The sequence below is a fragment of the Lagenorhynchus albirostris genome, chromosome 1 (genome assembly GCF_949774975.1).
Source record: "Lagenorhynchus albirostris chromosome 1, mLagAlb1.1, whole genome shotgun sequence".
NCBI lineage: Eukaryota > Metazoa > Chordata > Mammalia > Artiodactyla > Delphinidae > Lagenorhynchus > Lagenorhynchus albirostris.
Genome location: NC_083095.1, coordinates 134,795,708 through 135,084,065, shown reverse-complemented (window position 1 = coordinate 135,084,065; position 288,358 = coordinate 134,795,708). Strand labels below are relative to the sequence as shown.

The window sequence follows — 288,358 nt, the reverse complement described above, 5'->3', positions numbered from 1 at the left end:
TCTTGCCCCCACATTAGGCTCACAATTACAGACTGCTTTGTGCAGGCAGGGCTTCTATTGTGGTCCTGTGTTGTCATTCCACATCTCCTTGGTTTCTGACATTTTCCGCCAACCAGCCTGTGTGGTCCCGGAGTCCAGGAATGGTTGCTTAAACATCCCTGCTCCCCCCCGCCCCCCCACCCGCACCGCCGACTCTACCCTAGCCCTCCACAGGGCTTGGCAAATGGAGATTACTCTGTAAACATGTGCTGATTATCTGACTGATGGAGGCCCAACATTTTTTTTACAAGATCCAAGCCTTCCTGAATGGATGTCCACAAGGAAAGGCAGACATACGGAGTAAACAGCAGTGCTCAACTCAAACACCATCCAACACCAACAGCAAGAGTTGTCTCTACCCTCAGGTAGATGGTATAATACACATACCATATTATATCTCAGAGGCAGGGGGGCAGAGATTACAAGACCCATTTAAAAGAAAAGGGTGAATAGTGCAGGAAACCCTGCTCAGGAGCAGGAAAACTTGGAAGAAGCAAACTTACTGATTGCCTGTCCCAACAGCTGTCCGAAACCCCTCTCTCCCTTGCCCACCTCCCACAGTATAGACTGGGAAAGTCAATGCTTATTCTCCCAGCTTGCATCGAGTTGAGTATGTGACCCAGTTCTGGCCAATGAAACATAAATGGAAGTCTTCTAGGGGGCTTCTGAGAAAGACTTTTTCTTCCTGATAAAAGAGGAGAGACTGAGAAGGTAACTTCTCCTTACTGCCTCTAATATGGTGTGAGATTGTGATGCCTGGAGCTGGTGTAACCATTTTACAACCACGAGGAAAAGAGATGCCAGCTCAGAGTCACTGAGATAATACAGCCCCTAATTTGGATGTACTGCTATGTGATTAAAAAAAAAAGCCCCTGTTTGCTCAAGCCCGTTATTCAGTGGCTTCCATACTTGCAAGTAAAAGCATTGCTAACTGATACATGGAAAGAAGGACAGGGGTCTGTCTGACTTGCAGATTTCTAGGAAGCCTTGTCTTGATGATGACCACCAGTGCTGTGGAACTGGACAATGTGTCATCTTGCTCAAAGGAATAAATAATGTCAAAATATTCTATGGGGGCTTCCCTGGTGGCACAGTGGTTAAGAATCCACCTGCCAATGCAGGGGACACAGGTTTGAGCCTTGGTCCAGGAAGATCCCACATGCCACAGAGCAACTAAGCCCGTGCGCCACAACCCCTGAGCCTGCACTCTAGAGCCCTCGAGCCACAACTACTGAGCCCGCGTGCTACAACTACTGAAGCCTGAGCGCCTAGGGCCCGTGCTCTGCAACAAGAGAAGCCACCACAATGAGAAGCCCGCGCACCGTGACGAATAGTGGCCCCCGCTCACCGCAACTAGAGAAAGCCCATGCAGCAACGAAGACCCAATGCAGCCAAAATATAAATAAATTTTTAAAAATTCTATGGAAGTTAAGACCCCATGCATATTATAACATCTTTCTCAAGTCCCTTTTACTTCAGTCCCTTCTCCTCCTCATGACAGCCAACATTTCCACAAGTAAACAGCGGATATTATCCAAGAAAATGTAGGGCAGCCAACCTACAGATGCAACCTTCGCGCCACCAACCTAACACCTCCCACCCCTTTCACAGACATCTGTCCTCTAAGAATACACTCCAGGGCTCTCCCCTCCTTTACTGTAACTGCCCATTTGTGTCAGGAAAGTCCTTAGATCTTGTCAAAAACATCCCTTGCCTCTATATCTGCCCTCCCCAATGTCCAGCAAACACTCTGCACTAAGATAAAAGAAATGCAGTATGTCACTGGGTGAAAAATTAATCTTCACAAAGTTTCACGAGGGTCAGATAAATGTAGGTCAGAGTAGAGTTGAAATCTTCTCTGACTGAAAACCCTTAAATTGGATGGACAGTTGTGCTTATCCCAACCCATCAGAGCCCCATCACTTGTAAGCACACTCAACCGTGAAGAGATGGAACTCAGAGAGGGGAAATGATTTGCCCAGGGTCATCACTTTAGGTGCTCATCAAGATCAGGGAGACTTCCTTCTCTGGATTGAGGTTTGTTTTGTTTGGGTTTTTTTTTAACTCTTTATTATAGAGAATTTCAAGGAAATTGAAAAATAATTCCTAATATCATCAAATATCCTGTGAGTGTTCAAGTTTTCCTGTCTCATAACTTTTTTTTTCCTATTTGTTCAAATCAGGATTGAAATATCCATACTTTGTGACTGGTTGATACATCTCTTAAGTCTCTTTGAATCTATAAGTTCCCCACTACCTCATTTTATTTTTTAATAGTATATTTGTTGGAGGAACAGGTTGTTTGTCTTGTAAAGTTTCCCATAGTCTGAATTTCGATGATTACATTTCCAGGGTGTTGTTTAACATGTTTTCTGTCTCCTTGCAAATTGGTAGATCAAAAAGCTCATTCACATTCAGGTTTGATTTTCTTGGCCAGAATACTGCAGCGGTGGTGGGTCTGCTGTACTTCCCTTAGAGGACTCGTGATGTCTGTTTGCCTCTCTTTCTGTGATCTTAGCAGCCATTGGTGATCATTGCCTAGATCCATGGTTTCACTAGAGGTTGAAACATGGGCCTATTCTAAATCTATCACTCTTTCTTCACTTATGAGCTGGAACATTTCCATTAAAAGATAATTTCTGGGCTTCCCTGGTGGCGCAGTGGTTGGGAGTCTGCCTGCCAATGCAAGGGACGCGGGTTCGTGCCCTGGTCCGGGAAGATCCCACATGCCGCAGAGCGGCTGGACCCGTGAGCCATGTCCACTGAGCCTGCCCCTCTGGAGCCTGTGCTCCACAACGGGAGAGGCCACAACAGTGAGAGGCCCGCGTACCACAAAAAACCCACAAAAAACAAAAAAAGATAATTTCTCTCATCAACTATGTGCTTATCATGAGGTATAGTTTATATAGGAAAAGCAGAATGAATTATTCTTTCCATGTATTTACTAGTTTTCAAACTAATGAATTGGTCCTCCTGGCATCCTTTAAAGATGACCAGTGTATTTTTGTTATTTTTTCTTTTTGAAAGTCACTATGAATTTGTGTATCGAAACATATTTGATGTGTTTTAATTCATTGCAGTTGCTATCCTTATAGGTGCTAAAGTGTCCTGTCTTTGACCAGTGGGAGCCTCTTCAATTTCCCTCTTGAGTCTTTCGGTAGGATCCTAGTCATCTTTGATAAATTCCTTGCCATTTGGTATGACAAGGTGCTCCAGGCTCATTTTGTACATTTCCTGCTCCAGACCTGGAATCAGCCATTTCTCCAAGGAGTCCAGTCCTTATAGGAGGCAATGATATGTATAAGCCACAATCTAGGAGCCAGGAGAGGGGTCCACTTCTGATTCTAAGATAGAAGCCAGAGTTCTATCTGGCCCAAGAAGCAGGTATCAGACAAAAGAGTTACTCTGTAGTCCTGTGTTCCCTTTATCTTTTGCCCAAGACAATGATAAACAACATTCAGATGTTGCCAACACTGTGGTCAGTTTTCTGAGAATGACATCTCTTCCTTCTTACTCACAAATCTGAGCAGTTTCTGACCAACCCCTTTGTGGTAGAGGCAGTAGACTGGGAAACATTTGTCTGCAACTCAGCACCAAGCTCTGAGGGCATCTGCTTTAAAGAGGACATGACTTGATGGGCAGTTGTCACTTACAATCAAACTTCTCTTACCCCATGGGAGGCGGGCTTAATGTTCCTTCCTTTAGTGGGAAAATTAAGCATAATTTCTGGGCAAAGAGCAAATTCTCACAAGGGTTCTGCAAACATTATATGTCATACTTGTTACAATTGGGTAATTTATCTTTCTCAGAAAGTTAGCTACAGGACTTGGAGAAATTAACTTAATAAGAACATAGATCACAGTCACAATTTTATAATTCCATTTGTTTCCTTGAGAGGAAGGCTCATCAGTTATGGTGAATGATGGGGAAGGGTTTGGGTCCCTAAAGTGGAATTTGATCAGGGTCTCCAAGAATAGTCATACTCAGGGGAAGTGGGATTTGGGACTTCTAGCGTTAAAAAACGTTGGCTTCAGAAACAATGTGCAGGAAAAAAATATTGAATTATGAACTCTTCCAAAGAACATAATGAAAACTGAAAGCTGCAAGAAAGTTTGGGGGGAAATCCAATTCTCAGAAATACACAAGATGAAATTAATGCTGAGGTTTTTTTCTCTTCCTATCAGGAGTCTGTTCAGAAAAATATTAAGTTCCCTTGGCCATTAAAAAAAGAATTGTAATGATATAGTTCAATGCTAAGAGCACGTCAGGAGACCAGAACTGTAAGCCTGTCTCTGCCACTAACTTGCTCTGTGACACTGGCCTGCTTGCAACCCCTCCCTGGGCCTCTGGCTCCCCATCTCTGCAAAGCAAAGGTTGCCAAATGTGGACAGAGGCTGACTGGCTGCATATGAATCACCAGGGAGAATCCAAAATGTCCACAACAAGGAAGTGGTTAAATCAACCACAATAAGCAACATCATGGAATTCGCTGCAGCTGTCAAGCAGAATGAGGCAGACATATGTGTACTGATGTGGAAAGATGTCCAAGCTGTATTACATTTTTTAAAAAATGAGTGATGACCTTGTTTAATGGGGAAAAAAAAATGGTCAGCTCTTTCCAGGAAAAACACAAAACCCTCAAGGACACACACCAAACTGTTAATAGCAGTTACCTCTGAGGATTGGCCATTTTTACTCTTATTATTTCTGTATTGCTGGAACTCATTTAGAATGAGCATGTATTACTTTTGTAATTTAAAACAAATTTTCATTTAAAAAGTGAGAGATTCTGCAAAAGAAAGCTGGAATAGCAATACTCATATCAGACAAGGTAGACTTTAAAATAAAGACTATTACAAGAGACAAGGAAGGACACTACATAATGATCAAAGGATTAATCCAAGAATATAACAACTGTAAATATCTATGCACCCAACATAGGAGCACCTCAATACATAAGGCAAATGCAAACAGCCTTAAAAGGAGAAATCGACAGTAACACAATTGTAGTGGGGGACTTAAACACCCCACTTACACCAATGGACAGATCATCCAAACAGAAAATAAATAAGGAAACACAAGCTTTAATTCAGTGGTCCCCAACATTTTTGGCACCAGGGACTGGTTTCGTAGAAGACAATTTTTCCGTGGATGGGGGGTGGGGGGAGGTTCAGGTGGTAATGTGAGTGATGGGGAGCAATGCGGAGTGGCAGATGAAGTTCGCTCGCTCACCTGCTGCTCACCTCCTGCTGAGTGGCCTGGTTCCTAACAGGCCACGGACTAGTACTGGTACAGGACTGTGGCCCAGGGGTCAGGGACCCCTGCTTTAAATGACACAATAGACCAAATAGACTTAATTGATATTTATAGGACATTCCACCCGAAAGTGGCAAAATACACTTTCTTCTCAAGTGCTCACAGAACATTCTCCAGGATAGATCACATCTTGGGTCACAAATCCAGCCTTGGTAAATTTAAGAAAATTGAAATTGTATCAAGCATCTTTCCCGACCACAACACTATGAGATTAGAAATCAATTACAGGAAAAAAAAACTGTAAAAAATACAAACACATGGAGGCTAAACAATATACTACTAAATAACCAAGAGATCACTGAAGCAATTAAAGAGGAAATTAAAAAAATACTAGAAATAAATGACAATGAAAACATGACAACCCAAAACCTATGGAATGCAGCAAAAGCAGTTCTAAGAGGGAAGTTTATAGCCATACTATCCTACCTCAAGAAACAAGAAAAATCTCAAATAAACAACCTAACCTTATACCTAAAGCAACTAGAGAAAGAAGAACAAACAAAACTCAAAGTTAGTAGAAGGAAAGAAATAAAGATCAGAGAGGAAATAAATAAAGTAGAAAAGAAGAAAACAATAGCAAAGATTAATAAAGCTAAAAGCTGGTTCTTTGAGAAGATAAACAAAATTTTTTTTTTTTTTTTTTTTTTTTTTTTTTTGCTGTACGCGGGCCTCTCACTGTTGTGGCCTCTCCCGTTCCGGAGCACAGGCTCCGGACGCACAGGCCCAGCGGTCATGGCTCAAAGGCCCAGCCGCTCCGCAGCATGAGGGATCTTCCCGGACTGGGGCACGAACCCGTGTCCCCTGCATCGGCAGGTGGACTCTCAACCACTGCACCACCAGGGAAGCCCAAGATAAACAAAAATGATAAACCTTTAGCCAAACTCATCAAGAAAAAATGTGAGAGGATTCAAATCAGTAAAATTAGAAACAAAAAAGGAGAAGTTACAACTGACACCATAGAAATACAAAGGATCATAAGAGAGTACTACAAGCAACTGTATGGCAATAAATGGACAGCCTGGATGAAATGGAAAAATTCTTAGAAAAGTACAACCTTCCGAGACTGAACCAAAAAGAAATATAAAATATGAACAGACAAATCACAAGTAATGAAATTAAACCTGTGATTAAAAATCTTCCAACAAACGAAAGCCCATGACCAGATGGCTTCACAGGTGAATTCTACCAAACATTTAGAAAAGAGCTAACACCTATCCTTCTCAAACTCTTCCAAAAAATTGCAGAGGTGGAACACTCCCAAACTCATTCTACGAGGCTACCATCACCCTGATGCCAAAGCCAGACAAAGGTATCACAAAAAATGAAAATTACAGGCCAATATCACTGATGAACATAGACACAAAATCCTCAGCAAAATACTAGCAAACAGGGCTTCCCTGGTGGTGCAGTGGTTGCGAGTCCGCCTGCCGATGCAGGGGACACGGTTTCGTGCCCTGGTCCAGGAAGATCCCACATGCCGCAGAGCAGCTGGGCTCGTGAGCCATGGCCGCTGAGCCTGCACGCCCGGAGCCCATGCTCCGCAACGGGAGAGGCCACAACAGTGAGAGGCCCGCGTACCGCAAGAAACAAACAAACAAAACAAAACAAAAAACTGTCACTGTTTGCAGATGACATGATACTGTACATAGAGAATCCTAAAGATGCCACCAGAAAACTACTAGAGCTAATCAATGAATTTGGTAAAGTTTCAGGATACAAAATTAATACACAGAAATCTCTTGTATTCCTATACACTAACAATTAAAGGGCAAAAAGAGAAATTAAGGAAACAATCCCATTTACCATTGCAACAAAAAAATAAAATACCTAGGAATAAACCTACCTAAGGAGGCAAAGACCTCTACTGAGAAAACTATAAAACACTGATGAAAGAAATCAAAGATGACATAAACAGATGGAGAGATATACCTACCATGTTCTTGGATTGGAAGAATCAATGTTGTGAAAATGACTATACTACCCAAAGCAACCTACAGATTCAACGCAAGCCCTATCAAATTGCCAATGGCATTTTTCACAGAACTAGAACAAAAAATTTTACAATTTGTGTGGAAACACAAAAGACCCCGAATAGCCAAAGCAATCTTGAGAAAGAAAAACGGAGCTAGAGGAATCAGGCTCCCTGACTTCAGACTATATTACAAAGCTACAGTAATCTAGACAGTATGATACTGGCACAAAAACAGAAATATAGATCAATGGAACAGGAGAGAAAGTCCAGAGATAAACCCACCCACCTATGGTCACCTAGTCTATGACAAAGGAGACAAAAATATATAATGGAGAAAAGACAGTCTCTTCAATAAGTGGTGCTGGGAAAACTGGACAGCTACATGTAAAAGAATGGAATTAGAACACTCCCTAACACTATACACAAAAATAAACTCAAAATGGATTAAAGACCTAAATGTAAGACCAGACACTATAAAACTCTTAGAGGAAACATAGGCAGAACACTCTATTTATTTATTTATTTTTGGCTGCACTGGGTCTTCATTGCTATGTGCGGGCTTTCTCTAGTTGCGTTGAGCAGGGGCTGCTCTTCATTGTGGTGCGCAGACTTCTCATTGCAGTGGCTTCTCTTGTTGCGGAGCACTGGCTCTAGGCTCACGGGCTTCAGTAGTTGTGACAGGCAGGCTCAGTAGTTGTAGCTTGCAGGCTCAGTAGTTGTGGCTTGCAGGCTCAGTAGTGTGGCACACAGGCTTAGTTGCTCCTTGGCATGTGGGATCTTCCCGGACCAGGGCTCGAACTCATGTCCCCTGCTTTGGCAGGCAGATTCTTAACCACTGCACCACCAGGGAAGTCCCCAAAACACTCTTTGACATAAACCACTGCAACATCTTTTTCGACCCACCTCCTACAGTAATGAAAATTAAAACAAAAATAAACAAATGGGACCTAATTAAACTTAAAAACTTTTGCACAGCAAAGGAGACCATAAGCAAGATGAAAAGACAACCCTCAGAATGGGAGAAAATATTTGCAAATGAAGTAACTGACAACGGATTAATCTCCAAAATATACAGGCAGCTCATACAGCTCAATATCAAAAAAACAAACAACCCAATCAAAAAGTGGGCAGGGGCTTCCCTGGTGGCACGGTGATGGAGAGTTCCCCTGCCGATGCAGGGGACACGGGTTCGTGCCCCGGTCCGGGAAGATCCCACATGTCGCGGAGCGGCTAGGCCCGTGAGCCATGGCCGCTGAGCCTGTGCGTCCGGAGCCTGGGCTCCTCAACGGGAGAGGCCACAACGGTGAGAGGCCTGCGTACCGCAAAAAAAAAAAAAAAAAAGTGGGCAGACGACCTAAATAAACATTTCTCCAAAGAAGACATACAGATCGCCAAGAAGCACACGAAAAGCTACTCAACATCACTAATTACTAGAGAAATGCAAATCAAAACTACAATGAGATGTCACGTCACACCAGTTAGAATGGGCATCATCAGAAAATCTAAAAACAAATGCTGGAGAGGGTGTGGAGAAAAGGGAACCCTCATAAGCTGTTGGTGGGAATGTAAATTGGTATAGCCACTATGCAGAACACTATGGAGGTTCTTTAAAAAACTAAAAATAGAACTACCATATGACCCAGCAATCCCACTACTGGGATATACCCAGAGAAAACCATAATTCAAAACGACACATGCACCCCAATGTTCACTGCAGCACTATTTACAATAGCCAGGACATGGAAGCAACCTAAATGCCCATCGACAGACGAATGGATAAAGAAGATGTGGTACATATATATAATGGAATATTACTCAGCCATAAAAAGGAATGAAATTGGGTCATTTGTGGAGATGTGGTTGGACCTAGAGAGTGTCATACAGAATTAAGTAAGTCAGGGCTTCCCTGGTGGCGCAGTGGTTGTGAGAAAATAAATAAATAAAGTCAGTCAGAAAGAGAAAAGCAAATATCATATAATAACACATATATGTGGAATTTAGAAAAACGGTATAGATGATCTTAGTTGCAAAGCAGAAATAGAGACACAGACGTAGAGAACAAATGTATGGATACCAAGGGGGAAAGGGGTGGGGTGGGAGGAATTGGGAGACTGGGATTGGCACACATACATTATTGATACTGTGTATAAGACGGACAACTGATGGGAACATGCTGTACAGCACAGGAAACTCACCTAGTGCACTGTGGCAACCTAAATGGGAGGGAAGTCCAAAAGGGAGGGGATGTCTGTATGTGTATGGCTGACTCATTTTGTTGTGCAGTGGAGGCTAACACAACATTGAAAAGCAACCATCCTCCAATAAAAATTAATTTAAAAAAAAAGTAAGAGATTCTGATTCTTGAGGTTTGGGTTAGAGCCCAGGAATCTGAATTTCTTTGTGTTTCTCCAAGTGAGTTTTGGCTGCGTCGGGTCTTTAGTTGTGGCACACGGGATCTTTCATTGAGGCACGAGGACTTCTCTCTAGTTGTGGCGAACGAGTTTTATCTCTCTAGTTGTGGCACGCAGGCTCCAGGGCATGTGGGCTCTGTAGTTGTGGCGCGTGGGCTCCGGAGTCCATGGGCTCTGTAGTTTGTGGCACACGGTCTCTTTAGTTGAGGTGCGTGAGCTCAGTAGTTGTGGCACGTGGACTTAGTTGCCCTGCGGCATGTGGGATCTCAGTTCCCTGACTAGGGATCGAATCCACATCTCCTGCATTGGAAGGCAGATTCTTTACCACTGGACCACCAGGGAAGTCCCGTGATTTCTAACCGAACAACTGAACCCATGGTCACAAAGGTCTCCCAGCTCTAACACTCTCCGGTCCCACGAAGTCTTTTTGACTCAAGACTTTGGGAAAAAGAAGACAAGGACCAAAGAAGAGCAAATAAGACAGCCAAAAGGAAGACACAGTAATGGAAGCATAAATAATGATTACCAAGGTATATGGCTCTGTACAGTTTCCAGTGCCCCTCCACACATGTATCCCATGTGACATGCACAGCAATCCTGGGGTGTAGGCAGGTCAGGTATTATCAGTATCCCATTTTACAGATGGGGGCACTGAGGTTCAGAGAGGTTAAGTCTTTGGAATGACTTACTCAGTTTGTAAATGGCAGAGCTGGGATTACAGTCCTGGGCTGTCTGACCCCACAGCCAATGTTTTTTCTGCTATTGGGGACATGAAATGTTTTCCTTACTGTGATCATCAAAGAATATGTTTATAGTTTAATGGTACCAAATAGCTTTTCATAGAAAAAAAGGGAGACAGAAAGCATAACAATAACTGACATTTAATAAGGGCTTATACTCTGTTCCAGGTCCTGTGCTAAGCACTTTTCACACAGTATCACTGTTAATCCTAAAATAAGCCAATCAAGTAGGTACTATTTTCACCCCCATTTTATAGATGATAAAACTGAGGCTCAGAGAGGTTAAATAACTAACCCAAATGGATAAAAGTTGGTAGTGGGATTGAACCCAAGTCTCCTATCTGAAGAAAAGAAGCAGACAACGAGAGAGGAAGTGGGAAGAAAGTGACAGAGCAATGGGTGTGTTCTGGTCTCCAGTTTCTCAAAGCTGTCATCATCCCACATAGCAAGGGCTCCTGGGGACCTTTCAGAAGGAAGGCTCATCCTACTGCCCAGTCCAGCACTGCCGGGCTGCCGGCCAGCCTCCCTCCCTCCCGCAGTATATTTCCTTTGCCTACATTGATAGGTATCCAGTTTCACCAAAGGCTCCAAGCTCCTGGATCTGGTTTTAATCAGGAGCTAGAGCTGAGCCCTAGAGCAGTTGCCCGGCAGTCCTCGGTGAGGCCCCGATGGAGGCCAACCACCTTCTCTTCCCCAGAGGTTTCCTGGAGAAGGGTGCTTGATTTCTGGAGCCTCCGCCTTTGGTGGTGGCCCTGTGGATGCACCTTTCAAGGCCCCTTCCTTTGGGGAATATCTCCAGAGGCTGGGTGAGGGGAGACAGACAGAAGATGCACGGATCAGGCAACAGTCTTTTGTGACCGAAGTGCAGGGCTCATGCTCCCCTGTAACTGACTTGGGCAGCCACAGCTAGGAGAGAGACTGTGGCAGCAAGGAGGACAATTCTGTTCTCTTCCCATCCACTGAACATTTCCCACCTGTGCATCCCTCCTGCCAGCCAGGAAGGGGAGCTCGGACCCACTCCATGTCCTTGTGGAGCCTGTCTTCAGCCAGATGAGGAGACACAGATGAGGAATCACAACTGTTCAATTGTAAGATCATGAGTGAGGCAGAAGTCATAATTCTGAGGGCTTATGGGGAACTCATGGCTCATCCCAGCCAGTTCATGGAGGAGTAGGCATTCGAACAAGGACATGAAGAATGAGGAGGGGTTTTCCAGGCAGTACTGAAGCACTGGGGAAAGGAAAGCATGGTCGACTTTGTAAAGCCCAGCAGTAGTCCACATGGCCACCTTTGTGTGAATTAGAAAAAGGAACGCCCTCTGGGAAAATACGGAAGGCACCCCATCCTCCCTTGCACAGTGTACAAACTGTGCAACTGTTCTAGTGGCCCTGGGACCATGGCAGCTAACTTTTGTCTGCCCTTCACATTTTCCTTTTCTATTCTAGTTACAGAACCCCTATTTCTTTCTTTCTTTTTTTTTTTTTTTAGGTTATAAGAAAAATTTAATGCAGTTAGGCAGCCAAAGACACCATTTTCAAAAGTGAACACAGAGGCCATGAGTTCAACTTCTAAGAATGGTGAAGGAGCAGGTAATTTTAAACAATAAACACCCTGAAAATGACTAAAAAATGACACAAAATATTTTAAAATCTAGAACCCTTATTTATTTTATTTATTTATTTATTTTTGGCTGCGTTGGGTCTTCATTGCTCTGTGCAGGCTTTCTGTAGTTGCGGCGAGCGGGGGCTACTCTTCATTGCGGTGCACGCACTTCCCATTGCAGTGGCTTCTCTTGCTGCAGAACACAGGCTGTAGGGTGCATGGGCTTCGGTAGTTGCAGCACACGGGCTCAGTAGTTGTGGCTTGCAGGCTCTAGAGCACAGGCTCCATAGTTGTGGCACAAGGGCTTTGTTGCTCCGTGGCATGTGGGATTTTCCCAGACCAGGGCTCGAACCCGTGTTCCCTGCCTTGGCAGGCAGATTCTTAACCACTGAGCCACCAGGGAAGTCCCTAGAACCCTTATTTCTTGAAATGAAGTGATTCTATGTGGTTACTGCAGGGCTAAAAACTAACCCTTAACCCCTACGTGGGGTTAGCTTGATTCAGTCATAGCCAGTCAGAATCCTACACGTTTGTGGCCCTGGTGATTGGATCTGGGAAGGGCATATGATCGGAGCTGGGCCAATCAGAACCCTCTTTGGGAAGGAAGCTCGAGCATTTGGGGAAGACAAGCCGTTTGCTGCCTCTCAGTATTAAATAGTTAAGCCTAGAGTTTTCCAAGCTCCTGGTCGTGACTTTTGAGGAGATGCTACTTGAAAATGAAGTCAACACAGAAAAAATGCACAGCTGAGAAATTGAGAGGAAGAGATAGAATTCTGGTATTGTTTAAACTCCATGATTCGTTTCTAGAACATTCTAGTTACAAGAACCAATAATTTCCCTTTTTTGTTTAATCAAGTCTGAGTTTTTATGCCTGGAATCAAAAGAACTAACCATTATGGAAAGATTGCTGGGATTCAAGCCAACAGACACAGAGCCTTCAGTGCTTTGAAAAACCAAACCAAGAAAATTTTGGCTGGGCCTCAGAGGCTTCTAAGTCAAGAGCTGAGAACATGGATGTGGGCAAGGACTAGACTCTATTCAAGCCTCTCCCAGGTGGCATCTCCCTGTGTGCTCACTATGGCTTGGGGAGCCAAGTGGGACCGCTGGGACATGGATTTGCCACTTAAACCCTGATCAGGATGAGCCCCCCGTTGAGGAGCTGGTGTCTGAGCTCTGGGCCCCAGCAGTCTGGGGAGGACCAGCAGAGGATGGCTGCCTGGTGAGAGGCAGGAAGGATAACTTTGCTGAGCTCCTAGGAAATCTGATAGGACTTATTTCATGTAATACAATCCACTCTTGTGTCCCTGGGCTTTTGCATATGCTGATCCCTCAGCCTGGGACACCCTCCACACTTTGTCCATCTGGTAAATTTCTAGTTTGCCCTCAAAATTTAGCTCAGAGAGTATCTCTTCCAAGAAACTTCTGTGACAGTTTGAAAACTTGGCTGCAATGGGGTTTTTTTTTGTTTGTTTTTTTGCTTCTCCTCCCATCAAGAGGTAGATTCTACAACCCCATCCCTTGAATCTGGTTGGTCTTTTTTTTAAAAAAAATAATAAATTTATTTATTTATTTATTTATGGCTGTGTTGGGTCTTCGTTGCTGTGCGTAGGCTTTCTCTAGTTGTGGTGAGTGGGGACTACTCTTTGTTATGGTGCGTGGGCTTCTCATTGTGGTGGTTTCTCTTGTGGCAGAGCATGGGCTCTAGGTGCGTGGGCTTCAGTAGTTGTGGCACGCAGGCTCAGTAGTTGTGGCTTGTGGGCTCTAGAGCACAGGCTCAGTAGTTGTTGCACACAGGTTTAGTTGTTCCATGGCGTTTGGGATCTTCCCACATGGGAAGATTCTTCTTCTTCATGGGTTCAAACCCATGTCCCCCACATTGGCAGGCAGATTCTTAACCACTGTGCCACCAAGGAAGTCCCTCTGGTTGGTCTCATGACTGCTTGACTCATAGAGCACGTTGAAAGAAATATTGCATGTCTTCTGAGGCTAAGTCGTAAAAGGCCATGCAGCCTCCGCCTTGTTCACTGGGAACACTCACTCTTGAACCCCTGAGACACCATGTAAAACGTCCAACTACCTTGAGACCACCATTCTAGAGAGGCCACAAGTAGGCACTTTGGTCGACAGTCCCAGCTGAGCTCATTCTTCAGCCAGCCCAGCCCAGACACCCAATCTTCAAGTCACCTCCAGCCATTAGAGTCACCCCCAGTGAGGCCCCAGGCATCATAGAGCAGGGAAGACACAGCCCCACAGTGCCCTGTCCAAATTCCTGATCTACAGAATCTGCAAAGACACATGGTTGTTTTGTGCCACCAAGTTTTGGGGTGGTTTGTTTTGGAGCAAGAGATAACTGGAACACCACCCTTGACTCCTCTGGGCAAACTTCAGTGCGTCTTCCCTTATTGTTTTTTCAGAGCTCCTCGTGCATCGCTCCAACAGAACCCTGGCCTACTGGGCTGTAGTTGTCTCATTACATGCCTGTCTCTTCTGCTCAACTATGAAGTCCTGGGGAGGTAGGGGACCAGGGGCTGTATCTCCTTCATCTCCATATTTCCACGTCCAGGAGCTGCAGTTATCAGACATTAGCAGATGAGAAAGAGAGAGAGAGAGAGAGAATGAGGATGGCTTGGGGAAGCCCTCGGCAGGTCCAGCTGTTACAGGCAACAAGGGAAGTCTAGCCAGGTGAGCAGCCGCAGGATCCCGTGGGAGCTGACACAGCAGAGGCAGCACTCTAGGCGGGAGGCCACAGTGAGACCCACAGCAAGGATGACCTGAAATTAAGCCACTGAGGTAAGTGGCAGCCTCAGGCTCCTTCCATTGGTACCAGCCATTGACAGAATCAGTCTCAGAGGCTGGAGAGGGGCTGAGCCCACCATGAGGGTGACGTGGCCTCCCGTCAACACAGAAAGGAGAGCTCTGGGGTCAGGAGCCAGGGAGACTCATTTGAGAAACAAAGGTTACAACCAGCCCCGTTCAATAATAGATCTGGTTGCTTATTTAGATCATCATGATCTGGGAGTGGGGAGGGGGTGGGGAGGGGCAGGTATGAGGGAGCTGAGCAGAGCCCCAGATATGCTAACAGAAGTTCATCTGCCAGAGAACCCACTTAGCCCTGCCTTTGAGCAGTGGGAGCTCAAGCTGAGAGAGCGTTTTCATTTCTTTTCCTTAGGAAAATTGTTCAGAATTTACTTGGGAACCCAGTCCTGGAAATGTTAATAGCAGGGAAAGTTAACGCAACCTGCACTCGCTGCCCTGAGTTAGGAGGAGAGACGGCATGCCAAGTGAATCTGGATCTGGGTGTGGATTTCAGGGTAGAAGGATCCAGGATGCAGAGCCCAGCTCCCAGGCCTGCCCATGGGACCTTTTGGCATAGCCCAAGGCTTCTGGAGAGAGGGCAGTGTTCTTGTTTGAGCCTCAGGCAACCTGTGAGGTTTCAGAACAAGGATACTAAAGAGAAGGAAGAAAGGGATTCATATTTGTTGAGACATATGTGCCAGAAGCATTGCAGTCGTGGCAAACGATCCTCATCATAACCTTTTAGACGTGTGTTTGTGGTCCCACCTTACAGCCCAGAAAACTGAGATTCAGAGAGCTTCAGCGAGGAATCGCTGCAGTCTGATCTGGGATCCCTTAAGGGACAAGGGAGGAAGCACAGAAGGGCACAGACCCCTGGGCCGATGTCTCTGTGACCCCCTTGGTGGCCTCGGAGTTCCTGTCTGCGCAGAGAGAGGGCTGGACTTGTGATTCCACCCCGATCTCAGTTGAATCCCACCTCTGCCACTCACAAGCAGTGCGACCTTGGGCAAGTTGCTCACACTTCCTGTGCCTCTGCTTTCTTGTCACAGAGTTCAACAAGAGTTAATTTTCAGAGAGAAGAGGGGGCCCCTCCCTTCTTCCACTGCCCATCTTTATGGAGTATTGAATGTAGAACGTGGCATCAGTCAAGGGCAGAGCCCAAGAGTACAGGGACCCACACCATCCTCCCCGTGGGCGTCTGGGGCTTTGGCCGTGGCAGACAGTGTGCACTGTTCCCTGGGGAAGGGTAAGAGCCCCACATCCGAGCAGCCGCCCCTCCACGGAGGTGGTAAGCCCTGTGCTCTGACAGGCAGGCGCCGCTCTGGGCTGTGAGCTGAGGCCTTCCGGCAGGCAGTTTTCTAAGTGGCTACAGATGTGGCGTGAGATCATCAGCAGGCCAGCTGCTGATGAGAGGAAAAGATCCTCCAGCTCGCAGGCCTCCACTCAGGGCTGCACTTCCACCTCTCAAGGATGGGGCAGTGAAAGGAGGGATGGGAAGAAGACACTTGTGAAAAAGACCCACAGAAAAACTGCTGTGCTGCCTCGGGGTGGGCTGTGTAATCACAGGAGGTTTGGGGGGAGATTTTGCTGACACTTTCTTTTTTCTTTTTCTTTTTGTGGTACGCGGGCCTCTCACTGCTGTGGCCTCCCCCGTTGCGGAGCACAGGCTCCGGACGCTCAGGCTCAGCGGCCATGGCTCAGACGGGCCCAGCCGCTCTGCGGCATGTGGGATCCTCCCGGACCGGGGCACGAACCCGTGTCCCCTGCATCGGCAGGCGGACTCCCAACCACTGAGCCACCAGGGAAGCCCTGCTGGCACTTTTTTTCCAGGATGTTTTCCAATGAAAAAATTTAACAGTCTTGCCCTTTCTGGTGAACTAAATATGAATGTCAGGCAGGCATCTTATTCCAAATAGGCAATATGCTACAAAATTTAAAAGTACCGGGGGAACTTAATACAAACTAGGTCTCCCTCCCAAGTCCCCAACTCCTAGAGGCCATACCGTTACTACTTCTTATGTGGCCTCTGGGAGATACTCTGCATTTTATAAGCATGTACTCATTATGCTCATCACTGTTACACTAGCCCACAGGTCCACGCCTCGCTCTCCCCTGCTCTTCTTTGTACCCGAAGAGGCTGCCCCTCGCAGGCTACTGTTTCCAAGGTACTGGGTCAGCTGGCTTCAGGTTGAGCACAAGTCAAGGGGAGGCACCCGGCAGGAGATGAAGGGCAGAAGGGGAAGAGAAAAGGTCCTCTCTTCCCCTCCCTCTCTGCCTTGGGTTGTTTCTTGGCAGCAGCTGTGTCTCCTCCATGGATTGGGGACGGGTCTTCCAGGATTCCAGACCCACTGAAACTCCAGCCTCTCAGCCCCAGGGACAGCCTCATCCATTTGTCCTTCCAGTGGACAGGTCCAGCAGCTTCCTTGAGCCGCTAGTTTCTGAGCTGCCTTGCCTTCCCCTATTTGCTTTCTCAGCTCTTGCCTCATTTGTCTAATCAATTTCCTGAACTAAATTCTTTCTGTCTAAAACACCTTGGGTGGTTTCTGTTTTTCGAACTGGACAGACTGATTCCCTCATTTTTTAAAACTCTTGCGCAGCTGAAAACTCATGAGTTCACGTAAATATTTCCCCTTTTTTCACCCAGATTTTGACACGTTATACATGGTTCTGCATCTTCCCCCCCCCTTTTTATTGTTTACTGATATGCCTTGTAGGATTGTTGTTGGGGTTTATATATATATTTTATATATAAAACATATATAGAGTTACGTCTTTTTTTTTTAATAGCTGCATAGGATTCCTTTGTCTGCACTACAGTTTATTCAACCAGTCCCTATGATGATCACTGAGGCTTTTCCAGATGTTTACTATTATAAATAATTTCTTGGTTAATATCCTTTCCTTATGTGACTTCACTCATATGGAGATCTAGCTGCAGGATAAATGCCTAGAAGTAGACATGCTGAGTAGGTACCTTTACAATTTTGATAATGATGCCAACTTGCCCTGCAGAGAAGTTGTGCCAACTCCGTCCCCTGTGCAGCATCCTGCACGGAGAGGCTTGTGAAACCCTGGACTGTAAGTGTCCTGAGGGCAGAGACCGTGTCTGTTTTGCTCACTCGTGCACCCCCAGTGCGCAGCATGGCGAAAGACTCTCAGTAAATATTTTTGGGTGAAGTTGGTAAATTGAAAGGTGCAATGGATGAGGCCAGGTCAGCAGCCTCCTGGTCTTGAGCAAGTCCCTTGGACGTCATGATATCAGAGCTCCCTCCAGCTCTGGGATCAAGGGCTTCCAAACCTGGCAGAGCATCAGAATCATTGGGAGAGCTTTAAAAATGAAAAGTCCTGGACTCCGTGCAGGGATTCAGCTGCAATGGGCCTGGGGTGGAGCCTCTGGTGGATTGCGAACCATCACCCAGATCTCCCTCAGGAATGAATGGCCTTCTCCCCCCGGCTTCTGGGAGTGCTGCCAGCAGGGAGTCCTCAGCTGCCAGCTCTCTCTGGAAAATGTCTTGGCTGGAAGAGCAGCCTTGCCCAAGGTCATATCCCCTTCCGGGGGCAACTGCATCTAATAACTGGTCAACGTGGGGATATAAAGGCCTGGCCCTCATACTTCAACTCATGACAAATTTGAAGAGTCATCCCAGCCTCAGAACCGTACACAGGGCCAGCTGAGGCTTCTGTGGAGACGACACCTTTTCCCTCTGCTCAATCCTGTTTCCATCCTCTCCCTTCCACAGGTGCTGATCCCAAAGGCACTTCCTAATAAACCCCATCTCAGAGTTAGCTTCCCAGAGAACCCAACCTGTGACAAGGCCCTGGCATCTGTATCTTAAGCCCCTCCCCCCTCAGTGATGTGACCTGTAGCTTCTGCCCACTGTGGAGGTTACTTTGGATGCATGAGATCTTAATGGTTTTACTTTCTTGGTGCCATAGACCACCTTCTCAGAATAATGTTTTTAAATACAAAAAGTAAAATACATAGGATTGGGCTTCCCTGGTAGCGCAGTGGTTGAGAGTCCGCCTGCCGATGCAGGGGACACGGGTTCGTGCCCCGGTCCGGGAATATCCCACATGCCGCGGAGCGGCTGGGCCCGTGAGCCATGGCCGCTGAGCCTGCGCGTCCGGAGCCTGTGCTCCACAACAGGAGAGGCCACAACAGTGAGAGGCCCGCGTACTGCAAAAGAAAACCAAAAAACAAAAAACATAGGATTGCAAATGAAAACATTATATTGAAATATGGTAATCAAAATATTTTTGAATTCTGATATAGTCATGTTTGTTTCTTTATTAACCCCTCAATTAGGATCCAGCAACACATCTAACAACTACCCTAATTTTGAAGTAGTGAGGAGCATAAACCACATCTCAAGATACCCATGACAATTGTAAGGTGATATGAAAATATCAGTGATTTCTGTGGGGACAGAATTCCAAGTTCTGCTAATACTACTGGGGTTTGTTGCTTGCATTCACAATGGGACAAAATGCTGAATTACATTTAGAGGTTAGGGAAAATAAAGGTGTCATTTTTGTGTGTCTAAGTCCACAGACCCCTCTGAATTCTATCTGCAAATCTCTGCTCCAGTGGGTGACCTGCTCCAGTGGGTTCCTTGATCTAGTGGGTTCCTTGGTCTAGTGGCTGTTCTCACCGTAAGTCTCCAGGTGGGATCTACTGCCAAACTGAGGGCAGAAGGTTTTTAAACAAAGGATGGGTGGGATGTCTGGGGGGCCTCTCTAATCTCTGCCCTTTGGCAGGGAGCAGGCAGAGAAAGCTGAGCCTAGAGCATCATCGCTCCGCAGTGCGGGGGAAACCACGCCTCCCGGTTAGAGCAGGTTTCTGGTTACACCCAGAACAAGGCGCCAAAATGTTTTCCAAGTCCTCCAACTGGGCTGCCTCTTCCTCCTGTCAGCAGGGGTTGAGTTTCGTCTGCTTTTGGCCCTGATGCCCCATGAAAGGCCAGCCAGCTCCTGCCCAGGTGGGACGGCCCTTAGCCTAGACCCACAGCAAATGCACTGGCTTGTTAAATTAAGGGCAAAATCCATTCAGGGCATGTTAATTCCCTCACTCCTTTGAATAAGTAATTGTGATTTATCTGCCCTGAAGCCTGTAATGTGGAAACTAATGGAATGATGCTGGGGGCGGGGGTGGGGGGGGTGGGGGGATGTGATCCATCAGAAAAAGAGGAAAAAGTGAGAATGCTGAAGAGGGCAGGGAGGGGTGGGGAAAGTGGGTAGCTTTCTAAAGAGGAGCCTCCTGAAGTTTGGGCCTCGGGCAGCAGGTGACAAGATGGAAAGCTTGCCTGCTACAATGCATGCCCCACTCCCTGCTCCAGGGCCACCTTGCACTGAGTGATGTCACAAAGGCGGCAGTTCTACATCCAGCCCCATCTCATACTAGCCAGCTGACATTGGCAAGTCATTCACATCTTTTAGCATCAGTTTTCTCATCTCTAGAATGGGACAGTAATATCAACGTGGCCCATCTCGCAGGGCTGTTGTGAGGATTGAGTGAGAGGACGTCGGGGAATACTTTGAGATTTTGTGAACACTGAACTTCTGTGAAATAAGTTCATATATTGGGGCAGGGGTGATACAGCTGGGTGAGCGGGGCTGCTGTGTCCAAATCTACATGTTGTTGACTGTTCAAGAGAGTCTGGCATCCAGCTCCTACCCTGCTTGCCAAGCCATTCACCCTGGCACAGGACCGCGGAGGGATGCCTTTTTATGGTACACAGAGTGTCCCTGCCTGCCCTTGCAAACTCAGGCTACATCCAGCTGGAGGGAGGGAAATGAACCTCTGCCTTTTCTCTGATGGGCTTTTGTGGCGCTCTTAGACTATAACTATTTAGTGGAGACGTAACCGCAACAATCTCAACTTGTTTCTGTTACTATCTATAGAGATAATTTTTTAAAACAGTAGATGGGGGGGGTTGTTTGGTTTTTTTTTACAGCTTAGTACATAGTAAATGCAGCTGCAATTCAGAGGGCAGACTGTCCAGTACTGAAGAGAGGTGGCTGTGACCTGGCTGTGTGGCAGGCAGATGTCACACTTGCTTTGTGGACTACCCACAGGCAACCGGATCATCAGAGCTGCCTTTAAATTCTCCCTCTTGGCTTCCTGATTCCCCAACATATTACTGTTTTCAGTATGAAAATCCTAGTTTGGGAGGTTTGCAAAACTTTCCCTTGCTCTTTCTGATCCCCGACACAGAACAGGGTCAGTCCCCCATAGTTACAAGGGACGTGGTGGCTGGGGGAAAGGGTAGCCAGCTCTCGGCAAGGGGTGATATCTCGGGTCCCAGGGGCTGAGGGGAATGGGAACTGTGGTGGACTGAATAATGTCCCCCCAGAAGTCCATATCCTAATCCCCGGAACCTGTGAATGTTACCTTTTAGGACAAAAGGCATTTGAAGATGTGGTTACATTAAGGATTTTGAGAAGGGAAAATTAACCTGGATTATTCAAAAGGGCCCGGTGTAACCCTAAGGGTCCTTATAGGAGGAAGAGGCAGGAGATCAGAGGTTGTAGGAGAAGGCCATGTGACCACGGAAGCAGAGACTAGAGTGATAAGGCCCGGAGCCAAGGAATGCTGGATGCCACCAGGAGTGGGCAGAGGCCAGGAACTGATTCTCCCTCGGCCTGCAGGAGAACCAGCCCTGCTGACACCTTGATTTTAGCTTCCTAAGACTCATTTTAACCTTCTGAACTTCAGAACTGTAAGAGAATAAATTTGTGTGTTTTAAGACACTAAATTTGTGGTAATTACAGCTTCAATAAAAAAAATGAATACAGGGACTTCCCTGGTGGTGCAGTGGTTGAGAGTCCGCCTGCCGATGCAGGGGACATGGGTTCGTGCCCCGGTCCGGGAAGATCCCACATGCCGCGGAGCGGCTGGGCCCGTGAGCCATGGCCGCTGAGCCTGTGTGTCCGGAGCCTGTGCTCCGCAGCGGGAGAGGCCACAACAGTGAGGCCCGCGTACCGCAAAGAAAAAAAAAATGAATACAGTAATAAACCTGGTATACATGATCTAAAAGGCCCAGCGTGGAGCTGGTATGGCTTCAGAAACACCCAGAGTTGCCCTATGTCAAAACTTCACTCTCAAAAAAAAAAAACAAAAAAACTTCACTCTCAATGTCTAAAATTTGATCATCAAGGCTACCAGGAATAATGACTAACTTTAATGAGTGCTTACTATGTGCCAGGTTTGTGGTTAAGTACTTTAATATAAAGCCTGTCTCCCTTTGGTAGAGAGGTCCTCAGCTCTGAATATTAATTAGAATTCCCTTAGAATATTAAAAAAATAGGGGCTTCTCTGGTGATCCAGTGGTAAAGAATCCACCTTCCAATGCAGGGGACGCAGGTTCGATTCCTGATCGGGGAACTAAGAACCCACACGCCACTGGGCAACTAAGCCTGCACCACAACTGCTTAGCTCATGCACTTCAATGAGAGCCGGCCTGCTGCAAACTACAGAGCCCAAGTGCCCTGGAGCCCGCACACCACAACTAGAGAGAAGCCTGAGTGCAGCAACAAAGAGACCGTGTGCCGCAAATAAGACCCAACACAGCCAAAAATAATAATAATAATAAAGAAAATAAATAATTTTTTAAAAAAAGTCAAGGAGAGGTAGTAATTTAAAAAAAATAGGCATGAGGGCCTCACCCAAGACTTTCTGAATCAAAATACTGAGGTGCAGCTTGGGTATCTAAAAGTTTTAACTGCCCCCCAGATGATTCTAATACGCTCCAAAGGTTGTGTCAATGTACACAAAACTTATAACACATGTCAAAGATTTGTTTAACTCATAAATGAGGGAACCCAGAAGAATGGCAAAACTTGTTCAAAGGAGGGCATAAGACACTGGAGTATATATAGTTACTGAAAGAAAAAAGCTGGAATAAGATTGCTAAATTAGATAGGAAACTGGTTATGTCCTACAGGACAATCAAACCATAACCTTTAGGGTTATGCTTTTCTGAATGTCTGGAAATCATTTGTAGCTTATCAATTTTCTAAAGTTAATATCAATTTTTACGAAGTCTGGTCCCTAATTAATGATAAATAGTAAGTCAAACAAAGTTACATCCCTAGAGCCAGTAACCCTTAGGCAACCCTTAGAAAATGCTCTAGGGGGACTTTTAAAGGGCACATTTTTGTCTTATTTCCAAGTTTTGGGTAATTTCTCTACATTAGGGCAAGTGGTGGTCCCTGTTAAAATTCAAATGCCGGGCTTCCCTGGTGGCGCAGTGGTTGAGAGTCCACCTGCCAATGCAGGGGACACGGGTTCGTGCCCCGGTCCGGGAAGATCCCACATGTCGTGGAGTGGCTGGGCCTGTGAACCATGGCCGCTGAGCCTGCACATCCAGAGCTTGTGCTCCGCAACGGGAGAGGCCACAACAGTGAGAGGCCCGCGTACAGCAAAAAAAAAAAAAAGAGGAAAAAAAATTCAAATGCCCCTGGGCCAGGAATACTTCTCACTGATTTTAGGAGTCCATTCAGGCCTTTATTGGAGATGGTTAGGACCCTCACACATACACTGTACAGAAAAAGGCATACATACAGAAAATCCATACTTGAGGCAGCAAGTTAAGGGCCTTAAGGTCTGTACAAAGTGCCCTGGGATTTAACAGAGAAAAATAGCCCTTCAGGTTTGAGAGATGGAGGAAAAATCCATGGAAAGAGATGGTATCAATAAAACTGGACTTTGAAGAGTGGGTAAGATTTCCATAGGAGAAGATGGGAATGAAAGGCCCTCCAGGCAGAGGGAAGAGCATGAGCAAAGGCCCAGAGGCAGGAAAACAGCAGGAATGTTTACAGGAAGAGTGAGCAGGGTAATGTTGCAAAGAGTTTTCTTAGGAGGTCAGTGAGAGAGATAAGGTAGGACAAATAGTCAAGGATGGAACCAAAGAGCAGCATGAATGCCAGATTAAGGGATCTGGACTTTATCTAGTTGACAACCAACAGCCATGGCTGGTTTGGGGCCAGAAGTGGGCCAGTTTAGCTTGTGAAGAAGGAATTGGATGGGAGTACAGGGCATGGAGGGAAGAGCTCCCACTGCCCCTGACAAAGGTTTTAAACGTCATGGTTTGGAGGTGTCAGCTCTGGGCATGACCTGACTTCTCATTTGGCATCTATCTTTTCTGCACCCAAATGGATGTCCTTCAGGTTCAACCCCCTGGAAATCCACCCCAGTTTTAAGATCATCAGAGGCCACAGTGGAGAAGGGCCTGCACCCTGTGCAATTAGCACTTCAGAAAGGGAGGCCTCTTCTCCCGGGTTCTAAGTGCTACCTGCTCCCAACTCTGCCCCCAGGAGCCGGGGGCCAGGGGCCAGGTCTTCGAGAGGCCATCACCCTGCTGGGCCTTTTCCCTCACATAGGACACACTGCTCAGACAACCCCACTCCTCAGGCACTCCTTTCCAGTGCCTGAGGGTATGGTTTCTGAGAATACCAGTCTTGGGGGCAGATAAATCAGGATTCAAATTCTGTCTCCAGCATTTTCTTGCCAACTTCAGCTGCCTGAGTCTTCAATTCCTCAGCTGTAAAGTGGGGGTAACAATAGTGCCTCCCCTGCAGGGCTCATGTGGGATTAAGAGAGTTAATGTATGAAGACAGCCAGCACCAAGGTGGCACACAGTACGAGCTCAGGCATGGTGGAGAGCGCTGGTAACAAGCCCTACCTGCTCCTGGAAGCCTTCTTCACTTTTATAAATTTTGGAGAGGAAACCATCTTAGACTCGAAGGACGCCTGGGTTTTAGGCTTTTTGTGGGGGAAGAGGCCACTGTTCATCCTTGAGCAAGTCCCTGCCCCATGGGGGACCTCAGCTTCTTCCTTCGTGAAATGTTGGGACACATGTGGGTGGTACAGGTTGGGCCAGACAATCGCTGGGTTTTCCCAGCCACGGGGGTTTGTTTTATTCATGCCTGCAAACCTCTGTCCCTTCAACGACTGGTTATTGAGCCACCACTATGGCCAGGCCCTGTGGGGACATGGCCAAGAACAAGGAGGATATGGTCTTCACCCACAGGGTCCAGCCAAAGCCCCCTCCAAGGTGCTACCGTGCTCTCCTTTTCACAGCCACTGGGCAGCCTGGCCGTGGGCAGCTAATGCAGGTTCCCAGGAAATTGGGATTCAACTCTGTGCCAGGCCCAGTACCAGGTGCTGAGGCTACACACGTATGAGGCAGGGCTCCTGTCCTCAAGATGGCTCACAGTTGGAGGGGGTTCGGGGGTACATATACAAGGGTGCACAGTGATAGGGAACCCAGAGGAGAGAATCACGCCTCCATTCGAATGGGCTGCAGAAGGTTCCCAGAGCTGAACCCCTGCAGAATGGGTGGTTTTCCAGTGGGAGGGGGAAGGGAGTTCCAGGCAGAGGTAACACAGACACAAAGGCCTGGAGGCGTTCCGTGCAGGGGAGCGTCTGGAGCGTGGTAAATAGAGCGGGGAGGTAGGCGGAGAACCCTGAAATGGCCCTGCAGTGGAATTTGGACTTTATCCTGTGGACTTTGAGGATCAGAGAACTTTGAGTGTCAGGTGACCATATTTACACTTTGGGATGTTCACTCCGGTTGAAGTGTGGAGGAGGGCTTGGCCGAGGCAAGAATAGCGGCAGAGGCAGCTGAGGCAGATGCAGGGAGAAAGGATGAGACAGTGGGGGCCCCAGACCAAGGGTGGCAGTGGGGAGGGGAGTGGGGCGTGAGGTGGAGGTCAGGGCATTGCGGTGGGTTGGACGTGCTGGGAGGAGTTCAGGAAGCCTCCAGGATGCTGGCTCGACCACAGGGTGGAGGGAGAGGCTAGTCACTGAGGTGGGGAAGAAAAAAAGGAGCAGGTGGGGGGTGGGAGGGTTGAAGATGGTGGGTATGTTTGAAACATGGTGCCTGGGAACATAAGATCTCAGGAGCAGAGGCCCATCTGGGTACTGTGTGCGCCGACAACAGACAGGTGCTAGTAGAAACCCAGGTGTGAAGGTCTCAGCACAGGAAGGGCATCTTGTATGAGAATAGAGGACTGAGGCAGAGCACCAGGGGCCACCACCACTTTAAAAACACTCCATTTTCTTCTGACTGTAAGAGAAATACATTCTCATTATTAAAAAAATAAGGCCAGTTTTTTGGCATCCCTCCTTGTTTGTGAAGAGATTGCTTACTCATTCAGTCATTGTTTATCTATTTATTTAAAAATATATGGTTGGGTTTTTTTAACATCTTTATTGGAGTATAATTGCTTTACAATTGTGTGTTAGTTTCTGCTGTATAACAAAGTGAATCAGCTATACATATACATACATCTCCATATCTCCTCCCTCTTGCATCTCCCTCCCACCCTCGCTATCCCACCCGTCTAGATGGTCACAAAGCACGGAGCTGATCTCCCTGTGCTGTGCGGCTGCTTCCCACTAGCTAGCTATTTTACATTTGGTAGCGTATATATGTCCATGCCACTCTCTCACTTCGTCCCAGCTTACCCTTCGCCCTCCCCGTGTCCTCAAGTCCATTCTCTACGTCTGTGTCTTTATTCCTGTCCTGTCTCTAGGTTCTTCAGAACTTTTTCTTTCTTTTTTAGATTCCATATATATGTGTTAGCATATGGTATTTGTTTTTCTCTTTCTGACTTACTTCATTCTGTATAACAGACTCTACGTCCATCCACCTCACTACAAATAACTCAATTTAGTTTCTCTTTTTTTTTAGACGCTAAATATCATTAAATTATTATATTATTTAGACAGTAAATATGGTCTATTTTTACTTCTTTCCAATAGAATACATTTGATCACATTTTTACCAAAGAAATATGTCAGGATAAAGTTACTACTTGTATTAAAAAATAAATTATAATATTTTAAAACTTAGCTTAACCATGTGTATTTACTTTGTCATAAAAATAATTTTTTCATCTTTGATTTTATTACTCATTGTTAGACATGTGTTCATTCATACCACCACAAAACATAAAATGTGAAGTACTATTTTCTTCGTATTTTGAAGGTACGTCATCAAATTCTGGGTGTATGTCAGAAGATGCACCTGGTCTGTAAATGTCAGCAGAAGTAAGTTTGAGAGACATTTTTTTACAGTAAGCAACAGCTGCAAGATATTCTGCTACAAAAAGAGCTATCCTGTGTCATTGCATTTCTACAAACCAATATCAAGGGCATGGCAGTGAGGAAAGTGAATTGAAGATTGTAACACTAAATGGTAACTAGTATCTTTTTTTTTTTTTTTTTTTTTTGCCAGTGGTAATGGATATGTAAGGATATTGACAACAACATTGGAATAGCAGAGGAATTGAAAATGCTATACATTGATCAATGGGAAACTAGCTAAATTAATTATATTGCTTATATACAATAAAATACCATGAAGAAAGCAAACACATATATAGTCTTCGGTTGAACCATAGACCATTCTAAGTGCTCTACATTACATATACTATCTCACATGATTTCCCAACAATACTACTACTAACCCATTTTACATATGAGACAAGAAGTTAAGTAACATGCCCAATATGACACATATATGTATATATTTTTCTATGTCATAATATTGACATTCAGTCCAGTAATCCCCCACTGTAACAGCTCCTTTACTTTGCAGTGAAAATTGATTTGTATATTTTTTGCCTCTGAGTCCTTGTGGGATTTTTTTTTTAATTCAAACAGAAAGTCACAAAAATTATAATCATCCTCATCAGTTCACTCAGTCCCACGTAATTAATTTTTTTTTATCTTGATCTTTTGTTAGCACTTTTATGAGTTCATCAGTTTTCCATTAGAGTTCTGAAAATGCTTATTCATTCAGTTCAGCAGTAATAGTCAGTTATCAGAAACCTGTACTTTTCAGTCTTTTCTATGCATTCCTTGAAGATGAAACCCTTTCATAGGAACATTTTTGCAAAAGTATCAGAGTACACCCAGAACTGTCTGTAAATGACAAAACACTTAAAAATGACCACGGTTAAAGATTTGATGAAGGTTCATAATAATGCAGCTGACAAGGAAATTTAGTTATTTCTGAGATATACATTTTAAAGTAATAACTAGAATTATGACTTATAACGTTATACTAGAACATATAAGATTTCAGAAATTTCATGTAATGTCTGAAACATTTATATTAACATATTTCCATAAAAATAACCCAAAGAAAGTTTAGTATTAGTTGTTTTTTTGTCTGTTTGTTTGTTTATACTGCAGGTTCTTATTAGTCATCAATTTTATACACATCAGGGTATACATGTCCATCCCAATCGCCCAATTCAGCACACCACCATCCCCACCCCACCGCGGTTTTCCCCCCTTGGTGTCTATACGTTTGTTCTCTACATCTGTGTCTCAATTTCTGCCCTGCAAACTGGTTCATCTGTACCATTTTTCTAGGTTCCACATACATGCGTTAATATACGATATTTGTTTTTCTCTTTCTGACTTACTTCTCTCTGTATGACAGTCTTTAGATCCATCCACGTCTCAACAAATGACTCAATTTCGTTTCTCTTTATGGCTGAGTAATATTCCATTGTATAAATATGTGCCACATCTTCTTTATCTATTCATCTGTTGATGGACACTTAGGTTGCTTCCATGTTCTGGCTATTGTAAATAGAGCTGCAATGAACATCGTAGTATATGTCTTTTTTTGAATTATGGTTTTCTCAGGGTATATGCCCAGTAGTGCGATTGCTGGGTTGTATGGTAGTTCTATTTGTAGTTTTTTAAGGAATTACCATACTGTTCTCCATAGTGGCTGTATCAATTTACATTCCCACCAACAGTGCAAGAGGGTTCCCTTTTCTCCACACCCTCTCCAGCATTTATTGTCTAGATTTTTTGATGATGGCCATTCTGACTGGTGTGAGGTGATACCTCGTTGTAGTTTTGATTTGTATTTCTCTCATGATTAGTGATGCTGAGCATTCTTTCATGTGTTTGTTGGCAATCTGTATATCTTCTTTGGAGAAATGTCTATTTAGGTCTTCTGCCCATTTTTGGATTGGGTTGTTTGTTTTTTTGATATTGAGCTGCATGAGCTGCTTGTAAATTTTGGAGATGAATCCTTTGTCAGTTGCTTCATTTGCACATATTTTCCCCATTCTGAGGGTTGTCTTTTTGTTTTGTTTATGGTTTCCTTTGCTGTGCAAAAGCTTTTAAGTTTCATTAGGTCCCATTTGTTTATTTTTGTTTTTACTTCCATTTCTCTAGGAGTCATTATTTATTGAGGACCTGCTATGTGCCCGGCATGATGCTAGGTCATTCTTTTTTTTTTTTCCAACTTTATTTAGGTATAATTTACATATTGTAACACTCATCCATTTCAAGTATACAATTCAATGATATTTAGTAGATTTAATGAGTTGTATAAGTACCACTTTAATCCAGTTTTAGAACATGTATAAGATCCCTGTGCCCACTTACAGTTAGTCTATTCCCACCTCTAGCCCCAGGTAACTGCTAAGTGATTCTGTCTCTATAGATTTAGCTTCATTCTGATCTCTTCAATTGCACAGTTTGGGTTGTACCTCACAATGGCAGCCCTTCTTGGTGTCGCTCAGGGCATTTATACCAATCCTTGGCCCTTTAACACCTCAGTGCCAACAGCCCAATGCCAATATCCCTTTGCCCATATGCCATCATTACCAACCCAGTGCCAATATTCACAGCCAGCACCCCAAATCCACACATCCATCCCATTACCAATACATCCCACTGCCCCATCACCAACAGCTCTTCCAAGAACTAGGCAGTCCTTTGCTGCCAGGTGCTCTTCTAAATGCCTGGTAATGCCACCTCTGTCCCGCTCATGTGTTTCCATGCCACCCCACTTTCTGACAGTCCCTCACCTCCAATAAGTATCCAAGGAGCCAAAAGAGCACAGACGAAAGACTTCTCTGCCAAAGAAGAATCAAGGCAGACCTCCAAATGCAGAGGGACCCAAATGAAAAGGAAGTAACTCCACCCCTTGCTCTCAGAGGCACCCTCCCCTCGACTACTGCACTTCGATTTTATGACCCCAACCTTCAAGTGGGCACTCAGTACTGCTAAACAAACCTATCACAGCTGCCCTAGGGAATTTACTTTTCCACTCCCTAGAATAACCATTTCAGACACTCTTCTTGAATCTCCAATATCTTCTCCCACACCCAGTCACACTTAACTGATGGTCTCATCATCCCACCATCTATTCACCATCCCACTGTACTTAAGCCTATACCCCACCTTCCTTTCCATTACATGAGATGAACTGTCAGTCTAATGGCAGCCCCTACCCCCCACTCACCCCTCGCTCTGGATCCCATCCCATCTCTGTGGCCTCTTTCAGGATCTTGCTCCTGCAGCCATCCCCTCCCCTTCCTGTATTACCCATTTCCCCCTCTCTGCCTAGCCACTCTCATCAATGTATAAACATCCTTTAAAGAAACATTTCCTGATGCCACAGCAACCCATTTCTCTCATCCTTTTCACAGGAAAACATCTCCCGAGTGTTGTCTCTATTTGATATCCCCCTCTTGTTTTACTGCACATTCTTTCTTTTGTTTTGTTTGTTTGTTTGTTTGTTTGTTTTGCGGTACGTGGGCCTCTCACTGTTGTGGCCTCTCCCGTTGCGGAGCACAGGCTCCAGATGCGCAGGCTCAGCGGCCATGGCTCACGGGTTTAGCCGCTCCGCGGCGTGTGGGATCTTCCCGGACCAGCGCACGAACCCGCGTCCCCTGCATCGGCAGGCGGACTCTCAACCACTGCGCCACCACGGAAGCCCACTGCCCATTCTTTCCTCAACCCATTGGGGCATTTTGAATAGGTGCTTGTAACAGCGTATAAAAAAAACCCCACAAAATGAGATATAGTGAAAAGGAAGGTTATCCCCTTCCCCTGCTGCCAGCAACACAGTTTCCCTCCCCAGAGGCAACTGATAGTCCTTGTTTCTCATTCCATGTAGAAGTAAATACCTCAATCCATTCTGAATCTCCTTTTATCTCCACCCACACCAGTGCCCTCTCTCAGGCCAGAGACCGTTCTCTGTCTCCGTCTTACTCAAGTTCTCCGCAGCATTTGACATGGTCCACCATTTCTACTGTATTTTCCTCCTCTCTCTGGCCATTTTTTCCCAGTCTCCTTCACTAACTCCTCCGACTCTTTTCGTTCTCTAAGTTGTGGTGTGCCCCGAGTCTCAGTCTTCAATCTTATCCCTCCCTAGGCATTCTCTGTTCTCAGGTGACCCTGTAGCTCCATGTCTTTTCTATATGCTGACAACAACCATATTTTAAAAATCTCCAGCCCAAGATCTGGAGCTCCAGACTCCTAAATATTAATCCCCTTGTATATCTGAATGGCACCTCCGACTTAGAGAAATACTGATTTCCTGCTCCAAATACTTTCCTTTCAGGAAGTGATGGCGTCATTCACCCATTTGCTCAGACAACTGAGCTTGACCTTCCCACAAGCATCCAATTCACCGGAAGACCTGTCTGCCCCCTTTTCAGGATATATCTTGAATCCAGCCTCTTCTTACACCTCCATTATGACCCCCCCAACCCAAGTTCCCATCTTCTGTCATCTGGAACACAAGAGCCTCTTCCCTGTTCTCCCTGCTTCTGCTCTTCCCCCAAAGCTACAGTCCTTCCTCCACACGGCAGCCAGAGTGAGTTGGAAAATATCACTCCTCTGCTTGAGACACAAGCCTTCTAATGGTTTCCTGCTTTGCTTAGAATAAAATCCCACCACTTTACTGTGGCCTAGCATGATCCACCCTACTCTCCCCCCCCCCACCAACCCTCCACACCTGTCCCCTGTCATTCTCCATGGAATGCCTTTCTCTCAGACCTTCAGGGGCTGCCTTTTCTCACTACTTCTAAGGACACAACTCAAATGTCACTTCCTCCAGGAAGCCCTCTCTGACCACTGTCACACCTCTCTACTTGTTTTTTTCTTCTTTACAACCCTTCTCAGTTCCTGAAATTACTTGTGTACATGTCTATGCCCCACTGGAATGCAAACTCCTTGAGGACGGGGTCTGTGATTTGTTTCATACTTCTTAATCCCTCAACAACAGTGCCTGGCACATGGAAGGAGCTCAATCCATGTTTGCTGATTGACTCCTAAAATGAAAGAGCAAGCTTATCAGTGAAGGGTAGGGTCTGTAGGGGCTGGGAGCCCTTCCGAGCACTGTCAGATCATCTGTGGTCTCTTTAGAGTTAAAAGAAATTCTCCAGCGCAACCCTCCCCATCAGCCCCACCAGAGACTTGGCAGAGGTCAGAAAGGTAGTCCTATTTAACTCCTTCCTCCACTGTCCTCACACCCACAAACCCAGTAGAATCTGCATCTTGCTGCATCGTACTACAGGCTTGTAAGTGTAAAGCCTCCTCTCCCCCCACCCTTCCTCTCCCTCTCTCCCCATATTTCCCCTGTGATGTCAAGGGGAAACAAGCTGGCTTCACATCAGACCCAGAAGTGGGAAAGACTTCTACACTAACTTATCTCCCCACAGGGAGATGCAAAATTTGCCCATAAATAAAAGATTTTATTATTTAGCTTCAACATTAAATTTCATCGGTCTACAGCATGTGTTTCATTACAGCAGACATTAACATGTACTTAAAAATGAAATTCTGAAATGCAGCCCTGGCTTGCAGAATTCTAGCAAAGAGACTCCAGTGTGGTCTTAGAGAGATGCCCCAGACTTCACCTTCCCAAACGGCACTGGTCATCGTGATTCTTACATTCGCAGGGCACTTTGTGCTGATTTAACATGTGGCATTGGAGGCGGCAAAGATGCTCCCACGGTGCCTCTAGCTGCTTCTATCTACTGCTGCTTCCAATCTACTGCAGGCTGGAAAAAATAAAATCCCGCAGCCAACGATGTTAGAATGGACTCCTAAGTAAGCATCAAGACCCCCCAAATGAGAGCTGAGAATTCTACTGTGTAAGACACAAAGACTTCGTGATAGCTGTTCTTTCCGTCCGCTAGCCTTTTTCCTTTCTTTCTTTTCTAAAACCTCCTTTGTTCTTGACTGTGCTCCAGAGAAATGCTTCTCAATTGTAAATATGCATCACCTGGGATCTTGTTACAATGCAAGTCTGATTCAATAGGTCTGGGTGGGGCTTAGGTCTAATAAGCTCTCAGGTGATGCAGATGTTGATGGTCACTGGAACGCAGGTCGAGCAGCAAAACCCTGGAAAAGCCCTCTCCTATATGATAGCCACTAGTCATGTGTGGCTATTTAAATTAAAACTAATTAAAATTAAATGCAATTCAAAATTTAGTTCCTCAGTCACACTAGCCATATTTCAAGGGCTCAACGGCCACATGTGGCCAGGTGCTACCATCCTGGACAACACAGATGTTGAACATTTCCATCATTGCAGGAAGCCCAATTGGACAGCAGTGCTCTCCAGAGCTGAAGGAGTTGGAAATATAACCCCCAAAGTGTGATATGTGACATTCCCTGACACCCCCAGAGTGGCCAAGGGCAGACCAAAATCTAGTTGAGATCAAATGCATAAGCACAGGTATCATTCTGTCCAGATGAAGTCCTCGGTCTTACACTGCATTTTTCCTCTTCCTCACGGCCAGGCCCACCACTATAGGTGCATCTTGTCAGTCAAGACCGTGGCCGTCACTTCTGGGAGACGTGGAGCTGTGATTCAGTGCAGAGGGAAGGCTTATAACCTGCCCCCACCCACCCACCCCACCTCCCTTCCCCTCTTTATTTGCTAGAGGGTCTGGAACGTGGAGGGGAGTTTATAGCACAAACTGCAAAGAAACTGAGGCCCTTTGTCTACTGCTTCCACTTCTCTGAGCATCTTCATTCCACGAAGAGGAGGGGAGAAGAGAATGTCAGAGAACTGAGTTGATTCCACACACATTGGAACAATAAAGCAATGAGACCCAACCCCCTCCACTCAAACCGATCTGGGCCGCCAATTGCTGCAGTAATTCACAGCACAAAATTCTCCAGCAGGGGAATGAGGGAGGGCGGAGAGATTTTCCAAGAATGCCTTTCATGTGGACCCAGAGCTGTCATTTTCCCAGCAATTCTGTGAACCAAGACCTGGGGCAATTGCCCAAAGTGCATTTGGTGAACATGTGGCCAGCTGTAGCAATCACCCCGAGAGGCGCATAACTCGGGGCCCCAGAAATGCCTGCCTCACCACCCTCAGAGTTCATGGCCCAGCAGGGCTGGAAAGGACCAGAGACTGGGGCAGCCTTGCTGTCTGCCTGGGGAACTGTTGTCCCCAGCTAAGCAGTGAAAGACTGGCTGGAGCTGAACCCAAGCAGCCTCCTTCCTTGGGCAAGGACTCTGCTAATTTGCATTGGAACTGCAGCCTTATGTCTATAGATTCGCAAGTAAGGCTGATGCCATCCATCCCAAATAGTCAGGTTAATCCTTCAACCAACCAGTAGAGACGTAGCAGAAAGAATGCTGGTGCCTGAGTCAGAAGAACTGGATTCAAAGCCCGCCTCTGGCCCTTACAAAGCGTGGGATTTTGAGCAATTCTCCTTTCCTCTCTGGGTCTCAGTTTACTTCTCTGTAAAGGAAGGATAATACCTATTTTTCGGGGTTATTCAGCATTTGGTACACAGGACCAAGTGCTCAGTGAAGGTTGACCTACCCATTCCATACTTACTAAGTGCCAGGTGCTAGGCAAGACAGTGGGGGAGATGATGGTGACACAGCCCCTGTCCTCATAGACTTGATTGTGTGGAGAGGGAGACAGACACTCATCAAAGAGGCACATGAAAAAGCATAAAATGACAACTGTGGCAGATGCAACAAGGAGAGCAACAACCTGCAATGAGAATCTGTCTTGGGGAAACTGACCTAGTCAGGGAGGCTGACTTCTCTGAGGATGTGATGACTGAACTGAGAGCTCAAAAGTTATACAGGTTAACTAGGCAAGTGAGGGGGCGGGGGGAAGGACACTCTAGGCTTAGGGAAGATATGTACAAAGGTCCTGTGGTAGGAGAGTACTTGGCTGTCCAAGGATCAGTGAGTCAGAGGACACATGGAGGGAAGAGAGACTGGAAAGGGTGTTGCGATAGAACTCTGCATCTACCTCCTAGGGCCCTATGCTAGGTCTTGGAGGTCAAGCCAATTATAAACATGCCTGCCCTCAAGGAGCTTACAGTGTATTAAAACAGGATGATAACTGTTAAAAGTTTCCTTTCAGTGTTCTTTGGTGTATCAAAGACATTATTGCATCTTGGCCCATGGCCTGTAAGAAATTAAGATGATGTCAAACTTGCCCACTTGGAATTTCTAAAACCCCTGACCTCTTACACACACACCTAGCTCATCTGCAAGGAACCGAGAATGAATCAGACCCAGCTTCCCAAAGAAGTCCAGGGATGGTTACGGAGAATGAATCCAGCCTGACCAGAAACGTCCCTTCTCTGCAAAATGCCCTGCCCTCTCCATACTGGCTTCTTGAAAAAGAAGATGGGAAGTCCATGTGAATCACATCCCATTTTCCTTCTGACTACACAAATGGTTTGCATTAGGCGACCATAGTGCTTTGCTGCCTTCATTCTTTCCAGATGAGGAGAGGCATGCCCTCATGACTGCAGGCATAATTGGATGAGTGAGTGGGGTGATTGATGCCTCCAGCCAATCGGAGGGAGCTTTCTGCTGGAGACAAGAGAAGTGCCTCAACCCAACCCACTTGGAATGGCTTAACCTAAGAATGAGAAACCCTTGACCGGGGAAGAGGAAGCCGTATTCCCAGTAATAGGTATATCTTTGTTCTTACCCTAGGTGTGGTGGCACCCTTTCCTGCTCCATAGCAGGTGGCCTAATGGTGGTGACAGTGGCAGGAGAAGCAGCAACAGCAGGGAGTAGCACTCCGGTACTAGGTGGTTATTGGAATGGGAATGAATGTTAGTCCACAAACACTTTATTAATCTATAACGGAATTAATTTGACTGGTGAGCCCCCTTCTAGCAGGTGGTAGAAATTCAATCTCAGTCAATTTGGAAGTTTCTCTCCCTGTTTTATCTGGATTGTGCCTAAGCTTTGGGGAGGTTGATGGGGGACCAGGGGTGGGGGGAGGGGAGTGGGTGGTTCGGTACGGGACCTGATCCTCCGTGTGGTCAAGGGTCCACGTGGGCCTCATCCACCAAGGCAGCCTGATCTTAGCAATGTAGTGGAGTGGTTAAAGGAACAGATGCCAGAGCCAGACTGCCCGGGTGTAAAACCTAGTCGTCTCTTTTACTGGCCCTGGGACCTTAGCCAAGTTATTTATCCTCCCAGTTTCCTCATCTGTGCAATGGAGATAATAATAGTGCTTACCTTACTGGGTTGTTGTGAGGACTAAATGAGTTAATGCATGGGACGTGCTTTAGAATAAATGCTATATATAATGAGTATTTACTCCGCTTTATATGGGGGTTTGACATTGTTATCTTCCCCCATGCCCAGTGGCCTGGCCTCTCTGCGTTCCCAGGACCCCATCCAGGCCATTTTTAACCACACAAGACTAAATGTGGTACCAGCAACAAGCTGGACCCAGAGAGCTTGGGGAAGACTCTCTCCGACCCCAGCTGGCCTGGACACACCCCACAGCCACCCCTTCTGCCCCCGTTGCACACTGGGCACTTGATCTAGGAGAGGGCAGAGCACAGACCCCATTCAATGCCACCACCCAGCCTCCAGTCTCCACAGTCTTCATATTCCTCTGCCTCCCCTCCCACCTCCCAACCATAAACTTGTTTCTCCTCACTCATCCTCATGTCTTAGTGCCATAAATATTGCCAGGACCTCAGCAATATTTGGCTTGAGTGTGTGACTCATAGTCAAAAAGACTGTTTTGGGGGTTCTGCTATGTCATCGCTTCCAACAAGGAGCAGGGAAGGAATCCTTTGACTGGTGGAAAGGGGAAGGGCCAAGAGGTGGAAGGAAATGTTGGGGGTTGGGGAAACAGGACCCAACAAAGATGTCAAATGTTTTCTCCCCACATGTGTTGTCGCCTTACTGAGGCTTCTGCTCAGGGCTAGTGCCTGGTTGTAGGAATAGTGGTGTTAGTGCTGGAGGCCTGCTGCTACGGGACCACGCTGTACCTCTGTACACTCCAAACAGAGCTGCAGAGCCCTTTAAGTCAAAGGCGGGAGCACTTGAGCATCCCTACAGTCAGTGTGTCAGGAAGCATGTTCTCAGCACAGCCACTTGGTCCAGCCAATGATTGTTCCCAGGTGCACTGGGCACTCTGCCAGCTGCTGATGCCAGCATTGCACAGCGTTTCTTGCTAACCAGCCCTATCAAGCTGATTCTGATTACACAATGGTACTTACCCCTGGCAGAGAGGACCAGCTATGCACATCCTTCTAGAGCCAGTTTCTATGGAAACCTACAGCTCTTCCTTTCCTTTCTAGCTTTACTGTCCTCCTTACGGGGCCTTGAACACACCAAGCTTGTGACCACCCCAGGGCCTTTGCACTAGCTGTTCCTTCTGTTCTGATAGCTCTTTCCCCAGATACCCACATGGTTGGCTCCTTCACCTTCAGATCTTTGATCAATTGTCATCTTATCAGTGAGGCTTTCTCTAAGCATCCTATTTCAAACTGTTATCCCACCCCTCCCCATTCTCCACGCCCTTCCCTAATTTATTGTTCTCCAAGGCATTTAGCACCATCTCTCCTATTTACTGTTTATTCTTTCTCTCCAACCAATGAGGGCAGGGACTTTGTCGGTCTTATTCATGGCTTTATGAAAGAAAGATGAGATGAAAGGGCCTCACGGGAGCTCTCTGCCTTCTCTGTATTGTGTACACAAAGCAATAAAGCCCAGAGAGGTTAGGTGACTTGTCCAAGACCACACAGCCATTAAAAAGAGAAGGGGAATCTCTCCTAGTTAATTTCTAGTGAACTTGCACATCCTGCTTTTTCCAGCCTTCCTGTGGGTTTCTCACACATTGCCAGTACCTGTCATTCACTCCTTTCCATCTCTAGCTGTAGAAACCCCTCATCCTTCCAGGTACACCTCAAAGCCTTCCTGGGTGCCCTCGTTGGGAGTGACCCTTCCTTCCTGGGAACTCCAGGTTCTCTTTCTCTGCCTCATGAAGGCACTTCTCGGAGTCAGCCTTGTGTTACAGTTGTTTGTGTAATGACTAGGCCTTGTGCAACCCCAGGAAAGGGCTGTACTTCCCATCTCAGTATCTCCCGTCTGCACCAGGCCCCAGGAAGGGAGTACAAGTATGAAAACAGACTCTCTTCAGCTTCAGTCCTTCCACATCCGCCCCCAAACATCCATTTCTACCTGAGAGCTCTAGAGAAGGAGAGGGACTTGGTGACAGATTACTGACCCAGAACATGAAAGAATGAACGGAGGGATGACTCTCTCTGACCCCTTTCTAGATTGTTCTTTTCTTATGGGCAGGATTTGTGTGTGGTAATTCTTCGAAGCCCCCCACAGTACCTGCCTCTGGGTTTGTAAGAGGCGTTTAGCCCTCCTTATGAAAGGAAAAATGGAAGGAATGGTAGAAGGAGGTCCAGACCCATTTCAAGTTCAATTCTGGTACTGTGACTGTGCTGTCAGCTCTTTCCCGATGCTTTGCCCCACACCCCACACACCCCCGATGGGAGGGTCAGGCCCAAGTCAAGTGCTCTGCCCCCAAGCCCAGCAGGGCTGGCAGGTCCGCAGCAGGTGCACCCAAAGGGCGGGACCACGGCTCTCGGGCAGACTCCAACGGGGCCAACATCAACAGGGAAAGGATGAGGGGGGTTGCAAACAGACCTTCCTGGGCCTTGGTCCTCCTGTCTCCCCCCAGCACAAATCTAAACAATTCAAGCACCCGCTGACAGCTGAGATAGGAGAGGCAAACCCCGGCTGGGGCTTCCAGCTTGGATTTCACATAACGAGCCTCTGGAATCTGGGAAGTGATTACAAGCCCACTGGGGAGGGACCACCTACAGGTCCTGGAACCTTTCATCGCTCTCCCACATGTGGCTCGATGGATGTTGGGCTCACCAGGAAGCTGCACTTAGATGAGAAAGATGCAAATCACAGACTCCGTAACAGCACGGTTCAGCAGGGCAGGGCTTGAGAATTCTGTGATGGAGGCGGGGACGCGGTAGGGTGAGCCCAGGGGAAGAGGGATTGGGTCTTGGTTTTCAGCGTTCTCCAAGAGGCGAGGCTTGAGGAGGGCCCAGAATGCGCCCTAGCAACTCCACATCTCGTGCAAGTCCCATCTATGGCCCAGATGCGTTTATAGAGTACCTGTTTTAAAATCAGGGAGCTGGAGAGATCTTGGGTTTCGCAGTCAAAACTGCCTCATTTACAGATGAGACCCTCAAGACAGAGAGAAGGAAGGTGGGTTGCCTGGCATCATACAGGCTGGGAGGGGCTCAGCCACGCCTCGGTCTCAGGCCCCTGTCCTGGTGCTGTTAGCCCACCTGGCCATCCTCACCCAGTTTAGAGCCAAGAGGCAACCAAGCCAGGCTGGGATCCTACCCACTCATTCCTCGCCTGAGGAGCTGAGCTACTGGAAGCTCAGCCCCTTGATGGGTGCTAGGGTTGGGTTGGGGGGGGGACCAGTGACAACCCTGTATGCTGGTCACTGTGCCAGGTACTTTACCACATCCTCTCACTTCCTCCCTAGACTTCCAAGGAGGTGGTGGGACTCGTGTTCTTTATTTTACAGATGAGGCAACTATGGCTCAAAGAGGTTAAGTCACTTGCCCAAGGTCATACAGGTGGAAAGTAGTGAAGATGTGATTCGAACCCAGGCCAATCTGACCCCGAGCATTTGCCCTTCCAGTGTGCTAGGCTCAGGGAAGATCACCTGGTACAGTTGAGGCACAAGCTGTCATACAAGGTTAGGAAGAACTTTGGGAACTACAGCTAGGAAGAGAGAGAAAATGGCATCTTTGAGGCCAGAGATTCTTTTTTATTTTTTTTAACATCTTTATTGGGGTATAATTGCTTTACATGGTGTGTTAGTTTCTGCTTTATAACAAAGTGAATCAGTTATACATATACATATGTATATCTCTTCCCTCTTGCGTCTCCCTCCCTCCCACCCTCCCTATCCCACCCCTCCAGGTGGTCACAAAGCACCGAGCCGATATCCCTGTGCCATGCGTGAGGCCAGAGATTCTTAATCGCAGAGGTATTAAGAGGTTACCAAGACCCCAGGTGGTCACATAACCTCTCTGGGCAGCTTTTCTCTGCTCTGACTACAAACACAGAAACACAGATTCTCCAGCCAAGAAAGGCCAGCTCGTAAAACTGAAAGCTTCATAGAGATGGGGCTTCAGGGAAAGGTCACAGGAATCGTCCTCAGGTTCCTCTGCGGAGGCAGAGGAGCTCAGGGATGCTGGCAACAAGATAATACCAGCCTGAGTATCTAGAGGACACTGGCCAGGGTGAGGCTCTAGGGAGCAGGCAGGGCTGGGGACGTGGAAGCCCACCAGAGTCCAGCCTAGCCTTGGGCCAGGCCCAGAAACCAGTCCTGTTAAGCAAAGCATTGCACAACCACATAATTAACTACATCAATTGAGAAGGTCAACTAACTCATTCCAGTTCTGTGAGGCTCTGGTCAGAGGGGGTGGGAGAGGGCAGGCTCCTGAGTTCCAGTGCACTGTGTCCATGTTGGTTTAATTAGCTCCATGATTTCTGCTTGCCTTGGGCAGAGCCTCGCATGTCAGGCCCCTGGCAGCTGCCTGGCATCCTTAGAGGAGCCAGGAAAAGAGGGGGATACCCCAGGGCAGTGGGCGGGGTGCAGATAGGAGTGGATTGCTTGCCCAGGGCAGCCAGGGCAGGAAGTCTGGGGGTGGCAGGGCAGCGATACAAAGACCAAGGCTGGAGGTGCTGTTGGTAGGGCTCAGGTCAAAAGGACCAGGAGAGGGCTTCTCTGGTGGCGCAGTGGTTAAGAATCCGCCTGCCAACGCAGGGGACACGGGTTCGAGCCCTGGTCTGGGAAGATCCCCCATGCCACGGAACAACTAAGCCCGTGCGTCACAACTACTGAGCCTGCGCTCTAGAGCCCGCAAGCCACAACTACGGAGCCCACGGGCCACAACTACTAAAGCCTCCACGTCTAGACCCCGTGCTCCACAAAGAGAAGCCACGGCAATGAGAAGCCCGCGTGCCACAAAGAATAGTAGCCCCCCCTCACCCCAACCAGAGAAAAGCCCACGTGCAACAACGAAGACCCAACGCACCCAAAAATAAAATAAATAAATTTTAAAAAAAGAGAAAATGCTTAACTTAAAAAAAAAGGGCCAGGAGAAGTTGTCAGTGGGAAAATGAGGCGAGCAAGCTTGCAGAGTGTAAGGCAAGTCAAGACAAGCAGTTCAAGACAGTCATACGAATGCAAGGGTGTCATTGGCCAAGTTTGGGGCATTGCCAGCTATGCATATGACAGACTAAAGGCCCTCAGCAGCACTGAATTTTCGCAAGCAGTTAGGACTGCAGACCTCTAGGAAAAGTCACAGAACTCAAAGAATACTAATAAAGGTAATGAAAAAATTGGGAAACTAGAACAATGGTTCTCAAAGTGCAGTCCTGAAGCTGTAGCATTAGGGTCACCTGAGAACTTCTTAGGAATGCAAATTATCAGGTCCCACCCTAGGTCTACAGAATCAGAAAATCTGGGAGTGGGGCCCAGCAACACGTGTTTTACACCAACCTACAGGTGATTCGGATGCATGTTAAAGCTTGAGAACCACTTGGCTACACAAAGTGTGGTCCACGGACCAACATCATCAGGTCACCCGTAAGCTTGTTAGAAATGCCGAATCTCAGGCCTGGCCCCAGAACTACTGAATCAGACTCCACAGTTTAACAAGATCCCTAGGGGGTTCACATGTACCATACAGTTTGACACCTGAGCTCCAGCCCTGGGATTCTTTGGTCTGAGTATGGATGGGTCTCTAGGACAAATAGATGCAGATGACAAGTGGACCACATAGATCCCGTCATAAGCAAGGACTGTCCTCATCTCTTCATGAATCCATGCTACTCCCAGAAAATGTCGCCGAGAAGAATGATGGCTTCACTAAGCCTGCAAACATGCCCCACCTAGACATTGTGCAGAAAGCAGATTGCAAAGCCGACATTACAGACAGCCTGATGGGAATATTGATGTTCCACAGGAGACAGCTGGGGCCCCCGAGATGCAGGCAGGCTCCCAGTCCTCTGTGATGTGGAGATGATTTAAGGAGAAGCAGCTGAGGGTGGCTGCAAGCAAGTGAAAGACCCGCAGGGACACTCCTGGGAAGACAAAGCTGCTGAGACAGGAGGCTGGACCCATGACCTGTCATCCTGTCTGCCCACGGTGACCCGGGTTCTCATTCTTTCCAGGGAAACCAGCAGGGCAGCAGTGGTGATGAATTATAGGAGAGGACCTTGCCTCTGATGGCTCTAAGCCAGAATATGAATGGCTTTATCCTCACGACACCAGAAATAATCCCTTTCTCTCCCATCTCCCTGCTGGCTTCCTGGTGCCTGATTCTATCAGGCTAGCCTTTCCATACCCATTAATAATAGCTGCTAATTATTATTTAGTGAGAGTTTACTCCGTGCCAGGCTCTGGGTTAAGTACTATGTGCCTACTTTTTGCACTTAATCCTTTTAACAATTCCATTAAGTAGATAGCACTATTTTGGGTTTTCACTAATAATTAGGCATTTACTAAATACTATTAGGATTAACTACTCGACCGATGGGGAAATTGAGACTAGGAGAAGTTAAGTAGCTTTCCAAAAGTCAGCTGGATGGAAAGGTGGCCAGACATCCTGACTCCAGCTTCTCCACCAAACCACTGTCTCTGGTACTCAGAGTGTGGTCCTACGGCCAGCAGCTTCAGCATCCATTTGGAAGCTTGTTATGCAGGACCCAGACTTACAAACTCAGACTCTGCATTTTAACAAGATCCCCCAGGATTGATATGCACGTTACAGTTTGAGAAACATGCCTGGTTATAAATGCCTCCCTCCCTTGTAATGATGCAAATCCCACTCGCGTGAGGGACACAGCTGATATAAGTCAGAGACACTTCAACAGGGATGTTTCAGATTGTCTTTGGCGAGCAGGATGTTAGGAACCCAGAGGGAGCACCGGGTTCTAGAGGGACACAAGGGAGGGGGAGGGAGAGAGAGGGAGAGAGAGAGAGAGAGAGAGGGAGGGAGGGAGGAAGAGACAGAGGGAGAGGAGTGCATGCCTTCTTTAGAAACACATTGTCCTAGAAATCCGCCTTCCCGGGGTGAAGTTGTGCCTGCTTTTGTTTTCTGCATGTTGCAGTCTGGAGAATTGATGGCTCCTGCAGACACCAGTGAGAAAGAGAAGCAAGAAAGCATTTCTGAGTTTCACTTTCCTTGGGCCTCAGCAACCTTATCTGGTGCGGATCATAATCCTGCCCACCTCCCTCGCAGGTGTGATTTAAGACCTGCCAGTGTGGGAAACGGTTCACAGGGTTCAGAGTAGAACACAAGTCTAGGGCACAATCCTTATTATTAGGTTGACCAGGTGCCTGATCGCTCTGCCCTGCAAAGCCGCATTATAAAATTATTTGCTGAAAGGCCAGATCTGGGTCCCTCTCAGTGCTACCCCCGCTCCCCTCTGCTCCTCGCAGTAACTCGAGGGCATTCCTGGACCAGCTTCCTCTCTCCTGATACTGGTACAAAAACAGCGTCTGCTTGTTTATGATTCTGCTCTTTCTCATGGAATGTGGTCCTTTCAAGGCCTTTGATGACCGTGCCTTATGTCCTTCATGGTCACTGCATCACAGATCCGATTCCAAAGGTCAGTGTTACCTGTGTTTAAGAGTTCAGGATCAGGGGACTTCCCTGGCGGTCCAGTGGTTAAGACTTCACCTTCTAATGCAGGGGGTGCGGGTTCGATCCCTGGTCAGGGAGCTAAGATCCCACATGCCTCGTGGCCAAAAAAATCAAAACGTAAGACAGAAGCAATATTGTAACAAATTCAATAAAGACTTTAAAAATGGTCCACTTCAAAAAAAAAATCTTAAAAAAAAAAAAGAGTTCAGGATCATCAGAGCTTAAGTCCCAGCTCCGCTATTTATTAGGTGTACGATCCTGAGTGAGTTTCTTTATCTATCTCCCTGTGACTCGGTTTTCTCATTTGCAAAGTGGGAATAATAATAGTCCCTAATTTACAGGATTACTGGGAATATTAAATAAAATACTACCTGTGAAAAACTTAGCGAGTGCCAGCATTTAGCTGATACCCAGTAGCTATTCTTTATTAAACTGTATTTCAAAGTCTCTTAAGATACATCAATTGTGAGACATCCGTAATTTCAGAGATGTTAAAATATTTTTATTCATTCAACAGGAAAAGTGTTCCAAAGCCAAAGATGTTTGGGAACCATCAAGTTTATTTCCTGCCAGATGTCTCTGAACCTTTAAACGCTGCCTTCCAATGTGATTTCTAGGGTAGTTATGGCATTCAGTATTTCCCAGACTTAGTAGACAGGAACCCCTTTTCCATGGAGCATGTAGAGCATTCTGTGGAATACAGTTTTGGAAGTGCTGACCTAGCCCAATGCTCTAATTTCATAGATGGGGAAACTGAGGCCCAGAGAACAGAAGAGGCTTCCTGAAGTTAGCTGGTTAAGTGGTGGAGCCCAGGTCACTGAACAGCCCAGCTGGAGCCTCCTCTGCTAAACCAACTTCTCCCCCACACTTAACCTGTCACCTGTGGCTCTCCTCACGCTAACCCTGAGAGGTCCCAAGGAAAGGGATCCTCTCCATTGTACAGACACAGTCCCCTGGACACAGGGTGATGGGCAGAAGTGGAACTCAGATCCGATTCCTTGGCTTCCTGCTGTATTTTCTTAATACCCTAAAAACTGTGACTCTGGAGGGAATGAGATACAGGACTGGGAGGGATCAGGTGAGCAAGGAAGGTCTGAAAGGCCTGGGGCAGGAGGTGGTCTCAGTACAGACAGGCTCCAAACCAGGCTGACCTCACTTCCTAAAGCAGTATTTCTGGGCCAATCCTGTCCTCTCCTGTGGTGGGCTGAGCTGCAGGCCATCATCCGTCTGCCTCACCAACCTTGGTCAAACAGTGGGGGTGGGATGATGGAGGAGATACCAGAGGTACTGCCCCTCATTTCACACCTGCCCATGTGCAGAGCCCTGTGGAATGGAGGGCGGACCTCCAGGTTCAATGTTATTCCATCGCCAAAGAATAGCCACAGGGACTCACTGGGCAGATCAGACCACATATATGAAGTCCACCAGGAAGTTCCTTCAGCACGGCAGTTAATTCGATGACTGCTTTGTTTTAAGAGTAGTTTGTGTTTCACTGCCTAAGGTGAATTACTCTGAGGAGTTGTTAAGCAATTCTTCAACTTTTAAACCTCAGTATGATGTTTGTGGTCAAACATGATTATTTTCACAGACTGAGTGACTCACAACCTTTTCCCCTTTGAGATGCACATGATGGATGATGTTTATCCACATGCTTGACCCGCCCCCAATGGGAATAGACTCCCTCGGATCAGCAAAAATGGTAAAGAATGGCCGCCCCAAGTGTTGGTGGGAAAGGTTAACTTTTATACATTGCTAGTGAGAGTATAAATTGATACAGACCCAACAGAGAACAACTTGGCTGCACCCGATGAAACAAAACATGTAATTTCGACTGTATTCCCTATAAGCCTGCAATTCCATCTTTAAGGATGTTCCAGAGAGGAGTTCAGCATGTACACAGGAAACACCTCCAAGGATAGTCACTACAGGATGTTGGTATTCATGGAAAACTGAAAACAACTCAAATGTCCATCCGTAGGAGAGAGACTAAGCAAAATATGGTATAGTCACATAATGGAATATTTCACAGCAGTTAAAAGGAATGAATTAAATCTATATGTATCATTTGGGATAGATCCCAAAAATATATTGTTAAGTGAAAACAGAAAATTACTGTTTGATACAAAATTTAAATTCTATTTATATAAATTCTCAAATAGAAAAATCAGTACTACATATTTATCATAGGTGTATACAAATTTATAAATGTAAAAGAGAAAAAAACAGACTGATAGGAACATACCACATACATGAGAGTGGTTTTCCCTGAAAAGGGGGAAAGGAGTGGGATGTTCTGAGGGACGAAGGGAACTTCACTTTCTCTGTAAAGCTATCATGTCAGTTGCATCTGATGAATCTCAGATTCTCTTGACTTCCCCTGTCTCCTGAACCCTTGACCACTTGCTCTGCCTCTGGCACTCCACAGCAACTGACGCTCCGCAGGCCCACCTGGTTCCACGTGAGGCTGACTGGCCGCATGCCCAGAATCTTGGGTTTTCCCATCATTTCCGGGCTTGAATGAAACAGAACCTGGGATCTGCAGCAGGGCCTGGGGTCTGGCTTCCTCAGTGGCCGCCCAAAGGGGCCAGGCATAATGCAGTGGCTCTCAGCTGGGGTGATATCCCCCCGCAGGGGATATTTGGCAATGTCTAGAGACATTTTTGGTCGTTAGACCTGGGTGTGTGGGGGGGTACTACTGGTATCCAGAGGGAAGAGGCCAGGGATGCTGCTAAACAGCCTACAAGGCACAGGATAGACCCCCTACAGTAAAGATTCATCTGGTCCAATGCCCATGGTGTCAGAGTTGAGAAACCCTGGTGTAGCGGTTAAGAACAAAGTCTCTAGAAAGACTAGCTGTGTGACCTCAGACGAGTTACTTCACCTTTCTGTGCTTCAGTTTCCTCATCTGTAAAAAGAGCATAATAAGTGTATCTACTTCATATGGTTGTTGTGAGAATTAAATGTATTAATAATTAAATACATTAATAATTTAAAAAATAAATTTATTTATTTATTTAATTTTTGGCTGTGTTGGGTCTTCGTTGCTGCATGTGGGCTTTCTCTAGTTGTGGCAAGCAGGGGCTACTCTTTGTTGCGGTGTGCAGGCTTCTCATTGTGGTGGCTTCTCTTGTTGTAGAGCACAGGCTTCTAGGCACGCGGGCTTCACTAGTTGTGGCTTGCGGGCTCTAGAGCGCAGGCTCAGTAGTTGTGGTGCATGGGCTTAGTTGCTCCGTGGCATGCAGGATCTCCCCAGACCAGGGCTCGAACCCGTGTCCCCTGCATTGGCAGGTGGATTCTTAACCACTGCCCCACCAGGGAAGTCCCTTAAATACATGAATAATTTATGTCAGTGAATGTCACTTCGAGAATGTAATAATAATAATAGTAGTAGTAACTCTGCCATGGAGAATAGTAACATTGAACATGGTAATATTTTTTAAGGAAGCCACTCACAAACTTCAAGCTTCAATAGTTACAAATATTTCACAATATACTTCACAAGTTATGAATTCTTAAATGCACACTTTCCCCACACTTTGACCCCTCTGTACTCAGGGTGTATCATACAATCATGGTTGGCAGGTGGCCATCACACAGAGCTGTCACTGTCTGCACACGTGCATAAAACTTGGAAGGAAATTCTGGAGACAGCAGAGAAGACCCCCTTTTAAGAAATGGTGCATCGGGCTTCCCTGGTGGCGCAGTGGTTAGGAATCTGCCTGACAGTGCAGGGGACTCGGGTTCAAGCCCTGGTACGGGAAAATCCCCCACATGCTGCGGAACAACTAGTGGTTGTGTGCCACAACTACTGAGCCTGCTCTCTAGAGCCCGCGAGCCACAACTACTGAGACCACATGCCTCAACTACTGAACCCCGCACGCCTAGAGCCCGTGCTCAGCAACAAAAGAAGCCACCGCAATGAGAAGCTGGCACACCGCAACGAAGAGCAGCCCCCACTCGCCGCAACTAGAGAAAGCCCGCACATAGTAACGAAGACCCAACGCAGCCCAAAATAAATAAATAAACTTTTTAAAAAAAGAAAGAAATGGTGCATCACTCACTATTGATGGCTCAGAGGACAATATTATGTGAAAATATGGTCTTTAGTGATGCTGAATCAAAAAGTGACCCAAGATTTGCACTCTTCTGAGGAGAATTCATTTTGTTTACATATTTCTTATGTATGTACAAAAGTGATATATTATCATTGCTTACATATTTCTTCTTATGTATGTACAAAAGTGATATATTATCAAACACCCATGTCTAAATAAATGAGATTTTTTAATAAGGACATGTTTAAAAATTCTACATGAGAAAACCTTGTGCCGTAGTTTACTAGGTAATGTTCTTTTCCTAGTGGTACATAAAATAATGGTGCCTCTTACAATTTATGACATCATAGACTTGATGAAATGTGTAATAATCATACTGTCATTTACTGAGTCCTTATAATGTGCTAATCAGACTGTATATATTACCTCATTTAATCCTCTTAACAGCTCTATACCGTATGTACTATTATTGTTCATATTTTGCTAGTAAATAAACTGAGACTCAGAAGTGAAATAACTTGTCCAAGGTCAACAGCTGATAAGCAGAGCTAGGACTCCAAAGCCTTGGGGCTCAAACTTTGAATCCTGGTTCAGAACTACAGTCAGAGACTGTGTCTTATTTTCCAGGTGTTAGCAGCCTAACACATGGATAGTAAAAACAGAAGGTGGCTGACCCAATGCTCAGCAACCTGTGGGCTGGTCTTCACGCTGCTATTTCTCCTTCCCTACCCCCGTTTCTTAGCACCACCAGACCTTCCCCAGCATAGCTCCCCTGCCCAGTCCAATGGTAGAATACAACCAGAACTGTGATCAACATGGAGCACCACATTTCAGAGACTGCTAGTCTCCAGGCTTCCCTAAGGAAGAAAAGTTCATGTGCTGCACAGCTGAGAGGGGCTTAAAAGGATGGAGATGTTTTACAAGCTTTGGATAAAAATCATGTGGTCCTAGGCCGAACCACATCTTTAGAATTTTTCATTTATTTTCTCCCTTATAGTAAACTTCTATCTCTACAGATTCCAGCAAATTGCGGAGCAAAACACAGAGTCATTGTAACCAAACATCCAAAGGTAATTATACAACGGCATTACCAATGTGCAAATAATAAAAGCCCAATTGTGAAGCCTAGCAGATGTATCCTATTAGCATCACCAAGACTTAATTCCAAACTGTGTCTCCTCTCCAGCAGTACAGGCCTTCCCAAGTCTCCCTGTGTGCTGGTGGAAGAGAAGATTGGCTGTTTGCAGCGGGTGTGGGGAGATGGTAAGCATTGCACCGGGGATCGAGAGACCCGTGTTCTTAAAGCTTGTGTGACCTTTAAGTCAAGCAAGACGCTTGACTGTCTATGCCTCATTCTCCCTCCTTTAAAATGTGTGCCTTCCCCCCACTACCCCAGTTTCTGAAATTAAATGGCAGCTCTCTTTTACTCTCTCCCATAACCCTGTGGAATCTGGTTTTCATTCTCATCATCTTTCAGGGCCTCTGAGCAAGTTCCTGTGCCCTGTTTCTCTCAACAAGGATAACTACTTCCACCTGCCTTTGTAATTGGTTCCTGGGACAAGAAAAGCCTCTTGACAAGGCTGGGCTGCCTTGCGTGTGTTGGATAAATGCTTGAAATATGGATTTTCTCCCCCCTCACCCACCCGTCCCCAGGGTTCAGAGCTGAATGCATCAAGAAGTTCTGCTGTTGGCTTTGCAGGAGCAGAAGTTTTGCTTTTCCTCGCCTTTGTGACTCACTCACTCTGATGAGCAATGAAAAGATTGGGGTCTAGACAGTCTTGGATTATTTCCTGCCCCGATCTCCCACTCAGGTCATGGAAGTTGGCAACTGCAACCACTCTTTGCATAGAGGCCTAGAGAGGGGACGAGATTTTCTCAGTGTCTCACAGCAACTTAAGGCTGAACTGGGATGTCAGTCCTGGTGGTCTGACTCCAAGTCCAATTATCAGAGTGAGAGAGTCAGAAGAGGCTGGGCTATGGATTCAAACTGACCTGAATTTAAACCCAGCATTGCCACTGGCTCACTGTGTCTCCTCTGCTTCCCCGTCCCTGAAATGCAAATAATAACCACCTCACAGAACTGTGAGCATCAGACGGGATAATGTACAGGGCACTCATGCTGTCTTGGGCTTAAAACTAGAAAAGACCCAAGTGACAACTGCTGGCACTTTAATGGGGATAGAGAGGAAGTGTTATTGCCCCACAAAAATGGGGAATTTGGGTTAAGGTAAGATACCTAGCAGGACAGGACTCTTTTTACTTGAGGGACCTTAAAACACTCCCCATCACTTAAGCATATGAAGAGACAGGAGTCCCACTTGTTAAAGGGAGAAGTGTGAATCAAAAGTACCCTGAGTATCATACGTAAATCATACCTCAATAAAGCTAATTAAAAAATCCTGAAATTGGTAAAGATCAAAATTCCTGGTAACAGACGGGTATCAAAGGGTGTGGGGAAGTGGGGGCATCCAGTGCAAAGTCCGAGGAGGGCAACTTGGCAAGAGTCATCAAAATCAGTAATGTCCACGCTGTTGGGTACAGCAATTGCACTAGTGGTAGCTGGTTGCAGGCGGCCCCTCCGCCAGTGCGGTAACGACCTCGGCTCCTTTGGTATAAAACACACCACCCGCACTCGAGCGTGGAGTGGGCAGAGGCAGCTTCACTTAGAACTTGTTGGGGTGTGGGTGAGGTGATGGGCGTTGTTACTACCTTGAGGGGAAACAGTTTTGTGCCACTTGAGTTGCAGAGGGGGCTGGGGCTGGGGCCGGGGAGCAGCTCCTGGTCATGAGGGGACCACTCTGGGAGGGCTTGGAATCTGGCAGACCTGTCCATTCGTCCCTGCTCTGCTACCTACTAGCTGTGTGGTCTAACACAAGTCACTTTGAGTTGCTTTTCTCCATCTACTCACTGAAGATGGTACCACCTTCCATGAAGAGTTGACGTGAGGATTAAATGAAATCCACAAGAGGACCTGGCTCAGTGTCTAGTGTCTGGCCAGCAAGCAGTGAAGGTTTTTCTCTTCTCCAGTTTATCCGTGTATCCCTCTTCCTATCTTTTTCTCTTCACCTCTCTGTTGCCTTTTTTGTAGTTGTGGCCAACACTCCCCTGCATCACACCCCAGCAGCTTGGAAGAGCCTATTTCAGAGAGTGATGGACCCAAGAAGCAATGGCTCACGTCTTAGCCCGAAGCTCCAACCTGTTCTGCCCTCTCTCCCTCCCTCCCCCTGGTCCTGAATGCCTGGTACACTGAGTTGGCTTGATCCTTGCCTTAGGCGCCTGCATTTCCTCCACTTCCTGACAGGGCCCCCAGCCAGCTCCCCCGTGTGGTTTCGGTTTGGCTTACAACTCTGGTGCCGGCTTCTTCCTTTGTCTGACTGTGGAACCTCCCCAACCACACACCTTAGCAGAGGAGGTGGAAATTCAGACCCTGTCTCCACTAGTCATATCAAAAGCAATGCGCTTTAGAAACAGACAAACAGCCGTTTTATTTTAAAATAATTATAATCTTGCAGAAAGCTGCAAAAATAATAGAGGTCCTATGTACCCTCCACCCAGCTTCCTCCTATGGTGACATTTTACATGTCAGCATTACACTTCTAAAATATGTGTTTGGGCTTCCCTGGTGGCACAGTGGTTGAGATTCCACCTGCCAATGCAGGGGACACGGGTTCGAGCCCTGGTCCGGGAAGATCCCACATGCTGCGGAGCATCTAAGCCTGTGAGCCACAACTACTGAAGCCGGTGTGGTGCCACAACTACTGAAACCTGCACGCCTAGAGCCCGTGCTCCACAAGAGAAGCCACCGCAATGAGAAGCCCACACACCACAACGAATAGTAGCCCCTGCTCGCCACAACTAGAGAAAGCCCCGGCACAACAACGAACACCCAACGCAGCCAAAAATAAATAAATTAATTAATTAAATTAAATAAATAAATAAAATATGTGTTTGGTTCTTGTACCATCTGGGCAAGGATCTAGTATAGAAAGAAGATTTAGTGGTTCAAACCTTGTCATTGCAAATCTTCTGTTCCATCCCTCCCTGAAAGGCCTGATCTTTCCTTTCTCCAGGACATTGTTCACTCACTGCTTCTGCCCAGAAAGTATTCTTTATCAGCCAGAGACTCAGGTGAGCTTAAGTCAAAATAGAATTTACTGGAAAGCTGTTGAACTGCACCAGAATCCGTGGGAAGACCAGGAGGCAGAGCAGGAGCCAGGAGAAGGACAATGGCATCCAGAACTCCTTGGTCACTCCCTCAGAATGCTCCCAGGGCAAGGAGTAAATGTCCACTGCTTTGTTTTGTGCTGTTTTTCCTGTCCTTTGCCATCTCTTTGTGAAGCGTTTCCACATCACCCCAGGCAGAAGTGGCTCACACATACAGCCCTTCCCAGCTGGACTGTGTTTCTTCGGGGTCAAGTTCTCGGTCTCTATATAACCTATAATATTTATCAACATAGGCAACCAAGAAGTATTACGAATAAATACATTTGGGGGCTTCCCTGGTGGCGCAGTGGTTGAGAGTCCGCCTGCCGATGCAGGGGACACGGGTTCGTGCCTTGGTCCGGGAGGATCCCGCATGCCGCGGAGCGGCTGGGCCCGTGAGCCATGGCTGCTGAGCCTGCGCGTCCGAGCCTGTGCTCCACAACGGGAGAGGCCACAACACTGAGAGGCCCGCGTACCGCAAAAAAATAAATTAAATAAATAAATAAATAAATACATTTGGCACCAGAGGCAGTTAATTTATTTTACCAAATTCATTAATTTATTTTACCAAATTCTTTGGCCTTCATACATAACCAAAATGAGGGGAAAACTGCCTGTTTTCATTTTTGACTCAGTGAGAGTGCCAAAGCAGTGAGTGAGTGAATTGGGCTTTTAAAATCATTAACAAAGCTTTTAAGGAGCCCATGAACTTGTAAATAACAGCTACAGAAGGTTTTAATTAGCATGATGTTAAAAACAGTCACTTGACCTCTAGGCGCCCTTCTTTAAAAAGTGGGATAATGAGAGTGGCCACCTGCCTAGCTCACGGGAGGCACTAGTTTATTAATGAGACCAGTGATAGCAAGGTGCTTGGAGCACTTTGGATGAAAGAAGGAGGAAAAAGCTCTCCGGATACTAACTGTTATAATGATGGTTTTAGCCAAAAGTCCTATTATATCTAGACTCCCTCTGGTGACCAATTTAGCATACTGTATATAATACATTCTGAATTAATTAGTTTCTACAGCCTCTCGGTAGACTGGGAGTTGCCAAATGACAGTAGCTATGCCTTTGCTGAGCCACCATGAATATATTCTCTTGGTGGTTAGCCCTGCCACCTTTTTCACGCCGGGCCATCTCTCTGCCTTTGCTTTGGTGCTTTGCTCTCCTCGACAGTTTTCCATTTGAAAGCCAGGCTTTTCAGTGCCGCTGTGCAGTTTGGGGAGCATCATCGTCACCATCCTTAGATCTCTGGACATGGACACAGGAACTGATTCATTCTGTTTGGTGCCAGAAAGCAAAACTGGCACAGGTGAGACAGAGAAGCACAGGTTTCAGCCCAACATAGAACACGTTTTCATAGCCACACCTGCATATTCAATGGGCATCTCGTAGTCAGTGCCCTGTCCCCAGAGGCAGAGCCTGTTTGACAAGGGTTCTTGGTTTGTAGACATCCAAATGTGCTCCAGTGAGTTTTAACAGAAAAGAGTTTATACAGGTGGACTGTGCTTCACCTCGACTCCCTTCCGCCTTCACGTGTGCCTTCCTCTAATGGCAAGGCCGGAAAGCTAGTCTGTGTTTCCCAGGCTGGCAGATGGGCTGGCACAGAAGGTAGAGGTGAGGAGGAAGCTACAATTCTACTGGGTCTACTGATTTTTTCAGTGGCCCTTGCAGAAATTCCAGTGTCCAATCACTAGCTTTACGAGTACTGGGAAGCAGAGCACAAGGCATTCACTGGTGTAGACTAACAGGCACAGTGTGACTGTGGTGGAGCTGCAGCAGTGGTTGTGGTTTCTGATCATGGTGACGTCCTGACTGTGACAGTTTGATAACCATAGAGGCTTCTGGACTGTGGCAGCATCCGTGTGGTGCTGGAACCAGTGGCGTCCTGATCACAGACGAGGTAGCAGCTCTCTTGGCCCCTCTGAGAGTCATTCACGCGCCTTCAGCCTAGAGTCATGTCTACAGCTCTGCCATCAACTCTAAGCCCTTTCATACCCTGTAGTGAATCATTTTCTGCTTAACTGAACTAGAATGGACTCTGTCCTCTGTTATAGAGCCCTAGCCGATACAAAGAGATACATAGAGCCTAACAAATCCCTGGGACTCTGTCTAGGGCGAGTTTACGGGAACAATTCACAAAACTACACTGCAGATCTGAGCTACCAAGGGAGCTGTTACTATGTGACATTCAGGACTGTCCTCACCTGCTCACCCCGGAATCATGCCAAGTCTACCCCGTCCTGTGCCAGCAAAACAGATGTCCATGCTCCACCTCCTTCTCCACATAATTCAGTTCTGAAACAGAGTCTCACACGGATGCATTTGACCAGCAGAATATGAATCACAACCAGATCCCGACCTGCAGAGGAGCCTTGGAAATGTAGTCATTAGTGGTTTAGCCTCTACAGTTCAGAAAGGAATCACCTGAGCCAGTCCACAGTGTGTACCACAGAATCACTGACTTTTAGGGCTGGGAGAGATCTTAGAGAGGAGGCTAATTCAGCCTCCAGAGACAGATGAACTTGGGTTGTCCAAGTTAGAATCAAAATTACAGCTGGTTAGAGACAAAATCCATGAGTACGAACATCTGGCCCTGTCTACCTGCTCCACTTTCTCTCTCTGAGACTCTGATGGGTTCCGGAAGGAATTCCTGCATTTGTTGGGAGTCTAGACCATATATACCCAGTGTCCAGGGATCCATATTATTTTCCCAAAAGGAAACACTATGGGATTTGGAAAACTTCTTTCCTCTGAGTTAGGCTAAACTGGTTTCAAATCCTGACCGCTTCATGTCGTCGGTGTGGTCTCAGACAAGTCACTTACCCTCTCCGAGCTTCAGTTTCCTCTTGAGCAAAGTGGGCAATTGTAATGTCTGTTTTAACGGGTTTTTGCAAAGCGTGAAATGTCAAAAGCACCTGACATACAGTAAGTGCTCAATAAATATTAGTCCTGTGATTCCCAACTCTTTGGTATTCAGTCAACATGTAGTTATATTTTTATGCAACATGAAGATATTTCCTAAAAGAGCAACAGAATTTAGAATTCTCAGAATTTGCCATGGAAACTTAACCCTTCAATTACTGCATAAGCCTGCAAACATCTCCAGGCCCATTCTTATGTTGGCAATTTTTCAGGCAAATGTCCCAGTGTAAGCTATATCTAAGATGAGAGTTACTGGGAAAGTTTAGTGCCTTCCATAAATTTGGTGTTTATTCATTATGAAGCAGAAGGGAGGCCCATTAGGTCCTGTTGCAGGAGCACACACTGACTGAGAACTGTTCCTAAGAGGTATGACTTGGGGCTGAACCAAAGGAAGCCTTCAACTTAGTGCAGTTTGATGCTTCCCACGGTAAACACAGGCTCTCCCAACCCTGACTTCTTTCTTATTCTTTCCAGGGACCACTGGTGAGGCTCAGAGGAAAGAGTTGTGCCCCAGGAATCACTGGAAAGCTGGATCTCACCTTCCCTTTTCTCTCTCTCTGGGCCTCAGTTGCTTCATCTAACAAAAAGGGCTAGGGCTAGAGGGACTTCCCTGGTGGTCCGGTGGATAAGAGTCTGCATTTCCACTGCAGGGGCCACGGGTTCAATCCCTGGTCAGGAACTAAGGTCCCGCATGCCATTCCCCACCCCCCCCCCAAAAAAAAAAGAGGGCTAGAAGACTGTTATATCCTCGTGCCAGCCCCCACCTCCCTCCCAGTGCTCAGATCTGTGATTCCAAGGCTTAATGGTGGGCTCACCCACTAGAGGGGAAGCATCCTGGGACTCAGGAGATAGTATACAAAGACAAAGGTCTCTACCTATGCAGAGCAGCTATTTGTTCAAACAGAGTCTTAATTCCTAATGATCTCACGAACTATACATATTGGACTCACAGCTCATACAGGGCTAGGTCCTAAAGTCAGGACTTAAAGTAAACATCCTCTTTAGTCAAAATTACCCTTGAAAATCCCCAAGATTGTATCTGCATTGCATGACAATATCATCTTTCAATAAGATCAGTACAGCCAGTTTTTTCTCTAGTTTGGGATATTTGAACACCAAATATAATAGTGGGCTTGTGTCTGGGGACTGTGTTGTATGAAAATAGAAAATGTTCAGTGCTATAGACACATCCAGTGCTGGGAGATAGATGCTCATGTTATGAAAGGTTGAGTTCCACTGAGGGGAGAGATGCAGGGGCTGGGCAGGCAAAGCGAAGTCCAGAGGAAGGACAGGAATGGTCCTTGACACCAGGAGCAAGGGGAATGTGTAGGGTGGAGCTCCAAAAAGGTCAAAGGCCAGCAGGTTGGGGGAGGGGCTCCAGAGATCAGGCCAAAGTGACGCAGTGATGCTGAAGGGATCCTCAGCAGCCCTGCCGAGCGCCCTCCAACCCAACCACCTTTCTGCTCAGTGCTGCTTGGTCTTAAAGGGCCCTTCTCCTAGGTCTGCAAAGAGATCTTCAGAAAAGGCTCAGATAATTATGTTATCTACGTTGAGAGAGAAGTGATCCTACTGAGATGTGGAAGATTGGGAAGACTTCGGGGAGAACAAGGGTGCTGGGTGGGTCTGCATAGCCGGGGAGGATGGGGGTAGCATTCTGGCATGGGAGACAAGTGGGAGGCGGGGCAAAAATAGCAAAAGCAGAAATGCTGAGGTGGGGAACTCAGGACCTGTTAGATGGCCAGATGAGCCAGGAAGGTGAGACATTAACAGGAATGGAAACAGGTGTCCTGAGCCAGGTACCAGAGGGCTCAAATATCAGGCTAGAGACTTTGGACTTTGGCCTTTGTGTAGAGACCAGGGGTTTTGAGCAGGAAAATTACTGTAATCAAAGTTGATTCTCCTGGAAGCCCAGCGGGTCAGTGGGGTGCAGGTGGATGCCAGTTAGGAGGTCAGACAGGAACCCAGGCTAGAGATAATCCAGGTCCCATATGAGGTAGTGGTGAGAGCATGGAAAGGGGGAAGGTAGGAGAAGGATGCAGCATGCTCTGAGCTCAGGTACCTGGGAGCCAAACTTCAATTCCTTCCATGTAACACTATATTGATCCCCTACAGTTCTTTCTGAATGTCAGGACCAAGTCACCCCATTTCCAGAGACAAAGCTTCTTGCTTTAGAAACACACAAAAGTATTCTGGGTCCTAAAACTAAAAGAGAGTGTGAGCTTTTGTGACCTCTGGCCCAGGACTGAGAAGTCTCCCCTAGAGCTATGGGGCTCTCTGCTGCATGGATTTGAGGAGTCTCAGCTTGTCTGGCTTCTGCTTTTAAACAATTTCCCACCATCATTACTGCTGACACCGTAGGCATACTCTCAACTGGGAAAAACCTTTCCAATTTGAAACTTTAAGTGCTCAGTTAACTAAGGTCACAGAGACGGATCTGACCAGAGATCAGTAGAGGTCCCTGCCTCTGATGTTCTCCACTCTGCGTTCAGAAAAACGAATTAAGTACTCTCTGAGCTTGCGTATGGGGTGAATTGACTCATGTATCCACTCAACAAATATGAATTGAACACCTACGATGTGCCAATTCTAGGCACTGGGGATACAAGGGTGAATGAAACAGTCAAGTCCCTGTCCTCATGGAGTCCATATTCTAGTAGGGGATAGACAACAAAGAGTGAGTGAAATGTACAGCATGTGAGATCATGATAAGTGCTACAGAGAGGAATAAAACAGAATAATAAGCATAAGGAATGCTGGGATTTGCCATTTGTGTTGGGTGGTCAGGATGGGCCTCGATGAGCAGGTCGAATTGGAGCGGGGACCCAGAGAAAGTGAAGGGCAAGTCATATGGGTGTCTGGGAGGAGTGTTCCAGGCAGAGAGACCTGCAAGTGCAGAGGCCTGGAGAATGGATTGTGCTGGGTGCTCAAGGAACAGCAAAGAGGCCAGTGAGGCTAATGTAGCGTAAGGGGGGAGAGGGGTAGGAGGTGAGGTCAAGAAGGAGGGGGCAGATGGCGAGGGCCTTGGAGGTCATGGTAAGGACTTTGGCTTTTTCTCCAAGTGAGATGAGAGCCGGTGTGAACTTCTGAGCAGAGGATGATAAGAGCTGGCTCCCATCTGGACAGACTCCCTCTGGCTGTTGTTTTGAGGTCAGTCAGGAGGCCACTATGATAATCTGGTGGTAGTTCAGATCAGGGTGATCTTATCAGTGGGGGAAGAGCAGACATCTCTAGGAGTAAGGCCCAGGGCACCTGAAATTTGGGGAGGAAAGGTCAGATTTTAACATTATGAGCTTTAGATGAACAGCCCCCAAACAAGTGTTTGCCCTCAAGCCTGACCCTTCTAGTCCAGCCCTGGGCTCTGAAGGCTATTCTGAGAGAAGAGTTGCTGCAGTGTTTTGAGTGGGGACAAACTTTTTCTTTTTTTTAATTAATTTATTTATTTTTTGCTGCATTGGGTCTTCGTTGCAGTGCATGGACTCTAGGCACACGGGCTTCAGTAATTGTGGCACATGGGCTTAGTAGTTGTGGCTTGCAGGCTGTAGAGCACAGGCTCAGTTGTGGCGCATGGGTTTAGTTGCTCTGTGCCATGTGGGATTTTCCCGGACCAGGACTCGAACCCGTGTACCCTGCATTGGCAGGCAGATTCCTAACCACTGTGCCACCAGGGAAGCTCAGGGACAAACTCTTTTAGAATGGATATCAAGCCTAGCAGGATGGCTGCTTTGAAAGGGCCTTTTGGGTGTCCTAAGTGTAAAAAAGAAAATCAGTTTTCATGGCCACGTTAGAGGACACAATTGGGAACTTCATTCCCTGATTGCTCCCTCGGCGTTTCATTCACCACTGGTGCCAAGGACATTCAGTTCTTAATGTCGCTGTCATTCGAAAGGACAATGCCTCATGCTGCTGCCCCCCAGAGGCTACTAGCCTAATTGCAGCCCAGGCTGTACCTCCCAAACTTCACCGTGTTTTCTGAGCACAAACCATGGGCTCCACGTGCAGAGCAGCATGGCAGAGCCCTCAGAGAACTGAGACCAGAGAGGTGACTCTAAGATGCCCAACCCCGGGGCCTGCATTCCCATAAGAGATGCGGGACTGGGGGCCCAGAATCTGGTTTCCCATTCCTGCTTGGCTCTCATCTCACTGGATAACTCACCGTGGAACTCAAGCAAGACCCGTGCTCAAATAGCAAGCCCTTAAACTGGAGTTTCTCATTTTCCCTTCCTGCTCTGACATTTTAAAAGTGCTTATGGAATCTGTCCATTAAATGGAGTATGGTCTCCATATCATCCCCAATTCCTTTGAGATTCTTGCACCCTTCATCTCTCTCTCCCCAAACATCCCTCCTGGCACCCAAGGAAACCTGGGAAACCACACTGCGAGGCTCCTTCTGGGCCTGCCTTTCCTGCCTGTGCCCCAAGATTTTTGGAGTTTTTTTCTTCTTTTGCTCATCAAAACTGACCACTCCTAGTTCCATCAACTAACTAATGAGTGCTAATGAGGGATCATATTTTTCCACATCTCTGGAACCTCGGTTTTTAAATCTGTACAACACAGCTAATAATAATATTTATCTTCAGGGTTATTATGAGGATTACAAATTCTTTATGCAAACTGTCTGGCAGAGTGTCTGAGGTATTCGATAAATGGCAGACATTAGTCTAGAATGGACTCAGCTTAGACATCGTCTTCTCTAAGAAATCTTTGATTCCACCAAGTGGGATTAAATGTTTGTCATCTGTGCTTCAAAGACTATGGAAATAATTCATTGAGTACTGGATATATGTCCACAGCAGGCTAGACACCTACGGTCAGCAGAATAATACCCTGTATCCCCCATTCCCAAGATGTCCACTTCCTAATCCCTGGAACCTGTGGGTATGTTACGTTACATGGCAAGAGGGAATTAAGGCTGCAGATGGAATTAAGTTTGTTAATCAGCTGACCTTAAGATGGAGAGATTATCCTGGATTATCCAGTTGGGCCAATATAACCACAAATCTCCTTAAAAAGTGAAAGAGGGAGGCAGGAGAGTCAGAGGAAGAGATGTGATGACAAAAGCAGAGGTCTGAGTGAGACCATTGCTGGCATTGAAGATGAAAGGGAGCCCAGAGCCAAGGAATGAGAGCAGCCTCTAGAAAACAGAAAAGGTAAGAAGAGGGATTCTCCCCTAGTACTTCCAGCAGGAATACAGCACTGCTGACTCCTTGATTTTAACCCAGTGAGACCCATTTCAGACTTCTGGTCTCCAGAACTATAAGATAATAAAACTGTGTTGTTTTAAGCCACTAAATTTGTGGTTATTTGTTACAGCCACTGTTAGGAACTAATACAACCCCTCACATACATCTAATTTGTACAATTATCCAAGTCATCATTGTTATTGTTCCCACTTTACAATTGAAAAACCTGCAGCTCAGAGAAGTAATTTGTCGAAAACTGCACAGCTAATAAATAGCTATCAGACCTTTCAATGCAAGTTACAAAAAACAAACAAACAAAACACAAATTGGCTCAACCTATGGGGGGGCGGTATTGGCTCAACCTGTCGGGGGGTGGGTATTGGCTCATATAACTGAAAAAAAATTTCAGAGGAGGTACTTGTGGAGACCAAGCAAGGCTTGATCCACAAGCTAAAAGGATGACACCAAAAATCCAGTATTTCTCTATCTCTTGTGTCTGTTTTCCAGAATCTTGGCTTCATTCTCAGGTTCCACACAGTGGACCCCATGGCTCCAGGCTCACCGCTGTGGTGGCAAAAATGGCTACAGCAATTCCAGATGTCACAACCTCACTCCCCACAACTTCTAGAGGAAAAAAGAAATCTTCCCTTTTTCAGACGGCCCAGCAAAACTCTTGTAGTGATTTGTTGCTTCTAATTATGTTAAACCCCAATTCCTGGGCTAAATACTGATCCCCATGGTGGACCTGTGAATGAGGGGTGGGGAAGGGTTGAATTGCCTGAAAGGAGATCAGAGTCCTTTGGGCAGGAGAAACAGGCAACTGATATCAAATGTCCACAGTGCTGGCTAGGAAAGGTCCACCACAAAGTTTCTGAGTTCAAACACTACTGCTTCCCAGTAAAGTCATTTTCTGACTCTTTGGACACATGGTCATTGTCTGTTTATCTTTCAGTGAGACTTAGGGACAAGGCTGGAGCCATCCTAATCTCCTCTGTGTTCCCAGCCCCTAGCCCATGGCCTAGCTGAGATGGATCATCAGAGAAATGTTTGTTGGTCACTGGGGCTGCTCTCTCCAGGGAAGTGAGCCATTCAGGAAGTGCTACCTTTCTCTGATTCTGTGTGAAGCTGTGATGGTACCCAAGCAAGCTAAATGTTTCTGAGAAAATGTAAGTACTCCAATGGATATAAGCAGTGGCTTGGATTTAAGCCAGTTTGAGTTGGATGTTTCTTTTACTTGCAGCTAAAAACGTCCTAACAGATACAAATGCCTTATGGGGTGGGTGTTGTGAGGATTTAAATGAGATAATGCATGTAAAGTACTTAAACACGTTTAACAGGTGTTGGCTATTATTATTACTTTTTTTTTCTTGGTACACGGGCCTCTCACTGTTGTGGCCTCTCCCCTTGCGGAGCACAGGCTCCGGACGCACAGGCTCAGCAGCCATGGCTTACAGGCCCAGACGCTCCGTGGCATGTGGGATCTTCCCGGATCGGGGCACGAACCTGTGTCCCCTGCATCAGCAGGTGGACTCTCAACCACTGCGCCACCAGGGAAGCCCGCTATTATTATTTTTATTACCACTTATAATGACATTATTAATGAGTTCCTCAAGGGCAGGTTGAATACTGCCCATTCTGGAATGTAGTAAATAATATTTAAGTAATGGTTGAAACAAATTGAAGTATCCAGGGCACCACTTTACAAGGGTTAATTTTCCATCAATCGAATTTTTAAATGCGAGTTATATTTTCAAATTCACTAAGCTAACTTGCTATTTACAGAATTTTCCTGTAGAAAGTTATTTTTCAAAGATAAGTCATTTCATAATTCAAATCATTTATGTTTAATTCGCCTATTGTACAAATTTGGAAATTCTTATATGCATGATCAGGTTTCTTCCATTCATTCAGTAGTTCACTCATCCATTCATTTACTCAGCAACTTTTTGGAGCAACTGTCATATGCCAAGCCCTGTGCTAGGACATAGGGAGATAGAGTTAAAACTTGGCCCCTGTGTTCAGGGAGTTCACAGCCTAATGAATGAACAGACAATAAACCAAGAATTACAGCAAGGTGGCTAGGAGGGTAAGAAAGAGGAAGCCCAGGGCAGAGGTGGTGGGAAGTGGGTGAAAGCAGTGAACGCTTCATCAAGAGGAGCCTCTACTGTTTCTGAAGGACAACCAGAAGTTAGCTGGTGAATGTGCAAAGGCTTGAGGTAACATAAAGCTTATTTTCAGGGAAATCCAAGTATTGACAGCATTGGTTTTGATTGGGTACAGCTTATGTAAGAATGGCACTTGTGTCAAGAGGTGAGATGGAGAATAGGTGAGGATGAGGTCCAAAGGGCCTCAAATGCTGTGCGGGGAAGTTCAGATTTTATCTTGAAGACAATGGGGAGAACTTTGAGGGATTTTAAGCAAACATGATCAGATTTGTGTTTCAGAAAGACTACCTTGGTGGTGATAAAAAGGGTGATTGGAGCTGTGGCAAGAGGGTGGAGGAGGCACGCCTCAAGCAGTTAGGGAGAGACCAGTGAGGAAATGACTGTTAGGTGGAACCATGTAAAATCATGATTTTTTTTTTCTTTAGAAAATGGTCAAATGTCATCAATTCCATACGGTTCAACCTAATACAGTGGTCCAGGTAAGAAATGATCAGAGCCCCAATGAAGGCAGAGGCAGAGGAGATGAAACCAAGAGACATTTAGGAAGTCTAATTTGATAGGATACCAAGATTTCTTTGGTGAGAGGGACAAAGGAAAGGGCATTTGTCCTAAACTGGAAATATACAATCACAGGCTATATAAAATAATTCTTGAACCTAGAAGAACACTTACTTCAATTAGTTTTACAGCTGAGGCCTGATAAATTCATTCATTTGGATACAACAACACTGTGTGTTTGGGGCTGAGTTGGGACTGAAACCCAGGTCTCCTGACTATTCTACTATTCTAGCTTCACTGCACCTTGGATATGCCAAGAAGATATTTGTGTTAGTTTCCTGGGGCTACCATAACAAAAACAACTAACTGGGTGGCTTAAACAACAGAAATTTATTGTCTCACAGTTTTGGAGGCTGGAAACCTGAAAACAAGGTGTTGATAGGGTTGGTTCCTTCAGAGGGCTGTGGGGGAGATTCTGTTCCAGGCCTTTCTCCTTAGTTTGTAGGCACATCACCCTGATCTCTGCCTTCATGTTCACATGGCATTCTCCCTGTGTGTGTGTGTGTGTGTGTGTATGTGTGTGTGCCCATCTCTTCATATGGCTGCCTCCACTTTGTATATCCATGTCCCTGTTTTCTCTTATAAGGACACAAGTCCTTAGTGTCCCCACAGGAGACACAGTCATAAGGACTCAGTCATAAGACCCACCCCACTCCAGTATGACATCATCTTAACTAATTACATCTTCAATGACCCTATTTCCAAATAAGGTCACATTCTGAGATACTGGGGGTTAGGACTTCAACATATGGATTTGGAGGGGGGCACAATTCAACTCATAACACTACTTCTGAAAGTCCTATGTCATGTTACTGGTGGTAATTCTGTCTTTTCCCTTGGAAAAGGAAATACAGATCTGAGGAATAAGAGTCTTTTCTCTTTCCTTTATATCTTATCACAATGCCAAGGATAGTCTTCTACCCTGCAAGTCTGCGTTGACATACCTGGTGGCATGAGACAGGGATTTCAGTGAGTTTCTAAAAATTTTACTGTGTGGTCTTCTCGTATTGGTGGAAAGAAAAAACTCTTAACTGCATTCCATCTGACTAGATGGGCAGAATATGTGGTTACCTGCTTTGGGTGTACAATGGTTCCCTTTGATTTCATATGCCAAGGGCAGGCAGCCAACCGCTCTTACTTTACCTGTGATCAGGCTCAGCAGTGGCTTCCAAGGGGAGCTGAGGAATGGCAGGTGTTCCTATTCATCATGATGGTTTTTTAAGACATGGCCTTTATTTTGGAACTATCAATAATTAAATAGGCTTTCTCTGGGTAGAATGAAAATGTAGGTTAGAAGGACACTCAGTGTTTAGCTATTGAGAGGGCTTACTGAGAAGATTTAGAAAAGTGTGGGAGTCTCCACCCCACCACTCACAGTAACTGAGACCATGTTTAACCACAAAGCTGTGGATGGGTAAAAACATGGGCTCTAGAGTCCCACAGACTTGGGCTTGAAACTCTGCCCTGATTTTACATTAAGAGTTGGCTTAGTTACCAAAAAGGGAACTAAGTAAAATCAGGTGCCTCCTGATATGATGCACTGAAAAGGACACAACATTGCTTATATAGTGCCCCCGCCAAAAGCGCATAATCTAAATTTAATCATAGAGAAACAACTGGGCAAGCCCAAATTAAAGGACATGCTGCAAAACAATAGGTATTCTTCAAAAATGTCAATGTCATAAAAGAAAATGAAAGGCAGGGACTTCCCTGGTGGTCCAGCGGGTAAGACTCCACACTCCCACCGCAGGGGGCCCGGGTTTGATCCCTGTTCAGGGAACTAGATCCCGAATACCACAACTAAGACCCAGTGCAGCCAAATAAATAAATAAATATTAAAAAAAGAGAAGAAAATGAAAGGTAGAGGAACTGTTCCAGATTATAGGAGACTAAAGAGACATGACATCTAATGGAATACTTGATCCCCAATTAGATTTTGGATTGGGGGGAAAAGTTTCTTGAAAGAGCAATATTGGGGAAATTGGCAAAATTTGAATATGGATTATAAATTAGATAATAGTATTGTAGCAATGTTAAGTTTCCTGAATTTGATCATCATACTGTGGTTATGTAAGAGATGTTCCTTGTTTTGGGGAGATACATGATGTATTTAGGGTTGAAGTGTTGTAATTTCTGTAATTTACTCTTAAGTGGTTCAGGAAGAAAACTAGAATAAAAAATAATGAGGATTGTGGGCTTCCCTGGTGGCACAGTGTTTGAGAGTCCGTCTGCCGATGCAGGGGACATGGGTTCGTGTCCCGGTCCGGGAAGATCCCACATGCCGCGGAGCGGCTGGGCCCATGAGCCATGGCCACTGAGCCTGCGCGTCTGGAGCCTGTGCTCCACAACGGGAGAGGCCACAACAGTGAGAGGCCCGTATACAGCAAAAAAATAATAATAATGAGGATTGGTAATTATACATAAAAATACTGTATTGGTATTTGAAAGTCACTAAGAGAGTAAATCTTAAAAGTTCTCACTACCAGAAAAAAAGGTAACTATGTGAGGTGATGGATGTGTTAACTAACTTTATCGTAGTAGTCATTTTACATCATATATGTATTATCAAATCATCACGTTGTGCACCTTAAACTTACACAGTGTTGTATGTGAATTGTACATCAATTAAGCTGAAAAATAAATAAATAACCCCCCGCAAATAATGAGGATCTTATTTATGTAATATGTAAAGAGAGAGAGAGAGAGAGAAAGCAAATGTGGCAAAGGGTTAACATTAAATAAATCTAGGTGAAGTGTATTAGGAAATTTATTATAATTTTCTCACAGTTTTTCTCTATCCTTGAATTTTTCCAAAATAAAATGTTTAATTAAAAAAGAAGAGATGAACCAGACTGGATATCGTCCAAGACACTGAACTAAAAAGGTGCAAAAGTATTACTGGAGTGTTAAAAATCTAACTAGAAATGTAACTTGAAAAAAATGTATTGTGAAAACTTTGCTTTGGAGAATACGAATGTGATTGGGAAAAAATGCTTATACAACTCACTTGTGGTTGAGAGATGAAGTTCCTAAGGGCAAAGCGAAGTCTTTTTAGGGAAGGTCCTCCTTCTCTACCATTCCCCTGTGAAGTTCTCAGTCTCTCTTCTAAATAAAAATGAATTACATTTTTTTTAATGTTTAAAAGAGAACCAAATTACCAGCCTCTCTTTTTAATCTGGTTCTGCCAGCTGTACAACTTTGAACAAGTCACTTCATCCATTCAACAAACGTTTATTTAGTACCCACTCTGTGCCAGGTACTGTTTAGATGTTGGAGACTTGGCAAGGAATAACATAGATATGGCACCTGCCCTCATGGAGTTTACAGAACAGTGATATGTGACAGATACTAGGTGTTGCCAACATTATAGGAATTTCCTTTTCTTCCTTGCTGATAAAACTCCAATTTTGCAGAAAGCAATGTGTGAGGGGGAAAGCCATGTGTGCTACAGATTGGGAGAAAATACTTGCAAACCACATATCTGACGAAGGACTAGTATCTAGAATGTATAAGGAACTCTCAAACGTAACGAAAGGAAGAAAGAAAGAGAGAGAGAGAGAGAGAAAGAAAGAAAGAGAAGGAAAGAAGGAGAGAAAGAAAGGAAGGAAGGAAGGAAGGAAGGAAGAAAGGAAGGGAGAAAGAAAGAAAGAAATCACTCCAATTAGAAAATGGGCAAAAACATAACACACATTTTACCAAAGTGGATATACTGATGGAAAATAACCACACAAAAAGGTGTTCAATCGCATTAGTCATTAGCAAACTGGGAATTAAAACCAATGAGATATCACTTCATCCTTATCAGAATGGCTAACATAAAAAATAGTGACATCACCAAATGCTGGTAAGGATGTGGAAAAACTGGATCAATGGACCACTCATATCTTGCTAGTGGGAATGTAAAATGGCGCAGTCACTTTGGAACAGTTTGGTAGTTTATTTAAGCACTAAATATGTAACTACCATACAACTCAACAACTGCACTCTTGGGCATTTATTACAGAGAAGTAAACATTTATGTTTACCCAAAAACTTGTACATGAATGTTCAAAACAGCTTGATTCATAATAGCCCCAAACTTAAGTCAACCCAAATGTTTTTCAGTGATGGTTGAACAAACTGTGGTACAACCATATCATGGAATACATCCAGCAATAAAAATGAACCACCTAGTGATACAACAACCTGGATAGATCCCCAGGGAATGATACTGTGTGAAAAAAACCCAATCCCAAAACATTATATACAGTGTGATTCCATTTGTATAACATTCTTGAAATGACAAATTATAGAAATGGAGAACAGATTGGTGGTTATCACGGGTTAGGGGACGATGGAGTATAGCGTAGAAGAAATGTGGATGTGGTTATAAAAGGGCAACATGTGGGATCTTTGGAAATGTTCTGTATCTTCACTGTGGTGGTGGTCACAGAAATCTACACATGTGATAAAATCACATAGAATTAAATACACACATGTTCCCAACAAAATAGTGCTTGTAAAACTGCTGAAATCTGTTTAAGAACTGGGGAAGACTGGGTGAAGTGTTGTATGGAATCTCCGTTACTCCTTCTTTTTTTTAACTTTATTTTTATTTTATTTATTTTTGGCTGCGCTGTGCATGGGCTTTCTATAGTTGTGCCAAGCGGGGGCTACTCTTGGTTGCTGTGTGCAGGCTTCTCATTGTGGTGGCTTCTCTTGTTGCAGAGCACAGGCTCTAGAGTGCAGGCTCAGTAGTTGTGGCACATGGGCTCAGTAGTTGTGGCTCACAGGCTTAGTTGTTCCACGGCATGTGGGATCTTCCTGGACCAGGGCTCGAACCCGTGTCCCCTGCATTGGCAGGCGGATTCTTAAACACTGCGCCACCAGGGAAGCCCTCCATTACTTCTTATAACTGTGTGTAAATCTAAAATTATCACAAAATAAAAAGTGTTTTAAATGGGTGACTTAAAGCTCAGGAAAGCTGTTAAAAAACACACACACACAACAGAAAACGGGAGGGTGTTTTTGATTGTCACCATGGGAGGGAAGCACTTTTAGAATTTAATGGATGTGGGATTCCCATATTCCACAGGACAGAATTTTACAACAAAGAATCAACCTCCCCCATGGAACATGCTGCCAGATATTCAGGTAGATAACACACACACAAACAGAAGAACAGTAACAACATATATGTTTATACTTATCTGAACCTAGAATTTAATCCCATTTACAAATAAATGTAAAAGTAATTTGTGTATTATTTTAATACACTCTGAATTTTCCAGGAATGCTAATGTCGTGTAAAAAGAGGAAAAGTTGTTATTTTGTTTTGCTTGGAACTTTGCCAAGAATTATTCCTCATTCCAGAAAATCAACAGTGACAATGCTTCCAATAATATTTGAGTCACCAATACATTTCATTAGCCTCCATTTAAGCTGGTCATTCATGATATATATACACATATGTGATTTATTATATAAATGCGTTTATTATGTATATATATTTATTTTATTTTTAATTTTTATTTTTTTTGCCACATGGCATGCAGGATCTTAGTTCCCTGACCAGGGATCAAACCTGTGCCCCCTGCAGTGGAAGTGCAGAGTCATAACCACTGAACCACTAGGGTAGTCCCATGATATATATTTTTGAATGATATATGTATTTAGTCCTTAGTTTGAAATGTCAAATATAAAGTGTTGACTATATTTGGTTAAATATTATCTTATGTTCTGTAAAATCATTATAAGTAGATGCAAGCATCTGATTACATCATGTTGTGTAATGTAGATGTGCCTGTGTACCTCCATATTATAATACATGTTTTTTCTAATAAATTACTTTTAATACTTTAAAAATACTATTAAAATACTTTTAATACTTTCTCATAAATTTCTAAAAAATTACTTTTATATTACAGTTAGGTCATTATATAGATTATTTGTAATATGTGTAATATTACACATTACATTACACATATTTATAATATATGTAAGTTATATTATCTATGAGTTTCATGCCAGGATGAGTAAAGGAGACATTACAAAATATGTGTCTTGAAAAGAGGGTGTTGAGTTTGATAGAGTGGAGAACTACTAGTCTAATTTCTGGTCAATGAGAGGTCTGTGGAGGATCTTCAGGAAAATATTTTCTTCTCTGATAAAAGAAAGAGAGGGGCTCTGCACCACTTTCCCTCCCTGTTTTGGAAGTTCTAGGACAACATAATGCTTCTGTATGATGCAGTCATCTTGCAAGCAGGAGGCAACAAGTCTGAGAAACAAAAATTAAAATGCTGAGAAGTGCGGTGCCAAAATATGGAACGAGCCTGGGTATTTGATGGTGTCACTGATCTGTTGCACTAATCCTAGAACTGCCGACTGTGGATAATTATAGGTCTGCATTGTTTAACCCACCGTTAGTCGGGTATTCTCTTGCATGCAGCTAAAAGTATCTAACCAATATATGGAGAATACAGTAAATGGGCAATTACAATCAAGTATAATAAAGTGCTCTAATTGAAATAGAGGAAGATAGGGAAGCATTTCTTCACATTCCCAACCCAAACTGGGGGTTGGGGGATTGTCAGTGAGTATTACCTGTAGGAAATACCTGGTCTAAGGCCTGAAGAATGAGTAGGGGGTTAGCAGGACAGGGCACAGGAGAGTGTTCCATATAGAGAGAACAGCAAGTGAAATACTACAGAGTGACAGAGCAATGATTCTGCCAGAAAGTAGGTTTCCTGAAAAAGGTATAAACAAATAGGTATGAGATACCAGATCAAATCCTGACTCAGTCACTTGGTAACTCTAAGTTACTTAGCCTCTCTGAGTTTCAGTTTCATCATCATGAAAATGACAGTTATGGTAGTTCTCATGTCCTAGGGTCTTTTTGAGAAGATTGTCACAATCATCCAGACAGGAAATGTTCAAATCTAGACCTGGGTGGTTATAAAGGTGCATAAGTAGAGGAAACATACTGGGGTTTGCTTCGACAAGGCTTGTTGAGTCAGTGTTTAAAGGGAGAGGGTACAGGATCAAGGATGATGTGTCGGTTTCTGGCATGGGTAACTGAGTGGTTGATGTGTCATTCATTGTTACAGGCAATACAAAAGGAGTAGTGGATTTTAAGGGGGAAATTACGGGGTTCCGTTTTGCAGATTTTGAGTCTGGGGTGCCTGTGGGATGTGGAGGCATCCAACAGGTACTAGAATATACACCTCTGAGCTTAGGAGATGTGTTTGGGTTGCAGGTAGACAGGGAAGCAACAGCATATAACTAATAACTGAAACCAAAGGAGAAGGTGGGACGTGCCAGGACAACTGGTGAGAGGTGGTGTAAGGCCAGAGCCCTGAGGTATATGTAATACCCAGGACATTTAATGGCTGGGCAGAGGAAGAGGGGCCTGCAGAGGAAACTGAGACGGAGCACCCTTAAGGATAGGAAGAAAAAACAAGAAGTAGCGTCTGAGATCACGAAAGCTGATAGAATATTTCTCAACAAGGGGAGAGATCAAGTAGAGTAGGGTTGAGAAACGTGAGATTAACAAGTGGAGTTATGGCTGACCTTGACCAGAGGCATTTCTAGGGGGTGGAAGGCAGATTGGAGAGAGATAAGGAGTGGGAGGGGAAGGACGAACACAAGCAGCTCTTTCTGCAAAGTTGGCTGCCAACGGGAGATAAGACGGTAGAGAAGAACGTAGGGACTTGAGGAGCGGAGGTGGAGGAGGGACAGAGGCTTAAGCATGATTAACTGCCACTGGGAAGGAGCCAGTAGAAAGGGAGAGACTGAAGCTACAGGAATGTAAGGAAATTCATTCAACAATTAGTTGAGCGCTTCCTACGTGCCAGATCAGTTCTCCCATCCTCTCCAGAGAACACGCGTGTAGGCTACACATACGACAGGTTTAACCAAAGGCTTTATCTTCAGGGGAAAGAGGTTCTCAAGCTGTTTTTCATAGGAGCTCCAATTCTGCCCCTCTGCCCCTCCCCCCACCCCCCATCACCGGATACCCCAAAGGAGCCCCAACACCCCTGGATCTCACAATCTCAATTGGACACTTGAAGCCACAATTAACGGATCTCTAAGAGGGCCAAACTAGTGACGCCAACGCCGCAGCCTCCCCGGCGTTTCGCCCCAGCTCGCGAGAACAGAAGCGATTACGCAAGGAATCGCCGCCTGGCTGGCCCCGCCCCTTCTCTTTCTTTGTCTCCACCCCGAAGATCTCGCGAGACTTGGGCGGCAAATCCCGCGAGCTGAGACCTGGGGCCGGTTCTGCGGCTCTCGCGGTGTTTGCGCGAGACTGCTCCTTTCCTGCTTCCTTTGCCGGTCCGGCTGCTTTCCTCCCCCTCTTCCCCGCCCGACCTCCCCCTCCTTCCCCCGCGGGCCCCCTCCCCGCAGGGATAATATGGTCTCCGGCGATGGACGCCCCAAGTGCAGGTTAGTTTCAGTTCACCGACTGGATCTGGCAGCTGTAGACGCGCGCTGCCCCGGCTCCGAGTTCTTTGCTTCTCTCTCCTGGAGTTGCTCGGCCGGCGCCGGGGCCCTCCGGGCTCAGGTTGTGCTCCCTTGGGGCCTGCCTGCTGGGCCGCACTCTGTGCGCCCAGGCCTCGAGGGCCCGGCCTCGCCGACCTCGTCCCTTAGCGTGACCCCAGCAGGGCCGTCCGCTCCGCCGCTGGCCTTGACCCGTACCGGCCTCGGCCCTTTGGCCACTGCTGGCTGCCAGCGGCTTCCCGGTACTCCTCAGTAGTACTAGGGTCGAGGAGAGGCCCACCATCTTCTCCCCGCCCCCCATTTGTAAGAGATGAGGGTGGGGGCTAGTGTCTCCTTGGTGGCGTCTCACGCAGCTAGTTGTTTATTCCGCTGTCCAGCCTCGAGCCCCTCCCTCTCTCTTTGCCTTTAGAAGCAGAGTGGGGGGTGGTCAAGGCCGAACACTGGTCAGCCAGTTCTCGGACCATTTATTGCAGCGCTGGGTCTCCTCCCCCCATCCACCTCCCTCGCTTAACCCTCAATAAAAAAGGAAAAACATTATATATTCTCAAAAAGTGAACAATGCTTATCGCTTCTCATTTCGGACCAAGGTCCTGGCAATGTTGGGGGTCCTGCCCACCTACTGCAGTGAATCTGCACAAAAGATCTGAAGGTTCTTTAACCTCAAGGCTGCCTCTCCGCCACTTCCCCCAAGAACCTTAGGAGCTGGGGCACATTCAAATAAGTCCCCTGGGTCTTCGACTTGGTAGTTAAGCTTCAATTCGTACAAAACCAGAAAGACGTGTCTTTTAGGGAGAATCTGCTAATTTGCCCAGATATTTTGTTGTTCACCTTTACCTTTAGTCTTAAAGCCTGTGAAGGTCTTACCTGATAAGTTGTTTGTTTTTGATTTTATTCCTGTTGTTGAATGCTGTGTAAAAGTCCATCTTTTGGTTATTTTTTTAAAAATCAGTTCTTCTAACATAATTGTGGCGTTGTCCTGTCTGTATTTATGCAATTTTCAGGACATGTCTTCACAAAACATGCCTATTCATCCTTTAAATCATTCTTATTGTCCCTTTCTAGGTATTCTTTATTATCACATTTTCAGGAGTTAATTATTTTACTTTCTAGATACTGTCCCTTTCTAGGTATTCTTTATTATCATATTTTCAGGAGTTAATTATTTTACCAGTTTTTATTTGACAAGGGTCATGGCTTAGAGTTTTACTGTCCAATACAGTGGACACCAGCCACATGTGACTATTTAAATTAAGTAAAATTAAGAACTCTGTTCCTCAGTCGCTGTAACCACATTTCAAGTGCTCAATGGCCACGGCTACTTATAGAAAATATAGGTAATATAGCGCAAATATAGAAGATTTGTGCCATTACAGAAAATTCTTTTGGACAAAGCTGGTTTCTAGGTATTTTCACTTTGAATAAGGTAATTTGTAGCAGTGTTTAATGAAAGCTTTTTTTTTTTTCAGTTTTTATTTGACAAGAGTCATGGCTTAGAGTTTTACTGTCCAATACAATGGACACTAGCCACATGTGACTATTTAAATTTAAATTAATTAAATAAAATTAAAAACTCTGTTCCTCAGTCGCTGTAACCACATTTCAAGTGCTCAATGGCCACGGCTACCTATAGAAAATATAGGTAATATAGCACAAATATAGAAAATTTGAGCCATTACAGAAAATTATTTTGGACAAAGCTGGTTTCTAGGTATTTTCACTTTGAATAAGGTAATTTGTAGCAGTGTTTAATGAAAGTATAATTTTTTTTTCAGGATATGCCTTTGAATACCTTATTGAAACATTAAATGACAGTTCACATAAGAAGTTCTTCAATGTACCTAGACTTGGAGGCACCAAGTATGGTAATGTTGCTTAAATTTTCTTGGATTTGTTTAGTTTCTAATAATAAAAATGCATTTGTCGAGCTGAGTTGAAGAAATTTTAAATTTATTCCCACCATGTCGTAGCAGGTACACCTACACATATGTCTAACATTTTAAAAGCTTCTTGGGCTAGCTTTTGTTTGAGGAGGATGTAAGCCCATACCATAGCTTCTCATTTTAAAATCTAAGTTAGTTTAGTAATGATTTTTACCCCCAGGAAATTACTAATACAATTTTAAAAACAACAGAAACCTGCCAGATGATATTCTAGAGCTATTAAATGTATATTTTAATTTTCCGAGTGAACAGTGTCCCTATCCTTTGAATAGGAATCATCAGCAGGGCCCACTGATTTGAGTTGTTGACCAGGGCATGGTTTGCCCTGGCTTGTGCCCTGACACTCTTGGCAGACCTTAGCAGGCGCCTGACCTGGATCAAACCTTTCACTGAGGTTTCAGAAGAGTGAACTTGGCGGAACCCCAGAGTATTGGATGGAAGTCTTTACTTTATTGACAACTAAGTAATTTTCTCAACCAGGCCGGTGAAGGGAAGACCTGTTTGGAAGAGTGATTTAGATTATTATTTAATGACTTTTCAGTGAAAAGAAAAATTAAATGCAGTTTTGGAGGGAGCTTTTCCTTAACCTTGGTTTTTTCCTTCTTGTGTTACTTAAGATTGCTTTTGTGATTTTTCTGTAGATTTTGGTGGGTTTAAATGTTCTAGACTAGCAGTATTTTCTTGTACATTCTGAGAATATTTGGATATTTTAGAGTATATTTTGGAGAAGATCCCTATCCTAGAATTAGGTTGCCATTTCAAAATAAACAGTTCACCAAAATCCTTTACCTTGCATGTTTAGTTGCTGTGATTTGCATTAAGAGGTTGGTCTTTTCTTAGTGCCATGTGTCTTTCATTCACATTTATTTTATCTCTTCACTGATGATGAATTTGTATTAATTTTGAAAAGGGAACAGCTAAGTTGATTATATATAAGAAAGATCTTTTATTTCCCTTCTCTCAAATATCTAGTGATTCTGGCCTGGAAGTTTCTTAACCCACATTTTATAGCTTAGTAAAGTAAAAGAACATATATGAGGATGTTTTTTAATTTAGTATAAGTTCTTTTTATGGATAATTTGTGGAAATGTGCCTACTTGAAGATAGCCTGTATTTCCCAAATGCAGGAAATCAGTAGGAAACTATCAAAACAACTGTAAAATGCACTGAAAGAGTGATTAATAAACTAAGAGCTATATTATCTCTGGAAAATAAGCTGTCACAGGCATCTGTACATAACTGAGTTCCAGAGTACCAGGGTTTTTATAACCATGATAAATATAATAAGAGAATGCCTTTAAATACATATGCCTTTAAAACAGAAATTTGGTTTTTATTTCTGTGGGGTTAAAACATTGTTTTTAATAGAATGGTTTTATCAGAGGTTTACTAAGTAATTACCTAAATAATTTCTTGGTAATTAGTAGGGAATAAAATTTGGAAGAAGAATTGACTTTGAAAGAAAGGAGCAACTTGAGTAGAAAAACAAAAAATCCTTGCTGCATTTTTGGAGGGACCAGATTGAATGGCCTCCCAGACATGTGCTTAGGAGACATTGCTTTGGTAATCACCAGGGTTCTGGACCACTGCCCTCTCTGCTTCCCACATTTGGATGCCTACCAGGCTGAGAATCACAGTTGTAGTGAGTAACTTAATGAAGGGCAAGTGTTCTAGCTCTCTTATATGTTGGGGAGGAAAGATAGTTGAGAACACTCTTCTAAGCTCCCTGCTAACTGTATCAGGAATGCCTGCAGCTGCAAGGAACCGAAAACGTACTGTACAGTGACTCTAACAAATGGGGTTTATTTTTCTCACCTAACAAGAAGTCTGGATGTGGACATACTGGGACTGTATAGCACCAACATCAACAAGGACCTAGGCTTCTCACTTTTTTCTGTTTTGCTTTCATTTTTGGGGTTGCAAATAGCTGATGTACCTGCATTAGGTCCATGTTTTAGGCAGCTGGAAGAGCAAAACAGAAAGAAAAGCCCACCCCAGGAGCTTTTGCCTGTATCTCCTTGGCCAAAATGTCATCTCCACTCTCGGCTTTAAAGGCTGAAAGATGGTGTATTTAGCTTTCTGGATTTTGCAGTAGAGAAAGACAAGGGAGAAGTGGTTGAAGTGGTTGGGAGTGGGTAGTGAGTGAACTAGCCTAGACTATCTGCCTCACTAACAGTACCTTCCCTTATTAAGTCTGTCTTTAGATAGAGTACAACACAAATTACTTGATTTCTCCTTTTTTATTGCCATTTTATCTTTTTGCTTCCCAAGTTTATACTCAAGGTATCTTTTTTTTTTTTTTTAATTAGTTAATACCAGCTGTTTCCTTAGTCAGTAGTTCTCAAACTTCAGTGTGCATCAGGATCAGCTGGAGGCTTGCTGGGCCCCATCTCTGGAGTTCTGGTCTGGGGTAGAGACTGAAAATTTGGATTTCTAACAAGTTGCCAGGTGATACTGATGCTGCTGGCCTGGGGCCATATTTTGAGAGCCACTTAGTTTTTTTTTTTTTTTGGCTGCGTTGGGTCTTCGTTGCTGCACAGGGGCTACTCTTTGTTGTGGTGTGCGGGCTTCTCATTGCGGTGGCTTCTCTTGCTGCGGAACACGGGCTCTAGGCGCTCGGGCTTCAGTAGTTGTGGCACGCGGGCTCAGGAGTTGTGGCTTGCAGGCTCTAGAATGCAGGCTCAGTAGTTGTGGCGCATGGGCTTAGTTGCTCCGTGACATGTGGGATCTTCCCAGACCAGGGCTCAAACCCGTGTCCCCTGCATTGGCAGGTGGATTCTTAACCACTGCGCCACCAGGGAAGTCCTATACTCAAAGTATCTTTATGGAAGTGGGCATATTGTACACGTTGACCACATTTTAAACTTTAATAATTTCACTAGTGGCAAAATGCCTTTTTAATGATCTGGAGCTGCCTGTCTGGCGCTCCAGTGCATTGACTACAACCTTAGAGATTTTGAGTGACTCTCTTAAGTAGATCTCTGAATTTGAAAATATACCTGGTTCCAAGGAAGAGAGAAATCACTGTTGCCTGGAATAGTTAGACTGCTTTCTGAAGGAAGGAGGACTTGAATTGATGTTAAACAGAGGAATCACAGAGGCCAGTCAACACTTGGGGAATTAGAATGACCAGCAAGCATAATGGAAAATGAGTAAGGGGGAAGACAGTGAAGAGACTGGCCTGGCTCTAGGGAAACATATTTTAGAGAGTAGCTGTTATTGGGCAAGAGGGCCTTCAGCCTGGCGTAAAGCCTCAGGCCCCCTTCTTTACCTCTCGTTATCTCATTCATCTTTCTTTTTTCCTTCCTAACTGCTTGCTTTTTAACCATGGTACTGCTTAGTCCTGTAGTAGAGCCAGGACTTGGTTTTCCTAATCCTACCTTGTAATCTCTGAAAGAAAATCTGTATTTAATTTTTTAGGAGAGTTTTTATTGATTATAAGAAATTAGGTTGGGATTGGTAATCACAGACAAAAACATTATAGGCAGTGTAGAAACAGTTTCATTTTTACGTGCATATACAAATATATGTAAATGTGCTCCTTAACAAAAAATGCAGTATATATTGTTTTGTAACCTTTTTTTATTTAGTATATCATGAACATCTTTCCATGTCATTGGATATAAGTATCCCTTGCTATCTGAATCTGTTCGGTTTCTGAGTCAGGGATTATGAGTTTGAGTAGAAAGGGATACCTGTACTTTTCTACAGCTTCTACTGTACTGGCTGCCCGGTATTACCTATATGAATGCATCATGGTTTAGTTAGCAGATCTTTGAATATTGAGGTTGTTAACCAACTTTTCCCTATTTATAAATAAAGCTGCTGCTGTGTGTGTAGTAGTTAAATTTTGATGCAACCTTATTATATAGTTACCGGATTGAAAGTATTGTTCCCTCCACCCGCATCACTTTTCTTTTTCACTTTTACTGTATATGTACTGTCTTTTCCAGTCTTTGTCCTTGAATATAAGGAACAGAAACTCACTTAACTCAGCACTCAAGAAAGATGCTGTTACAGTTTCCAAACATCCAAAGGCAAAGGAAGAAAGCACAGTCAGGCCTCATGGGAAGTAGAATTTCTAAGCCAGAGGCTGTTCTTTCTGTCACCTGTTTCTTTTTGAAGATCTACTCTCCAGTCTTCTGTCTCCACAGCCCACTTTACTTATTGGTATTGTGTAATACCCAATATAGCCACTACCAGCCATTCTTTGTGTGTTATGATTAGCTTACCAGCCAGTTAAGACTATCTCTAGATGACTTTTTCTCCTATTGTTTTAACCTGTAGTTAACCTATGGTTTGGCTGGGCAAGTCGGGCGTCTATTGCTGGTCAGTTATCTTGCTGGTAGGAACACAAGTCCATGTTTTCTAATCTTGTCTCTTCCATGGACTCTGGAAAGGGCTGTAAGTTTGGTAAGCAATGAAATAGTTTGCTTGTAATATTTACACACAATACATAACTTTCTAAGGATTACCTTTACCTAATGTGATTCTAGCCCATCTACAATCATGCACTCACCAACCCTCCACATTTTGTCCAACGATCAGTTGGTTTTAACTGTGCCTTTGTAGACAATTTCTATTCTAGATTAGGTCCTTTTGGTAGCAGAGAACAGACACCCACTAGCTCAAGTGAAGAAAGATTTATTGTAATGATACAGAGCTCCCGGGCAAATGAAAGGTGGCTGTATCTCAAGAAAATGGGCAATGAGCCAGAAGTGAGGGAGCTCGTTATTTTTTCTCTCAGGGCTTCAGATTCCTGGCCCTCCTCCACTCTTCTGCTCCCTCTACTTCACTGCAGACAAGCTGCCTCTGCCTACTAACTTTATACATGGCCACAAATGGCAACCTCTGTCTCTAGCTTAGCTCTTAACAACTTTCTGGTTTAGCCTGTGACCTGATTGCAAATTCCTGAGAGAGGAATCTATATTTTTTCCACCAGGCTGTTGGTCATTAACCTGCCAAGGGGTTGGCATTTGCTTCAGCACTGTAGCCAGGGAGGTAATGGGACACTGAGCACTGTCCATTCCATGGATGGCAGTTTGGACAGGCACCATGAAGTATGCCTGTTATGTTAGCAGATAGTGCTAGATGACATGCTTACCAGGAGCAAATGAGAAGAGTGAGTGTGTCTGTACGTTTATCAATAATAGATATTATTTTTCTGGTTTTCTCTACCTTTGTCAGTGAGTGAAAAAAAAAATCTTAAGCAGGAATCTGTTTTCTCTTTCTGCCTTCTTGGACTCTCCATGGCGATATTAAAAAACAAAACAAAACAAAACAAAAAAGGTCAGAGTTCTTTATTGGAAATCAGTTCCATTCCAGCCTGGTACTGGTTAGAGATATAAGCAGTACCTTGACTAGTGAGACATGGGTGTGAGTTAATCCTGTTGCAAAGTCTGGGGTTACAGGGCCTTCTAGAACAGTTTCTTAATTTTTTCTCCAGGTTCCTGGCCTTAACAGGGTTTTTAGGTTTACACTAAAGCTACTCTACCAGTCCCCTTGCTCTCTTAGCCTGGACTCCAAAGATAGCCTCCTTGAGGCTTTAGGCAGGCCTAGAGTGTTTGAGTGTTTGTTTCCCCTTTCCATCAGTCTTCAGTGTATTTCTCTTTCATATTTAGTTTATCTAAAGCCTGTTGTTAATATTGATATTTCCTATGGGTATTTTCTCCATCTACTGTTTAAACCTGGAATTAATCACTTTTGAGAAATAACAAAACCCTTTTACATTATCTATTTTCACTACATTGCTTTATGTCAGGCAGGGAGGATAGTTTTATGCACATGAGGAAAATGAGGCTAAAAATCTCAGTAATATGCCTAAGGTCACATATCTTCTAAGTGAGAAGATCTGGTCTTAGACTCATATCTTTTGACTTCAGGCCAACACTTTTCCCCCCTTAATACCATTCTGTTTCCCAGCTTAATAAGGGCAGTCATAAAGTGCTAGTATTTATTGATTGTTTACTATATCCATTCTGTAAGTTCTGTTATTACCCACTTGGCCAGGGTCCCGCTACTAAGTACCATTACCTAATAAATGATAGAGGAGAAACTTGATCAAAACATGATGAAACTTTGAGATTCCAAAGTCTATGCTTGTAAAACTGCTACACCGGGGGTTGTATGCTCATGCTTATAAGGACCATAGAGGCACCATAAACAAGTGAAATGGCCCTGGCTGGAATTGTGGCAAGCAGGAGAGCAAATGCCCTATATAAAAGAGTAGGTGCTACTCAATTCCAGCAGAAATGTGAGGTTGGTGTTGTAAAACTTTCTATTTATCTTAAGCCAGAAATTTGGATTTTCATGTAAAAAAATCTCTGGTTTTTCAGTGTTGGCAATTAAACTTTAAAATGTTAAAACTGTGTAGAACAAACGAAACACATCTGCAGGCCAACAGTTTGCGACCTCTGCCCTGAGAGAGAAATTTTATTGCCTAATCATAGTAGCAGCCACTTAGCCTTGAGTGGTAAGATCTACAGTCCTGGAAACCTGGATATGCCTTTCATCAGCTGCCTCCCATGTAAAATAGCAGACCTCGGCATCTTTTTTTAAAGCCTGAACCACCTCTTGGATCTTACACTGAGTAATTGATCAAAAAGATATCTGTTGTTAGCAGTTCATTTCAGAAGTATGATAACATGTTATCATACTTTTTCAGTTTAAGTCACAGGCATGTTCTGGTTCCCTGCATGTCTTTTTGATTACCTATCTTTAGAGGATTAGCTTTCCAGATTCATAGGATTCTGGAAATTCCTGGTTAGAAGAGGTGGTATTAATCCAGCCCAGTTTTCTATTGATACTTGGTGCATGCATCTCTCAACAATGCTCATTCAGCTAAGATTGAGTACTCAGATGTTTCTGGCGGGTGAAAGATGGCTAAGATAGCATCTTTGTGCTAAAGAAAGCACACAGTTTAGTCATGGAAAATGTAAGTACAGTGCCTTAGTATGTTGTAGCAGTCTCAGTCCAATCGGGGCATAGAATAGGGGAACTTTAATGTAAATAATTATTAACTGTGATACAAGAGTAATTGTAAGATGTAAGGAAATTATTTATGGTACCTGTAGGGCTGACAGAGAATACCCAAGGAAGGAAAAATTGGAAGGGGGTCAGGTACCATTGGAGAAGGTGTGGTTCAGCTCATTAGATCGCAGAGAAGTTTGCTGGTTTGGTCAGACTGGAGCTGGTCTGGAGTTGCTGGGCAGGCAGTAGGCCATCATCTTAAGTACATGCAGGGGAGTAGGCAACCAGCAACTGGTACTGTGAACGTGTATTGAGAGAACAGATCCTGGCAGGGGCAAGAGCCCTTCACGATGCATGGGACACATGGGGGCTTGCAGAAACAGCAGCAGCTCGTTGTGTGACCGTCCAGGCAGCTTGCAGGGGAAGTCCAGGCAGTGGCAGGACAAAGGGTCTTCTGCGCAGAGCGTCTTGGTCCAGGTTCTGGTACAGGCAGGAGGAGTCTTTCAGAGTGCACAGCTTCATGGGAGCTCTGGTTCCCATGTTGAAAGGGCTGCGGTGATACTAACAAACGTGCATGTCTGTATTTTTTATATATTGTATAATAAAATGTGTCCGCATTTGGAAGATCTGCGTAACTTAGTGAACCTTTATTTCTCAAAGATCTTCAGTGAACACAGTGAGCAGAGAGTGGTGGGACTAGATAATGAGCAGACAGGCTTATTACTTCATTCATTTTTGAGAAAATGTCTGCCAGATATCCATATTTGAATAATCATAGTTGGTCATTTGTTCTTTCAAGTGAAAATGGTGTTCTTTGGAAAAAGTGGCTAATTTAGCTTGTAATTCAATCACACAAGTGTTTTTCCCTTGAGCAAAGATTGCACTTTGGTTTTGAGCAGAAATGCTGTATACACTTCATTGTTGTCACACAGAATATTGAGACTTGACCTCAGTGGTTGAGATTTAATAAAATTAACACTTTTTCTGCTTCATCAAGGACATTCTTAAGTGAAACTGGTATTTTGCCTGAAAATGAACGATGCAGTGAGTACAAATACGGTTTGGTGCCACTGCTTTGAGTCCTGCTAAGGCATCAGCCGTTTTATCCACTATTGTTTTTGAACCATCAGCACATATGTCAAAATGGTGGAAAAAGCAAATAATGTCTTAGTTGACCTTGCAGATTCCCTGAAAGAGTTTCGGGGCCCCCCAGGAGTCCAGGGACCACACTTTGAAAACCACTGGTATGGGACATGTATGGAGATAGAACGATGAACTAAAGAATCTGGGTGAGAGATGACATAGTGGTGGCTTGTACTTGTTAGTGGTGGTGGTGATAGAAGTAGACAAATTCAAAATATATATGAAAGAGGTGTCACGGATGTTGCCTAGATACTTTGGCATAAGCATCTGGGTGGAAGGTGGTGCTGTTTACTGAGCTAGGGAACACAGAGGTGGTAGTAATATGGGACAGGGGCAGAGGGGAAATCAGAGTTCAGTTTAGGTACTAGTGAATTTGGAAACATATCAGGATTCAAGTAGAGATGTTTGTGAGGCAATTAACTGCATGGTTCTGGAGCTCAGAAGACAGATCTGGACTGCAGAAAAATATTTTGGAGTTACTGGTGTAGAGGTAGTCTGTTGAAGCCATAGGATCAGTTAAAACTCCTGAGAGGAGACGATATGGAGTGAGAAAAGAAGTAAGCCTAGATATGAACTCTGAGGAACTCCTGCGTTTAAAGATCAGGTAAAGGAGGAGAGGTCAGCCAGGGAACCGCAACAGGACTGCCAGAAAGTGTTGAGAACTGTAAAAGTGCCAGAATTTCACTCTCCTTGTAAGTTAAACTGACAGTTTCATAGATGCTGGCAGAAGACACAAAACTCTTGGATCAGAGACAATGGACAGTTTATTACCCACAGCAAAGCAGTGTGCTTGGTACCAACATTTGTTGAAGAAGGCCAGGTAATACCTGCACACAGAGATTGTGTTACAGAAAATGAAGTCTGACTTAGGGAACCCAAATCTTTTATAATGGACAGTAAGCATGCCTGCCCTTTGCTCCAGAAAGAGACACTATCTTTATCTTCCAAGGCTATTCACTATATTAACATCTTTTTCAAGATAGTCTGGAACAAAGGCAAGTCATTGCTTCTGCGTGCAAGTAAGGCAGAAACGTGAGATTGGAGACATGGAGAATGGTATTGTGAAAGCCAGTAGAAAGAGTGTTTCAAGAAGGAGGAAATTGTTAGCTCCGTTTAATATTGTTGAGAGAATATTGAAACACTAGTTAGAGCTGTTTCATTGATATTTTAAGAAATCAGATTGGGCTGGGCTGAAGAGTGAATGGAAGCGTAGAAGTATAAAATGAAATGTGTAGAAAAGTGGACATTGGGAATATAGGCGACTCTTTCAAAAAACTTGGTTGAGAGTTTGAAGAAAATAGTACTTGGAAGCTGTGTGTGTGTGTGTGTGTGTGTGTGTGTGTACACGTGTGTGTGTGTGTGTGTGTACACGTGTGTGTGTGTGTGTGTGTGTGTGTGTGAAACTGGGGCTAAAGACTTCAAATGCTGCTGGGAAGAATCCAATTGAAGGATAGATTACAGAAAAAGGAGAGATAATTGATGACTCATGGGTCCTAAAATGTATCACTGGGAATTGGATGCGGAACTCCTATAAAAGTTGGCATTTAGTAGGAGGAGGTCCACACCTGCCTTCTTAACTGGGAAAAGGATAAATCAAGAGGTATCTAGGCTTGTGTGTAAAGTAGGAGGAAGTGAAGATAGGAACTATTAGTTTTTATTTATCTAGGATGTAGGAAGTGGGGCTAGATCCTGTAGGAGGCAAATAGAGATTTGATTTTAAGGAGAGTAGTTGAAGGTATGAATGAATTATTGTGGAGTGTGGGAAAACAAGCAGATCAGAGAAACAAAGTAGAATTTCTGGGTGAATGGTGAGGACCCAAATGAGGTTGTAATTGTGTATTTATATTGGTACCAGTTTCTCTGGTTGATGTTTTAGGGATTTGTTTTTTCCTTCCTCCTCCTTTACACATCACCACCAGTAAAACCACAGTGAACTACTTCACAACCACTAGAATGGGTATTATATAAAAAACAGACAATAACAAATGTTGGGAAGGATATGGAGAAATGAGGTCACTTCATGCACTGCTGGTGGGAATGTAAAGTGATGTGGCCACTTTGGAAAATAGTTTGACAGTTTCTTAAAGCATTAAACATAAATTTAACATATGACCCAGCAATTCCATTCTTAGGAATCTACCCAAGAGAAATAGAAACGTTCTCTACACCAAGATTGGCAAATGAATCATCTCAGCAGCATTATTCATAATAGCTGAAAATTGGAAACGACCTAGATGTCCTTCATTGGGTGAATGGATAGACAAAATTTGGTATAGCCATACAATGGAATACTCTTAAGCAATAAAAAGAAATTAACTACAGATACATGCTACAACATGGACAGACCTCAAAAGTATGCTCAGTGAAATAAGCCAGACACAAGAGACCTTATTGGATGATTCCATTTGTATGAAATATACAGAAAAGACAAAGCTATAGAGACAGAGTAGATCAGTAGTTTCCAGGTGTGGGCAAGGAGAGGACAGGGATTAACAGCAAATGGGCATGAGGAATCTAATTAAGTGATGAAATATTCTAAAACTGATTTATGGTGCTGATTGTACAACTTGGTAAATTTGCTTAAAAAATCGTTGAATTGTATCCTTGGAAAGGGTGAATTATGTGTAAAATATGCCTCAATGAAGTTCTTTTTAAAAAGAAAGAACAGTTCTTCGTAAGTGGGAAAGTGATGTGGGGTTCACCAACTGAAAGGACAAAACAGGTTGGTGTTTTGATGGACAGATAGGATAAAAGAACAAAGGGGAAAAAGTGTACAGTTTGGGGAAACGAGATTTGACCACATAGAACCTAAACTGCTTATGTGAGGGGAGGTACAGACAAGCAGGTGCTGATGGATAAGGGAGAAAGTAAGTCCTCATGGTGTTGAAGAAAAGGTGTGAGAATGGGGATCAGAGAGGTTTGGAGAAGGAACTTTTACGATGGTGTAATTGGAGCATGAGATAGTGTGTGGTGGGGGGCCATAGGGAGAATAGGGAGAATAGGGAAGAAGAAAGAGGTTAAGGGCCTTGGTGAACTTTGTGCCTGATCCAGAGTAGGGATATGGAGTTAATATTGCTAAAAACAAACTAGAGCACCTGTGTCCATTTTTCCACACCTGCCAGCTTAGTCTCTACTGGTAGGGCTCTGAAGTATCTACCTATAGATTTACTTTAAGGATTAAATGAGATAATGTAGGTAAAACACATTGATATTTTCTCCTTAGTAGATCCTAAGTAAATAACTGTAGATGTTACTGTTTTAAAAGTTGAGGAAGAGAATTGTATTAGTTTTCCCTTACTATGTAATACATTAAACCAAAAGCTTTATGGTTAAAGCATTAGTAAATATTTATTATCTCACAGTTTCTGTGGGTCAGGAATTCAAAAATGGCTTAGTTGAATAGTGCTGGCTCAAGATCTCTCCTGAGGTTACAGCAGGGGTTAGTTGGGGCTGCAGTCATCCGAAGGCCTGACTGGAGCTAGAGGATCTGCTTCTAATGCGGCCCATTCACACATGGCTGGCAAGTCAGTGCTTGCTGTTGGCACAGAGGCCTCAGGTTTGCTCCACATGAGCCTCTCATCAGTGCTGCTTGATTGTCCTTGTAACAGGCCGCCAGCTTCTCCTGGAGTGAGCAGTCTGAGAGAGGAAGGCTAATGCTGGAATACTTTTATAACCTAGCCTTAGAAGTCACACACTGTCATGGACCTAGAAATTATCATACTAAGTGAAGTAAGACAGAGAAAGACAAATACATTATGTTATCACTTATATGTGGAATCTAAAGGAATGATACAAATGAACTTTTTTACAAAACAAATAGACTCACAGACATAGAAAATAAACTTATGGTTACCATTGGGGAAAGGGCAGGGGAGAGGGATAAATTAGGAGTTTGGGATTAGCAGATATGTACTACCATATATAAAATAGATAAACAACAAGCACCTACTGTATAGCACAGGGAGCTAGATTCAATATCTTGTAATAAGAAATACATCTGTATATCTATATCTGAGTCATTTTGCTGTATACCGGAAACTCACACAACAGTGTAAATCAACTGTACTTCAATGAAAGAAAGAGAGAGAGAGAGAGGAAGAAAGTCCCCCACTGTCATCTCTGCCATACTCTTGGTCATACAAACAACTGATCTTCAGTGTAGGTTATGTGAGAGCATGTGAATGCCAGGAGGTGAAGATTACTGGTATCATCTTGGAGGCTGGCTACCACAGAGAGAAATAAGAAATAAATTGTTTTTTTTGGGGGAGAGGGTGTTTATTTGCATCTTCCCTTGCTGTAGGCCTCTAGTAGTTATTCTGAAATTAGACAAATCTGCAAGTTAGTGCTCCTTAGTGACAAAATGTCCAGTTAACATTTGTGATTCTTTTTTCTTAGCACACTCTTATCTGATACTGCTTTTTAACTTAATATTAATTTTCAAATGATAGAGTTAAAAAACAGTAAGACCACTGAAATTATAACCAAAAGAGTAACCCTGCCCCAGATTTCTACTCTGCAGAGAATACTTATTTTTAATTCTTTTGGCTATTTGTTTTGGTAATGTCCTCCATATTATTAAATAGCCTTGCTTATACAGCTGTTTCTTGTTTTTTCAATTTTAGACTTTACTTTTTACTACGGAAAATGAGAATTTGGCACTTTTCTTCTCCCCTACATATATCCCATGTACCTCTTCCTAGTATAGTTATAATTTTTGGTTAAATCAATGTTCAGTGCTTATATTATGACTGTAAATATTCTCAGCCAATCCATGTAGTAAATGATGATTGCATCTCGTTTCTCTTACAACTTTGTATTTTTTTCCTGGAATTAATGACTGTCTTTTTTTGTTTGCTTCGTTTTCTATGTCTTTATCAATACTTCATCTCCAAACTCTCCAAAAGAACTAAACTCCTTCTGGTATAATCAGGTAATCTATCAATTAATTTTTTTCCCTTCTCTTAGCAGCATACCATCTGGACTCCATCTTCGATTGCACTGTGGCTTACACAGTGTTGCCCTAGAAGAGTCTCTGTGCTTTCCTGTGTCAGAGACTATTTCCTAGATATCATGATTTTTTATTTTCCACTTAATTCCTTGTTTTATAGAACATATCCCAGTAGCTTCCTAAGAAAGGGTGCCTGAGAAGTAAATTTTTGAGACGTTGCCTGATTAATTGATAGTTTACCTGTTCACAGATTTCTAGGTTGGAAATTCTCTTGGAATTTTGAAGGCATTGTTACATTGCCTTCTAGTTTCTTACACTCCTCTTAAGAAATTGCAGGTTGTCCTGATTCCTAGTCTTTGTTTCTGATTGCCTTTCCCCTATGTAGACATTTAGTTTCAGCTTTCTCTATTCTGCTCAGTCCATTACCAGTCAACCAAGGACTATTTTCCAAAATTTTGTTAGTTTTGCTTCTCTCTGTTTCTTTCTTTGTTCTTGCGAGTTTATAATTTTTTTTATTTCTTTACTATTATCTTAGTGGGTTGCAGGAGAGAGTGGAGATAATTACTGGTGTTTATTTTACCATATTTTACTAGAAATCTGACAAAATGCTTTTTATAAAGATATTTAAAACAAAAAATATTCCTGAGATTGTTTTTCCAGAATAATTAACCAAAGTTAATTTTGTGTTTGCTTCTGGGATAATATTTTACTTCTCATCATTTCCAAACGTTCTGTTAAAAAAAAATGTCCCCCCTGTAATTCCTCTTGGTTTGGGGGGCTTCATTACATTTCTCATTGAGGTAAGAATGGAAACTAATATTTGTTAAGTACCTACTGTTTGTCATAGTATGTTTGTTTGAGGGTTTTACATGTACTAGGTAGATGCTGAGGTAAGATATTCTTCACATATGTTAGGTAGCTGGCATTCCCATTTTGAATGGAAAATGCATCAACTTGAGTTGCTTTCCAAAGGTCATACCTATTGTAAATAGCAAATACTGGCTTTGAATCTAGTATTTCTGATTATGTAGTCCTTTATCCTCTTTACTTACAACTTCATTAATCTTCAATTTGTGTGTGTTAAAATTTTCAAGCATAAAAGTAGGGAGAGAATAGTATAATAACCCACCACGTATTTGTCAGCTAGTTATCAACATTTTGTCAATCTTTTGTTTCAAATATTCCACCTTTTTTTAAATCTGTAAATGTACTCCAGTATACATCTCTGATGTATGAAAGGACTTCTTATAACTAACAAAATTAACAGTAACTCCTTAATATGATCTAAAACCCAGTCCAAGTTCAGATTTCTCTGGTTGTCTCAAAAATACATTTATTCAGTTGGTTTGTTCACACGGTATCCAAATAGGATCCACATGTAGCATTTGGTCTTTATGTCTCTTAAATCTCTTTTAATCTATAATATTCATCCTCTCTCCTTTTTCCATGCCATTTTTATGTTGAAGAAATCAGGTTCTTTGTTCTGTAGAATGTACTACATTCTGGATTTGATTGCTTCTTCATGGTTTTATTTTATTGTTGTACTATCCCCCATATTTCTTGTTAACTAGAAGTTAGAGCTGGATGTTTGATTAGATTCAGGTTTGTGTATGTATGTATGTATTTTTGGAAAGAATATCTCCTAGCTTATATTTCCTACTTCATCAGGAGGCAAATAATATCTGTAATGTCCTACTTTTGGTGATGCTGAGTTGGGTATAGTTTTTCTCAGCTTGATCCATCCATTATAAGTTCCCCATTCATATATCACCTCAGGATTTTAGCATCCACTTATGATCATTGTACAGATCCATTATTTCATTAGGTGCTGCACATTGGTGATTTTTCTAATTATATCACTGCCCTTCTACATTTATTAGCTGTAATTCTGCTATTACGAGGAACTTTCTCCTCTTTACTGTTTTGCCACTTGAAATCAGGAAAGACAAGATTAATGATTGATTTTCCCCCCTTTATTTGTCAGTTTTCAGAGTGAGGAGTTTCTGTAGCAAAGGAGTCATTATGAACTCAGGGCTATTTATATATTTGATATATTTTAGTGTATTACAGTCATTATTCATTTTGTTGCTCAGATTGATCCATTAGTGTCCCCATTAGTCTTTGATAACTTCTTTGGTTTTTGACACAGGATGTTCCAGGCTCATTTTGTGCATATCCTTCCCCAAATACAGAACTAACCATTTCTCCAAGGAACTCTGTTTTTTTAAAAAATGGGAAATAGTATTTAGAAACAGCAACCTGAGTTGCTAGTGGTTCAGTACTATTGCATTGTCATCATTTTAGGCATTTTCACTGATCAGAGATAGGAAATACGTACATATTTTTTAGAAAGAGAAAAATCATGAGTTTGTACTGATGATACCTATTGAAGTGTAAGTTTTTTTTAAAACTTAGCTACTCTGATTTTATACTTGTACGTCACTACTCTTAAATCTTGGTTCCCAACCATAGTAACAAAAGTACTTTTTGCTTGCTTCTCATTGTATATATGACAATTTCAAAACTACAGTATCAGTACTAATGACTGAACATAATTTGTTTTCTTCGTGGATCTTTTTGCCCTTAATATATATCCTGGTAGGGAGATACAACCAAAATACTATATGGTGCATATATATATATATATATATAAAGTTTTTTATTTTATCCTTTCATTGTTCTTTCTGGGGGGGAGTATATATTATTATATATTTAGTATATTTAAAATTATAGTTTTTAGTTTTATATTTAATATATAATAATACATATTTTGTTTTACTCCCTTTCTTACTGTAAAGGTATATACTATAAACATTGTTTTGCATTGCTTTTTCTCTTAATGGTACAGTCTGGAGATGACTTTTTTATTTATTTATTATATTTTTTGGCTGCATTGGGTCTTCGTTACTGGGTGCGGGCTTTCTCTAGTTGCGGCAAGCGGGGGCTACTCTTGGTTGCAGTGCGCAGGCTTCTCTTGTTGCGGAGCACAGACTCTAGATGCGCGGGCTTCAGCAGTTGTGGCACATGAACTTAGTTGCTCCGCAGCATGTGGGATCTTCCCGGACCAGGGCTCGAACCCGTGTACCCTGTGTTGGTAGGCAGGTTCTTAACCACTGCGCCACCAGGGAAGCCCTGGAGGTCACTTCTTATCAGCATGCAGAGATCATCATTCCTTTAAACAGCTGCATAGTAATCTATTATGTGGGTTGCCATGACTTAGCTAATTTCATACTGATTTCGTCTTCCATTTAAGTCCTAAGGAAATACTTCTTTGTGGCAAAATCCAGTGTGAGAATTTAATAGGATCAAAAAATTTTTAAATATTGAAATCTATTTCTCTCCTTAAACTTGAAATCAAGAGTTAATGACAATTTTCATGAAATGAATTTTATTCACCTAAGCACCCTGGTTTATTTTTAAACCTTAACTATTTTTGATGGAAATCCTTTAAATTTATTACAAACTTTTACACAGTTTAAACATTTTTTGCCATAATTGGGATGTTTTCATTATTGTATTTAATTCTAATTATCTGTGCTTTTCAGTTTTTCTGTGTTTTCCCTGAATGTTAAGTACTTGTCAGTCTCATATGCCCAAGTCAGCTGTCAGTCTCATATGCCCAAGTCAGCTGTTGTGTGAAGTTTTTTTAAATTAATTAGTTAATTAATTTTTCATTTATTCTATTAAAGTTTAGGTGAAGGTTTTATCTCTGCTTTTTCAGGGCCTCAGCTTACATACAGGAAAGTCAAATTTATAGAAAGCCTGGTATTAACAAGAATGGTGTTTCACTCCCTGTTTACTAGACTAAAAAATTTTTTTATATTGAAATATAGTTAATTTACAATATTTTGTTTCAGGTGTACAAGAAGTGATTCAGTTATATATATATTTTTCAGATTATATTCCATTATAGGTTATTGCAAGATATTGAATATAATTCCCTGTGCTATACAGCAAATCCTTGTTGCTTATTGACTAAAATTTTTTTAATTGAGAAAACAAAGCATCTGTGTCTTTATCATTTTGCTATTGTAATTTTTACAATATGTAGTTATGATTATTCGCTTATTAATAGTAATATTTTCTCTTGAATCAGATGTTCTGCCTTACTCAATACGGGTCCTGTTGGAAGCTGCTGTGCGAAATTGTGATGGCTTTTTAATGAAAAGGGAAGATGTTATGAACATTTTAGACTGGAAAACCAAACAAAGCAATGTTGAAGTGCCCTTTTTCCCTGCCCGTGTTCTTCTTCAAGATTTTACGTGAGTGATTGGTTTATTTTTCATGATGAATTTTCAGAGTGTTCGCTTTTTAAAATTCAGACTCCCTGATGGCTCTCTTGTTTTTTAATTGTGAAAATTAGTTTATAAATTTAAAAAGTTGCTTTTTCTAAACTGAAGCTATTTCTTAAAAATTAGGCGCTTTTTTTTGTACCATTTATTTAAAAACTACTTTTATCTAACTGCCTACTTGTCATCTCCACATAGCCAATAGGCTTCTCAATCTTAACATATCCAAAACTTCATTGCTCAGCCCCCCTCATGTATTCTTTCCAAGTTTTTTTCTGTCATATTGAATGGCGCTATAGTCTCCTGTTTGTTTAGAGCAAAAATCTAGGAGTTAACCCTGGTTTCTGTCCTTCGTACATAATCCAGTCTATCAGCAGGTTCTGTCAACTCTACCTTTGAAATATACGTATCCTGAATCCAAATACTTCTTACCATCTCCACCACAGTCATCCTGATTATAACTATAATAATGTGTTAACTGGTATCCCTGCTTCCATACTTGGAATGTATAGTCTTGTCTTTTCACAGTAGGTGAAGTGACTTGGTTAAAAGATGTTAATCAAGGTCATATCACTCCCCTATTCTCCAATTGGCTTCCATTATACTTACAATAAAGTCTTTACCATAGCTTGAAAGATTCTGCCTAATCTGTGTGTCCAGGGATTACTTATTGGAAGAATTAACCTTTAGCTGAGTTTTGAAGGAGGTGTAGGAGTTAGCTAGACAAATAAGAACATCCCCTTCACCCACCCACCTAAATCTGGTTTGTAAGCTACTGCTCTGTGTACCCTGTATATGCTGCTACTGTAGTACTTACGATACTATTCTATAATTGCTACTTTATCTTCCCTACAAATTCCTTGAGAACAGTTACTCTCCCTTATTTGGTCTTATACCATTGGTGTCTAGCACATTGAAGGCATTTGGTAAATGCTTCTTATATAGTTGGCTGGAGATATATATGTAGGTATAGATATAGATCCATCTATATCTATATCCATATATTTAGTGGATAACTTTGGAGACAAGAAGGCACTGGGAGTGAAGGGGCTGGAGCTGGGGAAAAGGGAGGGGTATCTTAAAATATAAGGCAAGAGAAAGAATTCCATAGGCAGTTCCCTTGAAGTTCTCTTATGCCTCTAAAAATCATCTGTTGTATTTTTGGCACATTTACCTTTGAGCCCTCAAATTCTCAGATAATATTTAATATTAATTCTCATTAAACCAGGATACATCTAACTTTGGATAACCCGTACATTATCAAACATGAATGCAACTTAAAAAGGGATACTTTTTAAATTTAAAAATGCATATTGATCATTTGAGCAAATGTAAAAGAAGAATTAGAAGTTGATCATTCTTTATTTTTTAGTGGAATACCGGCAATGGTGGATTTTGCTGCTATGAGGGAGGCAGTGAAAACTCTTGGAGGTGACCCTAAGAAAGTCCATCCTGCCTGTCCGACAGATCTCACGGTTGATCATTCTTTACAAATTGACTTCAACAAATGGTACTTTAATACACATATTTATAAAGACAGCCACGCACGTTGACTGGCAGCCAGTCCACTGGGAGTGTGTGGTATAGAAGAAAGGGAATAGAGATAATTTGTGCCAGAGTAGAGTTTGCTACAGTTAGTATTGACTAATATACAAAAAAAAACTGATGAAAACTTTATGTATTGGTGAATTTTCTTTTTAACTGAGTCTAAATTTAAACTGATTTTCATGTTTGTATATTTCTGCTGCCATTTTTTATAGATATGTGTAAGCCTAGAACCTGCTTTTTGGAGTGAATATCTTAATTAAGCCTTCATTTCCTTTTTGTTTTTAAACTTCCAGAGAGAATTTAAAGATGTGAGCCTTTAATGTCTAAATTGGTGATTGAAAACACTGAGCTTACTACAGCTGTATTTTCCTTCCACTGAAATAAATTTCTTATATTTAAAAGGCCATTTTGACCACAGTCAAACTAGAGAAGACATGATTCTATTTTCATGTACCAGCTTTCTTTTTACATTCCCTGGAGTAATGGAAAAGGCTACAATTTATTAAAACCTGTGAGAGCCTTTGCCCTCTAGATTAAACGATGGCTCTGAACTTCTTTTAAGTTGTTAGATGGGGAAAAAAATCGATTTTGCTACTTGCCAAAAGTTACTATATGCAAATGATTTTAGTGGCACAATTTTTTTTTAATCTCCATAAATTTAAATAAATCAACTTTTTTTTTTTTTGGTAATCTGAGATTTGCTTTTGAAACCTGAAATAAATGATATATTAACCTTTGAATAACATTCAGTTGTTACTTCCAGATAGCATTGCTGTTGTGTGCTTTTTGAAGAGCTAAATTTCTGTAACTTTTAAATGGTTTTATTTTGTTTCCTTTTGGAACGATAGTGCAATACAGAATGCTCCAAATCCTGGAGGTGGTGACTTACAGAAAGCAGGAAAGCTTTCTCCACTTAGAGTGCAGCCTAAGAAGCTTCCCTGCAGAGGCCAGACTACCTGCCGAGGATCGTGTGATTCTGGAGAACTAGGCCGAAACTCAGGAAGATTTTCTTCGCAGATCGAAAATACACCCATTCTATGTCCTTTTCATTTGCAACCAGTGCCTGAGTATGAGATGTTTTTAAAAATATTTATTAGTACCAGATTATTTTTCAGTTAAGGAAATCATGTTTATTCTCCTTCCCCTCCTGATTCCTATTACATTGCCTTCATATTTACTGTGCTTCCTATTGTACTGAAAGAAGCAAAGTTAATGAAAATGGTAGTCTCTAAATACCATGATTTATTTCTGTTCCTTTGAAGAAAACTTTTCTTAAGAATTTTCTATAAATATATTTAATTTTTGTAACTAATGTAGACAGAAAATTATCTTGAACTGTAAATTTTTTATTTTAGTGAATTTATACCATTCACATGCTCATTATTCATTCAGATTTCTTTTATGAAATCTATCTATATTTTTAGCTTTATTTTCCTATTAGATTTCTTATTCTTTCTTATTGCATTGAGACCTCTATGTTAAGAATATTATCATTATCATATGTTATAAACTTAATGAGCCCTTTTAGATAAGCAATTGCCTATATAGTACCATGGAAAGTAGTAAACCTGCCTGGAAAAGAATCCCGTTCTTAAGAGTTGGTTAAATTTCCTAATAGGTAATTTTTCAAAATAAAAAAAAGAGTTCTATAATTTGAATTTTTATATGCTATGAAGTTTCCAAAGTCTTAGTCTTATTTTAAGAGAGTTATGTTGTTTATCCCATTGTTTACTAGACTGTCAAATTTTTTAAAGACGAGTTAAAAATGACTTACACTTTTTCAAATTGAAAAAAATTTAACACATTTAAGATTTAGGCTAGCTAAGAGTAATATCAACACATATTTCATCGTAAGTATCAAATAATATATTAGTTCATTTGTCCCTAAATTGGATCTTTCAAATTCTGGGTAGTTCTAAATTTTGTGCTCAATGTAGCTGTAAAGCCTCAGGTTATAAGTGAACTCAGGTGCTCTTCCTCTCTAAGAATTCAATATAATGTGTGGGTCCTTTGCCATCAAATCATGGCAGTTTTACATTTATGTAAGTACTCCTTATTCCCTACCTGGCTGTCCTGATGGTTAGGGACATGTTGAATTTTGAGATTAATTTCTCTTCTTATTTAGAAATTAATTTCCTGAAAAGGAAGATTTATTGATTCAAAAAATCATTGATTTTCTTGGGTATCTTTTTATAACTGGTATGAAGTGCTAAGATGGTATGTTTTTATTTCTAAAAATCCAATCTGGTGTAACATTTCCCCTCAATTTTGACTCTAAATTACAAAGTATTAAGATCAGATATGTTATAGTCCCTGGTTGTATGAAAATAGTAACTCTTTCATGTGCTTTAATGCATCAGTGAAGTATTAATTATAGACTCAAACAAGAAATTGAGGGATAGAGAATTGAGAGCATACATTTGGCACTTGAAATCACTGCCTGATTTGAAGTCAGGTTATGAGCTAATAAATCTTTGTGTGGTACTTTGTAGCTATATATACTATGAAAAGGTAAGATAATTGGAGTGGCTCTAGAAAGCTATGTTCCCTGAGGTCCTAAGAAAAATCTTATTAAGATGTGCTATGGCTTCAAATGATCAATCAGCAATGAATTATTAATCTTTGTTTTTTTAAAAAAGTTGACAAACAACTATAATTATCTGGACCCTGGAGGACATGTATAATTTAAGTTATATTGATATTCTAGTCAACACTTAAATCACCAGCTGGCAAGTGAAAATAAACAACTTAAAGCTGTTAGAAATAATTTTTTTTAAATATCCATTAGATAAAAATAGCTTCCTAAAAATGGCACTATGTTTACTGCTTGGCAGTGAATTGTTTTTATCTCTTAGTTTACATAATTCGTGTAAAATAGGTTTATAATCCACTTAAAGTAAAATGCTACTTTATATAAAATAGAACCTTCCATTTTGGGTGAGATGAATTTAAAATTTTTACCAAAAGCTCTTTTTAAACTATAAAGTGATGCTGAGTTGTTTGTCATTGCTACATTGTGATAATCAACAAGTATCTCCTAGTTTAACTGGTACTAGAGTTAAGTGGGTGGAGATGTACATGCTTATTTTTCACTAAGCTACAACCCTTCTTTTTCCTTGCAGTGGAAAATCCAACAAAGGTTACCATGCTACTTTTAATATTTTAGCCAAATCTCACAGTGTTACATGTTAAGTACAGTTTGGGACACTGGTGTGGACCATGGCTTAAATAATAAGTCCTTGCAGTAGCTTTCTAGTGTTACTTAAAGCAGAGCTTCCTTGTTGAAAAGAAAATAACTGATTCTGAGAAGTCTAGTAAACTGCTATTCCCAGAATTTTTAAAATATGTAGACTTAGAAACAAGGGAAGTCTTTTCTGTAATACATATATTTAATGCCAGTTCTTCTTCTTTTTAGACCTGAAACAGTATTAAAAAATCAAGAAGTAGAATTTGGCAGAAATCGAGAGAGACTTCAATTTTTCAAGGTATAAATGATTGGGGGGAAATTTTTTAATAGGAGTTTATGAAATATTGAAAGGTTTGATTTTTATATCTTTAGAAGTTTTTAAACACTAGCAGTAGAACCCTTTTTTACTTTTTTTCCTTCAAATAAAATCTTAATCAGAAACGCTAGTGTATAACAAAATATTAAAAACAGTGGCTCTAATTCAAGTGAGCTTGGAGGGTCTTCTACTTGGGCCTACCCCTTTTCCCATCCCTGAGAATCCTTGGAATGTAGTTGAAAGCTACTGTTTATCTGGACTATTGGAACATTTTTCTTTGACTTAATTTTGTTTTAATAATCTGCAAAATGAATATATTTAGGTTTAGTATCTGTGTATTTGTTTTTATGTACTGTAAACTTTGACCATGATGAACATTGGTAAAATATTTTTAGTGTCAGTATTTATATGTTGATTATGAGGCAAATTCAGATATATGCTAACAGTTGGATTTCTTAAATTTAAATAAAATACAGTGGAGTTCAAGAGTTTTTAAGAATGTGGCTGTAATCCCTCCTGGAACTGGAATGGCTCATCAAGTAAACTTAGAGTATTTGTCGAGAGTGGTTTTTGAAGAAAAGGACCTCCTCTTTCCGGACAGTGTCATTGGCACAGATTCTCATATAACCATGGTGAATGGTTTGGGGATTCTGGGGTGGGGTAAGTAAATGACTATATTTAATTCTTTGGGGGAGAGGATGTCAGGAAATTTATAAAAGAACATAAATAGCAGGGTCTTTATAGCCTCTTTGAGGCTGTTTTTTCACGTATAACAGCAGGAACAAAAGTAAATCTTAATTCAAGTGTTTGTGGACAGTGTGGTATAAGAGAGAATTTATGAAAAGAAATGTGGACTGTGCCCAGCACAGCACTACCATTTGTGGAGTGCTTAGTGATGATGATGATGATGATGATGTCTGTGAAGGTGATGTGCTTATTCCCTTATTTAAAGTCCTTCAGTGGCTTCTCCTAGCATTCTTTGTAAATCCAAATTTCTTCATGTTTTTTTTTTGTGTGTGTGTGGTACGCGGGCCTCTCACTGTCGTGGCCTCTCCCGTTGCGGAGCACAGGCTCCGGACGCGCAGGCTCGGCGGCCATGGCTCACGGGCCCAGCCGCTCCGCGGCATGTGGGATCCTCATGCCGCGGACCGGGGCACAAACCCGTGTCTCCTGCATCAGCAGGCGGACTCTCAACCGCTGCACCACCAGGGAAGCCCCCTCTTCATGTTTTTTATAGGGCCCATCACAACCTGTTGCCTCTTTAGCCATTTACCCAAACACATCTTTTATTTACCTGAGTGGGCTGTGCTGTTGCACCTCACGGCTTGCATCAGCTATTCCCTCTGGCAGAGTGCATGTACTCTTTTATAGGGTGCTATAATTGTTGGCTTTTTGTCTTTATCATTAGACTGAGCTTCTTGAGGTTGACAGGGGCTGGGTTCTATTCATACTGTATCTTGAGCATAGCATAGTATCTAGCATAATAGATACTAAATGTTTTCTGAATTTAAGATAAAGGTAAAAATCAGTTTTTTCCAACCATATGAGTGGAGTCATTCTTTTGAGAAGACTTGAGTTCCATATCTACAGTAATAGCATTATAGTAATTCTGTGCAAGGTACTGTGTAAGACAAGCTCGTGAAACACCTAGAGATTTAGATGTTACAAAGATAAATTATCTTTAAATGCGCTATACTCATATACCTGTCTTTATTACATTAGGGGTTGGAGGTATTGAAACAGAAGCAGTTATGCTTGGTCTGCCAGCTTCTCTTACTTTACCAGAGGTGGTTGGATGTGAATTAACTGGCTCATCGAATCCTTTTGTTACATCCATAGATGTTGTTCTTGGCATTACAAAGGTAAGTTAAAATTTTGCTAGCTGTATAACTTAGTGGACATGATTTTTTTGGTAAGTAGAAGAGCAGGGATTTGGGTTCATCAACTCATCCTCAGCACTGTGATGTTATTAGCTGTGTCATCATAGTTATCATCATAGTAATAATAGCAAAATTTAACCCTTTATACTAGTAAGTACAAAACAATTTGTTGTGTCATTGTTCTCTTGACATGTTAACTCATTTATTCCTCATTACAAGCCTATGAGATTGTTACTATTGCCATCCTTATTTTAATTCTCTGAAAACTGAGACACAGTAAGGTTTAATGACTTAACCAGAGGGTCATAGGGCTGAATGGTCAGTGTAGAACAAGGTTTCCCACCCGGCAGTCAGGTTCTTAAGTCCATGCTCTTAACCATTATGCCTTATTGCCTCTGAATGTTTGTTGCCTTCGTGAATTTAAAAAAAAAAAAAAAAGTCGTATTTAGGAAATGTCTAATTGCATCTCCTTTAATTTGACAAATTTGAATCATTTGTCCCCTGAAAACTATTACTGTATTAGTACTTTAAAAAATATAGGCTGTAAAAATGTGGTAGTGTCAGATTTTTCTATTGGCTATTTTAACATTTAAAAAAAAAGTCACTCTGCTGTACACCTGAAACTAACACAACATTGTAAATCCACTATACTTCAATTAAAAATAAAAAGAAATGATAAAAGTATTATATAGAAATTTTTTCTCTGAATTTTTAAAATATTGGCTGCATGCGTTTAATATATGTACTGTAGGGTTTCCTAAAGACAATAATTTGTAACTCTCCATCCTAAATTTCTCGTTTTCACTAACTTTATTGTAATGATTAAGTCCCATTTTGTTCAATGAATGAACCTGGGAAATGTTCCACAAATAATTCCAATTTGGATCCCAGTATCTCAGCATTTTCTGTTAGGTTACTGGTCTGAAGGCTTTCAGAATACTCAGCAGGGAAAGTAAATGGTGTTACCTCCCTCTTACCATTTAGTATTGATCCCTCTTCCCTAATTAGAAAAAATTGACATCTTGCAGAAATGATTGATTCAGTGTGTGGTACCAAAAGATCAAGAAGTTAAATTAGAGAATTGAAGGATTATTCCTACAGGAAAAGGGATATCCCATTATAATTTTAGAAAAATCAATTCTTTTCCTTCACACATCCTGAAAATTAATGGTGCTTTTTAGATTCCTCCAGCTATATTTTTTCTTAACAATGTTCTACGTGTACTTTTGACATTTTGGCTTATTGATGCAAAAATTAAACTTATTATGTAGATGTACCTTTTTGATTATTTTGTCCCATATTTGAGGTCCTGTTCTATTCATGATCTTTGTAGGATTAATCATATATTGTTTTTCAAAATGTATATTGTGGTACCTCATTAATTTGGGGAAAGCAGCATTTGGCTTGCTATATCTAATCTATATGGCTCTTATCCTCAAAAATAAAACAGTGAAAATTAGGAAACATCTTTCTTTTAGGGTTGAGTTTCTGCATCTATAAAACGTTTGGATTAAGTGATCCTTAGCACTTATAAAATGTTAGAGCTTAATGTTATTCATAGGTTGAATGTTGTTTCATACATCGTCACTGTGCTGAGCAGTCCCTCTATACCATTCTGACACCATTTTACAATTGAGAGGTGGTGGGTAGCTGTTTTGGTTACTTAAAAATGAGTAATAAGAAAAATGATTTTAGAAGGAATTAAATTTGAGGCCATATGTTAAATCCTATCAATGAAATTTACCTAGGGGGGCTTCCCTGGTGGTCCAGTGGTTAAGGCTTCGCCTTCTAGTGCAGGGGGTGCGGGTTCGATCCCTGGTCAGGGAGCTAAGCTCCCACATGCATCATGGCCAAAAAAACCAAAAACATAAAACAGAAGCAGTATTGTAACAAATTCAATAAAGACTTTAAAAATGGTCCCCATCAAAAACAAAATATCTTTAAAAAAAAGAAATTTACCTATAATTAGTGATGCTGTAAATATTTGGATCAGTAGTTGGAATTCGAAGAATTTTTATAGCAGTATATAATTTTTTGAATTTAAATACACAGTTTCATCAGTATATTAGTATTTCACTAAATCTAAGATGCCATCATTGGTTAGAAGCACCACTGTTTTATGTGCTGCTAAGAAAGAAAGAAGACTGCCAGCTAACAGACACACCATAGAGTCTAAGGTATACGCTGATTTCAGAGACATTAAAACGGGAATCTTAGCCATTTTGAACTTTCAAGCCCTTTTCTACCCTAATAGTAACATTTGACCACTCTTCTATTGACTGTTTACCTTAAAATACCTGGAAAACCAGAATGAGTTGATGTTTCATAAAAATAACAGAGGACCTCTTTCACTGTCAGTAGTAATGGATTAAAGATTAGATTTTATAGTTTTCAGAAAATCCATGCTAATTTTGTGTGTGTTTCTATGTATCTCCTTATATAGCACCTCAGACAAGTAGGAGTGGCTGGAAAGTTTGTTGAGTTTTTTGGAAGTGGAGTTTCACAGTTATCTATAGTAGATCGAACTACAATAGCAAACATGTGTCCAGAATATGGTGCTATCCTCAGCTTTTTCCCTGTTGACAATGTGACATTAAAACATTTAGAACATACAGGTAAGAACGTATAAGATCACTAGGATAAATGTGTTACATTTCCAATGTGTCTATCTGAAATATTGTATAATAAATTACTACCTTGTACATGTTATTTAATGTTCATGAAATTGTCTTATTTTAAAACAGCAGCTTTGAAATAAACTGCATCAGATGTGTTTAAAGAGTGTTGTGTCCTCAAACCCTAATCCACTGTAACCCATTTACAGCAGTTTAGAGGAGTTATTCAAACTGCTGATCTTTGCCTCACGTTTTCCCAATGATTAATAATGGATACCTCCACCCTGTTAGTGATCAGAGGTTGCAATTTAATGGAAGTCAGGCTTGCGCACATTTACAGCTGTTCTCTTCTACATACAGGAAGAGAGGAGCCACGAGACAGAGTTTGGGAACCAGTGCTCTATCTAAAGAAGAAGCACATAATTTTGTGAAAAGCAGCATAGGGTTACAGGTTCCAAATTCTTATTGTAGCCTGATTAACTAGGAACTTTGACCACTCTTCTGTTGACTAATACAGAAAATACTTGCAAAACCAGAATGTGTTGGTTTTATAAGGCCCCTATTCTTTAAAAAGCAGGGTCTCTTTATTTGATCCACTTCTTTTTTTAAGAGATCATTACTGAACTACTAATCTCATCATAAGTATATTGGGGAGATATATCCTAGTATTCTTCAGTTTGGGGGCAGATTATGATAAGTCAAATGGCAAAATGGATGACTGGTCCTTTGGAACCTTGGAAGGAATGGTCCTCATAGAATACAGAGTTTTCTCTAAACTAGATTTTGGGTGGCAGAATGTTCAAGAGAGAAATGCCTTATTCCTTACATATTGATATTAATTAATGTCATAATGATCTGTCACTGTAACAAATTGTCCTAAAACTTAGTGGCTTAAAACAGCAATAATCATTTATTGCTGCATAGTTTCAGTGGGTCAGTAATTCATACAGGTACAGATTGTCTCTGCTTCATGATGTCTGGAGCCTCAACTGCAAGACTTAAAAGCTAGGGCCAGGAATCCTGAAGGTTTGTTCACTTGAATGTCTGGCAGTGAATGCTGGCCGTCAGCTGGGAACTCAGCTGGGACTGTCAGCCAGAACACCTATTTATGGTTTCTGAATATATAATCTGGGCTTTCTCACATGGTGGCTTTTCAAGGGTTGGTAACCTGAGAGAGCAGGGGTGTAGGGGGTTGGGGAGAAGGTACATGCCAGTTAGCCAGCTAGCCGGCTAGAAATTACATTGCTTAGGTTTAAGGGGAATGAACGTAGATTCTACCTCTTGATGGTTGAATGTCAATGTCACATTGTAAGAGAACATGTAACTTGGGATAGATATTGTTGTGGCAGTCATTGGCAAATATAATCTGCCACAGTTACTTACTTCTCATCAAGCTTACAGATAACTACCAGAATGTTTAATTGGAAACTTTATTGTTAACATCTAAGTTCTTTTAATTTCTGGAAGATCTTGTTAAATCTCTATCCTGCTCTGTAAAACTATTCTTAACTTTCATTTACTTTATTCTTAACTTTCATTTACTTTATTCTTTCATTTTGACTATTATATTAATGTTGCTTATTGTTTAGGGAAAGTAATGAATTTCATCTTTCATGGTGGCTAGTGATTTATTATGTTGAATTTTGTTATTGGCTTTTCTCTTGGAAACAATATTTTTGTGAGTTTTATATAACTGGCTCAGTATTTCTGATCTTGTCTGTGATTGAGTAACTTTTAAAAGGGGGGGTTCTGGTATGTATTTTATAAAGTGTTTTCATGAAGGGTAAAATTTTTACTATTGAGAATAATACCAATTAGTAAAGATATCTTTTCTGAGTGCTTAGTAATAAGTAATATTTGTTTCTTGCTCATCACTGAAATTCGGCATCGTTACCCCCAAAGATTTAAAAATTTCTGAAAGGATTTTTATTGTTGTTAATCATCTTTTTAGGTTTTGACAAAGCCAAACTCAAGTCAATGGAAACATACCTTAAAGCTGTGAAATTGTTTCGAAATGACCAGGATAATTCAAGAGAACCTGAGTATTCCCAGGTATATACACAATAACCCACCTAATAGTAGTTAAGACTGTAAATTCTGGAGCCTGACCACCTGGGTTTGAATCCCACCTCTAAGACTTACCAGCTATACAACCTGGGCACTTTTTTAACCTTTTTGCCTCAGTTTCCTCATCTCTGAAATATGAAGATAATATCTACCTCATAGGATTCTTAAGAGGTTAAGTACAAATTCATTATGACAGTTTCAAGCACATAGTAAGTCCTCAATAAATGATAGCTGTTATTATTTAACAAGGTAATGTTATTTGTGACCCAACTCTGATTTTATTCATTAATTTTACATAGATTTATATTACAGTAAATTTTGTGACATTTTATCAAGTCTCAATTTTTAGTACTTAAAATATAAAATTGACTCGATTTATCAGTCTAATTTTTTTCTATTTTAGGATAAGAATACTATAATCTACTCCCCAAATATCAATTTTGATGATGTCTGCACCTGGTTAATGTCTATACTTTGTAAAAAATCCACCGTTATGAAGGGGATATACAGTTATGTGATCTTAAATGTTAAAGATATTTTTACAGTCTAAGTAAATATTTCTTATCTTTTGGAAATTTATATTGAAGTAGGTAGAATTCACTTTCAGGAAAGTTGTAATAGAATTCACTTTCAGGAAAGTTGTAATAAAATTCACTTTCTAGAAGTGTGTCAGGGATCTAAATCAACTTGGTGTTATCATTGGTATGGTTAACTGTTAAGCTCTTTTTTCTTGGGAAATCCATTTTCTCACCCAGCTTTATTTTTCCTCATAGCTTGTATCCCTGCCTGATACCTATCAATTTGTATAATTATTTGCCTGTCTTTCCCTCACTAGAATGAATACAAGTAGGCTCCATGAGGACAGGAACTTCACCTGCTTTGTTTGGCACTCTGTCCCCAGCTCCTAGAAGAGTGCGTGGCACATAGTGGATGTTCAGTAACATGTTAGGTGAATAAGTGAATACATATAGTATATTGAGTGCCATATAGAACCCATAGGAATTGAATTTGTGTGACGTTCTGGGCAAATCTTCTAACTTCTCTGATTATTTTCTGGTCCCTTTCAGCACCATTTATCAAATCTAGTGCTCTGTCCACATTTTTTTTAAAAAGGGAAAGAATAAGAACAATTAAATGGAAACATTTTGGTGGTATAATGAAATGGAATAAATGTGCCTATTAAAAACCTGACCAGATAGATAAGAAATAAAACTAAAATTCACCAGGATGTTGATTTCAAGAGAAACTAATACATACACAGACTAGGATCACCTGGATCCATGAAATAAAAGTGTAGGAAAAGCAGGTGCTTCAGTTGTGCTCAACCAGAATAAACAGGGCTGTTAAATAATGATGAAAGCCGTAGTGAAAAAAATTTGTTTGAATTGATTATACACAAATAAAATGTACATAGGGAAATGGTAGAAATACCAGAAGAAATTAATAGAAACCTAGCTGGGAGGTGGAATTTTTATAAAATATGATTTTTTTTAAACCAAGGAATAAAAGCATGGTCTGCAGGGGCCTGGCTAGCTAAACTAGAACCAGGAGTAGAAAAACCCTTTTCTGCTGTGTCCCCCAAGCACCCTCTATTGACCAGACTTAACATCGTACAAGCTGAGAAAGGAGAAATGTTTACTGAGCCCACCTCTGTTATCACAGAGCAGGCAAAGAAGGATGAATTTGGAGCTCAGAAGCAATAAACTTAGCTGGCACAGGCATCTACTTTATCATCAGGCATGTGTGAAGACAGCGTTATCTTTGTGGGAAAAAACCATTTGGGGGAAAAAAATTTTATATAGACTGTATGGTTGGTGTTGTGCTAGTTTGCATACTGGTCTGCTAGTCTTTTAGCAAATTTTTATATATTATGTTTCATAAATTAAATGGAGTTGTTTTAAAATATTTCTTGGGAGTGTATATCACCATTAAAACAAATTGCATTAAAACAAATGTGAGCATATTCATTCTGCATCAGAAAGTAGTACTCATGTTGGAATCTGTACTTACGAATTCTAATTACTTTTCTCCCTCTTTTCTCTCATTTCCTAGGTGATCCAGATTAATCTGAATTCAATAGTTCCATCTGTCAGTGGTCCAAAAAGACCTCAAGATAGAGTTGCTTTGACAGATATGAAAAGTGATTTCCAAGCTTGCTTAAATGAAAAGGTAGATTACCTTATTTGTCAATACACTTTGTGCTAAGTAAGTAGTGAAGAACTAGCAGGATGACCCATGAACTCAATCAACTTCTGTATTTTTATATGTTATTGGCACACACCAGCAGCCCCCTCCTTTGCCTCTGTCCAAAGTGCAAGTCAGACATTTCATGAGCTTGTTCCCAGATCCACTGTGAGGACCAGAGGTTGATTGGGTATATATAAATAAAAATTTAAAGTTAAAAATAGAGTTTCTCGGTCATGATAGCCTCATTTCAAGTTGAATAGGTACATGTGGCTGTGGCTCTTGTATTGGACAGCATAACTATTGAATATTTACATCATCACAGAAAATTCTGTTGGGCAGCACTGCTCTAGACTTTTGTGATTTCCCAGACTAGAACAAAACCACTACACTGTTGTGATTACTCTCTTAAAGTCTGGTAAATTAACTAAATACCAAGTGACCTCTTTGACTTTCAGGGTTTGTACTTCCCGTCTTGAGAATCATGGCTTCAATCTTGTCACTTTTTCTATTCTGAGAACTAGTAGCTGGCTTTTCAGAGCCTTTCTTTTTATAATTTCTTTTTTCTTTTTTTTTGAGGAAAATGTCAAACTTCTACAGGAATAAAGTAGTGTAATGAATTCCTGTGTCCCTCACTTGAACAATTACTAACTCATAACCCATCTTGCTTCATCTGTTCTACATACATATAGACACACAGGATCATTTTGAAGCAAATGTTCAAGGACATTTTTAACAGAAAATGTTTGTACCATCTCTTGAGAATTACTGTTAAGTAGGAATGAATAAAGAACAGCAAAGCCAAATAAGATCTGGATCATGAGTAGTTGGCTGGACTCAGTAGATAAAAGCTTAGGAACACCACCAGACTCCTGTCATGATTATTCAAATTCATGCTTCAGCTGAATTATAACTACTGAATGACATGGAACTTCAGCATCACTCACAAATAGTCAGAACTTATCAAAAGTCAAGGGTCTGCCATATTTTCTACCAGTCTTTTTTTCTATACATATCCAGAATATTTAGTTTATATTTATGTGCAAATTTGTATAGGTTGGATTTAAAGGCTTCCAAATTGCAGCTGAAAAGCAAAATGATATCGTCTCTATTCATTATGAAGGAAGTGAATATAAGCTGTCTCACGGATCTGTGGTCATTGCCGCCGTTATCAGTTGTACCAATAATTGCAATCCATCTGTCATGCTCGCTGCAGGTAGGTTGTGGTTTATAGCCATACATTTTCTGTTATATTCACATTCTGTTTCTTAGATTATGCATGAGTATTGATGCCTGTGTTTGATATTGAGAACCTGAGTTTTTAATTAGGTTTTAAGGAGCCTAAGTTTGACTTATGTTATTAATTTTGTTTTTATTACAAAGAAGGTGAATTTTTAAAATTATATCATGTATCTATGAGCTTTAGGTTGTATCTGTTTTTTCTGTCAATTTAGAAGTATAGTTAATTAGCAGATCTTTTGATCTACTAGACATTTACCATAGCAGTGTATTAGATTCAGTTGAGACACAAAGGAAGTAAAAGATTATTGACAAGGAATATAAATGAAATCAATTGTATGTACATGGAGCAATTCATTAATCATATAAAATCAAGTATAATAAATGTTAAATTGCTATTAGTTCATTACGATTATAGCATTTAAAATGGTTCATTTAATGATATGTGTTATATGTGTACATGATGTTATTATATACCCTTTTCCATTTGTGTGCATGATGCCATGATATCAGATGGTATATTAATAATTTATAATGTAAAAGCTAGTATATCTACCACAATTTTTTATTTGTTTTAAATGAAACAAATCAGTAGAATAAAGTGAACAAAATAATACAGTAAATGTGTGAATTTTAGACTTTTACCCTAACCTGTATTGGAGATGACCTGTAAAATAAACCATAAACCCTTTCTTACTTCCTACTTTAATATGAGGGAAAGAGGGAGAGAAACATTGCCATAATAAATTATTGTTTATTTACTGTTGCAGGTCTTTTGGCTAAAAAAGCTGTTGAAGCTGGTCTGCATGTTAAACCTTATATAAGAACAAGTTTATCTCCAGGCAGTGGGATGGTTACACATTACCTCAGTTCAAGTGGAGTATTACCATATCTTAGTAAGCTCGGGTAAGTGATGGTTACCACTCTTTATATTGACATTGGTATTCAGCAGTGATTGAAACTACTTGTTAGGACCTTTCATATACAAAAAGAAGATAGAAAAAAACGCTTTAGTTCTACTTGTTGCCTTGCCATTACCACAAAATCTTTGAGGCCGTTTCACTCAGCAGACATTTACTAGGCATATTCAATGAGCAGCAAGGCATTGTGTTGGCTACAAAGAAGTAGGAGATGTGATCTCTAATTTAAAGATGGAAACACAAGACAAACAAGTAAAACCAAGTAACAGTGACAGACAGGTAAGGGATGGTACCAAGTACTGCATAATTTGCATGAGTCATGTAGATCATCAGTTTTCAGAACAGAGTAAGATATAGGTTGCATTATTAACTGAATAAATTGTCTTAATTGAGGTTTTGTGAGATTATTATATCCATTAAGCATAGGTTAAGTTGTCGCTGAACTTTGGAGAAAATAACTTATATTGTTTATGTACTCAAAAAAAAAATTGATGCTAGCTGTGTTTTCACTGTGTATTTTGGAACATAGTGTCTTACGTAAATCAATTCTTTTGCAAAACTGCCAAGTTTTAGGTTTTTTTCTTTGTTTGGAAGAGCAGCTGAAAGTAATTTTGAGGATTATACCTGTAATTTTTAAGTTATATCATCTTGGAGTTTTTGTCAGGAGCTTTTCTTGGGTTTAGTTGGTTGAGAATTAAAAGATTACTCCTATCAGAGTACCCAATTACAGTGCCTCTTTGGGGGCCTTTGGTCGGATTGTTGCAGCCAGGTCCTCTTGATATTTGACAGTTTAAACCCCTTTGGAGGACAGTATAATATCGATTTTTTGAATGGTCATGTTATATTCCTAGCGAGTAGTATCTGAAGAATTTTCTTGCGTAGTTTGATAAGTTTTGTGTCAGATTTAGTTAACCAAATTTAACTAGGGAGTGTCCTAAGTATCAGGGCTCTTCAGAGGTTTGCATTCAGTACAGATAGCCTGGCTGAGGGTCAGACTTGATTGCTCAAAAGCTGTGAAATGAACATGTTGATGAAGGTTCCTGTGTCGTGAATATTCTCTTCAGCAATCTTACTACAGTGATGGAAATGAAAGATAAGACTTGTCCTTTCTTTACAAATGTTGTGATTTTCTGTCCAATCACATTTATTTTTTGAAATGCAGATTTGAAATAGTTGGCTATGGATGTTCAACATGTGTGGGAAATACAGCACCCTTATCAGAAGCAGTTTTAAATGCAGTAAAACAGGTAAACTGTGTGGATCAGTAAGACATCCAAATGGTTTTTCCTAACTGTATTTCACTATTATCAAAAATGTATATTAATGTATTTATATTTCTGTAGTCCTTGCATCTCTTGGGAAGAGTAACCTATCAATCATAAAATGATTCTTTGAAGTCATTTTTAGAACCTTGAACTAACTCCTTAATAGTGCAGGAATTATTTTAGTTTATTTACAGTATTGATAGTTCTGTACCTAATAATTGGAAATAATGCTTTTGGTTATCATGCCCTCAGAAGTGTAATATTTGAGATTTCTTACATGTGATTATCCAAATTTGTACCATCTCTTGAATTGAATATATTCATTTGTGTTTTTTGTTTTTTCAGGGTGATTTGGTTACTTGTGGAGTTTTATCTGGAAATAAAAATTTTGAAGGTCGTCTTTGTGATTGTGTTCGTGCCAATTACCTTGCCTCTCCACCCTTAGTGGTAGCTTATGCCATAGCAGGCACAGTGAATATAGATTTCCAGACGGAGCCTTTAGGTATCTTTTCCTTTATATGTATACATATATACCTGCACACACTTTTTTCCCCAAAAGTTGTACTTTTGAAATGTTTCCTAGACCGTTCATTTATTGAATTATTTCAGAAAATCTTATCACGATGCATTATTAATTTTTGATTCATATGAAGAATATATAATGTGCAAGTAATTAGTTCTTTCAGCTGCTTACACCTGAAGCACTCTTGTTGAATAATATACTTGGTTTCTGTGATGTGTCTTTGAAAAGATGTGAACATTTTGAGGGAGTTACTTTTTATATTAAATTTCATATGAAAAATTTTTAACCAGGTACTGACCCTACTGGCAGGAATATTTACCTACATGATATTTGGCCTAGTCGAGAAGAAGTTCATCAGATAGAGGAAGAACATGTTGTATTATCCATGTTTAAAGCATTAAAAGAGAAGACAGAGGTAAGACTCTCATTTGTTTCTTAAAAGGTTTAATAAAGTGGCAGTGTTTCTTTATTTCATGTATCTTTCTGAATAGAATCAAAATTAAAATTTGATTCTAAATTTTGATTCTAAATTTGTTGGGAAACCCAACAAATATTTATTGAGACCCTAGTATGTGCCAGGCACTCTTCTAGCTGTTTGGAATATATCAGTGAAGAAAACACAAAGTTCTCAAGGGGAGAGGCAGATAGTAAACTGTAGACAGAATAATTAGGTAAATTACACAATATGTTAAAAAGTAATGAGTGCTGTAGAAAATTACAGAACCAAAGGGTAAAGAGAACCAATTGTGTAAAATTTGGGGAGTAGATTGCAGTTTTATATAGGATAGTTGAAAACATGGTATTTGAGCAAAGTTTTGAAGGAGGTGAACAAGTTAGTCATATATGTGAACAAAGAACAGGGCTCGGATTCCCTGGTGGCACAGTGGTTGAGAGTCCGCCTGCCGATGCAGGGGACACAGGTTCGTGCCCTGGTCTGGGAAGATCCCACATGCCGCGGAGCCTGCGCGTCCAGAGCCTGTGCTCCGCAACGGGAGAAGCCACAACAGTGAGAGGCCCGCATACCGCAAAAAAAAAAAAAAAAAAAAAAAAAAAAGAACAGGGCTTACCAGGTAGAGGGACCAGTGTAAAGGCCTTAAGGAGGGAACCGTAATGAAGGCAGTGTGACTAGAACATAGGAAGTAAGAAGGATCGTGGTAGAAAATGATGTCCAGATTACATAGGGAATTTTAGGCCATTATTAAAATTTAATCTTTTACTCTGAAGTGAGATGGGGAGCCATTGGAAGGTGTGGAACAGGAGTGTCATAATCAAAAAGATTACACTGTCTTTGGAATTGAAACTATATTGGGGCAAGAGGGTTGGGTAATAAGGATAGAGTCAGGAGGACCTATTGTATGTAGTAGTCCAAAGTAAAAAATGGTAATAGCATGGAACATTTGGGGTAGCAGTGGAGGTGGTGAGTAATGGTGAGATTTTGAACATAGTTTGAAGGCAGGACTAATAATACAGTGATGTAGGACAAATATGTTGGGGAAAAAAAGGTTTTCTCCATGATAATATTCTTAAATATTAAAAGTATACCCCAAAACACGCTTAATGTTTTAAGTTAAGCAACATGTTTAGATCTTTCTAAATTCTTTAGCTTTTCTGGGTTTCTGTAAAGTCGTTCACATTCAGTTTGTATTGAAACTTAACTCTTAGGGCATTCCTGAAAATCTGGTGTGCTGGAATTCGATGAGCAAATTTTATCAGTTCAGTCCAAAAATGTCATAATTTTATAGAATGCAGTATTTTAGCTTTCTTTCCAAATGGATGAGGCCTATTTTCTTTTTTTAATTCTAACCTAAGTACTATGTTAATTTCCTCATTTTCATAAACCTCTTTTTCTGACTCCATTTTATCTCTCTTTTGGTTTATCAACCAAAACCATATTCACAGATGGGAAATAAACGGTGGAATTCTTTAGAAGTACCAGATTCAGTTTTGTTTCCATGGGATTTAAAGTCTACTTATATCAGATGTCCTTCATTTTTTGATAAGCTTGTAAGTACTTTTTTACTATTTGATACTTAAAAAATTGTTTGAAGTTTTAAAAACCTAATGAAGAGTTACATGCCTTCAACATTTTTTACCTTTTAGACCAAAGAGCCAGTTGCACTCCAGCCTATTGAAAATGCCCATGTCTTATTATATCTGGGAGACTCTGTCACGACAGATCATATATCACCTGCTGGAAGCATTGCTAGGAGTAGTCCTGCTGCTAAGTATTTGACAAACAGAGGGTATGTGTACATGGTTATAGGCTGTTTTTGTTTTATCTTTCTCATTAATTAAGAGGCTTTTACTGGTCATGTTCCTTTATCCAGTAAATTACATGCTATCATGGGTGTCTGATTGTCTATGTATTTGACCTAAGCAATAACTGGGATACCTGTTGTACCTGCTTTTGCTTGTAACTTTAGAAATTGAAATTACTATTTTAAATTGAGCCCTTGTCCATTAAGTAAACAACTAATTGGAAACAGGAGTTCTCTTTTTCAGTGCTACTTTGTTGAAAAGTCAGATTGGTTTGACCTACCAAATAAAGCCTGATGGTTCTAACCATCTTCCAGTGTTGGACTGCACAATTTAAATGTGTGTATTTTGGGCTATAAAATGTACTTGCGTGAGGCTAGGCTTGATCTGTATCAAATCAAAAGACAATGAATTTCTGCTTCTCGAGTGTAAAATTTCACAAGAATAATAAATGTGAATGTGAAGGAGATCATTTACATAGGCTATATAAATCCAAAACTAGAAAGATTTTGTTTCATTTCTGTGTGATTAATAACATAGAGTTGCTCGGTTATCAAAGAACTGTTTTAACACCAGAGACAAAATTTTGCTAAAGGTAGAATTTGTGGTATTGCTGCCTGATTAGCTTTTTGATGCTTGAGCTATGCAAATGATAAGACTTTTCATTGAAATATCTTACAAAAATCAGTGCTACCTAGCTTTGTTTGACATGTAATACTGCATAGCTCTTACTATAATCTCATTAGTGCTATTGTGAAATCTGTGTTTGAATTTATTTTCTAGTTAATTGTAGTTTGGTGGGAATTAAAACACTTTTTGGTAGAAATTGCTAATAGCAACTCCATTTGGTGTAATTTGATGAAGATAAATGAGTTTGTTTTACACACGGCTTTTGTTCATAGTGGTGAGAAATAAAATAAGTTTTATTTCTCCCAAATATTTTTTAAAAGGTGATTTCCATCTTGGTCGTAATTGTGACAAAGATTCCAACCCCCTCCCAAAGAAAAAGCCACCACTTCTCTCAAATACACAATTTTTATATTTATTGTAATTGCTGATATGGATTTCTTAGCACAGTTAATACCGTAGTTTTCGTCAGTTAAAAATTTTATTTTTAAAGACACTCAAACCCCTCACCATCTCCATCCTGAAGTACAGTGTTTAAATGTACATCCTGAGATAAGATGTTTAAATTAGAAGAATATTTGTTGTCTTTACATAAAAGACCAAATTAGAGACTGATGGAAGTTGGTTGTTGATTGTTGAGATGCTTATGCTCAGTTTTCTCTTGTCCCTAAAAGGTCATTTATATAGTAACCAATCCAGTAGCAATGAATACCCATAGCACACAGATAATGGTGTCTAAATACCAATTCTTAGGACAAGCAACCAATTTGTCTTAGGGAAATGGTTGATTCCAGGTTTGGCCCTGGAAAATATACAAGATGATTCTAGATGTCTTATACCAAAAGCAAAGGAGCTATAGAGACTACCAAAGAGTGTCTTAATTCCCACCAAACTACAATTAACTTCCAGGCTTTCTGTCAAAAGGTCTCAGGAGCCAACTTGAATCTGTCACTGCTCAAAGATGGGACATGTTGAGCGTCAATAAAGAATATAACTGGAATGGGTTGAAACATAATGAATGTGTTTAAATCCATGAGTTCATAATAATACTAAAAGAGAAAAATTAAAAACTCCAAGTTACCTTTGGAAGATGATGGGAAACCATCTCATTATTTAACAATAAAGTCTTTTCTGTATGGGATGTATTTCATTATAACCAAATCATTGATGAAGGAAAGTTTGTCTTCATAGAAGTTTTCCAGCTAAAAAATGAAGAAGGAATAAGAGAAATAGAGTATCATCATTTTGCAGTCCCTAGTGTAGTCTAGACAATGATGATCAATCACTGGTAGCATTCCAGAAAGAGAAAACTGGGTATCATGTGCTCCTGATGGAAGTACGACCTATGCAGCATTGTTGCAAAAATTAAAAACCCAAACCTTGTCAAGTCACTAGATTTGACATCTGGTTAACAAGAAATACAGGAGGGAGAACAACATATGAAATGATACTGTGGAGATGCAGTCAGCACGGTCTAGATATAGGAAACTACACTACAAATGACCTAATTTCTTTAGATAAAGTATAAGAGGGGACAAAATAGGAGAGGGAACATATAGATTAAAAAAGACTTGAGATCAACTGGATGAATTTATAAACCATATTTGGACCTGACTGGAGCAAACCAACAACTAAAAAAGTAATAAGAAAACCAGGGACATTTGAATATTGACTGGCTAGCTGGTATTAAGAAGTTCGGAGGGTTTTGTTTGTAACAAGGTAGTATTTTTAAGTCCATATCTTTTAGAGAAACATACTGAAATGTATACAGTTAAAATATGATATCTGAGTTTTCTTCAGAACAGTCTAATGGAGGATGATTATAGAAGAAACAAAGATTCCATGAATTGATTATTGTAGAGTAGTGATAGGCACCTGGGCATTCACTGTTCTGTTTTCTCTACTTTTGTGCATGCTTGAAATTTTCCATAATAAAAAAGTGTTTATGAGTAAGTTTTACAATTTAATAATGTGATTATTTTCCATCTAAAATAAAAACTAACTTTCATAACTTTGTTGCAGCCTTACCCCTCGTGAATTCAACTCTTACGGAGCCCGAAGAGGTAATGATGCTGTGATGACAAGAGGCACTTTCGCAAATATCAAGCTTTTTAATAAGTTCATTGGAAAACCAGCTCCCAAAACAGTTCATTTTCCATCAGGACAGACGGTAAGGATGTATACAGAGTATTTAGGCAGTTGCTAACTAGATCAAAATTTGTATTAAAATTTCTTATGTTTGTTTTAATCTACAGCTAGATGTATTTGAGGCTGCAGAGCTGTACCAGAAGGAAGGTATCCCACTGATTATTTTAGCAGGGAAGAAATATGGTTCAGGAAATTCAAGAGATTGGGCTGCCAAAGGACCATACTTGCTGGTATTGATTCTTAAATTTTATCTTAAACTTCAAAGAGTTTTAAATATTCCCTTTTGTCAGTAACATCCTGTCAAAGTTCATTTTGTTCACTTAGACTTTGTATGCCTACTTGGATCTCATCTGTGGGTGTTTTTAAGTGACCTTATATAATACGTTGTACTAATCTAGTTGCATTTTAATACTCTGAATTTAATTAAAATTACATCAGTCTTACTTGTGAAAATAAATGTGGTAGAGGGAAAGGATATTCTGTCTTAAATTATTGCTTTATAATAATAATTATTTATACCCATTGGTAGTTTTACTTGCCCCCTTTTCATTTAATTTTCTATGATTTGCTCCATCAAAGGTTAACGACTCAGAGATAGTGGGCCACATTTTACTTTTATCTTTTTCCTAATAGGTGATATTGGTCCCTGGCTGTCTGCTAGGAAGACATTTCTGTTGAAACTGTTTCCTTGTTGAAGAGCAAATAGGGAATCTGTTGGAGAGAATAGTCCTGTGACGTGTGCTCTCTGCCATTTCATACTCATACTGTGCTTCTCTTTACAATTGTAGTTGTTGAAGAGGCTGGTCAAAATACAGCCCTCACAGCTATCATAATCATACAAACGTCATTTGTTTTGAATCTTTAATTCCCCTCCCCCTTAAAATGTAAATACTCTAAGGAGTTGTGGGAATAAGTCTAATTCTTTTGTCTTTGTAAGATAATAATTTTAAGTACCAACATACTTCAGAGATACTCCAGTTTCGGTTCTTCACCACTGCAAGAAAGTGATTATCACAATAAAGCGAGCTGCACAAGTTTTTTCGTTTCCCAGTGCATATAAAAAGTTATGTTTACACTGTACTGTAGTCTATTAAGTGTGCAACAGCATATTTAAAAAAAATTATACACACTTTAATTAAAAAATACTTCATTGCTAAAAAATGCTAACCATCATCTGAGCCTTCAGCAAGTCGTATAGTAACATCAAAGATCACTTGTCACAGATGGGCTTCCCTGGTGGCGCAGTGTTTGAGAGTCTGCCTGCCAATGCAGGGGACACGGGTTCGTGCCCCGGTCCGGGAAGATCCCACATGCCGTGGAGCGGCTGGGCCCGTGAGCCATGACCGCTGAGCTTGCGCATCCGGAGCCTGTGCTCTGCAATGGGAGAGGCCACAGCAGTGAGAGGCCCACGTACCGCAAAAAAAAAAGATCACTTGTCACAGATCACCATAACAAATAAAATAATAATGAAAACATTTGAAATATTACAAGAATTACCAAAATGTGACACACACATGAAGTGAGCAAATGCTGTTGGAAAAATGGAACCTGTAGACTTGCTTGACACAGAATTGCCAAAAAACTTCAATTTGTTAAAAAACACAGTAGCTGCAAAGCTCAATAAAAACAAGGTATGTCTATATCGTGAATATTAATTATAGGTATAGGTTCCCATTTTTTCCTCAAGTTTTTTTAGCTCTTTTTGTTTTGTTGTTGTGGGCTTTCCTCATATAGCTGTTGATCCTTGGCTGTCCATTCAGTTAGACATTAAAAATCTGATCACAAGCTGTAGTTGTGAGCTGCGTTTTGTTAGTGGGCCTTACTAATGATAAGCTACCTTTTTCATTGAGATAGCCCTATATGTTAGTATCTGTAAATATTTTCTCTGGGCCATTCAGTGAGACCCATTGAAGTAACAGACTTACTCCCCCCATTTCTGATAGTGTTCTCACCCAGACTTCCCGTGAGCCTAGTGTTCCTCTTCAGTCTAGAGCATCCATCCTCTATAGGGTGATGGCACTCCCAAGGGGTGCAACAAAATCTTAACTCTTCTTATGTATGAAGTATACATAGACATATACATATATAAACAGATACACAGTATATTTGTGACATTAAATTTGGGGGGGTGGTGGGCAATGAGGAGGAAGATGTGATTAGAAGGGAAATGTCTAAAACTCCTTAGGAGGATAATAATGAAAAATAGTAGAGAAACATGGGTCTTTAGCTGATTTTGTTCGGAGAATAGCGTCCTCTCTTGTGTGGGAACTGAGCTGGAGATCTTACTGCTTTTTATAGACTTCTAACTACTATCCCAGTGTTCTGAGAACCTCATGCCTCTGAGTCTCAAGCCTTTTCTAGGTTCTTTGTTGCAAATTGACTCAAATCTTACTGGTATCACCCTAGTTTCAGTTTATCAGTTTGTAGTTTCAACATTGTCTGCTAAGTCAGTTACCTGTCTCTGTTTTCTATATATTTATAGAATTTGCACATCCTCTTCCCTTTGTTGCTATGGGTTTACACTTCTTTATTCTTTTATTTTAGTGGCAATTTAAAAGGGAGTTTTGATGAACACATATGTTAGATCTACCATAATTAAACAGAAATCCTCCTGAGCCCTTTTTGAGTTTAAAGCAGCCGCCCCCAATTATAGAGAGCGCTTACTATATGGTAGGCACTGGCAGTACTTAACCCTGGAGTGGCCGAGGGGCAGTTAGGAGTTAAGGAGCTACTTAGAGAAAAATAACCTATAAAAGATTTCTTTAAATACTTTGATATAACATTGACCTTTAGTATGGGGTGTTGGGTTTAAAGTTTTTACAGAAAAGCCAAAAGTAGAATTTTTTTCCTTTTAAAATACTCAGTAAAGCAACTTTCAGAGATGAATGGAGGAAATAAAATGCATGTTTGTTACAGGGTGTGAAAGCTGTTTTGGCTGAAAGTTATGAAAAAATTCACAAAGATCATTTGATTGGAATTGGCATAGCTCCACTTCAGTTCCTTCCAGGAGAAAATGCAGATTCTTTGGGCCTCTCTGGCAGAGAAACATTTTCTTTAACATTTCCTGAAGAACTGTCTCCTGGAGTTACATTAAATATAAAGGTATATCTAAAATTCTCAAATATATGATTGTGTACTATATATTTAAATAGATGGTTGTAAATTGAGTAAGAAACAATTACTGTAAATTGCATCCTAATGTCAGTTAGTGAACAAGTTGTAGTTTGAGAAGGCTCTGTTTTCTCTGTACTTAAACCGATGTTAATATAGTTGATGTTCTCTGAGGAAAAGTAGAAAACACTGTATACTTAGTCCAGAAGGAAGACATGGACTTCCAATTACACACGTTAACTTCCTTTTCCTCGTTATCAGCTCTCTCTGTCCTGATCTAATTTTATCCCAGGCACATACACCACTTTAGGAGAAGCCAAAATTGAGTGTTCAGGGTTAGAGTAACACAGACTTTACAACCAAGAAGAAAGGAAAAGGTAGCAATATTATATGCAATGAATATTTAACATAAAATGACCATGAGTAACAACTTCCCTAATTAGTAAGTCAAAATCTAAATCATTTGATTTAATGTTTTAGGTGATGCAATACTTGTTATTTAGAATTAGGGACTAAAATAACATGTTTTTCTACTTAGGTGTGAAGCCTATGGTTTGGTATCTTAGGTGTTTTCAAGCAGGAGAAATGTTTCTCAGACAGAATATGAGTATAGTCATTGAATATGAAGACAGATGGTCTTAACCACTAAGTAAAACTTTGTAGATTTTACCACTCATGTGAGATGTTTTTGTTTGTTTAAAGACAAGCACTGGAAAAGTATTCAGCGTGATTGCTTCCTTTGAAAATGATGTGGAAATAACATTGTTCAAACATGGAGGATTATTAAACTTTGTGGCACGAAAATTCTCATAGTATCTACTCACCATGGATACCTTTCATAACTGGTAACTGCAAACAAAGCCTTTTGTGCTGGACCCAGGAATCCTTACCATGGAGCTGCAGGTAGTCCCAGTATGCTCACTTATCTCATCCATGGATGTAAATGATTATGAATCAACGTAGTGACTGAAATGAAATCTTCTTGATTTTAAATAATATACGAATGGTGCTATTAACATTGCTAAAATCAGCGTGTGAAGTGTGTTGTGGAAGAGGCCTGTAAGTATGGGGGGATATTTTATCAGACCATTTTGTAAATAAAGGCAGAATTTGAACTTGTGTTAAAGATTCTTATATGAGTAACCTTCCTGAAGTCTTTCGTTTAGTTTTGCACCTATAAAACTGTATACTACTGTTTGTTGGTTTAAGAGAAGCAGATTGAAATATAACAAGCCAGATAACTTTAAAATTGTGGAAGGTGAAATCTGATTTATAAGTGGATTTTCAGATATATTCGTTCCTTTTCAGAATTGAGTTGCACATAGTTGTCATTCTTAGTTTGTAATATAAGCCAGGGTTATCCTAAGTCTCAGTCTAACTGCAAGGGATAGAACCTGCCCCATACACAATCATTCTGTCCAATCCAGCCAAGGTTTCCTCCACATCAGAAGGTGGACTGTTACAGAATACAATTGATTGCGTAGCACCATGTATTGGCAGTGAAAATATGTATCACATATGCAGCCCTTAATTTTTCAGTAATTTGCTGCTGTGACCCTGGCAAGCCTCAGATGGCATTATATCAATTGGATTATTTTGCTCACTCTGTGTGATACTGTAACTTCCTATAACCTAATATTTTAGCTATCATTAACTAAAATTCCACACTCATTTATGGTTGCTAAAGAGAACTTTAATCATTGAACGCTAACATGATTTCCTCTAGATTTTAAAATTATCCACCCTAAATTATATGGTTGCTCAACCCTAAACAGTTTTTAAATGTTGGTTACTTCTTAATTATTTAAATCGATTTCCTGTCATTTTGAATCATTTTACCTGGGAAGCATGATACTATTAATTATGTATGCTTTTGCTAACCGTCAGGATAAAACACTTAAGTTATTGCTGTCTGAATACTGTATTTTCTCTATTTGCATGTCTATTTATCACATCAAATGTTATGTCAACAAGAAGTTTGTCAACTTTTAAGAAAAAGGTTGGATAATTAATTCCAAAAAGTCCTATACCTTTTTTTTTAATTAAGAAATTAAACTTAGCAGGCAGAAGGTTAATTGTAGTGATTTTTTTTCCCACATGGAGATCATCATATGACCTAGTTAAGTTACTGCAATTCAGAATTAGCTCACATTGCACAGAATAAAGAATTGTTTTAAGCTAAAATGCTGAAATTACCAAACCAGTGGGTAAAGACCACTGAGAACTTTGCACATAATCAAATCATACAATCTTTTGAAAATATTCTGCAAATATGTGTTTAGACAATTAGGTGGACTAGAGTTTGGCAAAATGATTTCCCTTTTATTTAAATTTTTTATAAATATTTTCTTTGATACTTTAAAATCACGTGTTCTTGATATTTTATAATGCTGTGTATTTGTCAGTGCATATGTTTTTAATTTACATGAAAACATGAATTAGGGATGGAGAATTTACAAGTTGAACATTAAAATATCTGTTACAGGCTTTGAAGAAATGATAATCCAGATTGTTACGTGTGGGGAAAACATCTGTTTCATTTTTAAGCCATACTATAATATAATATGTAACCTACGGGCAGAGGCCTGGGCATCATCATAAACAGCACATCTAGGAGATGAAAAGATGATAAAGCTAGCCAGCTGTGAATTAAGCATTTAAATTTCCAGTCTACCTAGTCCAGTAATAATACAAGCAGATCTTGTATTTCAGGAATAAAATCAAGGTTCTCTTAATCTCTTGCTTATATACAATGAACCAAAAAGCTTGGTAAGCAATGGCTATCAATTTGTGAGGAGAGTCATGGATGTGTGTCCCAAAGCATACCTATATTTCTGCCTCCAGCCAAATTCTGTGTTTGCAAAAATGTGGCCCCTGTTGGTTTTTATTGTTTTACTTATCTCCTTTGTTGAATATATCTGGATAATTTGGTGTTCTAAAAAGAATACACAAATATTGTGGCAGGAAGTATAATAGGCCCCTTAGAGAAGCAAATTAGTGTTGTGAATTTAAAAGTACAATTTCAAAGGTCATTATCAACAGCAGCAGTTTTGTTATATTTTAAGAAACATTATGCTACATACCATTGCCATATTTCATGCCTTTGGGTTGCTAATCACTGAAAATGTCATCCAGTCACTGAATTGCCATTAGTATACCTAAAAAGTTTCCAAGATGACAGTTGTTACTTCCTGTTTTATCTCCAAGCTGACATTTGAATGAGAGGTATTAGACTCCCTTTAGCTAAATTGCTCAGTTTTTCACTGGGAATCAAACTTCAGTGGTACTAAAGGACAAAAAGTACAGCTAAGACCTAAATCAGAATTCTAGTTGTTTGCATATATGGTAACAGTGTTGTGTGCATTTGCCTTCTCAGTGTTGAGTGAGAGGATGAGGAGAAATTATTTGACATTTTTCTGTGGTTGAATTAAAAGACACCTTTCTTTTGCCTTTAGGTTTAGGAGAAAGTGCTAAGATACTGGATGTTGACCCTATCTTAGTTTGATTTGGAGTTATAAAAGAGAGGGGAAGGAGGTGGACTTAGTCTTCTTTAGTGACTTTTCCCCTAAAGTGTGATAGTGCTGATGTTTCTATCAGTTTTACACATAGTATGTAATTATGAAACCATATATCTCACTTAAGTAAATATAAATCATTGTCTATTATTTAAAGCCAACAAAACAGTATAACAGTTTTAAGTTCAATAATTTTAAGTATTGTATAGAAATATATTGGAGGCAAAGTTCAGTTGATGACAATTGTGTATATGTTACTGATGCTGTAAATTATTTTTAATAAAGAAAATTGTATTATCACATATTTGACTCTTGTTATAAAATATTTTGTGGTAATTGAAAAATAAAATATAACTTAAAAAGAAATAGGATACCATCCAGAAATTTCTCTTCAAACATGTTAGTTAAATGTTCAGACATTAGTTATTCCCAATATAACTGCCAAAATGAGAATGAAAACCAAGATAAAGTTTGCAGTAGGAATAGCCTCGAGGAAACAATAAGTAAAGTTGAACTTGATTCAAGGGTTGTTCCAGCTGGTACTTAGATTCATGGAATAACATTTTTAGAGTTGAAAAGACTAATCTCTCACCCAAAGCAGGATCCCTTGTCTAAATAACATCTAACTGGGTGACCTTTTCTTGAATATTCAAGAGATGGGAGACTGTGCTAGGCAACCCATTCTGATGAATAAGTTGGACCCTCCAGAAGTTGCCCTGAACATAACCTCCATACTCTAGATCTTTTTTTATGGAGGTAATTTATGTTAAAGTGAACATTTAGGACTGAATTCGTCTCATGCTACAAAGTTGTGTATTACAGGAGGAAAGGGCCTTTTCTTGATGGATGCAGGATGGAGGGGCTATGTTTTCATGAGCCTCTATGCTTTAGGACCAGCTGGTGGTGTCACTTCCTCCTTCCACTGGCTATTCATCAGCGCTCTCTTGAAGCAAGTCATCTAGAGCCGGGAGCCAGGGCCATGAGCCTCTAAAGTAATGTTTTGTAAGTATGGTCAGCTGCCCACTGATCTAAAAATATCTGCCCTTTCTCCCACTCTTAATAGCAACCTAAATGAGTAATTGAAATCTACTAAAATTTGGTATTCATAAACTAAAATTAGTACATTATTAGTTTTCTAAGGATTCCAATTCAGTATCCTAAGACATTTGCTTTACAATATCAACACAGACACATGGTGATAGTTTGAATATTTGAATATCCAGAGTTTTCAAGGAAGCCTAGTGCAACACCAGTGTTGCGTTTTCTTAGTTTATGGTTTTCACTTGATGCCACTTTTGCTTTTTAATTATAAGTTTAGCTTCAGCTTGTTTTAATTTGATATGAGTTGTTTGGCTGGTAAGTTTTCCAAAACATCAGATTATACAGCTTGTGTTTAGTATACAAAAAGGGAACATTTATTGCAGAAGCAGATGTAATCCCCACAGAATTTGCTTGTGTAATGACAATTGTGTTGTCTCTGTGAATTTTGTGTTTACATGATGATGGCACTGAATTTTTAGCCTTTTAAACAACCTGCAATATATAGTTGTATCATAAAACTAGTGGGCTATTATGTTTTATAGGATGTTTTATAATATAAAATCATATCTATAATCTCACTCTTCAGATTGTTCATTTTGTTTCACTCCAATTTTTGATCACTAAACTCTTTGAGAGCCAATACCTAAGTGTCCTAGTGGCCAGGTGGAGAAGGAAAAAACTTGTTAATACAACAGTGACATGACATTTCTTGTCTATCAGATTGGTGGAACTTTTTCCATTATCACGGTATCCAATATTGGCATTACTGAGGAAAAACATGATTTGGTAGCATGTATTAAGAGCCTTAGAAATGTTCATTCTCTTAGACCCAGTAATATGACTGAGCAGTGTATCTTAAACAGTAACCAGATCAATAGAGGTGGAATAGTGAGAGGGTGGAGAGAATTCAGGACCTGCCTGAGGGAAGAGAATGCAGAGGGGCCTAACAAGGCCATTGGGAGTCAGGTTCTGGTTACAGATAATCCAAATCAAAGTTTGTCTTTGACACCCTAAAGGAATGAGACATCAAGAATGCCGCCCTGGGGCTGTAAAAAAAGCCCTGCTACTTGGAAATTAGAAGTGAAGCAGATAAGAAGCATATCTAAAGGGAGAAAAGAGGTGATCTCTCAATAGGTGGTTGACAGCGGTTTGGGAAACCACCAAGTCAATCAATCAAGGTCACTCTAACCAGAGTGTGCTGTATCCTGGGGGGGGGGGCGGGGGCACAGGGGGAGAGGGAGATGTGCATGGACAAAAACAGACCAAGTTGCAGACATGAGTGATGTCTAGAACTCTCCTCCATTAGAGAGAGTGCTCTGTACTATCAGGTTCTGCTTGGTTGCAGACGTATATCAAACTGGCTATCAGAGCCAGATGACCTTGACAATTAAGGTCACCCAACCAGCCTGGCTGTTATGATTCCCAAGGCAGCCTCCTGATAATCATGTGGTTCTACACTTCCCTGCATAGGGAGAATACACTGATTGAACTACCTAAATAAGGATTCTGATCCAATTACCAGTTCTCAGTGTAAATGAATCACTTATCACACCAGACCTGAACTGTGGTCACCTCAGCCCCCGGGATGACCTGTTAGGACGGCCTTCAGGCTTCCTTTACATCTTGAGAATAGAAAACTCGGCACTGTGCAAGAGCTTGAACTAGAAGTTGGGTGACCAGGTCTGGTTGAGGCTCTGTGCCCTCTAGACTTCAGTTTCCCCATCAATACAAGGAACGTGTGGACATAACTGATAAATTAGACGATTTCACATTCTAACATTCCAGTATCCCGGGAGAACCAGGTCCTGTGCAGAACGCTGCCCGGTCAAACTCCCAGGTCCTCCGAGCTGAACTCTTGATGTTTTGGGGGACAGCATGGGTTTGAGGCCACCTCGGCCACGCTTGCGAAGCCTCTGGGATACGTGTTTCCAGCAGGAGGGAAGGGAGGGCGAGGAGAGAAAAACGAGGACGCGAATTCTACCCAGACAACTAGAATCCTGGGATAAGGCCAAGAAGCCTCCACAGCTACGTGGACTGGGAGGAACTGCAAGGTGCCACTCAAGAGCTGAAAGCCTGCTAAATGGCTACTCACCAAAGGGAGGGGCGGGGCGGAATCTGGAAGAGCCAATCATAAACAAGAAATCCAGTTTTGTAGTGAGGTGGCCGAGTTCTGACTGGGGTGACCACCGAGAGAAGGCGGGGTGGGATTGCAGAAAGACCATCCGAAGCCCGATCTCGGAATTTCTGTTCGCAGCCTCTTAGGCCGGGGACAGGGCTGGAATAGCCCAGGTCGGCCTGGACGGGCCTCGCCTTCCAAGAGTCTGCGCTGATTGGCGGCGGTGGGATCTCGAGGAGCCAATCAGAAGTCAGGACTCTCGGTCCCGGACGAGGGGCGGACCCAGGAGCTGCGAGTCAGGCGAGACCTCCGAGCTAGAGCGGAGGACTGCGGCTACAGTCCCGGGCTGCTGGAGAGCGGGAGTCACCTCAGGACCTCGGGTCGTTGCGGGTGAGCTGGGTGGGGAAAGCAGAGACGAACCCCAGAACCCTCTGGGAGGCTGGCCCAGAGAGCAGGGAGGCTTGCTGCAAGTCGGGCCAGGAGTCATGAGCCTCGGGCTTCTCCCATCCTTGATCCACGTCAGACTCGCTGCGTAGGTGATGCGCAAGTCACCTTCCTCCCTGGATCGCACCTGTAACCCAGAAAGGCTGGGTTGAGATCCCAGAATTGGGGCGAAGGACCCGAGAAGCCATCTGGTCCAACTCTGCCAGACCTGTGCGGAGACCCTGACAGAGGGGAGGTACGGCGCCTGGCACTCACGGCCAGGTGTCTGGTGGGAACAATTTCTAGGGCTCGACAGGACCTCACTAAAGTAATAACGCTCTGAACTTGTGTGTCCTCCTTCTCCCTTATTTTCCTGACTCTTCTGCAGCCCGCTCGCCCACCACTCTTTCCCTCTCACCCAGAAGGAAGACACAGCACCTGTTGTTGTCTTCTGAAAAACTACAGATTCTAGGGCTTCCCTGGTGGCGCAGTGGTTGAGAGTCCGCCTGCCGATGCAGGGGACGCGGGTTTGTGCCTCCGTCAGGGAAGATCACGCATGCCGCGGAGCGGCTGGGCCCGTGAGCCATGGCCGCTGAGCCTGCGCGTCCGGAGCTTGTGCTCCGCAACGAAAAACTACAGATTCTAGTTTCCCTGCCTTTCTGTTTCCTGATTCCCTTCGAGGGTAAACGGCCCCATGAGCCTATTGAGTAAAGGCAACCCTCCTTTCGTTAGTTCCTCTGATATATAATAAGAGTCTGGGCTGGGGGTACAGAGATTTACTGGGTATAATCCTTGCTCTCCAACCTTGGAAGGGCATAGCAGAAAGAATTGCAGGTCAAGAAGGGCAATTTGGAAGACATGCTAAGGTAGAATTTACTAGACTTGGTAACACTTTGAGAGTGAGGGAGGGGAATCAAGAATGACTCCTGTTTATTTTCTGGTATACTTTACACAAAGTGCAGAGTTTAAGGTCCAGCTCCCCTGGTTGTAGGACAAAGGTTTTGAGATTCTGGCATAAGCCCTGGAGTTGGAAAACATTTGCTTCCTGAGTGCTTTCTCAGAAGCCAAGTGAAACACTGTTGGCAGGAAATATAGATCAACTACCTACAGGATTTGAGTTCCCTTCTTTGCCCCCTCCACCCATGCAAAAGACATTAGGTTAAGACAGACATTTCTTAACATATATTTCTCTGTATTTACTTACTTACAGCAGCTGACTTGATCTGTGTCATTAGTTCCATAATTTGGAGTCTTTGTAGACAAAGAAAAAAAGGCAAATTTAAGCTCAAAAAGAAAGAACTTTAGAAAGAGAATGTTAGCACTAGAAGAGATTTTTAGGGATGATCTAGTCCAACTCCCTTTTAGAGGAGATGTGAATAGTCAAAAATTTCAGACGCTAGGTATAAAATATGTTTTATTTCTCCCAGCAGAGCACCTCTTTTCTTCATTAAAAAAAAAAAATTAAAAAAATTAAAAAAAAATTTTGGTAAAATACACTTAACCAGCACAACTTTTTGTTAACACCAGGCTGTCTTTTGATGGCTAGAGCTGCCAACATTGCTTTACATTGCTTTAGAAAACAAGGGCGCTTCATGTAGAGGCTTAACAAACCCCATTCAAGAATGTTACAGAAACATTTTCTAGACTGGAAGGCAGATTGGCCTTCACTAACTGCCTCTAAGCGTCCTTCCAACTTGAAGTATTTATAATTCATATCAAATTCAGAGTTATCCTGACATCTTTAATGCTTTAGGATTTGAAAAATTACTCCAGGATTTCGTCTTGAATTTAAAGCTTTAGTTCATATTACATTCTGAATATGGGCCTTACACCTGTTTATAAATCTCCAGAAGGAATGTTAAAATCCCATGTGAAGTCTTAAGCCCATATACAATGTGACGGGATATATTGGTTCCCAGAAGTTTCAGGTGCAAAGATGGTTTCAAACCCCATTTAGGCTTTGTCACATGTCTTTAGTAAACAAAATCTGAACGACTTAATTTGCTTCTGAAAGCAAATGCACTGGTCAGAAAGCAGGCATGAGAAGCAATTGGCAAGAATGCAATAACTATAACAGGTGGTGGAAACCTACAGTGGCACAAGGGGCTATGCAAGTTTAGAGGCAGGAGGAATCACTTAGGTTAGGAGGATCAGGCAAGGAGGGATGGGGAGGGGACTGGCATTTGGGGTTTATACTCTTATCGCTTGAGTCATCAGGCTATAGTCTTGGGGCTGAGTCAGGGAGGGGGTCATATAGGAGAGCCCTAGTGTACCTCCCTGAATTTTATCCCTTTCCCTTCACTGGAATAAGTTGGACTTTGTCTGTCATAGATCTGAAGTGATTAGACATTAACAGGCATATGCTCTGATTTGGGGAGCTCTGAGAAAGTCCTAAGATCCCACCCCACCATCTGTCCTAGCCAGTCTCTCACAAAGCCTTTTTCTTAAGGTAAAATTTATATTCAGTGAGATTCACAGATCTTACTCTGACCTAAGTTTTAAGCTAAATTTTGACAAATGTTTACACCCATGTAACCAAAGCCTAGTCAAGATACAGAACATTTTCCTCCCAGAAAGTTGTTCCCTCATGCCACCTTCTTGCCAGAAGCAACAGCTGTTCTGATTTCTATCAACAAGAGCTGTTTATGAGATTCTTTTTATATAACATTACATCCCTTGAACAGCAATCTAACTTGCACCCTAAAATGCAACCCATCCCCAAGATGTTATTAATTATTTACAATTTACTATGAAGGAAGGGTTGGAATAAAACTATTTTGGGAAAAGGGGGAGGCGAGATTGCAAAGATCTTAAATATTTGGGTCCTAAAGGATATTCAGAAGCCTTACATTGCCTCCTGTCTCTCTCTCTCTCTCTCTCTCTCTAGATATATATGTATATATATATATATATATATATATATATACACACTCAGGAAATATGCCAAGTATGTGCAGCAGAGGGTGGCATTATCAAGGGGAAGAAAACAGTCTCCCCCATCCTATATATCCAACTCATATTTACTAACTCAATTCAAATCCATCTTCTCAAGAATATCCCTAGGCTGTAGTAATTTCTGTCTCCCCTGAATTTCTACCACAGTTTTTGTAGATATTAATTTCATAGGGCATAAACTCAGAAGCACCTTTACTTTTTATAAGCGACCTTAATTATTTATTTATTTATGGCTGTGTTGGGTCTTCGTTTCTGTGCGAGGGCTTTCTCTAGTTGTGGCAAGCAGGGGCCACTCTTCATCGCGGTGCACGGGCCTCTCACTATCGCGGCCTCTCTTGTTGTGGAGCACAGGCTCCAGACGCGCAGGCTCAGTAGTTGTGGCTCACGGGCCTAGTTGCTCCGCGGCATGTGGGATCTTCCCAGACCAGGGCTCGAACCTGTGTCCCCCGCATTGGCAGGCAGACTCTCAACCACTGCGCCACCAGGGAAGCCTCCTTAATTTTTATTTTAAGCCCCTATTCTGCTTAACAGTAGAAATTTTATTCTTTACAATTTAAGGTAAACTTAGTCACTTCAGTGATAATTCAGTCATTTCAGGTTTATACTCAATTCAGTGTTTTCTTTGGCATTCTATCAGTTTATCACTTACTGCCTTATAACTTGTTTTGAACAGCTTTTATGTTTTTTATTATTTGGGATATCTGTGACCATGAGTTAACTTTTCAGAGCCCTCTAAGTGCATTTCCTGTCTCCCACAGTGCTTCACGTGATGCTTTGCACATCAGCCCACCCTTCAAAGTATGTGCAATAAGCTAGATGATGACCTTTATAATTTAACACAGAAAAGTAAGATCACTGTATTTGAATTTATATTTTAAACCAAAACTGATGGTAATATAGTCCAAAGTACATAATTATGGATTAGGAGTCTAGAGGGCTGAGTTCTCACTGTAACTTTATATATAGCTTTGGGCAAGACACTAACCTCTCAGGACCTAACTTCCCCCTTTAAATAAAGTTCATGGTACTGGGAGGGGTGGAGGAATTGGTGATACCAAGGTGCTTTCCTGGTCTTCATTCTGTCCCTGGAAACATACCTTTTGCTTGAGAGGTGAGTTTAGAAATCATTTATGGTACAAGGATTTTTATTCACTGCTTTTTTATCTCATACACTCATTTGATTTTTTTAACTTTATGAGTGAAAATTCATAATCAAGAGAAATACAGAATCAGTACTGGGAAACATTATTGGTCTGTCTTAAGAAAAATATTTTAAATAAGTATATTCATTATATGTCCCCTTTCTAGTTTATTTGTTTGGGGTTTTTTTCTTTTTCCTTAGAAATAATGTCAAGTGGAGGTGGTCAGCAATCACAGGCTCTTACCAAACCCACTTTCAGTGAGGTACAAGCCTCTGCATTAGTGGAATCGGTATTTGGATTAAAAGTTTCCAAGATCAAGCCACTTCCTAGCTATGATGACCAAAACTTTCATGTATGCATTTTAAGAACCAAAGACACTACAGATGGCCCAAATGAGTATGTCCTCAAAATAAGCAACAGCGAGTCAAGCAAAACTCCAGACCTGATTGAAGTGCAGAGTCACATCATCATATTTCTGAGAGCAGCTGGATTTCCAACGGCCGCCATGTGTCGTACTAAAGGAGACAACTTAACCTCTCTCATATCAGTAGGTACGAGACTACCACTGGTCGTCACCTGTCCATGTGCATTACTGCATTTTGGCTACAAGTAGAAATATGAAGAACAGGTACGTCATTCCAAGTGTAGACAGGGTTACTTTTTCAGCAGTTGGGAGAAGCCACAGCATCACCCAAGTGGAGACTGGGGCTGTGATTCAGAAGTGGTTAGAGCCTGGGTCTGGTGTAACTCTTCTGCCTGGGAAGGATCTGATGGATGAACAACTAAAGGGACATGTGGAAACTAAGGGCACTTTTATTTTTAATCAGGAAAATAATTAAATATTTTTATTCATCAGATCAGCTGTATATTTCAGTGCTGTGATCTTGTAGAAAGAACACAGAATCAGGAATTTTAGATCCCAGCTCTGTAATTACTGTACATGTGACCTTGGGTACACAACTTAAATTCTTAAGGAAACCTCATCTGTGAAACTTGGTTCCTCTCAATTCTAAATGCTAAGCTGTATCTTTCTTTTTTTCTTAAGATGTATCTAATAGAGCTCTCCAAGCAGCAGTTTGTCCCTAAAGAAGCCTGTGATTCTGAAACACTCATTTCTTTATCATTCCTTCCTCGATTTTAAATTAAAAAAAATGTTTTTTAGGCCTTCACTTACCTGAGCAGGTGATTTATGTTTAGAGCTAAGGCCAGCAGACTTGGGGCCACAGTTACGTTAGTATGTAAATGGCTGGTCCCAATGTCCTAATGTCTGTCTGTTGTACCTGCTTGCTTGATCCATTTGGCCCTGCTTCACAGAATCCTGCTGACTTGTCCTAGGTTAGTGTGTTTTTTCTCTTGTTCTGTATTATTCTTTGCTATAGTAATTGGAAAGGCAGAATAGCTTCTACTCTTTTTTTTTTTCAAGAATAATTGACAGGATATATACTTCCATCCATCTAGATAGCGGCTCTGAAATCAAAAGCTACTTGGTGAGGCTGCTGACTTATCTGCCAGGAAGGCCTATAGCTGAGATTCCCATCAGCCCCCAGCTATTATATGAAATTGGAAGAGTAGCTGCCAAGTTGGATAAAACACTGGAGGTAAGATCTGGAGTTTTATTTTGCTTATAAGAATTTTTTATGTGTTGGTTTTGATTTATTTTATTTTAAATACACCTAGGGTCAGACTCTCTTTTTATATGGCGCCTCTTAACATGTGTTACAAAGGAAATAGGGTAGTAGATGCATACATTTTATGACAGTAAAAGATTTCTTTCTGCCCAGGTCTGTACTTCACTAGTCTACTAGCAAGATTACCTACATCTTTAGAAATCCATGGTATTCTTTATGCTGCTCACTGAAAACAGTCTGCATTCACAAATTAAAACCTGAAGTTTTCATCCAGATAAGACATAGCCAGACCTCTATATGAAGCAATAGCTGTGTTACAAATGGATTGAAATGACTTGTGTTAAGGATGTTGTGGTCCTATAGAAATGGTACCTTGTTTGACAAATATTTTTCCAGACCTACCGAAACATCTTCATTTAATCAACAAATGTTCACTAAGTACCTCTTCTATGGCAGGCACTGCGGGAAAGGTAAAGATTCCCCTGTCCTAGAGGAGTGTGTTCCAGGGGGACAGATAGACACTTTCTTGAAAAAGTAAACAACAGTTTGTATGAGTAAAACATTTCCAATTACTCACTAAATCCTAGCCAGTCTACCTCTCAAATGTCTCTACAATCCATCTTCTTCTTTCCATTCCTGCCTCGACTATCCCGCCCTGCATTCAGGTGTTTTTCTCCTTCAATGTATTCTTTATACCAGTTCACAGTTACTTTTTAAAATTACAGATCTGACTATGTCAGTTCTATAGTTAAAACCTTTCGGTGGCCTCTCAGTGACTTCAAAGTAAAGGCCGAGGTCCTCAGCGTTTCTTTCAGACAAGGCACTGTGTGGCCTCATCCCTGCCTCTCCCCTGCTTAGTCTCATTGTCCATGTCTCCGCTTTCATGCTTCTCTTACCACCAGAATAGAACTTCCCGTCATTCCCTGAATGTGCCTTTCTGTTTCATGCATCTGCGCCTTTGCATATGCCGTCTTCTCAACCAGTAATACATTTTCCCCTGCTCTGAAAAATTCCTACTTATCCTTCAACACACAGCTCAGGCACCACCTCCTCTGTGAAATCTTCCCTGGACCCTTCTTTCTCTTCCCAGGCTGTACGAAGAGGATCACTTCCTTCTCTTTGCTTCATTGGAACTTGTACATCTTGTCAACCCATATGATTCTGTGGGTTGACTGGCCTCTCTGCTCTTCCTGGTGTTAATTGGGGTCACTCATGCAGCTATATTCAGCTGGGAGTTCAGCTGCGGTGCTTCAGATCCTCTCCATGTGTCCTCTTCTCTTTACCTGGTGTCTCATCCTCCAGGATGGCCTTGAGCATCCTTACAACACAGCTGCTGTCTTCCAAGAGAGAGTGCCAAGAGGACAAGCCCCAGTGTACAAATGCTTATCAAGCCTCTGCTTGAATCATGCTAGCTCATATTCCATTGGCCAAAGCATGTGACGTGTCTAATCCCAAAGTCAACCGGGAGAAGCTGCACAAGGGCATGCACACCAGGAGGCACGGTTCATAGGGAGTCATCAGGGTAACAGTCTATCATGTATGGTATTGTAATTTTGTTGCTTGTGCTTCCTGTTACATATGCTACATAAGAAGAAATGACCTTCTTAAGAAATTGGTCTACATCTTAATTACTCGTCTTTTATCCTTCATGTCTAGCAGTGTCAAACACATAGTACGTATTCAAGGAGGGCTTCATAAAAAAAAATTTTAACTAAAAAAAAAAAACTTTTGAGCTAGTTCTTAAAAGTTTCAAATCCATCAGTCAGTCAGAGAAAAGGAGGAAGGGTGCTCAGTGAAAGGAAAGAGCATGAAAAAATCATGGCAGTACAATGACTATGTTCTAGAACCTCTGAATAATTCACTGTGGCTGGAGTATAGGGGTTAAACCTGAGAGAGACAGGGGATAAAGTTGGAAACATAGGGTGGAGTCAGATTATAAAATATGTTACCATATATGACACTAAGGAGTCTGGACTTTGTCTTATTTGCTTGCTCAGTAGGGAGACTTGGAGGGTTTTTAAACAGGAAAAAAAATTCTAATTTATAGCCCTCTGAGGGCCAATATGATAGGTAGATTGGCAGAAAGCCAGAATGGAGGCAGGGAATGCATCTAGGAAGCTAATGCAGTAATCAGGAAAAAGCTGATTGAGGGCTTGAACCAAGAAAAGGTTCAAGATATATTTAAGAGACAGAGCCAACCAGGGCTTCCCTGGTGGCGCAGTGTTTGAGAGTCCGCCTGCCGATGCAGGGGACACGGGTTCGTGCCCTGGTCTGGGAGGATCCCACATGCCTCAGAGCGGCTGGGCCTGTGAGCCATGGCCGCTGAGCCTGCACTCCGCAACGGAAGAGGCCACGACAGTGCGAGAGGCCCGCGTACCACAAAAAAAAAAAAAAAAAAAAGAGAGAGAAAGAGCCAACCAAATTTGGTGACTGATTTAATGTTAAGTGTGTGAGAGAGGAAAGGACTGAGCAGGACATGGACTGTAACCTGAGTTTGCTGGGACACAGCTCCATTCTAAAGTAGGCAGGGTTCTCTCTGGTAGCAATCAAGTGGTTGCCTCCACAGCCTAGAACAAAGGACCAGAGGGAGGGGAAAATGTCAGAGATGGGGTCTAGAAAGTGTTGAGATCTGTGGAAGCTAAGGCTTCCTGCCGTACAGGAAAGCAGATCAGCCTCTACGCATTTCACATGTGCTCCATTAGTACCCGGTGGGATCAACCTGCCTGCTCCCACTCCCTGATTCTGTCCACAGTTTTTTTTTCTATCTGGTTGGTGCTTTAGAGAAAAGAGTAAGGTAGAAACTTAAGGAGAGTTAAGTGAGAGATGAGACAGGGCTGAGAACACTTTAACAATAAGCTTTAGGAGATTTTTTAAATTCTCTCTACCTTCAGAGACTTGATATTTATAGTCTTCTGCGAACAAGGGAAAAATTCTTTGGTATTTTATAGTAGAAGTGTATTTCTTGTAGGCAGCATGCACGTGAGTCCTGCTTTTTTATCCAATATGATAATCTGTGACCTCCAGTTGGGATGTTTAGACCATTTACATTTAATATGATTTTTATATGGTTAGGTTTAAGCCTATCATCTTGATATTTGTTTTCTATTTGTCACATCTATTCTTTATTCTCGAATTTGCTTTTTTTTCTGCCTTCTTTTAGTTCGTGTATTTTTTTATTTCATTTAATCCCCTTTGTTGGCTTATAGCTATAACTCTGTTTATTTTAGTCATTACTTTAGGGTTTATAGACTACATCTTTAACATCACAGTCTATCTTCAAGTTATATCATTTCATATATGGTATATGCACCTGACATAGTATACTTCTGTTTCTTCCTTCCTGTCCTTATTCTATTGTTGTCATACCTTTTACTTATACATTGTTATTATTTTTGTTTAAACTTTCAATTATCTTCTAAAGAGATTTAATTAGGAAAAAATGATATATTTGACTATATGGTTACCTTTTCCTGTGCTCTTCATACTTTTTGTAGATCCATATTATTTCCTTCTACCTAAAGGACTTCCTTTAATATTTCTTGCAGTGTGGGGCTGCTGGTAATGAATTTTTTCAGCTTTCTTATGCCTTTGTTTCACCTTCATTTTTTTTTTTTTTTTTTTTTGCGGTACTTTGGCCTCTCACTGTTGTGGCCTCTCCAGTTGCTGAGCAAAGGCTCCAGACACGCAGGCTCAGCGGCCATGGCTCACGGGCCCAGCCGCTCCGCGGCATGTGGGATCTTCCTGGACTGGGGCACGAACCCGTGTCCCCTGCATTGGCAGGCGGACTCTCAACCACTGCACCACCAGGGAAGCCCTCACCTTCATTTTTGAAAGATATTTTCATTGGACATAAACGTCTAGGTTGACTGTCTTTTCCAACATGCTTTAAACACATTGCACTACTTTCTTCTCTTGCATTGTTTCTGATAAGAAATCTGCTGTCAGATGGTTCCTCTAAACGTAATATGTCCTCTGTGTGTGTGTGTGTGTGTGTGTGTGTGTGTGTGTCCTTAAGATTTTCTCTATCTCTACTTTTGAGCACTTTGATCATGATGTGTCTTGGTATAGTTTTGGTCATGTTTCTTGTGCTTGGTGTTCATTGAGCTTCCTTGAGTGGATGCAGTTGAAGCAGTTTGGTGCTTTTGTGTCTTGCTTTCAATACTTGCTGGGTGGGACCAGGGCTGGGTTTAGTCTAGGGACAATTATTTCCCGCTATTAATGCAAGACCCTTCTGAGTTCTCTACCCAATGTCCCATGAACTATGAGTATGATTGGTGGGAACAGGTGCTATTCCTGACCCTGTGTATCCAAGTACTGTTCCCTCTAATCCTTTCAGGTGGTTCTTTCCCCAGCGTTGAGTAGCTTCCTCATAGTCATACACTGATCTGCCAGATTCTCAAAGGGAACATTCTCCAGGTCTCTAGAGTGCTCTCTCTCTCTGTAGCAACCTGTTTTCTGGTCATCTATTCTGAAAACTCTAGCAGCTTTGGTCTTCCTAGAGACTCTGCCTCCTCAACTCAGAGAGTTCCCTGGGCTCTGCCTGGGTCTCCCCTCCCTGCACTTCCACCTCTATCAAGGCCAAAATCTGAAACAAACTCACCTCATTTGTTCTCCATCTCTCAGGGATCCCTGTCCTTCATTGCCTGATGTCTAATAACTTTAAAACTATTGTTTTATATATTTTGTCCAGTGTTGTAACTATTTCAACCAGGAGGATAAACCCTGTTACTCCCTCTTGGCCAGAAACTGAAATATATATTACACTCGAAATATTTAGTATTTATTTACCTTTTTATCCCCAAATAGAAATAACTCTTTTTTGATTAAAAGCCCTTTCAGTGACTCATTAAAGAAAGTCAGATTAACATACAAAAAAAATTAAAGTTAATAGTAATCCCATCACCCCAAAATGAGTCACTAAACTATACATTCTGTGAGTCCGAGACCACACTATCCCATAGTTAGTGCTCAGTAAATGTTTGCCAATTGAAAGACTTTTCTCTATGTTGACAATAATTACCATTTCACCTTGCACTCTATTTGTTTATTCAATAGATATTTACTGAGGGTTTGGTTAGTAAATGTTTAAGCATTTCTGTCGTAATAGTTTTCAGTTAATTTGGGGCAAATCCATTTGTGCACATCCATTAAAAACATCAATTTGTGAACATTAATATAATTTGGATTGAAGTAGCCTCTCCTAATTAAGTGTACAGTTAGGAAATTTTCTTCATATATTACTTTTATTTAGAAAGACCTTTGAATGGATTGGAAGGCTCAGGAAAGTCTCTCTACCATCCTCCGAATCAAATCTACAAAATGAGCTGTTGAGATGAGTGTCTGTTACAGAGGACTTCTTTATTACTGATCTTTCCTTCTACACTACCTGTGGCCTTTATTAATATGCCCGTTGCCATTGAGGTTTCAACTTTTGCTGCTAAATTCTGAAATGGAAAATACAGTTCTCAGGGGGAGATAGCACCACATTATTGCTGACAGTGAGTTCTGCTGTGTAGTTAACCACCTGCCACTCTGCTGTGCAACTTAAGTTGTCTCGCAGGGGACAGGGGAGTCCTAGAGGAAACCAAGAGAAGCATTTCCCACTAGGTATTATAATGCATTTTATCATGCTTTATTCCCATTGTTCATCCCCTCACCTAACCTCCCCCCATGGCTTTGCAGGTGGTAAGTTTTTAATTTCTGTATAAGCACTAGGAACCACGGAGTCTGCACAAGATACCACACAGGTGCAGAATTTTAATCCCAGGGGTGTGGCAGAGGCTGTGACTGCCCTGCTGGGGATGTGGCTGGGCCATTGAAGCTTCCAGTGGCTGGGCAGGCCTGGGGGGCCCAGAGTACAAGGAGCCCAGAGTACAACGCAGTTCTGGTTGTTGCCATAACTGAGCGTTCACAAGTGAAGGGACCAACTGATCTGTACTGGAATTTGGTTGCTGCTTGGTTCACAAATGGGCTGGAGGTCAATCTTAGGAGATTCATTTAAGTATAAGAAAGAAGAAAATATAGGGTGGGCTTATGAGTGTGGTCAGAGCTTCGTAGCAGAGGAAACAAGGTACTTGAGAAATGGGAATTGGTGTGAGAGGTAGAGGGAGGAAGCTGAAAAGGGGTAGGTTTAGATAGGCTAATAAAGGGTAGTGATTAAACTGTCAGAAACTCAGGTTGGTGTGCTGAGGAGCCAAAGGATGGCAAGGCCAGAGAAGTCAGGCACATAAGCTGCAAGATTCACATTCAACAAACATTTATTGAGAACCTATTATGTATGAAATCTTTATTTCAGGTCTTAGTTTATCAACAGATGACTATGAGGTTGGTATTTTTTAAATTTTATTTTATTGAAGTATAGTTGATTTACAATGTGTTAATTTCTGCTGTATAACAAAGTGATTCAGTTATACTTGTGTATATATATTCTTTTTCATATTCTTTTCCATTATGTTTTATTACAGGATATTGAATATAGTTCCCTGTGCTATACAGTGGGAACTTGCTGTTTATCCGTCCTATATTTAATAGTTTGTGTCTGCTAATCCCAAACTCTCAGTCCTTCCCTCCCCCACCTCCCCTTCACCTTGGCAACCACAAGTCTTCCCTCTCTATCTGTGAGTCTGTTAATGTTTTGTAGATAAGTTCACTTCTGTCATATTTTAGATTCCACATGTAAGTAATACTGTATGCTATTTGTCTTTCTCTTTCTGACTTACTTCACTTAGTATGATAATATCTAGGTCCATTCATGTTGCTGCAAATGGCATTATTTCATTCTTTTTATGGCTGAGTAATATTCCATTGTATACATGTATCACATCTTCTTTATCCATTCATCTGTTGATGGACATTTAGGTTGCTTCCTAGGTTGGCTTTAGGTTGCATTTAGGTTGGCTATTGTAAATAGTGCTGCTATGAACACAGGGGTGCATGTACCTTTTCAAATTAGAGTTTTCTCTGGGTATATGACCTGGAGTGGGATTGCTGGATCATATGGCAACTCTTTAGTTTTTTGAGGAGCCTCCATGCTGTTTTCCATAGTGGCTACACCAATTTACATTCCCTGTGAGGTTGGTATTGATACCTGATCTCACTGTTAAGGAAACTAAGATCTGAGATATTAAGTGATAAAACCAGTTGAAACCCAGATCTGTCTGATTCCAAGTCCAGATCCCAAGTATTCTTCCCACTACTCCATACCAGAGTGGGATGCACGGGGTAACAGTGCTACCATTTTAGAAACTGACTCGGAGCCTTCCCTGAATGGACGGTTGCTCTATTGCAAACCCAACAAGAGTGTTATATTTTGCCTTCTTTAAAAATAAAAGTAATATATGCACATGGTAAAAGTATCAGTACTGAAGCAGTACTGAAAGGTGTAAAATGAACCTTTTTTCTCTCTACCATCATTTTCATTATTAGTTCCTTTCCAGTCCTACTCCCCAGAAGTCACAACTCCTAACAGTGTTTTTCAGTGCTTACTGTGTAGAGTATTTTTGTGATCCACAGTGACATTTAACACAGCAGATGGTCAGGAGATTCAAAACCATGTCATGTGAGGAACAACTGAAGGAACTAGAAAGGTTTACTCTACAGAAGAGACTGTGGGGCAGAAGTGCTGTCTTCAGATATCAAGAGGACAGTCATGTGGGGGAGAACTAATCCTGTTCCCGTGGCCCCAGAGGTCACAGTTGGAACCCATTGCATAGACACTATGGGAGAGGCAGCTTTTAGCTCTGCAAAAGAGAGAACACAGAGCCATCTCAATGAGGGTAAAAAGTACCTCCTGCAGGAAGTATTCAAACAGAGGCTACATGACCACTTAGCAAGGACATGATAATAGTAACAGGAGCATCAAGGGGAGGTTTTCAAACTCCGGGTCATGAGAGTGGGTGTTAAAATCAATTTAGAGGAACATTTTTAAAGAAATAGAATAAAGTGAAAAATCTCAGAATACAGCACATGTAAGGTTGTAAGTATTGTTACAGAAACTTTTTTCCCCTAGGTGTGTGTTACCTGTATACCAGGTTGCAATGTAAAACGTATTTCTTACTGCAAGTCATGGTCAAAAAAATTTGAAAGCTACTCCACTGGGTGGACACCAAGACCCCTTCAGGCACTCACTGTGTGAAAGGGGTCTGGACTGGAGTCTGCAGACCCGGGTGCCCCCTCAGCCCCATAGTGGCAACTCATCATCCTTCTCTGAACTTTTCTTCATTTGTGCAATGATGGTCAAAGCCATTTAGAACTTTAGATAGAGTGGTCAACATCTAAAGGCCTTTCCAATTCTAGAATTGTCTATGCTAAGAACATTCATTTATTCAATAGATATTGCTTGAGCAGTGCCTTCTATGTGCCAGGCACTGTTCTAGATGTGGGGATACAGAAGTGAACAAAGCAGGCCCAAAACAAGCTCCTGACCCTCATGGAGCTTACGTTCTAGCAAGGATACCAAGGTAAGTAAGGGAATCATGGTGACTGTTAGACAGCATTTTGTACCAAGTGCTTACAAAGAAAAAATAAGCAGAGAGGAGGGATATGAAATATTGGAGAGAGGGTTGAAATTTTAGATGGAGTGGTCAAGGAACCCTCCTCCAGAAGGTGATTTCTGAGTAAAGACCTGGTGGAAACGAGGGCATTAGCCATACGGATTCCTGGGGTCCCCAGGAGGAAGAAACAGCAAACGTAAAAGGGTGGGAACGTGCCTGGCATGTTCCTTGAACAGCAGGGAGGCCAGTGTCAGTGTGATTAGAAGAGAGTGAAAAAAAGTTGTTGAAGATGAAGTCGGAGAGGGAGCAGGGGGCCCAGCACAGAGTTCTTTAGAGCGGCCTCCATTCCTTTGGTAGGCTGCAGATGGTGACACCTATCTTTGCCCAGTTGTGAGGGTCGGGGAAGATGGGAATGTGTTCTCAAAACTATGAGATCCTCTAGAAATAGGATGTTATTACCACTTTGTGGATGAAGGTAAATGGAGCAAGTCAGTGACCATGAGAGAATGCCAGCTCTTTCCCTAAGGCACACCCAGCCCACCCTTTGGAGGGTGCGGACCTCTCCATAGTGGTTGTGCTGTTAAAAGTCTAAGAGTTTCTTTGCTTTTGATTTAGAAATTCCATCACCCAAAGTTAAGTAGTCTTCATCGGGAGAACTTCATCTGGAATCTGAAAAATGTTCCTCTTTTGGAGAAATACCTGTATGCCTTGGGCCAGAATCGGAATCGAGAGATTGTCGAACAGGTTGTTCAGCTGTTCAAGGATGAAGTAATGACCAAATTAAGTCAGTTTCGAGAATGTGAGTATCCCCCCATTCAAATCAGTATTTTTCTTGATTTTTAAATTGTCAAATTTCAAACCATCAGCAAAGTATGGAGGTACAACTTAGCTTTATCAAATCTTAAAACTTTGTCAGATTTGCTCCTGTTGCTTTTAAAGAATAATACTTTCACTTCCCTTAAAATTGCTACATTTGAAGGCCCCTCTAATCCCTTAAAATTGCTACATTTGAAGCCCCCTCTAAACTTTACATGATTCTACCTCTCCCCTCCCTACTAAATTTGCATATGTTTTAATATTACTACATATGTATATATTCATAAATTACCTACAGTAGTATTTTGCATGCTTTCAAACTTTAGATAAATGGCATCACACTGTATATTATCATTCTACAACTTGCTTTTTTATTCAACATTGTTTTTCAGATTGATCCATTTAATATGTGTAGTTCTAGTTCATTTAGTTGGTTAGCTTTAACTGCTGAATAATATTCCATAGTGTGTGTGTGTGTATGTGTGTGTGTGTTCCATAATTTATTTTAATGTAATTTTTTTGGGTCTATCCTCTTGTTAATGGAATTTTAGTTGGTTCCTTTTTCTTTTTCTGTATAAATGATGCTGCAATGAGCAATCTAGGGCATATCTCCTTATGCACATGCACAACAATTTCTTTAGGGTGTAACAAACCTTCTGACACAGACTGAAGTACTGGTCAAAGGGCAAGGAACTGAGGGGGCATTTCTAGTAAAGCCGAGGATAGGCTTTGAACATCCTTTTTGTCCTCTGCTTTCTGTAATAGTCAGCTCAGGCTGCCATTAAAAAAACACAAATGACTGGGTGGCTTAAACAACAGAAATGTGTTTCTCATAGCTCTGGAGACTAGATGTCTGAGATCAGGGTGCCAGCATGGTCAGGTTCTAGTAAGGACTCTCTTCTCTCTGTGTCCTCCTCATATGGTGGAGAGAGAGCCAGCAAGCTCTCCAGTATCTCTTCTCATGAAGACACTAATCCCATCATGAAGGCCCCACACTCAGGATCTCCCCTAAACCTAATTACTTCCCAAAGGCCTCATCTCCAAATACCATTGCACTGAGGGTTAGGGCTTCAACATAGATTTGCAGGGAACTCGGGGTAGGGGGGTGAGTGGGCACAGTTCAGTCCAATGGCACTTACTTTGTGTAAACACAATGTGGTAAAAAAAAAAAAAAAGGAGTTGATTTTTTTCCCCCTCAAACCTGTTTCTCCCTCCCAGTCATCTTCATTCCGTTAAAATAGTATCCACCATTCGCTTAGTTAATCTGACCAAAAACCTACAAGTCATCAGCTTGACTTTGTTCTTTCTCCCACACTTCACATCCAGTCAAATTCTATCAGTTCTAACTTCAAAGAATACCCTACTTCTAACCCTGTTCCCCACATTTACTACCACCACTTGGTCCAAAATACCATCATTTCTCAAATGGATTATTGCTGTAGCCTCCTAACTGGTCTCCCTGTCCCGTCTCCCTGCAGTATATATTCACTTGTGTCTTACCTTTTTTTTTTTTTCTTAATAGTACTTCTGTAAGATTATCCATGTTGTTGCATGTGGCTATAGCTTATTTTTAAATTTTATTACTGTAGAGTGTGTGATTCATAAATATACCACACGTTAGCTATTCTACTTTTCAAAGATATTTGAGTTCTTTCCAGTTTGGGTCTGTTAAGAACAGTGCTCTGTGAATATTCTTGTGTCTCTTGCTATACATGTTCATGAGTTCTTTGAGTATATGTCTTCATGAGCTCAGGGGTAGGATTGCTGAATCATAGTTCATGTCCTTTTTCAACTTCAGAGATAATGCCAAACAAGGTGGCATTATTAATGCCAAGGTGGTTGTATGACTTTGTACCACTACTAGCAGAGAATAAAATTTATATTCCTCTACAACCTTGGCACTATCAGACTTTAATTTTTGCAAATCTGATGTGTGTGTAATGGTTGCTTATTGTGGTTTTAATATACATTTCCCAATTATTGGCCATTTGGATATATTCTTTTGTGAAGTGCCTATTCAAGTCTTTTGCCTGTTTTTCTATTGGGATTTTTTTCTCATTGATTTTAGAAGTTCAAAATATTTTCTGGATACAAGCCCCTGGTTGGTTATATGTGTTACAGATATTTTGTTCCATTCTGTGGCTTGTCTTTTCACTCTCTTCATGATATGCTTTGATGAATAATCCTTAATTTATTGGTTGAAAATATATCAATCTTTTACCTCATGGTTAGTGTTTTCTGAAAGAAATTTTCCCTACCTGTGGTCATGAGATATTACCCTATATTATCTTCCTAAAGTTTTAGTTTTTTGCTTTCATAATAGGCCTATAATCCATCTGGAATTTATTTTTATATATGGTGTGAATTTTTCTTATGGCTGATAAATTTTCTCACCAACATTTATTGAAAAGCCATGTTTTTCCTTTTGTTTTCCAGTACTACCTCTGTTGTAAATCAAATATGTCTTTGGACTCTATTTTACTCTATTGGTCTATTTGTCAGTCTCTGCACCCATACCACACTGTGTATCAGCTAGGCTAGGTCATGCTGCAGTAACAAATAACCCCCAAATTCTTGTGGACTATAATAACAAAGGTTTATCACTTCCAACTCAAGCTGCAGGTCTATCATGGATTCACTAGGGCTCTGTGTTTTCTCACTTTGGGATTTAGACTGATGGAACTTTCATCAACTGGAATGTTGCTATGGGGAAAGAAAATGTAGTAAATTGTACGCTGGATCTTAAAGCTTCTGCCCTGAAGTGATGTCATTTCTGTTCATATGTAAGTGGCCAAAAAAAGCCGCACGGCCGCATACAACTTTTGGGGAAGCAGGGAATTGCAACCCAGCATGTTCCTAGAAGGAAGATAACTGGAATATTTTTGAGCATACCTAAAGATTACCATAGTATCTTAATTTCTTTAACTTTTTAAGTCTTCATATCTGGTAGAACATGTCCTCCCACCTTCTTGTTCTTCTATAAGAGGGTCTTGAATATTTTTGGTCCTTTACATTTCCATATCAATTTTGGAATCAGCGTGTCATGTTTAAAGACAAATTTTGTTGAGATTTTGGCTAGATTTTGGCTAGAATTGAATCTGTATACACATTTGGAGAAAATGGGTATATATATTTATATTATAAGATTGAGTAAGATAATCCATGAACATTGGTCTACCTCTCCATTGATATAGATCAATAAAAGATATATATGATGAAATTTTTGATTGTCCTTTTACTGTTGACTTCTACTGTAATTGCATTATGGTCAGAGAACGTATTTTGTATCAGTGCTTTCGAGTAGAATTTTCTTCAATGATGGAAATGTTCTGTATTTGTGATGTCTAACACACTAGCTTTTGTGTGGCTACTGAGCACTTGAATGACTGGTGCAACTAAGGAATTGGATTTTTTATTTTATTTAATCTTAATGAATTTAAATGGTAACTTGTGGCAAGTGGCTACTATGTGGGACAGAGCAGCTCTATATGATTTTAGTACTCTGAAATTTGTTAAGACTTACTTTATAATGAAGCATTTGGTAATGTTTAAAAAATGGTCCCTGTGTGCTAAAAAGAATGTATTTAGTAGGTGCTGGGTACAGAGTTATACATATGTCCAGTAGGTCAAATTTGTTAATCATGTTGTTTAAGTTTTCTATACTATTGAGTTATCTTTTTGTCTGCTTGTTCTAATAATTATTAAGAAAAGTATATATAAAATCTCCCAGTCTGATTGTGGATTGTCTATTTTTATTTGTATTTCTGTCAAATTTTGCTTTATATATTTCAAGGCAACATGCATATAAAATTTGAATTGTTGTCTTACTAGGAAATTGTATCTTTTATCAACATAAAGTATCCTTCTTTATCTCTGCCATTGTTTTCTGCCTTAATGTCTACTCCATCTGACATTATATAGCTATCCCGTCATATTTTTGTTCTCTTGATTTTTTCTCTTTTCCATTTTTTCTTTTCCTTTTTGCCCTTCTTTTGAGTGAATTGTTTTTGTGCTTATTATTTTTGTCTTTTTTTTCTCTCTCTCCCACACTTTGAAAATTATATACTCTCTATTCTTTGAATGATTACCTTAGGAATTCTAACATTTGACTTTAACTTATCAAAGTCTGATATTATTCAAGACAATACAAGGACCTTAAAATACTTTCATTCCATTTATCTCTTTCCTGACCCATATGCTGCTGTTTTAGTAAACTTTAATTCTATATTTTTACCACAAAAGACATTATTATTTTTGTTTTAGAGTCTAGTTTATTTAGATTTACTTATATATTCCCTTTTTATCTTCCAGCACCCCAAACCTTCTGTCTGGAGTTATTTTATTCCTGCCTGAAATACAACCTTCTGAATTTCCTTTAATGCAGTTATCTAATGGTGAACTCTCTCTGATTTTGTCTGAAAATGTTTTTTATTTTGTCTTCATCCCTGAGGAGATTTTCACAGCCCATAGAACTTTAGATTTCATGGGTTTAGAATTTTAGAATTCCACTGTCTTCTAGCTTCCATTGCTGCTAAGAGGCCAGCTGTCAGTCTGTTGCTTTTGTCTTTTTCTCCTTTGGGATGCTTTTCAGATGTTTTCTTTAAATATTTTTTTTTCTTGATCTACTCAGGTTTCTCAAATCTGTGTGTGTACATGGTCTTTCACCATTTATGGAGAATTCTTGCCTCTGCACCTTTCTCTCTTTCTTCTCCTTTTGAGACTCCAATTAAGCTCATGTTAGACCTTCTCACTGAATCCTCTGTGTATATTACCTTCTCGCGTGTGCGCATGCACGCGTGTGTGTGTGTGTTAATCTTTTTCTCTGCCCGTGCTGCATTTTCAACAATTTTCTAGTTTATCGATTCTCTCTTTAGCTATGTCTAATCTCTTAAACCCAACCATTGTGTTTTTAACTTTTTCATTGTATTTTTCAGTGTTAGAAGTTCTTCTTGATTATTTTTCTAGAGTAACTGCCTTGTGGCCAGAGAACATACTCTATATCAGCACACAGGGAAATAAGGTATCATGAGCAAGAACAAGAAACTGACTATAGACACTGAACCAAAGACTTCAGTAACTCGAATGATCAGGCACAGAATATAGTCACACAGCAGCCTGGTTTGGCATTTGGTTTTAAGGCTATATTTTTGTCCTTCTGCCTCCTTGGACCTGCAGTAGTCTAAACAGTGGGTTGTAGCAGATTTTGTCATCCTTTTAAGAGTTGGGAAACCCTCATCACTGCCTTCAGCTTCATGTGGTGAGTCTGTTTCCCAACCAGCAGGTAGCATTTTAAGTTCCTTCTCCCAAAGGGGGAAAGCACACTGCTGATCTGGAACACAATAGACAAGCCTGTGGCTTTATTCCTGCTCACTGCACTGCTTGTGCTTGGCATTTCTATTCTGTTTTTAGTGTATAAATCTATCTTGGTTTTGAGGCTGGCTGTATATTTATTGTTTTCTCTTTTTACTTTTATCATTGCTATGTATATTGGGGTTATCAAAGAATGAATTCACTCTGCCAACTGGATCAGAACTCTTTCTTTTCTTTCGTTAATTCTCAAATTCAACAACTTTTGTCATTTTATTCCAAGCATTGAGTAGCTGTATCATTTCTTAATAGGCCATTGGACATGTGAAGAGAAGCAACAAAATGAGAGAGGTTCTTGCATATACAGATTGCATTAGTGAAGTAACATTTCATTGATTCTAAAATGCCATTTGACTGTACAAGATATCCAATTACTTTATGAACCTCTAGGAAGAAAAAATATTGCCAGTGAAACTATGACATGGCATCAATTGTATGATGAACCCCAAAATCAGAAGCATGTAGTTTACAGTAATATTCATTGCTTTTACAGGCCACCAACTGTGCCATATCACTTAACATGAATTACACAATACTAACTCATATAGAAGAAATCATTATATTCTATATTGATTCTATATTCTAAATTATATTTAGAAGCTAATATATTCTATATATATTCTATATTCTAAATTATATTTAGAAGCTAATATTGTGGACTTTATATCACGTACTTATTATAACTGCTTCAGTAGGCGTGGACATCCCCATCTCCTCCTAATCCTCACTCAGAGGTTTATTTATTTATTTAATAAATTTATTTATTTTTGGCTGCGTTGGGTATTCGTTGCTGCACACGGGCTTTCTCTAGTTGCAGCGAGCAGGGGCTACTCATCGTTGCAGTGTGTGGGCTTCTCATTGCGGTGGCTTCTCTTGTTGTGGAGCACGAGCTCTAGGCGTGCAGGCTTCAGTAGTTGTGGCTCGCGAGCTCTAGAGCACAGGCTCAGTAGTTGTGGCACACGGACTTAGTTGCTACGTGGCATGTGGGATCTTCCTGGACCAGGGCTCGAACCTGTGTCCCCTGCATTGGCAGGCGGATTCTTAACCACTGTACCACCAGGGAAGTCCCCTCACTCAGTGGTTTAAATCAGTGCTTCTCAAACTATCCATGGTAAAAGTTTGGGGTTTTCTCCCAACCCACTGCAGCCTGATACATGGCCCTACTATTCAAGATTAGTTCACGGCTCACACCACATATGACTTACCATGCACATTTGACAACACCCAAACTGGCCTATACTGTTAATGAGATAAGGCCCCTGTCATACTCTTTGATGAAAAACCACTATGAAATTATCTAAACAGTCTCAATTTCTGTTTTTATTTGATGCAGACTAATAACAGTTTGTGGGCCAGCACTAGCCACAGGCCCCCCACTTTGAGTGGTACTGTCTTAAAATAACACCACCTATTCCAGTAATCAAAAGACTGGGGACATTCGGAATTACCTTGTCATCAGAAATTTCTTTTAGAAATCCTAGGTTAAAATAAAGGCATATCTGGTTCATTCTAGGACTTTTTGCTTCTTATAATAATATGAATACGCACACACACGTAGGGGTGTGTGTGTGTGTGTATACAGTTCTTTTCCCTTTACTTGGCTCATAGCCAAAATCAGGTGTTCACAATGACTACAGTCTCCATCTTCTGGCTTTGTATTGATCAGAAGCAAAAGCAAAAACAACCACCAAAATTAACTGCTTTTATCCTTTTCAGAGGAAATTATTTTATTTCAAGAAAAAGAGGGATTAGCTCTTTATCTCTGACTGCTTATCAAATTATCTGAATGTCCATACCTGAGGAAGAGAAATGGAAAGAGAATGAACTAGGGTATTGAACAACTGTTTTTACTTGGCTTGATTTTTCTCCTTTCAGGTATCAATCATGGAGATCTTAATGACCATAACATTTTAATAGAGTCCAGCAAGTCAGCCTTTGGAGATGCTGTATATCAAGTGTCTGGGATTCTAGATTTTGATGACATGAGCTATGGCTACTATGTGTTTGAAGTGGCAATCACCATCATGTACATGATGATTGAAAGCAAGACTCCTATACAAGTAGGAGGTCATGTCCTTGCAGGGTTTGAAAGTGTAGTCCCACTGACACCTGTGGAGAGGGGTGCTTTGTTTCTACTTGTTTGCAGTCGTTTTTGTCAGTCACTTGTCTTAGCTGCATACTCTTGCCAGCTATACCCAGAGAACAAAGAGTATCTCATGATTACTGCAAAAACTGGGTGGAAGCACTTACAGCAAATGTTTGACATGGGCCAGAAAGCTGTAGAAGAAATCTGGTTTGAAACTGCCAAGTCCTATGAATCTGGGATCTCCATGTGACCAGATAAAAATGCACACTAACTTGGGTAATTAAAAACCAATAGGACCAAACCTAATTCCATAAAGGGTTTCCCTGCATAATTAAAGATGAATTGATGAAACATTGCAATGCACATGAAACCACTAAGGTCTTCTAGCAATTTCATGACCATTTTTTAAACCTAAGAAAGTACTACATGAACAAGCATGTCTTTCTATGGGTCTCACTTGCCTTGTGTATCAAACATGTAGAGTGATATTCTGAATCGGATAATCTCTCAAGGTCTGCTGCAGCCCTGAGATCAGTGATTTTTTTAAACTTTGAAAGGAATATATATGTATAGACATATTCACATATTTTAAATAAGTGGATGTAACACACAGACCTAGTTAACATATCACCAATTCTATGAAGGCTTCTCCCAACTCTTTGTTGTCCAGAATCCCATTGTACCCTGTCTTCTGTATGGCACATCACTTGGTATCATGGATGATGGCTGTGTAGTCATCTAGCCTAAGAGCTATTTGAGGTCAGAAACTATGTAAAACTTTTTTTGTCTTTCATCCCTTTTTACACCTGGTATAGTGCCTTTCCCATGGTCTTTAAAATATTTACAAAATTAAAGTATCCTAGAAGAAAGGCTGGAGAAAATAAGGCACACATAGTGCCTTAGGAGGAAACACAGATGGTATTCATAAGAGAAAGCTTTAACTTGTTTGAGAGAGCAATTGAAACTGTAACTCCAGAGATAGATGCCAGAACTCACTGGAACTGCAAGTAAGCAAATAACACACCCAGGCAAGGCCACTAACTCCTGAAGTACCGAAATAGTTTTCATATCGATACTAAGAAAGACCCTAAGCAGATATTTTAAAATTCTCTACAATTTATGTTTCTTTTCATAGGAATATGTAATATTGAAGAACATAGCTCACATGTACTACTTGACTTTAATCATACCACTGTATTTCCTTCACTGATTTCTCTTCATGTCCCCCTTAGTATGATATAGTAAATAGCTGTTTACTTCTTGTCATTTTAACCCTCCATTCTCTAGAGATGACTCAAGTCTAGAACCCTGTCCATTCAAACACCTTCTCAGTAGTTATCTCTTTCCATATACATGAGAACACATTGATTCTATATCTCTCCATCTAATGACCTACCTATAGAGCTATCTATACTCCCCAAACTAGGTCTCTCTCTGAATTTTCTTGTATCACTCTTGTATCATTCTTATATTCACCTTTAACTTCTCTGTACCTTAATTTCCTTATCTGTAAAGGTGAAGTAGTACCTATCTTATAGTGCCTGTAGTACCTCATAGAGTTCTTAGAAATTAATGCAAAGTTCTTAGCACAGGGCTTGGCACATAGAAAAGACTTAATAAATACTTACTAAATGAATGAACCAGGTTACCCAAACTCAAAATATTGGAGAAGTTTTCTTTTTGCCTCTCTCATATTCAATCAGTGATCTGATTCTTAGGAATCAGAATTTTAGATCAGTAAATGATGATCAAATCCCTGTCCTTCCTGCCTTACTGTTTAACAATAAATAATAAAAACAAATATTTATTGAGTACTAAGTATTTAAAAGAAAACTCTACTCTCACAACACTTCTGACGCTAAACATGTGGAGTTTTCCTTCGCATTAAGCAATCCTGACACCAACTGTTTGGAGCTAGAGCAGACCCCCAGGTTAAGGGCTCAGTCCCACAAAACTGCCTCCACTTCAGATGCCAGCCTCAAGTCCTAGGTTGTACTTCTGACCAACTGGCTGTAAGTTGGGGGTTCCCATGACCCCCTCCTCAGCTTCTATAATTTGCTAGTACAGCCCAAAGAACTCGGGGAAATGCTTACTTATGTTTATTAGTTTATTTTAGGGGTATAATAATAAATGGACAGAGGAAGAAATACATAAGGTGAGATCCGGAAGGATCCTAAGCACAGAAGCTTCTGTCTCTGTGGAGTTGGGGGTGCACCATGCTCCCGGCATGTAGATCTGCTCACCAAGCCAGAAGCTCTTGAACCTCTTTGGTAGGGCTTTTATGTTGGCTTTGGTTGATCAGATCATTGACCACTGGTTGATCAAATCATCTCCCCTCCCCAGAAGGTGGGGGGTGAAGCTGAAAGTTCCAGCCCTCTAGTCACTTGGTTGGTTCCTCTAATAATCAGCCCCCATCCTCCAAGACTCACTTCATTAGCATAAATTCATGTGTAGCTGAAAGGGCCTTCTTATGAATAAAAAAGAAGCTCCTCTCTCCCCCACCACTCAGGAAATGACAAGAGTTTTAGAAGCTTTGTGCCAGAACCTGGGACAAAGACCAAACATATATTTCATATTATATCACAGGACTTCACATGCATTGTCTCATTTAATCTCCACAAAAAAAACCGTGAGAAAAGTATTGTTATGATTTTTTAATAGATCTTTATTGGAGTATAATTGCTTCACAATACTGTTAGTTTCTGTTGTACACCAAAGTGAATCAACCATATGCATACATGTGTCCCCATATCCCCTCCCTCTTGAGCCTCCCTATCCCACCCCTCTAGGTCATCACAAAGCGCTGAGCTGATCTCCCTGTGCTATGCTGCTGCTTCCCACTAGCTAACTATTTTACATTCGGTAGTGCATATATGGGACTTAAGTAAACTTAAAAGCTTTTGCACAGCAAAGGAAACCATAAACAAGCCAAAAAGACAACCCTCAGAATGGGAGAAAATATTTGCGAGTGAAACAACAGACAAAGGATTAATCTCCAAAATATACAAACAGCTCACGGAGCTCAATATAAAAAAAAAAAAAACAATCCAATTAAAAAATGGGCGGAAGGCCTAAATAGACATTTCACCAAGGAAGACATACAGATGGCCAAGAGGCACATGAAAAGATGCTCAACATCACTAATTATTAGAGAAATGCAAATCAAAACTACAATGAGTTATCACCTCACGCCAGTCAGAATGACCATCATCAAAAAATCTAGAAACAATAAATGCTGGAAAGGGTGTGGTGAAAAGGGATCCCTCCTGCACTGTTGGTGGGAATGTAAATAGTACTGTTGTGATTAATCCCCATTTTCAGATGAGGAAATAGATGCTTTAAAAGTTAAAGCAATTTGCTCCAAGAGAGCCAGGGACCCATACCACTTTCTCCTCTCCTCCTTTCTCCCCTCCCCTCCTCTCCTCTCTATGGGCTCACATACACACCTGTGTTAGGAGGATCAAATGAGATCATTCACAGGAAAGCACTTATGCTTCTCAAATTTAAGGGGTTGTGATTTTTATCTGCCTTGACCATTCAGGAAACTGGGGACTAGAAAAATGAACTAAAACTTGCATTTCACTCCCAGACCAATGTTCATTTTCTTATACCATGAAACTCTACAGATTTCCTGCTTGCTTGCTCCTTCTGCTAACATGGATTCTCTTCCACTGAATTATCTTAATGCAAATATTGCTGACCAACTCTTCAGATATTTAAATACGGGCTGCCTTGCATTGCTATTTTACTATTTGGTGTTTGCCCTAGCTTATCTCCAATCAATCAGGTCAATGTAGTTTATAAACTCTTTGGTGGCATACATTGAATAATATTTATTTCATTATCTTCAGAACCTAGCTTGGTGCCAGGCCCCTAGCACAGCCTTAATAGAGAACCGTCTGATGAACTGTTAGAATGAACGCACGTCTACAAGTGCTGGTCTTTGGTTCTTTCCACCAATGAGGAGGAAAACCAGTTCTAGATTTGGGAATCAATACCATACCTCCAGCAAAGACTCTACTCTTGCAAGTATCTTTTTCTGTCTGGGCTTTTATCCCTCTAGACTGCAACAGAACTTTACTTTCTGGTGTTATTATCCTTAATCTCTCCACCTTACAGCCTTCATATTAGGGCCAGATAAAAACTCTCATTACAATATATTGCTGTGTGACAATTTAACCAAAAACTTAGTAGATTGAAAGCTCAATTTTTTATATCTTATGGATTCTTCAGGTCACGAATTCAGACAGGCCCTGGGACAGCTTGTCTCTGCTCCACAATGCCTGGGGCCTCAGTGGGGAAGACCTCAATGCTGGGGGAGATTCAATGATGGGGGACTAAGATCATCTAGAGGAATCCTCACTCACAAATCTGGCCAGTCATGCTGGAACCTCAGCCGGGCTGTTGGTGGAATCTCTCTCCATTTGGTCTCTGCTCGTTCATGGCATGGTGCCAGGGTTCCAAGAAACACCTTCCCAAGAGAACAAGACAGAAATTTATTTTTTATGACCTGCATTTGGAAGTCATATGATGTTACTTCCGTTGCAGTCACAGGCCCACCCAGATTCAGGGGAAAGGGACACAAAACCTCTCAATGGGAAGCATCCATGCCACATTGTAGGAGGAACATGTGGGATGGGAGATCATGAGGCTTCATCATCCTAAAACATCACTTTAATCCTCTTTTCCCACTACCTACTACTACAAATTCTGGCATTGAAGGCATTCTACAGTTTGGCCTAAAATGCCTTTCCTCTTTTCCTCCCTTTATTGACGTCTCTTCACTCTGACCAGACTGAGCTACTCTGTCACCCAAACTTGTTAAACTCATTTTTACTTCTGCTCTTTTATCTCAACTGATCCCTCTTCTTTTGACCTAATAAATTCTACCTCTCATTTAAAACTCTTAATGCTTAATTCGTCAGAATGAACTAAGGTGGCAGGAATCCTCAGAGAGATTACATAAGTTACACTGCCACCTAAGGATGCTTTCAGAACACCACCTGTCTGGCTGTGGCCCTTACCATTTTGCCTTGGCTCACCTCCCTATGTGCCTGGGAAGCAGAAATGAAAGGAGAGACCTCAAACCACAACTCGTTCCCAGGTTACCTCCTTTTCAAAGCCCAGATCCGTCAATAATAAGTTTTTGCCCAACATGAAGAGGACAAAGTCCCTACCCTGTGGACCTCTTCTTCGAGGAGACTATGAGCAAATGACTACACATTAATTCAGACCTAGTCAAGCGTCTAGCTCGGAGAAACTTAAAACATGAATAGTAGATAGTTTACACAGAGACTGAAGCCAGATGAAAAAAAGAGTGGAAAGGAGAGATGGATAATGAACACATAAATAAACATGACAATTTCTGTATAAAAGATAACGTGTGTGTACGGTGATGGTAGGGTATTGCTTTAACTAGGTTGGTCAGGGGAATCCTTTCTAACGAGGTGAAAAGACAAGAGGAGAAGACTAGGGTGAAAGTTCTCCCAAAGGTGTAAACCCCCTCATAATATGCTTTATATGCCCCAAAATGCATGTATCAGCAATAAAAGTGGAAGACAGATTCAAGAAGGGAGATGGTGAGGAAAGGCAGAGTGAAGGGTAACGTCTGACGTGCTTGGGTCCGTTTTGAGAACAGGGCAGGAAAGGCAAGCAATTAACAGGCGGTCCCACACCAGTGCTCTCCTGGGCCAATGACTTAGTGCTGAATAGAAATCGAAAGTGAAAATAAAGCGCAAACAGTGGAAAAGGGACATTAGCTATAATTCCACTTCCTCCTTGGCCAGGGCCTTCCTGCCCCGCTGCCCGTGTTCTAGTGCCCCCTCATCGTGCTGAGGGTCCCTGCCAGTGCCTCCGAACCTCAACTCCGCGGCTCCCACGAGGACACCCGGCGCTCGCTCCGCCCCCCAGAAGGAGTTCCGCGTCCTCGGCTGCCCCGCCCCCGCCGGTGGCTCTGCGCACGCGCGGGGGCCATATTAGCAGCGGATACTCTGGCGGTGGTGGTGTGTTTTCTCTCGCAGAGAAAGAGCTCCGTGTAGGCTCTTCAGCGTCTCCCCTCGGTGAGCCTTTGCCCCCTGCGCACTCGCGGAAGCTTGGCCGCTCTCTCCGCGGGCGGGGATCCTGAGCGTTGCGGCAGAGCTGGTCCCGGCCTGCAGCGGCCGCCGAGAAACCGTGGACACGATGACTCTGCACCGGCTCCTTGGTGATGGACCGGCCGCGGGACTGGCTCCGGACGGCCGCCGTCGGGCTTCTTTGCGCTGAGCAGGCACCACGGGGCTGGGGACGCTCGGGCGGCGGGGCGGGCGCGGGGCCGGTGGGCAGGACAGAGTTGTAGGGCTGCCTCCGTCACTGTTAAGAGTCCGTAGTGAAAGTGAACCTGCGGGAAAGGAGGTGCAGGTGAACTCGCCTCGGGCCGTTGTCCTGCGTCTGGCGTGGAGATGAGAAAGTTGTGTTCTCTCGCGAATCAGAAGCCCCGGCGGTCTCCTCTCTGTGATCTCCTGGCGCTCTGCTCAGGGCCAGCCTTACCTTTCACCTGCGTGTTGCAGGAGCCGCATAGCTGGTTACCCTGCCCCACTCTTCGCCAGCCAGAGCGATCTTTCTAAAATGCCGGTCAGCTCCTGTGGCTCTTTGGCCCAGCATCGTTCTTTGGAGCCCCATTGCATAAGAGATAGCATTCATAGTTTTTACCTGGGCACGCGGGCCTTCGGGACCCGCTTATCTTTAAGGATATCTTTATCAGATATATCTTTATCAGATAAGCGGGACCCGCTTATCTGATCCCTGCTTATCTTTACATTTTTAATTACCGATATTCTAGAATTTGGGAAAATTGGCTCTGGAGGCCGAAGTTTGGCTTTTCCACCAAATCACGCTGAGCCCCAGTGTTGTCTTTTGCAGTAATAGTAAAGATGCCAAAGATTACCATCCCGCTCCTCCCTTTCATAGTTCAGGACCCCGTATCATTCTCTGGAGAAAGCCTAAGCCTCTTAGCTTGGCATTCAAAACTCTACATGGTCTGGATGCTTGCTTAGTTCTTTAGTTTTTTCATATCTTTTTTAACTTCAGCAATTTCTCTCGCCCATTAAGCTATCCTGCCTCAGTGCCTTTTGCCCAAGCTTTCTCCTCTGCCTGGAATGCCTTTCCCTTCTTTCTTCCCCTGTTCTTCCTCTTAGACCTAAATGTTCTCAGCCTTATTTCTGCCTCTCCCATCTCTAATTTGGGCTCATTTTCTGTATGTGTTTCGCAAAAAATACTTTCTTGATTTTCTCCAACCCTCTTCCCACTCTACCTTTAGTGCCTCTGTTACCATATTGCTTTATAAGTGTCCTTCTGTGTCTTCTCCCTCACCTGGCCACCAGACTGTACGCTCTTTAGGAAAGAGATTGCTCTTACCCATGCTGGCATTCCAGCATTTGGCATAGTGCCTGGTGCACCGTAAATGTTGGCTGAATGAAGAGAGTGAAGAAAACATTTTTTTTCAAGTCAAGAAATGCTTTTTAAATTGTAAGTTTCATTTTAATAATTATCCTGTTTTCTTTTTACAGGAATTATCATAAAGTTCAGAAGACATGGTGAGTTAATACACATGCCAGTTAGCTGTTGCCTGATAAATTGTATTGCTTGTACTCAGCTTACAGACTTGCATGAGAAAATTGAAATGGAATGATGCCTTACCAGTTTCCTCCCACTCTCTGAATTTTGTATACCAGGATGTGTTCTGTAAAATGACTTGAGGGTTTACAGGAGTTGGCTTACTAAAAGTGGGGAGGAATCATTTGTATGTTTTTCCTTTGCAGTCTCGAAGATATGACTCCAGGACCACTATATTTTCTCCAGAAGGTAAAATATAAATTGTTTGACCTGTCTCAAATAAAAGAAAAATTTTAAGTATTTGAATTTTAGGGGTGGGTGGGGAATCTACAAACTTTTTTTAAGACTCAGTTGTTCATCCTTTCTGTAGTTTGAAGTAATGATCACCAGGTTGATTATGTACATCACAGGACTATGAGTAAAAGTAGGACTCTCGTCTGTAGCCCTCCAGTGTTGTTGCTGATTTCTCTTGAACCAGTGGTGCAAGAACAAGGAAGAGAGTCTTGGTTTCTCACTGCTTTTGTCTTGTAGGTCGCTTGTACCAAGTTGAATATGCCATGGAAGCTATAGGACATGCAGGCACCTGTTTGGGAATTTTAGCAAATGATGGTGTTCTGCTTGCAGCAGAGAGACGTAACATCCACAAGCTTCTTGATGAAGTCTTTTTTTCTGAAAAAATTTATAAACTGAACGAGTAAGTGAAATCTTAGGGCAAACATCTCATCATATTTTGGGAGGGCTATTCCATGTGACATGATAGAATTGAACAGTTTGTTCCGTTTTTACTTCTGAATTTTTTTCCTTTTAACTTATTTGCTTGAAACTTCCTTGAGGTCCAGGACCATATGTTATTCTTTAAAAGTGCAGGGTCAAGTACTTAGTGGAGAAACAGCGTTGTATAGTGATAAGAGGCTTGGTAGTCACACAGCTTTGGGTTAAATCTGGGCTCCACCAATGCAAAGAATATGAAAGTAACTGGGACTTTCATATTCACCAAAGAATATGAAAGAATATGAAAGCTGTGACTTCACACCCATTGTTTAACTTCTCTGGGCTTCAGAGCCTACTAGAGTGGTTGTGGCAGTTTAGTGAAATAAAATAAAATGAATGAGATAAACTAGCACAGTGTTTGGCATATAGGAGGCCCTCAAGGTATTGTTTATAATGGTTACTCAGGAATTATTTTGAATTATACTGAATCTTACCAAAGAATAGGCCTCCTGAAGGTCTGGGAAAAGTTTAGACTTTTCTGTACACTTAGTGAAGTTTCTGTTACAGTTGGGTGTTCAGGGCTTTGCAGCTAGCAGAGAGCTGGATTTGCTCATTGGAGACTTCCCCTTCAGTGGTGAGCCCGGCGAATTCTGGTTATAGGGCCTTTCTGATACACTCACCCAAGAAAGTGTCATCCCTCCACAGTCACTATTGGGCCCCTCAGCAGCTTGCAGGCTTGATTAGGCACAGTGCCAGAGGGTGTCGAAGCTGTAGGAGAGCCGGGGCAGCTTTCAGGGAATGGGGAGTAGAGAAAGGAAATGCACCCTCCCTGTAAGCCTAGCCCTGAGCTTCCTAGGCAGGCTCATAAAATATCCCGCCCTTCGGGTCCCCTTACCCTCACCCCCATCAAGTTAGGCCTTAGGAGGTGAGAGTGCTTACTACCCAAGAGCATGGGGTAGTCTGTCTTCCTGTCTGGCAAAACCTTTTTCTTCTTTGTGGTTGAATCTTCTTGGGATTTACCCTAGCTTCCTAGTGTTTATTCTCTTGCCCTGTTCACAGGGTGGTGATGGTAAATACGTCTCTTGTGAAGAACTTAAGTGTGCATTTGTTTATCTTACGTGTTGAATGACATCAAGTTGAAAGTTTCCTACAAAGATAAAACAAACATAAGTTTTGTCTGAAGGGTTGTAGCAGCTGAGAGGAAGCATGGTGAATTTCTAATAGAGCTTAGTACTTTCTAAAACTTGTAAAATACCCCTGGTAAACATCTTCTCTGCTTACAGATAAATGTCTTTCTTTTCCTCAAGGGATATGGCCTGCAGTGTGGCAGGCATAACTTCTGATGCTAATGTTCTGACTAATGAACTGAGGCTCATTGCTCAAAGGTATGGTCGTAAATACTATAACTGATGATATGTAAAATTAGTTTCGATGTTTCTAAGAACTCATTTTTGTAAAGATTAAAGTCATTAAAAACCTATTAATTGCAAATTACAGTGTTTTTTTCTTTAACCAAACTCGCAAAATATTAGTTACTGTATGATTTTTAAGATGTTGCCATGCCCTCTACTCTCCCCCTTTAGATTATTTATAAGTGACTATTATGTTGACCCCATGACAGAGATTTCTTTTCAGAGGGTATTTTGCTTAGAGTGTGTATATAGAGTGTTTTAGAGAAAACCATTCATATGCCAGTTTCTTTATCCTAGGTATTTATTGCAGTATCAGGAGCCAATTCCTTGTGAGCAGTTGGTCACAGCACTGTGTGATATCAAACAAGCTTATACGCAGTTTGGAGGTACTGAAACTTTTGGAAATTTTATTCCCAAAAGATAAAACGTTTTATGAGTAATAACCTTTTTGAGATGGTAAAATGAAATTGAAAATGAAATAAGTAGACACTTTTCATCCATTCTCACTTCATGAACTAACTGGCTTCCACTATGTAGACTATCGAACATTTTATTAATAGACTATTGAAAGGCCAAAATAACATTTTCAAATCAGGAAACAAATTGCTTTTTACATAATGATGAAATTTAGCACTGGTCCTCTTTGTCTTTATTCCCTCTCCTGGCTGCATCCAAATCCTAGAAACAAAAGTGGAATTTTTGATGGAGCTTATCTGTGGTGGCCAGAACACGGAACAGTTTATGAATGCTTAACTTCACAGAAGAGGGGTTAGCCACTGAGCTCAAGTAACCATAGTGACACTAAATTTAGATTGTTGGTATGTTTAGCTTTTTTTTTCTCTGTTAAAGGAAAACGTCCCTTTGGTGTTTCATTGCTTTACATTGGCTGGGATAAGCACTATGGCTTTCAGCTCTATCAGAGTGACCCTAGCGGAAATTATGGAGGATGGAAAGCTACATGCATTGGAAATAATAGCGCTGTGAGTATTTTTGTGTTGCTATAGAATGTAGCAAAGGGTCTAGTAGCTGCCGTAGTTTTAAAGTAGTGATGAGTGTAAACAGCATTTTAAGGTAGCTGCAACAGCCTTAATGTGATATGAAAGTATCTGTGATTTCTATTGGTGATGAAGTCACAGGTACTACTAATACTACTAGGGTTTACTGCCTACAGTAATAATGAAAGGAAGTGCTAATTTTCAGTTAGAAGTTGTGAAAATAAGATCTAGTTCCCCCGTCTCCCACATACTAGTTCACAGACGCCCTGAATTCTGTCATGGATACCTGGGATTCATTCATAGATCATCAACATCCCTCCTTTGCACCCCTATCCCATGTCAGCCCTCCCTGCCATTAAAATTGTTTATGTTGTATACACACTAACAAACGTAAGGTAGATAGCTAGTGGGAGGCAGCCACATGGCACAGGGATATCGGCTTGGTGCTTTGTGACCGCCTGGAGGGGTGGGATAGGGAGGGTGGGAGGGAGGGAGATGCAAGAGGGAAGAGATATGGGAACATATGTATATGTATAACTGATTCACTTTGTTATAAAGCAGAAACTAACACACCATTGTAAAGCAATTATACCCCAATAAAGATGTTAAAAAAATTGTTTATGTTGGTTATAATGCCAATAATAATTCAGGCATTATTCATGTTCCTAAAAATCGCAAAAATTTAAAGGAAGTTCTCTATGTTGATTCTTCCTTATGTTTTATAGGCAGCTGTGTCAATGTTAAAACAAGATTACAAAGAAGGAGAAATGACTTTGAAGTCAGCTCTTGCTTTAGCTATCAAAGTCCTAAATAAGACCATGGATGTTAGTAAGCTCTCTGCTGAAAAAGGTAATTTATGTCCACTCCTCTAATTTGTTTGCTTAGTGAGGGAATTGATAGAGTAGGCCTTTAACATGTTATCATAGTGCACTGAAACAGCAGCCTTAGAAGTTAGGTGACCTTACAGCTATTTCCTAAGACTTGACCAAGGTCAACACTGACAAGTTCTGGAGCCACCGTCCCACACTACATAACAGGCTTAAGTACTTGAGCCTGAATGTTCTCAATATTCATAGTTAAATCTGATCCGTGCTATTTTATCTTATCGACTTCTTGACAATGATATCTGTGCTCATGTGTACATATGATAAAGAAAATGAAAGTAATTATATGGTTATATATGTTTGGTGTCCTTTACCAGAGATACAACATTTGCATGAGTTGTACCCTCTGTTCTTCTGAATCTACTGATCTCTTACGTTAAGCCCATGTTTGCAATTGTAAATGCTTTATTTAACTAAAGTTACATGACCATATAAAACAATATTTGTAAGTAATGTTTTTCAAAAATTGTGGTAAATTAACGTATTGATTTAGTTTAGGATAACTTAGCTCCTGGTGTTGCTTTAAAAAATGCCATTTACTTGCAGATTGTCCTCTTGTCTACTTCTACCTAATTTCAAGGAGGCACTACTCAATTTTCCCTTCTCAAAATTTCTCCTCCTTTTGGCATTAGTCTGCTTTTCTCATCCATAGTCATGGGAGCTGCTTTTCGTGCCTTTGTTTTGAAAAGAGATTTGAAAAGTTCATGAAAAATAAGTGTAAGTACTGGTTAAAGATTTTGGCTGAGCCTTCAGAGGTTCTAACGAGGAAACTGGCTCTTTCTGGTCAGGCCAGCTGGAGCAATTGGCTGGTGGTACTTTTTCCACAAAAGTAACAGAACAGCAGCTCAGAAAGTTAGTATGGATGAAGATAAAGATGATATTAAAGTAAAAATATTCATAAAAACATTACAGTATTGAAGGTATTTTGTTTCCATGAAAGTATCCATGAATTATATTCAGCAGAAAACTTGGAAAAGTGGTGTACTAAGGCTCAAACGGTGTGAAGAGATTAAACTGTGGTTGCTTATTAAGGGTTTTGGCTAAGTATGGCTGCCTGTATTACAAGTGTGTGTGTTTGCTTCCAGTGGAAATCGCCACACTAACAAGAGAGAATGGAAAGACAGTCATCAGAGTTCTCAAACAAAAGGAAGTGGAACAGTTGATCAAAAAACATGAGGAAGAAGAAGCGAAAGCTGAGCGTGAGAAGAAAGAAAAAGAACAGAAAGAAAAGGATAAATAGAAGACAAAATCACGGATTTTATAACTCATTTGGGGCACCATTTCAGTGTAAAAGCTGTCCTATTCTTCCACATTGAGAAAGCTTTGACTTTTTTTTTTAACTTGTCTAGTGGGAAAATAGGATGGTACCAACTGAATTGGGTCCTTGTTATTGCTGTCCAGGTGAATATTGTAATGATGATTACTCTTTATGGACATCTTAATCACCCTCCCCCTCTTTTTTTTTTTGAATAAAACTTGGAAAGAATGGAAATGGTGAAGGAAAACATTCTCTAGCAGTAACTGTTAAAGATACCAGGATTAATAGGGCTGTGGTCTTTTCACACTTTATGTGTACTGTGGCTACTCTTGCAGTTACTTTTTTTTTGGCTGCGTTGCGTCTTCATTGCTGCACATGGGCTTTCTCTCGTTGGCGCCGAGCGGGGGCTACTCTTCATTGCGGTGCATGGACTTCTCATTGCGGTGGCTTCTCTTGTTGCAGAGCATGGGCCCTAGGCCACAGGCTTCAGTAGTTGTGGCACATGGGCTCAGTAGTTGTGGCTCGTGGGCTCTAGAGCACAGGCTCAGTAGTTGTGGCGCACAGACTTAGTTGCTCCGCGGCATGTCGGATCTTCTTGGACCAGGGATTGAACCCATGTCCCCTGCATTGGCAGGCGGATTCTTAACCACTGCGCCACCAGGGAAGTCCCAGTTACTTTTAAATAAGATGTTAAAATGGACAGAAATGTAAACATCATAAGAAAAGAAAGGTGGGAACTGTGCAGTGAAGATTTTCTATTCTTTGTTCCCCTACCATCTTGGAGAACCTGTAGCCCAATTTGAGCAAAACGGAGAGCTGTCCTTCTCCTAGGTCTTGTCTGATATTACCCTATCCGAAGCCTATCTAGTGAAATAAGAGTCGTTCGCCAACCTTTGATATTGATGGGTGTTCATACTGGACTTAAAAGTCGTGTGTGTGTGTGTACACATACATACTTGCAAACATAGTAAAACGCGAAAGGTAGAATTAAAATGAAAGCCCTGTGTATCCACTACCGAGCTTCAGAAACAAATTAATCAGTACTTTTGAAGCCGCCTGTGTGTCCCTTTCAGGTCTCATTCTTCTCTGTTTCCCTCTACCCCCGAGAGGTGACCACTGCCTTGAGCTCATCATTCCTGTAAGCTACGGGTTTTCCACTCTGGTTTTCTGCCCCTCTACTCCAGGTGGTCCTGGTAGGTCTGTCAATCAGATAATCCCACGCCTTTCACAAAGGTGAGCACATCACTCAGTCTGGCCAGATTATCATGTCTGTCTGCAGGGATGGGTTTGAGAATGAACGTGTGGGCTGAGCCAAGCCAGACATGATGTGTGGATATGAGGAAAGAATACTGAAGGTCCTGCATTAGGACCAGCTCTCCCAGTCGGCAGCCCAAGCAATGTGAAAGGTTATGCAAGAGAAACTAAGGCTACAGAGGAAAAAGAACCAAAAGATGAGAATAGTTCAGTTTGGCCAAAGGGAGCTCCACCGCTGAGCTTTGCTTAGGATGCTGTCACTTAGAATAGAATCCTCTGATGGAAGTGCTGTAGGGCAGTGCTACTTAAAAGCGTGGTCTGTGGAGCGTCACCTGAGTGTTTGCTAGAAATGCAAATTCTAGCGTCCCATCCCAGGCCTCCTGAATAAAAATCTTGGCATAGAGCCCAGCAATCTGTTTTAACCAAGCTCTGCATGTGTTTCTAATTCATGCTGAAGTTTGAGGAGTGCTTTGCTGCATATTGGAATCATCTGAAAATCTTCTAAATTTCTTTGTACCCAGGCTATACCCCATACCAATTAAAGCAACCTCTGCAGTGGACCCTGGCATTACCATTGCTCGAAATCTCCCCGGATGATCTAATGGACAGCAGGGATGAGAACCAGTGCATTGAGCCATAGCAGTGTTGTCAATCAGATATGGGGTCCCAGCCTAATCCCTAATTAAGTGCTCTTAAGCAATAGCAGTGTCTTGGAGTTTTCTGCACGTGGTGGTGTTCAAGCTATTTCCAAGCCCCTTTGACATAGTGCTTTTTGAATCTTCTAAATTTCTCTTAATACAGTTGATTCTTGTTTGTGGTAGCCATGTTCTGTAAAGTCAGCATGAAGGCTGAATTAGCAAATTCTGAGCCATTGCTCCTAGTAAAATAACAGGTTAGGTTCCTTTGAGCCTCTGGTTACAACACTTTTATCAACAGATCAATACATAGCCTTGTTTTATGTGTGTTTCTGTTTAGAGACATTTAATGTATGTTGGTACTTCATTAATATTGAACTCATGGCCAACAGCACTTTAACTCATACCTAAATGAAGCTTATCTAATGCATATATTTTCTATGTAAGGCACATCACAGCTGCCTTGTGTTTAGGAACACTAGCAAGCACTATACTGAAGGGACATTTTAAAAAGTGAAATCACCAACAAAAAGCACAAAAATTCAAAAAGCATAGCACAAAAATGACCAAAAGAACACTTGTTTACAGTATGAGCTGAAGCAAGAAGGCAGAGTGGCTCCTTGTTTGACTTCAGCTGGGAAAATGGACATCAGGCAACAAATACTTCCATGGCTCTGTGCGTGTCCACAGTGACCAGGAGAGCACTGTGAGTATTGGTTTTGGGGTTAAAGGCAAACTTGCAAATGCAGAATCTGTACATAATGAGGGTTGACAGTATGTCGTAAAATGACCTTTCAGTCTCGCTATGCACAGAAGTAGAAGTAGATGGAGAAGTGAATTGATAAATCCTGTTGGCTTTATCTCCAGAATGTATCTAGAATCCAGCCATTTACCACTGCAGGTACACTGATCCATGCCACCATTCTCTCTCACTTGGACTATTGCTACAGGCTCCATCTGCTTCCTTTCCCTTCAGCCAATTCTCAACACAGCAGCCTTTCAAAATATAAGATTGTGCTACTGGTTTGCTCAAAACTCTCCAGTAGCTTCCCTTCTTGCTCAGTAAAAGCCAGATTCTTTACACTGGTTTACAAGGTGCCCCATACTCTGGCCCCTCTGCTACCTTCTCTTCCACCTTGTGCTCCCTTCCTCACTCTGTTCATCAGATGAGCCCCCTTGTTCCTTGAAATAACAAGCCCTCTTCCATCCCAGGGTCTTTGCACTTGCCATTCCCTCTGACCTGGGAATACTCTTCCCCTGGGAACATCAGTATGGCCCACTCATCTCGTGCAGGTCTCTCTCTCAATGTCACCTTATTTGGCTACTTCCTACAGAAGAGCAGTCTGTTCCCCACACACTCACATTCTCCTTCTCCCTGCTGAGTTTCCTCCATAGCACTCAACACCATCTGGCCTGTTTACTGTCCGTCTACCTCACTGGAATATAAGCTTCCAGAGCAATGACTTTGTTTTATTCAACAGCTATGTTCCAGTACCTAGAACAGAAACTGGTACCTATTAGGCAAGAATTAAATATTGTTGAAGGAATGCATAGTGGCTCTTGATATGGTGGAGTGAAATCCTAAAATACACCTCTTTTCCATCCAGGTGAGTAGAACTGGTGGGTTTTCCATATTCTGATCACCCCTTCAACACGTGCTTAAAGTTGTGACAACTTCAAAGACTGTAGTGGGTAAGACAGCTTAGCATATTTTACCACCACATTAGAAGCAAGTCTTCAGAACTTCACCCAAAAGATGGGCAAATTTTGACATATTCACCCTTTTGTTGAAATAATTTCATACTGTAGGGGAGAAGTAGAAGGTGGGATTGCAGCAGGGGCTATTCTATAACTGGGTTTTTTCCTGCTCTCGGGCTGACTGCTAGCCTAGATTCTCACCCAGCTTCTTTTTCCTCTGTTCTGTGGTGTATTTTTAGTCCTAGATTTCAGACCCCTCTGGTTCCTGATGACTCATCCCAAATATAAGCTTAGCAATCCTCATCTGAACAGGGGCACTCCTCCACCTACAGCAGGCATTTCATCCTCTCACCTGGGCAAAACTTGTGGGTTCTCACAGGGGCACTACGGGTTCAAGAGCACCTTAACAGAAACAAATAGGAAACCAAAAAGCTAAAAGTTTCAAATCTTGAGTCAAACTTTAAAATCAAAATCTTAAGCTGATTTCATTTTGGTGAGTTACAAATCACGTTTTTAAAAATAAATCGTGGAAAAAAAATCATGTTCCTTCATATAATTTTATTGCTGGTGTTTTTCTTAATCAGAAAATAAGACTGGAATTTCTACAGTCCAGCACTTTGAAAGTTCCATGAAAGTATTTGTTTTAGCAATGTAAAAATATTCTACATTCTGGAAAAAAATCAGAAAGTGGATTCATTTCTTTATTTCTTTATATTTACCATATTCCTGGTAATTTTAGGTGATGTGGATTCATGGATGAGTAAGACATGTCCTCAGTTCTTTTTTTTTAATTGAAGTACAGTTGATTTATAATGATTCAGGTGTACAGCAAAGTGATTCAGTTACATATATACATATATTCTATTTCAGATTCTTTTCCATTATAGGTTATTACAAGGCATTGAATATAATTCCCTGTGCTATACACTAGGTCCTTGATGTTTATCAATTATATATATAGTAGTGTGTATATGTTAATCTCAAATACCCAATTTACCCCTCCCCTCATCCTCAGTTCTTAATGTGCAGTCTTGCAGGAAAGGCGGGGCTGTCATCAACTACTTAACAATGTGGAGGATGTGCTAGACTCCAGGTGGCTGTACACTGAGGTTAGGGAGGAAAGGCAGAAGGAACTGCTGTGTAAAGGCCTGGCAGTGGGAAAGCTTCACATTTTTATGGAAAATCCATAGCTGAGCAGAGCTAGAGCATAGCTCGTTAGGGGAAGAAGAGGAACAAGAGATGAGGTTGGACACGTATGCTAAGGAGAGAAGACAGCTTCACAGATCTTGGAGTTTGTGCTCGATACAATGCAGAGGCTGCTGAGATTCTTAGTAAATGAGAGAAACAATTAACACTCGAACTCTTGGAGTCCAGAAGATGGATTAAGTAGGAAGAGACATAAGGCAGGGAAACCAGATAGGAGGCTACCTAAATAGGCAAGGAAGGATGAGGGTCTAAGAACAGAGAGGAGGGAGGCTCCCACACAGTGAGGGATGAGAGAGAGGGAGTAGAGGATGACTAGGGCCTCTAACTCAGATAAGTAGTTACAATCTAATTTTAAAAGACATTAAGTGAATATGATGAACTACTCTTAAAATTTCCTAACGTCTTTTTCTTATTGCTGTTTTGGCTTAAAACCAATATCCCTGGGAGGGAAGAATTCTGCAAACAATATTGCACATTACACAGTGAGTAAAACCATGTCAAATGCTTTCTTTTTCTTTTTCTTCCACATGTTGTTCATTTGTATTCTTTTGTGTACTGTCCATCTCCTTTGCTCAGTTTTCTATCAGAGCATTTAACTTCTAAAAAATTCATTTTTAATGCAGGTATACTGAAGGCTTTTTGTGTTTATGCAGGCAAAACTATCAATCATTTATAGTTCTTGTTGTTAGTATCATGCATATAAAGATATTCCCCATGCCAAAGTCTATAACATACTTCTAGTAAATTTGTGGTTATATCACTTTTATCATGCGCAATTTTATTTATTGTTTGAATTTAATTTATTTAATTTAATTTTATTTTTTATTTTATTTTTGGCCACATTGGGTCTTTGTTGCTGCACGCGGGCTTTCTCTAGTTGTGGCGAGCAGGGGCTACTCTTCATTGTGGTGTGCAGTCTTCTCATTGTGGTGACTTTTCTTGTTGTGGAGCATGGGCTATAGGCACTTGGTCTTCAGTAGTTGTGGCGTGTGGGCTCAGTAGTTGTGGCTCGCAGGCTCTACAGCACAGGCTCGGTAGCTGTGGTGCCTGGTCATAGTTGCTCCATGGCATGTGTGAACTTCCCGGACCAGGGCTCGAACCCGTGTCCCCTGCATTGGCCGGCAGATTCTTAACCACTGCGCCACCAGGGAAGCCCCTATCATGTGCAATTTTAAATATATAATTGGTATCTATTTTTAAAAGGCACTATTTAAATTAATTATGCAACTTTAATTCGAATGTTCAGGCTAATTGGGAATTGTCCATTCTTTTTTTTTGGGCTAGATATTGTTTTAATGAGAATTATAAAAGACCAAAACCATTTTTTGGCAAACTGCCCTTTTTTTAAACAAATGATTTGCTTTTAATTACAAATACTGTGTAAGACGATGCCTTCTTTTGCAAAACCAATAAGTACAAGAATAAATTTTAAACAGATGTGATTTGTCCAAGATATTTGGGGGGAGGAAGAGAGCCTGACTTTTTTCCAGTATTAAAAAAAAAAATGAGTCTTCCCTAAACTTTCAAAGAAAAAGTTTGAAGGTATGACTCAACTGGAGAAAAAAAAGAGAGAAAGACCATCTTATAGCTGCTTTAAATAGCTTCTGATATTCTTCCGATGTTACCTTTCCTTTCCAGAACTCATAACTTCACAAAATAGTTGAATTTAAAATATTTCTAATGAACTGATTAATGGGGGAAAAAGAAAATGAATGAATTCAGAACAACATGAAATAAGATAGTTATTTGCCTTTCTTGGTTTATTTACTTATTTATTTTTTGGTAACAGCTTTATCGAGATATAATTCATAGACCATACAATTCACTCATTTAAAGGGTACACGTCAGTGACTTTTAGCATAGTCACAGAGTCGTACAACTGTCACCACAATCTTAGAACATTTTCATCATCTGGGAAAGAAACCTGGTACCAATTTGCCATCACCCCCAGGTCCCTCCTCAGCCCTACACAACCACTAATCTACTTTCTGTCTATACAGAGTTGCCTATTCTGGGAATTTCATATAAATGGAATCATATACTAAGTGGTCCTCTGTGACTGGCCTCTTTCACTTAGTGTAATGTTTTCAAGGTTCATCCACGTTATAGTATGTATTGGTATTTCTTTGTTTACTAGGTGAGAGAAATAATAGCATGAATTCATCTCCTTTTATTACTGAATAATATTCCATTGTGTGATTATACCACATTTTATCTATTCATCAGTTTGGGGACATTAGGGTTGTTTCTGTTTTTTGGTTATTATGAGTATTGCTGCTTTGAATACTCATGTATATGTTTTTGTGTGGACATGTGTTTTAATTTCTCTTTCTCTATATACCTAGTAGTGGAATTGATGGGTCATATCTTGGTTAATTTTTCATCCATATTTATACTATACATTCATATTAACAGTTCAGATTTTAAAAGGAGTCTACTTTCTGCTATTTTCTCCTGTAAGAGCCCAATAAAAATGGGAACTGGATTGACTCCTTGAGTAAATTTACATATATGAATTCATTTGTTGTCCTTGAAGTAGGTCTCACAGTTGGAGAGGATTTTGGCTTCCTTTCATCCTGGCAGGAAGAATGTCTTCTCTAAGTTCCTTTATGCCTAACACTAGGAAAGGCCACGTCTTTGATTCTGTACCCAAGAGCCTTATATAACAACATTCTCTGAAAACGTCAGTCCGAATGACTTTGAGAGAGTACAGAATGAGAGAATCCGGGGTAAATTGTCTTCTGAGTCCTAAACAATCTAACAACTTGCTTTTCCCGATCACAAAAGCAGTGCATGCTCAATTTGGAAAATACACAACAAATTAAATAATAATTGCCCTTACTATCTTGCCCAGAGTTAGCCACTGTTAGCTTATTTCACTGGCCCAGTTTAGCTGCAGAATAAGTGTACTGGTAGACTATGGCAAATTACAGAAAAGCTATTTTATTTATTTATTTATTTTAGGTTTAATGTGAGGTTTATTTATTTATTTTTAAATTAATTTTTATTGGCGTATAGTTGCTTTACAATGTTGTGTTAGTTTATACTGTAAAGCAAAGTGAATCAGCTATATGTATACATATGCCCCCTCTTTTTTGGATTTCCTTCCCAGTTCGGTCACCACAGAGCATTGAGTAGAGTTCCCTGAGGTATACAGTAGGTAGAAAAGCTATTTTTAAACAGTCTTAAATGAGAATTTAAAATAAGTTTTTTCCTTTTCATTGCTCTTCTAAAGCATTTTGCAGCCTTAGAACACGCTGTTTCTCAATACAACAGAGTAGAAGCTATCATTTGTTGAGTACACAAATGTGTCAGTTACTGTATATTTATCAGTGCTAATTCTCACCATAACCTTGTAAAACATTTAGTATAATTGTAGCACTGAGGGCCTACAATGTGCCCAGTGATTTAGAGGCAAACTTTCTATTTATGTAGCTGAGAAAACCAAAGCTCAGAAGAGATGAGCTTGTGCCAAGTCACACAGCTCCAGTGCCACCACTGCAGTGCAAGCCATTGCTGTCATCCCTGGCCTGGGCTTCTATGGGAGCCTCCCCCATTTGTCCCTCTCCAGCCCTTTTCCCCTTAACTTCTAGAGTGTTTTCAATTTGTTGAAAACTAAAGAATACTTGAAGTCACCTGTAAGAAAAAGGATATATTTGATCCTTGGTTACATCAGATCTTCTTAGTCACTGGTGAAGCAGAGTTGAAATTGCTTGTTGTGCTTTTGATGCCCATTTGATCTCTCCGACACTCTGCGAGATAGTAGATTGGGAAATACAGAAAGTTCTTGACATATTGGGGAGTGCAGTCTTTGGTCTTTGATGTCAGATAAACACCAGTGTGGATCCTTGCTCTGTCACCTCCTAGCTATTCATTCAACAATTATTTGAGAATCAGCTATTTGTCAAGTTCTCAGGATGATACAGTGAACAAGATAGGTAATATCTCTGCTTTCATGGAACTTACTGTGTGTAGGGGAGGAAAGCAGAAAATAAATGAGATTATTAATCAAGCGTGTTATAGAAGAGCAAGGAGAGATTGTGTCTCGTGTGAGACAGCTGTGGAACTGGAAATTACCAAATGGTTTCCAATTTTGAGAGACTTGGATCAGGTGGCTTAGAATTAGGTTAAAGAAAATCGATTCTCTGGAACAATCAGTGCCATACATTAACTTTCAGAGGGAGTTTTTTGTATTGCTAAAGGGTTGCTCATCTGGTCTTCTTATGCATATAGAAGACTTGACATCAATTAGTAATCACTAGATAGATGAGAAAGTGAACCTTGCTAAATAAATTAGAGGAGCAGATAATTACAGCAGAGTCCCAAACATAGTAGAGAAACAGCTCCATTTTGGTTTTAATTTATCCTCACATCCCTAAATGCCTTACATGGCAGCCTACAAATTACAAATGGAAGAGAAATATATTTAATTTTGAATTTTTTGAGTGCTTTTGAGGATCATAATTCCTTAATATCCCTTGATTGAGGTGGGAATAGTCTAGGGACAATTAAATTGGCAATCAATGAATTAAATTCTAAGAGGACAATTCTCCTGGTGCATAGCTACAAATTTCTGGAGCATTTGTGGTCTATACCTGCAGTATAATTTGTCCTTTGGATTTATTTTTGATATATGTGGCAGTGTCTATAAATACCTCTCATTTCTAGAATAGAAAGAGAGTGAGATATAGGCTGTATATTTGATAAGAATATTTAAATTCTACCTTTTGCACAGAGTCAAGCATTTGCAATTGTGTTTTGTGGTCATTAAGTAAGGGCATAAGTTTCTTTTTAAAATTTATAATAGTATGTCACCTATGAAGAACATTTCATTTAATGAAATCAATATTTACATATTTCTAATAAATTGTGTTGATCTAATACACAAATGTTGAGCTTTTGCATAGTAATTGCAAATCTGCTGAAGGAATTTATCTAGAGAAATCCATATTTGTGTTTTTTTTACTGTAGAAATTATATTTTAGCAGCTTTATGGAGCTGTCATTGATGTATACAAATTTGATGTTTAATGTGCATATACATTGTGAAATGATCACCACAATCAAGCTAATTAACATATCCATTACCTCTACATAGTTACCATTTTGTGTGTGTGTGTGGAGATTTAAGATCTATCCTTTTGCAAGTTACAAGTACACAATAGAGTATTGTTCATATTTGTCTTTAAAAAAATTCTTTCATGATATGATTCATCACTTCCAGATATAAAAGTTTTCAACATTTAGAGGGCATAGGATATTACAGTGTACTTTCTTAAGATGGAAAACAATATCTTCATTTATAACAAGAGCTGGTATTTGTTCAGGACACATTATAATTTATTTTGTTTTGTAATGAACTGCCATTTCTTTGTTCTCTTGTGTTTTTCTATTGTTAATTGGGTCCGTGACATTGTGGTGTATACGTATACGCATATATGCTATTATTAAATTCTACTGAGACAGCTCAGTTTTATACATGGTTTGTACTTTTTGTGATATTTGATTTTATGTGCTACTATTTAGCTATTACAATCTAATACAAATGTGGCCAATTAATTTTCTTTGAAAGCTCCCTGCATTAAAATATGTCTGCTCTTTTACATTTTGATCACAGCCATTGAAATAGCCCCTGAAAGGGACCTTTTATTTTTATATCATTTCTTTTGAAGAATTGGATTTTAATGTCCTATCAATACTTGCTTTTTTTCCTTTAATCTGTGAAAATGCATTTAACTTCAACAATAAAATTGACAGCATCCATTTTTATCTTTAATTACCTTTTCAGTTTGGCTCTCCAAGGCTCACAGCAGAATTTATCACCAAGCCATAATGGAAATGCTGAATGGAAGATTCAGAGAATCTGCCGAGCTCTGAATTTAGCTCAGTTGACCCCGTTATAAAAAAGAAAAGTGAACAGCAACATTGACATAAAAGACAACTCATTAGGTCATACCACTTGCAAACGACAATGTTTATTTTTGATTCCTCTTATTTATTTGGCCCCCTAATTCCCTTCTCGTGTGCTCTTTTTTAAACTCCAAAGCACCAACTCCCCTCTGCTTAAGGGTTTCGTAAGTGCAAAAGCACATCAGAGAATAACTGCCACACAAACAATAATAGCTGCCAGCTATTGAACACTTGGGCCCTGCAGCTGAATGCTCGCTTTACCAGCTTTGTGTCCTGCCAGGCAGCTTTTAAGGCTCTGGTTTAAAGATTAGGGGTGGGGTCTACAGAGAGAGATTCAGTTTAGTTTGAAGTCAGGCCACCTGGGTTTGAATCCCTGCTCACCATTTTCTACCTCACTAGCTCAGAGATCTTGGGCAAACTACTTCACATGCATTTATTCATCCAACAAACATTTTGAGCATCAACTGTGTGCTCCATATACTGGGCACCCACCGGTGGATACCAGACACAGCTGTTGCCCATCTGGAGCTAATTTTCTATAGGGGGAATCAGGCACACTAAAATTATGTCATTAAAAATTGTGACAAATGTGGTGAGGGGAGGGGACAGGGCACACTGATACAGAGTAATAGAGGGAGTGGAAGACCCAGCTTAGGTTGGTTTGTCTCTCAAGAGGTGACAAATAAGCTCAGTCCTGAAGGAGGAGTAGGAATTAGGCAAAGCGGGGGAGGAGCAAGGCTGGGGAGGGAACAGGGCAGGCAGAGGGAGCAGTTCATGTCAAGGCAGGACCATGCTGGCTGGTTCCAGAGACTGAAAGGGGCCAATGACCCAGGAGCATGGTGTGTGCGTGCGGGGTGGGGGGGACCTGTCAATGCAGGCAGCAGGGGCCACTCTAATGGGTGGCAAGGACTTGGGATTTTGTTTGTGTTTTAAGACGATCACTCAGGCTGCCCTCAGAATGTGCTGGAGAGTGCAGGTGGAGTCTCAGCTAGAGATAAGCATGGACTTGACTATAGTAGTAGGAGAGGAGGATTAAGATATGGATTCCAGATAGGTTCAAGGTAAACAGCACTTAAGGTTGAATTAGACTTGGTGGGTGAAGCAGAGGGAAGAACCAATGATGACCTCCAGGTTTTTCGCTTGAATAATTAGTTGGATGGTGGTACCATGGATTGAGATGGGGAGACTAAGGGAACAAAACGTTTTGGGACATAATTAACTGACATGTCCAAGTGACGATGATGTCACATACACACAGAGTTGAGACAGAGACCCAGAGTTGAGATTAGCACCTGAGTGTGAATCTGGTCATTGCCAGTATGTGGAAGGTATTTAACGCCAGGGAAATGGATAAGATCACAGAAGTGGGGGGAGTAGGGTGGAGGCAGGGGCAGAGTGTACAGAGAAAGAGATAGGTCCCAGATTTCAGCCTGTGGAATTCCCAACATGCGGAGTCTGGGTGAAAGAAGAGGAACCTGCCAAGAGCAGTGAGAAAGAGAGGTCAAGACAAAACAAGGGTAATAAAAGTACCATACTTCTAATACTGCTGGAGTTTAAATGTGCTAGTATATTAAGAAGTGCTTAGATTATTGTATTCTCCCACTACCTAGCAAGGTTAATATGATAATTATTATATTATATATTATATATATATGCCACTTTCTATGGCAAGGCACTGACTCGCTAGTGAGTATTATAAAGATGAATAAGACATAGACTCTAAGCCTAGGACCTCATCATCTAGTAGAGGACATAAGATGTATAGAGAAATGGACCCAAAGATGGAACGTGGTAAGTGCTGTGAGAGAAATAAAAGTGTTCTGGAAGTTCAGAGAAGGCAGAGGCTGTGTCTGGTGGGGGAACCAGGCTAGGCTTCAAGGGGCAAGCAGCATTTGAAATGGGTCTTGAAGAAAGGGTGGGTTTGGATATTCAGGGAAAGGGAGGAGTAGGATGGGCAAAGGCAGGAAAGTGTAACAAAAATTCCATAATCTTCAGAGGAAATGTGGTGTCTGGGATATGGGTGCACTGTAGACTGTATGACAGTCCCTTTGGTCAAATCTCAGAAAGTTGGTAGACAGATGCTACTTTAGGGAACCTTTGTAGGTGGTGGCCACAGCAACAGCACCAGTTTTCATTGTCATTTGATCAGCCAGCATTTCCTAGCAGTGTGAAAATGCCTGTTATCAGAGTCAGGTGCTGCCACCATATCCAGCAACCGAGAGTAATTGGTGTATCATTCTAGAAAAAACCATCCAAGATGCATACATTATATTCTATAATTATTTGCTTGGATTTTAAAGTGCCCAACAAATTACACACTTTACCTTTCACTCAAGAACAGTAACAAGTATTATTTTTTCACAGATTATGTAAATAACTTGTTCTCATGGTCATTTTTTAAAATAATTTTACCTCTTTAATCATTTTTTAAAAATTATTTATTTATTTGTTTATTTTTGGCTGCGTTGGGTCTTCATTGCTGTGCGCGGGCTTTCTCTAGTTGCAGTGAGCAGGGACTATTCTTCGTTGCGGTGGACCACAGCTCGAACCCATGTCCGTGCATTGGCAGGCAGATTCCTAACCACTACACCACCAGGGAAGTCCGTTCTCATGGTTATTGATGTAACACTCTGGGGAGACCTAGGAGTCCCAATTATGCTTGCCATGGCTCAGCTAACAGCCATTTAATTCTATTTTTTCCACTGACAGGTGCTGTGACCTTCAACAGTTATTCAACCACTCAGTTTCAAATCCCCTAGCTGTAGAAGCAGAATAACACTTTACTTTCTCCAAATACCGTTAGGGTGAATTGCATAAGTGTCTACATGCCCCATAAATTCTTCAGAGCAAAATAGAAATAAGGGACGATAAATACTGTCTTTCCTTCCTATGTAGAAGTGTAATTAGTGACAACCTGGTTATCATTTTCTGTGGCCCCTTTCTTTCCCTAAGTCCAGCTTAAGCAGACTAGTTTCAATGGATATTGTTTCCATTTTCCTGGTGGTACTTAGTTGGGGAAAAATGTCTTAACTAATTTTCACCTTTGGATTCTTTGCAACCAGGTTTAGTTTTTAAACAGATTCAGAGTCTGGAGCTTGGAGTGATACTTCTGCTTACAAGGAGTCTTAGAGGTGTCAAATCCATAAAGCTTTCTGTGAAGAATCAGAGAAACGCACTGTCATTGAAGTTTAAAGATGATTTGCCTGAATCTCTTCAGCCAAATGAAGCTTTCTAATCAATTATGAATAGAAGGGATGAAGTGTATGATCTAGTGCGATCTGAGATGGAATTCTAGCAATCATTGTCAATCACCATCGGAGTTGCTAGTGTCAGCGGCAGATGGAGTCACTAATATTTGCTGACGTTAACTGATGGCAGCATGGAGGGCGTTGTCCACATTTGAGACACCTGCAAATCATTTCTGTGGATGGCTTGAATGAGTGTCAGAGCTGGACCTTCCAAGTCCTCTAGCTTATCCTCACCCTTTTAAGGATGAAGAAATAGGCCCAGAGAGGGAGGGTGACTTGCCCAGTGTCGCCTCGCTGGTCTTCTGTTGGGGATCACTTGGCTCTCATAACAGCCTTTTGAGGCAGCAAGCTGCGACTGGTATTTACCTCGCAAGGAGGAATTTAGTGGGCAGCAGTGTTGAGTGGAGAGAGCTTCAGCCAGGAGCCTAGGAGTAAGTGCCCTTCCACTATGTTTCAGCCTCCCGCCTGTTTCCTTTGCGTCTCTCATCACAACTCAATAACTTTATTTATGTTTACTGGTTTTCTGTCTGCTGAGAGCGGTCTCTCTGTCTGGTTCCCCTCTTGGTGCTGGGCACGGAGCAGACATTAATTAATGGTAGTTATCATAGGTATGCAGCGGCTTGCCCAAGGTCACTCTGTGGTTAGACTAAGGACCCGCCTGTGATGCCATCCTCTGGCCTTGCCCTTCCTGGGACTCTGAGCTCCAACATCTCACCCGCCAGGTGTCGGGCCTGGAGGCGGGGCCAGAGTGGTGAGGAGGGGCCAGGTGTGAAAAAGGCGGAGCTAGAATGGATAGTGTGGGGCCAAAACCCGGGCCTGGAGAACGACTGGGCGGAACGGAGGCGGGGCTATGAGTAGGAGGGGCGGGGCCAGAGACGACGAGGCGGGGCTGGGCGGAACAAGAGGTGGGCGGGGCGGGGTTTGGGCGGGGCTAGGCTTCCTGAGCCTCTTCTCGCGCCCAGAGCCCGCCCAAATTCGGCGGGCAGTGAAGGCTACCCCGGCTCCAGCTGAGGAGTCGGTCAGCCCCTCCGCAGCCGCTGCTAGCCTTTGGCTCCAACCCACACTCCCGGCTCGGTCCCTCGAGTCCGCGTTGCCCACGCGGCCGTCGCGAGGCGGCTCCCTGCATTCCCGCGCGGGTCCCGGGCGATGGCTGCGCTGGGGTCGGAGCGCAGGGTCCTCAGCCTCGGGCACCGCCCGCTCCACTTCCTCCTCGTATTTCAGCTGGTCGCTGGGCGCTGGGGTCCGGAGGGCGCGGCAGGCGGCGTGCCCGGAGGTGAGCCTGGGCGACGGATGGCGGTCCGTGGGTTCGTCCTCGGAGCGGGCGGCGGGGCTCAGGGCCGCCGGGGTGCGCCGGGCGGGGACCGCGGGGAGGCCGGGGCAGCTTCACGTCGGTGCCCGGAGAGCCGCGAGGCTGCGGCCCGCACCGAAAATCTTGTTATACGGAGGGCGGTTATATTTTTCTCCTGGGGGTTTGGGGTGAGGTTTCAGTTTAAATGCTCAGATGTGTTCATTTAAATGCAGAGAAAAGGCCTCTTTGAATTTTGTTCCACGACCCGCATCACTGGAGACTGCTGTGTACTTCGATACAACTTTTTCAATAAAAGATGCTGTCGTTATCCAGCAGGGCTTTCCTTCCTTGGTTTCAGCTGGGCTTCCCACGTAGTTACTTTATTCACAGGCAACTATGAAGGCTCCTTGGACTTAATACTAGGGATTAGGATTTGATCTTCTACCCCTTGGCCCCGTCCTCCTCCCCTACTTGCCCCTTAGCATTTGAAATCTTCCCCTTTGCCCGAAGATGAAACATGTTAGCTGTAGAAGGCTGGGCAGAGGGCTAACCATTTGCATCCTAAATTCCTCCCTAGCATCTTGGAATAGAGCTTTTCCCCAGCCTTCTCTATTTCAAAATGTTGTGGACAGGAATAGAAACAACAAAAGAAAATGCTTAGTTCTTTTTAAAATTCAAAGCTTCAGAAAGTTTGAGTCTGCCCTCTCAACACCTTGAAGAAAAATACTACTACTTATGGAGCACCTATGGTGTGATCTAAACATAGAAAAAGTAAGACTCCTTTAAGCAAGAGGTAAAAGCTGAAGTTCACTACACCAGTATTTCAAATTTTATGAGTGAGGAAACTTTATTTGGGTATAAGCAGAACCTTTTCTTGTCTTTCCTTCCTTAAGGTTTTTAAACTCTGATTCCTGATTCTAGGAAGTGATAATCTTGAAGACTAGAATTATTTATTGCAGGGTGTATTGCTTAACGAAGACTGTAGAGGAAGAACGTGGAGGATGATTTAAACAAATAAATCCTGTGCAGAGAGAGTCATAGTTTAACAGAAAGAAAGGAATGTGATTTTGGAGCCAGGCAAACCTGGGTTCAAATTATAACTCTGGTGTATCTTGACTTGGACAAGCTTGTCTCAGCGGTCCTCCTTCTTTGAAAAATGGGGATAATACTGCTTACCTCTGAGTCATTTTCAGGATTAAATAATATGTGTGAAATGCCAGGCACTCTGCCTGGCACTCTAGAAAACAGTAGTCTCTACTCCTTTTGGTGAAAGTGGAACTTCTTTCATCTGTTTTAATATAAAACATTGTAGCCAAGATTAAATGGTGTAAATAGCTATCTGTTCATGCTTGGTGTACAGTGTTACATCCAAACAATCCGAGCTGATTAATTCCTTCCTGCCCCCACTCTTCTTAGTGAATACCTCTCTTATAATAACCATCTTGTTGGATTACATTTATATTTTTTTTCTCTTGGTCCCACATGAGCTCCTTAAGAACTGTGATCTTATGTGTATCTTTGTATCTCTAAAACCTAGCGTATTGCAGCAGTCCAGTAAATGTTTGTGGATGAATGAATGGAACAGTAAGATCTCTCTGGATATCAGTTTCCTCATCTGTAAGAGGAGGGATCATGAAAAGCTTCCCTCTCAGACTCTAAAATGCCAAGATTCTGATGCTCTTAGTAAGTGATCATTTGAAGAACAAAGTGATGTTGAAAGAATGATGGAATTGCACACTTGCTCCTAATTGTTAATATGCTTTTGTGTAAAACTGCTGAAGTACTGTCTGGAATTGGGAGACCTGTCATTAATTTGCTGTGTTTCCTTGGGCATATTGCTTGACCTTGCTGAACCTTTAGTTCTCCAATTTTAAAATTAGAAGGTGGTAGTGGATGGATTTCAGGTCCTTCCAACTATAATTAATTTTATATTTTATTGTTTTCATATTCGTCTCAGGATCTTAATAACTCTTCTTTGTGGTTTTCTGTGAGCAATCTCTAGGAAAAGAAAATGTCTAATCTGCCAGCAGCCATACTTATTTGGCTGGTGGAAGGTTACAGAGCTGTGAAAGATACTCAGGAGGCAATTTTGTCTGTATTAAAGTATAGATAATTAACCTAGTATATTAAGATAATACGAGCCTTTTAAACTGACCTGACCATGATTACAAGAGTGATTTATGGAAATTAGATAGTCATTAATCAGTTATATTTCTTAGCTGTGTAGTTGTGTGACATTTTCAATGGTTGAAACTTTATTATTAGTATATGTAGGGGCTGAGTTCTGTTTCATTCAAAGGAAAATAAAATAATTATTTCATAGAAAATGAGAGCTATGAAAGATTCTTTTTCTTCTCACCTTTAGTCATTTTCATTAACATCTTAAGAAGCTAATAGAAATACACATATAGCGACTGTCCTCTCTACTTTTGTTATGATTATATCCAAAAGAGTATCTGGATGCCTTATGTAAGGATATAAACTTTTCATGCAGTTTAATTTGAAATTAAAAATTATTTTTGTTTCCTTGCAAATACTAAGTATGCTTTATGAGCTAGACTAAGCACCTGGAAGATAGGGTTTTATTTGTGTATCTCCTGAAACGTTTCAGACAAGTTTGTAAATGTAGCTTATGGATGGAACTTCAAAAAGGTTTTCAGTCATTTCTCAGAATAGGGTTTTTTTAACCTATAATCTACAAATTATATCTAGTAAGTAATTTTTATAATTAGGATATGAGTTTTTAGCACAGTAATTTAAGTACAAAACGTTTTTCTTCTAAAAGCATTATTTTTCTCCCCTAAGAATTGCAATTAAATTCTTTCAGATGTAATTTTAAGTTTAATATTAAATAAGCATGTCTTGATGATGAGAGTTGGTAAATACTGGAATAGTTTTGGAAAAAATTTACAATTTGTTTCTTTAGAAAACTGCTCTCCAGAACAGCATAGGTATCGTTTTATAATGACAATATAAAACTAGTCTGCTCTGTTACTAAAATTTTAATTTAAATGTTCTGTTTCCATTTTGGGGAAGGATGATATTATTTCTCCTGTGTTTAATTCAGTGACCTCATGTTCTTTTCTTCTAAAGAAGAATTATAAAATATAGCCTTTTACCAATAAAAATAGGAATTAAATATGAATATTTGAATTCTGACAAAAAGGACAATATGAACTTCTGATATTTCTTTTTATTTTACGATCAACAGTGTATATATGGGGTTGGGCAAAACTGCTTTTCCTCTCAGTCAGCGCTTCTCAACCTCTGACATTTGGGGCCGGATATTTCTTTGTTATGGGAGATTGTCCTTTGCCTTGTAGGTTGTTTGGCAGGAAGCTTGGCCTCTATCCACGAGATGCCAGTAGCAGCCACCAAAAAATACCTCCAGATATTGTCAAATGGGCTTTTGGGGACAAAATTGTCTCCCTCTTCCCCCACCCTTGAGAATCACTGCTCTAAGTCTTGTAGACCAGGGCTCCTCAAACTTTAATGTGCACAGGAATCCTCTGGGGATGTTGTTATAATGCAGGCACTGGTTCAGAGGTGGGACCTGAGGTTCTGCATTTCTCACAAGGCCCCGAGTGATATAGATGCTGCTGGTCAGAGTACCACACTTTGAGTAGCAAGGTTGTAGACAGTTTCCCATTCATACGAATTGGATGGATTTTTAAGAGGATCCAGTGATAGTAACTATGGAAACAGAGAATTTACAATGAACTATATAGCCCAAACAGGATAAGGCCAATAGAAACTAAGCACTATCCCACCAGCCTAACAAATAGAGCTGTCTTCCCATTTCCATGTTTCCTTCCAGTCCCCACTATTCATTCATATTTGGACAATCCTAAGGAGGAAATTTGCAAGTCTTTTTTTTTTAATATTTTAAGTTTATTTATTTCATCTTATTTATTTTTGGCTGCGTTAGGGTCTTTGTTGCTGTGCGTGGGCTTTCTCTAGTTGTGGAGAGCGGGGGCTACTCTTCGTTGTGGTACACAGGCTTCTCAGTGTGGTGGCTTCTCTTGTTGTGGAGCACGGGCTCTAGGGTGCAGGCTCAGTAGTTGTGGTGCACCTGCTTAGTTGCTCCGCGGCATGTGGGATCTTCCTGGACCAGAGCTCGAACCCGTGTCCCCTGCATTGGCAGGCGGATTCTTAACCACTGCGCCTCCAGGGAAGCCCTGCAAGAGTCTTAATCAAGGTCACACAGGCTGTAGTGAACTGAGGCAACTTCATGTTCCATCGGGTGTTTTAGTTCATGACACTGTAAATATATTAGCTCATAATACATATTTATTGCCTGTTGAGAGGTGTCAAATTACGATAGTGAACTCTGCATTTATTCAATCTGATGGTGCTTAAACTTTTAAAGTGTGCAAGTTGTCTCTTCTTGAAAACTATTGCCTGGACCTAAATTTAACACTGCCTAAGGTCATTTTCTTACTGCAAGTGTTCTGAGAGGGCAAGATGTTAAATTAGGTTTGCTGAAGCGTATCAGTTACAGAGAAACTTTATCCGATAATTCTGTGATAAAAATCAATAGAAAATATAATGAAAATCCTAGAGTGAAAAAAAAACCCCTCTGCATTTCATCTGTAACACTTAAAATAATGACTGGTAAGCATACCTATTTGCCACATTGAAAATGTTGGATATAGTATGCATTTCTTCTCATTTACAAAATGCTTGGTTATGTTCACTTTTTTATCTTGCTATTGCTTAAAATAGCCCTCCTAGCACTGCTGCAGAGAGGATCTTTAAAAAAGGTATACAAGACACTTTTTGTTAACTTAAAAAACATACAAGCAGACTTGTAGGGAAAGATTACTCCAGGAATGCCTTAATTATGAATTGAGTATATATAATATATGTCACTGTTACAAACCTTTTAGATACGTTATCTTATTTCTTCCTATGGTGACCTGTAAAGGAGAAAGGGAAGGCTATTGGCAGTAACCAGCAAAATTTACAACATGTATACCTTGACTCAGCAGTTCTACTCCTGCGAGTTGGTGTCATAGAAGTCCTTGTACAAGGATGTTAACTACAGCATTTTTCCACTGTAGCATGGTTAAAAATAACCAAAAACTAAAGACTGTATAAATGCCTACCAGTGGTGAAAGCTTACATAAATTATGATAGACCCATAACCCAGACCGCTTTGCGGCTTATGAAGAAAGTGAGATGGATGGATGTACATTGACCTAGAGAATTGAATGACAGAAGCAAGTCGCAGAAGTTAAAAAGAAAATATTTGTTCTTCCTCTGTGTGTGTGTGTATTTTAAGATGTGTACACAACAGACTTAACAGTGGTTAGCCTTGCAGGAAGGGAGATGAGGAGGAGAGGGAGATTTCCTACTCTTAATGTGCTTTTGGTTGGAATCTTGACAATGATCGTACATTACTTTTGTCACTAAAGTATTACTTTTCTTAAGATTTTTTAAAATGTGGACCATTTTAAAAGTCTTTACTGAATTTGTTACAACATTGCTTCTGTTTTTTATGTTTTGGTTTTTTGGCAACGAGGCAAGTGGGATCTTAGCTCCCCAACCAGGGATTGAACCCGCACCCCCTGCATTGGAAGGCGAAGTCTTAACCACTGGATGGCCAGGGAAGTCCCTAAATACTATTTTGAGAACAGAAACAAATCTGGGTTCTACTTCTACATCTGCTGCTTACTAGCTACTGTTGTTAGACCAGTGACTCTCAACCAGGGGCAGTTTTGTGCGTCCCTCCCTCCCCGCTACCAGGGGATATTTGGCGATGTTTGGCCATGTTTTGGGTTGTCACATTGAGGGGGTGGTATATGCAGTGGATGGAAGCCAGGGATGCTGCCAAACATCCTGTAGTGCATGGGACAGCCAGCCCCGTGTAACAAAGAACTATCTAGCCCAAACTGTCAATAGTGTTGAGTTGAGAAATTCTTTGTTAGACTTCAGGGCTGCAGCCATGTTCACATATGCAGGGGGTGCCCTTCACATTGTGGGGTGTTCTCGGCATAGCCATACAGTTTATAATTATGATATGATGAAAGTAAATAAATATACAAACTTGTCCCCAGGAAGGCAGGCACCAGAGTTTCTGCTTTACCTCTAGCACCTAACAGAGGCTGGCATGGGAAGCAGGCACTCAACAATTGTTGAATGAATGAATGAGCTAAACTAGGTATTACATGTTAGGCTCTAATATACTCAGGTTGTAGCAGATGCTAAAGATTTAAGAAGAATTTATGGAAAAAAATTAAAATTATAGCAGGTGTTGTCTTAATTTATCTTTATCTAAAGATTGGCAAAGGACTACTATTATTCATATTTAGCTGCAGAACACCTTGGCTGACTTTTTTCAATACTTTTTGATAAGAAAATCATGATTCTTCATGGAAGAATGCCAATAGAGGACACTATTGTGTCTTATCTTCCTAGAATTGGTTTTAAAAATCCTTATCTATTTAGCTACCTACCGAATTTAGTGGAACAAACTTTAAAAAGAATTTTAAACTACCTTAGACACTACCTGACATAGTGAGATAATGTACTTTTTCATTTTTTCCGCATAACAGTGAGGCAGCAAAGCAGAAGTTATCCTTTTTATTAATGTTTTGTAGTGGAAAAACTCAAACATACACAAAAATCCTCAAGTATAACAAACTGAAGAGTTCTTGCCATTTAACAGTTTTCAACATTTTGCCAACAGATATCCTTATTTCTGTAAATTAGAAAATGGGGGGGATTCCCTGGTGGCGCAGTGGTTAAGACTTTGCCCTCCCAATACAAGGGGCCCAGGTTCGATCCCTGGTCAGGGAACTAGATTCCACATGCATGCCAGAACTAAGAGTTTGCATGCCACATCTAACTAGCCCACTGGACGCAACTAAGGAGCCCGCAAGCCGCAACTAAGACCCAGTGCAACCAAATAAATAAATAAGTAAATATTAAAGAAAAAGAAAAGAAAATGGGGACATATGGAATTTAACACCTATTTAGTGGTGCCGAGTGTTCAAATTATGGTTTTCAGCTTTGCGGTTTTGTGCCATTTCTTAATCATCATACTAAAATTAAGGATCAAGATTACATTTCTTTGAAAATATATGTGGTTTCAGTAAGTGACTTAAACGTGAAATTTCTTCGATAAGTCATTCTTTTAATTCCTCAAACCTGAGACAATACCAGAGTAATGATACTTGGAGTTACAAATGGATTTGTAAAACCCAAATTTAAATTTCTCAGAGTTAATGGCAGTATATATATTTGCACTTTTTACGTATTTAATTTAGTTTTTCTCTTGTATTTTTACTACTTCAGAAGAATTGCCCATTAATTATTTTTATTGTTGTTCTTGTCCTATTTTCAGTGTGCTTCACAGTTTGGTTCTCTTTGTTTTTCTGAGATATGTGATTCATGTGCTGTTAGTAGGTTGGTATTCTACTTATTGTTACTAGCTGTAAAGGATATAGACTTGAGGAGAGCTATTCACTGAACTGTCATTGCACTGTGTTGAGAGTGCCCGATGCCACAGACATGTTATGTTCTTCCTTCTTTTTTTTGCAAGGTCCTGTTGTCTAGATTAATCTGTAGGTAGATGATCTTTTTTGGGCTATCGTGGAAGTTTTAGGTAGAAATCAGTAGCTCTGCAGGCAGTGATTGCTTTTGTGGTAATATTTTTGTGTGTTTGCCTTTTGAGGTCTGTCAGGTATCATTACTTTAGCAATCATATATGGACTAATAAGAATGACCCTGTGGGGGCATTTATAGGAACAATTTTATTTAATCCTCACAATAACCTTATTAGGTAGGTATTGTTTTAGACCAGTTTTACTGATGAAAAAACTAATATGCCAAGAGGTTAGGTAACTTGCCTTCAGGTCAGACAGTAAGTATTAGAGGCTAGATAGAACCCAACCTGTGGACTTAAAATCCTGAGTTCTTAGCTAGTATGTTATATTAACTCTCTTCATATTCAAATCTGAGTAAGACAAGGTCTCTCTAACTGCAAGAAGCTGTCTAGTGACTCGTAATCCTTAACAGCAAAATTGTGTATCTCTTGTGACAGTTGCTTTCACAACCAATGTTGAAATTCTGAATTATTACAGATAAATGGGAATCATCAGATGGTACTGACTCCTTTACCCATTCATATATTCATTCAACAAATGGAGCATCTACTATGTGCCAGTATGTTGCTGGGTGATGGGGTTATGATGGTGAATAAAACACATTACCTGCTGCCATTAGTTTCCACCACAGTGGGGAGGACAGACTTTAATCAGATACATCCAAGATTGTATAATTACACCCCAGATAAGGAACACGGTTCTCTGCAGAGGAACCTAATGGAGACTTTGGGGGCAGGACAGAGTCCTGAAGAAGTTGAGATTTGAAGGATGAGTAGGAGTTAGCTAGGTGAAGGGGAGGGAGGACATCTCAGAAGGGAAGAAGAGTACTCCTTACAGGAGGGAATAGTGTTGTGTGTTTGAGAAGCTGAACTGGCCATGTAGCTGGAGAGAGCAAAGCGGGGAGGCTACAGGGGACAGATCGGGCAGCGTTTGGCCTTAAGGATTTTGGTCTATCTTAATGGAATGCTACAGAAGGATTTTAAGCCAGGGTGTAATATCAGATTTGTGTTTTGAAAAGATCACTTGTGTATCAGTGCAGAGAACCAATTGGAGGGCGCTAAGAAATTGCATGGACACCACTTAGGGCAGTAGGCTTGCCCTTGTCCTGATGAGAGATGCAGATAGCATGTGTAGGATGGTGGCCATGAAGCTGTTAAGAAGTGGTTGGATTTGAGAAATATTTAGGAGGTAAAATCAATAGTTTCCTTGTGGATTGGCAATGCAGGTGGTATGAAAGATGACTCCTAGGTTTTTAAGTTGTGGAACTAGGCAGATGCTGGGACCACTCACTGTGATGGGGAACACCATCAGGGGACCATTTTGGGGAAGATCATGAATTTGGTTTTGCGCATGTTGATTTCATATAGATTAGAGAACTGTGACATATGGAGGTTAACAGGTAACTAGTGGTGCTGAGTATTCAAATTAAAGCTTTCAGCTTTGTGATTCTATGTCCCTTCCTCTTCATACTAAAATTAATGGGCGAGATTACATTTTTTTGAAACTATGTGTGGTTTCACTAAATGACTTGAAATTTTTTTGGGAAACGGGTATTCAGGTGTGGATTGAGAGGAGAGGTCTGTATAGGAGATACAGATTCCATGAAAGCAATCTCTCTTTTTCCTTAAGCTTATTTTAGTTGTTGTACCCTTCAAAATGACCTTTTGGGATTCTCTGTTGTAAATAAATGGAGAACTAGGGTAGAATTTCTAGAATCTGCATTGTTGAGTGCAATTTTATAAGCCTCCTGAAAAATTACTAAAAGTAATTGTTGGGTACCCTAAAAAAATTCCCTGCCAAAGTAAGGATTAGATGTGCTTAAACTAGTAGTTTCAGAAAGACTATGCTTGATTGGTGTTTCTGAAGGTGTGTCCTGAAAACGCAAAGCATCCCAGAGGTCTATCAGGTGGTCAGCACTGGAATGATATTTTTTGCATACATTTTACATACTTGAAATGTAAGATTAATTGTGCTTTTTTAAAGATGTGTGTGCCATTGTGTTCTTAATGTTTGCATTTTTTTTTTTTTTTTTTTTTGCGTTACGTGGGCCTCTCACTGTTGTGGCCTCTCCCGCTGGAGAGCACAGGCTCCGGACGCACAGGCCCAGCGGCCATGGCTCACGGGCCCAGCCGCTCCGCGGCATGTGGGATCCTCCCGGACCGGGGCACAAACCCGTGTCCCCTGCATCGGCAGGCAGACTCTCAACCACTGCGCCACCAGGGAAGCCCAATATTTGCATTTTTAAAGAATGTATATGTAACGAATTGTCCTTGCTAACATGTTAACCTTGTGGAGTTTCGCCAGGCTTCATGTAATTTAAGGGTAGTTATTGACATTAGCTATTGCATTATATTCCATTTTTTAAAAATGGATCAGTGGCTCGAAAATAGTGATGATGAATAGTAATGTACGATTCAGAATTTTGCTATAATGTAGTGTGTGTACAGAGTATAAATCTATACGTGTTGGGACAAATGTATCTGCAGATATGGTGATTTCACATGTACTCCCCCCAAAGGAAAGCAAAACAATGATTAGCTGGCAATCAGATTTCACCCTATCAGTAATCCATTCCCCAGTACCCAGGGGTTATTTTATTGTGAAACTTTGTCAAATAATGGCAGCCCGGAAAGCATTTGTGACATTTTCAAAGGATAGCAGCCTCTCTGGTGAACCAGTTATTTTCTTGAATAAATATAAAATAACTTTACAGTACAAAATTGATGAATTTTGTTGCTGAAGAGGCCAAGATCCCAGAGACGACATTCAGAGTAGAATGATTTCCATGTGCCCAAAAGGGCTTTAAGGCCTGCTAGTGGTAAGTAGCTTGTGAAGCCAGGCACAAGTTATTCTGCTAGAAGAGAAAGCAGAGTGACTATTACTAAAGTCCCTTTATTAAATGACAGTGCTAGGGACTTCCCTGGTGGCACAGTGGTTGGAAATCCGCCTGCCAGTGCAGGGGACACGGGTTCGAGCCCTGGTCTGGGAAGATCCCACATGCTGCAAAGCAGCTAGGCCTGTGTGCCCAAGTACTGAGCCTGCACTCTAGAGCCCACAAGCCACAACCACTGAAGCCCGGGCACGTAGAGCCCGTGCTCTGCAACAAGAGAAGCCACCGCAATGAGAAGTCCACGCACCGCAACAAATAGTAACCCCTGCTCGCCGCAACTAGAGAAAGCCCGCGCACAGCAACAAAGACCCAGTGTAGCCAAAAATAAATAAATAAATATATTATAAATAAATTAATTAATAAATGACAGTGCTAGATGTCACATGGTATTTTTTTTTTTTGTGGTACGCGGCCCTCTCACTGTTGTGGCCTCTCCCGTTGCAGAGCACAGGCTCCGGACGCGCAGGCTCAGCGGCCATGGCTCACGGGCCCAGCCGCTCTGCGGCATGTGGGATCCTCCCGGACCGGGGCACGAACCCGTGTCCCCTGCATCGGCAGGCGGACTCTTAAGCACTGCGCCACCAGGGAAGCCCTGTCTCATGGTGTTAATAGCATGCCAAGTGGAAGAGCTATTACTATCACTTGTGTGCTTTCTGGTATTTTGCTTTTTGGTTAGACAAAACCACTAAATGCAGAGCTCGAATCATCCTCTGGTTTATGCCTGGTACGTATGAGGGAGGTGTGCCGGGTGGCATTTTATTTTTATCCCTGGGGACTCAGGTTAGAGAAGAAGAGATTTTAAATTCCTTTTGGATCCTTTGTGATCTCTGATGTAGACTGGAAAAGTGTGTTGAGAACAGCTCTGACAGCACCAAGTCTGTGGGCAGCAGGGAAGGGTGTAGCTCTGCAAGTAAGTGGTGTTGCACGACGTGGCCGGGTCCTGCACTTTCATTCACAGAGAGCAGCTGGTGGGGACAGCATGCTTCCTGATCTCGGTTCAGTGTTGAAGGAGATATTAAACAGTTGTGAACAAGAGCAGATCACAGGCACAGGCGTGTCTTTCAGCCTGGTTCATGAAGAAATGGGCACTCTATGTAAGCCTCTGCTTTTCTGCATTGCACTGTCCTGGTTCTCAAGGGGAAAAGTGCACACATGAGTTCTTAAACTTGTGGGATTTGAGAGAAACATTTTTTTCACGACATTAATAATGCCATTTTTTCTGATTTCTGATGTTCTCAAGTAGCATAGCTCCTTGGTACAGTCATATCTTGAATAGTTAGAAGTGATCTATCAAATCTAGTTTTGAGGATGTCAGTGTGACAAGATAATATTTTTGAAATATTAATGCCCTCTCTATGTTGTTCCTGGTTTTTCCTTTTGCCTCTTGGCTCTTCCCCCTACCTGCTCAAGCTAGCTAATTCTGTGCTCATACTTCAGAGAAGGAACGTGATGTGCCAGCAGACAGTGGGTCTAGGAGTTCATTTTTGCCTTTTTCAGTTTCAAAAACTTGGACCATAGAGGGCAACTTAGCATAGTCTACATAATGTTAGAGCACAGCTTTTCCTTGATAGGAGGAAATAATTCCTTGGGCTTGCGGAGGAGGAAAAGACAGAAGAGATGGACAGGAGAAAGAGTCAGTAGGACTCAGGGTGAAGGGACTGGGCTTGAAGGACACTTGGATAGAAGCCCGTATAAAGCCCATATGATGCAGCACTCAAGGTCTTTTTTCAGTTCCCTGTTTTTTTAATATTTATTTATTTATTTGGCTGCACCTTGTCTTAGTTGCGGCACGCGGGATCTTCTTTGCTGTGTGCAAGACCTTCATTGCAGCATGCAGGATCTTTTAGTTGTGGTATGTGGGGTCTAGTTCCCTGACCAGGGGGTCGAACCTGGGCCCCCTGCATTGAGAGTGTAGAGTCTTAACCACTGGACCACCAGGGAAGCCCTAGGATTTTCTTAACTAGTAGAAATGAAAAATAAGAAATCAGTTAACCGGACTTCCCTGGTGGCGCAGCGGTTGAGAGTCTGCCTGCCGATGCAGGGGACGCGGGTTCATGTCCCGGTCCGGGAAGATCCCACATGCCGTGGAGCGGCTGGGCCCATGAGCCATGCGCGTCCGGAGCCTGTGCTCCGCAACAGGAGAGGCCACAGCAGTGAGAGGCCTGCATACTGCCAAAAAAAAAAAAATCAGTTAACCAAGGGGCCTGACCTATGGCTCAAGCACCAATCATAAAGATAGATGGTGAAAGATGATAGCACCATCCACCTTACTACTAAGGTCCAGTTCTTATATAAAAATAGTTTTTCATGGGGCTTCCCTGGTGGCGCAGTGGTTGAGAATCTGCCTGCCAATGCAGGGGACACAGGTTTGAGCCCTAGTATGGGAAGATCCCACATGCCACGGAGCAACTAGGCCCGTGAGCCACAACTACTGAGCCTGCGCATCTAGAGCCTGTGCCCCACAATAAGAGAGGCTGCGATAGTGAAAGGCCCGCACACTGCGGTGAAGAGTGGACCCCGCTTGCCGCAACTAGAGAAAGCCCTCGCACGAAGCGAAGACCCAACACAGCCAAAAATAAATAAATAAATAAATAAATAAATAAATAATCCTTCCCTCTACAAAAAAAAATTTATATATATATTTTTTTTCACTTTTATTCCAATAACTAAGTAATGTCAAAACTTTACCTAATGTCAGCAGTCTTCCTGTGTGCTGAACACACACTGAGATGTGGGAAAGTATAAGAAACTTGTAGCCTATCTGAGGAGTGTGGCTACTTGAGAATTATTTTTTTCATTGAGTTTGGTATTTTCCCCCTTTCCTTTTTTGTACTCTCCCTTTCCCATCTCTTCTCTCTCCCTCCTTCCCTAACCCACATGAATATCCCCCCATATAACCCTTGTTAATTACTCTTGTTGATTTAGTATGCAAAATGCCATAATTTTCCTCAGGCGTATATAATTATATAGGTAGATAGATATAGATAGATTTTAATAATTGATTATTTTACAAAAGTAGGATTACATTATAGTCTCTTTTCTATCCCTTTTTTCTCTTTAACAATACCTCATGAAAATCCTGAAGCCTTTTGCTGTGTTTTGTTCAGTTCAAGTTTTTATTTGATGCAACTTATTACAAACTCCTTGTTTTGTTGTTGAAATTTCAGATGCCATCTCTGTGGGTGATAGTTTCAATTGTAGTTTTTTTTAATAATTAAAAACTTTAATGGTGGTTTAAAAAATACATAGCATAAAATTTACCATCTTAACCATTTTTAAGTTCAGTAATATTAAGTATATTCACATTGTTGTGCAACAGATCGCCAGAACTTTTTCATCTTGCAGAGCTGAAGCTCTATGCCCATTGAACAACTTTCCATTTCTTTCTTCCCCCAGGCCTGGGGAACCACATTCTACTTTCTGTTTCTGTGAGTTTGACTACTTTAGATACTTAATGTAAATGGAATCATGCAGTATTTGTCTTTTTGTGACTAGCCTATTTCACTCAGCATAATGTCCTCAAGGTTCACCCATGTTGTGGCCTGTATCAGAATTTCCTTCCTTTTTAAGGCTGAATAATATTCCATTCTGTGTATATATCACATTTTGTTTATCCATTCATCTATAGATGGACATTTGTGTTGCTTATATCTCTTGTAAATAAAGCTGCTATGTACATGGGTGTGCTAATATATCTCTTTAAAATCCTGATTTCAGTTCTTTGGGAAATATACTCAGAATTGGAATTTGTGGATCATATGTAATTCTATTTTTAATTTTTTGAGGAACTGACATATTGTTTTCCACAGCGGCTGTACCATTTTACATTCCTACCAATGCTGTACAAGGGTTCTAACTTCTCTACATCCTTGCCAGCACTTGCTACTTTCTGTTTGTTTAATAGTAGCCATCTTACTGGGTTTGAGGGGATATCTTGTGATTTTTCTTTTAAAGATGGTGTAGCTAGCTTTTTTTTTTGGGGGGGCTGTGTTGAGTCTTCATTGCTGCACATGGGCTTTCTCTAGCTGGGGCAAGCAGGGGCCACTCTTCGTTGCAGTGTGCAGGCTTCTCATTGCGGTGGCTTCTCTTGTTGCAGAGCACGGGCTTTAGGTGCGTGGGCTTCAGTAGTTGCAGCATGCGGGCTCAGTAGTTACAGCACATGGGCCCTAGAGCCCGCAGGCTTCAGTAGTTGTGGCACATGGGCTTAGTTGCTCCGCGGCATGTTGGATCTTCCCTTAACAGGGATCAAACCCATGTCCCCTGCATTGGCAGGCAGATTCTTAACCACTGTGCCACAGAGAAGTCCCCATCTTGTGATTTTTCATTTACGTTTCTCTAATGATTAGTGATGTTGAACATCTTTTCATATGCTTGTTAGTCATTTTAATGTCATCTTTGGAGAAATGTGTATTCAAGGCCTTGGCCGATTTTTTAATTTGGTTATTTGGGGGTTTTGTTCTTGTTGAGTTGTAGGGGTTCTTTACATATTCTGGATATTATCTCCTTATCAGATATATGATTTTCAAATATTTTGTCCCTTTCCAAAGGTTGATTGCAAAGAGACTGTTTCGTATTATTATTTTTTAACATCTTTATTGGAGTATAATTGCTTTACAATGGTGTGTTAGTTTCTGCTGTATAACAAAGTGAATCAGCTATACAAATACATATATCCCCATATCTCCTCCCTCTTCCATCTCCCACCCACCTTCCTCCCTATCACACCCCTCTAGGTGGTCACAAAGCATCGAGCTGATCTCCCTGTGCTATGTGGCTACTTCCCACTAGCTATCTGTTTTACATTTGGTAGTGTATATATGCACATGCCACTCTCACTTCATTCCAGCTTCCCCTTCCGCTTCCAGTGTCCTCACGTCCATTCTCTACATCTGTGTCTTTATTCCTGTCCTGCCCCTGGGTTCTTCAGAACCATTTTCTTTTTTCTTTTAGATTCCATATATATGTGTTAGCATACAGTATTTGTTTCTCTTTCTGACTTATGTCACTCTGTATGACAGACTCTAGGTCCACCCACCTCACTACAAATAACCCAATTTCATTTCTTTTAATGGCTGAGTAATATTTCATTGTATATATGTGCCACATCTTCTTTATCCCTTCATCTGTTGATGGACAGTTAGGTTGCTTCCATGTCCTGGCTATTGTAAATAGAGCTGCAATGAATACTGTGGTGTATGATTCTTTTTGAATTATGGTTTTCTCAGGGTATATGCCCAGTAGTGGGATTGCTGGGTTGTTTGGTAGTTCTATTTTTAGTTTCTTAAGGAACCTCCATACTGTTCTCCATAGTGGCTGTATCAATTTACATTCCCACCAACAGTGCAAGAGGGTTCCCTTTTCTCCAAACCCTCTCCAGCATTTATTGTTTGTAGATTTTTTATTTACATCTTTATTAGAGTATAATTGCTTTACAATGGTGTGTTAGTTTCTGCATTATAACAAAGCGAATCAGTTATACATATACATATGTTCCCATATCTCTTCCCTCTTGCGTCTCCCTCCCTCCCACCCTCCCTATCCCACCACTCCAGGCGGTCACAAAGCACCGAGCTGATCTCCCTGTGCTATGCAGCTGCTTCCCACTAGCTATCTACCTTACATTTGGTAGTGCATATATGTCCATGCCTCTCTCTCGCTTTGTCCCAGCTTACCCTTCCCCCCCCATATCCTCAAGTCCATTCTGTAGTAGGTCTGTGTCTTTATTCCTGTCTTACCCCTAGGTTCTTCATGACATTTTTTTTCTTAAATTCCATATATATGTGTTAGCGTATGGTATTTGTCTTTCTCTTTCTGACTTACTTCACTCTGTATGACAGACTCTAGGTCTATCCACCTCATTACAAATAGCTCAATTTCATTTCTTTTTATGGCTGAGTAATATTCCGTTGTATATATGTGCCACATCTTCTTTATCCATTCATCTGATGATGGGCACTTAGCTTGTTTCCATCTCTGGGCTATTGTAAATAGAGCTGCAATGAACATTTTGGTACATGACTCTTTTTGAATTATGGTTTTCTCAGGGTATATGCCCAGTCATGGGATTGCTGGGTCATATGGTAGTTCTATTTGTAGTTTTTTAGGAACCTCCATACTGTTCTCCATAGTGGCTTTACCAATTCACATTCCCACCAGCAGTGCAAGTGTTCCCTTTTCTCCACACCCTCTCCAGCATTTATTGTTTCTAGATTTTTTGATGATGGCCATTCTGACTGGTGTGAGATGATATCTCATTGTAGTTTTGATTTGCATTTCTCTAATGATTAATAATGTTGAGCATTCTTTCATGTGTTTGTTGGCAGTCTGCATATCTTCTTTGGAGAAATGTCTATTTAGGTCTTCTGCCCATTTTTGGATTGGGTTGTTTGTTATTGAGCTGCATGAGCTGCTTGTAAATTTTGGAAATTAATCCTTTGTCAGTTGCTTCATTTGCAAATATTTTCTCCCATTCTGAGGGTTGTCTTGTTTATGGTTTCATTTGCTGTGCAAAAGCTTTGAAGTTTCATTAGGTCCCATTTGTTTATTTTTATTTCCATTTCTTTAGGAGCTGGGTCAAAAAGGATCTTGCTGTGATTTATGTCATAGAGTGTTCTGCCTATGTTTTCCTCTAAGAGTTTGATAGTTTCTGGCCTTACATTTAGGTCTTTAATCCATTTTGAGCTTATTTTTGTGTATGGTATTAGGGAGTGATCTAATCTCATACTTTTACATGTACCTGTCCAGTTTTCCCAGCACCACTTATTGAAGAGGCTGTCCTTATTGAAGAGGCTGTCCTTATTGAAGAGGCTTTCTCCACTGTATATTCCTGCCTCCTTTATCAAAGATAAGGTGACCATATGTGCGTGGGTTTATCTCTGGGCTTTCTATCCTGTTCCATTGATCTGTCTTTCTATTTTTGTGCCAGTACCATACTGTCTTGATTACTATAGCTTTGTAGTATAGTCTGAAGTCCAGGAGCCTGATTCCTCCAGCTCCGTTTTTTGTTGTCAAGATTGCTTTGGCTATTTGGGGGTCTTTTGTGTTTCCATACAAATTGTGAAATTTTTTGTTCTAGTTCTGTGAAAAATGCCACTGGTAATTTGATAGGGATTGCATTAAATCTGTAGATTGCTTTGGGTAGTAGAGTCATTTTCACAATGTTGATTCTTCCAATCTAAGAACATGGTATATCTCTCCATCTATTTGTATCATCTTTAATTTCTTTCATCAGTATCTTATAATTTTCTGCATGCAGGTCTTTTGTCTCCTTAGGTAGGTTTATTCCTAGATATTTTATTCTTTTTGTTGCAGTGGTAAATGGGAGTATTTTCTTGATTTCACTTTCAGATTTTTCATCATTAGTATATAGGAATGCCAGAGATTTCTGTGCATTAATTTTATATCCTGCTACTTTACCAAATTCATTGATTAGCTCTAGTACTTTTCTGGTAGCATCTTCTTTTGTCTCTGTTTATTCTTTTTTTTGTTGCCCTACCCAGGTACGTGGGGGAGTTTCTTGACTTTTGGGAGGTCTGAGTTCTTCTGCCAGTGTTCAGTAGGTGTTCTGTAGGAGTTGCTCCATGTGTAGATGTATTTTTGGGGTATCTGTGGGGAGGAAGGTGATCTCCGCGTCTTACTCTTACGCCATCTTCCCCTTGTCCCCCTGTTTGTAGATTTTTTGATGATGGCCATTCTGACTGGTGTGAGGTGATACCTCATTGTAGTTTTGATTTGCATTTCTCTAATGATTAGTAATGTTGAGCATCCTTTCATGTGTTTGGTGGCAATCTGTATATCTTCCTTGGAGAAATGTCTATTTAGGTCTTCTGTCCATTTTTGGATTGGGTTGTTTGTTTTATTGATATTGAGCTGCATGAGCTCCTTGTAAATTTTGGAGATAAATCCTTTGTCAGTTGCTTTGTTTACAAATATTTTCTCCCATTCTGAGGCTTGTCTTTCTGTCTTGTTTATGGTTTCCTTTGCTGTGCAAAAGCTTTGAAGTTTCATTAGGTCGCATTTGTTTGTTTTTATTTCTGTTTCTCTAGAAGGTAGGTCAAAAGGGATCTTGCTGTGATTTATGTCAAAGAGTGTTCTGCCTATTTTTTCCTCTAAGAGTTTTATACTGTCTGGCCTTACATTTAGGTCTTTAATCCACTTTAAGTTTATTTTTGTGTATGGTGTTAGGGAGTGTTCTAATTCCATTCTTTTATATGTAGCTGTCCAGTTTTCCTAGCACCACTTAATGAAGAGGCTGTCTTTTCTCCACTGTATATTCTTGCCTCTTTTATCAAAAATAAGGTGACCATATGTGCGTGGGTTTATCTCTGGGCTTTCTATCCTGTTCCATTGATCTATCTTTCTATTTTTGTGCCAGTACCATACTGTCTTGATTACTATAGCTTTGTAGTATAGTCTGAAGTCTGGGAGCCCGATTCCTCCAGCTCCATTTTTCTTTCCCAAGATTGCTTTGGCTATTCGGGGTCCTTTGTGTTTCCATACAAATTGTGAATTTTTTTGTTCTAGTTCTGTGAAAAATGCCACTGGTAGTTTGATAGGGATTGCATTAAATCTGTAGATTGCTTTGGGTAGTAGAGTCATTTTCACAATGTTGATTCTTCCAATCCAAGAACATGGTATATCTCTCCATCTGTTTGTCTCACCTTTAATTTCTTTCATCAGTGTCTTATAATTTTCTGCATACAGGTCTTTTGTCTCCCTAGGTAGGTTTATTCCTAGATATTTTATTCTTTTTGTTGCAGTGGTAAATGGGAGTGTTTTCTTAATTTCTCTTTCAGATTTTTCATTATTAGTTTATAGGAATTCAAGAGATTTCTGTGCATTAATTTTGTATCCTGCTACTTTACCAAATTCATTGATTAGCTCTAGTAGTTTTCTGGTAGCATCTTTAGGATTCTGTATGTATAGCATCATGTCATCTGCAAACAGTGACAGCTTTACTTCTTATTTTCCAATTTGGATTCCTTTTATTTCTTTTTCTTCTCTGATTGCTGTGGCTAAAACTTCCAAAACTATGTTGAATAATAGTGGTGAGAGTGGCAACCTTGTCTTGTTCCTGATCTTAGTGGGAATGGTTTCAGTTTTTCACCCTTGAGAATGATGTTTGCTGTGGGTTTGTCATATATGGCCTTTATTGTGTTGAGGTAAGTTCTCTGTATGCCTACTTTCTGGAAGATTTTTATCATAAACGGGTGTTGAATTTTGCCGAAAGATGTTTCTTCATCTATTAAGATGATATCGTTTTTTTCCTTCAATTTTTATATGGTGTATCACATTGATTGATTTGTGTATATTGAAGAATCCTTGCATTCCTTGGACAAACCCCACTTGATCATGGTGTATGATCCTTTTACTGTGCTGTTGGATTCTGTTTGCTAGTATTTTGTTGAGGATTTTTGCATCCATGTTCATCAGTGATATTGGCTTGTAGTTTTCTTTCTTTGTGACATCTTTGTCTGGTTTTGGTATCAGGGTGATGGTGTCCTCGTAGTACTAGTTTGGGAGTGTTCCTCCCTCTGCTATATTTTGGAAGAGTTTGAGAAGGAGAAGTGTTAGCTATTCTCTAAATGTTTGATAGAATCTGGTCCTGGGCTTTTGTTTTTTAGAAGATTTTTAATCACAGTCTCAATTTCAGTGCTTGTGATTGGTTGGTTTATATTTTGTATTTCTTCCTGGTTCAGTCTCGGAAGGTTGTGCTTTTCTAAGAATTTGTCCATTTCTTCCTGGTTGTCCATTTTATTGGCATATAGTTGCTTGTAGTAATCTCTCATGATCCTTTGTATTTCTGCAGTGTGAGTTGTTACTTCTCGTTTTTCATTTCTAAATCTATTGATTTGAGTCTTCTCCCCTTTTTTCTTGATGAGGCTGGCTAATGGTTTATCAATTTTGTTTATCTTCTCAAAGAACCAGCTTTTAGTTTTATTGATCTTTGCTATTGTTTCCTTCATTTCTTTTTCATTTATTTCTGATCTGATCTTTTTGATTTCTTTCCTTCTGCTAACTTTGAGGGTTTTTTGTTCTTCTTTCTCTAATTGCTTTAGGTGTAAGGTTAGGTTGTTTATTTGAGATTTTTCTTGTTTCTTGAGGTAGGATTGTATTGCTATAAGCTTTCCTCTTAGAACTGCTTTTGCTGCATTCCCTAGGTTTTGGGTTGTTGTGTTTTAATTGTCATTTGTTTCTAGTATTTATTGATTTCTTCATTGATTTCCCCAGTGATCTCTTGGTTATTTAGTAGTGTATTGTTAGGCTCCATGTGTTTGTATTTTTACAGATTTTTTTTCTGTAATTGATACCTAGTCTCATAGAGTTGTGGTCAGAAAAGATACTTGATACAATTTCAATTTTCTTAAATTTATCAAGGCTTGTTTTGTGACACAAGATATGATCTATCCTGGAGAATGTTCCATGAGCACTTAAGAAACAAGTGTATTCTGTTGTTCTTGGACAGAATGTCCTATAAATATCAATTAAGTCCATCTTGTTTAATGTATCATTTAAAGCTTGTGTTTCCTTATTTATTTTCATTTTGGATGATCTGTCCATTGATGAAAGTAGGGTGTTAAAGTTCCCTACTATGATTGTGTTACTGTTGATTTCCCCTTTTATGGCTGTTAGCATTTGCTTTATGTATTGAGGTGCTCCTATGTTGGGTGCGTAAATATTTACAATTGTTATATCTTCTTCTTGGATTGATCCTGTGATCACTATGTAGCGTCCTTCTTTGTCTCTTGTAATAGTCTTTATTTTAAAGACTATTTTGTCTGATATGAGAATTGCTACTCCAGCTTTCTTTTGATTTCCATTTGCATGGAATAAGTTTTTCCATCCCCTCACTTTCAGTCTATATGTGTCCCTAGGTCTGAAGTGGGTCTCTTGTAGACAGCATTTATATGGGTCTTGTTTTTGTATCCATTCAGCCAGTCTGTGTCTCTTGGTTGGAGCATTTACGTTTAAGGTAGTTACTGCTATGTATGTTCCTATTACCATTTTCTTAATTGTTTTGGGTTTGTTATTGTAGGTCTTCTCCTTCTCTTGTGTTTCCTGCATAGAGAAGTTCCTCTGGCATTTGTTGTAAAGCTGGTTTGGTGGTGCTGAATTCTCTTAGCTTTTACTTATCTGTAAAGGTTTTAATTTCTCCATCAAATCTGAATGAGATCCTTGCTGGGTAGAGTAATCTTGGTTGTAGGTTTTTCCCTTTCATCACTTTAAATATGTCCTGCTGCTCCCTTCTGGCTTGCAGAGTTTCTACTGAAAGATCGGTTGTTAACCTTATGGGGATTCCCTTGTGTGTTATTTGTTGTTTTTCCCTTGCTGCTTTTAGTATGTTTTCTTTGTATTTAATTTTTGACAGTTTGAGTAATATGTGTCTTGGCATGTTTCTCCTTGGATTTATCCTGTATGGGACTCTCTGTGCTTCCTGGACTTGGTTGAATATTTCCCTTCCCATATTAGGGAAGTTTTCAACTATAATCTCTTCAAATATTTCTCAGTCCCTTTCTTTTTCTCTTCTTCTTCTGGGACCCCTATAATTCGAATGTTGGTGCATTTAATGTTGTCCCAGAGGTATCTGAGACTGTCCTCAATTCTTTTCAGTCTTTTTCTTTATTCTTCCCTTCAGTAGTTATTTCCACTCTTTTATCTTCCAGGTCACTTATCCATTCTTCTGCCACAGTTATTCTGCTATTGATTCCTTCTAGAGAATTTTAAATTTCATTTATTCTGTTGTTCATCATTGTTTGTTTGCTCTTTAGTTCTTCTAGGTCCTTTTTAAACGTTTCTTGTATTTTCTCCAATTTATTTCCAAAATTTTGGATCATCTTTACTATCATTACTCTGAATTTTTTTTTCAGGTAGACTGCGTATTTCCTCTTCATTTGTTTGGTCTGGTGGGTTTTTGCCTTGCTCCTTCATCTGCTGTGTGTTTTTCTGTTTTCTCATTTTGCTTATCTTACTGTGTTTGGAGTTTCCTTTCTGAAGGCTGCAGGTTCATAGTTCCTGTTGTTTCTGGTGTCTGTCCCCAGTGGCTAAGGTTGTTTCATTGGGTTGTGTAGGCTTCGTGGTGGAGGGGACTGGTGCCTGTGTTCTGGTGGATGAGGCTGGATCTTTTCTTGTGGGCAGGTCCACGTCTGGTGGTGTGTTTTAGGGTGTCTGTGACCTTTTTATGACTTTAGGCAGCCTTTCTGCTAACGGGTGGGCTTGTGTTCCTGTCTTGCTAGTTGTTTGGCTTGGGTTGTCCAGCACTGTAGCCTGCTGGTCGTTGAGTGGACTGGGTCTTAGCATTTAGATGGAGATCTCTGGGAGAGCTTTTGCTGTTTGATATTACATGGAGCCAGAAGGTCTCTGGTTAACCAATGTCCTGCACTCAGCTCTCCTACCTCAGAGGCACAGGCCTGACACCCAGCCGGAGCACCAAGATCCTGTCAGCCAGATGGCTCAGGAGAAAAGGGAGAAAAAAGAAAGAAAGAAAGAAAAAATAAAATAAAGTTATTATAATAAAAAATTTTAAAAAGTATTTTAAAAAATTTAAAAGTATTAAAAAAATAAAGAAGAGAGCAACCAAACCAAAAAACAAATCCACCAACAATAACAAGGGCTAAAAAATGTATTAAAAAAAGACAAAAACCCCCCCAAAACAGACAGACAGAACCCTAGGACAAATTGTAAATGCAAAGCTATACAGACAAAATCACACAAAGAAGCATACACATACACACTCACAAAAAGAGAAAAAGGAAAAAAACATATATATTAAAAAAAAGGAAGAGAGCAACCAAATCCATAAACAAATCTACCAATGCTAATAAACTCTAAATACTAAACTACAGTAAACATAAAACCAGAAACAAATTAGATGCAGAAAGCAAACCCCCAAGTCTACAGTTGCTCCCAAAGTCCACCACCTCAATTTTGGGATGATTCGTTGTCTATTCAGGTATTCCACAGATGCAGCGTATATCAAGTTTATTATGGAGATTTAATCCACTGCTCCTGAGGCTGCTGGGAGAAATTTCCCTTTCTCTTCTTTGTTCTCACAGCTCCTGGGGTTCAGCTTTGGATTTCGCCCTGCCTCTGCGTTTAGGTCACCAGAGGTCATCTATTCTTCACTCAGACAGGACGGAGTTAAAGTAGCAGCTGATTAGGGTGGTCTGGCTTGCTCAGGCCCGGGGATGAGAGGGATATAGAATGCGGGGCGAGCCTGTGGCGGCAGAGGCCAGTGTGACGTTGCAACAGCCTGAGGCGCGCTGTGTGCTCTCCTGGGGAAGTTGTCCCTGGATCATGGGACCCTGGCAGTGGTGGGCTGCACAGGCTCCCGGGAGGGGAGGTGTGGATAGTGACCTGTGCTTGCACACAGGCTTCTTGGTGGCTGCAGCAGCAGACTTAGTGCTTCATGCCTGTCTCTGGTGTCTGCGCTGATAAACGCGGCTCACGCCCGTCTCTGGAGCTCGTTTATGCCGTGCTCTGAATCCCTTCTCCTCCCACACCCTGAAACAATGGTCTCTTGCCTCTTAGGCAGTTCCAGACATTTTCCCGGACCCCCTCCTGGCTGGCTGTGGCGCACTAGCCCCCTTCAGGCTGTGTTCACGCAGGCAACCCCAGTCCTCTCCCTGGGATCTGAACTCCAAAGCCGGAGCCTCAGTTCCCAGCCCCCACCCGCCCTGGCAGGTGAGCAGACAAGCCTCTTGGGCTGGTGAGTGCTGGTTGGCACCGATCCTCTGTGTGGGAATCTCTCCGCTTTGCCCTCTGCACCCCTGTTGCTGTGTTCTCCTCCGTGGCTCCGAAGCTTACCCCACCCCGCCCACCCGCCATCTCCACCAGTGAAGGGGCTTCCTAGTGTGTGGAAACCTTTCCTCCTTCACAGCTCCCTCCCACTGGTGCAGGTCCCGTCCCTATTCTTTTGTCTCTGTTTTTTCTTTTGCCCTACTTAGGTACATGGGGAGTTTCTTGCTTTTTGGGAAGTCTGAGGTCTTCTGCCAGCGTTCAGTAGGTGTTTTGTAGTTGTTCCACCAGTAGATGTATTTCTGATGTATTTGTGGAGAGGAACGTGATCTCCACGTCTTACTCCTCTGCCATCTTGAAGGTCTCCTCGTATTATTTTTGCTAACACCCTTTTGAAACTAAAAAGCAACTGTATGAATCCTGTGAATTAATTTATAAGTAGAGATGTTGAACAGTTTTGGAAATATATGCATCTTATAAATCAAAGCCTGTTTAGCAAGTAGGTTAATTTTTTAAACATCTTTATTGGAGTATGATTGCTTTACATTGTTGTGTTTGTTTCTGTTGTATAACAAAGTGAATCAGCTATACGTATACATATATCCCCATATCCCCTCCCTCTTGCCTCTCCCTCCCACCCTCCCTATCCCACCCCTCTAGGTGGTCACAAAGCACCGAGCTGATCTCCCTGTGCTGTGCGGCTGCTTCCCACTAGGTATCTATTTTACATTTGGTAGTGTATATATGTCCATGCCACTCTCTCACTTCGTCCCAGCTTACCCTTACCCCTCCCCCTGTCCTCAAGTCCATTCTCTACGTCTGCGTCTTTATTCCTGTCCTGACCCTAGGTTCTTCAGAACCATTTTTTTTTTAGATTCCATATATTTGTGTTAGCATACGATATTTGTTTTTCTCTTTCTGACTTACTTCACTGTGTATGACAGACTCTAGGTCCATCCCCCTCACTACAAATAACTCAGTTTCGTTTCTTTTTATGGCTGAGTAATATTCCATTGTATATATGTGCCACGTCTTTATCCATTCATCTGTCGATGGACAGTTAGGTTGCTTCCATGTCCTGGCTATTGTAAGTAGTGCTGCAATGAACATTGTGTTACATGACAAGCAGGTTAATATTGTATTAGATAAATTGTTGTTTTATGGCAGGTATTAACGCATTCACAGTGTTTCATTTCAACTGTGAATTGTTTTTATTTTTTGGACCTCAGATTCGATGAGGAGACGGTAGAGTGTTCTCCCTCATTTTGTTCAGATTTTCCAAGGAATGCATACAAGGGTGTCATCATCGATCCAAGCACGTGCTGGGACGCTGCAGAACCCAACAGGGCAGGCCGCGTGGCTCCGCCAAGGAGCCAGTGACCCCCAAGTACTCCAACAGCCTGGGGAGTCCACAGCCCCCAGGCCACTCAGCAAGAGGAACAGTCAATCCATGCTTGCAGCCACTGGGCCCGTCTGAGGAAACCCTAATATCCAGTGGCACATCTTGGGGTGCTTGAAGGCCTACTGTCCTGAGGTATCCACAGCCACACTTGGCACCCTGGGCCTACCTCACTTCTTCCAGGTCTCCCTACTACCTCCAGTCCTCAGGCCACGAGAAGGTCTTCTTGTCTTCGCCGACAGCCAGGCTTGCCCAGCAAGTGCACCTGAGAAGTAGACAGAAATCACACAGGCTTCAGAATTGGACCCGGGTCCTCAGAGAACACGATTCAGGCAAACATTTACCTGGGCGTGAGCCCTGCACCTGCTTCCCAAGTACCTCTGTCACTTAGGAGAACTGAATGCATGTCTGACAGCACAACTGCAGGAAGGTAGGCACGTAGGTGGGCCTGCGTGTGAGAGGGTGTATGTGTGTGCGCGTGCGTGCGTCTGTGATTGCGTGCGAGGACATGCTTGTGGGTTTCTGTGTGTGCCTCTGTATCTGCGTCTTGGTCTCTGTGTGTCCCTTTGCTCCTCTGCAGAGCCTCAAACAGTAAAAACCACACCTTATACACAGAGCCCTGGCCTCGGACCCTCCTACTGAATGGAGAAAGACCCCAGCTGCCTTCAAGAGGTCGCATGCGAACTTTGACCCCGATGGGCTGTTGAAATAGACCACGGGCTCCCACTCTCCAGCAGCCCCGTCTTCTGACCAAAGCACATAGACTTGAGGGACCGGCCTCCCGGCCATGGGTGTCACATGTGTGTGGACCTGGAGACCCTGCCAGCTACTAGCACATCTGATGTGCACTTGGGGCCACTCCCAGCGCTTCCAGGAACAAAGGAGCCTCCCATGGGCAAGCTGACACCTCCCTGCAGCTGGCTACAAGCAAGATGCAGCCTGTCTTCCTCTCAAGGGGCCAAAGGAATTCAGCCCAGGTGCCACTTCAGGCCAACTAGGCCAGATCCCCTTCTGGGGACCCACAGGGACGCCGACCACGGGAAGCAGTGGTCTTCAGTAACCATGACCCAGAGTCAAACCCCACGGCGGAAACTAGGCCACCTTCCCGGCCACGTTCCGGCCAGCTCCCCAGCCAGCAGGATTTGTGGCCCTGACCCCCGAGGAAACGCTCAAACACTCAAATGCTCGACAGCCTTGTCCCATGTGCCCTCCTCCTGCCCACAGGGCAACTCGACCCGACTGAAAGCCACAGATGCCATACAAACACGCGGACACTGAGCACCAGGGAAGACAGCAAGCATGTCTGCTTTGATGACGGCGACCCCACCCCATGCATCCTGGCACCTCTCCTCTGACACAGAGACACTACTGAGGACCTCACAGAGATCCAAGGCGCTGTCCACGAGGACCACAGAAAGACTTCAAATGGAAGACCTCTGCCACGCTAGGGGACCTGGAACCCTGAAAGGGAGCAAGTGGCTGTCCACGGCAGCTGTAAATTGTTGTTTTTACATGACACAGCATTGCTTTTCAAACCTAGCTCAGTTTCTATCCATAGCTTCCCTGAACTGTACAAAGACTTCATTCAGTGACCTGTGGAGCACAAAAATATTGACTTTTGTCCCAATGAATTGAGACTGCTTGTACACTTTTGGAGAAATATGTGAATTTATAAAGATTTTGTATATACTTGTTTAGAAAATTGATTACATCCTTTGATGCACAGAAGTTTTTAAAGTTAGATATAGTCTCATTTGTCTATTTTTGTTTGTATTGCTTGTGCTTTTGGTGTCATTTCCAAGAAATCATTGCCAAATCCAGTATTATGAAGCTTTTCCCCTATGTTTTCTTCTTGGAGTTTTATGGTTTGGGGTCTTAAATTTAGGTCTTTAATCCATTTTTAGCTGATTTTTGTATATGGTGTTAGGTAAGCATCCAACTTAATTCTTTTGCATGTGGCTAACCAGTTTTCCCAACACTATTTGTTGAAGAAACTCTTCTTTCCCACATTGAGTGGTCCTGGCACCTTTGTCCTGTAAGCCTTTTAATGACTTCATAATATTTCATGTAATGGATATGTTATACTCTAATTGTTTGTTTTGTTTCCAGATTTTTGTTAACAGTGTTTACTGTGGTAAACATTCTTGTGCATATGTCCTTATGTACTGGTGCTTTTATTGCTATGGGAGTTAGGTGTGGGGTTGCTGAATCAAGGGAATATATACTTTTATTTTCTGATAAATTTTGCAAGATTAAAATATTTCAAGATTACTTTTCCAAAGGGCAGTAACACTTTACATTTCTGTCAGCAGTGATTGAGAGCAGCAGGATTCTTCCTTTATCCTAGGACCATTGGTATCAGGAAGGCCTCTCCCAGGGGAGGGATCACATATATGACTAAGAAAAATAAAGATGTTTCTCTATATCGTTATATATGTTAGTGCTTAACATTTAAATGCATAAAGAGTCCCCTATTCTCATTTTCCATAACCTCAAGAAGCCTACCGAGTAAGAGGAAAGAGGATTGATCTGGGTTGCAATTAGAGTTCTGTGATTAACTGGCACTTAGCCTATAAAGGTGGAATCACTTGATATGGAAAAACCATGGACTTGGGTGACAAACCTGACTTCAAAGCCTTGTGACAAGTCAGCTTCCCAGCCTTTTGCTGTATGATCCTGGGCAAATGACTACCTTTCAGAACTTTAGTCTCTTTCACTTATAAAGGATGTTCGCACATTTGCTGTTGACACTTTAAAAATGTACTGTTGAGGTTTACAAAGAAAAAAATGTGCAGTTGGTATTACTCAAATGCTGGCTTAGTCCATTTGGGCTGCTATAGCAAAATGCCACACACGGAGAAGCTTATACACAACAGGCATTGATTTCTCACACTTCTGGGGGCTGGAAGTCTGGGATCAGTGTGGTTGGATGAGGGCCCTCTTCCAGGTCTCAGACTTCTTATTGTGTCCTCTTATGGCAGACTGTGCTAGGGAGCTCTCTGGAGCCTTTTTATAAGGTCCTAGCCCTGTTCATGGGGATTCCACCCTCATGACTGAAGCAGCTCCCAAAGGCCCTACCTACCAATACCATAACCTTTGGAGGTTAGGATTTCAACATGAATTTTGGGAAGAAACAAACATTCAGACCATTCAAGTACCATAATCTGTTATTAAAATAGTTATCAAAATAGACTGTTAAAGGCAAAACCATGGAGACAGTACAAAATTGAGTGATTGCCGGGGGTTGAAGGGGGAGAGATGAATAGGCAGAGCACAGAGGATTTTTAGGGCAGTGAAAATACTGTAGGATGCCGTAATGATGGGTTCATGCCATCATAAATTTGTCCAAACCCATAGAATGTATAACATCAAGAGGCAAGTGTAATGTAAACTATAGATTTTGGTGATAACGATATATCAGTGTAGGTTCCTCAGTTGCAAGGAACGTTCTGCTCTGATGGGGATGTTGATAATGGGGGAGGCTATGCATGTGGGGGGGCAGGGCATATAAAAATCTCTGTACCTTCCCCTCAGATTTGCTATGAACCTCAAACTGCTCTAAAAGGTATTATTTTTTTAAATTGTAAGTCTGGTTAACATCCGCCACCATACACAGTTACAAATTTTTTCTTGTGATGAGAACTTTGAAGATTCACTCTCTTAGAACTTTCAAATATGTAACATGGTTTTATTAACTACAGTCACCATGCTGTACATTACACCCCCATGACTTATTTTATAACGGGAATTTTTTACCTTTTGAGCCCCTTCACCCATTTCTCCCACCCCGCACTCCCTGTTCTTCTGTATCTATGAACTGGGTTTTTTTTTTTTTTCCTATTTTTTTTTTAAAGATTCCACATATAAGTGAGATCACATAGTATTTGTCTTTCTCTGTCTGACTTATTTCACTTAGCATAATGCCCTCAAGGTCCATCCATGTTGTCACAAATGGCAGGATTTCCTTCTTTTTGATGGTTGAATAACATTCCATTGTGTGTGTGTGTACACGCGCACACGCACATATTATGTGTGTGTGTGTGTGTGTGTGTGTGTGTATCACATTTTCTTTATTCATCCATTTGTGGACACTGAGGTTGTTTTCATATCTTGGCTATTGTAAGTAATGCTGCAATGAACATGGGTTACAAATATCTTTTCAAGTTAGTGTTTTTGTTTTCCTTGGGTAAAGCCCCTGAAGTAGAATTGCTGTATCACATGATAGTTATATTTTTAATTTTTTGAGGAACATCTATACTGTTTTCCATAGTGGTTGTACTGATTTACATTCCCACCAATAGTGCACAAGGGTTCCCTTTTCTCTGCATCCTCACCAGTGCTTCTCAGTACCTTTTCATTTACTTCTTGGCCAGCTGTATGTCTTCTTTGTAAACGTGTTTATTCAGATCCTCTGCCCATTTTTTAATTGGATTGTTTGGGGGTTTTTTTTGCCATTGAATTGTATGTGTTCTTTATATATTTTGGATATTAACCCCTTATCAGATATATGATTTGCAAATAATTTCTCCCATTCTGTAGGTTGCCTTTTCATTTTGTTGGTAGTTTTCTTTGCTATGTAGAAGTTTTTTAGTTTGATGTAGTTCCACTTGCTTATTTTCACTTTTGTTGGCTTTGCTTTTGGTGTCAAATCCAAAGAATCATCACCAAGACCAATGTCAAGGAGTTTACTGACTATGTTTTCCTCTAGTTTTATGGTTTCAGGTCTTATGTTCAAGTCTTTAATCCATTTTGTGTTAATTTTTGTGTATGGTGTAAGATAGTGGTCCAGTTTCTTTCTTTTGCAAATGTCTGTCCAGTTTCCCCAGGACCATTTATTGAAGAGGCTGTCCTTTCCCCATTGTGTATATCCATCTATCTATATACATTTTAAAAATTGAAGTATAGTTGACTTACAATATTATATTAGTTTCAGGTGTACAATGTACTGATTCAATATTTTTATAGATTACACACCATATAAAGGTATGTTCCCTGTGCAGCATATTACATCCCTGTGACTTATTCATTTTATAACCCATTGTATATTCTTGTCTCCTTTATCATAAATCAGTTGACCATATATGTGTAGGTTTATTTGTGGGATCTCTATTCTGTTCCATTGATCTGTGTCTGTATGACAATACCATACTGTTTTGATTGTTATAGCTTTGTAATGTAGTTTGAAACCAGGGAACATGATCCCATCAGCTTTGTTCTTTCTCAAGATTGTTTTGGCTATTTGGAGTCTTTGGTGTTTCCATACAAATTTTAGGATTGTGTATTCTATTTCTGTGAAAAATGCCATTGGAATTTTGATAGAGATTGTATTAAATCTGTACATTGGTTTGGGCAGTGTGGACATTTTAACAATACTAATTCTTCTAATCCATGAGCATAGTATATCTCTCCCTTTATTTGTGTCTTCTTCAATTTCTTTCATCAATGTCTTATGGCTTTCTTTCTACAGGTTTGTCACCTCCTTGGTTAAATTTATTCCTAGGTATCTTTTTCTTTTTGATGCAACTGTAAATGGGATTGTTTTCTTAACTTCTCTTTCTGATAGTTTGTTATTAGTGTATACAAAAGCAACAGATTTTTGTATATTCATTTTGTATCCTGCAACTTTAAACTGAATTCCTTTATTCTAAAAGTTATTTGATGGAGTCTTTAGGGTTTTCTCTTTGTATAATATCATGTCATCTCCATATAGTGACAATTTTACTTCTTCCTCTCCTATTTGGATGCCTTTTATCTCTTTTTCTTGGTTAATTGCTCTTGCTAGGATTTCCAACACTATGTTGAATAAAAGTGGTGAGAATAGGCATCCTTGTCTTGTTCCTGATCTTAGAAGAAAAGCTTTCAGCTTTTCACCATTGAGTATGATGTTAGCTATGGACTTGTTGTATATGGCCTTTATTATGTTGAGGTATGTACCCTCTATATCCGCTTTGTTGAGAGTTTTTAATCATCAATGGATGCCAAATTTTGTCAAATGCTTTTCTGCATCTATTGAGATGACCATATGATTTTTTTTGAATTTAAGTTGATATTTTTATTCAGCAGGTTCTTATTAGTTATTTATTTTATACATATTAGTGTATATATGTCAATCCCAATCTCCCAATTCATCCCACCAGCACCCCCCAACACCCCGCTTTCCCCTCTTGGTGTCCATACATTTGTTCTCTCCATCTGTGTCAACCATATGATTTTTATCCTTCATTTTGTTAATGTGTATCACATTGATTGACTTCTGGATATTGAATCATCCTTGCATCCCTTGAATAAATCCTGCTTGACCATAGTGTATGATTGTTTAAATGTATTGTTAAATTTGGTTTGCTAATATCTTGTTGAGGATTTTTGCATCTGTGTTCATCAGGAATATTAGTCTGTTATTTTCCTTTCTTGTGGCATCCTTGTCTGATTTTGGTATCAGGGTGGTGTTTGCCTTGTAAAATGAGTTTGGAAGTGTTCCTTCCAATTTTTTGGAAGCGTTTGAGAAGGACTGGTATTAATTCTGCTTTAAATGTTTGGTAGAATTCACCAGTGAAGTCTTGTTTGGTCCTGGATTTTGTTTGTTGGGAGGAACAAAGTCTTAATTTTTAAAAAATAGACTATTCCTGGGAAAGTTATAAAACATCAAAAAGAAATAAGGAAAATAAATGCAGTGGCATTGCACATTAAGTTTTATGTTTATTAAGAAAACTTATGGGGTAATTGTTCAAATAGCTTTTCTGAAGGTTATACCTATACTGTTTGTTATATTTTCTCAATTCTGATATACTGCTATATTTGTACATATATTTCTCAGTCATTAGTTAGTCATAAAGAGGTTCTCTTTTAGTAACAGCTTTATTGAGATACAATTCACATACCATATAATTCATCTATTGAAAGTGTATAATTCAGTGGATTTTACTATATTCACATGCAGCCATCACCACAGTTGATTTTAGAACATTTTCATATCCCCCCAAAAGCACCCCCTCTCTAGGCAATCAAAAATCTGCTTTGTGTTTCTTTAGATTTGCCTATTCTGGATACTTCATGTAAATGGAATCATATAATATGTGGTCTTTTGTGACAGGCTTCTTTTATTAGCATAATGTTTTCAAGGTTCATCTAGGTTCTAGCATGCATCAGTAATTCACTCATTTTTATGTCCAAATAATATTCCATTAGATATACTATGTTTTATCCATTTATCATTTGCTGGGCATTTGCATTGTTTCTACTTTTTGGCTATTATGAATAATGCTGCTATGAACATTCATATACAAGTTTTTGTATGGACGTCGGTTTTCATTTGTCGTGAGTATGTACCTAGGAGTGGAATTGCTAGGTCTTTGGTCACCCTTTAACTTTTTAGGAACTGCCAGACTGTTTTCCAAAGCAACAGTACAATTTTACATCCCCACTAGCAGTGTATGAGGGTCCCAATTTCTCCATATTTTTACCAACACTCGTTATTATCTGTGTTATTTATTATAGGCATCTTAGTGGGTATGATGTGGTATCTCATGGTTTTGATTTGCATCTTCCTGATGGCTAAAGGTTTTGAACATCTTTTCATGTACTTGGCCTTTCTTCTTTTAGATAACTTACCTATTTTTAAATTGGGTTGATTAGGTTGTTGGGTCTTTTATTATACAAGTCCCTTGTCAGATGTATGATTTGCAAAAACTTTCTCCTGGTTCCCCCTTTTTTTTTTGAATTTTATTTTCTTTATTTTTTTATATAGCAGGTTCTTATTAGTTGTCCATTTTATCCATATTAGTGTATATATGTCAATCCCAATCTCCCAATTCATCACACCACCACCCACCACCATCACTTTCCCCCCTTGGTGTCTATACGTTTGTTCACTACATCTGTGTCTCAATTTCTGCCCTGCAAACTGGTTCATCTGTACCATTTTTCTAGGTTCCACATACATGTGTTAATATACAATATTTGTTTTTCTCTTTCTGACTTACTTCACTCTGCATGACAGTCTCTAGATCCATCCACGGCTCTACAAATGACTCAATTTCATTCCTTTTTATGGCTGAGTAATATTCCATTGTATATATGTATCACATCTTCTAAAATCGTTCATCTGTCAATGGGCATTTAGGTTGCTTCCATGTCCTGGTTATTGTAAATAGTGCTGCAATGAACATTCGGGTGCATGTGTCTTTTTGAATTATGGTTTTCTCAGGGTATATGCCCAGTAGTGGGATTGCTGGATCATATGGTAATTCTATTTTTAATTTTTTAAGGAACCTCCATACTGTTCTCCATAGTGGCTGTACCAATTTACATTCCCACCAGCAGTGCAAGAGGGTTCCCTTTTCTCCACACCCTCTCCAGCATTTGTTGTTTGTAAATTTTCTGATGATGCCCATTAGAACTGGTATGAGGTGATACCTCATTGTAGTTTTGATTTGCATTTCTCTAATAATTAGTGATGTTGAGCAGCTTTTCATGTGCTTCTTGGACATCTGTATGGCTAAGACATTTCTTTGGAGAAATGTCTATTTAGGTCTTCTGCCCATTTTTGGATTGGGTTGTTTCTTTCTTTCTTTCTTTCTTTCTTTTTTGCGGTACGTAGCCCTCTCACTGTTGTGGCCTTTCCCGTTGCGGAGCACAGGCTCCGGAAGTGCAGGCTTAGCGGCCATGGCTCACAGGCCCAGCCACTGCCTGGCATGTGGGATCTTCCCGGACCGGGGCACGAACCTGCATCCCCTGCATCGGCAGGCGGACTCTCAACCACTGCGCCACCAGGGGAGCCCTGGGTCGTTTCTTTTTTAAATATGGAGCTGCATGAGCTGTTTATATATTTTGGAGATTAATCCTTTGTCCATTGATTCGTTTGCAAATATTTTCTCCCATTCTGAGGGCTGTCTTTTCGTCTTGCTTGTAGTTCCTTTTGCTGTGCAAAAGCTTTTAAGTTTCATTAGGTCCCACTTATTTTTGTTTTTATTTCCATTACTCTAGGAGGTGGGTCAAAAAAGATCTTGCTGTCATTTATGTCAAAGAGTGTTCTTCCTATGTTTTCCTCTAAGAGTTTTATAGTGTCCGGTCTTACATTTATGTCTCTAATCCATTTTGAGTTTACTTTATTTTATTTTTTAACATCTTTATTGGGGTATAATTGCTTTACAATGGTGTGTTAGATTCTGCTTTATAACAAAGTGAATCAGTTATACATATACATATGTTCTCATATGTCTTCACTCTTGCGTCTCCCTCCCTCCCACCCTCCCTCTCCCATTGAGTTTATTTTTGTGTATGGTGTTAGGGAGTGTTCTAATTTCATTTTTTTACATGTACCTGTCCAGTTTTCCCAGCACCACTTATTGAAGAGGCTGTCTTTTCACCATTGTGTATCCTTGCCTCCTTTGTCATAGATTAGTTGACCATAGGTGCATGGGTTTATCTCTGGGCTTTCTATCCTGTTCTGTGGATCTATATTTCTGTTTTTGTGCCAGTACCATATTGTCTTGATTACTGTAGCTTTGTTTTATAGTCTGAAATCAGGGGGTCTGATTCCTCCAGCTCTGTTTTTTTCCCTCAAGACCACTTTGGCTATTTGGGGTCTTTTGTGTCTCCATACAAATTTTAAGATTTTTTGTTCTAGTTCTGTAAAAAATGCCATTGGTAATTTGATAGGGATTGCATTGAATGTGTAGATCGCTTTGGGTAGTATAGTCATTTTCACATTATTGATTCTTCCAATCCAAGAACATGGTATATCTGTCCATTTGTTTGTATCATCTTTAATTTCTTTCATCAGTGTCTTATAGTTTTCTGCATACAGGTCTTTTGTCTTCCGAGGTAGGTTTATTCCTAGGCATTTTATTCTTTTTGTTGCAGTGGTAAATGGGAGTGTTTCCTTAATTTCTCTTTCAAATTTTTCATCATTAGCGTATAGGAATGCAAGAGGTTTTCTGTGCATTAATTTTGTATCCTGCAACTTTACCAAATTCATTGATTAGCTCTAGTAGTTTTCTGGAGGCATCTTTAGGATTCTCTGTGTATTGTATTATGTCATCTGCAGACAGTGACAGTTTTACTTTTTCTTTTCCTATTTGTATTCCTTTTATTTCTTTTTGTTCTCTGATTGCCATGGCTAGGACTTCCAAAACTATGTTGCATAATAGTGGTGAGAGTGGACATCTTTGTCTTGTTCCTGATCTTAGAGGAAATGCTTTCAGTTTTTCACTATTGAGAATGATGTTTGCTATGGGTTTGTCGTATATGGCCTTTATTATGTTGAGGTAGGTTCTCTCTGTGCCCACTTTCTGGAGAGTTTTTATCATAAATGGGTGTTGAATTTTGTCAAAAGCTTTTTCTGCATTTATTGAGATGATCATTTGGTTTTTATTCTTCATTTTGTTAATATGGTGTTTCACATTGATTGATTTGCATATACTGAAGAATCCTTGCCTCCCTGGGATAAATCCCACTTGATCATGGTATTGTACCTTTTAATGTGTTGTTGAATTCTGTTTGCTAGTATTTTGTTGAGTATTTTTGCATCTATATTCATCAGTGATATTAGTCTGTAATTTTCTTTTTTTGTAGTATCTTTGTCTGGTTGTGGTATCAGGGTGATGGTGGCCTCATGGAATGAGTCTGGGAGTGTTCCTTCCTCTGCAATTTTTTGGAAGAGTTTGAGAAGGATGGGTGTTAACTCTTCTCTGAATGTTTGGTAGAATTCACCTGTGAAGCCATCTGGTCCTGGACTTTTCTTTCTTGGAAAATTTTTAATCACAGTTTCAATTTCATTACTTGTGATTGGTCTGTTCATATTTTCTATTTCTTTCTGGTTCAGTCTTGGAAGGTTATATCTTTCTAAGAATTTGTCCATTTCTTCCAGGTTGTCCATTTCACTGGCATAGAGTTGCTTGTAGTAGTGTCTTAGGATGCTTTGTATTTCTGCCATGTCTGTTGTAACTTCTCCTTTTTCATTTCTAATTTTATTGATTTGAGTCCTCTCCCTCCTTTTCTTGATGAGTCTGGCTAAAGGTTTATCAATTTTGTTTGTCTTCTCAAAGAACCAGCTTTTAGTTTTATTGACCTTTGCTATTGTTTTCTTTGTTTCTATTTCATTTATTTCTGCTCTGATCTTTATGGTTTCTTTCCTTCTCCTAACTTTGTGGTTTTTTTGGTTCTTCTTTCTCTAGTTCCTTTAGGTGTAAGGTTAGATGATTTATTTGAGATGTTTGTTGTTTCTTGAGGTAGGCTTGTATAGCTATAAACTTCCCTCTTAGAACTGCTTTTGCTGCATCCCATAGGTTTTAGATTGTCGTGTTTTCATTGTCATTTGTCTCTAGGTATTTTTGATTTCCTCTTTGATTTCTTCAGTGATCTCTTGGTTATTTAGTAATGTATTGTTTAGCCTCCATGTGTTTGTGTTTGTGTTTTTTACTGGTTTTTCCGTGTAATTGATTTCTAATCTCATAGCATTGTGGTCAGAAAAGATACTTGATATGAGTTCACTTTTCTTAAATTTACTGAGGCTTGATTTGTGACCCAAGATGTGATCTATCCTGGAGAATGTTCCATGCGCACTTGAGAAGAAAGTGTAATCTGCTGTTTTTGGATGGAATGTCCTATAAATATCAATTAAATCTATCTGGTCTATTGTGTCATTTAAAGCTTGTGTTTCCTTATTAATTTTCTGTTTGGATGATCTGTCCGTTGGTGTAAATGAGGTGTTAAAGTCCCCCATTGTTATTGTGTTACTGTCGATTTCCTCTTTTATAGCTGTTAGCAGTTGCCTTATGTATTGAGGTGCTCCTATGTTGGGTGCATATATATTTATAATTGTTACATCTTCTTCTTGGAGTGATCCCTTGGTCATTATTTAGTGTCCTTCCTTGTCTCTTTTAACATTCTTTATTTTAAAGTCTATTTTATCTGATATATTGCTACTCCAGCTTTCTTTTGATTTCCATTGGCATGGAATATCTTTTTCCATCCCTTCATTTTCAGTCTGTATGTGTCCCTGGGTCTGAAGTGGGTCTCTTGTAGACAACATATGTATGGGTGTTGTTTTTGTATCCATTCAGCAAACCTGTGTCTTTTGGTTGGAGCATTTAATCCATTCACGTTTAAGATAATTATCGATATGTATGTTCCTATTACAATTTTCTTAATTTTTTGGGTTTGTTTTTGTAGGTCCTTTTCTTCTCTTTTGTTGCCCACTTAGAGAAGTTCCTTTAGCATTTGTTGTAGAGCTTTGGTGGTGCTGAATTCTCTTAGTTTTTGGTGGTGCTGAATTCTCTTAGCTTTTGCTTGTCTGTAAAGGTTTTGATTTCTGCATGGAATCTGAATGAGATCCTTTCCTGGTAGAGTAATCTTGGTTGTAGGTTCTTCCCTTTCATCACTTTAAGTATATCATGCCACTCCCTTCTGGCTTGTAGAGTTTCTGCTGAGAAATCAGCTGTTAACCTTATGGGAGTTCCCTTGCATGTTATTTGTCATTTTTCCCTTGCTGCTTTCAGTAGTTTTTCTTTGTCTTTAATTTTTGCCAATTTGATTACTATGTGTCTCGGCGTGTTTCTCCTTGGGTTTATCCTGTATGGGACTTTCTGCACTTCCTGGACTTGGGTGGCTATTTCCTTCCCCATGTTAGGGAAATTTTTGACTATGATCTCTTCAAATATTTTCTCGGGTCCTTTCTCTTTCCCTTCTCCTTCTGGGACCCCTATAATGTGAATGTTGTTGCAGTTAATGTTGTCCCAGAGGTCTCTTAGGCTATCCTCATTTCTTTTCATTCTTTTTTCTTTATTGTGTTCCGCAGCAGTGAATTCTACCATTCTGTCTTCCAGTTCACTTATCTGTTTTTCTGCTTCAGTTATTCTGCTATTGATTCCTTCTAGTGTATTTTTCATTTCAGTTATTTTATTGTTCGTCTCTGTTTGTTCTTTAATTCTTCTAGGTCTTTGTCGAACATTTCTCGCATCTTCTCGATCTTTGCCTCCATTCTGTTTCCAAGGTCCTGGATCATCTTCACTATCATTATTCTGAATTCTTTTTCTGGAAGGTTGCCTGTCTCCACTTCATTTAGTTGTTTTTCTGGGGTTTTGTCTTGTTCCTTCATGTGGTACATAGCCATCTGTGTTTTCATATTGTCTGTTTTTCTGTGAATGTGGTTTTTGTTCCACAGGCTGCAGGATTGTAGTTGTTTTTGCTTTTGCTGACTGCCCTCTGGTGGATGAGGCTATCTAAGAGACTTCTGCAAGTTTTCTAATGGGAGGGACTGGTGGTGGGTAGAGCTGGCTGTTGCTCTGGTGGGCAGAGCTCAGTAAAACTTTAATCTGCTTGTCTGCTGATGGGTGGGGCTGGGTTCCCGACCTGTTGGTTGTTTGGCCTGAGGCGACCCAACACTGGAGCCTACGCAGGCTCTTTGGTGGGGCTAATGGCAGACCCTGGGAAGGCTCATGCCAAGGAGTATTTCCCAGGACTTCTGATGCCAGTGTCCTTGTCCTCACGGTGAGCCACAGCCACCCCCCGCCCCTGCAGGAGACCCTCTAACACCAGCAGGTAGGTCTGGTTCAGTCTCCTATGGGGTCACTGCTCCTTCCCCTGGGTCCTGATGTGCACACTACTTTGTGTGTGCCCTCCAGGAGTGGAGTCTCTGTTTCCCCCAGTCCTGTTGAAGTCCTGCAATCAAGTCCTGCTAGCCTTCAAAGTCTGATTCTCTAGGAATTCCTCCTCCCATTGCTGGACCTCCAGGTTGGGAAGCCTGACATGGGGCTCAGGACCTTCACTCCAGTGGGTGGACTTCTGTGGTGTAAGTGTTCTCTATTTTGTGAGTCACCCATCCAGCAGTTATAGGATTTGATTTTATTGTGATTACGCCCCTCCTACCGTCTCATTGTGGCTTCTCCTTTGTCTTTGGATGTGGGGTATCTTTTTTGATGAGTTCCAGTGTCTTCCTGTTCATTATTGTTCACCAGTTAGTTGTGATTCTGGTGCTCTTGCAGGAGGGAGTGAGAGCACGTCCTTCTACTCTGCCATCTTGAACCAATCTCCCCTCATTTCCTCTTTAAGTAGTAAGGGAAGAAAAACTACTCTTAAGTAACTACTGTGATCAATACTAAGTATTATACTTTAGGAATGCCAAACTAATGAAATGATTCCTACGTTCCAGGATATTGGTTTCTTTGGTGACCCAAGACTTATGTGACATAATTGAAAAATAATGCAGAACAGTATGATATAAATGAGAATAGTATAATATAAATGCCCCTGGATTCCAAGGAACCTAGGTTGAAAGTGATTGATTTAAAGTATTTATTTTGAGTAGGATGAGCACACGTTAACTATTCACAACAACTTTTTTCTTATATGTATAAATTTATTTATTTTTGGCTGCATTGGGTCTTCAATGCTGTGTGTGGCCTTTCTCTAGTTGCAGTGAGCAGGGGCTACTCTTCCTTGTGGTGCGCGGGCTCCTTATTGTGGTGGCTTCTCTTGTTGCAGAGCACGGGCTCTAGGCGTGTGCGCTTCAATAGTTGTGGCATGTGAGCTCAGTAGTTGTGGGCTCTACAGTGGACTCTAGAGTACAGACTCAGTAGTTGTGTCACACAGGCTTAGTTGCTCCATGGCATGTGGGATCTTCTTGGACCAGGGCCCCAAGCTTTTTCCCCTGAATTGTCAGGTGGATTCTTAACCACTGCACCACCAGGGAAGTCCTCACAGCAACTTTCAAAATATAATTTTTTAGTTTGATTCAGTTTCTATACAATTTAGCTTACATACAGTATCACATTTTTGGAGCCAGTCCTTACTACTGGGCTGTAAATGTGGATGCTGTCTTTGATTACCAGTGTATTTCCTGCATTTGGCATGGTGCCTGATACAAGGCACATTCTGTTAAATGTTTGTTGAATGAATGAATGAATTAACAAACACTGGTGTGGGCTTGAGGTCTTGGCATGTGATATTAAGCTCTTTTAGAAAGTTGTCCCAAGGTGGAAGATGTTAGGGTGGAAAGAGCAAAAGGTAGAGGGGAGGCCTTCAGAGCTCTGCCACTGATGAGCTCTGTAGCACTGGCCTTTCTGGTCATATATCCTCATTTGTGAAGTGAGGGAATGTATTAGATCATCTCCCGTTTAATATTTTGAGGTTTATGAGCAGTATAAACGTAAAACATTTAGAACCAGCTAAAGAAACATAACCTCTAAGTAGAATTTGAGTGCGCCATTAAGGTTTTGTGCTAAAATACCACTGACCTTTGCACCTGGCATTTCTGTAAAGTTGTGCTAAGAAAATGGTATTTCTAGTATTGGATGTACTAAGAAGGTATTCACAAGGCAGTATCTTAAATGTTCTCATTAAGTAGAATGTTAGGATAAATTTATCATTTTGTTTATTTATACCCTATCTACTTTCTTTCAAACAAAATTTGAGGTGGCAATTCAAGTTAGTATTTTTTTCCCTAAGGCAAAATTTCCTTAGATTCTGTTAAAAAACATTTTGTTATCTCTGTCTTTTAAACAACCTTAAACTTTTGTTGTTTCCATTTTAAAATAGGATCAGAATAGGAGAAATGGTTCAATAATGCTATTTTAACTTGAACCTCTGAAATTAACAGCTTTTGAACATTACAAAGAATGCCTCTCTAGTGTATAATATTCTAACTGAATTGAAATATCTCCATTGCTGCACATTTCCGCATAAGGAGGCTTTTACAGAGGCATGGCACAAACTCTATGATACTTACAGATTAAATCAAATATCTTAAATTGCCCAGGGAAGCAAGACATAAACTCTGAGGAGTAAGCTGCTCTATTAATGAAGAAATAAGCAGTGAAAGAAAATCAGGGAATGGGTTTCCTCTAGCTAGAGTAACCAGATACTTTTTAATAGCTCCAAATAGAAAACATGGTCTATCACAACAAAAAGAGAAGATTTTGTGAAAGTGCTAATTTTCTGTTAAATCATTTCTTTTAGGTTAGAGAAAGGCCAACACTAGCTACTCTAAATCCCTATGTATATACTTTATGATAAATAAGCCAGTGACATTTTGTTTTAAAAAATGTTTTTTCTTTGTAAAATCATGAGTCTTGAGTAAATGTCATCCTTGAATTTCACACATTCCACATTTCCTTGATAGAGACTCCAGTGTCCATAAAACACTGAAAACTCATTTCTTTAAAGAGGCTTACTTAAGCTTATTAGAAGTGTAAACATAACTGTGATCCGTAAATCTAACCAGTCTTTGGCTTATGGCATCTAAAACTTTTTAAATTTTATCTTTTTTTTTTTTTTTAAGTCTTAGGCCCTAAGGTAATTGTATACAAATGTATAGCAAACAGATGTATGACAAATCTGAATAATTTGTTCAATATTTATATATTTGTATATTAAAAGCATGTAAATTAAAGCATGTTTATTTTACATTTATAGTTGATCAATAAACCTTAATATATCTGTTTTCTAGGTTTGGAATTTTAGGACAAGCAACCCCCCTAGCCCTGGTAATTTAAAAGCTTTTGTTACTTAGTTTTTAAATTACTCTGTATTAAGTACTGAGTGCTTCTTTTGGAATTCAGCATATTTCCATGTGAATAATCTGATTTAACTAAGAAATATATCTGAACCAGAGTGTCCCTTATTGATCACAAACATTTTAAAATCTCCTTCATTTTAAAATCGCCTTTGACAACAGCCTAAATAATACTTTGGTTCATTAGTAATGCGAAACTTTTTTAAAGTAGAGGTATTTGGTGGGAGAGAAGCCAATCCACTAACTTTTAAAAATTTGTTATACAGGATTAGCTGAACCATCCTTTGTTGCCAAACATGAAGATAGTTTGTTTAAGGATTTATTTCAAGACTACGAGAGATGGGTTCGTCCAGTGGAACACCTGAATGACAAAATAAAAATAAAGTTTGGCCTTGCAATATCTCAATTAGTGGATGTGGTAGGTGTGCATATCATTCCATATTCAATTTCATACAGGTCTATGGAGAGCGTATTGTGTGCCCAGGCACCGTGCTCAGCTGCAAAGATTACAAAGGTGAATGAACATAGTCCTTTTCCTCCAGGAACTCACCAGGGAAAAACAATTATTACACCACAGACATAGGAATACTGTATGTTTACATAATCTTGTGTAGTTTAGAAATCATTTTATCTCATTTGGTAATTAAAATAGGTCTATTTTTTAATAAATTCAAAGATATTAAACCCTTTATATGGAAGTTTCTCCTTAAATATGTTAAAAAATATGACCAAAAAGTCAAAAAATTTAAAAGAAAAAACCCAAGAGTTAGAGTTGTAGATTTTTAGGACCGAAAAGGGATCTCAACAGATCATTGCCTCAGTATCACACTTAAAACATTTCTTAGGTTTTTCCATGTGACATTTACCAGGTAGTAAATTCCCCATTGTAACTTGTTCTTATTGTCAAGAGATTATTTCTATTTTAAACTAAAAGGTTCAGGCTAATTTTTAAACTAGTTTCTTCTTTTTCTGATCATGTCAATCAATAATTGTTTCCCTGTTGTGTTCCCAGAATAGTCAAATATGTGTGTGTGTATGTATGTATGGACACAGATAACATTTATAGGTGTGCCTTTATTTTCTGATTAGAGAAGCAATGCATGATTTTTGGAAAGAATTTAGAAAGTTCAAAAAAATACGAATAAGAAAATAAAACTTGACTGTAATTCTACCACCCAGAAATGACCATTGGTAACATTTTGTTGTATTTCTTGCCAGTTTTTTCTTTGTGAATATGTTACAAAATTGAAGTATTATTTTAGATATAATTTTGATTACTGCTTTTTCCCCTATTGTTACATGATGAACATTTTCTTATTATATAATCTTCAAGTGTAATTTTTAATGGCTGTATTTCATTTATAATTTATTTAAACATTCTCTTATTGTTGGCAGAAGCTTGTTCCCAATTTTCCCTATTATAAAGGACAATGATGAATATTTGTACATAAATGTTTGAATTTCTCCTTTCCTTAAGAAAGGTGATGAATCAAAGGATATACATTTTTGAAGTCTGTTGACTGATATATGTAACCTAATTGCTTCTAGAAAGATCAATGAATATGGACTCTGTGCTTGATCCTTTACTAGGCAATACAGGAAGATTTTAAATATAAATTAAACATAGGGAAGTAGGAAGTAAGTTAGTAGGGCTTGCTTTCAACTTTTCTTTCTAGCTGGGACTGTCAGCATGTAAATGGAGTAAGTGTAGAATGCTGCAGTACTAAATCGTGATGTCACAGAGATCTGGGATTTCCGATCTTGATGATTGAGATTATCAAAGAAGCCTGGGTAGAAGAAGTGGCACATGAGCTGGGCTTGTGCTAAGTGTAGGATCTGGCATGCAGAGAGGAAAGAACTTTAATAACAAGGAACAGTATAATCACAGGTACATAAGCGATACTGAGCCTTTTTGTTCGGCTGTTTAGATCGATGGTCTGACTGGATGGTAGAGGAGGTGAGGAGTGATGCCTGTGTGCCACTGTGCCTTTGCTCCTGCCATTGCTTCTGTTTGGAGAACTTTCCTTCTCAGCACAAGCCATTTATCCTTCAAGGCCAAATTCATCTGTCAGACTCTGAAATCCGAACTTCCTAAGACAGTCTCTCTTCTGTTCCAGTTACGCTGACTGGCACTCAAGTGCTGGCAGGGCCGCCTCAAAGCAGAGTGAGCTTTAGTCCTTGTGTCTGTCCCAGAGCCTAGCATGGTGTCTGGCACGTAGTAAATGCTGAGTGAATGAGAGATCTGATGGGTAACAGACATGGTAAAAGCAGTACTTTAAGAGGATCAATAAGATAATTAAATACGTGGCTTCAAAGAGTGAAAGATTAGAAGCTTGAGGGGCAAGATAGAGCAAATATAAGAAGGAACAGGACTTGACCACTGAATATGGAGGGAGGCATCTTATTTTGAAGCCTAGGTGGTTAGAAGGGTAACCAATTTGAAAGAGAAAATTGGTTGTTATGGGGGCAGGGCAGAGAAGACGATGGGTTTGCTTTTGGTATGAGGTCATTGTGGTCCACTCAAAAGAAAATGTTCACTGAGGACCTTGGAAGGTCAAGACTGTCTCCGAGGTGAGAGACGAGGCTGAGGATGTCAGTTTGGAATTGCTGGCCTGGGGGTGATTGTTGAAAACTTTGAATTGATGCAGTTTTAAAGCAGAGAGAGCAGGAGCCCGATCCTTGAAGAACATTCATAGAAAGTGGTAGAAGCAAGGGTTAGCCAAGCAGAGACGTTGAGGAAGGGTTGCTTCTTGAGAGAAGAGCCCAGAAAATATACGGTCGGTGACAATTAGAGGGGAGGAGGACTAGAGTCAGGGAAGATGAGGGTCAAGGGCCCTGGACATTGATAGAAGCTTCACTGAATTGCTTCTCAGTGGGTTTATGTTCCTTTTAATCGCTAAGGTCTTTGCCCCGCAACCTTGTGATCATGTTTAGTGGCTCTTCCTTGAAGTTTCCTCAGATTCCTATCTTACTTCCTACATGTTCTCGCTCTGTCTTTTCAAAATATCAGTGTTGGCTTGTTTGTTTTGATTTTATTTTTATGGTCAGGTTAAAAAAACCCTATTACCCCTAAAACTTTTCTGCCATGCTTATGAGTAGTTAACATTTCTTTATCTGTGGTTTCCTCCTGAGTGTCATCATACATTTGTCTTCACTCAGTTTGGTTTTTTTTTTAAATTAATCAATTAATTTATTTATTTATTTTTGGCTGCATTGGGTCTTTGTTGCTGCACGCAGGCTTTTTGTAGTTGCGGCGAGAGGGGGCTACTCTTCATTGTGGTGCACGGGCTTCTCATTGTGGTGGCTTCTTGTTGCAGAGCGCAGGCTTCGGTAGTTGTGGCTCATGGGCTCTAGAGTGCAGGCTCAGTAGTTGTGGCGCACGGGCTTAGTTGCTCCGCGGCATGTGGGATCTTCCCGGACCAGGGCTCGAACCTGTGTCCCCTGCATTGGCAGGTGGATTCTTAACCACTGTGCCACCAGGGAAGTCCCTCAGTTTGGTTTTTGTTGCATCCTCCACTGTGTTGAACACGTGATAGATGCTCAAGAGATACTTGAGGTTAAAAGAGGCTGTATCCCCCTAAGGCAATGGCTAACCCACATCTTTGGGGCCAGTTGTGAACTTATGGGTTTTTCTTTTATCTATGTTACTATTAAAGATACTAAGTATGGACTAGGTCCTAGCTCACAGAGCAAAATCTATGTGTGTTCACATTTTTCTGGTGAAAAGGTCTATAATTTTCATTAGATTCTCAAAGACGACCTACTGCCATGCAGCATCACAGGTAATATGTTTACCAGAACTTTCCTAATTTTTAATGCCTCTGGTTAGAACTTTTGTCTGAAAGGCATATTCTAATACAGGGCTCAGCAGTTATTCTGGATGGTGTGTGACTTTGGGGTGGATGGTAGAGCTGGTGGTGTAGTGTTTAAATTTAGGAGTTTTGAGTTTTAGAATCGGTTTTACCACTAATTGGTGGTGTGATTTTAAGCAAGTTGCCTCACTGGGCCAGTTTTCATATTTGCAAAATGAAGGGATTACAGTAGATAAAATCTCTAGGTCCTTTCCAGCTCTAGTGTTTTAATCAAGGAAAATTGCTCCTTGGAAGACACAGTGTCATAGGGATGGCCATGCTGTATTTCCTAGGACCCATTCTTTCCATGTAGGGACCTAACAGCTGTCTTTGTCCCTAGGGATGTGCTTCCTTCTGGCCTCCTCCTTTCTCCTAGGTCATTCACCTGTTGTTCGGATGGGATAGGGAATGGAAACACTCCAGTCACCTAAGCTATTTATATCCCATCCTCTCTACCCAACTGTAGGGATTGCCTTGTGCTTCTGTGTGTCTGTGTGCTCTGAGCATTGTATCCTACACAGGGTCTGTTTGTGGTTGATGATCATGGTGATCTTTTACTGGTTCAGTTGGCTCCATGATATTTCAGTAAAACTTAATGAAAGAGTTATCACTTTAATTAGGCCTTGAAAATTCAGTGAAGAACTGGCGTAAGTGAAGGTAAGACAGCAGGAAGGTGTAAGTAGCAAGGACCCCTGGTCCTCTAGAAAAGTAGGATGTAAAAGCTTTATGAAGTTGCCATTCAAGGCTCTGACATCCATATTTTTTTCTACGTAACAGCTCCATGGAGAGATTCAAATATGTGCCTCAGCAGAAGCAAATGACAAGTTATAGTCCCTCAAGAATGCACACATTGTATCTCACTGATTGTAAGATGCACATTTTCCCACATTTTAGCACTTCTGAAGTCAAGATGTCTTATAATTAATGACAACTTACAATTCATTATCACCCTTTTTCTTTCTTAGTGCTAAGTACATAAAATAATGTTGTGATTCTTAGATTGCATCTTAGATTTGAGGAAATGTAGTAGCTGAGACTATTAATATTAAATCTAAAAATGCCAATGGTGTCCTTTCGGGCAGCTTATCTGAAATACAGAGTATGTTGGAAGGAGTAATGTGAAATTAGGCTGGTAAAAATATCCTGCTTTTCTAGAGAACCAGATTGATGAACAGAACGTAGGTACTATATATAGAGGAGTGTTTATATAAAACTGAGAAAATTCTTATTTAAAGAATTATTGTTTCTGTAATTGAAATAATCAGCCTTATTTAAATTTTTATTTCATAGGATGAGAAAAATCAGTTAATGACAACCAATGTCTGGTTGAAGCAGGTATGTATAAAATTCAAAGGGCCACCCAACTGTTGACTGGTGCCACTGTTATTACAGGGTTTGTAGCATGAGTATCTGGTCTTGGTGGGTTGGCAGGAGGCAGAAGGATGAGGTCGATGGAGTCTTGTATTCATTCAGTTAATATTATTTGAGTGCCCGCTATATGCCAGGCACTGTTCTGGGCACTGGGGAAACAGCAGTGAACAAAACAGACAAAAGTCTAGGCCCTCAATGAACTTCATTCCAATGGGGAGAATAAATAGGAAGTTGTACAGTACCTTTCAAGCTGATAAGCTTGGAGAAAAATACACCGGGAGAGCAGATAGGAAGGGTTGGGGACTGTACTTTTAAATAGGATGGGCAGGGGAAGTACCACTGAGAAGGTAATATTTGAACAAAGACTTGAAGGAGGGGGAGAAGCAAGCTATGTGAGTATCTGGAGGAGGACTGTTCCAAGCAGAGGGGACAGAAACGTGCAAAGGTCCTGAGGATGGAGGGTGCCTGGCATGTTCAGGGAGCAGCAAAGAAGCCAGCTGGCTGGAGGTGAGTGGCCATGGGACGGGTGTAGGAGATGAGGTCAGTGAAGCAACGGGAGGCCGATGGGTGTTCCTAGCATAGGTTATGAGTAGTGGCTTCTAGGCCACTGTAGGATTTTGGCTTTTACTCTTCAGTGAGATGGGAACAGGCAAGAATGTAATGATTTATTTTTATGTTCATAGTCTCTCTTATATAAAGAACTTCTTTTCTTTCTGGGCCAGATGTCCCCAACTGCTGTTGAGTGCTTCCCTTTGTTCTTTATTATTGCTGATTTTTAATACCTACTGCCAGTTTCCTAACCCCCAATTCCTGAAAGACATGTGTGCTTTCCTTGGGGTGCAAGTCTTTTTTTTTTTGCGGTACGTGGGCCTCTCACTGTTGTGGCCTCTCTCGTTGCGGAGCACAGGCTCCGGACGCGCAGGCTCAGTGGCCATGGCCCACGGGCCCAGCCGCTCCGTGGCATGTGGGATCTTCCCGGACCGGGGCACGAACCCGTGTCCCCTGCATCGGCAGGCAGACTGTCAACCACTGCGCCACCAGGGAAGTGTGGGGTGCAAGTCTTGACATGATCACAGAATTGTTACTGTGTGGAGGTGGGACAAGGTGTTTAACTATGTGGAATGTGTAATAAATCCAACTGCTCTTTGCATGGACCAGTCCAGCCAGTCATTGACAAGAAAGCTAGAAAAGAGAATGTTTCCCTTGAACTTGGACTTTAGGTGCCCATGGCTGCAGCTCCTGGGCATGGTCAGCTGGTGGGAGAAGAGGTGTTGAGCAGATCCATGAATGTACGCAGCTGTGGTCCTCGCCTGTGTCTCCTGAGGACCATGGCTAGAGCCACCACATGAGGGGACAGGGCTATATCCTCCAGTGCCCATAAGAAGGACGTGGAGGTGAGTTTTCTTTATTGGGAGTAGAGGTGACTTCGTGTCTGAAATGTCTGGATTTGGCAAAGAGAGTATAGCTTTCAGTGTTTTTGACTGTTAATTTTATTGAAATTGAGTCAGGTTTCTTTGTTTTAAAGGAATGGATAGATGTAAAATTGAGATGGAACCCTGATGACTACAGTGGAATAAAAGTTATACGAGTCCCTTCAGACTCTCTCTGGACTCCAGACATTGTTTTGTTTGATAAGTAAGTTATATCCAGAATACCATTTTTTGTTTTCAAAAGAAAACAACTGTATTACTATTAGGCACTAGTAATTTTTTCTTCCTTTTGAAAATTGTTTAGCTATAAAGTCAGAGGACTTAATCTCGTGTTCTCTCATTTCATGAACCTACAGATAGGTTCTGTGGATCCTCTCCCTTTTTTGGTATATTGTTTTCTGATCGTAAGTGTTCTTGGATTTCAAAAATTTGTAAAACATTTGGGAAGTCCAAAAAGGCATAAGGAAGTTGGGGGGAATATAATCAATCCCGTTATTACCATCACTTGGTGGCAACCACTGTTATAAACTTACACGCATGGTGGGCTTACTCTGTGCCTGGCATGACGCTCAGTGCCTTATCTTTATTCATTCAGTTCTCAAGATAACCTTATGAACTAGGTACGATCACATCTATTTGACAGATGAGAAAATGGAGGCCGAAGATAGTTACACTTGTCCAGGATCACACAGCTCACACGTGGTGCGTGGGGAGTAGGCTGACATCCCCATTTACACTCTTATTTTCTAGACTACATATTTGGCAGACTGCCTTCCAGATTTTTTGGTAAAAATAGTTAAGGTAATTATGTAGGGTAATTTTTTGGTAAAAATAGTTAAGGTCATGCTTTATGTTTAAATATGCATCCTTCTAATTTTGCTTTAAATACTGTATAAGAATCTCCCAGAATGAGGAATGTTGGATTAACTATTAACTCATATTTGTAGGTATTCTACCTAAGTGTGTTTTGAGGATGGTTTTTAACTTAGGGGAGAGGATACTTCTGGGTGCCAGTTTCATTTTTTTCTAGGACCAACCACTCCAGGACATTTCTGGGAATTTGTGCTTATCCTAGTGCACTTTGTCTTGTTTGCAAGAAGGCGTTGACATGAGGACAGAGCAAATGCTAAGCAAAAAATACCTTTCACTTTTCAAACCTTTACCTCCATGCTTCTCAACATGGAAGGAGTGAACAAAGCATGATGCAGCTTCCTGGAGCATTATCTTACTCTAAGTCATTGCAAACATTTGGATATTTAACATGGATATATCACATAGGAGTGTGCAAAAGTCACACGAATTTTAAGATAGAGAGCAATATTTCGAAGATAGCTCATGTTGGTGGTGATGTTTCCTGCTAGACTTCTCCAGTGCGTGAGTTCACACGATGGCAGAGTTGGAGAGGGACGGCTGTTTTCCAGGGCTGTGCCCAGTTTGGGGCTATTGTTCTTTCCCTGTCAGTGTAGGAAGCGTCCAGTATCTGTCATGGAGGGAGAAGAACACTGAGGGGAGAAGGGGACGTCTAGGAATGTGGATTCAGGTTCTGGCTCTGTGCACATCCATTGTTATAAATTAGCCTAATTACATTTTGTGTGTAATCAAAGTGAAATCATTTCAACCACTTGAATCTCAGGATTCTGTGAATATAGATCTGTCAGTCCTGGAGTAGACATGGAAATAGGGGTTTAGTTTCAATGGAGTTAGATATTTAAGGGCAGTGTCTTTAAACTAGAGTCCCTTACGTGGAGCAGGTATATCCCAAGTGTAATAATTTAAAAAGTATTTCGTGCTATGGTATAGGTTTTCTTTTATATTAGGCTTGTAAAATGCACGCCCAGGTTGTTTAATCTCTGCATTGTTACTGTGCATGTGTGTATTTCAGTGCAGATGGACGTTTTGAAGGGGCCAGTACAAAAACTGTCGTCAGGTACGATGGCACTGTTACCTGGACTCCACCGGCAAACTACAAAAGTTCCTGTACCATTGATGTCACGTTTTTCCCATTTGATCTCCAAAACTGTTCCATGAAATTTGGTTCTTGGACTTACGATGGATCACAGGTTGATATAATTTTGGAGGATCAAGATGTGGACAAGAGAGATTTTTTTGATAATGGAGAATGGGAAATTGTGAGCGCAACAGGAAGCAAAGGAAACAGAACCGACAGCTGTTGCTGGTATCCTTACATCACTTACTCATTTGTAATTAAGCGTCTGCCTCTCTTTTATACCTTGTTCCTTATTATACCCTGTATTGGGCTCTCATTTTTAACCATACTTGTCTTCTATCTTCCTTCAAATGAAGGTGAAAAGATTTGTCTCTGCACTTCAGTACTCGTGTCTCTGACTGTCTTCCTTCTTGTTATTGAAGAGATCATACCCTCATCTTCCAAAGTCATACCTCTAATTGGAGAATACCTGGTGTTTACCATGATCTTTGTGACACTATCCATCATGGTCACTGTCTTTGCTATCAACATCCATCACCGTTCTTCCTCAACACATAACGCTATGGCTCCGTGGGTCCGCAAGATATTTCTTCAGAAGCTTCCAACACTGCTTTGCATGCGAAGTCATGTAGATAGGTGCTTCAGTCAGAAGGAGGAAACTGAGAGCAGCCGTGGGCCAAAATCTAGAAACACACTGGAAGCTGCACTTGATTCCATTCGCTACATCACAAGACACGTCATGAAGGAGAATGATGTCCGTGAGGTCTGTGACCACGTATATTTACAAATGCAGATCTGTTTTAATTCTAAGTCGGGCAAACAGCATGACCCTTAAGACTAAGTATAGATTGAGGGCCAGAGATGTTGACACACTGTTCTGTAAAAGATCTTTACTAAAATTTCAGTTAAAACATCTGCAAAATGTGGCATGTACACAAATCTCACGTCTCCTCTTCCCCCATCAGCATCTTGGATGACTTTTGAAAACACTTTGTGTTATGCTGACTGTTCTGTTATTCTAAGGCGTAGTAATCCTGCCATTTGGTTTTTGGCTCTGACATGATTAACTGCTTTAATTTGATCTTCAGTAACTTTGTTTCTGGATTCTATAGTAATCTGCAGGCACAACTGCATTATAGTTTATCAAAAGTGATTTCATTTTTTAAAGAATGAGTCTAATGGAGCCTTTATAAATACAGCCAAGATATTTTTCTAGAATAAATCTTTTTGTTGTTCACTTATAAGAATGTTAGCGAAATCAAAAGCAGTAAGGTATTCTCAGGTGTTATGTATTATACATCAACGTGTACAAGTGAAGCTTAGTGTAGTACTTAATAATATGCTTAATTTGCTTAAAAACAAAAATTTGCTCAAAACTTTATTATAGAAAAATAACTCACTGGCTCCTTATTTAAGGTTAATATTTAAAATGCAAGAATTGAACTATGAATACATTTTATTAATGTGATCATATTGAACTGGAGTTTTCTTTCAAAACATGTAATATTTCAGTCTTGTCACTATTCTTTATTTCTATTGTGTAATTTAAAAAAATTATTTATTTTTGGCTGCGTTGCATCTTTGTTGCTGCGCGTGGCTTTCTCTAGTTGCAGCAAGCAGGGGCTACTCTTCGTTGTGGTGCACGGGCTTCTCATTGCAGTGGCTTCTCTTGTTGCAGAGCACAGGCTCTAGGCGCATAGGCTTCAGTAGTTGTAGCATGCGGACTCAGTAGCTGTGGCTCACGGGCTTAGTTGCTCCGAGGCATGTGGGATCCTCCCAGACCAGGGCTCGAACCCGCGTCCCCTGCATTGGCAGGCAGATTCTTAACCACTGCGCCACCAGGGAAGCCCTTTGTAATATTTTTAAGGCTACGACTATAGTACTATTTTCATAATTGAATTTACTTTGAATAGTCGCATTAAAATTATATGAATTCTCTCACAGATATAGAGAACAAACTAGTGGTTACCAGTGGTGAAAGGAAAGAGGGGGGAAAGGTAGGGGCAGGGGACTAAGAGGTACAAACTACTATATATAAAAAAGCTATCAAGATATATTGTACAGCACAGGGAATACAGCCAATATTTTATAATAACTTAAATGGAGTATAATCTATAAAAATTTAGAATCACTATGTTGTACACTTGAAACTAATATAATCAAAAAATAATAAAATAGTACCTAGAATAAAAAATGTATATGAATTCTAATCTCTAAAGCCTTTTTAAATGGAAAAATTTCTAGCAGGCGTGGTAAGCAGGTGGAATGAATCCGGTAAAATAACAGCCCTCCCCCCAAAGGGACATTTGACGTATGTTTCTAATAAACTTAAAAAATTTTTATTGTAGTTGATTTACAATGTTGTTTTAATCTAATAAACTTTTAATGCTTGTGGATCATAAAGTTTCTATTTGGTGTAAGTATAATTAGTTTATAAGGTGAAGCTATCAATGGAGTCTTAAAAAATACAGATATTAGGGGCTTCCCTTCCCTGGTGGCGCAGTGGTTAAGAATCTGCCTGTCAATGCAGGGGACACAGGTTCGAGCCCTGGTCCGGGAAGATCCCACATGCCGTGGAGCAACTAAGCCTGTGCGCCACAACTACTGAGCCTGTGCTCTAGAGCCCACGAGCCACAACTACTGAAGCCCGCGTGCCTAGAGCCCATGCTCCACAAGAGAAGCCACCACAATGAGAAGCCCATGCACCACAACGAAGAGTGGTCCCTGCTCGCTGCAACTAGAGAAAGCCAGTGCGCAGCAACGAAGACACAACACAGCCAAAAATAAATAATTTTTTTAAAATACAGATATTAGATAATGATATGGATTGAGATGGGATTTAATGAATGTCTGCAAAGTGTTGTGCAAAAGGATCCGAGCTCCTTCCAAGAGGGCCAGTAAATGGGGTTTATTTACAGGGGAAAAACTTATAAGTCGAGAAGCAGTAGGGTGTTTATAATCCATTAAATTCTACATTATCCTGAAACTTGGGGCACAGTTCCTGTAGAAGACCCGGTGCTTCATAGAGAAAAGGGGCTAGGGAAGCTCGTGGTCAAGGAAGTGGCCTGGTGGGAGGGAACCTCTGGTGCTCGGGGCCTGGTCTCAGCCTGCCCTTCCCTTGAGGGCACTCACACCTGCTGAGCCAGCTCCCTGCTTGGGCTGCGAAAACAGGGAGGGAATGAGCTCACCAGAAGCTCTGAACTCATGAGCTTAGGTTCAAATGGTCCCTAGGAAATCCTAGGAAAGTAAAGCAGGTGGGGTGAGGAAGAAGATTAACAGCTGTTGAATACATATTATTCTGAACCAACTTTTAATTTGTCATGAAATTAACTTCAGGCTGGATTATCTTCAAAAATTAAAAGAAGTAAACAATACTGGGCCGAACAAGTAATAAAGATAACTGTATATAGTAAGAATTAAAAAGATGTTTTAAAGTTTATTTTAAAATATCTAAGTACTATATTTTATTAAAATTCTATCAGAATAACCCACTTATATTACAAGTCGATGTGTAAATTTACGAATTTTGTGTCTTAATTATTTAACATGGGTTTTTTGTTTTTTGATACAGGTTGTTGAAGATTGGAAATTCATAGCCCAGGTTCTTGATCGGATGTTTCTGTGGACTTTTCTTCTGGTTTCAATTGTTGGATCTCTTGGGCTTTTTGTTCCAGTTATCTATAAATGGGCAAATATAATAGTACCAATTCATATTGGAAATGCAAATAAGTGACACTTCCCTAGGGGCTGTAGTAGGAATTTAGTTAAAAGGCACATAATTCTTATGGCACCTATAAAATTATGAAAATGTAAATTGTGTTTAAAATTTGATGCAAGCTTCAACAGATTAACAGATACTAACATCAGTTTATCTCAATAGACTGCCCATTAGAACATCTACCTGCATGACTGAAGTAATAACTGGCTGAATAACATTTGATCTTTTAAAAATAGCAGCACAAAATATTATCTAAACTGTACTAGTAAAAATCTAATGTTTGTATCCTGTCAATTAATTCTGCTTTGTAATCAACAGTTAAGTTCATCTTTTGACTGTGCTGGGAAATTCCTGTTGTATTTGAAGACTGATTTCATTTAGTAAAGGTACACATTTAAAAATTCTCTCTGTCCTGTATTCATTGGGTAAGAGCTAATCTTAAGTATAATATATTGCTGTATTAAATAAGCTGACTACTTGGTATGATAATGATTGAATGTGATGCTACTCTTCTATCAGGAACATTTTTAAAAAATGAAAAATGGGAACTGGGAACTCCTTTAAGGCTTACTTTATTTTGTAGATGCGTAAACTGAATAATTATTAACTATTTTTACAGCCTACCTTCCATTGTGAAATCATACAACAGATAACTCGTGTCGACATGCAGTAGCATATCCTTAACATTCATTTCAATCCTTTTGTCCACTTTTTCCCACAATTAATAGAACCACCTTCTATATAAATTCTGGTAGCATCTTTTTATCTTTGATCTTGGAAGTGTCCATGACAACTAAGTGAATCCCATTTTAAGAACACGTCTGTGGATACTACTAAATTGTTCTGTGAGAAAACCATCTTCTAAAATTAAAGGTGGTATTTATGTATAAGCACATTGTTACATACCTGTGATGTTTCAATTTTATCTCTTTCATTCCAACAGTTACAGTACTAGAATATTAGTGTTGCAAGGGCCTTTAGACGTAATCTGGTCTTAGCCTATTACTACTTACTTATTCAATACAGTATCATGTATCACAGGTAGACAAGTTAAAATTTCATCTCTACTGTCATACAGAGTGAAGTAAGTCAGAAAAACAGATATCGCGTATTAACGCATATATGTGGAACCTAGAAAAATGGTACATATGAACCGGTTTGCAGGGCAGAAATTGAGACACAGATGTAGAGAACAAACGTATGGACACCAGTGGGGGAAAGGAGCGGGGGTGGTGGTGGTGGTGGTGGTGGTGGGATGAATTGGGCAATTGGGATTGACATATATACGCTGATGTGTATAAAATTGAGGACTAATAAGAACCTGCTGTATAAAAAAATTAATAAAATAAAATTCAAACCAACAAAAACAGAAAAAAAAATTTTTCATCTTTAATGTCCCTGACTCAGCTATGACCAGGAAGAAAATACTGACAGAAATCTTGTATTCGATTTTGAACTCTTAGCTCTTGAGAGAACAACTGCCTTATTTATTTATAGTAACAGATCTAAGTTCAATTCAACACTCCTTAGAAGGCAGAAGGGATCCTGTCTAATTTGCCTTTTATTTTAGGCAGGTGTTTAATGCTATTTAGTGAGTGAAAGTCTCCTCGTTCGATCAGTTTAAATTGCCAGTTGGCTGTCATAGCATGTATATATCCCCAATCCCTCTTATTATGTCTCCATTACTATTACTTTAAAATTTTACATGTAAATACATTTTATAGAAATCTTCTTTTGGCTTACTGAAACATGAGTCACAGTGGGCTGCAATTTTGTCAGTTTTATTTTTGCATAGGAAAAACATCATAATGACTAATGAGAAGATTAAAATGGTCTCTGTGTATCATCATCTCTTGCCAGTGGTTATTCAGATTCAGAAGTGGAGTATGGGATACTCTCTCCTTAATAATTTGTCTAAAGCAGTGGTTCTCAAAGGGGCAGTTTTGCCCCTGAGGGGATATTTCTGGTCGTCACACCTGGCAAGGGATGGGGGGTATGTTATTGGCATCTAGTGGGTAGGGGCCAGGGTGCTGCTAAAGATCCTACAATGTACAGGACAGACCCCATCCCTCCTCAACACAGAATTATCTGGCCCAAAATGTTACTAGTGCTAAGGCTGAGAAACCCCGTTCTAAAGGTTCATTAACAATGACTGTGTGACGAGGCATAATTTCTCATAGTATAATAATTTAGAATTATGCAAAATAAATAACTGAGACCATCTACAATGAGGGCATGGTCCTTAGACTCTTGAAAAACAGTAAAAAAAAAAAAAAAAAAAAGAAAAAAAAAAGGTGCATGGTAAGAAATGACAGTAGTGAGACCTTACTGAAATAGTATAAACTGCAAGGAGATTGTGAGCTAAACAAGAAAACCATTGGGAAATCTGTTGTGATACTGAACAAAACAATTTTTCGTATTTCTGAACAGTAAGGTTTTTTTAAAATCCAGTTACATCTCGACCGCTAAAAAAAAAAACACAGTTTTCATATTTAGTCCATTTTTACATGGTCCATAGCACAGCATGCTACTTTATCACTGCAGAAGAATTATATTCTGACATTACCTTACCCGAAAGGCTGGTTCAATATTCATTTAGCCATAATTCTCTTGACATTTTTCTTGCATGAATCTTTTTTTTTTTTTTAACAAAAGTCAAGACAACTGGATGATAAGTAAACCTTGAAATGTCAAAAGCAAAGCCAGTAGCTTGATGATAGGAAGTGATGATAGGAAGCTCTGTTGAGAAAAAGCTTAAATGTAAGACCTAAAACAATAAAACTCTTAGAAGAAAACAGGACAAATGCTTTATGACATTGGATTTGGCAATGATTTCTTGGATATGACACAAAAAGCACAGGTAATGAAAGAAAAAGCAGACAGATTGGACTTCATGAAAATTAAAAAATTTTGTGCATCAAAAGACACTATTGACAGTAAAAAGGCAACCCACAGAATGGGAGAAAATATTTGCAAATCATATATCTGATAAAGGATTAATATCTAGAATACATAGCGACCTCCTAAAACAATAAAAAGTGCAATTCAAAACTGGACAAAGATCTTGAATAGACATTTCTCCAAAGAAGAAATGGCCACAAATGGCCAATAAGCATGTGAAAAAATGCTCAAAATCACTAATCATTAGAGAAATGAAATCAAAACTACAATGAGATACTGACTCACAACCAATAGGTTTGCTATTATCAGAAAAACAAAACAGGGCTTCCCTGGTGGTGCAGTGGTTGAGAGTCCGCCTGCCAATGCAGGGGACACGGGTTCATGCCCCGGTCCGGGAAGATCCCACATGCCGTGGAGCGGCTGGGCCCGTGAGCCCTGGCTGCTGAGCCTGCGCGTCTGGAGCCTGTGCTCTGCAACGGGAGACGCCACGACAATGAGAGGCCTGCGTACCGAAAAAAAAAAAAAAGTATGATGAGGATGTGGAGAAACTGGGGAGAATCCATCCTTGTACATTGTTGGTGGCAATATAGAATGGTATCGCCATGGTGGAAAACAGTATGGCAGTTCCTCAAAAAATTAAGAATAGAATTGCCATATGATCGAGCAATTCCACTTCTGGGTATATCCCCAAAGGAACTGAAAGCAAGGTATCGGAGAGAGTACACCCATGTTCATAGCAGCATTATCCACAACAGCTAAAACATGGGAGCAACCCAAGTGTCCATCAACAGATAAATGGATAAGCAAAATGTATATACTTAAAATTGACTATTATTCAGCCTTAAAAAGTAAGGAAATTCTGCAATATGCTACAACATGGATGAACCTTAGGGACATTCTGTGAAGTGAAATAAGCCAGTCACAAAAAGACAAATACTGTATGATTCCACTTATATGAGGTACTTAGAGTAGTCAAAGTCATAAAGATAAAGTGTAATGATGGTTGCTGGTGGGAGGGGAGAATGGGGAATTATTGTTTAACTGGTCTATAGTTTTACAAGTTATGAGGATGGATGGTGGTGATGGTTACACAACAATGTGAATATATATATATATATATATATATATATATATTTTTTTTTTTTTTTTTTTTGCGGTACACGGGCCTCTCACTGTTGTGGGCTCTCCCGTTGCGGAGCACAAGGCTCTGGACGCGCAGGCTCAGCGGCCATGGCTCACGGGCCCAGCCGCTCCACAGCATGTGGGATCCTCCTGGACCGGGGCACGAACCCGTGTCCCCTGCATCGGCAGGCGGACTGTCAACCACGGCGCCACCAGGGAAGCCCTGAATATATTTAATACCACTGAACTGTGCCCTTAAACATGGTTAAGATGGTACATTTTATGCTAAGTGAACTTTACCACAACAAAAAATAAAATTAAAAAAACAGTGAGCCGCCTCTCCCCCAATACACATAAGTAACCTCACAAGTAACACACAGTTTAGTGCTTATGCATCATCCCTGGCCATCAAAGGTTGCAGAAACAATCCTGCTGTCCCTAAAATGCACACCAGAATGAAAACCCACAGAAATATACGATCAATCACCATGGCAACATACTTCCAATCGTCTTGAATCTGAAAGACAAAAACAAACATCATGAAAGAGGAAAAAATAAAGCAGGAAGGAAAAGGCAAGGTGAACACATTTTCAATATTGAGTATCTAATAAATGTGTTTCAGTGGAAGAAGCCATTCTGCTTGCCAATATGCAAGAAACCTCTTTTTTCTAATGGATGTAGTCTGAGGAAGTCTACCATTCTCAAGTTTCTCTTTATGCACTAGAGAAACAGGAATAAAATATCTGTCATATTAAATGTTTTAAATCAAATTTCTTAACATCTACATAACCCTTTTTTTCCCTAAAAATTGAATTCCAATTTATAAAGTTAGTTAAAACCAGTTAACTTGATTTACACCTCTGCAGGAGGATTCTGGGCCTTGGTTAGAATAGCTAATACAGTCCAACATAATTCAAAGTACTAGCTCTTATCCAGTTTTAGATACTAATTTCCTTGTAACGTCTGTTTCAAAAATGAAATAAGCACATCAGGGTAAGCCCATCATCACTCTTCCTCTCCCACCGCCCTCTCTCCACAATGCCCAACTAGCCAAGTATCATCTTCAATTAGAAGGCCAAAGTATCATGGAATTCCGTACAGTTACAGAACAGGTTCAAAATCAGAAATCAATGCTGACCATAAAGTAAAGATGGAAGAAAGAGCAAGACTAATTGTATATAAGACAGCTTCAATTTAGGCTTGAAATAGGAAGGAGAACTGCACATTAATTATACTAGACAACTCAGAAGGGAAACCATAATTGGACTGAGAAAAAGAGAACCCATAAATCAACTGATTTTGAAGAAATAATCACATAATAGAGAGGCAGCATGTGATTTAGTAATTTAATTAAGTGCACTGAAATGGGGCTGGGAGACAAGGATTTTATTTCACCATTATGAGCGTGAGTGAACATGTCCCTCTGATGACATTGAGAAGTCAGTGGATTAGAGCTATAATGCCCTATTTGCCACCGGTTACTTATTTGAATTCCTAAGACTTTGGGTGTAAAAGATTCCAATATACAATAGACCCTGTGATTCCTGCCAACCCCCTACTGGCTAAACCTCCTAGGGCCTAGGAGGCAGCGGGGTGGGAAAACCAAGACTTGTTATAATCCCAGCTCTGCTCCTTTCTAGGCACGAGAATCTGGGTAAATTATGTGACCTCTCTCAGCCTCAATTTCCTCGTTGGTGAATCGGGGATAAGAACAGTACCTAATTCAGAGAGTTGTTATGAGGAGTAAATGAAATATGTGCCTGGCACAGGGTCCTTAATGAATAATACCTACTGATATTAATGCTGATTTTAAAAATGACCATTAACCAAGTATAAATCTCCCTCTGAGAGCACTTCACATGGTTTAACCTGGTGAAGAAAGAGGGGACTTGGGTTTTACACATGAATACAAACAGTGCTGCAAATACAGCTGGGTGAAACTTAATTTTGTGTCTAACTCTGAGTCTTTAAGGCACAATGACACTGGTCATTCTCTGGAAACTTTGGCACTAGTGATGCACGAACAGGTAGATGAGTGTTGGGCAGAATGGTGAACTAGCCCAAACACTTGGCTCTGTTTCCCAGCCCAACCCTGGAGATGTCCCAGAAACAAGAGGAGACCGTGCCTTAAAGACTCTCAGAAACCTGGGCAGGTGTGGACTGCTGAGTGTGAGCATGCGTTTGGAAGAGAAGGGTGTCGGTGGAGGGAAGGACTGGGGAAGGCTTGGTTGTGCTCTTCTCTCCCCCAACCCTGTGCCTCTTTCCAGCCTGCCACTCCCAGCCCAGAGATGCAGGCAGGGCCACTTGTCAGCAAAGTAGGGCCTGGCTGAGGGGAAGAGCAGAGCAGAGGTGCCCACTGATTGGTGGAGCCTGAGGCTTCCCTCCTCGATCCCCACATCAAAGATGAACAACTGCAGTTGAGTGAAAGGGACGTGGAGGAGCTCCTCACGGACAAGGTCAGCTGGAGGGGAGGAAACGCCCCTGAAGGGGCATCTAGCCCAGTTTGTGGCCATGTGGGTCCTCTGCCTTGGGGAGCATGGGTTTGGGCCCCTCAAACACAGTTCAGTAAGGATGGCTGACACCCCCAGAAAAGGTGAGTTTACAGGCCCCCAATACACAAACTTAGGTATTTGAAAGAAAATTCATGGAACAGATAGGTTAAGGATTTAAACTAAACAAGACAGTCTTTTGAGACTATCCAGATAGTCACTGGATAGGAGAGAATATTGGAAACACGAAGTTAGGAACAAGCAGTGTTATAGAAGAATCAAGTGGAAATACAAGTGTGAACAACAGACAAGTCGCGATAAAGAACTCAAGAGCTGGGGTGACTGGCAAGGGTAAATACAGCCCCGGAAAGAAACAGGGAGGAGAGTAAGGACCTCACCTGGGGCAGCGATGTAAAAGAAAAGCTAGGAGATGGAGAAGCTGGGAGCAGAGGTATCCCATCTGTACAACAACAGTTCAGGGAAAGAGAAAAGAAGGGTGAACAGGAGATCTTTACAGAAATAACATTGACTTCCCCAGAGTTAAAGTGAGATGAAAAACCTTGGAATTAAATGGCTCACAGGAATGCCAAACAGACTAGGAGAGACCCACACCAACACGTTGTGTTTGGTGTCATTCGATTTCTCTACAAACAGAAAATTCTAATAGCTTCTAGATAGAATAGATTGCTTGCAAAGGAACAACATTCAGATTAACTTAAAACTTTTTCAGAAACGACACTGAGGCAAAAAGGCCATGGAGTGTTATTTAAGTATTTAAGGAAAAGAACTTCAACCCTAGAATTTCATATCCAGCTAAACTCGCACTTAAAAGTGAGGGCACATGGGCTTCCCTGGTGGCGCAGTGGTTGAGAGTCTGCCTGCCGATGCAGGGGACATGGGTTCGTGCCCCGGTCCGGGAAGATCCCACGTGCTGCGGAGCAGCTGGGCCCGTGAGCCATGGCCGCCTGAGCCTGTGCGTCCGGAGCCTGTGCTCCGCAACGGGAGAGGCCACAACAGTGAGAGGCCTGCATACTGCAAAAAAAAAAAAAAAAAAAAAAAAGTGAGGGCACAATACAGTTAAAAAAAAAAATTATTTATTTTTGTCTGTGTTGGATCTTCGTTGCTGCGTGCGGGTTTTCCCTTGTTGTGGTGAGTAGGGTCTACTCTTCGTTGTGGTGCGTGGGCTTCTCGTTGCGGTGGCTTCTCTTGTTGTGGAGCACAGGCTCTAGGCGCAGGGGCTCAGTAGTTGTGGCACATGGGCTTAGGTGCTCTGCAGCGTGTGGGATCTTCCTGCATGAGGGCTCGAACCCGTGTCCCCTGCATTGTCAGGCAGATTCTTAACCACTGCGCCACCAGGGAAGCCCCACAATACATTTTTAAGCTTACAGGCCCCAAAAGGTTTACCCATAAACAATCTTGAGAAGGCATGCCAACACAAGAGATAAATCCAGGAGGACACCATAAGTAGATGTGAGGGGTGACTATAGACTAAATAAAAAAAGGAAGGTCAAAAACCAAAACATATATTCATGAAAAACCAAAACTAAAGCTCTAGTAACACCCAGGTAGCCAAAGCAGTGAGGAAGATCAGAGGGGAAGGACAGTTGGGTGGGGGCAAAACACAGATACTTAAAAATGTAAGAGACCAATTGATATGGAAAACGGAACTTGAGCATGGGTTTAAATCAGTTAGGAAGAGCTAGTAGAAGAATAAAAATAAAGCACATGACTTTCAACCAGCAAAAAATATTCAAACTTTCTAGTAAACAGCAAGAACTGAGGCAAAAAAACAGTAAATGGAAAACGTGAAATAAGATGGCCAAAATTTAACCCTAGAAAACAGTAATTACAACACATGTAAATAAATCATTGATCAGAAGTCTGACTCTAGTTGGAATGAATGAACAGATATACATATAGATATATAGATATATCTCTGTATCTGTATCTGAACCAAACAAAACAAGTTGTATCAGGGTTATTAGCTCAAAAGATCATGGCTCTGATCTATGCACACCTCCAAGACCTCAAGAACAACTCATACAGTGGAACCAACTTCAAACGATCAGCCGTCAAAACCACAAAACGGAGTATTAACATGAGACCACAAGCTCCCTAACTAGTTTTCTAACTTGTAACCCAATCCTAGCCCTAACTCTGAATTTAGAGTATTAAACACCTCACAAGTGTGAGCAAGTAGGGGTGACCAACACAAACAACTTGAAAAGAGAACAGCCAAGGCAGGTGACACGATGACACTCCTGTCCCTTTGGGATCTGGCGTGTCCAGGGACAGTCATTCACAGGCTCTCAGCACCCTCAGGAGATGGCTCTGGGAGAACCAAGCCTGTTCATTCCAAGTGCCTAGGAGCCCAGGACAGTTAAAACCAACCAAGTTGGAGCCAGGGAATTAGGAAATTAAAATACCTCTAGAAAACTCTATGTAAACAGCAGCATGTCCGTCACACAGTAAGAGAGAAAGAAGGCATCCTTCAGACAGCCCAACTCTCCTCAGAGCACTGAGTAGGCATCTTTATTCTAACACTCGCCACCCTTTCATAAACAGGTTGCAATCCACTGGACAGTGGTCCAGATTTCTGCTTTCTCTGGAAAAACAATGGGACCACATTCATCTGTGGTAACAGATAACCAGAAGTGAGCAGTGGCTGCCCCTTGAGATGAACCATGTGCCTCTAGCTGGCCACATTCAGGCTATTTCACTAATTTACCTTCCTGGCATTTCAGCTGTGACTTCCCTTTCAGTAACATTTTTTTTTTTACTGTCTGCCTCCGTCACACGTCTTGTGGAAACTCTAACGCTAACTAAAACCCTCGTGAAACTCTTAACACCTTGTATGGTTCCTAGTAAATAATTTTTGGAATAAAGATAGTTTCTAATAGCCTGACAAAGACGATGGGTACTTAGATCTCAATCTTTAGTAAATTATCACTCAAAAGAAGTGATTATTTTAAAAAGAAAGGGTAGAGAATATCTGCAAAAGTGAGTAGTGTTAGACAAATGAGATTCTCTAATCATGTACTTAATGTCCAACAACTGCTTCAGGGACTTCCTGGTGGTCCAGTGGTTAAGACTTCGACTTCCAATGCAGGGGGTGTGGGTTCGATCCCTGGTCCCGGAACTAAGATCCCACGTGCCACAGGGCCAAAAAACCAAAACATAAAACAGAAACAATGTTGTAAAAAATTCAATGAAGACTTGAAAAAAAATCACAACCAACCAACTGCTTCAACTGAATTTAAAGGAGGGCCTGACTTTTTGGCTAAATTTCTGGTATCAGTGGGAGGTTTTGCATTGTTACAGTCACAAGTGGGCTCAGAGTTGCTCAGATGGGTGGGGTGAGGACATGGGGCCACTGTTGCTATCTCCCTCCTGTCTCATCTACTTTAATATGCCGTTCACAGCTGAATAAAAGAGGCTCCAGACATTTCCTACCAACATTAATTACCTACAGTGCATCAGGAGCTGAAATTATCTGGTAATTAGCTCTTTGCTAATAATCAACTTAAAACAGAACCAGTTAATTTTAAAGCAGAGCTTCTTAAAAAATTATTGAACATGATTCTGGTAACCTTGGGGGTAAACAGTGTGGGAACAGCCAAACACATAAGTGTAAAGCTTCCCCATTACTAATACCTATCACTAGTTCTAGCATAAGATTTTTGAAGGAAATACAAGTTCACCCAATTAAAAAAAGATGGGCAAGAGTGTGAATAGATAGTTCACAAAAGAAGATATCCAAATGGCCAATAAGCATATGAAAAAGAGCCCTAATCATTAGTCCACAGGGACAAGAAAGGCCACTTCACCCCCGTTTGGCGGGGATGGGCAGCAGCTGGAACTCTCAAACATTGCCAGGGGGCATGTCAATCGGCTCAAACCCTTTGGAAACCTGACAGTGTCCACTAAAGTGAAAAATATACCTCTCCAGTGATCCAGCAATTCCACCCCTAGGAATGTAGCCAGGAGAAACGAGTGTATATATTCACCAAAAGATACGTATAAATTTATAGCAGCTTTATTCATATCGCCCCAAACTGGAAAGAACCAAATGTCCAACAACTGTAGAATGAATAAACAGAAGGCGGTGTCATCATACTGTAGAATCTTACACACCAATAACCAACCAAAAGGATAAACCTCAGATATCTTTGTACACTTTGCTGAATGAAAGAAGTCTGACATGAAAGTTTATGCTATGCGATTCCACTCATATGAAGTTCAAGAATAGGTAAAATTAATTAACATAAAAGACGTCGGGATCAGTGGTTACTGAGGAGGGAGGGAGGGGGTTACTGACTGGGGAGGGGCACAAGGGAACCATCTGGGGCACTGGAAATGTCCTATACCTTTACCTAGATCATGGTTATGTGGGTGTACACATAATGTAAAAATTCACTGAGATGTAGACTTAAGAGGTGTGTACTTTATGTAAATTACTCTTAAAGGGGAGTAGGGAGACACAACGAGTAAAGTTTAAAATGTCAGCTCAGCTGATCAGTACTAATTGGAGATCATCTGGCCTCATGCCCTCTTCCAGCCTACCTCCTAATCCACTCACTCAGCATCAGGTGTTCCAATGGCCCAAACTAATGGCAGCCCAGCAGCTAAATGCAGGGTACCACATACTCACAACCTTTATCATCCCATTTTACAGATGAAAAGACAGACTCACAGAGGTGAGGCGGTGTATCCAAGGATAAATAACTGGTAAATGAGGAGCTGGTCTGAACACAAGCCACTGATGCCAGTCTAATTCCTTGCCCACAAGGAACCAATACAATGTTTGTTGAATGAATGAATGACCAATGTAATAACAGACATATCCTTACCTCTTTGGCTTCATTCTGTGCTTTCATATTTTCAGCAATATACTTGACACTTTGGATAGCTTCTTTGATTTCTGGTGACAGAGCAGAGAGGGACAGCACGGCATTGACGGATTCAGAACTGGAGCTTCTCGTGAGATTGGCACTGAAATTCAGGATTTTTACCCTGCGGTGGTGGCAGTGGCTACATAGCTCGTCCTGGCAGGGGTAGCCTTCTTTGCAGCTCTTGGACTCTATGTGGCTGAAGCAATTCAGGTTTGAGAGCTCAGCGCTATTGAAGGGTCTTGGCCTCTGAGTGTTACCCTCACTGCTTGCCGGCCTGGTCATGAACATGACCCTGGGAAGAAAGTTCAAGAATATGGTCTTCACCCACATGGGCATCGTGTGTGTGGTGGGGGTCCTGTAGTGCACGTTGAGCACGAAGACGGTGATGACGATGGACAAGGTTACAAAAATCATGGTGAACAGGAGGTACTCGCCGATCAGGGGAATCACCAGAGAGGTGGACGGGATGGTCTCAGTGATCACCAGCAGAAACACAGTCAAGGAGAGGAGGACCGAGATGCAGAGGGTCACCTTCTCGCCGCAGTCGGAGGGCAGGTAGAAGACAAGCACAGTCAGGAAGGAGATGAGCAGGCAGGGGATGATGAGGTTGATGGTGTAGAACAGGGGCAGGCGCCGGATGTACAGCGAGTACGTGATGTCCGTGTAGATCTCCTCGCAGCAGTTGTACTTGATGTCATGTTTGTAGCCTGGGGCTTTGATGATGGCCCACTCACCACTCTCCCAGTAGTCCCTGAGGTTCATGGAGGAGCCGATCAGGACCAGGTCGATTTTTGCCTTGTCGTAGGACCAGGAACCAAACTTCATGGTGCAGTTCTGGTAATCGAATGGGAAGTAGGTCACATCGATTTTGCACGAGCTCTTAAAGATGGCCGGGGGGATCCAAGTCACTTCCCCTGTGTACTTGAGTAAAGCTTTGGTCTTGTCGTCCACCTGGAAATCCCCAACAGCACTGCGGAGACAAAGAGGAGGTGTGCGGCACACAGGTCATTACCATGTGGTCAGCTAGCCTAGCTTCTCACGCTGCCAGCAGGTAAACGGCAAGTAACGATTTGTAAAACTGCAGAATATGAGAGCTCAAAGTGCTGTAAAAGGTCTCGCAGTTCACCATCCCATTTACCAATGGGGATACTGAGGCCCAGGACCCCCCAACCCCCAACGATCTGACACACTCATCAGCCCCCACCCTGGGGCACGTCATGGGTTCATTCCACACCATACAACTCCCAGCTTGATATATATGGAGACACTCCCAAATGCCAGAGATTTTTTTTCTCCTTTAATTGAAGAAATAAAAGAAATGAATGAAAGTGGTCATCAGAGGCAGGTGTTTAGGTGACCCTGGGGATATTTGCCACTCGCTGTCCCTATGGTTTGGCCCTGGTAATGCCTCCTCATTCTGTCTGCATTGGGAGCCCAATGTGTGTACACACACGGATGTCAAACCAGACCGTGGACCTGGAAGGGGCTGCAGAGACCACCGCAGGAGCCCACTGCCATTAAACTGAGCCTGTTAGATGGGTCTATTACCAGGCCCTATCTCTGGACCCTGGTTCTACCGTTTACCAAACTCCCCATTCCTCCCTGCACTGTTTTAGAATGAATAATCATGTTTTCTGATTCCTTGTCTTTCAAACCCAGCATGACAGGTTCCTTTGCCTTCTGTGTCCCTATCCTTCCCCATGTTCCTTCTCCCTTCTGTTTAGCTATGTGCGCCCTTTCTATGCAGAGACATACATTATTCCTAGAATTGGCTTGTTGGCATTTATCAGCTGGTTTGTGCAGTGGAAGATTTGCTGACGACCAGCTCAACACCCCGTCCAGTCTCACATCTGAGCATGAAGCCAGCCGGTCCTCATGACAATGGCCTCGCCCAGTGAAAGCTCTTGACATTTCCGTGGGTCAGCCCTGTTGATTTCTTAGAGTTCTGCATTTGAAGGCATGTATCTCCTTCTAAAGGGAGCAACCACTACACCCATTTGCCTGAAGAGCTGGAAAAAAAAAAAAAAAAAAGACAAACCTATACATTTAGGGATATCCTGTCTGGTTGTTACTGGATAACACTGTGTGAAGACAGGAGGGGGTGTGTCTGGGGTGTGTCTCCTTGCTGGTCTCCGGCCCTCCCACCGTCACATGCGTCTGTCGAGCAGGACAGTCGTTACATGTGAAGGCTTGATGTCAAATCCACTACCCGCCTTCACTCCAGCCAGCTGGGTTGTCCCAAAGGTGCCCTGCTGTGTTTATATGTTCTTAGCCCCACTTTATCCTACTGGGCCCTCAATTCCCCACAAGAAGAGGATTCCCAGCTCCAGGAGGAAAGGAGGGGTATGAGAAGTGGGGAGGGGGTGGGGACCCACACAGCCCCAAGTGGACTTGACCATGTTGGGCACCAAGGAGTCCTGGGAGGCTGGCCTACATTACGCAGAGGGCTGAGAGGACCCCTGGGAAGGCAGAGGCCTCCAGAACAACTTTCCTTAGGGCATCTGGATCAACAAAATGGACCTTCAGAGCCCAGGGACTAGTCCAGGGCAAAGTATGGCCCACTGGCCTGCCCCCTATTTCTGTACATAAATTTTTATTGGCGCACACAGCCATACCCATTTGTGGTCTATTGTCTGCAGCTACTTTTAAGCTACAAGGGCAGGACTGAGTAGCTGCGACAGAGACTCTAAGGCCCACAAAGCCTAAAATACTTAACTACCTGGCCCTTCACAGGAAAGCTTAATGATCCCTGCTTTAGTCTGATCCCCTCATTTTACCGACGAGGAAACTGAAGGTCAGAGGGCAGGACTGGCTTGCTCAGGGTCCCACACAGAGTCTGTGGCAGGGCCTTGACCAGTCGGAACTTGAGTCCTTCAGTCGGTGTGTCCAAAAGGCCAAACACTGGAGATCAGCTTACCTTGGTTGCTGGGGCACATGTCTGCTATTTTCCAGGGATCCTGGTCACTGTGGTGGCTGCCTACAGACCCCCACAGCTGTGTCTGTCCAGACCAGGAGGCCTGCTTGCTGACAGCATCAGCGGCCTAGCTCTGCCACCAGGAGACCGAAGATGAAGACCTCACTGGGTACCAGGGTCTGGCAGAGCCCCAGCCACAGAAAGGGCGCTCGGTAAGTACTAGCTGACTGAACGGATGACCAAAAAGATAAATGAAGCTCTCACCCCCCTGGCTACCCAAGAGATGGCTGGCAGCAAGGGTCAGCAGAGGGGGAAAGGTCTCACTCAGCCAGTGTGTTGCTGAACCATGTGAGCTGATTAAAAAAAAGAAAAGGCAGGGTGGGTGCAAATGATTAGTTGAGGTATCACTTTAATAGAAGGAAAGAGTAAGAGCTGAAGTGGGGCGAGGGTGGTGAGTGGTATGAGAAAGATCACGATGGCATCCGTTTCTTTAACCTTTCCAAATTTCCTCAGAAAAACAGGGCAACAAGATAGCAAAAGGAAAATCCCGCTGCCCACGTGGTCAACAAAGTTAGGTTACGTGGAACTCTAAGAACCTCAGGTGTGAGAGAGTGGGGTCGAACCACTACCACCAGTGGGACCTGCGTGGGATTCGGGTGGGGTTAGCTGCTGTGGAGGTGGCTGAGGGAAGAGGAAGGGAAGTTCTCCTGTCCCGAGAGCCCCAGACAGAAATCACCAAGAGGTATCTGCCCCTCAAAAAACAGGACCCCGCTCTGCACTGCATCTTCAGCAAGGGGAACGGTGAAACAGAGAGGGCACCACAGGTTCCAGTTTGTGGGAGAGGACAAAACGATGGGGAGCCACCACGGTCTGCAGAGGAGGCTGGACTGGGCTCGATCTCAGAAACACCTCCCACCCCAACTGCCTTCCAGAAGGGCAGAGACCCACCCAGAAAAAAGCTGCATAGGGTAGGCTTCAAATTGAACAGCATGGGAAACTGAGAGTAAGAAAAAGAAGATGGTTGAGAAAGTAGAGAAGCAGGTGTCTAGAAGTGGCAGCTCTCAGACTGTGGAGGTGGCTACACGGAGTATTTAAATGCTTCAAGGGAACCACTTGAGGAGGGAACTCCCAAGCATGTGACACAAGAGACCCACCCTTACCCACTCCCATCCCCTCTGGGAACCTGTCCTAAAAGTACAACAAAGGCCATCTATTTAAACAAGAGCAACAGAAAAGGATTAGACTGAACCTCATATTAACATATTGTAAGAAAAATATGAAAAGTAATTGAATGACAATAGCATACAAGCAGACAAGTGCACACCGCAAAAATATAACCTCAGAGCAGATGAAACTGATAATCTGACATTACAAATTAAGGTAATAGAAAGAACGATCTTTAGAAACTTTGAAAGAGCAGCATAAATTAGAAACAGAAAAGTTAAGAATTTGGGTAAGCAATAGGAGGATGAATAAAGAACTGACAGAACTTAGGAAAGAATGGGAAGAAAGAAATTTAAAAAATCATTTTAGAAATAAAAACTAAAACGTAACAACAAGCACACACCATGGAAAGTATTGTGATGAAAATAAAAAAACAGGAGAAAAAAATTATTTTAAATCAAAAAGAGAGAAAAAGAATGTGAGAGAAAATAATATGGAAAGAATATAGGTAAAGCAGTTCAAATATATGTGAAAATGGAGTTCCTGGAGAGATAAAGCAATAGAACAGATCTGAAAAACTCTAATTCACACAACATTTACTGGAATAAAAGAAGGCTTATTATGTATATGGTACACAGTAAAACAACTAGATTTTAAAGATAAAGGGTAAAATATCCTTGGGTTACCCAAGAAAAAGAACAACGCCCTTGTAAACAAGCTGACTATGAATCCCAATTCATCCAGAACAGTCCTGGTTTACATCTGTGGTCCTGGCACACGTATTAATAGAGTCCCTTTACTCTCCCCAAAGTCATCAGATTTTACAAGAAAAAAAGAAAATTAGACTGGCAATCGTTTTTGACAGCAACACTTCATACCAGAACATGAGTCAGCATTTTTAAGATTTTCATGGAAGGAAAGTATGAGTGAAGGATTTTATATCAGCAAATGACCTAAGAGTATTACCTAAAAAGGCTACAATGAGTTATGAACTTGTAAGAACTTAGGGTACACTGTGTCCACGAACACTTTCTGAGGATTCTACTAGAGAACGAACTTCAAAGAACAAAAACATGGCAGGAGAAACTGGCATAAGAAGGTAAAAAGTGTTTCTAGTGTGTTGAAATGAAAAGAAACTCTCACCCGAGGTTCAGAGAAACTGAAGTTTTAATTAGGAGAGAGGAATTGAAAGATAGTATCTAAATCTTATTTTCAGCTTCAGATTCCAAGGAAATTCCTTATGATATTTGCTCCTCTCCATATCCGATGGAAGCTTTTCACTATGTCTCTCAGTATTGTTAAAAGCACACATCCCTAAAGTACCCCAGCTGTTCACCCAAGATTGCCAGCAAGAAAACAGCTATGAAATGCAAATCATAAGATTAAGATCTGTGCCCACTTTCTTAATTCTAGCTTAGCAAAAATTCTTACCACCCTGCTCAGCTCCTTATGAGCCTTTGGACCAGGAGATTTCTACAAACCAGTTAATTTATCTCCTGTCCCAGTTCTTTAAGGACCAATTTACAAGTTGCATGAAAGAAACACATTTATGAATGCTGTCTTTTCTTGGAAAAGCAGTAAACAAAACACGGACCTCTAAGAGTTTTATAGTTTCTGGCCTTCCATTTAGGTCTTTAATCCATTTTGAGTTTATTTTTGTGAATGGTGTTAGGGAGTGTTCTAATTTCATTCTTTTACATGTAGCTGTCCAGTTTTCCCAGCACCACTTGTTGAAGAGGCTGTCTTTTCTCCATTGTATATTCTTGCCTCCTTTATCAAAGATAAGGTGACCATATGTGCGTGGGTTTATCTCTGGGCTTTCTATCCTGTTCCATTGATCTATCTTTCTGTTCTTGTGCCAGTACCATACTCTCTTGATTACTGTAGCTTAAACTATAATTCAGAAAGAGTCACGTAGCACAGTGTTCATGTTCAGCTCTATTTACAATAGCCAGGACATGGAAGTGTCCAGCGACAGATGAATGGATAAAGAAGATGTGGCACATATATACAATGGAATTACTCAGCCATAAAAAGAAACGAAACTGAGTTATTTGTAGTGAGGTGGATGGACCTAGAATCTGTCATACAGACCGAAGTAAGTCAGAAAGAGAAAAACAAATACCGTATGCTAACACATATATATGGAATCTAAAAAACAAAAAGGTTATGAAGAACCTAGGGGCAGGACAGGAATAAAGATGCAGACCTACTAGAGAATGGACTTGAGGACATGGGGAGGGGGAAGGGTAAGCTGGGACAAAATGAGAGAGTGGCATGGACATATATACACTACCAAACGTAAAATAGATAGATAGTGGGAAGCAGCCACACAGCACAGGGAGATCAGCTCAGTGCTTTGTGACCACCTAGAGGGGTGGCATAGGGAGGGTGGGAGGGAGGGAGACGCAAGAGGGAAGAGATATGGGGATATATGTATATGTACATGTACAGCTGATTCACTTTGTTATAAAGCAGAAACTAACACACCATTGTAAAGCAATTATACTCCAATAAAGATGTTAAAAAAATTAAAAAATTAAAAAAATAAAAACACAGACCATCTTTGGAGTAAAGAACACTTCTCTTTTAACCCATGAATAGAAAGTGGGATTCAACCAAAAATGTAGCTTCTCTAGTCCCAATACGAACAGTAAAACATATTGATTCGTACTAATTCGGCATACAAACCTAAACACAGAATGCTTTAAAATCTGATTAGACTAATTCTATACGAAGTGTTTTGTTGAAAAATGCTCAGTGGTTTTTTAAGACATTAGAACTCCAGAGATAAAGCACAGTTACAAAATTGAAGTCTGTCAATACCTGGAGAACAAACTAGTACATACTGTAAAATACCAATTAAAATTATGTTTGTCTAATAACAGAGGTTAAATGTGGAAGGTGTCAGGTTTGTATGGGCTTATGAAAGAGGCAGGTTTTGTAGGTGCCACAATGGGCAGATTCAGATAGGCAGAGGAAGAACCTTTGAAAGAGAGAGAAAGGCACAGCTTCCTGTGGCTGGTGGGCAGATGCACGTGTGCAGTGTGAGGCAGGGGCAGGGAGCATTCGTTGGGTGAGTAAAAGAATGAAGCTTGGAGAGGAACCAAGATGCTGGAGTAGAAGGACGTGCTCTCACTCCCTCTTGCAAGAACACCAGAACCACAACTAGCTGCTGGACAATCATCAACAGGAAGACACTGGAACTCACCAAAAAAGATACCCCACATCCAAAGACAAAGGAGAAGCTACAATGAGATGGTAGGAGGAGTGCTATCACAGTAAAATCAAATCCCATAACTGCTGCGTGGGTGACTCACAGATTGGAGAACACTTATACTGCAGAAGTACACCCACTGGAGTGAAGGCTCTGAGCCCCATGTCAGGCTTCCGAACCTGGGGGTCCGGCAACAGGAGGAGGAATTCCTAGAGAATCAGACCTTGAAGCCTAGTGGGAATTGACTGCAGGACTTTGACAGGACTAGGGGAAACAGAGACTCCACTCTTGGAGGGCACACACAAAGTAGTGTGCACATCAGGACGCAGGGTAAGGAGCAATGACCCCAGGGGAGACTGAACCAGACCAACCTGCTAGTGTTGGAGGGTCTCCTGCAGAGGCGGGGGGGGGGTGCTGTGGCTCACCGTGGGGACAAGGACACTGACAGCCGAAGTTCTGGGAAGTACTCCTTGGTGTGAGCCCTCCCAGAGTCTGTCATTAGCCCCACCAAAAGCCCAGGTAGGCTCCAGTGTTGGGTTGCCTCAGGCCAAACAACCAACAGGGAGGGAACCCAGCCGCACCCATCAACAGTCAAGCGGATTAAGTTTAACTGAGCTCTGCCCAACAGAGCAACAGTCAGCTCTACCCAGCACCAGTCCCTCGCATCAAGCCTCTTAGATAGCCTCATCCACCAGAGGGCAGAGAACAGAAGCAAGAAGAATTACAATCCTGCAGGCTGTGGAACAAAAACCACATTCACAGAAAGACAGACAAGATGAAAAGGCAGAGGGCTATGTACCAGATGAAGGAACAAGATAAAACCCAAGAAAAACAACTAAATGAAGTGGAGATAGGCAACCTTCCAGAAAAAGAATTCAGAATAATGATAGTGAAGATGATCCAGGACCTCGGAAAAAGAATGGAGGCAAAGGTAGAGAAGATGCAAGAAATGTTTAACAAAGACCTATAAGAATTAGAGAACAAACAGAGATGAACAATACAATAACTGAAATGAAAACTACACTAGAAGGAATCAATAGCAGAATAACTGAGGCAGAAGAACAGATGAGTGAACTGGAAGACAGAATGGTGGACTTCACTGCTGTGCAACAGAATGAAGAAAAAAGAATGAAAAGAAATGAAGACAGCCTAAGAGACCTCTGGGACAACATTAAATGCAACAACATTCACATTACAGGGGTCCCAAAAGGAGAAGAAGAGAAAAAGGACCAGAGAAAATATTTGAAGAGATTATAGTCGAAAACTTCCCTAACATGGGAAAGGAAATAGCCACCCAAGTCCAGGAAGCACAGTGAGTCCCATACAGGATAAACTGAAGGAGAAACACACTGAGACACATAGTAATCAAACTGGCAAAAATTAAAGACAAAGAAAAATTATTAAAAGCAGCAAGGGAAAAATGACAAATAACATGCAAGGGAACTCCCATAAGGTTAACAGCTGATTTCTAAGCAGAAACTCTACAAGCCACAAGGAAGTGGCATGATATACTTAAAGTGATGAAAGGGAAGAACCTACAACCAAGATTACTCTACCTGGCAAGGATCTCATTCAGATTCGATGGAGAAATCAAAACCTTTACAGACAAGCAAAAGTTAACAGAATTCAGCACCACCAAACCAGCTCTACAACAAATGCTAAAGGAACTTCTCTAAGTGGGAAACACAAGAGAAGAAAAGGACCTACAAAAACAAACCCAAAACAATTAAGAAAATGGTCATAGGAACATACATATTAATAATTACCTTAAATGTGAATGGATTAAATGCTCCAACCAAAAGACACAGGCTTGCTGAATGGATACAAGACCCATATATATGCTGTCTACAAGAGACCCACTTCAGATCTAGGGACACGTACAGACTGAAAGTGAGGGAATGGTGAAAGATATTCCATGCAAATGGAAATCAAAAGAAAGCTGGAGTAGCTATACTCATATCAGATAAAATAGACTTTAAAATAAAGAATGTTACAAGAGACAAGGAAGGACACTACATAATGATCAAGGGATCACTCCAAGAAGAAGATATAACAATTATAAAGATATATGCACCCAACATAGGAGCACCTCAATACATAAGGCAACTGCTAACAGCTCTAAAAGAGGAAATCGACAGTAAAACAATAATAGTGGGGGACTTTAACACCTCACTTACACCAATGGACAGATCATCCAAAATGAAAATAAATAAGGAAACAGAAGCTTTAAATGACACAGTAGACCAGATAGATTTAATTGATATTTATAGGACATTCCATCCAAAAACAGCAGATTACACTTTCTTCTCAAGTGCACACAGAACATTCTCCAGGATAGATCACATCTTGGGTCACAAATCAAGCCTCAGTAAATTTAAGAAAAGTGAACTCATATCAAGTATCTTTTCTGACCACAATGCTATGAGATTAGAAATGAATTACAAGGAAAAAAACGTAAAAAAGACAAACACTTGGAGGCTAGACAATATGTTACTAAATAACCAAGAGATCACTGAAGAAATCAAAGAGGAAATCAAAAAATACCTAGAGACAAATGACAATGAAAACACAATGATCCAAAACCTATGAGATGCAGGAAAAGCAGTTCTAAGAGGGAAGTTTATAGCTATACAAACCTACCTCAAGAAACAAAAAACTCAAGTAAACAATCTAACCTTACACCTAAAGGAACTAGAGAAAGAACAAACAAAACCCAAATTTAGCAGAAGGAAAGAAATCATAAAGATCAGAGCAGAAATAAATGAAATAGAAACAAAGAAAACAATAGCAAAGGTCAATAAAACTAAAAGCTGGTTCTTTGAGAAGATAAACAAAATTGATAAACCATTAGCCAGACTCAACAAGAAAAAGAGGGAGAGGACTCAAATCAATAAAATTAGAAATGAAAAAGAAGTTACAACAGACATGGCAGACATACAAAGCATCCTAAGAGACTACTACAAGCAACTCTATGCCAATAAAATGGACAACCAGGAAGAAATGGACAAATTCTTAGAAAGGTATAACCTTCCAAGACTGAACCACGAAGAAACAGAAAATATGAACAGACCAATCACAAGTAATGAAATTGAAACTGTGATTAAAAATTTTCCAAGAAAGAAAAGTCCAGGACCAGATGGCTTTACAGGTGAATTCTACCAAACATTTAGAGAAGAGCTAACAGCCATCCTTCTCAAACTCTTCCAAAAAACTGCAGACGAAGGAACACTCCCAAACTCATTCTCTGAGGCCACCATCACTCTGATACCAAAACCAAACAAAGATACTACCAAAGAAAAAAATTACAGACCAATATCACTGATGAACACAGATGCAAAAATCCTCAACAAAATACTGGCAAACAGAATTCAACAACACATTAAAAGGATCATACACCATGATCAAGTGGGATTTATCCCAGGAATGCAAGGATTCTTCAGTATACGCAAATCAATCAATGTGATACACCACATTAACAAAATGAAGAATAAAAACCATATAATCATCTCAATAGATGCAGAAAAAGCTTTTGACAAAATTCAACACCCATTTATGATAAAAACTCTCCAGAAAGTGGGCATAGAGGGAACCTACCTCAACATAATAAAGGCCATATATGACAAACCCACAGCAAACATCATTCTCAATGGTGAAAACCTGAAAGCATTTCTTGTAAGATCAGGAACAAGACAAGGATGTCCACTCTCACCACTATTATTCAACATAATTTTGGAAGTCCTAGCCATGGCAATCAGAGAAGGAAAAGAAATAAAAGGAATACAAATTGGAGAAGAAGAAGTAAAACTGTCTCTGTTTGCAGATGACATGATACTATACATAGAGAATCCTAAAAATGCCACAAGAAAACTACTAGAGCTAATCAATGAATTTGGTAAAGTTGTGGGATACAAAATTAATGCACAGAAATCTCTTGCATTCCTATACACTAATGATGAAAAATCTGAAAGAGAAATTATGGAAACACTCCTGTTTACCATTGCAACAAAAAGAATAAAATACCTAGGAATAAACCTACCTAGGGAAAAAAAAGACCTATATGCAGAAAACTATAAGACACTGATGATAAATTTAAAGATGATACAAACAGATGGACAGATATACCATGTTCTTGGATTGGAAGAAACAATATCGTGAAAATGACTATACTACCCAAAGCAATCTACAGATTCAGTGCAATCCCTATCAAATTACCAATGGCATTTTTTACGGAACTAGAACAAATCATCTTAAAATTTGTACGGAGACACAAAAGATTCCGAATAGTCAAAGGAGTCTTGAGGGGAAAAACGGAGCTGGAGGAATCAGTCTCCCTGACTTCAGACTATACTACAAAGCTACAGTAATCAAGACAATATGGTACTGGCACAAAAAAAGAAACATAGATCAATGGAACAAGATAGAAAGCCCAGCGATAAACCCACGTGCCTATGGTCAACTAATCTATGACAATGAGGCAAAGATATACAGTGGAGAAAAGACAGTCTCTTCAATACGTGGTGCTGGGAAAACTGGACAGCTACATGTAGAAGAATGAAATTAGGACACTCCCTAACACCATACACAAAAGTAAACTCAGGGCTTCCCTGGTGGCACAGTGGTTGAGAGTCCGCCTGCTGATGCAGGGGACACGGGTTCGTGCCCCGGTCCGGGAAGATCCCACATGCCGCAGAGCAGCTGGGCCCGTGAGCCATGGCCGCTGAGCCTGCGCGTCTGGAGCCTGTGCTCCGCAACGGGAGAGGCCACAACAGTGAGAGGCCCACGTACCGCAAAAAAACAAAACAAAAAAAACAAAACAAAACAAAAATAAACTCAAAATGGATTCGAGACCTAAATGTAAGACCAGACACTATGAAACTATTAGAGGAAAACATAGGAAGAACACTGTTTGACATAAATGACAGCAAGATCTTTTTTGATCCACCTCCTAGAGTAATGGAAATAAAAACAAAAATAAACAAATGGGACCTAATGAAATTTCAAAGCTGTTGCACAGCAAAGGAAACCATAAACAAGACGAAAAGACAACCCTCAGAATGGGAGAAAATATTCGCAAACGAATCAACAGACAAAGGATTAATCTTCAAAATATATAAACAGCTCATGCAGCTCAATATTAAAGAAACAAACAACCCAATCCAAAAATGGGCAGAAGACCTAAACAGACATTTCTCCAAAGAAGATATACAGACTGCCAACAAACACATGAAAGAATGCTCAACATCATTAATCATTAGAGAAATGCAAATCAAAACTACAATGAGATATCATCTTACACCAGTCAGAATGGCCATCATCAAAAAATCTAGAAACAATAAATGCTGGAGAGGGTGTGGAGAAAAGGGAACACTCTTGCACTGCTGGTGGGAATGTGAATTGGTTCAGCCACTATGGAGAACAGTATGGAGGTTCCTTAAAAAACTACAAATAGTTTTGTTTCCTGGTGCACGAGGAGAGGGGATTAAGAACGCTGCTTGAGAGAGCTCCAGGGACGGGCGCGAGCCGCGGCTAAGAGTGCGGAGCCCAGAGACGGACATGGGACGCTAAGGCCGCTGCTGCCGCAGCCAGGAGGCCTGTGTGCGAACGCAGGTCACTAGCCACACGACCTTCCGGGGAGCCTGTGCAGCCCGCCACTGCCAGGGTCCCGGGATCCGGGGACGGCTCCCCCGGGAGAGCGCTCGGCTCGCCTCAGGCTGCAGCGTCACGCCGGCCTCTGCCGCTGCAGGCCCGCCCCGCACTCCGTGACCCTCCCTACCCCCCGGCCTGGGTGAGCCAGAGCCTCTGAATCAGCGGCTCCTTTAACCCCGTCCTGTCTGAGCAAAGAACAGACGCCCTCCGGCGACCTACACGCACAGGCGGGGCCAAATCTAAAGCTGAGCCCCTGGGAACTGTGAGAACAAAGAAGAGAAAGGGAAATCTCTCCCAGCAGCCTCAGAAGCAGCGGATTAAAGCTCCACAATCAACTTGATATACCCTGCATCTGTGGAATACTTGAATAGACAACGAATCATCCCAAATTAAGGAGCCCTGTGGATGAAAGGCTCTTGGTGCTGCAGCCAGGAGTCAGTGCTGTGCCTCTGAGGTGGGAGAGCCAACTTCAGGACACTGGTCCACAAGAGGCCTCCCAGCTGCACATAATATCAAAAGCAAAAATCTCGGAGAGATCTCCATCTCAACGCCAGCACCCAGCTTCACTCAACGACCAGCAAGCTACAGTGCTGGACATCCTATGCCAAACAACTAGCAAGACAGGAACACAACCCCACCCATTAGCAGAGAGGCTGCCCAAAATCATAATAAGTCTACAGACACCCCAAAACACACCACCAGACGTGGACCTGCCCACCAGAAAGACAAGATCCAGCCTCATCCACCAGAACACAGGCACTAGTACCCTCCACCAGGAAGCCTACACAACCCACTGAACCAACCTTAGCCACTGGGGACAGACACAAAAAACAACAGGAACTACGAACCTTCAGCCTGCAAAAAAGGAGACCCCAAACACAGTAAGATAAGCAAAATGAAAAGACAGAAAAACACACAGCAGATGAAGGAGCAAGATAAAAACCCACCAGACCTAACAAATGAAGAGGAAATAGGCAGTCTACCTGAAAAAGAATTCAGAATAATGATAGTAAGGTTGATCCGAAATCTTGGAGATAGAATGGACAATAGAATGGACAAATTGCAAGAATCAGTTAACAAGGACCTAGAAGAACTAAAGATGAAACAAGCAACGATGAACAACACAATAAATGAAATTAAAGGTACTCTGGATGGGATCAATAGCAGAATAACTGAGGCAGAAGAACGGATAAGTGACCTGGAAGATAAAAGAGTGGAAATAACTACTGCAGAGCAGAATAAAGAAAAAAGAATGAAAAGAACTGAGGACAGTCTCAGAGACCTCTGGGACAACATTAAACGCACCAACATTCGAATTATAGGGGTTCCAGAAGAAGAAGAGAAAAAGAAAGGGACTGAGAAAATATTTGAAGAGATTATAGTTGAAAACTTCCCTAATATGGGAAAGGAAATAGTTAATCAAGTCCAGGAAGCACAGAGAGTCCCATACAGGAAAAATCCAAGGAGAAATACGCCAAGACACATATTAATCAGACTGTCAAAAATTAAATACAAAGAAAACATATTAAAAGCAGCAAGGGAAAAACAACAAATAACACACAAGGGAATCCCCATAAGGTTAACAGCTGATCTTTCAGCAGAAACTCTGCAAGCCAGAAGGGAGTGGCAGGACATATTGAAAGTGATGAAGGAGAAAAACCTGCAACCAAGATTACTCTACCCAGCAAGGATCTCATTCAGATTTGATGGAGAAATTAAAACCTTTACAGACAAGCAAAAGCTGAGAGAGTTCAGCACCACCAAACCAGCTCTACAACAACTGCTAAAGGAACTTCTCTAGGCAAGAAACACAAAAGAAGGAAAGGACCTAAAATAACGAACCCAAAACAATTAAGAAAATGGGAATAGGAACACACATATCGATAATTACCTTAAATGTATATGGACTAAATGCTCCCACCAAAAGACACAGATTGGCTGAATGGATACAAAAACAAGACCCATATATTTGCTGTCTACAAGAGACCCACTTCAGACCTAGAGACACATACAGACTGAAAGTGAGGGGATGGAAAAACTTATTCCATGCAAATGGAAACCAAAAGAAAGCTGGAGTAGCAATTCTCATATCAGACAAAATAGACTTTAAAACAAAGACTATTAGAAGAGACAAAGAAGGACACTACATAATGATCAAGGGATTGATCCAAGAGGAAGATATAACAATTGTAAATATTTATGCACCCAACATAGGTGCACCTCAATACATAAGGCAAATACTGACAACCATAAAAGGGGAAATCGACAGTAACACATTCATAGTAGGGGAGTTTAACACCCCACTTTCACCAATGGACAGATCATCCAAAATGAAAATAAATAAGGAAACACAAGCTTTAAATGATACATTAAACGAGATGGAGTTAATTGATATTTATAGGACATTCCATCCAAAAACAACAGAATACACATTTTTCTCAAGTGCTCATGGAACATTCTCCAGGATAGATCATATCTTGGGCCACAAATCAAGCCTTGGTAAATTTAAGAAAATTGAAATTGTATCAAGTATCTTTTCTGACCACAACGCCATGAGACTAGATATCAATTACAGGAAAAGATCTGTAAAAAATACAAACACATGGAGGCTAAACAATACACTACTTAATAATGAAGTGATCACTGAAGAAATCAAAGAGGAAATCAAAAAATACCTAGAAACAAATGACAATGGAGACACAACGACCCAAAACCTGTGGGATGCAGCAAAAGCAGTTCTAAGGGGGAAGTTTATAGCAATACAAGCCCACCTTAAGAAGCAGGAAACATCTCGAATAAACAACCTAACCTTGCACCTCAAGCAATTGGAGAAAGAAGAACAAAAAAACCCCAAAGCTAGCAGAAGGAAAGAAATCATAAAAATCAGATCAGAAATAAATGAAAAAGAAATGAAGGAAACAATAGCAAAGATCAATAAAACTAAAAGCTGGTTCTTTGAGAAGATAAACAAAATAGATAAACCACTAGCCAGACTCATCAAGAAAAAAAGGGAGAAGACTCAAATCAATAGAATTAGAAATGAAAAAGGAGAGGTAACAACTGACACTGCAGAAATAAAAGAGATCATGAGAGATTACTACAAACAACTCTATGCCAATAAAATGGACAATCTGGAAGAAATGGACAAATTCTTAGAAATGCACAACCTGCCAAGACTGAATCAGGAAGAAATAGAAAATATGAACAGACCAATCACAAGCACTGAAATTGAAACTGTGATTAAAAATCTTCCAACAAAGAAAAGCCCAGGACCAGATGGCTTCACAGGCGAATTCTATCAAACATTTAGAGAAGAGCTAACACCTATCCTTCTGAAACTCTTCCAAAATATAGCAGAGGGAGGAACACTCCCAAACTCCTTCTACGGGGCCACCATCACCTTGATACCAAAACCAGACAAGGATGTCACAAAGAAAGAAAACTACAGGCCAATATCACTGATGAACATAGATGCAAAAATCCTCAACAAAATACTAGCAAACAGAATCCAACAGCACATTAAAAGGATCATACACCATGATCAAGTGGGGTTTATTCCAGGAATGCAAGGATTCTTCAATATACACAAATCTATCAATGTGATAAACCATATTAACAAACTGAAGAAGAAAAACCATATGATCATCTCAATAGATGCAGAGAAAGCTTTTGACAAAATTCAACACCCATTTATGATAAAAACCCTGCAGAAAGTAGGCATAGAGGGAACTTTCCTCAACATAATAAAGGCCATATATGACAAGCCCACAGCAAACATCATCCTCAATGGTGAAAAACTGAAAGCATTTCCACTAAGATCAGGAACAAGACAAGGTTGCCCACTCTCACCACTCTTATTCAACATAGTTTTGGAAGTTTTAGCCACAGCAATCAGAGAAGAAAAGGAAATAAAAGGAATCCAAATCGGAAAAGAAGAAGTAAAGCTGTCACTGTTTGCAGATGACATGATCCTATACATAGAGAACCCTAAAGATGCTACCAGAAAACTACTAGAGCTAATCAATGAATTTGGTAAAGTGGCAGGATACAAAATTAATGCACAGAAATCTCTGGCATTCCTATATACTAATGATGAAAAATCTGAAAGTGAAATCAAGAAAACACTCCCATTTACCATTGCAACAAAAAGAATAAAATATCTAGGAATAAACCTACCTAAGGAGACAAAAGATCTGTATGCAGAAAATTATAAGACACTGATGAAAGAAATTAAAGATGATACAAATAGATGGAGAGATATACCATGTTCTTGGATTGGAAGAATCAACATTGTGAAAATGACTCTACTACCCAAAGCAATCTATAGATTCAATGCAATCCCTATCAAACTACCACTGGCATTTTTCACAGAACTAGAACAAAAAATTTCACAATTTGTATGGAAACACAAAAGACCCCGAATAGCCAAAGCAATCTTGAGAACGAAAGAAGGAACTGGAGGAATCAGGCTCCCAGACTTCAGACTATACTACAAAGCTACAGTTATCAAGACGGTATGGTACTGGCACAAAAACAGAAAGATAGATCAATGGAACAGGATAGAAAGCCCAGACATAAACCCACGCACATATGGTCACCTTATCTTTGACAAAGGAGGCAGAAATGTACAGTGGAGAAAGGACAGCCTATTCAATAAGTGGTGCTGGGAAAACTGGACAGCTACATGTAAAAGTATGAGATTAGATCACTCCCTAACACCATACACAAAAATAAGCTCAAAATGGATTAAAGACCTAAATGTAAGGCCAGAAACTATCAAACTCTTAGAGGAAAACATAGGCAGAACACTCTATGACATAAATCACAGCAAGGTCCTTTTTGACCCACCTCCTAGAGAAATGGAAATAAAAACAAAAGTAAACAAATGGGACCTAATGAAACTTAAAAGCTTTTGCACAGCAAAGGAAACCATAAAGAAGACCAAAAGACAACCCTCAGAATGGGAGAAAATATTTGCAAATGAAGCAACGGACAAAGGATTAATCTCCAAAATTTATAAGCAGCTCATGCAGCTTAATAACAAAAAAACAAACAACCCAATCCAAAAATGGGCAGAAGACCTAAATAGACATTTCTCCAAAGAAGATATACAGAGTGCCAACAAACACATGAAAGAATGCTCAACATCACTAATCATTAGAGAAATGCAAATCAAAACTACAATGAGATATCATCTCACACCAGTCAGAATGGCCATCATCAAAAAATCTAGAAACAATAAATGCTGGAGAGGGTGTGGAGAAAAGGGAACCCTCTTACACTGTTGGTGGGAATGTAAATTGATACAGCCACTATGGAGAACAGTATGGAGGTTCCTTAAAAAGCTACAAATAGAACTACCATATGACCCAGCAATCCCACTACTGGGCATATACCCTGAGAAAACCATAATTCAAAAAGAGTCATGTACCAAAATGTTCATTGCAGCTCTATTTACAATAGCCCAGAGATGGAAACAACCTAAGTGTCCATCATCGGATGAATGGATAAAGAAGATGTGGCACATATATACAATGGAATATTACTCAGCCATAAAAAGAGACGAAATTGAGCTATTTGTAATGAGGTGGATAGACCTAGAGTCTGTCATACAGAGTGAAGTAAGTCAGAAAGAGAGAGACAAATACCGTATGCTAACACATATATATGGAATTTAAAAAAAAAATGTCATGAAAAACCTAGGGGTGAAACAGGAATAAAGACACAGACTTACTAGAGAATGGACTTGAGGCTATGGGGAGGGGGAAGGGTAAACGGTGACGAAGCGATAAAGAGGCATGGACATATATACACTACCAAAAGTAAGGTAGTTAGCTAGTGGGAAGCAGCCGCATAGCACAGGGAGATCAGCTCGGTGCTTTGTGACCGCCTGGAGGGGTGGGATAGGGAGGGTGGGAGGGAGGGAGACGCAAGCGGGAAGAGATATGGGATGTATATATATAACTGATTCATTTTGTTGTGAAGCTGAAACTAACATACCATTGTAAAGCAATTATACTCCAATAAAGATGTTAAAAAAAAAAAAAAAAAACTACAAATAGAACTACCATATGACCCAGAAATCCAACTACTGGGCATATACCCTAAGAACACCAAAATTCAAAAAGAGTCATGTACCAAAATGTTCATTGCAGCTCTATTTACAATAGCCCGGAGATGGAAACAACCTAAGTGCCCATCATCGGATGAATGGATAAAGAAGATGTGGCACATATATACAATGGAATATTACTCAGCCATAAAAAGAAACGAAATTGAGCTATTTGTAATGAGGTGGATAGACCTAGAGTCTGTCATACAGAGTGAAGTAAGTCAGAAAGAGAAAGACAAATACCGTATGCTAACACATATATATGGAATTTAAGAAAAAAAAATGTCATGAAGAACGTAGGGGTAAGGCAGGAATAAAGACGCAGACCTCCTAGAGAATGGACTTGAGGTTATGGGGAGGGGGAAGGGTGAGCTGTGACAGGGCGAGAGAGAGTCATGGGCATATACACACTAACAAATGTAGTAAGGTAGATAGCTAGTGGGAAGCAGCCGCATGGCACAGGGATATTGGCTCGGTGCTTTGTGACAGCCTGGAGGGGTGGGATAGGGAGGGTGGGAGGGAGGGAGACGCAAGAGGGAAGACATATGGGAACATATGTTTATGTATGACTGATTCACTTTGTTATAAAGCAGAAACTAACACACCATTGTAAAGCAATTATACCCCAATAAAGATGTTAAAAAAAAAAAACCACAATGAGGTACCATAACACACTATTAAAATGTCTAAAACTGAAAACGCTGATCATATGAAGTGTGATGAAGATGTGGAATAAGTGGAACTCTCCTACATGCTGGTAGAATGTCAAATGGAACAACCACTTTGGAAAATAGTTCAGCAGCTTCTTAAATAAACATACATTTACTATATAATCCTGTCATTCCACTCATAAGTATTTGCCCAAGAGAAAAGAAAGTATACGCCCACACAAGAACTAAGACACAAATGTTCACAGCACTTTTATTTCTAAGGGCCCCAAACGGGACACAGTCTAAATATCCATCACCAGGTGAATGGTAAACAAATTGTGGTGTATTCCTACAATGGATATACTCAGCAATAAGAAGGAGCAAAATATTGATGCATGGAGCAACATGAATGAGTTTGAAAATAATTATGCCAGGGCTTCCCTGGTGGCGCAGTGGTTGAGAATCTGCTTGCCAATGCAGGGGACACAGGTTCGAGCCCTGGTCTGGGAGGATCCCCCATGCCGCGGAGCAACTAGGCCCGTGAGCTACAACTACTGAGCCTGCGCCTCTGGAGCCTGTGCTCCACAACAAGAGAGGCCGCGATAGTGAGAGGCCCGCACACCACAATGAAGAGTGGCCCCCGCTCGCCGCAACTAGAGAAAGCCCTCGCACAGAAACAAAGACCCAACACAGCCATAAATAAATAAATTAATCAAAAAATAATAATAATAATTATGCCAATTATGCCGAGTGAAAGGAGCCAGACAAAAAGAAAGAATATCTACTGTATTGTTCCATGTATATACAATTCTAGAAAATGAAAACATCTATAATGGCAGAAGGCAGATCAGTGATTGCCTAGGGATGGGGTATGGTGACAGGGAGGTGGAGCGAGGGATGCTAAAGGGGTGATAAGTTCACTTATCTTGGTGGTGGTTGTGGTTTCATGGGTATGTACATGTGTCACAAAGCTTATAATTGTATACTTTAAATACCTGAGGCTAACTGCATGTCAATGCTACCTCAATAAAGTTTAAAAGTGTGAAAAAAAAATACACATGCACCCCAATGTTCATTGCAGCACTATTTACAATAGCCAGGTCATGGAAGCAGCCTAAATGCCCATCAACAGACAAATGGATAAAGAAGATGTGGTACCCTATATACAATGGAATATTACTCAGCCATAAAAAGGAACGAAATTGAGTCATTTGTTGAGACGTGGATGGATCTAGAGACTGTCATACACAGTGAAGTAAGTCAGAAAGAGAAAAGCAAATATAGTATATTAACGCATGTATGTGGAACCTAGAAAAATGGTACAGATGAACCCGGTTTGCAGGGCAGAAGTTGAGACACAGATGTAGAGAACGAACATATGGACACCAAGGGGGGAAAACCACGGTGGGGTGGGGATGGTGGTGTGCTGAATTGGGCGGTTGGGACTGACATGTATACACTGATGTGTTTAAAATTGATGACTAATAAGAACCTGCAGTACAAAAAAACAAACAAAAAAAACAACTAATACTAAACTTTCTTTGGGTTATTTGTATGGAAATATATTAATATAAATGATTCAAACATTACATGAAATTTCTAAAAATCTTATATTTTCTGGTATAATGTTAGAAGTCATAATTCTAGTTATTACTTTAAAATGTATATCTCAGAAATAACTAAATTTCCTTGTCAATTGCATTATTATGAACTTTCATATCTTTAACCGTGGTAATATTTAAGTCTTTTGTCATTTACAGAGAGTTCTGGGTGTACTCTGATGCTTTCGCAAAATGTTCCTATAAAAGGGTTTCATCTTCAAGGAATTCATGGAAAACACTCTGACAAGTACAGGTTTCTGGTAACTGACTATAGTGCTGAACTGAATGAATAAGCATTTTCAGAACTCTAATGGAAAACTGATGAATTCATAAAAGTGCTAACAAAAGATCAAGATGAAAAAAAATTAATTACATGGGACTGAGTGAACTGATGAGGATGATTACAATTTTTGTGACTTTCTGTTTGAATAATAAAAAAAAAATCCCACAAGGACTCAGGGGCAAAAAATATACAAATCAATTTTCACTGCAAAGTAAAGGAGCTGTTACAGTGGAGGATTACTGGACTGAATGTCAACATTATGACAGTACGAGTGTGTTTCGTGTTTGGTAGTTGCAATCATTGTTGCTTTTGTTGTGGTCATCCATTAAAAAAAAAGAATGAAGCTTTCCTGTGGTCTAACCATGGGGCGTGGCTACAGCCTGACTTACAGGGATGGTCAGGTCCTGCCTCGGTGACAGAAGCCCACCCCCATGTGTTTCCTTCCTTGCCCTTCCTCCAGTCTGTAATTGCATATTTGGATACTGTAACTCATTCCTGTATTCCCTGGTGTGTCTGATAAACTCCTAGAGGCAAGGGGGAGGGTATCTATCTTGTGCCACAGTATCTCTAGGACCTGGCACATAGTAGGTCAATAAATACCTGCGGAATGAACCAAATGAATGGAGCTCTCTTGGAAAAGGTCCCAGGAAGACCAGGCTGTAAAGCACAGCAGGCCAAGGACCCAGGTCCAGGCTGACAGCCCTGAGAGGTGGGGGCCACCCAGCACCTTACTTGTTATACAGCACAATGTCTGGCTTCCAGATCTTCTGTGCAGGGACACGCATGAACTCCGCTCCATTGTAGTCGGAGGGGTTCCACTTCAGCTTGTAGTCATTCCAGATCTGGGGGGAGAAGGCAAGGAGGGAGAGGGGGGCAGTGGAAGGACAAGCATGGTTTTACTTCTTTTGACACCACTCATCTTGGTGACCTCCCCACCTCGGCTGCACGTCAGAGCCGCCTCTGCAATGCAGACCACACTGGCCCATTCCTCATGTGGGTGCTAGTGGGGAGACAGCACTGGGCTGAGTGTGCAGGCCGCCCCCATGAGTGGGGCAAGCCCAGCCCCCATCAATCAATCAGGACCACTAGGGCTTTCTCCAGTCACTTCCAGTGCCAGGTCCAGGTCCCTGCCTTAAGCTCCTGCTGTTTACATTCCTGAAACGGCTTGGACATGCCATCAGGCCCCAGTAACGGTGCTCATGACACACAGAACTCTCTTCCACCTCCGGGTTGAGAAGGGTTGGCCTCTGAAGGGTCTGGGGAAGGAGCCATGATCCCACCAGGGCCCAGGAAGTGTTTGGGTGTAGAGGCTGGGGGATGTGAGGCCTGAGCACCTGAGGGGAGAGAGGTGAAGCTGTGGCTGGAGGGAACGTGTACCATAGGGCGGTGAGTGGGCACCGTGCCCACCTGGCTTGCCAGCCTCCTAGGAAGGAAGGCTGCATGAGCTGAGTGTCCAGTTGGCTTGAGCTGGTGCGAGGATCACCCTTAGGCTAGTGAGTTATCTGTCCACGTCTGCACAAAGCCTCCCTGGGGAGAACATGTGGAAGCCCATTTCTTTGGTCCCAATCTGAACAGGAAAATCCAGAACCCCAGCTCCCACCCCCCCATCAACAACAAGGATGAGTTTTTAGCAAGAGGAAGGGGAAGAGGTGCCTCAGGCGCCACCCTAGAGTCGGGGCCAGGGCTCCAGGCCCGGGTCAGCCCCATTTTGTCTGAGCATGGAGGTCTCTCTTTCCAGGACGCAGTCTATCGTCTGTGACTTGAGGGGCTGGGCCCTGCAGTCTTTCCACAGGGGTGTAGAGCAGTGCATATGACCCCAAGCCCAGGTAGAGACAGACCAGCCAGTCAGTGGACCTCAACCTGGGTCCACAGGAGTGAAGTAGGCGTTTTGGCCCTTGGTTCACAGACAGCAAATAAAGCAGTCACCACCAGAGGGCAGCAGTGCCCAGGGTCTGGTCACTTACTTGCTTGAGCCACAGGTTGGTCTCCATGATCTGGTTTACTTCATCCTAGAAAGAGAGATTAAAGTAGATGGTGAATTACAAAAACAAGGCTGGTTCTGGGAAAGGCTATTCCAGAAGCTCCATACCCCACGGCCACGGCTTGTGGCTCTGGCACTCACCACCTTCACCAGCTGAGACATGGACACTTCAAACTGGATGATGACTGGGTCAGACACATTGGCCACTGGCCGGATGATCTCATTGTAATCTTCGAACAGCCGCTCAAACAGACGATGCTCGGCGTCGGAGGCTCTGGCCACTGAGGGAAGTAGCCCTGTCAGATCCTGGGGAAGTCACTTTTCCCCTCACCAGGGACACCATCCACCTACAGCTTCCTCTCCATCTGCTGAGGGTACTCTCTGGAACTCCAGACTTTCAGACTAGTCCTACTCCTTGAAGTTAAAGACTAGGAAACTGAGGCCCAAGAGAGAAGGGATTCCATCAGGTCACACACATTCGGTGAGAAGCACAATGATTACAAGCCTGGGCTCTGAATTTGGATAGATCTGGTGCAAATCCTGACAGAATCCTTGTCAGCTGTGTGAGCTTAGACAAGTGGCTTAACCTCTCTAAACCTCATTTCCTTCATCTGTGAAAGATTATAAATGCATCCACCTCTTAGGGTTGTTATGAGTGAAGTGCTTAGCTCCATGCAGGCATATGGTAAGAGCTCATGAACCGTCCTCACCATCTTTGTTACTGCACGGCAGCAGCGTGATCCAAATGCAATCTGCCTGCGTACAGCCACAATGGAGAGGCGACCAGTCCACTCCCAGGGCAGGAGTACCCCAGGCCCGAGGGAGACTACAACCTAGGACTGGGGCTTTCCTTCTTCCCACTCAGGACCCTGTAGGGGTTTGGCCACCAAACATCTTAGAAGTGGGTGCCTACATGGCTCCCATGCTCTCAGAGTGCGACCCACGGTTCCTGCTGATGTTGTCTTCACATGCTGATCAAAGACCCTTCCCTCTCTGAAACCCCTGGGGACCCTCTGTTTATAAGCCACACTCCAGGCATCTTGAGTCAGTTGTCTGCTGCTTCTCACAGATCTGGGAAAAATCTGGGGAGGGGATGAGGGGAATCCTTTAAGTCCAACCCAACTTCTCCAGGGATTTTGACTGTCCCCTAACCCCCCGCCAAATAAAGAAGGGGCCACATTCAGGAGCTCCGTGGGGAGTGTTCAGCGCTCTGAGTAGTGGGGGCCTCAGCACCGGAGGGGCAGGAACAGCGCTCTGAGTGCATGGTCACAACGTGGTCTCCCAACACACTTACCCTCCCAGCTGCAGGGACCGCCTGCAGCCCTGCCACATCCCTCGTCCCCTGGTATCTACCACCCCTCCCAGGACACTCAAAAGCCTTTCTATCAGGGCCGGCTTCTCCCTAACAGGCTTCTCTTAGAGACCGGGCAGAAGGCGAAGGCGGGGAGGTGCCAGGAGTGCGGAGAGGCGAGGACAAGGAGGAGAGGCTGGCGCCCCTTAACGACTCCCCTCTGCCCCAGGTGGCCTTGATCAAACCTTGAGCCCTCTCTGGCCTCAGCTTCCCCAGCTATTCGTAAAACGAGGAGGTGGGCGGGATGCAGACAGTGGAACCCCGGCCTGGGCGCGTCAGTTCAGCACCCAGTGCGCCAAGCAGGACAATGGGCAGGGCCGAGACTCGAATCTGTAACGCTGGGCTGTGGAAGGAAGAGCCCCAGTGCGGGCCCTCCTCGCGCCTCCAGGGAGCGCACAAATCACTCTCAAGGAGGGGCCCGCCGAGGGGAAAACACGCACCCCCCACCAAACTCGCCGCCGGGCCGGAGCCAGTCCACGCGAGTTTCGGGTCCCCAGCCACGGCGCCCTTCTCCCCACCTCCTCGCGCTGCGCTCCGGGCCGCATCCCCTTCGGACCCCGCTCGGGCTGGGCGCCCGTCCCTCCAGTCCCCCTCGCCCCGCGCGCGTACCTGGCAGCAGCAGCAGAAATAGCAGCAGCGGCGGCGGCGCCCAGAGAGGCAAGAGCTTCGCGACGCGGACTCCGCGCGGCTGGGCGCCCATGGCTGGTCTGCCCTCTGGCCAGAGGTTCCGCGCTGACCGGGCGGGCGGCGTGGGGCGGAAGGCAGACCGAGCAGAGCCGGACGGTCGGGAGCCGGCGGGACAGTGGCGGAGACAGACTCGCCTGGCCGGGCTCCAGGCGCTGCCCGCCCAGTCGGAGCGGGACCAGGGCGCGGCGTGCGGAGCCCCGGCTGCTCCAGCCCCACCCCCAACCGCGGGCGCAGCCCCGCCCGCCGCCGTGGGGTTTCCGAGCCTCTGCGGGGGAGAGAGGTGCGCTAGCGTCCGACAACAGGGATGCGCTGGTCCTCTAGTGCGCTGTGTTGGGCGGTCTCATCCCTCCCTCTGTGGTCGGTGTAGCCCACGGACGGCTCCGCGCCGGGCCAATCCAAGCAGGTACTGGCAAACCACGGGGAAGAATAGGGGTCGAATCTCTGTTCCTGGCTTCCTGGGTGGGTGCGAGTCTCTCCTTTCCCCGGGCTTGGGGACCACCGGGCTAGACGGACGGTCGCCGGCCTGCCTGAAAGGTTCTAACACATCCTTAAGACGAGGACTCAAGATTTTGACACTATTAAGTAATTGTTAAATATTTTAGGAGTGATAATGGTATTTGTGTTTTTAAGAGTCCTTAGGGTTACCGTGAAGAGGAGGGTTGGAGTCAGTTGAAACAATATCGGCCATTGAGTTGGTAATTGATGAGGCTAGATGAGAAACACCTGGAGGTTTGTTATTCTAGTCTACTGTCGAATATGTTGCAATATCTTGATAAAAAGTAAAACAAAAGAAAGAAATAACCAAATTAAAAATAAGTCTTGGAGATGGAGCCATCAGAGAAAGCACTGCCCTTGCTGGCCCCTGCAGAACCTCCTCTGCCCACCGGCCCATCTGCGCCCTGGGTGCACCAGGGTGGTTCTGTGACGAGGCAGACCGCCCTGGGGCCCCTTGGTCTCTCGGACCACCCACCAGGAGTGGGGTGGGGTACCTGCAGGCTTCCTTGGAATTCCTCTATCACAGGACAGGTCAGTCCCCTTTATTATTTCCAGAATGGGTCACCTACCCACATTAAAACCAAACAAAAGGAGACATTTTGCAGGATTCAGAAAATGTTTGTAAGAATTGGGACTTACTGTCAGGCCCCCATTTAGAGAATTTTCATTCTCCTGACAAGAATCCCTTTATCTGGAAAATATTGCAAATCACATATCCAACGAAGGACTTGTATCCAGACATATAAAGAACCCTCAAAACTCAAAAGGAAGAATAGATGGGTATGAGTGGGGTGATGTCAGTGTTGGGGTGATGTCAGTGTTCTAAAACTGGGTTATAGTGATAAACTTATTAAGCTCATTGAACTGTACACTTAAAATGTGTGAATTTTATGATATGTAAATTATACCTAGTTATTTTTAAGATCTCAGAAGTAAGAAAACTAAAACCCAATTTTAAAAATGAGCAAAAGAGTTAAACAGACACTTGACCAAAAAAGGCAAAAAGCTCACGAAAAGATGTCCAACATTTGCTGCTAATGTTGCAGCAAAAATAGAAATGAGACTTCTGTTTTCAGATAAACAAGGAAAATAGGGAAACAATGAACAGGCTGGGGAAACAACATAAACAGGCCTGAAAGAGTTAATCAATGGTGGTTATTCTTTAGCTGTTACTTCTAACAAACACTTGTAGCTAGATGTCCTTCACAAAGCTGATTACTCTCTGACCCCGTATGAATTACCCTTTGCACCTGGCATTTCTTCTCCCGCTACACTCCCTTGTAGCACTCTTCATTTGGGACAGAAGGTCACTGCGCTGATAACTTCAGGGACACCAGACCAGGTTGTTGAGCCACCTGATGACAGCTTTGACCATGAATTTGTAGAACAAAAGAAATGCAAGACCTTCATTACTTTGAGCTTTATCACTTACCCCAGACCATGAGCCCAAGGCTATATAACCTTTCCCTATTCCCCAGGGAAGGGGGCACAGCTCTTGAGGCCCTAGCTCGCTGTGTTACCCCCTTTGCCAGGCAAAGATTAAAGCCATTTTTCTCGTTTCTCCAAAACTCTGTCTCCATATTTCTTCTGGGGATCGGTGCACAGAGAGCCAAGATTTTGGTATCACTAGCCATTAGGGAAAGCAAATTAAAACCAGGGTGATATACCACTTAACAGCCACTGGGTTGGCTAAAATAAAAAAGTACTGTCAATACCAAGTGCAGATGAGGAAACAGAGCAACTGGATCTCTCATACTTTGCTGGTGGGAATGCAAAACAGTATGGCTGCTCCAGAAAACAGGTTGACAGTTTCATATAAACATACTCTCCCCATATAACCCAGCAATCACATTACTGAGTATTTATCTAGAAAAATGAAGTTTTGTTCACACAAAATACTATAAGTGAAATGTTTATAGTAACGGTATTGATAATTGCCCCAAACTGGTAACAACCTAAATGTGCTTCCACAGACATATGATGGGTGCAAAAGAACAAACTATTGTTACACTCTTCAACTTGGATGAATCTCAAAGGCATTATGCTGAGTGAACGAAGCCACTCTCCAGTGGTTCCATACTAACGTTGGTGCGTGCAGGATCTTTAATTGTGGCCCATGGGATCTAGTTCCCTGACCAGGGATTGAACCTGGGCCCCCTGCATTGGGAACATGGAGTCCTAACAGCTGGACCACCAGGGAAGTCCCCATTAGAGGTTATTCTTTTTTTTATATATATAAATTTATTTATTTTGGGCTGTGTTGGGTCTTCATTGCTGCACGCAGGCTTTCTCTAGTTGCGGTGAGTGGGGTGTACTCTTCATTGTGGTGTGCGGGCTTCCCGTTGCAGTGGCTTCTCTTGTTGCGGAGCACGGGCTCTAGGCGGGTAGGCTTCAGTAATTGTGGCAAGCGGGCTCAGTAGTTGTAGCTCACAGACATAGTTGCTCTGCGGCATATGGGATCTTCCCAGACCGGGCTTGAACCCGTGTCCCCTGCATTGGCAGGCAGATTCTTAACCACTGCACCACCAGGGAAGTCCCTAGAGGTTCTTCTTTTTTTTTTTTCGCGGTACGCGGGCCTCTCACTGTTGTGGCCTCTCCCATTGCGGAGCACAGGCTTCAGACGTGCAGGCTCAGCGGCCATGGCTCACGGGCCCAGCCACTCCGCGGCATGTGGGATCTTCCCAGACCGGGGCATGAACCCGTGTCCCCTGCATCGGTAGGCAGACTCTCAACCACTGCGCCACCAGGGAAGCCCTAGAGGTTATTCTTGAAGAGACTAAACTATAGTGATGGAGAAAAGCTCAGTGGTTGCCGGGGGTTAGGGGTGGAGGGACACGTGACCATAAAGGAGTAGCAGGTGGGAGCTGTTTTGGGTGATGAGTGACTCCTACATCCTGATTACATGACTCTATACATATGTTAAAATTAATAGAACAGTACCTAAAAAGTCAGTTTTATTGTATAATAATTTTTAAAATAGATTTTTTGAAAAGTCCTCCTCCATCACACAAGTATTTTGAGTGCTTACGACTTGCCAGGCACTGTTCAAAAGGCAGTATGTAGGGGAAACCAATCAGAGCCTCTGTGAGGGAGACACACCTGACCCAGCCGGGATAAAAAGCAGAACATGACCAGGGCCGGGGAGCATGGAGGAGAGAGCCATTCCTTTCAGGTGGGGAACAAGGGAAAGCTGCTGAGGGGAGGGTTAATCTGAGATTGAAGGAGGAATAGGAGCCATGTCTTCATTCAACAAACATTTATTGAGCACCTACTATGGGCCGAGCTCTGTCCTAGGCCCTGAGGATACCACAGCAAACACGAAGGGCCAGGTCCCTGCTCTCACGGAGCTCACACTCTAGCGGATGAGAGTCTTGGGTACCGAGGGCTGCTGGAGGAAGGTGTCGGGGTAATGTGGCTGTGGGGGGAATGCTTTGGGATGAGTGACTGGGGAAGGCCCCTGGGGTAGGTGACATTGGACAGATGATGGATCGGAGCAGAGCCCTGAATGATGCAGCCGTGGGAAGAGCTTACGAGACATCTGGGGAAGAAGGTTTGGGTAGAATGTACAGCAAATGCAGAGGCTCTAAGCTGGGAAGATCTTGAAGCACGTGAGGGACTGAAAGAAGGCCAGTGAACCTAGTGGACAAGGAGGAGTGCAGGGAGATGGAGCGAGAGGTAAGCCGGCATGCAGGTCAGATGCCTGGCACACTGTGGGTGCCACTGCTACACGCATCTTTATCCCCAGTGCCTGCTGCAGGGAAGGAAGCCAAGCCGGAATTACGGTATCCAAGGACCCTCCTGCAGCGGGTTTCCTGGGGTTCCTCCAAGGCCTTCAGAGAGGACGGTCCAGGCTCCCCCATCCTTGCCCCTCCCATGACCATGGCTGTTTGATGGGGCTGATGGCTGACAGACTCATTTATTTAGGGCCTCATCAGCCGTGACCCAGAAGGAAGCAGCAGACTGTCCGTCTGGCCACTCACGTCATCTCACCCCACATCCTGGGGGCCTCAGACATGCAGGGCAGCCTAGGGCCCTTCAGAAGGTGTGTGGGTCTGGAAGAGGGGAGGTAGGAAGAGCCCCACAGTGCCGAGCACACACACAACCACGAACACCCACAGGAACAGCCGGTCCACCACCATGGCCACGTACTTCCAGTCCTCAATGACCTGTGGGCAGACAGAGGGGCCGGTTACAGGCACCGAGCGCGGAGGTCCTCCCTGCTTTCCCTCCTTCCCCAAGCTGGGGCCTCACTATCTGGCCAGGGACCCCGTAGGCCACTTAGAACATGGACTGGTAAGTTCTGAGTCTGAGGCTGGTCTTTCAGCTGGGTACCTGGGTGCTTCTCGGGTCCTCAATCCACCCCTACCCACCCTGCATGGCATCAGGGAGCCACTGGGAACCAGGCTGTATGGGAAGGTTAGGAATGGAAGGGGTTATTAACGCCACATATGTGATTCGAAACCGAACTGGATTATAAATAAGGGGAATGAAACCTGAGGATCACAGGCCCCTGCTCTCCTTTTCACCCCAAGCCCCCTGCCTGAGCTGGCTTTGCCCAAAGGAAGACTTGAGGTGCACCTAGCTGAGAGGGGCTTGGGCAATGGGACCCGCAGGACACCTGGAAATCCTGTTTAATTTGCTCAGTTCCATTAACGGCAGTGTCTGCTAGTTCCTGTAATTAAGACCCAGCCTCCTTCCCCATCATCTGGGTTTCTCTCCACCTCCTTCCCTGCCCCCCATCTTCTCAGGCCCAGGTGTGGGGTTTAGGATTGGCAGAAACATGGCTAGCCTCCTGAGGCTCCACCACAGACGTGCCTGCCTCCTTGGCCTGGGGGAGATGCCCCCAGAGAGACCCAGCATTCTGGTCTCCCTTCCCCTCACCCGCTTGCACACCCCGGCCTGTCTGGATCCTTCTGCATGCGTACTTGTCCTGGTGGAGAATGGCTGCATCAGCAGAACTCAGCAGGGGCTCTGGAGCTGGAAATTCGGGCAGCAATGGGCAAGCGATGTCAGTGACCCAATTTGTCAGAGCCCTGGTCAGTGGTGTGCATCTCCCCTCCAGGATGATCCCTGCTCAACCAGCCCCACCAAACACACCCCCAGCCAAACACAGCTGCTGTCTGTTTCCTAGATGCAGCAGGCACCGCCCACTTTCCACACGGCACTCTTGGGTTTCTTTATGACAGCCCTAATTGCAAACAACCGTGTGTGTGTGCACGCGCGTGTGTGCGTGAGTGTGTGTACACTCCTTTTCCCCTCTTTTTATATTTTTGTGCTATTTATAGTGACCAGTTAATCACCAGGGAGGGTGAAAGTGCTGAAGATGAGAAACAGCCCAGGCTGGCTTAGGGGCGGGCATGCTCTGGAAGGGAAGAAAGCCTCTTCTCTCCAGCTAGACATGAGAAAGTCGATCAACCAGTAAGGCCCCCACGCGTGTCAGTTCAGTGCGAAGGGCAAGGAATGTTAATGACGTCAGAAAGATCTGAGTATGGAGCTTGGCTCTGCTCTGTGCCAGCTGTGTGACCTTGGGCCAGTTAATGAGCCTCTCTGGGCCTAGATTTTTTTTCTATTGTAGAATCGGGATTCAAGTAAATGACACTTCACAGGTTCCTGGCAGAATTAGCAGTAACGTATGTCACTTCCTGGTAGAGTGCCTGATGTGTGGTTGGAGCTCAATGAACACTGGCAAATATAATAACTGTGGGCCCTGCCTGGCTCCTTCCCACAAAATGCTTTTAATTAATTGAGTTAGAAAGAGGCAGAGGCCTGTGAGTGTCTACGGGGTGGTGAGACCTTTAGAAGAGAGAGCTCAGGATGCGGGTGGCTCAGCCAGGGCTGCAGGAGACCAGTTTCTCAACCTGCATATGCACAGGAACCAGCGGGGATCTGGTAAAAAATGCAGCTGCTGGACCACCTCCCACAGAGATCCCAGCTCAGTCAGAACAGGTGGCCCCAAAGCTGTATTTTGAAAAGTTGCCCAAGTGGTTCCTAATTAACCAGGAGGGCCCCAGTCTGTATATTAATATTTGGGAGTCAATGAATTAGGTGATACTGAGCTACTGAATGGTTCTGAACTAAAGCAAGCATAACTAAATTAATTTTTTAGAAAGTGAAATCTGATAATCCTATAGAGCTGTGCTTCTCAAACTGGACAGAGCCTAGGAACCCCCTGGGGATCTGGTGAAAATGTAGCTGCTAAGCCAGCAGGTCTGGGGTGGGGCCTGAGATGCAGCATTTCTAAACAGCTCCCAGGTGAGACCGGTGCTGCTGGTCCAAGGACCACACTCTGAGGACAAGGGTGTAGAAGAACTTGTGTCCCATATTCCGCTTGTTAGCAATTCTTTCTTTTTTTCACAGTGTAATTTTGGAGCTTTTCCACCCTGCTCTTTTCTCTTGGCACTAAATAATGGAATCCCCTTGCTTTCCCTTGAGAATGTGGCTAGTGAAAAGGAATCACAGAAAGGTAAGAACAAGGCGATGCTCTCTTTTTCACATGCAGCTGCTTGTTGTGGCGTAAAAACCTGTTCAAAGAATCTGATTTGATAAGGTGTTAGAATGCGAACATTCCCAAGAGTCTGAAACTTGTTCTCCAACCCAGTCTGGAAATGTGTGTGAAAATTTCTAACCGTACCATCACGTTCTGTGTTTAGTTATAAAATTGTCCTTTGAAGCATTACCTTCAAAGGAGTCAGTCAAGACACCTAAACTCTAGAGCTCACGGCTTTGTCCTGTGGAAGTAAACTTAACCTCTTTTTAGAAATCTGTAATTGTACTTGATAATTTATTATCCTGGTAGCAATAATATTTAAATGGATGGTTCTATACTCCTAAGAGTTATAAATGTTTGTATGGCTTCTTGGCAAGCCTGACAAGGATGGGAGCATATGCCCTTGGTGCCCTGGCCCACCTGCGTCCCTAAAGGCTGCAGAATTATTTTCCAGCCCACAGCAGCCTTCCACTTTCTGCCTGCTTCTCCTCTCTTCTCTGCCCCAGGGCTTCCTCTAGCACCAAAACTGCTTGCTCCACAACCAGCTGGCAAAAACAGGAAGTGCAGGGGAGTTAATGCCCCCAAGGTTACTAGAGCCTTGGGGATGGGAGCTAATGGGCAAATACCCTCCTCCCTCCTGGGGGGTGATTCTGAGAGTTGCTTCCATGCTTCCGGCTCCCGCAGAGGCTCTCTGACTGGACTAGCCTCCAGAGCCCGTGGCAGTATCCTGCTCACTGATACCGACATTGGTTTTCCGCCTTTCCCTGTCTCACTTTCTCCACTTCCTCACTGTGCTTCCTGGGGATCACTTCTCAAAAAAACTCCCTCTGCCCAGGTGCTTACATCAGGCTCTGCTTTTGGGGAACCCACAACAAACCAAAAAGCATCACTTGTACTTCCTTCCTATCCCTCAGTGCACGAAACTAGAATAAAACTCATTTCAGTCTTGGATCCCTTATTCAAACAAAGAGTTTGAGAACCCTTGTCTCATGAATTAACTTCAGGAAATGGGAAACTGACTATATTATCCCAGCCTCTTCCATTGGGCGGGTGTTGGGGGCTGGGCTAGCAACTTACACTCTGGTCCTGATCGTCACTCTTCATGTGCTGGGCAATGAAGCTGACACCCTCTAAAGCCTCCTGCACATCCTGCTTGAACCTCCCAGAAGACCTCAGCCGGAAATCCCTGGGGATACCCGCTGAGTCAGAGCCGGCTGGAGACTTGGGAGCTGCAGAGGCAGGGTTCACAAAGTACGTGGAGTTCCCGTAGAGGTTGGAGGAGCTGGCGGGGCCCATGGCCGAGGCGGTGGTGGCGGCCTTGGACTTGGTCAGGTGAGCCTGGCTGGGCTGGGGGGCCCTGGAGGGGCTGCTGTCAGGGCGCTTCATGAAAAGGAAAGTGGGCAGCTTGTGTAGGAAGCAGCGCTTGACCCAGGGCGCCATGGTGTGCGTGCTGGGTGAGCGGTGGTGCACGTTGAGCACACAGACGCTGGTGACGATGGAGAAGGTAACCAGCACCATGGTGAACATGAGGTATTTGCCGATGAGCGGCACGTCGAGGGAGGTGGGCGGCACGATCTTGGAGATGAGCAGCAGGAAGACGGTGAGCGCCAGCAGCACGGAGATGCACAGCGTCATCTTCTCGCCGCAGTCGGAGGGCAGGTAGAAGACGAGGATGGCCAGGGAGGTGATGAGCACGCAGGGGATGATGAGGTTGATGGTGTAGAAGAGCGGCTTGCGCTTGATGATGAAGTCGTAAGTCACGTCCACGTAGCTGGGGTCCTGCGGGTTCACTGTCCTTCGCCCAGGGAGGGCAACTATGTCCCATTCACCACTGGGGGTGAAGTCATCCATGCTGGCCGTGGGTGACTTGAGGACCATGTCGATCTCTGTGTGGTCGTAGGTCCAAGAGCGGAACTTGAGGGTGCAGTTCTGCTGGTCAAAGGGGAAGTGCTTCACCTCGATCTTGCAGGCACTCTTGTAGATGGCAGGGGGCAGCCACATGATGCTGCCATTGGAGCGGACCACCACATTGGTATAGAGAGACACCTCGTAGGTACCGTCGGCACTGGGGGTGGGGACAGGGCACGGAGGAGAATATCATGAAATCCATAGATGATGCCTGGCTGTTCTTAGAACTCGCCAAAGAGCCCTGCAGGATTATTTCTCACTAATCACTCTTCCAAACCCCCATGCCCTCACTGGAAAGGCCTGCTTTACTTGGCAACTGCCTGGCGGCGAGAGCCCTGCCATGAAACAGCGTGAAGGCTTTACATAGATTTGCTCATTTAAGCCTCACAACAGTCCAATGAGGTAGATATTATTATCATCCCCATTTTACAGATGGGAAAAACAAGGCTCAGAGAAGTTAGCTGTCCTCTTCAAGGTCAGAAAACTAGTAAGCAGTACAGCTAAGATTTGAAGTCAGGTCTTTCTGTCCTTAGATCACCTACTCGTAATCATTTCTCGCTTCTGCTGGTGCAACTGCGACCTGGGAAGTCTCTTTATCCCTCTCCACCTACCTGAGATATTTATGCATATCAAGTCAGTGCTACCAACACCCAATACTGACAAAGCAACCGAAGGTCAGAAAGAGGACAGTATGGGGCTTCCCTGGTGGTGCAGTGGTTTGAGAATCCGCCTGCCAATGCAGGGGACACGGGTTCGAGCCCTGGTCTGGGAAGATCCCACATGCCGCGGAGCAACTAGGCCCGTGAGCCACAACTAGTGAGCCCGCGTGTCTGGAGCCTATGCTCCGCAACAAGAGAGGCTGCGATAGTGAGAGGCCTGCGCACCGCGATGGAGAGTGGCCCCCGCTCGCTGCAACTAGAGAAAGCCCTCGCACAGAAACGAAGAGCCAAAAATAAATAAATAAATAAATAAATTAAAAAGCAAGTTTAGAAAGAAAGAGGACAGTATGGAGGACAGAAAGAGCACTGGACTTGGGGTCAGGATGGTGGCCCCGGTCCCAGCTGTGCCTGAGTGAGTCGCAAGGCCCTCCCCATCTCTGGCCTCCAATTCCCCATCTGTAACTGAGGGTGCTGGCTCTGCTCATCTCTAATTCCTCTTGCAGCCTGACCGCTTGGAAGTCTGGGTGAAGCACAGGACTGGAGGCCTGGCCCTCACCACCTTGGCCAGCCCTGCCACTTAACTTGTTGTAAAGCACGATGTCAGGCAGCCAGACGCGCTTTGCGGGGATCCTCAGGATGTTCACACCCTCATAGCGGGAGCTGTTCCAGGCCAGGCGGTAGTCTGTCCATTCCTGAGCAGACAGGCAAGGCCCCGTCACTTGTAGGTCCCTCGCCGCCAAGGGGCAGCCCTGGAGAAAACGCCTCCTTGGGCTGGGGACCCTGCAGGGCACTTACCTGTTTCAGCCAGACATTGGTGGTCATGATCTGTTCTCGCTCATTCTGGGGAGGGAAATGAGGTTATCAGTTCACCTGTTAGGAGGTGATAGACCACACTTTATCAAGCAAAAGTCTCCGAGCTCCAGGGCCATGTGACCAACCACCAACTTAACATCCTCGGAGGGCTCAGACGTATTTCCCACCCGACATGCCTGCGACAAACCTCATGATCTTCACCCAGACCTGGGCCTCCACTGGCACTGCCATCTCAGTGAATGGCATCCCCCAGCCATACAATTCCACAAGCCAGAAACCTGGCAGTCGGCCCTGATCCCTTGCTCTCTGATCCATCAGTAAGTCCTGTAGGTTGTACCGCCTACATGAGTCTCAAATTTGTCTGCTTCTCCCCATCTCCTCTGCCACCATCATCTGTTACCTGGACTGTTGCAGTAACCTCCCAACTGGCCTTCCTGCTCTTTCTTGGCCTGCCTTTAGTCTATTCTCTATAGAGCAATGTGGGTAATCCTTTTAAAATCTCAGCTCCTCAGACTACATCTCTCTGCTGAAACCCTCCACTCCCCTCCCATCTCATCTAAAGTGAAAGCCAAAGTTCTGCCCAGGGCCTACAAGGACATCCATGATCTGCCCCCCTCCCCCACCTCCATCCCTATTAGCTCTAGTAACTCTTACCTCAACACTTTCCTGTTTGCTCATCCCACTTCAGCTATACGTGTCTCTTTGCTTCTGCCTTTGCACATGTTATTCTCTCTTCCTGGAATTCCACACAGCTGACTTCCTCACCTTCTTCAGGTCTTCCCTGACCTTTCTACATAAAATAGCACCCCGTTCCCCTCTCTCCCTGCTTCATTTTTCTTCTTTTTTTAAAAAAATTAATTAATTAATTTTTTGGCTGCGTTGGGTCTTCGTTGCTGTGCACAGGCTTTCTCTAGTTGTGGCGAGCAGGGGCTACTCTTTGTTGCAGCGTGCGGGATTCTCATTTTGGTGGCTTCTCTTTGTTGCAGAGCACAGGCTCTAGGCATGCGGGCTGCAGTAGCTGTGGCTCGCGGGCTCTAGAGCACAGGCTTAGTAGTTGTGGCACATGGGCTTAGTCGCTCCGCGGCATGTGGGATCTTCCCGGACCAGGGCTCGAACCCATGTCCTCTGCACTGGCAGGCGGATTCTTAACCACTGCGTCACCCCTGCTTCATTTTTCTTTATAGCTCTTATCACCACTGGCCACCTCTATTTGTGTATTATATGCCACCTCCTACTAGCATCTAAGTTCCTTGAGGGCAGACAGCACCTAGAAGGGTATCTGGGATGTATCAGATGTGAAATAAATATTTTCTGAAGAATATAAGAATCCTACCACAATAATCCAGGCCACCATAATCCATCTCTCACCTGAACCACTGCAAGGCCCTCCCAACTGGTCTATGACCACTCTGCACACATACCCCATACAGACACACATCTATTCTTCCTCTGCAGCTAGAAGAAACTTCCAAAGTTCCTGCCATTTCCCCCTTAATCCTATTTTTACTTAGGTCAATTCTGTGGCTTCCTTCACATATAAAATAAAAATCCAGCTCCTTCACAGGGTCTGCAAGGTCTTGCCAACTTTCCCGGCTTCATTTCACCTTTATTCTATGCCCTTCCCCTGACATCCGCCCTGGCCTTCTTTAGTTCTCCAAATGTGTCTTGTGCTCTCAGTCTGTACCAATTTCCCTGCCTCCTCTTCACCAAGATAACTTCCAGCATCTTGATATCAGCTTGGGAATCACTTCCTTTAACTAGGTAATCATATCAGTAGAAAAAGGTCCAGTTGCCAGTCACAGAGAGCCAGAGTAACACTGCCTTAAATAAGTTTATTTCTCTCTTGTAACAGTTTGGACGTACAGGCATACCTCGTTTTATTGTGCATCACAGATACTGCATTTTTTCAAAATCAGAGTTTTGTGGCAACTCTGTGTGGAGCATCTATTGGCACCATTTTTCCAACAGCACTTGCTTACTTCGTGCCTCTGTGTCACATTTTGGTAATTTTTGCAATATTTTAAACTTTTTCATTATTACTGTATTTGTTACAGTGATCTGTGATCAGTATCTTTGATGTTACTACTGCAAAATATTACAACCCACTGAAGGCTCAGATGATGGTTAGCATTTTTTAGCAATAAAGTATTTTAAACTTAAGTTATGTACATTGTTTTTTAGACATAATGCTATTGCACACTGAATAGACTACAGCATAGTGTAAACATAAGTTTTATATGCACTGGGAAACCAAAAAAAATCATGTGACTTGCTTTATGGTGATATTCACTGTGTTGCAGTGGTCTGAAACCAAACCTGCAGTATCTCTGAGGTATACCTGTAATATGGTGGCTTTGCTCTACAAATTAGGGACCCAGGTTCCTTCCAGATTTCTTCTCTACCATACCTAGAGTGTGGCTCTCATCTGCATGGTCCACAATGACTGCTGCAGCTCCAGTCATTACACCCACATTCCAGACTGTTGAGGGGTAGATGGGAAGAGGAAAGAGAGGATGCATGCCAATTGTCTCCCCCCAACCCCAAATGTCTTGTTTTAATTAGAGTATTTAGGCCATTTACATTCAGTGTAGTTACTGATAAATTTGGGTTTAAACCTACCATCTGTTTTCTGTTTATTCTCTTCTCTCTTTTCTTGCCTTATTTTGGATTAACGATTTTATTACCCATTTCTCCCGATATTAATGTGACTCTTCTTTAGGTAGTTACTCTGGAGTCTGCAATATGCATATACTTGACTTTTTAGCATCTAATATAAATTAGTTATTTCATCACTTCCAGAACAAGGCAAGAACTTTAGAACATTTCAATTTTATCTACCCCCTCCTTACTTTTGGGTTATTGTCATGTATCTAATTCTACATATAATTAAAACCTTGCAAGATATTTTTTTCTGTTTTCTTATACTGTCAATATCAATTCAAATTCACCCATATATTTACCCTTTCTGTTGTGCTTCATTCTTTCCTACATTTCTATATTTCCATCTGGGATCATTTTCCGTATTGGGTCTTCTTGTATTAAATTCTTTCTCTCTCTCTCCTGAAAACATCTTTATTTCACCTTCCTTTTTTTTTTAAATAAATAAATTTATTTATTTATTTATGGCTGTGTTGGGTCTTCGTTGCTGTGCGCAGGCTTTCTCTAGTTGCAGTGAGTGGGGGCTACTCTTCGTTGTGGTGTGAGGGCTTCTCATTGTCGTGGCTTCTCTTGTTGTAGAGCACAGGCTCTAGGTGCACAGGCTTCAGTAGTTGTGGCACGTGGGCTCAGTAGTTGTGGCTTGCGGGCTCTAGAGCTCAGGCTCAGTAGTTGTGGCCCACAGGCTTAGTTGCTCCATGGCATGTGGGATCTTCCCAGGCCAGAGCTCGAACCCGTGTCCCTTGCATTGGTAGGCAGATTCTTAACCACTGTGCCACCAGGGAAGCCCTCACCTTCATTTTTTTTTTGTTTTTTTTGTTTTTTGGTTTTTGGTTTTTGGTTTTGCGGTATGTGGGCCTCTCACTGTTGTGGCTTCTCCTGTTGCAGAGCACAGGCTCTGGACGCGCAGGCTCAGCGGCCATGGCTCACGGGCCCAGCCGCTCCACGGCATGTGGGATCTTCCAGGACCGGGGCACGAACCCTTGTCCCCTGCATCGGCAGGTGGACTCTCAACCACTGCGTCACCAGGGAAGCCCGTCACCTTCATTTTTAATTATATTTTTACTGGTGGTATATTTCTAGGTTTGCAGTGTTTTCTTGCAGCACTTAAAAAATGTCATTCAATTTTCTGGCTTCCATTTTCAGCTGTTAGTTTTATTGTTGCTTCTGACTTTTGTTTCCCCCGACTGCTTTTAAGATTTTCTTTTTCTTTGGTTGTCAGGAGTTTGAGTATGATGTACCTGGGTATGATTTTCTTTGTATTTACCCCCCATAGGGTTCACAGAGCCTCTTGCATGTGTAGCTTAATGTCTTTAGTTAGTTTTGGAAAATTCTCAGTCAGTATCACTTCAACCTTTGCTTCTTATTTTTATTCCCATTCTTTCTGGAACTCCAAATACACATTAGACCTGACATTTTTATCCTGTATCATATTATCTTCTTTTCTGTATTTTCCTTTCTTTTTTCTATAATTTGTCTAGATATTTTCGTTTGACCTCTCTTCCTGTTTATTAACTTTCTCTTCTGCTATGACCAATCTGCTATTAAACCCATCTAATAAATTTTAACCTCCATCATTATAAGTTTCTTGAACATATTAATGCATCACATTTTAAGAATGTTTATTTATTTTATTTATTTATTTGCGGTACACGGGCCTCTCACTGTTGTGGCCTCTCCCGTTGCGGAGCACAGGCTCCGGATGCGCAGGCTCAGCGGCCATGGCTCATGGGCCCAGCTGCTCTGTGGCATGTGGGACCTTCCCAGACCGGGGCACAAACCCGTGTCCCCTGCATCAGCAGGCAGACTCTCAACCACTGTGCCACCAGGGAAGCCCTATTTTGTTTATTTTTAATAGTGGTAAAATACATATAAGTTTTACCATCTTAACGGTAGTTATTTAAAAGTCTACGTCTGATGACGCCAATATTTGAATCATTTGTGTGTCTGTTTCTCTTCTTTTCTCTCTTCGTTTTTTCTTATTTAGTCTTGTCTTATTGCCTGCCTAGTAAGTTTTTATCTGACTTTATCTGCCTCCAGGGACGACTGACTTTGGCTTTATGGCAGGCAGTTAGAGGAAGGACAGATCACCTTCATCTAGTCTGTGACTGAGCTGGTTCAAAGCAGGTTTTAGTTTTTGTGAGGGCTGGTCTGTTCTTGATTCATTTCGACTCTTAGCGATGCTCCTTGCAAGGTCCTCACCTCCTTAGTGGGGCTCCAATTCCAATTTGTGTCATCCTAGCCCTGTAAGAGTGCCAAGCATTCAGCTAGGCTTCCCAGCCTCTTAGCCACCACTCTGTACTCAGCTCCCTAGCCCCTTGGCTCTATACTGTTTACCAATCATCAAACAACAGGAAAAGCACCAGAAGCTATCAGGGTCACCTCCTGGATCCTGGTCCTTCAAGTCCTGGCTAAGCTCTCTAAGACCTTCAAACAGATTTGGGGTAGGACAGGCATTTTTGTCCCCCTTTTCTAATTGTTCTTGTGGAAAAGTTAATCTGCAACAAGATACTCTGTCATTACAGAAAGTTGAAAACCTTCATCTGTCTTAAAAAATAATTTTTTTAAAGTTGAGGTACAATTTACATACAGTGAAGTTGAGGTACAATTCTCATACAGTGAAATGCATAGATCTTAAGGGTACAGTTTGATCAGTTTTAACAATGCATTATTCAGGTAACCCACCTCCTTTCAAGGTATAGAACATTTCTACCACCCAGAAAGTTCTCTCCTTCTTTAGTCCGGTGCCTTAGTCCCCTTTACTCCCACACAGCTGCCTTCCCAAAGGCAGTCCTGGCCTTCCCAAAGAGCTGCTTCTGAAGGCTTGCTGGCCTTACACAGCACAAACTCCCTGCCTGCTCCCTAGAAACTTCCATCTTTAAACTGGTTATGCCCATAACCCTTCCTCCTTGAAAACCAAACCCTGAAATACAAAAGGAACAATAACCCCCCAAACCTCATATTTGTTCTGTACACAGCTTTCAGGATTATGACAGCTCACAGGGCTACACTCATAGGCATGGGGCTGGAGGCTGTGTGCCCTCCTCCTTCTGGTAACTTCTGTTATCGCACAGGGACCACAGAGCAGATCTGGCAGGGGCAGCCTTAGCCTGGAAGTGTGGCTAGAGCTGCCTTCCTGTTCCCCCTCACCAGGGCAGCAGCTGCAACGCAGCAGCTGCAAGGCTGCAGCTGGGCTCACTCCATTAAGCAAAAAGCCTTTGGCTGGACAATAACACTCAGACACCAGCCTGGGAGTGGCCTGGCTGGAAGCACTTATTCCTTCCAGTTGGCCTTCGGAGGGGAGAGGGACAGAGAGCCCAGGCTTTTCACCCCTCCCCCATTCTTGGGCTGTGCTTCCTCCCAGGGGAGGAAGCCAGCCATTAATCTGGCCAAAGCTTTCAGTGAGGGCTGTAGGTTGGAGGGGCTGGGTTTGTGAGGGCTGAGTGTGCTAGAGAGGGAGGGTGGCAATAAGAAGGCAGCCACCGGACCAGAGGAGGCTCAGCCGCATTGGTTGGCTTCCCAAGGCTCAGGAGGCGAGGCACGGTGGATTTCCAGTGCGCTGGCAAGGTCTTGGGAAAAGGAGTGGCCAGTCAGTGTGCAGGGCTGGGAGTCAGGCAATTTGGGATCTACTTCTGGCATCGCCAGAACTCCTGGACAAGGTCCTAGGTTGTTCATCTGATCTTTTTCCATATGCATAAATTAAGGAATTTGCCTAAACTTTGAGACCCCTGACTTGGCCTCTAAGTCATGATTCTTTCATTCCAGAAATGCCGTCTGTGCCTTTGCACGTGCTCTTCTCTTTGCTAGGGATATCCTGCCCACTTTGTGCACTCTAGTTTCCCAGTTTGGAGTCACCTGCCAATCCATATCCCAGAACCAGTTAAAATGCTTTGGCTTCAAGCATAGCTGGATGTTCCACAAAACATCCAACTACGAGCGGCTAAAACAATAAGGACATCTGTTATATCACATAAGAGAGCAGGCCAATCATTTCAGCATTGGTTAATGCAGTAATTCAATGATGTCGGGATTCTAGGTTGTTGACAGTGATGTTAGGACTCTGTGATTCTCTTGTTTTTCCCCCCACAATCATAAGATGGAGGCCATAGTTCCAAATATAAAACCTTCACGTGACAATGTCTATGGCAGGAAATGGCAAATCTTTTCTTGGGTCCCTTTTTGAGTATAAGGAAAACTTTCCCAGAGATCCCCCGCCCTTTTAGGCAGCCCCTACATCCCAGTGCCAGGGCTACAGCTCTTGCCTAAGCCTTAGCTGATTATTGGCTGGAGGAATAGAATTACCATGGTTAGCTACGACTTAACCATACGTGGCAAGGAGGCCGGAGAAGGGCCCATGAAGTTCGTGAGTATCCAATATCAAGTCATAGTTTTATTAACAAAGAAGTTGTGAGGCAGGAATGTCCACTGGGTAGCCCGCCAATGGGCCTGCCATAGACAAGGTGGGCCTCCAACATGGCCATAAGCTTCTCCTCCTTCTACCCTATCATCTCCCCCAGTCTGCTCAACAGATGACCTCACATACCCCCTACCTACTGGGGGGAGTTAGGAACTAGGTACAGAAACCGATGGGTCCAGAGGCCCAGGTGTAGGGACAGGGCCAGAGGCAGCTGCTGCATCGGTCTAGCCAGCTGAGGGTCTGGGTAAATGAGGGCGGTCACTGCAGGTATGGAAGTGAAGAATGGATTACAGAGTGCAAAAGTAGGGTTGTCAGGTCTTGATGTGTGGATGTGGGGCCTCGTAGGGAGTGCTGAGGAAGGTGCCTGAGGGAACCACGGCTCATTGTTAATCTTCCCTGTGGCCCTTTCCACATCCCCACGCACAGGTTTGGAGCCCTGCCCCTGGAAGCAGCTCTGAGGGGAGCATGTATATGAGGAGCACGTAGCATACTGTGTCCAGCCGTGGGGAAGACACAGCTGCCCCCTGTACCTACCACACTGATGAGCTGCGCCAGGGAGAGCTGCAGCTGGATGGAGATGAGCTCTGAGGAGCTGGTGGCTGGGCGGATCAGGTTGTTGTAGCGGGTTTTGTTCAGGAGGTCATCCATGAGCTTCTCCTCCGCGTTGGCCACGCGGCAGTCCCCTGGGAAAACACATAGTCAGATCTGCTGGGTCCTCATCCAGCTGATGGCGTGAAAGGGAGAGCTGCGAGGGCCAGAGAGCACAAGTGCCCTCGGGGCCAGCTGGAGCAGCTAAGGGGCTGCCAGGCCTGCCTCTCCTTGGAGACTTCAAATTAAATCTACCCAAGACAGAGCTCAGCTCTCTCCTCCCACGCCCTACATCTTCCTCCTCCTGTTCCGTCTAGCAATGAATGGCACCCCACACTCTAGACATCTAGTCCAAAACCTGGGCATCTATTTTGACCCTTTCCTTGGTTCATCCAAGGGGCCACCCAGTTCTGTCTATTCTACTTTCCAAATCTCTCAGTCTGTCCTCCCCTTTCCATCCCTCCTGGTCCTGGCTCACCACCCTGCCCCAGGCTCTTCCAGTAGCCTCCTTGCTGGTCTCCCCACCCCCACTCTGCCCCTGCCATCATGTCCCATTCAGTGCCAGAGTGGTCTTGCTACAGCTACTGAACCAGAGCCCATCCCTGCCCGTAACCTCTCAGAGCTGTAGGCAGAACTCAAATCCAAACGTTCCGGCTTGGCATCCAAAGCCCCTTGGCACCAGCATTTCTTCCTCAACCTGATCTCTTCTTACCTCTCCACCTCTACGCCTAGGTACTGTATGTTTTGGCCATATATACCGCTTTCCTTTCCCCACGTGGCCTTCATTGTCTCACTTCTAAATCTTCAAGCACACTCTTTCTTCTGCCAGGACAGCCCCCCGGCGACCAGCCGTCAAATATCTGAGAGTCTTTCTTGTGCCAGGCATTGTGTTATGCGCTGGGGGTAACAGCCAGCAAAAACCCTGGCTCCTGCCCTCAGGGAGCCTCCTGTGTAGTGGAGGAGAGATATTATTCAAACGTGGGTTTGTGTGCAGAGCTGGGGAGATGGTGGCGCTTTCACTGAAAGAGCAAAGGCCTGGGCTAGGGGGAGTTTGCTGGGATCAGACTTGGCCCTACAGCGTTCAGGGTGTACCTTGAGACACCAAATGGAGGGGTCCAGCTGGCAGTTGGCTCCTGGTCTGGAGCTTAAAGGAGAGGTCTGCGCTCAGAACCATACCTGCGAGCCAGCAAACACAGCCTCCTGCAAGGAGCCTGACCTGGCCGGGAGCCCCACTGAGCTCCCACAGCCCCAGATCTGCCCCTTTTCACAGCCCAGATCTCTTGCCATGTGGCATTTGGGTCTTTGTCCCATCTCCCTCACACGTCTGGGAGTGAAGGGGAGGTTCAGGAACTCCATCGTTCACTCTGGTGACGTCAGGTAAGGGCAGTTTGGGGAGGGGCCTGGGAAAGAGGGAGCCTCAGAGGAAGGTCAAGGACACCTGAGCAGGAGACCCCAGGAACAGGGGAAGAGATGCAGGTGTGCAGAGGAAACAGTGTCGGGGGGCAGGCAAGAAAGTGGGAAAAGGATAAGGGAATCAGGGAGGCTGAGGAGGTGGGGTTGGGTCTGCCGGCTCACCAGGCCCAGGACTGGGATTGCATCCTCCGCTGAGGGGCCAGTTCACTCTGTTTTACCAAATCCCACCCTCCGGATGCGGCCAGAGGGCCCAGAGTGTGAACTGCCTGACAGAGCAAGTCTGAGGTGGACTCCTGGGTGGGTGCTGGGCTGGACACGCGGCCACGGGGAGCAGCCACCACCCTGCCTGCTCCACGCACTTTCCAACTCATTGCCTATCTGGAGCAAATGCAGCATTTAGTGCCTGTGTAAGATGCTCCCAGGGCACCCGCTGCCCACTGTCCCTCCCCCAACCTGCCCCAGGCTGTCCAGAGGGGGTCCTGTGGATGCTTGGCCTACATACTGAGCCCTGCCTCTCATACCCTGGACCCCTCCCAGAGGCCAGCTGCTTGAATACCCTGGAAGCCAGTCTGTAGCCCCAGGTTATAGCTGGGTCTCTCCCATAGCCCCTCTTTATTATATATGTTTGAGTTGACCCATCATTTCAGCAGGGTGTGACTTGCCCAAGTCCATCAAGCATGTCTGGGACAGCTCGGGTCAGAATCTGAGGCTTCTGGTCCCCAGCCCTGCAGTGCTGGGGGAGGCTGGATCCCACGTCTCTGCAGCCCCAGGAGGCTGGTGTACCTAGGTACCTGAGAGGCATGGGCTGCTCTGCAGGCTGCGGGGGCTTGTGTTCCTGCTCCAAGCCCACCTGGGATGCTCAGGTTGCTCACCTTCGGGCCTGTCCTGCCTCTCAGTCATTCAGCTGGCCCCCAGGGACCCTCACCCATCTTGAGGACCAGTTGTGGGATCCAGAGAAAGAGGTTCCAAAAACCTTAGACCATTTAGCCCACTCTCTATTTCTTATCTGGGGAAACTGAGACCAAAGAGGGCGAGGAACTTACTCAAGGAGTCCCAGCAAGTCAGAGGCAGAGCCAGTTAGAGGCCCTCCCCTAACCCCTGTGTCTTCTTTCGCGCCCTTGCTAACTTCCCCATAAGGAGCCTGTCCCTGCAGAAGCCATGTTGGTGTCCACAGCCAAGTGTGTACTCATGCCTGTGCCTGTGTTTGTACTTGTATACATGCATGGGGGGCAGAGGGGTTTCCAAACTATATTTGTTTAGGCTTTTCAGTCTACTGCTTTATGCCTGTGAGGCCTGCCGGGTTCAAAAGACAAGGAACAGGCCTCTCACCCTCAGATGACAGGGGTGGCCCAGAAGAGGTGGAAGCTTCTAGGGCACAGTTGGGGGTCACCTCCCAGCCCTGGGGCCGGCACAGTTACACAAAGAGGCCACCACTAGGGGTCAGTCATGACCCAGTGATTCTGAGAAGGAGTGGGCCCGCCCTGCCTCTGTCCAGGGCCTTGCCTTCCTTGGCCTTCTCTGGAAAAACTGCTCCCCACCAGTAAGGGGTTAACGAACAGCCTGAGAGGAAGCCATGGCTGGAATTCTAAAACGTGTGAGTGTGTGTACAGTCTGAAAAAGCAGGGCTAATGGTAAAAATCTATATGGGTAAAATGGAAAGGCAATACCTATTGGTTTGGAATACAAACCACAGAAAGTCAAGGGTCAGTGGAATCTTGGCAAGTGGGCATCTGACAGGCAGCGTGATTTTCAGTGGCATATGTTTGTCCTTAACTGAGGAAGGGAACAAGAGATTTGTATTTATTAAAAGGCAGCTATGGATTCTTTTCAGAAAGTTGAGGTTTTTACGTGTTACGAAAAGCTCACAATATATTATCAGTGGCTTCTCCAATCATGTGCAAGAATCACCCGGATACTTGTATAAATGCAGATTCCCAGGCTCCACTTCCGGAGATTCTGATCCTGTGAGCCTAGGATGGGGCCCTGGGGATGTGTAGTGGGTGTTTCTGATGCAGGTGGCCCCAGGACCGTCCTTAAGAAACACTGCAACTGACTCACATCTGAGTCCCTAAGTATGCAGTCAAGGCATATCATCCCCATAGAACAGATAGGGAAACTGAGGCCCAGAGAGGGTCACTGAGCAAGTGGTGACAGATCCAGGATGCACACATGGAGTGCAGACACCATCTTTGGTGAGATCTCCGCTTCCCTATAGGAACTTCATATGTCCCCCTACCCCTTACCTCCAACAACCCTGGTGGTGTGTCTCTGTCCAAGGAAGATATAGCCCTGGTCCTCTAGGCTGACTAGGGCTTGGAGGACAAGCTTGGGCTGGAGGGAAGGAGCTGAAAGAGTCCTTGGAACTCAGGTGGGGAGACTGAGGCCGGGAGCAGACAATCCTCACCGTATCTGGACTCTGCCTTGGAAGGGCTGACTGGATTTCCCTTCTGGGTGTCTGCAGGTTCCTGAGGGGCAGGCTCCACTTCACCAGCCCCGCACTCAGCCAAGCTGGCTGCCCCGGCCGGCCAACCCCTAGGAGTGGGTGACCAGAGGCAGAGGTGCCATAAAAGTGTGTTTCTAGGAGATCCACCCCCAAACACACTTGGGCTGGCGAGTTGGGTAGCGCCACCCCCCACCCTCAGGCTAAGTTTCCCTATCTACAGTAGCGCTGGGATTAAGCAGAGCTGCCTGTCAAGCGGGTACCACTCAGCCCCGCTGCCCAGCCCAAAGGCGCTCCATATGGGGGGTGGCCCTGGCGGCCGCGCAGAGGACAGGCGGTCCCCACCCCAAACGTCGCAGACCCACTCATCCTGACCCGCCCCTGCTGCCGCGAGTGGGCTTAGCCCCGCCCACGCCCCCATTCGTCCCGGACAATCTCGGGCCACTCCCCTGGGTGCTCGACACTCTCCCTTGCCTCCCACCTGTGGCCAGTCCAGCCGGGCTCTGGCCGACCCAGGCGTCCCTCCCTCCTTCCCCGAAGAGAACTCACCTCGCCCACAAAGGGCAACCAGGGAGAAAAGGAGCAGGGGGAGCGGGCCTCTCATGACGGGCGGGGGCTGGAGAGGCAGCCGAGGCGAGTTCAGCGGTCGGACCACCGGGGCACCGGCGGCCGCGGGCAGGCGAGTGAGAGCCGGTGCCCACGGCCTCGGAGGTTTGAAGTCGTGGTGACGGCGGGCACTAGGACCCCGGGGAGAGCCCAGCCAAGCCCGCTTGGGGGTAGCAGCTGTGAGCTACGCCCACAAGGGGATGGGGCGGGGCAGAAGAGACCCCAGGGGCGGGACCGGCACCAACCCGGCAGGACTAGCTCTTTTCGGCCAACTGCCTAGGGTCGTCTCCCAGCGGTTGGCCTCTGCACTTCCCGACCTACTCCGGCCTCCAACTTTCCCTGAAGGGAG

General features: G+C 42.1%; 6 protein-coding genes and 1 non-coding gene across 14 annotated transcripts; 4 read left to right on the top strand and 3 right to left on the bottom strand.

The window, feature by feature from the left end:
* Nucleotides 1-71,077: 71,077 nt before the first annotated feature.
* On the top strand, nt 71,078-117,503 carry IREB2 (iron responsive element binding protein 2). Its single transcript, XM_060155064.1, has 22 exons — nt 71,078-71,159; nt 72,986-73,075; nt 90,310-90,475; nt 91,875-92,012; nt 92,899-93,117; nt 95,466-95,535; nt 96,030-96,213; nt 97,276-97,415; nt 99,877-100,048; nt 102,000-102,100; nt 104,168-104,284; nt 105,356-105,515; nt 106,309-106,444; nt 107,621-107,705; nt 108,069-108,225; nt 108,537-108,661; nt 110,146-110,250; nt 110,347-110,489; nt 113,152-113,299; nt 113,385-113,507; nt 116,194-116,379; nt 117,091-117,503. The coding sequence occupies exons 1-22, from the start codon at nt 71,141-71,143 to the stop codon at nt 117,199-117,201; spliced, it is 2,895 nt and encodes a 964-aa protein (XP_060011047.1). The 5' UTR covers nt 71,078-71,140; the 3' UTR covers nt 117,202-117,503.
* Nucleotides 117,504-123,248: 5,745 nt separating this feature from the next.
* Nucleotides 123,249-147,761, top strand: HYKK (hydroxylysine kinase). Its single transcript, XM_060170242.1, has 5 exons — nt 123,249-123,450; nt 127,781-128,131; nt 129,039-129,178; nt 138,316-138,499; nt 145,759-147,761. Exons 2-5 carry the CDS (start codon nt 127,786-127,788, stop codon nt 146,217-146,219), a joined length of 1,131 nt encoding a protein of 376 aa, XP_060026225.1. The 5' UTR covers nt 123,249-123,450; nt 127,781-127,785; the 3' UTR covers nt 146,220-147,761.
* A 4,140-nt stretch (nt 147,762-151,901) lies between these two features.
* On the top strand, nt 151,902-159,053 carry PSMA4 (proteasome 20S subunit alpha 4). 2 transcript variants are annotated; one of them, XM_060155042.1, is made up of 9 exons: nt 151,907-152,028; nt 153,514-153,540; nt 153,766-153,808; nt 154,091-154,253; nt 155,578-155,655; nt 155,980-156,068; nt 156,532-156,662; nt 157,403-157,526; nt 158,647-159,053. In XM_060155042.1, exons 2-9 carry the CDS (start codon nt 153,538-153,540, stop codon nt 158,799-158,801), a joined length of 786 nt encoding a protein of 261 aa, XP_060011025.1. In that variant the 5' UTR covers nt 151,907-152,028; nt 153,514-153,537; the 3' UTR covers nt 158,802-159,053. The 2 variants fall into 2 exon arrangements, with proteins under 2 accessions (XP_060011034.1, XP_060011025.1); XM_060155051.1 differs by lacking the exon at nt 157,403-157,526 and having other exon boundaries at nt 151,902-152,028; nt 158,647-158,807.
* Nucleotides 159,054-164,066: 5,013 nt separating this feature from the next.
* Nucleotides 164,067-228,904, top strand: CHRNA5 (cholinergic receptor nicotinic alpha 5 subunit). Of its 7 annotated transcripts, none has more exons than XM_060155029.1 (6): nt 164,067-164,094; nt 216,467-216,618; nt 221,342-221,386; nt 222,948-223,057; nt 224,735-225,563; nt 228,372-228,904. In XM_060155029.1, exons 3-6 carry the CDS (start codon nt 221,360-221,362, stop codon nt 228,531-228,533), a joined length of 1,128 nt encoding a protein of 375 aa, XP_060011012.1. In that variant the 5' UTR covers nt 164,067-164,094; nt 216,467-216,618; nt 221,342-221,359; the 3' UTR covers nt 228,534-228,904. The 7 variants fall into 7 exon arrangements, with proteins under 7 accessions (XP_060011012.1, XP_060010981.1, XP_060010965.1 ...); XM_060154982.1 differs by lacking the exon at nt 164,067-164,094 and adding an exon at nt 173,772-174,042; XM_060155007.1 differs by lacking the exon at nt 164,067-164,094 and adding an exon at nt 173,772-174,042 and having other exon boundaries at nt 224,735-225,028; nt 228,372-228,529.
* LOC132505629 (small nucleolar RNA SNORD116) lies at nt 199,512-199,604 on the bottom strand. The gene has a single exon (XR_009535475.1). It is a non-coding gene; the product is annotated as a small nucleolar RNA SNORD116 (small nucleolar RNA).
* Nucleotides 228,905-232,929: 4,025 nt separating the features above from the next.
* Nucleotides 232,930-265,541, bottom strand: CHRNA3 (cholinergic receptor nicotinic alpha 3 subunit). The gene is made up of 6 exons (XM_060154976.1): nt 265,451-265,541; nt 263,632-263,771; nt 263,474-263,518; nt 262,242-262,351; nt 239,881-240,892; nt 232,930-233,058 (listed from the first exon to the last, which is right to left on the bottom strand). The coding sequence occupies exons 1-6, from the start codon at nt 265,539-265,541 to the stop codon at nt 232,930-232,932; spliced, it is 1,527 nt and encodes a 508-aa protein (XP_060010959.1).
* Nucleotides 265,542-269,264: 3,723 nt separating this feature from the next.
* CHRNB4 (cholinergic receptor nicotinic beta 4 subunit) lies at nt 269,265-288,121 on the bottom strand. Its single transcript, XM_060170227.1, has 6 exons — nt 287,953-288,121; nt 283,497-283,645; nt 275,873-275,917; nt 275,660-275,769; nt 273,588-274,575; nt 269,265-270,189 (listed from the first exon to the last, which is right to left on the bottom strand). The coding sequence occupies exons 1-6, from the start codon at nt 288,005-288,007 to the stop codon at nt 270,049-270,051; spliced, it is 1,488 nt and encodes a 495-aa protein (XP_060026210.1). The 5' UTR covers nt 288,008-288,121; the 3' UTR covers nt 269,265-270,048.
* Nucleotides 288,122-288,358: the final 237 nt, after the last annotated feature.

Excerpts from the sequence above, each read along its gene's own strand:
- CHRNB4 (XM_060170227.1), bottom strand. The coding sequence starts at position 288,007 with ATGAGAGGCCCGCTCCCCCTGCTCCTTTTCTCCCTGGTTGCCCTTTGT. Across the intron at positions 275,918-283,496 it reads TGGCGCAGCTCATCAGTGTG|AATGAGCGAGAACAGATCAT; the intron begins GTAGGTACAGGG and ends TTCCCTCCCCAG. Across the intron at positions 274,576-275,659 it reads GACATCGTGCTTTACAACAA|TGCCGACGGTACCTACGAGG; the intron begins GTTAAGTGGCAG and ends CCCCACCCCCAG.
- CHRNA5 (XM_060154982.1), top strand. The coding sequence starts at position 173,916 with ATGGCTGCGCTGGGGTCGGAGCGCAGGGTCCTCAGCCTCGGGCACCGC. Across the intron at positions 216,619-221,341 it reads TATCTCAATTAGTGGATGTG|GATGAGAAAAATCAGTTAAT; the intron begins GTAGGTGTGCAT and ends TTTATTTCATAG. Across the intron at positions 223,058-224,734 it reads GACATTGTTTTGTTTGATAA|TGCAGATGGACGTTTTGAAG; the intron begins GTAAGTTATATC and ends TGTGTATTTCAG.
- HYKK (XM_060170242.1), top strand. The coding sequence starts at position 127,786 with ATGTCAAGTGGAGGTGGTCAGCAATCACAGGCTCTTACCAAACCCACT. Across the intron at positions 128,132-129,038 it reads AACCTCTCTCATATCAGTAG|ATAGCGGCTCTGAAATCAAA; the intron begins GTACGAGACTAC and ends CCATCCATCTAG. Across the intron at positions 129,179-138,315 it reads AGTTGGATAAAACACTGGAG|AAATTCCATCACCCAAAGTT; the intron begins GTAAGATCTGGA and ends CTTTTGATTTAG.
- IREB2 (XM_060155064.1), top strand. Across the intron at positions 107,706-108,068 it reads TTTTAAATGCAGTAAAACAG|GGTGATTTGGTTACTTGTGG; the intron begins GTAAACTGTGTG and ends TTGTTTTTTCAG. Across the intron at positions 110,490-113,151 it reads AAGTATTTGACAAACAGAGG|CCTTACCCCTCGTGAATTCA; the intron begins GTATGTGTACAT and ends ACTTTGTTGCAG.
- CHRNA3 (XM_060154976.1), bottom strand. The coding sequence starts at position 265,541 with ATGGGCGCCCAGCCGCGCGGAGTCCGCGTCGCGAAGCTCTTGCCTCTC. Across the intron at positions 263,772-265,450 it reads ATTTCTGCTGCTGCTGCCAG|TGGCCAGAGCCTCCGACGCC; the intron begins GTACGCGCGCGG and ends TACTTCCCTCAG. Across the intron at positions 263,519-263,631 it reads TGTCTCAGCTGGTGAAGGTG|GATGAAGTAAACCAGATCAT; the intron begins GTGAGTGCCAGA and ends CTCTCTTTCTAG.
- PSMA4 (XM_060155042.1), top strand. Across the intron at positions 153,809-154,090 it reads CACTATATTTTCTCCAGAAG|GTCGCTTGTACCAAGTTGAA; the intron begins GTAAAATATAAA and ends TTTGTCTTGTAG. Across the intron at positions 154,254-155,577 it reads AAAATTTATAAACTGAACGA|GGATATGGCCTGCAGTGTGG; the intron begins GTAAGTGAAATC and ends CTTTTCCTCAAG.